The sequence below is a fragment of the Coturnix japonica genome, chromosome 9, assembly GCF_054131305.1.
Source record: "Coturnix japonica strain WE chromosome 9, WE-NBRP24, whole genome shotgun sequence".
NCBI lineage: Eukaryota > Metazoa > Chordata > Aves > Galliformes > Phasianidae > Coturnix > Coturnix japonica.
Window position 1 is genome coordinate 6,169,830 of NC_140671.1, and position 277,425 is coordinate 6,447,254.

Sequence of the window (277,425 nt, forward strand, 5' to 3'; positions counted from 1 at the left end):
CTTGTTATGTGTTAATTACCTGATATTAATTAGCAATCTAGTCACTGGAGACCAAGTCCTCGGTGTGCAAACATGCTCTGCATGCATCCAGAGGAGGGAGAGGCAAATCCAGCGCTGCTCATATGGAGGAGAGGAGGTGATCCTGTAAGTCAATGCCATTAGCTCTTAATTTTGGTTGCTTCCTCCCAAAAGCTGCAGGGGAGCAGCAGCCTGGGAAGCAGCATTCGGGGCTGTAGGGGCAGGATGAGGCTCAGAGCTGCTTTTGGAGCTGCTGTCTGGGTTGGCCCTGAGGTATTTAGGTTTATTTGAGCCTTTATTAGTTCAGCAAACGGCACTGAGATATTCACCTTTATCAGTTCCCTGAGCAGCGTGCTGTTGTCGGCTGCCGTACAGCAGCCAGGGCTGAGCTCTGAGTCACTCTCCTGCCTGGAAAAACAAAGGCCAACTCCCAGGAACTCTGCTTCCCGTCCTTCCTGCACAGACCCCATTCTATGTGCTGCAATGGGATTGGGATGGGGCTGCTCAGCCTCCCCAGGCCCTGCAGAGCTGAAGGTTGTACCACTGCAAAACCTCTGCACGTGCTGCACTGTGGCTCTGATGGATTAAAACCTCAGTGATGGTGTGACCTCTAGCAGCTCTTTTCCTACTTGAAGAGCGTTCTGCACACAAATTAGATGCTCAATTATCTTTGCTTTTCTGTTAAGGATTTCTGGCCATGGCTGCTTACAGCTGCAGGATTGGGCAGGCCTGGCAGCCTTGCCCAAATCCTGCTTTGCTGAGGATGCATGGAACAGGTAACTGGGGCAGGGGAGGGATTATTCCCTTGCTCCCTGCAGCCACATCAGTGGGGCTGGCAGGGACCTGCAGCACGTGGAGGTGACAGGAGCAGGCTGCTGTCATGCAGTGTCACCTCAATCTACCTCTGTTGCCTGACCCCTGCATGTAGGAGCATGGAGGTCTGGCACTCGCTGCACGTGGTGTGTGTAATTAACCCATTTCTCCACTGCAGGGCTCTGACAGGCTGTGTGAGAGGAAGCAGAGTGTTAGAACAGCCCTGATGCTGCTGTATGCTGTGCTTGATGCCATTCGCTGTTCAATGCAGCTCCTCATGCCCTGGGTAATAGCTGTGCTATAAAGAGGAGCAGCTGGGGCATTGCCCACCTGGGAATGAGCCGAGCTGCTGTGAGCCAGCAAATCTGCCTGGCAGAGCTTTCTGCCAGTGCTATGGTAAGGAGTGTTAGTGTTATGGAGGTGACAGCTTCTCCAGGCCTGTTATTTCCCCCCCACTCCTTCACTGTACACTGCTTGCTTATCATTGCACTGACGGTACTGCTGAAAACATAAACCAAAGGTCCAAAGCTCAAACATCTGCGTGCAACGGGTCCAGCAGCGTCTGCTATCGCCATCCACACCGCAGTGTGGAATTACAGCTCTAATTTATGTACATGGGGTGACAGAGTAGGGCCCGATGTTTAACTCTGCCCCTTAGATTGCGGTGAACTCCAAATATTGCTGACAAATGCATAGAGAGAAGAGCACGGAGAGGCTCATGCAATGGCTTAAGTTAGAGGAGACCTTAAAGATGCAAGGCCATGCTGGGGAATACAGCAGCCCTGCAGGTCCTATGGGCGTCTCTCCATGCCAGACCCACACTGCTCCCATAGGGCTGACATTGGGGGCTGTATAAGGGTTGGACACAGCCCCTCCAGCCATGCACCAACAGCTGGGGAGAGATGTGTGCTCCCATTGCAGCTCTGCATCCTGCAGGTGCAGCCCTGCCTGCCGGGACATGAAGTGCGGAGAGCGTTGTGGCTGCTTTGTAGTTCAGCTCCCAGCTCCGTGGGCACGCTGAGCTTCATCCTCACGGTGGGAAAGGAGGCAGCAGCTCCATGGGAAGGTGTCTGATCCACTTGAAGTCGCCCATTTTTATGCAGCCCCGGGGCCCGGCGTGGCCAGCTTGTGTGTGGGAGCCTGTAGAGGGCGATGCCATTTAGGTCTGGCTCCTAAATCGGGCTATCTCATTGTATCCCATTGCTTTCTGAAGCCCCATGTGCTGGAGCAAAGGTTCCTAAAGACCATTATGAAGGGGTGAGGAGCAGAGCCCACCTCTATGAGCTCTTCCATAGGGGGCAGATGGGGTGCAGAGCTCTGCATTCACACAGCTCCTGCAGGGCCGGATTGCTGTTTTATAGGGTGAGAATCACAGTCCTAAGGCTGAGGGGGAGTGCTATAAGACCCCTCCCAGGGCTGCCATCCCGTGTGCAGGTGGAAGGGGGGCGGAGGGAGGAACGAAGCTCCGCCTTCTCCGGCGGGTTCCCCGTGGCAACAGCGGCGCTTCCCGCTGGGCCGGGCCGGACCGAGGTGCTGGAACCGGACGGGACGGGAAAGACGGGACGGGACGGGACGGGAAGGACGGGGTGGCCCAAGGCACCGCAGCCCCGGGACGCGGTGGGGTCCGGACGGGCTCGGCCCTCCCACCGCCCCGAGCATCCCCCCCTCGGGCCGAGCCGCACGGGGGGGCGGCCCCGCTCCGCCCCGTCTCCGCCCCTGGTTGGGTGGGGGCGTCCGGCCGTGCCCGGGTACAGGCCGCGTGTGGGCCGTGTCTCCTTTAGACTTCATTGGCAACTTCCCTGCCGTGCCCGGAGCTGGGTGAGTGCGGGATATGGGGGGTGCGGGGATATGGGGTGGGGGGCTGCAGAGCTATGGGGGCACGTAGCGCATTGCTGCTTTATAACACCACGGGAAACGATGGGTGATTTAACTGGTCGGCGGAAAGAGGTGAAGTGTGTGTTTCCAGGGTAACAGTGGGGTTGTTTGGCCTTAAGGAAGGAAAGCCGGCTGTGTTTTCTTGTTGTTGGAAATACAGAACCACTGCAGCTCTTCGTTGGAGCAGCGGCACAAAAATGCTTGTTATGGTTTGACATTGTAGGGTGTGGTAAGGAAACAGGCAGCGTATGGCAGCAATGCTGATGGAGTTGGCAGGCGGCTTCAGAAGGGAATCATCCCAAAGAGCTTTCAAAGATGGATAAACTTTTTTTCCTCGCTATCTTTAGTAGGATTTTCCTTACTGCGGCTGGTGGTTTTCCGTGTAAAAAACAGCCAAAAAGATGCATTAGCAAGTAGGTCCATTAGGGGATCATTAAGGAGGCCTGCAGCTGTTTAAATTGATGCAGCCCACCTGTGATGGGTGTGTGGTTTATAGGGCATTCACCTGTAAGCCTCAACCTGTTCCCTTTCAGACCGTTCTCCACGCTGGTTCCTGCTGTGAGGTTGGAATTCCTGCTTGGCCAAAGCACCCGGTGATTCCTGCCTGCTATCAGCACACTGGGGAGCTCTGATCATTGAGCGCTTGGTTCCCTTTGTCCCTTGCTGTATTACAAGCCGCGAGCGGCAACAATGTTCCCTTTCCTTTTTCCTTTAACCACCCTGTTCCCAGCCATGTGCAGCAAGGAGCACGGTGTTCCTTAGCAGCCCCAAAGGGATACAGTAGTTATATGTATAGTTATATGCAGGGATGTTGGCACACACAGGCTTGTGCCAGGCTCTGCTTGCTCCCTATTTGCGTCCCTGGCTCTTTTTGCAGCTGACCTTGGCACCTCCCTTCCCTTTTTCACATGGCTTTGGTGACTGCGGGGTAAAAAATGAGCTCGTTCCTTGGTGTGAATGAGCTGCCGTTCTCTGCTTTGTCGGGATCACTCTGTGCTGGAGCTGTGCTCGCAGAGCTCTCTCTCTCTCTCCTGGCAGCTTTTCCTTGTGCTGTCAGAATGAAGCTGGTGCAGCTCCGGGTTGTTTCCTTGCTGCCTATGAGTTGCTCTGGAGCAGTAAGGGAGCGTCCCATATTGGTAGTGCTCTGAAGCTGCGTTGTTTGCTGGCCTGGGGACGTTTCCTTTGGCAATGGCTGCGTGGTTTTATAAAGCCCTGAGTAGCAGAAGGGGTGTGTGTGTGTGTGCATGATTTAATGCAAGATTTAAGTGTTCAGCTTCCATGCAGTGCTGCTGTCCTTTCTGTATTTCCAAGCCATTGCTTTCTATAGGAAGTTTAGCATCAGGAGGATGTGAATAATGCTGCTTGGAAGCCTCTTTCCCTTTTGTAGCTTGGTGTGCTTCCAAGATGATGATGGTAGGGAGATACTCAGGGTCTTCCCACAGTATTTCTCAACACAGTTGCTGCATTCTGGGGCTATTTGATTCCTAGCTCTGTGTCTATTCAGTGCATGGAGGTGATGTTCCCAGAGCAGCTCTCCTTGTGTACAGTGGGGCTGTTTGCAAATCTGGGCTGCAATGAGCTGCTCTGTGCTGCAAGCCCGGGCATGAGGCTTGCAGCGATGCTGTGAGCACAACCCCTATCACTTCTCCACTCAATGCACAAGGGGTGACGAGAAGCTGGGGGGTGTTGCAATCTTTTAGGTGTGTTTTGTTTTAAAGTAGGAATCATCCGAAGGCATCCTATGGAAAAAGCCATCAACTGCTCACATTTACATCTCTTAAAGCGAGGGCTCCCTGTGCTGGAGGAGCACATGGGGACAGCCTGGGTGTTACCCCAGGAGCAAACTTCAGCCTTTGGAACTCTCATTTAATGTGTTTAATGGCTCTGACAGCATCGCTGGGAGCAGCCCTTGCTGAACCCTGGGTGCACCTGTGCCCTGTGCAGCGCCGTGCGTGGGCTTGCCATGTTTCCCTGTGCTCTGCTCTGAGGGATGCTGGAAATAGCAGCTGAATTCCCTTTTTTCTGTCCTTCATCCCTGCTTTAGGAGTGTGCATGCTGCGTCCAAGGGAAATCTGGCCTCCTCAAAGCCAATTACAGAGCTGCTCATTAGAACCTCTTATCAGCATTAACTGCCCCAACTTTCCATTCTGGGCTAGCATAAAGCTGTGGCGTGCCTTGAAGGAGATAAATGTTGGACTTGCAACAGTGTGAACACTGAAAGCTTCTTGCTCTTGTAATGATTATGAGTCAGGATGGTCGTTAGCTTGCTGCAACAAGTAGAAAAGATAACCAAACCTGCAGCAATTGGATTATCTGCCTGGTTTTCACTGGGAAGGGAAGAAAAATGACATGGGTGCGCTCCAGAAGTTTCCCTAAGCAGGGAGCATACTAGCGTGCTTTCCTTAAGTGGAGCATGCAGCGGATGGGCAGCTCCAGCTTTGTGCAGCTCCTAATTGTCTCAGTGCAGAGAATTAGTGCAAGGCTCAGCGTGGGGTGGTGGGAGATGAGTGTGTTCCCAGGCAGAGCAGCCCTGGGCTTGGGGCAGCGCAGCAGCTCTGACCCACTTAGCAGAGCTCCTAAAAGCGGCCATGCGCTGCAGCAGGCGGCTCAGGAGCAGCAAAAGGGGAGGAAAAGAAAGCAGCTCTGTTGGGTTCAGTCTCGCATGCTTTGGTTTGGAGTGTTGTTGAGTTGCGTGAAAGAATAGGAGCGTGTGCTTTTGCTGATGAAAACCAAGTTGTTGCTATGCACGTCAGCCCTGTGTTAGTGTTTTTCTAGTGGCTGTTTTCTGCTCTCAGTGCTGAGCACACGCTTTGCTTTTCCTCCTGCTGTAAGAACAGGGAGGTTTTCCTTCTGTGATGCTGGATTTGAAAGAGGCACAAAGGGATTGAAATCTGTCTGTCTTCTTCTCTAACAGCGAGCTCAGGCTGCAGCTTGGACTCATTCCTGGCTGCCGTGCAGGATCAGTCCCTCTCAGTAGGAGCAAGCTGTGCCAGCACCCAAGAGGGTGTTTGTGTGCTGCTCAGCCATACAAGGCTTTCAATGGACAAAGCTGCCTCATCCGGAGCAATTTCAGCCCAGTAAAGCCATGATACATTTTAAACAGAGTTGGAATTTTTGGCTGCTGTGATTGTGTTTGATTCTCAGGGCAACACTCAGAGCTCTTCACTGAGCAGAACGAGCACAGATGCCTTTCTGAGATGGGCACTGATCCGGAGTTGTGCAGTTCAGCTGCTTTCCTCCCTTTATTTGGCGGCCTGGCAAGAAATGTTGTTTCTGTTGTTTGTTGTCAGACAGTGCTGTGACTGCATCAGCACTTGTAAATACCGGCTGTTAGTGCAATTTGCACTTAGAATATTTAAAGCAGCCTAATGGTTACCTGTGTATCATCCTGTTGTTGCAGTGCGTATATATGAATCAGAATCATGAAGGCTGGAAAAGACCTCTAAGGTCACCCAGTGTGACCATCCAGCTACCACCAGTATTACACCCTTTCCTTAAACACCCCATGGGACGGTGACCCCACCACCCCCTGGCTGCAGAGATTTCCTTTTTTGTGTCATATTCCATCCTGCAATCACAGCAGCATTCAAGCAAATAGATGCCTTGGTTTAAGCAATGAATCCAGAGTGTTTCTAAAACGTGTTTGAGCGGATCTATCCTGTAATTCCTACTGGGCAACTTTCAGTTTACATTCCTCACAAAAGGCAGGGTATTTTTTTTTTGTAGTAAGAGATGACTTCTCACTCAACTGGATGTTTTCTTGTCTTCTCCCGTAGCCGTGCTTGACTCACCCATAAAGACTCGTCCATAGCTACAGGTCAGCATTTAGCGAAGGTCAGGGAGGCCAGTTTCTGCATGGTGAGCATTATGCTAATTCGGCTGTTAAACGTATTGGAATTGTGCTTCCTTTTGCTTCTGCAGTGCTTGCAGATTCCATCGGAGCCTCTGCTCGGCGCTTGGAGTGCCGAGGGTTGGTCTGGGCTGGGAGAGGCATCCTTGTAACCATGCAGCTGCCAGTCCTGCTTCATCCCCATCTAGGCTGGTGTTGGTGTCGTCCTTATATATGAGGGGGAGCTGAGGGAGGCCAAAGCCTGGCATAAAATAGAAGATGCATTTTTCTTCCTGAAAGACACTTTTAATTGAGGTAAAAGGCTGAGGTGGCTGTAATGATTGAATTCACCGAGTGCAGACATCCGGATGTGTGGATGGAAGCAGGTGTGTAACTCAGGTCCAGCTGCTGAGCATCTCTTACAAACAATATAGTTGATTTTGAATCCTTATTGTTTTGTATGGTAGATGCATGGTTGATGGGGATGATTTGTGCACAAGCCTGGCTCTGTAAGGACTAAGTTGCTGTGTTTTCAGCTTCTCTCCATAGTTTTTTGCTCGGCTCCACTCTTTGTGTTGGAAATTTAACAGCTTTAATTCCAGACCGACAGACTTTCAGAATGCTGCCTTTATGGATGCTGAAAATGGATACTCTGAGGCTTAAAAAGGAAAGCCATCTCTTCTGTTCAGCTTGGCCCTAGGAATGGTTGCACTCTTATCTCTGTTACGTCCCTTCTAATAACAAATTGCTCCTGGTGGATTAGAAGCATCGTTGTGCCATGTGATGGCTGTGAGTTCTCAGGATGGGAATTCCTTTACTTTTCTGTCTGCCTCCTGCTTAGAGCCCCTTCATTCTGGATTTTGCTTGCTGCTGTAAAACCTTTATGAAGCTTGACCATCATTTGTTGCTGATGTTGGCTCCTTGAAGTGCTGAGACAACTCTCAGGTGGAACCCCACATCTCAGCATCCTGGTAATTACACTGGTTCCACCAGCACTCAGTGCGATAGGAGCATGGGAAGGTCTTTGAGTATGGGAGGAGCACCTACAGTCAGCGTTTTGACAACGCCTTCACCATGGACACTGGGCAGTTTTGGCCACATAGACCTGTCCTCCCATCCCGTCCAACTGCTTTCTGTTGCCTCTGGTTGTCTATAGGTTTGGCTGGGAAGTCCCTGGCGTCTTCTCCCTCTCCATCACCTCAATGTTCTCAGTGCTGCCATGTCGGCTTGCTGTTGTTGGCTCTGTTGTTATTTTTTCTCCCTCTCCACTCCAAGTTGTTAAGAGTTTATGTGTTTGAGCTGTTGACTTTCAGTTCATGGATTGTTTTTCTCTCTGTGCTTTCTTGAGCATATAAGGAGATGGAGGGGATCGCTGTAGTCATAAAGCTTCTAGATAGCTGGTAATTCATTGCAGACCTCAATTTTCCATGTAATGTATTTCAGAAGAACAGTGCTCGTTAATGATGAGGTATTGTTATTGCTCACTGAGGATGGGTACAGCTGTGTTACTGTTCTGTCATCTTTAAGACAAGAATTCCTACCATGGTCAGAATAGGAGCTGGAAGCCATTCTGTAGTTGTAGGTGCCCAAGGCCATGTATGAAGCCCACAGCAGGGAGTTGGATCTGGGGGATCTTCAAGGACCCCTCCAACCAAAGCTGTTTCTTCAGGTGGTTAAATGTCAGAGTGACCTCTGAGGTGGCACAAGACCACTAGCATTGGGTTTTCTTAACGTTAAACACTGGATAAAGTGACTTTGTGCTTTCTCCCCCATCTTAATACCTTAATCCACTTTTCAGCCATCAGCTGAATGTACAAAAATGGGCAGTGTTTATAAATGAACGCCGGGAGCTCCAAGTTGGTCATCCTTTCTGAAGGTGGTTTCCTGGGCTGGGTCACAAATGCAATCCTGTTAGAAATTGAAGAGGAAGATCAGAGGATTATGGGCTTTGTCCTCCTGTATGGTCTCTTTGACACAAAAGCACCTGCCCTGCGGAGGCCAGCAGGAAATGGCTCTTTGCACCACGCTATTTCTGTGAGATGGTGACCTTTGGAGGCTCTGCTATAAAACAATCCCTTCCCTCTGCTTCCTCCCTGGTTGCTGTGTGGTTCTTTGCACTGGGGGTGGTCTCCGAGCTCCTATTACTGTCATAACTCAGCCTTGAGGGGGTGGCATCCTGTGCTTGGGTAGTGGGAGAACCAGCCCTCTTTCAGTCCAGGGGGCGTACATCAATTAGCCTGGGGTTTATTTCATTGCGATTCAGAGCGTGGTATGAGAACAAAAGAGAGATGTATCCGGGGGATTAATCCTCTTCCATTTGAGTCTGTGCAACGTTTATTTTAAACGTGGCAAAGTGTGAACTTAAGCTTCGTGCACAAAGACATTGTTGTTCCTGCAAATTAATATATAACTTCCTCCTGAATAGTAATGATTCCGAACAGGTTGGGGGAGAAGTGCCAGCTCACCGAGTTAACTCTTCATGCTCTGCGTGCCAGGGGCGTAACCCCTTCTGCATTTGGGACCTGTGCTTAGAATGATGCTCAACCAGAACCAACTGCACCCCTGGCAGTGCTTTGCTTTGTCTTTTTTCTTCTACCTTGAGTTCCACAGTCAAGTTTTCTTGCTTCCAGCAAGACCCGCTCATCAGTATTTCATCTGGTATGCAGCACAAGTGCTTCTGGAACGTCTGGACTGCGTATCATGCTGGGGAGGTCATTTGTAGGCATTGGTTGTGGGCAAAATGCATTTCCGAGGATGAAGCCTACAGGAACATTAGCGAGAGTTGAAGCTGACCACAAAAACAAATGTTTGATGACACGAGCAAACAGAGCAGAGCTTTCTGAGACCCGCTGGGAGTGCTGACCTTCTGTATAAGCACGCTCCTAGCCTGACTTCAGCCCTACTAGTAATTCACGTTGTTCCTGCTGGATGTCATCCAGCATTGGCAGAAATCGAGGTTCTGTTTTTGTTCTCTATTTCAACTGCTGAAAGAATTGAGGTTTCTGAAAGCACCCACCCACTAACGAGGCAGGTGGAGTCCCTCCCGCAGAGCGCTCACTGGGAACGGGGGATGAGTCACTCGGAAGGGTACCAAAAACTCCTGATTCACTGCAATTTCAGAGCATTTTTCCTTGGGGGAAGGATCGTTCTGTCTGGCTCTGGTGAGACTCATCACAAATGAGGACCTCTGTGAAACTCAGAAGCAAAGAGCTTGCGATGAGATGGGTGAGGAGGATGAAAAGAGAGGAGGATGGGGCGTAGTGGGGTGGTGGTAACACAACTGCTCTAAAGTTGTGTTTTTGTGACTGTCCCACCAGCTGCTTGTCCTGCTGCATCAAGGAAGTCCTCTCAGATTTATATTGTCCATTACACAGACATGCCATTGTATTTAGCAGCAAATTTATGAGTTGATTAGACGTGTAATTACGGAAGTTATGAGCGTGTAGCACTGGGTGACTCGTACCTGTTTAACTACCTTTGCCTAACGCGGGTTAAGGCATTGAAATTATTGACATTATGTATATTGAAATACCAGGTGTTGGGTTGCCCCCTCCAGCACTGAGATATCCGCATATAATCAAAAAGACAGAAGATATTTCTGTTCTTTAGTGCATGTCTGGATCTCAGTGAAGCTTTAACTGACGATAGTTACGCAATAGCAATTAGAGATTTACAAGTGCTTGTAAATGCTGCTATTTATAGGCTGACTCTTGATTTAACAAAACACTAACCTTTCTCTGCAATGGGAGAAAATGTCAGGGTGGAGCAGTTCACCCTTGGGATAGGACTGGACTCTGATTTCCCAAAGAACAGTACTTTGACCTTTGATGAACTAAAAGCTTCAATCACGTTTGCACATAGTGAATGGAGGTCTTACAGAAGTGTTTGCATTGAAGACATATGGGACTTTGCAGGTCATATCTGTCTGATGAGATGTGGAGCGTGATTCCTACCAGTAAACTTTCATTACTGGCAGCAGAACAAGCTCCGTGTTCTCTTGAAGCTTTTTCCATGCCTTGTATTTCCTGTCTGTGCTGTAGGAAGCCTTGTGCTCTTAGTGGGATGCACGCACACGGCTAAGCCAATCTTTTTTCATACGTGCATGAGAAGTGAATGGGATTAAATAATTAGCAGGGCAGATCCTATCAGCGGCTCCGAGCATTGCAGGAGGCAGCAGAAGGATGGCTGCTTAAGAAGGGTTGCTGTAGGCTTTGATTCCAATGCATAGCCAGTGGGTGGGGGGAAGGAAAATAACTGTTCTAAGACTGAAACAGTTAATGGGAAAACCTTTCTTAGAAGCAATGGAATAAATCCAGCACTGCACTGTGTCTCAGCAGCGTATGGGGATGGTTGTTGGTAGCTGCTGTGCTTTGATATACCAACAAAGAGCTGCCCAGCGGATAAACACACCGATGGCATTGCAGGGTGCTCAGGAGCTGCTGCTATTCTGCTATATGAATCTGTGTACCATTGAAAGCATGCTTGTCTGTGAGCAAGGAAGTTGGCTATAATCACGTGATTCGTGGTGGAAAAATTATCTGCAGGCTGCTGCTCCTGTTGTCCTAATAGGCTTATGGGACTTAGCGCTGATGTAAGTAACAGCGGTGAGCTGGTGGGCACGGCGGGGCAGGCAGCTGCGTGAAGCCCTTCCATCCCCAACATGGCCAAAATGATGCCTTGCAGTGAGTAATCCACTTTGGTTTCTGCTATGCAACATCGACGTGCTTTGTGAGGTTAGACTGCTTAATTAAAACAAAATGAAATGAAGGCAGTGCCATGGGACGGGAAGGATTGAAGGCAGTTTGAGTGCAGACAGGGCTCGTATATTGGCAGCATCCCATAGTGGGTTGGCAGGTGAGGGAGGTCCCGTGCACCCATGGGTGGGCTGAAGTTGAGGCACCATCAGTATGTTGTGGGCACGTGGTGGCACTGGGACACAGGGAGCAGGTTGTGTGGAGTATGGTGCCAGCAGGGCAAGGTGCTTCTTTCAGCCATATATCCATGCACTGGGTGAGCTTTAAGAGCCCTTTATGACCAAAGCCTGTGATTCTGCTGTTTTGTTGTTCTTTTTCAGTTTGGGGTCATGTTTCTCTTGTAGGATAGTCGGGTTATCTGAGTTTAAAACCTGGTAATGGATTTCATGAGATCACATAGGAAAATGAGTTTCGTCTCGGACGCAGAGTGTAGTGCAGTAAAATGAAGCAGTGAGCGTAAGGCCAACGGGTAAATGGTGCTTTAGGAATGTTGGCTGGGGAAAACACACCGAGTGCTGTGAGCAAGGATTATGTCCTGCATTATATAGCCACCGCCTTGCGTTCCACTGCGGATCAACTGTGATTCTGTTTAAGAAGCTCTGTGCTCCCTTCTTCTTTTCCAGAGGAAAAAAACTCTGATACTTAAGTGCTGGAAGGCATCAGGAAATACCCCATCCCTGCAGACACCCATGGTCAGGGGGATGGGGCTGTGAGCACTGATGGAGCTGTGGGTGTCCCTGTGCACTGCAGGCAGTGGGAACAGCCTTCAGGGGTCCCTTCTATCTCAAACAGCTCTATGGTTCCATGAAACCAGCAAGTTGATTTCTTGCCTCTGCTAGCATCACTCTTGCTTTCAGCACTGTTCCTCTTCTGCTTTTAGGGCATAGCTGCTCTTCACAAAGCCTTTCATCCTTGGAATGTTGAGAGCATTTTAATCGGATTTTGATGGTGTTTCTTAGAGTAAGGAGCAGGAGAGGGAGGAAGATTTCATGAGGATCTGTGAGATCGTGGAAGGAACAGATTGATCCCGATAAGCTGATTGGGTTGGGGGCTATTTTGGAAAGAAGAGGTTGCAGACTGGAAGGGTTTGGGGTGAGTGGTTGGGGCAGCAGCTTGAGTGCATTGGGAGGTGAAGGGGCCTGGCAAGGTGAGCTGGAGGGGAGGCTGCTGCTGCTGGTTTTCCTTCATCTCTGCAGTAAGAATGTGATTAAAGGCAGAGCTAATCTCCTGCCTTTATCGGGGAGGTGTAGGAAAAACTGCTTTGTCACGGTAGAAGCTGTGTTTAGGTTGAAAATGGGCCATTTGAAGGTCAGCCTGCAGGTAGGCCTTCCCAATAATGTTGTCGCAGAAAGGAGATTTACAATAGAAAGTAAATTACAGTAATTGAGATTACGGTAACACAGAGCTCAGTGTTTAGCCAGTGGTTGACAGCACTTGAATTTGCAAACGGTACTCATTGAAATGTGGATTTAACTGTGTTTGCATTTAATAGCTATTGTGTTTTCCAAATTATTTACCCTTCACAGTTGCAGGTGATTCAGGTGGTAATTTCTTGTTGATTCTTTAATAACTGAAAACTACACATTCACTTAATCCATATGGTTAAATCTGGTGCCTTTGTTTCCGAGCAGGAGCCAGCTTTTTTGCCTTGAAATACTCTGTATTTTTGTCTCCAGTGGTATTACCTGTGTAGATCAGATTGCATGCCATGCCACACTCTGAATGTTCTCTGATTTGCAGGGAAGGTCTGATCTGTGCTGCTGAAGTGACCCCTTTCCCTGGTTCTTAGTGTGATCTTGGCAAACTCCACTTTTCACTATGAGAAGTGAGTGGGCTCCGATCCATCAGCTGCAGCAGAACATGCACATCACGGTGAGTAGCAGCAAGGCTTTTGGAAATGCATGGGATATGTGTTTGTTTCTGTTTAGCTGCAGGTCGTAGCTAATAAATAAGTTTCTGTCATGCTGACCTCCATATTTTTGGTAGTGTGAAAGAATATACTTGCCAACTATGTGTATTGTGAAAAGGAGTGGGGTTTGTACGTTGACATGGGGAAGCCTGCTTTAGAAATAAATGATTCTTTTAAAGCAATTTAACCCATGACATTTGCTTGAGTATTGATAACTTGGTGCTGTACAGATGGGTTTGTAGGTTTTGCTATGTTTTTTGTTTGTTGGGCCTAGCTGATGAATCATGGTGTGTTTTGCTGTTTGGTTTTTTTTTCTTCCTAAGAGAAATAAGCTTTTTGTTCTGTGATGCACCTGCACATTTGAAACACACCTAAATTTGAGCTTAGCTACCTCCCGAATTCAAGTTAGAATTAATTTGTTGGATGTTTGTACCGACTCTACAGCAATGCTTGTGTTTTCTTTCCTTGTAGGTTCTCCTTCTCTGTTGGATTTTTTCAGTTCTGTTGAATGTGTAATTACAACTATGGCAACAAGAGTTGAGATTAACTCTACTTTGGCGTCTTTGACGACTGTGCCTGACTTAAATGAGATCAGAACTGAAGATAAATCACAGCGAGTGTATGTAAGTGTGCTCTCAGATGTAAGCAGCAAAGCAAAGGAGCCTTCAGCATCGCTAACGCTTGAAGAGAAGAGCAAATTTGGGAGCACTCTGAGATCTGCAACAATGCCGTCGCTGGGATCAAGGCCAAGACTCTTCCCCAAACCTTTTTCTAAAGATACGCCTTCAGATACTTTTGCAAATGTAAAACCACCTATTACGTCTTTTAGAACAAGCAGTCTTATTAGAAAGCCTTCTGAAGAAACCACGTCTGCCAAGGCATCAGCTGGAAATGTTCCTCCGTTAGTAGATCAAAAAGTCATTGGAAATGAGAGCAAGGCTGGCGGTGAAGTCGTCACAAACATGACTTTCTATAGTGGTCACAATACAAATACTGTCATTCTTTTTGAGACAGCAGGCACGGAGCAGTCTAAGGTAAGCCTGGCCCAAGGAAAAAGGGCTGCTGATGACCACAGGGTGTTGAGTACTATACAGACAAAAGAGTCTCAGAGCAATGTGAAGCAGGAGAAACCATCTCAACCATCACATGAGACATCCAGGAGTCCTGAAGGGTCTCTTCACAGGCAGATATCGCTTTCCTCCAGTGTTCGACCAGTCTCTTGGAACTCCCTCAAAACTGGAGAAAAGAAAGATGCTCCTGAAGATCGTTCAGTGGAGAAAACCAACACTGATGCAAATAACATAAACAATAAAGTGGGTATCTCTCTTGATGTGCAGCAAAGGCCAAAACCTAGACCAGTATCTGCTGTTTTTCTGGAATCTTTGAGAGATCAAACGCATCGTACTGTGGAAGCTTCAGAGGAAAAGTCTCCTACGGAGAAATCGTGGGTTAGGAAACCAAGGCCTTTGTCCATGGACCTGACGGCTAAATTTGAACTTAAAGACCTCTCTACGAGCAAGAAGGCTTGCTCATCCCATGAGAGCAAGGAGACCGTATCGGTAACTTCTTTTACTGACGTGGGCAGCCATGGTCAGTCTGAAACGGGGCCAAAAACTGAAGAAACAGAATTTAATAAAGGCAGCTCTTCAAAAACAAATTTGAAATGCAGTAGTCAGGAGATTAGCATCCTAAATAAAGGAAAACACACGTGGGAAACAAAGCAGAAATCTGAAAGCGAGCAGACTGAGACAAAACCAAGCATAGTGACTAATTTGTATAGTTCTGAGAGAGCCTTTGAAAGCGCCAGTGAAAGCAGAACAAATAGGGAAGGGAAGAGGTTGGATCAAAAGGAAACGTGTGTGTTTCTCAGCTGTGAAAGCCCTGCAGCTTCCTCAGAGAAGGAGAACAGCATCGTAAGAGGCAGTGTTAAGAAACACATCAGTTTGTTCACGTCAGAAAATCCTGGTGCCTCTGTAGATACAGAGACTCTCCCATCGGCTGCTGAGAGGGAAAACAAGTGCGTGAACATCCAGCAGAGAATCAAAGAACTTACAACAGAAAGCACTGATGCTAAGCCAGGAAATCTTCGTAGATCGCTTCAATCTCGACCTCTTTCTGCAGACCTGACAAAGATGTAGGTTTCAGAAATATTCTGCTCAATTCTCTTGACTTCATTGACTTCCATAATTCAAGGTCAGGCAGGACCAGGCTCTGAGCAGCCTGATTTGGATGTCCCTGTGCATTGCAGGAGGTGGGACTGGGTGACCTTTGAGGTTCCCTTCCAGCATTGGAATGAAAATATTATTACTGAAGCATGAGAATGTTAATAACTTTTTAAAAAACTATTTTACATTATCATGAATTACAAAAATCTTATGCTATACCATAAGCTACATTGCTGCCTGAAAAATTGTTAGTCCTTTGGTCTAGATGCAGTAAAACCACTGAATACCATTAGTTGTGACACTTAATAGCAGTGTTTCCTCCCTAGGAAGTATACTTTCTGGGTGATTTCTTTTTGGGACAAGATGATGTATCATCAGTCTGCTTTGGTAGAAAGTGTAAATGTTAACCAACTGGATCTGAAAGAACTGAATGAAGCTTTTTTGCCTTAGGTTTTCAAGTCCAACATCATCGACCAGTGAAGTAAAGCCTGAGAAAGCTGCTGAAGTGAGGAACAACTCTGGGAGCGAAATGCAAGAACATCAAAAAGTAAGAAAATGGCATTGGCTGATGTAGGCTCTAGTTAGGCTTGCCTCTAGAGTGTAAGGAGCCCTATACTCTGCATCCGGTGCATCTTAACCAGTCAGTGACTTTAAAATGGGCATCAGGAGTATTAAGAATGGCATAATCCTAATAGGTTTACTTGTGTAAGTCTATCTTTAGACACTGGATGGGGACGCGCTGCTGAAGTATGGGAGGATGGTGTTGAGCTTTTAAAAAGTTAAATGTGCGTGCTGTTAAAGGCATGCAGTGGTATGAAGTGAAACATATTGTGTGCTACTTTAATGGAACTTTTAGTGTATACAGACAACGGCTGTTGTTGTTCCATGTAGCAATTAGCCTTCATTTTCTGTAAGGATAGCATGAATTTCCACATCTGAGTCACAATTCCTTATGACGTGCTGCGTGTTTCTTATCAGTCTCCTAAATCATGTTTAGTTTAGCAGTTTTGACCATTGAATACTGTATAGATCAGTGCTACAAAGGCTGTTTGACTGTCCTCGCTTCTAAGGAACACTCTGGTATTTCAAAGCAGCTTCTCTGCTGACACTTGATAGCGCTGGAGATTTAATGTTATTTTGAGGATGTTTCTTGTGAGTTCTTATGGTTGTGTGTTGTTTTTTTCCTGTGTAGGTTTAAGACATGAGTGTGCGTGATAGAGAAACTCACAGCTTGATTAAAAAATCTCCATAGATTAATTTCCTTTTAAAGGAGATAAATTTGCTTTAAAAGGAAAATCTTCCATTAACGGAAGCGCTGTTTTCAGAATTAGACAATAAAGCAGGATTAAAACCATTCCCTTGCTCTGCCTAGAGGAGTATAGATCACATTCAAAAGCCAGTCTCAATTTCTTTGGTGTTTGTTTTTTTCTTTCTATTAAAGACCCTTAAGTCAATTTCAAATGTTATAATTTTTGACTTAAAAAATGATGGAACCTTGTAGGGTGAGGTGGTGAACCTTAAGCTATGGGGGTAATTCAGACTGTTGGCACGCACTGCTGCTTAAATTACTGGTGTCTCAATGGATTTTGTGTTTAGAGAAGAGGGATGTGGTTAACTTGCCTAGGCAGCGTAGTGAAAGTGAGTAAATGTTTTACTTAAAGGTGTATAACAGTCATAACTGTTGGTTTTTTGTCTTGTTCCAGAGCAAGGAGATAACCATGCTTGCTCATAGAGAAGATCCCACTGAAGCTCATGCTGCTGGGAACCCTTGGAAATCCCGACAGGTTGTAAAAATAACCAACAGAACAGATCAGACAGAGACAAAGGGAAGCTTCCCTGGAGACAGCCAACGCTTCTCTCAGCAGAGTGAAAATTCCATCTCGTTCACGAGCAGCTTTGAAAAAAGATTAAAACCAACCAACGTGACAGAAAAAACCTGCATTAAAACTGTCCGGGCCACCATGTTTGATCATAACGTTCAGAGGCACAATGTTGCGGATGATCTTCCTGGAACTGTTTCGCCATTGAAAATGAGTGGTGAGCTTGAAGCAAAGCCTGATGTGGTGACTTTGGGGCATACCAGGCGTTCGTGGGTGGGAGAAGCTTTTCCAAGCAAGTCTCCTTCTAGGGATCCTAATGATTTCTTCTCCAGTGAATGCACTTTATCTGAACGAAAAAAAGACTTGGATAAAACTGAAAGTGATTCAGTATTAATAGCTGAGAAAATACCTTACTCTACAAACAGAAATAAAAGCTCTGGAGTAAATGAGAAAACAAGCAAGCTACATGCTGAAATTAAAACAGACAGGAGTGAAGATTCTTCCACTGATGGAACAGGGAGGTCTAATCTGGTGAAATGCTCTTCTGAGAAAAGTAGTTTTAGACAAAGAGGAGTAGACTATGAATTTGGACCTAGCTTTGGTCATGAAGTTGTCTCAACCAGCGTAAAAAAACAGCAGGTCCATTCATCTTCAGTGCTTCTAAGTGGGCAATTATGTAAATCTTCCAGTAGCCTCCATCCTGATGTGAAAGAGGAATCTAGAGCTTTTGCTGTGAGGAGAAGTCTAGACTCAAACTTCAAGGATCAAGACTTGGGTTTACATAGTACAGCTCCTGAAAACAGAGAAAAAATCAGAGCAATAGATCCAGAAGAAAAGGTCAGGAGAACTAAAAGTAGCATTTCAGACTTGAAGACTTCAGAAAGGTGGAGAAGGAAAACCTTGCCTCATGATTCTGTCAAGGCAGAAGAAATCAGCTGGCTCACACCTGACAATACAAAAAGGCTGAGTTGGACAGATTCATTGCAATTGGAAGAAAATTCACTTAAAAAGAGAAATATCAAAGAGCGGATGGAGGGACATGAGGCAAAGCAAACTGCTCCTGGCAGTTCTGACGAACACTTGAAAAATCAGAGTTCTACCCTTGAACCAAAAGCAACTTATTTTGCAGTGACTTATCAAATTCCCAGTATCAAAAAAGAGAAAAGTTTTGTTGGTACTGCTGGCACAAGCGTAAGTAGTAAGATTTCTAGCTCGAGTGAGGGAGGAGCAGTTAATGTAGGTCCTGATTTTCCTGGTAGGTCCAAACCAGATAAAAGCATAGTGAGTACGGATTGTAGAGAAGAGTCACGAGAAGTGTATGTTAAAAAGGATTGGGTGAAAGGAGAGGACAAAGATAATGCTTCTTCCAAAAACATTGCATCCAGTAATATTCATGTATCTGGGAAAGATAAGTGTTATGAGAAGGGTCTGGATCAAGCTAAAGAAAAGATCATAGACGTTGATGCTTTTTTGTTAAAACAGGAACGGGAAAATGTGGCTCAAACTGATGTCAAAAGTAGCAGAGGAAAGGTCTCCACTTACCACGAACCCCGATCCTCCCTGCATTTTGCACAGCTGCACAAAGAGGGTGAAGTAGTCACACAGAAGAGCAGTGAAAGCAGCTGTGGTGTATCTGGAAGGAAGGCTGAGGATGGTTACAGGCTCCAGGTTCTTGATATTGATGCCCTTATGGCAGAATATAAAGAAGAATCGGTGAAGGGCGGTAGTATTCAAGACAAGGTCTCTGAAGAGCACAGTTTATTTGGTAGGAGCAAATCAAAGAACAAGAGGAACGTGTCAGACAGGGTGAGTTCTTCCTATACCTGGAAGGAGTGGAAAGGATCGGATCACTGTGCTGTTAGTAGCAAGCCGGGTGAGCGTGTGGAGGAGTATCACAGGCCAGAGAAATTGGTTCCAACTGAAAAGAGCAAAGAGAAATTGGATTCCCATGGCCCCGAGTCTGATAAACAGAAGTCCAAAGACAAAAAGTTAGGCTCTCCTCCCTGGGAAAATCCCAGCTGCTTGTTTCCAGATAAGTTTGCCAATTCTCCTGTGGAGTTCACTGCAAAGAAAACATTCATCATTGATGATGATCAAGACGTGAACTTAACTTCCAGGAACCAAAGTTCACAAGCTGTGATTGACAAGGTTCAGCCTGTACATGCAGTTGGTGTGGACCAAAAACTGGAAGTTAATTTTGCTTCCAGGTTGTCCATAAAGGCCAATGATGGGCTACTACAGAAGAAGGTGGTCACAAAAGAACAGTTCTCAGAGGTGACTCTGGAAGGTGACTGGAGCAAAAATGTAGTGAGGAGCTCTGTAACAAAGAATAGAGATGATGTGAGTAAGGTGACCTGTGCCAACGACTCTTCCAATGTGAAAAGTAAAACTAAAGATTGGAAGAGCAGCACATCTGGCTTAGGAAGTGCACCCCCAGATCTGAGACGCTCCTATTCTGAAAAGAGCCGCCCAGGAAAAGATGGTCCATCACTCATGCAAGAAGTGAGAGGAAAAAAGGAGCTGTACCGCTCCAGGCAGAGCTTCCCACCAGAGAGCGTGGATAATGGGTGGAAAACCAAGGTCGTATCTCAGTCGGAGTCTTACTTCCATGAGGATAAGAAGGTATTGCCAAATGGTACCTAACTGCTTCCTGAAACTGAAACTGAAAGCAAGGAAAAGATTTGCTTATGTCACAGTAGGGCTTTTGGGTGTTAGGTGTGATATGCGCACACTTCTCTATAGATGTAATTTCCTTTTGGTCTGTTTTCTCATGGGATCTGTGTTGTACCAGACTTTGTGTTTCAAGTGCATAAATATTAATTGGTATCTTTACAGAGAGCTGAGAAAGTCTTTGAAAGGTGTGCAGGTGTTGTTACTGCTTTGAACACTGGGGGGTTAAATTGCTGACTCTGCACCTTTGTTTTTATACGTATCAGGTTATTGAATTTCCCCCATTTATACCCATCAGGTTATTGAATCCCCCTAATTTATCCCTGAAACTTCAGTGCTGGCGCTGATGTTGGTGAAATGCAGGTGGTTCCGCTAACAGTGACAGGTTAATGCATGAGAGCACAGCCAGTTGGGTCTTGATGGGTATAGTTTCAAAGGGCATTTTGTGTATGCATGTACATGTTTTCTTAGTGATGCATATACCTTTAATTTAACAGGCTCCCAGGAAAGAGTGGACCAAGCAGAGTTCAGAAAAAACAGATGGAAGAGAATTTTCCTTTGTTTCTACTCAGAGAAGAAGTCACAGCTTTTTTTATAAGGACAGAAGGACGGAGAGCATAACGGTATGTTATTTTGGAGGAGGTTCTTGGGTTAGGGGAGCAGTAAGGGAGATGCAGCCTGGCTTGATTCATTCAGGGCTGTTTTCCCTGTGTTTCAAATAGTTGTGAAGGGGAGTATGTGCCTTCTAAGCAGGAGTAGCAGATGTTCTTCCTATGGAGTTTAACTAGTAGGGAATGCTTCCACCACGCTGGTCTATGCCAGGTCTCCTAACATAACACATTAACTGCCCAACTTGTTTATGTTTCTTTCTAAACAAAGATTTTTCATCCTGAGCTCTCCAAGTGTGGGACTGGGTCATTATGCTGCTTGTTTTTTCTCGGCTTAGATAATGAGAATTGGTTATTGCAATCTCTTCTGGAAAACCATGTGGACAAATAGAACTGGATCATGGTCTGAATAATTATGGGTTTGATCTTCCTTCTGTAGGCCATAGACAGAACCAGTTACATGAATAATCACAGCTTACTTCTCTCAGAGGTCTGATTTTTCTCTTAATGGGGTTGATTCCCTCTTCAGTTGTTGGGTGATGTTCTCCTGACTTGCAGGAGGACCTCCAATATCAGCCCACACATACGCTTGATTTTAGGAACTGGTTACTATCTCCTGAAACTCAAAGATCTGAATCTTCCAGAAGTTGCAAAAGAAATGAAACATTGGTGTGTTCTGTGGGAAATGGAGGATTTAAATCGCCTATCAACACCATACAACTCTGATTTTGTGGGAGGTGGTGACGCTCCCAATGAAATCCTTCCGTACTGGAAGTACTGGCTCTGATTCATTGCAAGTGCTGTGACTTTCTTTGTGTTTTAACCTTGTGAATAAACCCAGTTTTGGCACAGTAGAACAGTCCTGCAGTGACTTCAGAGCGTGCTCTTTTATAGTTACAAATGCACATATTGGTAGTTTGAGAAAACGTGTGTCCTGCATCTTCTCAAAATCGTTCTATTTTTGTAGAGAGGATGACAGAAAGATGTCACCGCTCTTCCTTGTCCCAAGGTCGAGTCTCATCCCTTCTCTTGGACTACTAGCACACTCACGTGGCAATAGGACGCATTGCTCTCTTTTTGTAATTGCTTACATTGCTGCTGTTGCTGAAGCTGAGGACAGGAAGTGTTGGCAGGCTTATGTTGTGTGCTACTGAAGAAAAAGAAGATTCAACACAATGGCTTTTGATAGTCTGTATTGGCTTTGTAAACAAGTTTCTCAACAGAAGCTTTGGAAACAAACTCATACTGTTAATGATTCCAGCCTTAAAACTTAATGGGAGGAACAGAGGGCTGTTATCCCCCTGTCTTTCCCATTCTTGGCGTGGGATTTGGATTGACTAACCAGACGTGGGAACTCTGGATTGCTTATAGACTTGGTGGTTATCATTGAGTCCCTCAGAGTTACTGTATGTCACCTGTTTGTAGTACAAATATGCAAAGATAGCTGTTGACTGTGTAGAACGTGGGAGAAAACAGCTGTTGGAAGTAGCTTTGGGGTAATAGAACTCGCCATGCCTCCGTGTGGCCCAGAGCTCCATGTGGATGTCACAGGAGGTTGTGGAGCGGGGCTATTGCTGGCACTTAGGTCAGTTGTGCCTTGTGCTTATCTGGAGGAAGACAACTTATGCGGTTAGTACGTTGTAATGCTTCCCTCTGGTGGAGGAATGGAATCCTAGAGTCACTGTGCTGGAAACAGAATCGTGTGGAACCACTGAGCTGACCTCCTGAGTGCTGTTGCTAGGTCATGTCCCTTAGTGCCATATCCATACACCCCTTTGCAAATCTTTTGGCTTTTCTTGTTTCTTGAGGATCAGAACATAATCATTAAGATTGGAAAAGACCTTTAAGATCACCAAGTCTAATCTCGTAGGATCACAGAATCATTAAGGTTGGAAAATACCTCCAAAGTCATCCAATCCAACCATCAACCCACCCCCACCATGCTCACTAACTTGTCTCTCATTGTCACATCTCCGTGTTCCTTGAGCACCTCTAGGGACAGTGACCCCACCATCTCCCTGGGCAGCCTGTGCCAACGCCTGAGTGCCATTAGGGAAAATTTATTCTCCCAAAGAGAAAATTTATTAATAGAGGCTTCAGGTCACAACAGTCATCCTTTTTATCATCCCAAAGCCTTGTGCTACCTGCTTTCCCCCAGCATAGAAAGCAATATTTCTCAACAATTTATTCATTAGAAATAGACATAAGACCTCGGTTTCTGCTATAAAATCAGTGCAGGAAGAAATATGAAAATCCTAGCATTTGAAGCCCCGTGTCGTACTTTATCTCTCTCTATTTTCCCCACTGTGAAATTGGCTAACACGCTCTCTTAGCTAACCTTGATTATAATCTTTGCTGATGCTGGTTTTTTTTCTTAACCTACTGACTGTGTTATAAATATTGAGTTCTAAGCTATAATTACTAAAGGTATTCCAACACAGAATCATAGTATGGTTTGAGTTGGAAGGGACCCAAAAAGCCCATCTGATCCCACTCCCCTGCAATGCATGGGGACACCCCCAGCTCGATCCTGGAGCTGTAGTGTGCTGTGGTGAGCCACGTGAATCATGGCAGATGTGAAAGACACCACTTGAAAACCACTTTGTTCCATCTCAGCTGACACAGGTCTCTAATTCTGACGTTGGATCACAAACCTCAATGCCTGATTTAGTCATCAGAGCTGATATGAGGTAAAAAGTGTGGAATGGGTTCTCCCTGGGCAGGAGGGAGGTACTGTGCTTTGGGGCTGGGGGATCTGGAGCTGGGGGACCTGTGCCATTGTTTGAGCTATAACAAGGAAGGGGCCAAAATCTTAATAAGGGTGAGTGTGACAGGACAGGGGGAGGTGGTTTCAGATGAGAAGAGGGAGATTTAGGTTGAAGATGTTTTTACACTGAGGGCAGTGAGGCACTGCATGGGGTACCCAGAGAGGTGGAGGTGCCCCATCCCTGCAGACACCCACAGTCAGGGGACGGGGCTGTGAGCACTGATGGAGCTGTGGGTGTCCCTGAGCACTGCAGGCAGTGGGAACAGATGCCTTTGAGGGTCCCTTCCACATCAAATTGTTCTATGATGTTGAAGTGATAACCTGCGTTGCCAGCTATGGCTTGCAACCAACATCTGTATGGTTAAAAGCAGAATGCTTGATACTGGAACTGGAGTGAGTGTGGCAGCTTCCAAAGCGTCTGGTTCTTTATCTGATTTATGGGGTTTTTGTCATCTTCATTTTTACTTTGGTGAGGCAGTCTGGTATCCATAGCGCAGTGATACATAAACACAGTTATTTGAGGCTGATGCGTGGGTTGGGAACACTTTACCAAAATCAGGAGCTGACTTTTAAAACTGGACTGCTAGAGAAGGTAAATATTTTATAAACAAGCACAGATGAAGGGTAGTGGGATCCATCCCAGCTCCCAGTGCTTCCCGGACTGCCCGCAGCACCTCCATTGTGCCCAGCAGAAAGCAAGCTCTTGTCTTCTGATGGCATAAAGCCTCTGATCTTACAGCTTTGCTCCTCTCCAGATGGAAGCTAGAAACCAGTTGAGTGCAAATCATTCTGCTAGCCTAAAAAGGGAGTCAGTCTGGAATTAAAACCCAAGGGCATGGCTCAGACAAAGCAGAAGCAACTTGTGTCTGCAGTGGTGCCTTCCACCAGGCCCCAAACACCACAGCTTCCTATTCCAGCAGCCCTGGGGATGACGGGTGCTGGGTGGCAGCCTCACTTCTCCAGGCTTTTTCCTTTTTTGGTCATATTGCTTTCTTGGGAACACTCCAGTCCTGTTTAAAGGAGTGAAAAAAAAAGAAAAGACACTTGTTGTGTCTGTTTCTTCTTGTCCACAGGAGGCATTTTTATATTAAAAGCAGCTTTTCTTTCACGTGTGTCCCTTTTTATGTTGTTGTTCCTTGTACACGAGAGAACAAATAAGGTCAGCTCGCAATCTAGACCATGGATTAACGAGACGGGCGAACTCGGAGTGGCGAGATGCTCAATCACAAGTGGGGAAGTCACATGGGAGCTCAGCGCTGCCCATAAGTAGCCCCAGCATCTGTTAAAGGCGCAGAGCTCAGCTGGCGATGCGGGTGCAGATAGCGTTGCTCGTTAGGCGCGCTGCCTTTAAGTGTGTGGGTGTGCTCCTGGCTGCTGCTGGAGGAGGGGAGCACGGGCAGCCTGGCCCAAAGGAGGATGGTTCGGCATTAGCTTTGAACCGTGGAAGAATGGAGTATTACTACTGCCCGCGTTTGTTGAAGTTCTTGCAGTATTTGTGGGTAAGTGCGTTCTTAGCTGCCGTTGCGTGTGAGGGTTTGGGTGTTTTGGGCTGTTCTCAACAAGCACAAGGTATCTGTAGGCAGTGCTGGTGTTGCTTTGCAGTTTTTGATGCAACAGGTCCTTTTGTCTTTGGTACCAGCTCATAGTGAGGAGACTGCAGACTGCTTAGAGGTGCCCCTGAAAACCCTCTGGCTGGCATTTCTTCTTTGTTTATACCTAAGAGTTGTAGTTCTGCATACTGCATGCTTGCAACATCCTTCCCTACTTGCTCAGGAGCAACCCTTGTGCTCTGCTTCCAAGCTTCCCTTCCCCTGCTGCATCCAGTGCTGCTGCCAGCTGTGAGTGGAACAGCCAGCACTAACAGCATTGGAACTGTGTGTTTGCACCATTTCTAACGTGTTTTAGTAGGTTTCTCCTTCTCAGCGTGCCACTTCCTCTTCAAACAGCTCTGAGGCCCCTCTTCAATGACAAGCTCCTTTAAGTGTGCTGCTTTCCCTGCCAGCTGGGAGGGTCACCACTGCACAGAGGCTTCTATTTGTCACATAGAGCCACATTTGAAGGGATAAGATTAATTTCTGTAAGCCTTCCTGAATGGACACTGGGTCCAATGTCATGCTTTATTTTCTTTAAGTCTTTACAAGCCTTGCTGTGTATGTGCTTTGGTTGGCAGCGAGATGAGATTCTTTGCTGTAAAGTCTTTGGGAAACTGTAGCGTTGTAAAGCCTGGAACTCTTTGGATGTTTCAGAGCAGGTTTGCTGTGTATGTGTGGTCTTTTAGAGACCTGGAGATATTGCATAAGTGTTACTGTGTGACCTCTCACACTGTTACAAGAGACCATTGGCGAATAAGTGTGATATTCATGGAATTATATAAACTTTATATATATAAATATTAGGAAGTGTTAAGGGAAGAGCAAAGCAGTCGCTTTATTTTTGTGTGTGTTGGCGTTACATCTGAAGGCTGTTAAGGAGATAATTATCAGTTCTCTCTGTATCAGGAGTAACCGGAGATGTCAGGGTTAGTTGTCAAGCTTTGTGTTATTTAATCCATCTCGGGCAGCTGACATATTCATTAGGTAGACCTGGAGAAGAATACAACTCTTAATTAAAAAACATTATCATGAAAATGCCCTTTTAAAGCCACTGCTGGGAGTTATTGGTAGGTTACATCCCTTCTGCCGTGTATGCTGCTTTCATGCACTGTGGTGGCGTTGGACATCATTGGACCCTCTCAATGCCAACCACTGGCTAACTACGTGCTGTTGCCTCTCCTAGCCTTAAAATAGGGTACTTATTGTTGTGACGTGTAGGAAAGGTTTCTAAATAACATCTTGATGGTGGGTGGGTTTTTTTTTGAGCACCGGAATGTCTGTGGTCAGCCTGAGCACATGGGAAGCGGTCAGTGGTCACCAAGACGTCAGCGTGGTGCTCAGGGTGAGAGCTCAGTGTTTCTGAGAAGCAGCCTGTGCTGGAGCCTTGTTGGGTAGCGGTGTTTGATCCATTAATTCAATGAGAGCTGTGATAACGAGGAGAAAAGCAAGCTTATCAAACCTGGATCATTTATTCCATTACTGAGGCTTGCTGGAGCACTCTGGGATACTGCAGCTCTTCCCAACAGGGGTTGCTGAGAAGCCAAGATCCTGGGGGGGAGCAAACACTGAGTTTCTTGATGGCAGCAGATGGACTAACAGAAGCTTCTGAGAACTATTCCTTCAGCTGTACCTGCTAGGTGAAAGTAAATAAAGGGGGAGAAAAGCAAAGGGTGTTGATGGAGCCTTGCAGATGGCTATGTAAGGCTTCATGAATCTTTGGAATGGCAGTTGAGGAATGCAGAGGCTCCTTCCTGATGATGTAAGAGTCTGGTTTGGTCAGATGAAGCTATGCCTCTTGGAGCAGAAGAGCTGGGCTTCCTCACCAGCACGCTGCATGGTCTGTACCTCAGGAGATGAAGTGCAGAGGCTGAGTCATAGCTCTCAGTATTCACCACATCGTCATTTCCTTCTGTGTTCTGTCATATACCTTCTTCCTAGCACCGATCTGTTCATCATCTTTAATTGGCTGTTTATTGTAATCATGTATTCATGTGCCAGTCATTTGGTGACCCGAGCTATACTGATGATATTTGAGTGTTTTCCAGGGTACACAGTGTATTCATCCTCCTTTTTACAGCTGGTGAGGAGCTTTGTTGCAGCTTATACAAGATATCTTTGGATCTGACTTGCCCAAGGAACTTCTCAGTGCTCTGATGGCCAGTGCCACTGGTGGAGTGCTCTCAGGTGGTTCTGTTCCTGTCCATAACCACCTCAGTTATAGGCAATTCTTGCTCTGCCCTGTTTTTTTTTTGCAGGATGTTGCAACATTGTGTTGCAATCTCTTTTTAATGTAGCTGTAGGAGCACATTGATAAACAATTAATCAGGTGCATTAGAACCAGGTAATCTAAGCCAGCTTTGCAAACAGGGCAAGCTTCTTCCAGTGGGGGCAGAGCTGGGAAGAGAGGAAAGCTCTGGATCAGCTCCAGAAGAGATGGGTTCCTGTTCTGAGCAGCAGCTCTGCTGGGTGCTCAGTGGGAGCCTGGCTGAGCCCTGCACAGGGCCCTGGGGCTTCCAGCTGTGCTGCTGCTGGGGTGTCTGAGACAGCAGGCAGCCAAAATCTGGGCGCTTGATGGATTGCTGTGTGTACATCGGTCATTCTGGATGGGACAGATAGAGTCAGAATCATGGACAATCATAGAATAGTTTGAATTGGAAAAGACCCCCAAGGACCATCTGTTCCCACTGCCTGCAGTGCTCAGGGACACCCACAGCTCCATCAGTGCTCACAGCCCCGTCCCCTGACTGTGGGTGTCTGCAGGGATGGGGCACCTCCACCTCTCTGGGCACCCTGTGCAGTGCATCACTGCCCTCAGTGTGAACAACTTCCTCCTTATATCCAACCTAAGTCTCCTCTCTGAGTATGAAACCATTCCCCCTTGTCTTGTCACAGCAGACTCTACTCAAGAGTCTGTCCTGTTCTTTCCTACAGCTCCCCTTTGCGTACTGATTCAGACACTCTTCAGTAGATGAAGATGATGTTAGATTAACCTGCAGGATGATTAAATTCAAAAATATCCTAGCCGTGTGGTCAAAATGTGGGTTAGAAGAGCGCTGAGTTTCTTCCTGCTCAGCATACCTTGTTCCTCTATTTCTAACTCAGGACAATTTTTCAGCTCAGTTGTAGAGATGCTAAAACCCTGCTGGGATTATTGCTAGTCATTGAATCGTAATTACAAAATTGCAAGCGATTTGGGTTATTGAAGCTAGAAATCAAGATCCAGAGATTGTTTTGACACAGTCTCAGCTGCTGTGCCCTTGCAGAGCAGCTTGCTGCCTCCCCGGTGCGCTGGAGCTCGCTGCCGCTGTGTGTCACTGCAGCTGCATCCCATCTCACACTGGGGAAGCACACAGCATCCTCAGCCGTCTGCTATGATAGCAAAGGGATTAAGTTCAATTGACCATGAAATGCTTGGAGGAAGTAATGCGCTCTAGGTTCACGTCTGGGAGGACTGAGCCGTGCTGGGCTGGGAGCAGTAGGATGGGCTGCTGATATGGGGCTGTGCCCCAGCTGCATGAACAGCCTTTGGGGGGTAAGCTCACTGCCAACGTGGTGCTGTAAAGTTGGTTTGACTCAATTCCTGCTTTCCCATGTTGTTGTCCACGCCGCTACCGCTGGGCGACGGCCAAGTTCCCACTATTGTTTCTGTTCTTTCAGCAGTTGCAACTTGTTAATATGGCAGTGCGTGTTTACTGTACTGAAAGGAAATGGCATTTTGGAGAGTGCAGCTCGAGCACGGTGAAAGTAGCTCATTGTGGGGGACTTTTCCTTGAGTTGAACAAGGACTGCGTGCTGCAGAGCGAGGGTTCTCTTAAAAATTAACTCCAGGTTAATCTTAAACATGAACCCAGGTTGGACGAACATAGTGTTTGGTTTGGTGATTCATGGCTGGGGCTGCTGAGCACACGCTGCGTGATGGAGGTGGTGTGGGTTATTTGCTCACTGCATACCTGGCAAGTTCTGGTTGCTCAGATGGAGGTTGCAGATGTCAGATGTGAGTGGATGTCTAATGGGATTTGATTTGCAGTGCAGGAGTGCAGCCGATGTGGCTGAGAAGCAAAAGGATTTGCAGAGCCCTGGGCCTAGTGGGGAAACAGTGCCCTTCATCTCCATTGTGTCTGTGGTGGCCCCACCTGGGCAGGGAGCCCAATCCAGTTGGACAAAGCCCTGCAACCCCAAGCATAAGTGTTCTTCCCCTTTAAGTGTTTCCTGAATCCTAGAGTCAGATTTATACATTGAGTAGCTCTAGTAGGTTCACATCTTCCATGAGACACAAAAATTATGCCAAATTTCTCCAGCCAGACAGCAATGAAAGCTTCTGCCAGGCAAAAAAAGGGAGATGCTTTGGGTGTCTCTTGGTTTTGTATTGCCAGTTCTCATTTGCACATAGAAGTGGATAACTGGTAGGATCTAAGTGGTGTGCAATGCTCAGTCCTTGTTGGAGGTTTGGTTATACTTATTAGCAATCATAAAATGGCTGAGTATGGAGGGAAGCTCAAAGATCACCCAGCCCCAACCCCTGCTGAGGGCTGGCTGCTCCCCACCAGTTCAGGCTGCCCAGTGCCCACCCACGGCCTTGAGCACCTTCAGAGATGGGGCAACAAAAGCCTTTCGTAACAGTAGGTTGTTTTTTATTGGTATAAATGGGGGGAGGGAAAAGGAACCCAGCAACCTTTATTTATCCATGTTTAGCTTTGGTTGATCCTTTTGACATGGGTAAATGTAAAGAAAATGTTTTCAGTGCTTTTCAGAAGAGCTGTGCTGTAGGAGTTTCCTGTTTCTCCTTTGTTTTTCAGCCTTTCCTCCTCAGCTGAGATAGAAGGGAAGTGCTGAATGATTGTGGACATGAGCCTTCAAACATCATCGTGTATTTTTAGCGTGTTCCCTGGGCTTTAGCATTGCTAGCTTTGTTTCACGCTGAAACAATTCAAGGTCCAACAGCAGTGCATGGTCAGGATGTTTAGCTACGTTTTGCTTTGTGGGGGACAAAAGGATTGATGTCCTCAGAAACATTTGGTGCTGTTGCCATTGCAGTTGTTACTGAAAATCATATTTAAACCTAGCAGTTGTACAGAGAGAAGGTGTGTTAAGCATATTATTATTGACCTAATGCATCTGTCCCTCTTTTATTTCGTCTGACTGCGATTCATAGAATTCTTCCCTGCACAGATTGCTGTTTAAGTACCTACTTCAATATGGCTTCTTCTTGTATGTGTATGAGGTGAGTGGCTTTAGCGGCAGGTTCTGATGCCATTGTCATTAACAATCATTCTGAACAAGCATAAATTAAAACTGCACATGAATGTAATTGCTCTGTTTCAATCTGAAACAAGTAGAAGAGAGGAAACAAAACATCAAGCTTTGAGCACCTGATGAAGCCGTGGGTGTCCCTGTGCATTGCAGGCAGTGGAACCAGACGGCCTTTGGGGGTCCCTTCCAATTCAAGCCATTCTGTGATTGTATTCAGTGTAAATATTAGCGAAGTAGCTGTTGTTTCAGCTTACACAAGAGTTTTCACTGCTAATACACACTGTCCAAAGTTCTCATGCTAAAATATACCTTTCAATCAATCCTTATTTTTTTTTCTTCTTGACCAGAGAGTGCTGGTGGCTGTTGCAGCAAGGAGAGCAGTGCAGGTGTCTGTGTGAATTGAGTTGGTTGGCAAAAGAGAGAGTTTGGAGGGCAAAAATAAGGAAATTATTCAACTGCTGTTATTTGGTAGTGTCTGATGAACCCAAGGAGTATCACAGAATCATGAAGGTTGGAAAAGACCTCTAAAATCACCCAGTCCAACCATCTACCTACTGCCAGCATCACTTACCAACCATGTCCCAAAGTTCTACATCCACCATATCCTTAAAGAACCTCCAGGGAAAGCGACCTTGGCAGACCCCATCGTTAGCATGGGAACTCATAAAACACAGTGCAGAGGTCAGCCTATGAAGCTTTTGATGGGGCAAAATGAAATAGGAAAGTGGGATAAGTTTTCCAGTCTTTGCTGGGTCTGTTCTGGGTTGTCCTGAGGGAGTTGGGCTCAGCTCCATCTGTTGGCTTCAGCCAGCTTGGGTGCAGAGCTCAGGAGCTGGTGCTGTGGGATGCATGATTTCCATTGCTTAACTGAGTGAGAATAATGTGTTGAGTGTATTTTTTCCTGTTACTTTAAAAATGTAAGAAAAGCCTTGTTGCAGGGTCACCTGATCGGGGAGATCTCCTTCCATTTCTGTGCAAAACCAGCTCGGTAGCTCTTTAGAGGAAAGGCTGTGTAAGGAAGGAACGGGTTTTTCTGTTGGTTGGATTTCCTTGCGGCATGGAGGGTTTCTATTTGACTGCTAATTTGAGAATGTTCAAAACAAATGTAAGGCATTCCAGGGTAAGAAAACAGGGTGTAGTGTGTTCCATGACGAGTTCCAGGCTGATGGAGTTCAGCTCTTTAAAGGGAAGAAACTCCATTTCCTCCAAGCTCATAGGCATGGTTCCAGGCAGTGCTCCTGATACAGTGAAACCCTAAACTGGCACCATTTTGTGCCATATTGCTTAGAAATTATTCATTCTATTAAATCTGTCCATTCTGTTAAATCAGGGTTAGGGGAGAGGGGAGAATGATGCAATGCAGCGAAACAAAAAGAAGCCCTGAGCACAGCAAGCAGCTCTGGCCTGCAGGGTGAGAAAAGCACACAGAGTATTGCCCCCCTGCACCTCTGGGCTGAGCATGACCATTCTCCATGGCCAGTGTGCTGCAGGTCATGCTGTCACCATATCCAGGTGGCACGTGGGGCATGGCTGACTCTGGGTTAATGGTTGACGTGTGCTGATGTGGATCGCAGTGTTGCTTGGTGAATGGTATAAAGAAGGGGCTGAGCATCCCCAGTCCCACCCGCCCCCTTGCAGGAGTTTGGCCTGGCCCTCAGCCCCTCCGTGCCCGCCTGGCTGCAGGCAGAAAGATGCTGTTCTACATCACCATGACAACGCTGCCTGCACAGGGCCCAGCCCAGCTCCTTCCCGTTGCTGCGGCTGTGTCACCCCGCGCATTGTTCCAGGCAGGCCGCCCCGCTCGGGAGCAGCTCGCAGGAGCCGGGCGGGCAGCCAAGAGCTGGCAGCAGCCAGCGGTGCTCCGGAGCGCTCAGAGCTCCGCGCTGCTCAGCACGCTGCTCAGCACGCTGCCCCGCAGCTCTCCTGCACACACGGCCTCACGTCTGCAAGCAGGGCTGGCTGTGGCCATGGCACCATGGGCAGCGGGCGATGGGAGCTGCTGACACCGTACCCCTGGATGGGGAGCAGCCACATGGATCACAGGGAAGGGATACATCGCGGTGTGCTGAACTGCTGACCTGCCGGGAGGATGCTGCCATTCTGATAGTGGCTGCTGTGTGTGCAAAGTTGGCTTCTGAAGGGGGAGATACTTATCCAGCTCCGGAATGAGAAAGTAAGACTGGATTTCCAGGACTGAGACCTTCATTTCTCTTTCTAACATGGCTGAATGAAGTGTTACTTTGAGCAGACGTGATTGTAAGTAGGAAAACCTTGTTTTTTGTGTTTTTTTTTAATTCCTACTTGACAAATGTCCGTCTCCAGCCTCACGTCTCCATTTAAATACAGAAGCACGCCGGCAGTGCTAGCCTAGTGCTATTTACGTGCACAGGAAATATTGTACGAGCGGAATCCTTCTTGCAGAATCCAATCTGTGCTGCCACGGAGGATTACAACCCTGAATATCCACCTGAGGGGGGGGGGTGGGCGAAAAAAGAAAAGAAACAACACGAAAATGGATTACCTGGGAGACAAGCTGAGCGTGGCCCAAACTCACATGACCCAGTGGATGGGCACAGTGCGCCGATCCCTGCAGGAAGCTCTCAACCTGGTGACGGCTGCGGTGGCCCACGAACGATCTGCCGGCCCCAGGGCCCCCCTGAAGCGGACCTCCTCCTTCAGGCACTTCGCTTCCCGCAGCCGGGAATCCTTCCGGCGCTTCTCGGTGCGCAGCCAGCAGCGCTTCTCCTCGCTAAGGAAGAGGCAAAGCAGCGCGGAGCAGCCCGACCTTGTAAGCCGTGCGCTAGGGGAGGCTCTGGGGGTGGATGACCCGCTTTGTGTGTTGTTTTTTGGGTTAGGAGTGAACCCAGGGCGGTGACAGGTAAAGATGTCTGCTCCCAGCTGTGGAAATCTTTGCCAGGGGTTTGGCAGTGGGGGGAGTGTGTTGGTGTAAGGTGTTTGTCACAGGTCGGTGTGAATCTACGTGCTGCTCTGTGTTTGCAGTGCCTGAAGTTGCACTTGGAAGGAGCTGAGTGCCAGCTCAGTGGTGAGCAATGGTTATCCCCAGTTCTTTTGCCTTAGCACCATTGCTATTTTGTCATGGGATAGAAGCTGTGAGACCCAGGTTAGTGGGGAGGGCTCCGGTTTTGTTTACCCCCTGTAAGCTGTACAAGATATGAGCAGCCCCAATGTGAGGGCAGTGAGGCCCTGGCAGTGCTGCCCAGAGCTGTGGGTGCCCCATCCCTGGAGGTGCCCGAGGCCATGGATGGGCCCTGGGCAGCCTGAGCTGGGGGCAGCCAGCACATGGCAGGGGTGGGGGATCTCTGAGCTCCACTCCAACCTCAGCCATTCTGTGGCATGGGCTCAGGGAGGGTTGTTCACAGGTGATCCAAGGCAAGGCCACATTCCTGGGGCAGGTGTGGCATCAGGCGATGGGTCGTTTCCAGAATTGCTTTTATCAGCTCTGCTGCTTTTTTGGCCCAGCTTTCTGCTAATCTCTTTTTTGGCTGCACTGGGATATTGTCAGGTGAGCACAAAAGAACAAGGAGGAAAATATTTGGTAACCATTGTTACGCTGTTAGCATGGTGACATTTGTATTGAAATTGATACCAGTTGGATTTATTAGAACCACCCGAACACAAAACTTGTTTAAACAAGTGAAATGGCTGGGACTGCAGAATGGGAACCGGGAACCTGCAAAGGGCAACTGTGCTTCTTGCTCTGCAGAGCAGGGAGCCCTGGGGCGTGGGGTCACCTTTCCAGCAAACTTGCTGAAGGCAGCAGTGGAGCTGCCTTTCCTTTGGCGCATGCTTAGCTTTGTGCGTGCGTTTAGCTCAGCTTGTGAGCAGCTCCTGTGCTCCAACTTAAGGTCACTCAGCCCTTGTGTAAGTGGGGAATTGGTGCTGTCGTGCTCTCCGATGTGCTGCTGCAGTGAGATTGGAGCTAGGTGGCCTTTGAGGTCCCTTCCCACTCAAACCATTCTGTGATTCTAAGCTTTTAAATGAGGGGAAGCTGGCAAGTAGGCTCCTTATTTAGTGTTATGTCATACCCTATGTTGCTCCTGCAGGCTTTTTTATCTGGGAAAGGGCTTGTGGATAAATCACCGCCAGCCTTCTGGGCTGCACAGGAGGCTCTTGGGCACTGCAGAGGAGTTTCAGCATTGGAAAGGATTTGGTGTAATTGGTTATTTCCTTACTGGAGGTCATAAAAGTTGAAGCTTCTCTTCAGAAGCCTGGGGATTGCATCTTTGATGTGTCATCACATAGAACCTGTGGTTAATACCCTTGGTTCCTCAGCTATGCCCTTATGCTGCTATGAAAGTATGGCAACTTGTTTCTTTTCTTTCTCTGGTTTGGATCCTGGAGAGCATTCATCTGCACCAAACGCTTTGGTTTTACCCCAGGTCCTGTGCCCTGAGCATCCTTCAGCAAAAGAACCAAAAGCATGCTGGTGTTCTTGTTCTGAGCTCTACTGTTTGGCTACAGACATATTTGGCCCCAGTATTCCCTGGAAACCCAACAAATCACTCTCGAAAATACTTTGTGTCCTGTCCATTTATCCTTCAATTTACAGACAGCTATTGTGGCAGCGAGAAGGAAGTTGTAGCGAGTGGGCTTTCAGAAAGGAGTGTTTGTGTAGCTTGGGGCTGGGGGGAGGAGGAGGGGAGCTGTTCTGTTTAATTAACGAAGATACAAGGGCCAGCACAGAGGCAGCTCATGCTTTTTCATTCTTAATAACTTCTCTTTGGTTTAACGGGCCATGAATGTGGCTGGCAGTGCAAATGTGGGCCATGCAACCACAGCGGTGGGTGCTGAGCTGAGTGTCTCCATTGTTCCCGACTTGTTTTGACAGCAATAATCACTTCGACTCAACTCTCTGATGTTCCTCAGGCTTGTTGCAAGGAGGTGATGCAAGCGGCCTCTAGGTTGTATGGAGTTTTTGTTTCCAGATACTCATTTGTTGGCAGGAAATCCCACTGGCTTTGCGTGCATCTTAAATCCTAGACTTCAAACTGGGGAGCCCTCTTTTCCAGGATTGTTTGTTTGAGGTTTAAAGTTGTGTCTTGCTTGGAAAAGCCTGAACTGCACAGCGGAGTTGTGAGATACAGCATTCCAAGTGGGAGGTGTTGATTTCAAGCATGCAGCTTGTCAAAAAACAAAGCAAATAGATTCACTTCCTACCATAACAGCATCAAATCGGTGTGTTCTGGCTCATCCCTTGCAGTGCTGGAGCCTCATGCAGAGACCACGTGGTGGGTATTTGGTTTACCATGAGCTCACCATTGGGTCATAGGAGCTTTATTTTCAGGGTACAGAGCATGGCAAACTCCAAACCACCTTTGGAATCCTCAGTGGAGGGAGTGGATGGATTGGAGCTGTGCAAAAGGTGTGGCTAGAAATCATTGCACTTGGTCACAGGGTTCCTTGCAAAGCTCTAGATGGAGCTATGGAAAGCTGGAACTGCCCTGTGCAGGGATGCAAAGGCTTTGAGATGGATTCATGCCATTACTTTTGTCAATACTTCAGTGGTTCTTTGAGAACTTTGCGTTGCTCAGCAGTGTGTGGGGCTGAGGAGGGCAGCTCTGTGTATCCATGCATGCGGGTGGAGTTGGAGCTCTTTAAACTTCTCAGAGAGAAAGCTGCAGTTCCTGGAACTGCTATCTATGTCCACAGGGCTGGGTGGGGCGGGTGGCAGCGAGTGCTGCCCCCATTGCCCCATAGCACCAAACCTGGTCCCAGCCATGACCTTCTCCCTGTGGGCAGCGTTCATCCACCGGCTAGTAAGTACCCATAGCATCCCTCTGCCTACACTGCTGCTCCGGTGCTTAGGAAGTGATAATATCCAGCTTGTAGAATGGCTCAAGTTGAAAGGGGAGCTTAGAGATCACCCAGTTCCAACCTCCTGCTTTGGGTTGGATGCCAACCACCAGCAGCTCACTCTGCACAGGGCTCCATCCCATCGCCCCCAGTCCCATCCAATGTTGCATAGTTTTTAAGGCCCACCTGGTGCTTTTATTTTGTTTGCTTTTAATGTATAGTATCTTATCAGTGAGTGTGTGTGTGTGTGTGTGTATATATATATGTACACACAAAAAAAGCCTTTCAAGAGGCCGGCAAAAACTTTCCTGTGAGTTCTATGCTAATAGAATGGATGGTCCAAACTCCATTTCTTTATGCAGTTTAACTATTCAAGATTCATTCTTCCAGTAGATTTTAGCTTCTCCTGTTTGCACATCAAGCTGCAGGGTGTCATTTTGGCTGCCTGACGTCTCAGTCTCTTTAGCAAACAAAGATTATTTTTGAAGCTGTCTGTGCAGATTCTACCTCGTGAGATCTCTGTCAACTGCTGCTCCTCGTGTGCCAAGTCTTTATTTCACAGCAGCGCGAAGGAGTTTGTCACATAAATATCTGCATTCGTTCTCAGTTATGGTAGATTTTTTGCACTGGCAGGAGCAATATTGTATGCACATCATTTCCAGGAACTGGGAATTGCAGGAATAATCAATCCTGGATTTTTGCCAGAGCGGCTTAATTCCAAGGGAGTCCTGAAAGAGCTTGAATCGTAACGTCTGCTTTTAGATGAAGCAGAGCGAAACGTGTGTCGGTGTCCAACTCTGCTGTTCCATTCCATGTGAGAATTACATTGTGTTTATTGTGGCTGCTGCTGTTGGAATGAACACACTGATCAAATCATGGGCTGTTACTGCATTTGAGTGCTGGATGGAGAGTGGTGTTTGATCGAGAACACCTTGTGTGTGTGCTTTCTGTGACGGTAAGCAAGGAAATCCTTCACTTGGGCTCATGTTCTGTATGAATAAGAGAGCAGAGCCCTTTTTTATTGCCTTTCCTATTTAAAGTATCTGTTTTGATGGATGATGCTCTGTTTCTTGAGGAACTTCCAGTGTCCAGCTCTGGTTGTGCACGCTTCTTCCTTTTGAGCTTGGTCTGTTCTGAGTGATATACAGAGAAGGAATGGGCCACTTGCACAACTTCATCACGTTATTCATTATCTCACATGAAAAACAAAGCAGCACAGGTTTGTTCTGCTGGGCTGTTTGTTCTGCTGTGGTTGGTGTGAGTGAATGGCATAGGGCACGGCGAGCTGTGCAATGGCTGGGCCCAAAGAACATCACTTGTACATGCAGAACTGCTCTGTTAGGTTCTCTTTGCTGTCATGTTTTAAAGCTTCCAGTGCTCTCTCCATTCGTGTCAGGAGCACTAAGCTGTTCCAAGGGAAATGGTAATGCCAGCAGAAGCAAATGTATCTGTATAGTCTAATTTGGAATCACTCCTGTCTAAAAGCATTTCAGCCGTGAACCACTGTACATGTCGAGCTCTCAGAGAGCTCTGAGCAACACGTTTGTGTCTGAATGTCTTTCCTGCTGCTGCTGGGATGGTGCTGTTATCTGGGTTGTGCATGTTTTCTCCTTACAACCACTATTCTTGTGATAACACAGTGTTTTTTATAAACAATGGGCAATGTGTTCCCTGAGGGCTCATGTCTGTTGGAGGAGTGTTGGTTCTGCCCCAGCACAGGGACTACAAGGGGAGTTTGTGGGAACCCAACCATGAATCCATGCCAAGGGAGAGGAAACGCCGTGTGGTTTCTAAGGGCAACAAGGCAATTTCTTCTGACATTCATCAGACTGCCTGGAGAAGTGCCTTGCTGCAGGCTTGTATGGGGATAGATGGAAACCTTTCCATCTGTGGGCATATGGAGAAATGGAGGTCAAGAATTACACCCAATGAGCAGTGAGGTCCAGGGATGTCTGAAAGATGGGAAGCAAGGAATATGTTTTGTGTAACTCCCCAAATGGGCACCTTGAGTATTGCAGGCTGAGAATTGTACTCGTCTGCCAATGGTGCTTTGTAATATTGGAACAAATAGCGGAGCCTTTTATTGCTTTATTTCACTTGGTGTTAAAATAGACCACTTTGTCAGCAGCAAGGAGTGCGATAGGACTAGAAAATGGCAATTGCTGATGGTACACATGGGGGAATAAGGGGAAAATAAGAAGATATAAGCACTTGCTCTCAGAGCTGCAAGTATTGTAGAACTTCTTGAGTAGCTGCTTTCTGTGTTGCTTAACTGTCCTGAATCATCAGTCCCAGAGCAGCATCCTTCATATTCACAGATGTAAAGGCACAAGCACACAGCTGGGATGGCACTGGGAGCCGTGTTTGTGTCTGTGCAAGGCAGTGGGTATAAAGGTTTGGGTAACACTAACTTTAGTGCTTATCTTTGCACAATTGCAAAGGAAAAGGTAGAGCAGTACTATGTCCTGGTGCAAAGGAGCATTGGGCTGCTGCAAACTGAGGGTGCCAGCAGCAGCAGGTGGCCCACTTCTGTCCCTCAGAAGGGAACGGTCCTTGGATGCACTGATTCCCTTTTTATTTCATGGACCTCCTGCCTTCATCAAATGATTCCTTTAGGTGTGAAAGGTCAGTGTAGAGCACAGCAAAGGAAAAACAACCCACCAGCGCTGCAATCTGCCCTACTTTGTGTGCTGTATTTAAACTTTCCAGTAACACCCATCCATTTGCCAAGGGCTTTCTAGTATCTGGCCCTCTGCTTATTTATTTATTGATGGGTTTTATTTTGAAGGTCTTCCAAAGGAAGTGTTCAAAATTGAGAGCTCTTTTTAAAGCTAGCAAGCTTGAAACATCAGCAGGGCTGACATTTCCCCTGTGTGCTTGGGGGGCTCTGTGCAGAACTCCTGTTGTTGTATGGGTGAGATAAGAGTTGCTAAAACAACAAACTAGTTGGTTTCTGCCTTTAGAATGGGTTGTTTGGGCAGGAAACTGGTGTTCGTGTTGTAGAGAGCTGTGGTTTGGAGCTCATAGCCTTTGTCCACGTTTAAGTTGAATCCTTCGATTCAAAACCACAGTGAGAAATAAAACCGAAGCCATTCAGCCTAGGGATAAAGGAATGATGGTGGGTTTCATTTGCTCTGTTGCAGGACCAGCTGAAGCAATGCTTCACAAGACAGCCCCCCGAAGCCAAGGACACAGACACACTGGTGCAGGAGCCCGACAGCCAGTATGGCACCTGGAGCGAGCAGCGACGCAGTGGAGACAGGTGAGCAGCACCATCCCCTCTGTCCTGTGCACACATTCTGCTTGAGCTACTTCATGAGAAGCAGCCATCCTGCTGCTTTTTGCTGCAGACACTCAAGCATGTGTGTCCTCATGCACATGTATGGATTCCTGAAGTTGCATGCTCCTGTTGCAGTGGGTGTAAGGTTTCTTTAGTCTGTAAGTGAAGGAATATTTCTCAAGTATCCGCCCAATGGATGGATGGAATTTAAGTTCCATCCCCCAGGGAGAAAGCAGCATCACCATTTCTATAGGCAGTGACAAAAACAGCTTTGACTGGAATAGATCTAACAAGTCTGCTGGCACATGGAACACAAGCAGAATGGTATTTTGTAGTGCTAAAATGATAGAAGATATGGGAAAAGTATATTTTCTCGATTAAATGCATAAAGTGGCTTTAACTAAGTTAGGTAGTGGAGTTTGGCATTGCATTTGTTTCTGTAATATCAATTAGAAATGTATATTTGCACGTTTAGGAAGGGATTATCTACTTGTGTGATACATGGGTCTAATGGGTAGAGCTGAGGATGGACAGAGGCTCTGCTCTGACTGCCCACTTTTTCCCCATCAGGTAGGTAAGGATGTGGTCTGACCATAGTAAGGCAGGCTATGCTGGCAGTATGGGGATTTAGTGGGTGCAATCAGCCCATGGCAGGGGCTGGGGGAGCTCAGAGGCCCCTTCCGACACAACCATGCTGTGATTCCATGACTGTGATCTTTAAGGCCCCTTATAATCCAACCATGCTGTGATTCCACGACTGTGTGATCTTTAGGGCCCCTTCCAACCCAACCATTCTGTGATTCTATGATCTGCTCTACTCGAGCCAATGTCTTCTCTGCTCCAAGGTAATATGGAAATGGCTTTTTCCCTGTTTTTTTATTTTAAATGCTGTATCGTTGAACTCTTACAGCAGATATTAATATCAATTCCATTTGGTGTGTTCTACACTTGAGAACTCTGAGTTATAAATACATATATATGTATAAATATTATCGCTTACGAAGTCAAGGGGAGCTTTCAGCTGACAGAGTGACATGCCAACATCCAGCTCTTCTGTAAAACGAACTGTGATTTTAGTACCTTGTAGGTGTTTTTGGAAATCAGTTTCTTAACCAAGGTGCTTCTCTCAGCTCCTGAAGAGGCAGCTATTTCACACTTGAAGGATCAGAAAAGCAGCAGATAAAATGTCTGGTTTATTAAAGTATTGAACTCCCAATCCTCACATCCTGGTATTTTGTTTCCTCTGTAGCAACTGTTTAGTTTTTAATTACTTTAGAGTGTATCGATGCCTACAGCTCTGCTTGAAGCTTCTACCTTCTGGCATTTTCCAATACTAGAGCCACGAAGGGGATTATTTTATCCCCTTTAGGAGCATTTCATTGATGCATCTGCCTATGAACTCATTTGCTCTGAGAGAGGAAGGGAATTTCAAAATAAACCATGACTACATGGCAACAGGATATACATGGTCCTGCTGCTCAATGAGCTGCTTGGAGGGGGAGGAAGGATCATTGTCACCCAGGGCTGAGTCACTGTGGAGCAGGCATTGGGGCTGCTCTGGGCTCACTGCAAAAAGCTTCTTGGAACAGAGGGACGTGGTTGGGTTTGGAGGCAGGAATTGGGTTCCTGATTAGTGTATCTATGAGATAGTGCTATTTTCTCAAGCAATTGAGTGAGCATTTCAAAGCTGATGTCATAAAAAATCCTTGGTTTTAGATTGAAACAGACTTCATAAGGAAAAGCAATTAACTTTTATGGGAAGTGGCTTTTCAGATTGCGTGCGAGAGAGAGATTTTCATAGAGCGAGTATTTGCAAGTGTTGGGAATGTACTCAAAGCAACATATCATATAACATATTCATAAAATGTGAAATCTTAATCAAGCAGTAGATACGTAATACCTCACCATAATGAGAGCTGAGAGCTTATTTTACGTTACAGTATTTGACCGTTGTTCCAAGGGGAATTTTTCCCCTAATTTGCAGCTAATTTCAGCTGGAGGAGCCCACTGTGCAGAACTGATGGTGCTGTTTCTCCTTGCTGTGCTGCAGTGTGATGGGGTTGTGCAAAGGGAACCCATTGGTGAGGTGATGAATTAGAAGCAAACCAGCAGTGCAGGTTCAGGGAGAGGAGCTGTGTTTCTCCTTGCATTCTCCCATAGGTTTTCAGGGTGAGTGCTGCAGTGAGTTGCTGAGCTGCTGAAGGGGGAGAGGTTTTGTGGAGGTGTGAGATCAGGGAGGGTCCTTTAACACAGCCCTCATACATTTCCATTAGAGGTGCTAAGTGACCAGATTGCCATCTATTTTTCTCTATGTTTTTCTGTATTTAAATGGATATTTAGATCCACTAATGCTGCAGATAGCAAATATCATTTGAGGCAAAGAATGTGAGACCAAGCCTTCCCCTGGAGCTCATTAGTACCATTCCTTAATTATCCCAGGGCCCATTGCTGGAGGAGGGAAGCGGAGTTCACCACCCACAAACTGGAACGCTCTGTGCAGCATTTCCTGTGCCAGGCTGGAAATTATCTCACGTCCCAGTGGTTGTTGGTGGTGGTTGTTCAGCAATGGGCTCCTGAGTGCTTCCCTTCCAGGATTTCCATGGCCTTGGTGCATCTCACACACTGAGACCTATTGTTCCAAAAGGGTGTTTAGATTCCGGTGCTTTAGGTTACCTCACTGCTGTTAATGTGTGACCCAGAATATCCTTGCGTGTGTTTGTTCACCCTGAAGGCTCACAGGTTTCATTTTCTTCATCCACAGCTTTGTGCCTGAATCTCCTTCATCAGAAAACGATGTCATTTCTACAAGAAAGCAGCCACCAAACAGCCAGCCATCGTCCCTGTCCTCTCAAACAGAGCCCACCTCCCTGGCTGACCGCTGTGACTTCTCTAAAGACCAAAGGAGCACAAGTCTGGACCGTTCCAGCACCGACATAGACTCTACTGATGGAACCGAGTTACCTCCTCCAGGAGATGCCTATCCTGATGGAAAGACCACTGACTTCTCCTTCATTGATGTAAGTCATCATGAGGAAAAAGACAAGTTCTCCTTCACTGTTAGCTCTACTGTTACCAGCACCAGCCACCACAAAGCATTCCTTTCTGCAGACTTGCCCTCAGTTTTCTTCTGCTTTTTCTTTATCATAATGATTTTTTTCCAGCTAACTTCCGATTTGGAAGAGGTTAAGGGTGAAGGCTATAGCTAAAGATGTTTGTTAACAGCTTTCTTATGCATCTGGGAAGTAATGCTCTTTCTCAATGTCATGCTGCTTCACTTGTGGTCTACTTGCTGCTGGTGAGCTGACATGGAATTTCTATGGATGGCAGTCTGTCATCACAATTAAATTACAGCCCTTAGCTACACCAGGACTTAGTGTAGTTGTCCTTTTTAGATCCCAGTCTCCCCCTTGGCCATCAGCTGTTAGTAGCTTCAGGAACCCAAATCCTGTTTATTAATTAATTTAGTGAAACTAATTCATGCAGATCAGATGTCCAAAGCCAAGAGAGATCAAAGACCCAGTGTTGCACCCAGTTAGCCACAATGCAGCATATCCTCATCATTAATTCTCTTTAATGTAGCTTTATGTAACAAGAATAATAATCAGGCGAATATAAATCATTCAGTTAAACTGCATGGTTTGGTTCAAGTAGGGTGAGGAGCCATTACGCAGGGGGTGACTTTTATTTTCAGGTTGGTTGAAACAAAGGGGTTTGTTTCTTTTTATAGCAAACCACTATTCTGGACTCCAGTGCACTGAAAAACCGCGTACAGCTCAGCAAGAAGAGACGCCATCGGGCTCCTCTTTCCCACTCAGTGAGAAGAAGCAGAGGACTGGAGTATGACAACAGATTTTCATTGACGGAAGAATCGGGTAGTACGTGGATGTTTAAAGATTCCACAGGTATCTCTCAGCTATCTGAAGTAATGAGTAATGTAATTAACTTGGTTGCAAGGGTGGGAGTTTCTGAATATTGGAATGCACCTGGAGTTGCATTGAAGTCTAGCAACAGTCTCTTTCTGCCATCTCTGGGCCTTCCTCTGTATTGAGTCTTTCCTCCTGTTCCTTGGAGCCTGGAGGGGGCTCTGCTGCCTTGAGATACCGAAGACTGAAGTGAAAGAGAGCTTCCATCTCCATTAGTTCTGGCAGCTGGCATAAGACAAGCTTGTTTATGGAGAAAATGGGTTAAAGGGCTGTGGAACCGTTTGAGGTTCTGAGGTCCACCTGTTCCCACTGCCTGCAGTGCTCAGGGACACCCACAGCTCCATCAGTGCTCACAGCCCCGTCCCCTGACCATGGGTGTCTGCAGGGATGGGGCACCTCCACCTCTCTGGGCACCCTGTGCAGTGCCTCACTGACCTCAGTGTGAACAACTTCCTCCTTATATCCAGTCTAAATCTCCCATCTTTTAGTTTGAAACCTTTTCCCCTTGTCTTGTCACAACAGACCCTGCAAAAGAGTCTGTCCCCTTCTTACAGCCCCTTTAGATACTGAAGGGCAACATTCAGGTCCCTACAGTGCAGTATTCATTAACTTAGGAGTACCTTTTTGTCCCTTCTGTCTGCCAGTAAGAAATCTTTCTATTGCTGAGCATTGAGGATGTTTATTGCTTTGATCTCCATTGGAGCACTGAACTCATTACAGTGGTGTATTACCATTATTCTTAATAAGTTTTTGAACAGAAGCAGAGTTCTAGAACAAGTTAGAGGTGAAAAACTTGCTGAATATATATATATTTTTCTTTAAAACGATTGATTAGAAGAGAAGAAACCTATGCAACAAGAGGATTCTGATGAGGAAGAAAAGACACAGCGTTCTGGGAGATTGTCTTCTGTGCAAGCTCAGAGGCTTCCCATATTTCCAGGAATGGACCACTCTGTTCTCAAGGTAAGTAAAAAGCAGAATATCGTTTGTTTTTGTAAATGTGTGATGCGTTTTGCATTGCACAAACAGTCTTAATGCTGCCTTAAAAAGGACTCCTGTTCTTTATTTCCACTTTTTAGGCCCAGCTGCGGAAAAGGCACGAGTCTGAGAGTCCTGGTGAGCCAAGTTCTGCTCAGCCGTTTAAATCCCCTAAACCACAGCTTGGAACTCCTGGTAGCAGAATACTGCCCTCCAGTGTAGAGAAGGAGGAAAGGTGAGAGGCTCCTGAGGGAAACTGTAATTCATTTTTTGGTTTATTTCACTGATGAATTTTCATTATTAAAGAGTATGTTTTTATATCTTAGGTCAGAAGAAAAATCCCCTCAGTGGCTTAAGGAGCTGAAATCAAAGAAGAGACAGAGCCATTATGAGAATCAGGTTTGATAAAGGTATGTTCTTATGCTGAAAGCAGAGCTTTGCTAAATGAAAACATGGAAGGATAGGGAAGCATGGAAAATATTTCCTTAACATGTCAGCATAGCTGCTATGTAAGTGTAAGCATTAAAGCAGACTGTATTCCTGAGGCAGAGCAGCTTTTGTGATTCATTGACACTCATTCTCTGTGGTCAGTTTTGCTTTGACACCACTCAGCCCATTCGTGCTGCCATTCCATAGTGCTTCCATTGAGCAACAGCAACGCAGCCACTGGGCTAGATGACGTTAGAGGTCATTTCCAACCTTTATGATTCCATGATAATGATTCTGTAAAGTGAGGCTTGTACACAATGTGAGTATGCTGGTTTTCAGCAGCATTTTGGGCAGCTCTTGAACTTTTAGTGTGTTGAATGGGACAGGACCAAGATGACCCTGCACCAGTGAGCAGATGTTTGAGGGTCTTTACTACTGCAGACTCTAAAGAGTGCTTCACTGCTCTTGTGGCTGCACTGGATGATCTTAGTGGTCTTTTGCAAGCTATGTTCTATGATGTTTCTTGACCACATCATTCATTTACTTCAACAGTTTGTTTGGTTTTCTTTTCCTTTTCAGATAGTGATTCTAGCTAGAAGGAGATAAAGAAGTTTAACAGAAGCCTTAACTCATCTGAACTTAAAACTCACGTCATGTTGCTGCTGTTTGCTTCCTGCCTCAACTGCTATGTGCATGGTGCCTTCCTGTTTTGTGGAGAAAGCTGCTTAATATTCATAGTCAAATACAAAGCTGTATCTTTTCGGATATGGGAGGACGGTCACTTTAGAAGAAGAACCTGTGGTTCATAGCTCTAACTTTCAGAAAGTCTCAAAAGATTGTGATGTTTGATGTAGGAGTGCTGTGCACTGGAGGAGTCCCCTCACTGTTGAACAAAGACTTCATTCCTACCCGTATGTTCAGCACCTGAAATGTACGACTTGTGGTAGATGTTGTTGGGTGGAAGGCTGGGCTTTGTGTTTGTTTATGAACATAAGAATTTTAATCAAGTTTATCTTTTTTTTTGTTTGTTTGTTTTTGGTTGAAAATAGAAATATGTGTTCAGCTTCTATTGAGAATGACGTCTGTGGGATGTGAGAGTGAAAGAACAAATGATGTTTACTGCCATGTTGCAAAAGGAAACTTGATGATTTTGTTTTATAACAAGGTGTTTTTGATTGGCTTTTAGTTCCGTGTGCTCTGCTGGCCCAGCAGACAAATATCAGTTGTTGGTTTGGGTTTATTTTTTGTTGTTAATGAACAAATTGTTAATTTTCGGTCATTCTTGAAGTGGTGCATTCAGTGTTTTGTCAGCATGTGGGATAATTGCTCCATTGGAATGTCTTTCCTAAAAGAAAAAAAAAGGATCAAGCAATAACGTCAACCAGTTCTCTTTAAAAAGACACACACACACATATATACATATAAATATATAAATATATATATATGAAAGAATGTAAATACTGTTTTTTTATAACAAAAAAAAAAAAAAAAGGAAGAGAAGAGGGAGGATGCTCTACTCATATCAGGGTTGAATGTCACTTTAATAGCAGTTTGGATAGTCCCACTTCATGTTTTTATTCGTTGATCTGTAAATACCAGTTTTAAGCTTTTATTTTTATGCTGATCGTGTGGGAATAGCCTCAACGTGATCTCCGGTCTCTCAGATGATTTTACTTTGTCTCCTTTTGCTAAGGCTGAGGTTCCAGTAGCCCTACAGAACGCCTCAGGCATAATGTGAGTGTTACGGATATCGCTGATATCTCCAATGCATTCGTCTTTTGAATACAGATTCTGGCATATCAGGCAAGATGTCCATTTAGGGCACACTTGATTCTTTCCCCCATTAAGTGCTCTTTACAGCAAACCCGTAGGAAGGCGACCCCAAAAGGAGCTGTCCGTTGTGCCGGCCCCGCTGGCGGGCGTCCTTCGCTCCTGCAGATGCAGCACCAGCACTGAACTCTTTCTCCTTTTCTCCTTTATGATCTGGCTTCTCAGAAGGTTCTGATTCCACAGTGGTGCATCTACCAACGCTGCTGTCTGCCAAACCCATGTGCCAGTGCTCCTCCTGGAGGAGCCCTCCCCGCTCAACAGAAACGACAGCAGCATGTCAGGATGCAGGTCCCATCTGCACGTGTCTCGCCCAGATCTGCTTTCAGTAGCAGCTCCTCGTACTTCATCAGTACAGCTCTCTAATTAAAACGCTTCTTTGCTGCTGTGCCCCATTGCACACAAGAGCTCTTGCACCAGTCCCATTTTTAAGCCTCTTCCAACTCCCAGCTCTTCACCTGACCTTCCAGCCCTGAGCCATTGGACGTCTGCTCAAATGGAGTCAACCAGAAGAGCTGCCCGTAGCCAATTCTAAACAAATTGCACGTGTTTCCTTCCCTTCTCATTAAGACGGTGGTGGAAAAGGCAAATCTGAGGTCAGCTTTGCACACATCCATTGGAATTTTTCAGGCAGCGTTCACCAGCTCTGTCCCACTTTAAAAAAGGATCTAGAAATCAGGTAAACTCCCCCTGCTTACCAGAATACTTAGGCAGGCTTCATTCTAGGACTCAGCAGGCTGATGCAGTTGCCACTCATTGGAGGGCTGGCTGTTCCATGGTCTAATGGATGAAGGCAGAGATTCTTTGCCCGCGGTGTTGGCTCTGTGTTTGGGGAACAAACGTGTATGCATTTCCACGTCTGCTTGGACAATGCACTGAAACTTACTGTATTTAGTAGTTCAACCTACTACTGAGAAATGTTTAATGCTTACATGTCTAATTAAAAAGCATCTTTAGAATGTCGTTGAATGGGAAAGTGTCTTTTCTGCTCTATTTCTTTATATTGTGTAAGAATTGGATATACCCACTTTCTTCTCTGCAGGTTCTCGCTGTAATAAAAGATCTATAAATGCATTACTACGTCATGACTGTTAGGACAGACTGTAATATGCTTTATATACACTTCTATTTTCATTCCAAATAACGCTTGTTGGATTTTCTTTTATACTTCTTTTCCCATGTGCTGTGTCTGCTGGTCAGGTGAGGTGGGAATGTGCCCTTAAAGCATCATCAGCTCCTTTGTCAATTGGAGGAGCATAATTAGTTGAGCTCTGATGTGATCCCAGGGCAGCATCCCATACCCCATCCCGCTCCCATTGGGGGTAACCCAGTGTGCATCCCCAAACAGCTGCAATGCTTTGCACGGTGTTTGCTTGTGCTCTCTGCCTGAGCCCTGCCCTTTGCTGCTGATGGCAGAGCTTTCCAGAGCTCCTGGCAAGAAGCTCTGTTGAACGCGCTGACGCCGATTTCCATGTTAATCTATGGCACATTTTTAAGGGGCGGCCGGGAGAAAATCCCAATGCTGCTCCCATGCAGCGCCGCGCGCCCGCCCTATTGAGATGAAATCTCATGGATGGAATTGGGCAGACGCAGCTGCTGCATCAGCATCCGAACAAAGCGCTGCCCTGGGCAGACACAGCCCATAAATAGCAGAGCTGCAGCCGGGCATCGCTGCGGGACGCAACAGGAGAGGTGTGCGGTGCAGCTGGGCTGGGGTGGGGAGCGCTGCTGCGGGCTGTGATTAACCCTCATTAACCATAATGGCACGTGTGGGGCTTGCTTGGATCCCGCTCCTATTAACCCTATAGCAGTGGGGACAATCAGGTGCTTCACCTGAAGCCGATGCTGCATTAACAGCCGTGATTTGGGTTTTCCAGGCATGATGACTGAGCAGCAGAGTCCCCCCGAGCAGATGGTGACTGGGGAGGGCGCTGGTGAGCGTGGTGGCAATTACAAGGTACGTGGGGATGGTGGTGACACGCTGCTTGTGCACATGATTGTTAATGTGGTGTTACCAACCCCAAGTGCTATGTGGTGTCAGTGTCACCCCTGGGTGCCATCAGAGCACCAGCAATGCGTAGACACCTGCAGCAGCAGCTGAGTCCCTGTGTCACCTCCCTGTGATTTTTCCTCTTGGGCTGCAGTGTGTGCAGCTCCAGGAGATGGAGCACTGCTGCAGCTCTCTGCTCCAATGGTGGCAAAATGCTGTTTGTGGGTTTAGGCTGAGGGCTGTGGATGTCACCTCCATCCTTTGCCACCCTATGCCCCAGACTGGGGGGGGGGTTGCAGCTGGGTCCTACTCAGGGTGTGGGGATCTGCCCCAGTGCTGCTCTGTGCTGCACACCAGTCTGGGTGAGGCTGTGGGGTCCCACACCTGCAGGGGTTGAGATGAAAATACCCAAATATGAGCTTGTTCCTAGGGGTGGAGCGTGCCTGGGATATGGTAGGGCTGGTGGGAGCCAGCAGGCCATGGATCTACCATCAGAGGAGCACGGTCCCTGGCATGGGGATGTGATGCTGACACCCGTGTGGGTCTAGTGGGCTCCGAGACTCAGCTCAGCCCTGTGCTGGCACAGGATGCGCGTCCGCACACAGTAGCTGATGCTGTTTCTATGCCCCCAGATCACCATCTATGAGCTGGAGAACTTCCAGGGCCGCAGGTGCGAGTTGAGCGAGGAGCTCCCCAACGTGGTGGAAAAAGCTCTGGAGAAGGTGGGCTCCATCCAGGTGGAGTCTGGCCCGTAAGTTGGGGGGTGGGACTGGGGTTCACCTACCCTGGGTCACATCACCCTATGGGGAGTGGTGACGTGCTGCCCTGCAGGTGGCTGGGCTTTGAGCGACAGGCCTTTGCTGGGGAGCAGTTTGTGCTGGAGAAGGGCGACTACCCACGCTGGGACTCCTGGTCCAACAGCCACAACAGCGACAGCCTCATGTCCCTCCGCCCCCTCCAGATCGTGAGTAGTGGCACTGGGGGGTACAGAAGGCTGGAGGGGGTTTGGGGTTATCCCTAAGCCATGTTAAAATTAGGACAGCCCCGACCACAAGATCCACCTCTTTGAGAACGCTGGCTACACCGGGCGCAAGATGGAGATTGTGGATGACGACGTGCCCAGCCTGTGGGCTCACGGCTTCCAGGACCGCGTGGCCAGCGTCCGGGCTCTGAACGGAACGTAAGGGTGGCAGTGGGATGGGGCAGCTCTCCTGTCCTGGGGGCAGCATTGTAACCTCACAGCCCCACTGAGCTCTGCTTCCATGCACAGGTGGGTGGGCTATGAGTACCCTGGGTACCGGGGCCGCCAGCACGTCTTTGAGAAGGGCGAGTACCGGCACTGGAACGAATGGGACGCCAACCAGCCCCTGATGCAGTCGGTGCGTCGAGTGAGGGACCAGCAGTGGCACCAGCGTGGCTGCTTCGAGAACAGCTGAGCGCCGCGTTGGCCCTGCCATGGGTGGTGGTGATGCTGCCCGCCACTGCCATCGGTTTGGTGTTCTTTGTGCAAAAAACCTCAATAAAGCTCTGAGCTGAGGCTGCGGCGCTGCGTGGTTGGGGTGGGAATGGGGCACAGGAGGGGCACACGGAGTGGGTGCGGAGTTACATAAAGGCTGAGGCCATCCAAAACCAACAGCCCCGGGGCTGAAGCTCGGGGCGTTTGCCAAGGGTTTGTTCCCTTCTCAAAGCATCTGCCTGGGCCGTGGGAGCGCTGCCCCTGAGCACAGTGGGACCAAAGGGGACGTGGGCAGCTCACACGCAGTGCAGCACCCAGAGTGGGGCTGACCCATAGCTGGGCTGTGCCCCACGTATAAACCCCCCAGAGCCCTACACAGCCCCTCAGCCTCCTGTGCATCCCTCATCCCTGGGGCTGTTCCTGCACTGCACACTGCAGCACTCAGCCACCTCCAGAGCTGTTGCTCCCCAGGCTGATCTCCCCAGTTCTTCCCAACAGCCACTTTGGTTGCAAATGCATTTTGTGCTGCGTGTCCCACTGTGAGCTCAGTGCTGGCATGACCTTGGCTGTGAATATGGCCCCGGTGCCAACCAGGTGCATGGGGCATCTCCTGTGCTCTGCACTGCTGCTCCTGCAGTGCTGGGTTGGGCTGCCCTGGATGGGACAGGCAGGAGGGCTGAGCCTTGAGGCCAACTTCTGGACCCTGTTGTGAGTCCTAAAATTAGAGGAGGACCCATCCTGACACTTGTGTGGGTACCATGAGCAGCTGCATGGGGCATGGAAATGGTAATGGTGTCTGGGACTGGCAGCAGGGATGGCAGATGGGTCACAGCTGCCTGAACACCCCACATGTGTGGTTGTATGGGACACATGGGGACATATTAGTGGGCACAATGGGGGTGGGTTTGAGTTGGACCAGATAAAGACCTTTCTCTACCCACTTTTATGGTTCTCTTCTTGGTGCTGGGGCACATGCCCTCACCCTGGGCTAGGGGTTCCCTTGTGTGGGATGCTGGTGGCAGCTGAGCATGGGGCTACTCATCACACTGTATGGCTCTGCCCCCAGCACTGGGGATGGAGAAGGATCCTGCTCTGGATGTTTCATCAATAGATCATGTACCAGAACTGCCAAAAGCCATCCCTCATGTGAAGCAGCTTCCTGCACTCACAGCTCTATGTGGCCCCATGGTGGGGCTTCCTGAGCCCCACACTGTGCTCAGACTGTGACACTGACTGCTGATGGACATCCCCAGGCAGAGGAGCTCTGGGGTCCTTCCATGATGCTGGGACAGGAGGAGCTGCAGGTGGGGGTACAGACCCTGCAGAACACCCTGGAAGTGCTACTCTGCTCTGTGCTAATGCTGTGTGCCACAAGGGGTGACAGGGGAGGGGTCTGCTGCTGCTAGGGGAACTCAGAGCCATGAGCTCCCCAGGAAAAACAGCTTGGACACAAGTGGGATCCTGCAGGCACCGTGTAGGTGCAGAGCTTGCAGGATCCAACAGCGTCTTTGTCCCCATGTGCTGATGGGACCCACACTGAGTCACTGCTGGGGGCCCCAAAAAGGGGTTGGGGCTACAGGAGGATCCCCCAGAGCTCACCCAGCTTAACACAGTGCTGGGTAACTCAGGTGGTTTGCAGTCGGGTTGGCATTGCAGGAGGGAAGTGCTGAGGGCAGCAGTTGGGGCGCTCGCGGCGGTTTGTCGGAGGGATCAATTCCCTGGCTCCAAAACTCCTGAAGCAGGGCTGGCGGGCCTTTGTTCACACAAGGGTCGCTCTGGGTCTTGGCATGCATTCGGCTGATGCATGCAAACTCCAAATCTCCTTGCCAACAAACCCAACAAAGCGGGTGAGGCGAATGTGAAAGCTAATGAAATAACTCCGACTTGGGGGTTTCGGGAGACAATGGCCCGGCGGGGTCAGCTGACCGAGGTTTTCATTGGGGTTTAATCCAGCATTCTCGCTTTGAATCATGCTGTAGCTATTTGGTAAATAGTCTGGGCATGGTTCTGCTGTGAGGCGGTATAAATTCCACCTCTCGGCCCCAGCCCTCCACTGGCTCAGGCGGTACTGGTCTCACTGGTAAGGATTCTCTCTTTTTGTCCTATCCTTTCTGGGTTCGTTTCTACCCTGTCTTGTAGTTCTCACCTGGACAACTGGGCAACCCATGGGCAGTGCTGCCCAAAGCTGGGCACTAAGTCAGACATAAGACTTTTGACCAGAACCGCCCCACTTTGTGGCTATTTGGTGCACAGGGCCCATCCCAGCTCTGCGCTGGGATCCTCACTCACCCCATGGGGAACAGGGCTTCAACCTACGAGCAGCACAGTGGGGGACGTGGTCAGGCTGGGGGTCAGCATGGTTCAGCACTGGGTATGGGGTGCAGATGGGGGCATGGAGCTAGGGCCACAAGCACAGTCCGGTAGCCACTAACGCTGAGCTTCCCCCCGAAGAAGCAGCGTGCCCAGCTGAGCATGGCTTCCGAACACCAGATGCCGGCCTCCAAGCAGCAGCCCGCCAGCTCCAAGGTCAGTCTGTGGGGCTGGGGTACCCTGAGCCCCTCTGGGCTCCCCAACTGCAGCTCCAATGCTGGGGTGGCCATGAGACTGCTCTGCCCTTTGGGGTCCCGTCTACGACCAAGGCACCCCAGGGACCTGGGATCTGATCCCAGTCCCCTGCCATCCCCACAGATGTGATCTGAGATGAGATCTCCTGCTGCCCCACTGAACCATGAAACCAGTGTTGAGCTGGCGGCTGGTTGTGCCATGAGGGTGGGGGGCCCTATGGTCAGTGCCTGTGTTTTGGGGTCAGTGTGGGCCATGCCCTTCTCTCATGGCCCCGTTCTCCTGCAGATTGCCATCTTCGAGCAGGAGAACTTCCAGGGCCGCTGCCATGAGCTCAGTGGTGCCTGCCCCAACCTGAAGGATGCCGGTGTGGACAAAGTGGGCTCCATTCTGGTGCACTCCGGACCGTACGTTGGTGGAGGTTTGGGCTCCAGGGGGGAGGGATATACCTGGGTTTGCCTTAGATGGAGGCTGCTCCCCCTGCACTGCAGTGCTCGTTGGGTTTTATAGGATGATGAAGAGGGGGCATGGCTGGGGGGCTCATCCCAGCCCTCCCTTGAAGCCCACCCTCTGCTCCCTTCCAGCTGGGTGGGCTACGAGCAGGCAAGCTGCAAGGGTGAGCAGTTTGTGTTTGAGAAGGGGGAGTATCCCCGCTGGGACTCCTGGACCAACAGCCGGAGAAGTGACAGCATCACCTCCCTGAGACCCATCAAAGTGGTGAGAGCACCCCGACAGCCACTACCCACCCGCCAGACCAAGGTCTGCAGCCCGATGGCTTCCCCCGCCTTCCCCCGCCCTCCCCAGCCCCGCGGGCGGAGGGGCAGAACTCAGGGACCCCCAGGGGGTGGTTGGGATGGGGAGTGGTGCCCCGAGAGCTGAGGGTGGCTGCTGGGGGGTGTGGCGGGGGACCCCTTGCTTCAGTTTCCCCATGGCCCCAAGCTTTGCCCCCTGCCCAGCCCTGGGGCTGGCAGTGCTGATCCCCACCTCCACTCTCCCCACTGCAGGACAGCCAGGAGCACAAGATTGTGCTGTATGAGAACCCCAGCTTCACCGGCAAGAAAATTGAGATCATCGATGACGATGTGCCCAGCTTCCATGCGCATGGCTACCAGGAGAAGGTCTCCTCTGTGAGGGTGCAGAGTGGCACGTGAGTATGGGGCGAGGGGAGCCAGTGATGTGCCCACGTGGCACCACGCCGTGACCATCCCATGGCCATTGGGTTGTATTGTGGCCATTGGGTTGTGTTGTGGCCACTGGGCCGTGCCGTGGCCATTGAGTCATGCCTTGTGCTTGCCCGCAGGTGGGTGGGCTATCAGTACCCTGGCTACCGAGGCTACCAGTACCTCTTTGAGAAGGGTGACTACAAAGACAGCTCCGAGTTTGGTGCCCAGCACCCCCAGATCCAGTCGGTGCGGCGCATTCGGGACATGCAGTGGCATCAGCGCGGCGCTTATCACCCCTCCAACTGAAGGCCCTGCACTGCCGGGCACAGGGGGCTGAGCGCTGCCCCCACCTGCCGCTGCCCCCACGGCCTCACTTCCCATCTCCCTCCGTGTGAGTCACACCGCAACCGAATAAAGCTTGGAGTTGCAAAGTTGCTGGTCCGGGTCCTTCCTTGGTGGGCACCCAGTGGTCACCTCCCTGTGTATGGGCTGTGGGGATGGAGATGCTCGCATCACCGTGGGGTCTGCAGGGTGCATGGCTATGGGTGGGTGTCCAGCCTGCACAGCTGTCCTCAGAGCACCCTGGTGGCTGGGTGGATACCTCAATGCTTAATAAAGCAGTTATTAAGCACTACTGATGCTTAATAGTGTTGCTTAATGACTTCTTTAACCCATAATAAGCCTGAAATTTAGCATTAAAAACACTAAATAGCACCTCAATCATTTGCACTCTGAGTTGAGCTGCTGAGTACTGGCTCCAGTGCAGCACTGCATGCAGGGCTGTGGGGACTGCACAGCTGCAGCATTTCTTGGTTCCCCCCTGCAGCATCACCATGGCTGCATGTTGCAGTGCATGCACGCAGAGCTGCACCTGGAGCAAGAGGTGCAGGATACAAGGGTGGGTGGCACAGCTGGGTTGAGTGCATCACTTGTACCCAAGCATGGGCTCCAATGGGGTCTGATGGAGACACAGGCACAGCAGCCATATCCCTGCACATGGGGATGCTCTGCTGTGGGTTTGGCACCGATGCAGCCAAATGGGGACACCAGGGGCTGTCAGCCCTACAAGTGGGGCTTTGCACCCCCATGCCCCGCATCACCATCGGCTCTGGCACAGCCCCACACTGTGCAGCATTAATCATCCACCAAATGCCGCTCGGAAATGTCAGCCCCGCTGTGCATCGTGCTTGGCAGCGCCTCGCTGCGTCGCCTCGGCGGAACCGGCTGCCTGCAGATATCTGTGCCAAGGGAAAAACATCAGAACCATCCCAGCACTGAGCATTTCTGCTGGGAGAAACGGGTTTGATGAGCGTGCTGACACTGCCCATGTGCTGCTGCCATTGCCGGGTCCCAGCAGAGGGGTTTGGGCTGTCAGGAGGAAACTACAGAATCTGGGAGGGGGGAAACAGCACTGTGAGAGTGGGGTGAGGAGACACAGGGGGTCTCAAGGGAAAGCAACGACAGCAGCAGGGGAAAATGTGAGTGTGTTGGAGGAGGCACCTCCCTGACCTGATCTGCTGGGGGATTTCCCTCTCACCACTCTCACATGGGGCCTGGGGTGAATCAGATGTGGCTGAGGTTGGGTTTTCCACTGCCCTCAGCCTTCATGACCCCAGGGTGTAAATAACACTGTTATACACATCCTAGTGCCGCGTGCTGGACCACAGTATGCTGTGAGTGCTGCCCTTCTCTGGCCCTGCCAGGATGGAGTAATGGAAGCCAATGGGTCCAGCAGCACGGGGTCCTGTCTCTCCCAATGGCTGTCCCCAGGGCTCTGTGACCTGAAGAGATACAGCACCATGACACGGGTAGGAGCAGGATTGGCCCTGGCTGGGCGCCTTCCTCCATGGGGGTGGGCTGCACCCTGCCTGCTGCAGGGCCCATGTGGGAGGAGATGTGATTTCCTGGCTGAGTGCAACGCGCTGAGCAAGTGCTTCTGTTATTTTGCACTTGCTCCTGTTCTGACTCACCATTGCTCATTGGTAACCCCGGCCCCATCACCTGCATCTGCCAAGGGAAGGCGCATCCCAGTGCATCTCACTACATCCCATCACATTCCATTGCACGCATCTTATTCCGGTGCATCACATCCTACCCCATCCCATCCCATCCCATCCCATCCCATCCCATCCCATCCCATCCCATCCCATCCCATCCCGTCCAGTCCCGTCCCGTCCCATCCCACCCCATCCCATCCCATCCCGTCCCATCCCATCCCATCCCATCCCATCCCATCCCATCCCATCCCATCCCATCCCAACCCATCCCGTCCCATCCCATCCCATCCCACCCCATCCCATCCCATCCCGTCCCACCCCATCCCATCCCATCCCGTCCCATCCCATCCCATCCCGTCCCATCCCATCCCATCCCATCCCATCCCATCCCATCCCATCCCATCCCATCCCCCCATCAGCTGATGTGAGCAATAAGTGCTGCCTTAGAAGGGTGATGGCAGTTCCTCATTGCAGCACCCACAATCATGTCTGCTGCAGGGTTTGCCACCATGGAAACCCCCCCCATGGAGCCCAGCACTCCTCCAGAGCCGTGTTCAAGCATGTGGCTGTGCAGGATGTACCAGGCAGGACTGTGCCATTGCTGATTGCTTTGATTTTTAATTGACTTGTATTGAGAAACATAAGGTGGCTGCCATCCCACACTGGCCCCCACTGGGGCTGTCCCTTACGGTGTCCCTAAAACCTGCTGCTCAAGTGGCACTGCTGCTGTGCTGGCGGCCGTGCAGCTCTCCCTGCCTGTGGGTGGTTCTGCTGCCGTGCCAATAGACTGCAGCTAAAGCTGTTCTCCAGGCTGTCAAACTCAGCTTGATTTTTCCTCACCAGGTGAACAGTGGGGTGATGGCAGAACCTGCACCCACCATCCACATCTACATGGCCACATCTACATCCTGCTGCTCCGTGCAGTGCCCAGCATGGTTTGCTTTCTTTGTGCCCTTTATTTCCCAACACCAGCACAAACAGGGAGGAGAAGGAAGACAGGGGAGCTTCATGGCTTTCTGGGCTTCCTCCAGCAAATGAACCTCCCTCCCATCCAGCTAAAATGCTAATTAAGAAACATCACATCTTCCAAAGCCAGAAATGGAAACAGCCACATGGAGACATAATGGGATTAACATGTATCAGGGGATTAGAGCAGCGGTGGGGATTTGGCGGCTCCTGCCCCGTGCCCTGCAGCAGTATTTTTCCCAAATCTCCCTTAGGAAACGTTCAGCTCAGAAACAAATGTTGAATAAGAAGAAGGGCTGAAGGCACGCAGAGGTGGGGATGCACAGCTGGGTATGGTTACATGGTGAGCACAGGTGCCTGGAATGGTCCCAGTTGGCACCAGGAGGTGGGAATGATGAGCTCAAGTTCAGAAGGCTGCAATGAGCTGGGGCTGTGCTGGGCTCCTCAATGGGAAAGCACTGCTTGCTTTCCAAACCCAGGAGCAGCCCTGCAGTTCCCTGAGCTGCATCCTGTCTTCACCTCCAATAGCTTCACCCAAAGGCATCTGTAATCAGGCAGCAGCACCACGACTGCTCCTGCAGCGGTCCAGTGCCAGCATCACTGCTCGAGTCCAACAGGCAGCAGCTGGAGGTGGGTAATTGCAGTGGGAGCCACCACTGCCATTATGCAATTTGGGGGCTGTAAAAGCCGCTGTGGGGTCTCGCTTTCAATGTCAACACGAAAGGCAAAGAAACTATTTTCAGTGATGTCAACTCCTGGGCAGCGGAATTGCCAATTAGGGAACATCTGTTCCCCATAGGCCGAGCGGGTTGTGAGCCGCCGCATGGCAACGTAATGGGATTAAAATGTATCACCGGATTATGGCGGTGCTGCAGAGATCAGCTGCTGGGGGAGTTCTTAAGAAATCAGGGGGAAAACGAACAGCGATTTTCTCTGGTTCTCTACATTCCTCCTCAGGTTTGTCCTTTCTTCAGTTGTCATTGAAGCAAGGAGCAAGAGCTGCTCCAAATGAAGATGCACACGTTGGTGCAAGGTTGGGTGATGGCTGTGGGGCCAAGTATGGGGCGCCTGGGTGCACTGGGTGCCATGGGCTCATTGGGTGCCATGGGTGCACTGTGCACACACTTGCAGCAGGACCACAGCAGGAAAGGACTGGACCTACTGCATCCCATGAGGGGGAACATCCACCTTGGCTCCCTCTGAGATTTCCGGATGACAAGCAATTAAGAGAGAAGATTAAGTCCAAAGGCAAAGATCATTATCTGCTGAGGCACGGGGCCGTGCTGCGTGGCAAGCAGGGTGCTCTGTGTCCTGCTGCGTGTGGTTTACAGGCATGTAGCCCTTCCCTGCTCTACTCAAGCAGAAAGGAGCTCATTGCTTTTAGTGGTTAATTGCAATCACTTCCAGGTCTTGTTTGCTCTGAGCTCCGTGCGTGGCAATGCCAGCTCGTTTGGAGGGCAACCCAAAGCACCCTGCAGCAAAGATGCTCTCAGCATTGCTAGAGCTTGGGAGCTGAGAGGTGCTACAGCTGTGCTCTCAGCACCTCTCCCAACCCCGTAGGGATGGTGGCTGCTCTGGAGCTGAGCTTCCTCAGCTGTGAAATGAAGATCACCTACTGGTGTGCTTTACAAGGGCGCCGAGAGGGCAGAGGAATCATTTGGCAGATGGTCCACGTTCCTGCAAAGCCTGTGCTGGGCTCAGTACAGCCATCAGCACTGAGAGCTGGTGGGGTTTTGCTGTGGGGTGGGGAGTTGTTGGGGTTTGCAGCAGCCACACTGGGCCGCTCTCTGGGCATGAAGGCTCTGAGCTGTTCTGCTCTGGTGCTTCCATCTCCTCCCAGACTGGGGAAGGCAGGAATCAGGGCTTGCTGAACACACGTTTCTGCCCAAATTACCTCATTTATTCAGAGCATCAGATGCCGCAGTCTTTCATGGCTCCTCGCAAGGCTGGGATCTGGTGGGATGCGGGGCTATTAATAGGAACCAATCTTTCCCCTTCTCCTCCAGGCTACAGACAGAAGGATCCAGACAAGGGCCCCTTTGATGTGGGGGAAGCACAAACAGTGCTGCTCGTGTCCCTCTGCTGTGCCAATGCTTCCCTGGGGATTGCCCATAGAGCCGCAGCACCTGGATGGGCACCTTGATGCACAGCTCCCAACTTTGGCTGCAATGAAGCAATGCAACCCAGTAGGGAAAGCAGCAGCACGACAGCAGCATGGTGTGCCTCTGTGAGCTCTGGGGATGGAGTAGGCCCTCCTTTGTCCCTCATCTTTGGGGTGTGATGGGGGGGGGCAGGGGGGGGCATTCCCTCCCAGCTGGACAGGGGATGGGGACAGGGGGTGGTTGTGGTGGTGGCAGCGCCATGGACTTGGCTCCTGCTGCTGTTTGCCTTGCTGTTAATGTCAGTGTCGTGGTTGGTTCGGGAACCAGGTGTGGGATATTGGATTCGGGTGAATGATCAGCCAAGGCAGCCAGAGCCAACTTCAGTGCAAACAGACATTGAACACGAAGAGCCCAGAAAGAGAGCTGAGCGGGGAGAGCTTTGCATGGCACTGCCTTTATTTCCAAGGGGTTTTCTGCAAGGGTTTTCCAGCGTGCCAACAGGGAGCAGGTGGGCTCTTAGTGACCTCCAAGATGAACAAACCCAACCCATCCCCATCATCATGTTCACTGAGTGCATCCCTCAGTGCCACATCCCCACCTTCCTCAAAGCCTTCCAAGGATAGTGACCCCATCACCTCCCTGCACATCCCTCTCCCAGCACCTGGGAGAAGAAATATTGCCTGGAGACCAAGCAGTCCAACACAGCAGGGCCCGTATCACAAGGCAGGTACACAATGGGATCCTGTTTGCTCTGTGCTCATGGAGGGGCACAGCCCGGAGCTCAGCCCTATTGCCCACGGAGCACAGAGCTGCCCAGCATCGCGCTCCATTGCTCGCTGCTGTCACGGCGGCTCTGTGCCTTCCCCGGCTCTAATCAGATCATTAGCTTTCAGAAAGCCGTAGGAAGGAGGAGTGGCGGCACTTGAAAAGAGCTCACAACAAGCTGAGTTGGAACCCTTCAGACTTGTCATTGACTTCGCCTTTCATTCAGCCAATTATTTGTGACATATTTGAAGAAATTCAAAAGAGAGAGAGAAAGAGAGAGAGGAGAGAAAATCTGCATATGCGCCGGCTGCCACGCAGACAGCACCGGGCTGCACGTGGGGATGGGGACGGAGCCGTGGGGTTCATACAAGAGCGTGATCATAAATAAGGGTTGGAAGAGAGCACTAAGAACACGAGCTCAGCGCAGCAGCGCGTCAGCTCACCGCCCCCCCCCCCACACTTTATCTTATTGGCCCCCCCCCCCCCATCCCCTCCCGTTCCGCTCGATCCAGGTCCGCGTTTTCGCCGCAGCCCCTCGCACCGCAGCCCCATGGCCGCCACCGGCAGCCCGGGGCCGAGCGCCCGCGGGAGGCGGTGCGGGGCGGGGGGCGCTGCGGGGCGGCCCGGCTGAGGCTGCTGCGCCCGCTGGGGGTGGGGGGGGGTATCCCACCCGCCCGGCTGGGCGGCAGCGGGCTGAGGGTCGGAGGAGAGACCCGGGAGGGGAGATTGGGGTGGGGAGGGGGGGAGATAGAGATAGATAGAGATAGACTGAGACAGGGGGAGGGCGGGGAGCGGCCCCGCCGCGCTGCACGCACGCAGCAGCCGCTCGGCACCGAGGCACGCGGGAGGCGCTCGGCCGAACCCCGCAGCCCGTTCCGCCGTTCCCCGTCTCGGGGGCGGCTGTGCCCGGCCGAGCCTCCATCTGCAGCCCGGCGGCTGGAGCGGGAACATGGCGGACCTGGAGGCGGTGCTGGCCGATGTCAGCTACCTGATGGCGATGGAGAAGAGCAAAAGCACGCCGGCAGCACGGGCCAGCAAGAAGATCACGCTGCCCGAGCCCAGGTACCGCCGGGTTACGGTCCGTCGTGGAGGGGCCCGAACCGCGCCGGGCATCGGCACCTCCGGGTATGGGGGGGTGGGCAGCGACTGCTGACTGCTTTGGGGCAGCCGGGGTATTGGGGGGGGTTGGTGGGAGCGGGGATGCGGGAGCACCGATCCGCCGTGACCCGGAGCTGCCGGGGGAGCGTCGGTCCCTGCGCTGTGCCCGGCTGTGCAGCTCGGGAAGCTGTGCCCGCTGTGCCCGCTATGCACGGCTATGCACGGTGCCAGCCAGCGGGACGAGCCGTCGGGCCGGCAGATACGTGCCGCAGGACGGGCACGAAGCCGTCAGCCCCGCGTTGCCCTTCCAGCCCCTATGGGGCGAGTGCAGCCGGAGCTGGGACCGCTTTCCTGCTGCGCTGTAAGCTCTCGCTGTGCCCGCACTCAGCTCGCAGTACCGGGCAGCAGTTATCTCGCTCTGAGCTCCGTGCTGTGCCCATAGGGCACGACCTGCCCGCAGGCTGCAGCCCCGGCAGGTGCACCCGCTCCGTGCCCATGGTTTGGCATCGTACGGGGCTCCTCCGTGCAGGGATGCGATGCGGCCGAACCGCCGCACACCCGGGGTTGGATGTGAAAGGACCCGTCTGCAAACCGAGCTGATTATCGATGGAGATAAGAGCAGCGGCTCCGGTGCTCGGAGGAAGGTGGGAAGCGGTTTGCAGCCGTTGTTGGCACGGGAAGCAGCGGCTCGACTGGGGCCAGGGGGGGCTGGCAATGGGCGCTGCTTGGCCCAGAGCAGGGATTTCCTCACTCAGGAGGAAGCAGCGACTGTTGCTCTGGTGTCAGATGTCTTCATGCTGGTTTCTGGCCGTTTTTTTTTGTTGGTGTATCTTATTTATCTCCCTCCCCCCAAACCCCCTCTGTTAGAATCAACACGATGCATTGGGCATACTTAAATACCGTGTGCTACTGGCAGAAGGATCCATGTACAATTATATAATACAAATCAACTGCTTGCATGCAGGTTGGTATAGTAACAGCACAAAACCCACCGCCATGCACAGAAAGCCTCCGTTCCTCTCTGGGTCTGCACTTGAGCCCTTTCCCCAGGGAGATTTTGGCTTTCTCTATGTGCACAGCAGGGCCCTGCAGCACCACAGCCATGCTGCATAGCCAGGAGCAGGCAATAGCATGGATGTGCTGCAGCTCCTGCACTGTCTGCTCCAGCAATGCTGCAAAGATCTCCTTATTCCCTGCAGGTCGTGCTCTTGTTGGAGCCCTGTGCACCTGTTGGCACCATTTTGTGTCTGTGGGTTAAGTGATGCAAAGCAAAAGGGGATGGGTTTGCTGCAGTGCTTGTTTGCAAGGCGAGAGCTGTAGGGCAAGAGCAGATTCCAAGGCTGCGGGCCAAGGCTCAGCAGCAACCAAGCTGTGAGGGTGAAGTTTGTTGGCTGTGGGGCTGCTGGTTGCTGGGTTCATGTGGAGCATCCTCAGATTGTTTGTGTGCCTGAGCTGTTAAATGTCACAGCTTGGGAAGAACCAGGGCAGAACGTGCCAATGGGACACGTGTGCTTAAGAGAAGAGGCTGGGCTGGTGATTTTAAACACGGTTGTTTGGGTTTGGTGCTTAAAATCACCAGCCCAGCCTCTCAGTGTTTCCTTCTTTCATTCCCAGGAGCTGGGAAAGCTGCAGCATCTCTTGTTTGCTTGGCCTGTTCTGCAGGTGGGTGGGCAGAAGGGCCTGCAGAGATGGTAGCTGGGGAGGAAAGAGGGGATGCTGCAATGTCAGCCACTACGAAGCCTCAGTGTTTAACTTCATGTTTATGAGTAAAGGAGCCGATGAACTGCACTACAACCTTTAGGGTTTTCATGGGGTTACTGAAGTCTTTCGCTTTTGGCTGTAAATTGTAGGTTCCCCTTCTTGTGCTCAATGGGAAGAGAAGTAAACAGTAGCTCTTTCGATTCGTTGGCCCCTTCTGTTCTGTGAGCTGAAGATTTACATATTGGGAAGTGCAGATGAGTGGGGCAGGAAATAGGGGCAGGAAATAGCAGGTTGGAGCTGAGGTGGGTGCGGGGCTCACTCTGGGTGCATGGGAACAGAGCAGAGCAGGCATCCATTGGGCTTCTCTAATACTGCTGTGGTTGTAGGAGTTTCTCATCTCTTCTAACCTGCTTGTTCACTAGTTAGCTCTGTGTCCTGTTGATTCTATGATTGATTCTCCCAGGTCTCTTTGGTCTCCCACTCCCCTGTTCTCACTGCATGCCCCCATCCCTGCAGACACCCACAGTCAGGGGATGGGGCTGTGAGCACTGATGGAGCTGTGGGTGTCCCTGAGCACTGCAGGCAGTGGGAACAGATGGACTTTGGGGGTCCCTTCCAGCTCAAACAGCATAAGGATACTTGAACTGCAGAGGTGCTGCTGGAGAGCTTTGGCTGAGCAGGGCAGCACTGCTATCTATAGCACACAGAGTTGGGGCTAAGCCTGTTAGGAAATCAGTAACATGTGGGAGGTGCAGTGGGTTTTAATCACGGGCCTTCCCTTGGGTGCTGATACTGTAATTAAGCAAAAGGTAAATGAGGGCAACTGGGGAAGAGGTTCAGCTTTGTGTGCTCCATACCGAGGGATGCTCTGGGGGAAGCTGCCATTGCTGACCATGCAATGTGGGTGCCTGGCACTGCAGGATGGCTATGGGGAGGTGGAGGGCTGATAGACCTCCCTTGTGTTCTGGGTACCACTGCAGAGTGTTGGCACTGCAGTGCCAGGGAAGGGCTGAGCACAGCGCTGGGCAATGTGAGGTCATGCGGAAAGGTCTGTGTTAAGCTTCTTATCTATAGGAACGTTTGGGGGTAATTAATGCAATTAGAAGAAAGCCTATCAGAACCTGTCAGGTGCAGGTGTGTGCATAGTCTAATTGAATTAAATGGGCAGAACAGCAACCTGGAGGGTCCCAGCAAGTAATGGGTTAGCAGGACACAGGCTGAGCCTTCTTTGGTTTGTTTTGCTTTTGGTAAACCTTGTATTGCTGAACCCTTCAAGTGCATTGATATGGAAGAATACATTGTAATGACCATGTGCCATCCTGGTGTTGCATTGAGGTGTATTTGCTGACCATTGTGGGAGGCCTTTGGGTGGTGCAGGGAGGCACTGAGGGCTCTCAAATCACATCCTGTGGTTGTAAATGAGTCAATCACAGCCAGGTGTGGTGCATCCCAGTTGGTGTGGGCTGTGTGTCATTCTTGGTTGCTCAGCCTTTTACTCTTGCACGTTATTTTCCACTGTTCTGATGGGGGTCACCATTGACATTACAGTTCAGTGTAATTATTCTTGCAAAATTCATGTGTTTAGGAGCTTTTATGTTAGTTTCAGGTTTTAGCAATGGTAATGCAGGCTGTCTTCAAGGAGCACAGGGCTGGTGTCTGTGCTGAGCTCACAGCTCCATGCTTTAGGTTGCAGGCTTTCTCCATTAATGTTCATTGCGGATGTGGATCTGCTTGGGCATCAGTTCTCTGCAGCTGAATGGCTTGGAAGTGTGAACTTGGACTGGAACCCTCTTCCAATGGCTTGGAAAAGAGTGTGCTGAGATGGGAAATGGGGTAGAAATGGGTGTAATTGGGATGAAGGATGACAGAGCCTGGTCCTGCTCTGGGGTTTGGTGTGTTGGTCCATAATACGGTGTGCAAATGGGTGTGGGATGTGTGGGGATGTGCCGTGCACAGAGAGGGATCAGAGTGTTCCCTTGCACTGATGGCTGCTCCATTCATCAGCTGATGGGGTGAGGAGCTGAATGAGCATGTGCGCTAATTAATTTAGTACCAATGATTGCTTTGATTTCTCTATTAAAATAATTAAGTCAATTGGATATGGCATTGCTGCCAGGGTTATTCTAGCAGTATTATAGGGTGCTAGGAAGTAAAAAGAATCAAAGGAACATATGTTTTCTGTGTTATTTCATTGTTGTCCAAAAATGCCTTTTCAGTCTCCTAATGATTTGTTTCCTCTTCCAATCGGGCGCATCACAAATAGGAGATAAGCAGATTGGATTAGATGGGCCAATGGTCCTTTATGGGCTTGGAATTCGCTTTGCCGGCTGGATTGCTGGAATAGCAGTGGCAATGTGTCTCATGTGCTTGGTGATACCTGAGAACAGAATCACTTGGAGCCTGTAATGAACTCTGAAGTGGGTACAAGTCTGAGAGGAAGCAAAGTGAAGTGGCTGGAAGGAGTGCGATGTGTCCCTGTGTTCTGCCTGCTTGTCTTCCCTCTGTTTCTCCTTATGGCTGAACTTATTAGTGCTTGCAGGTACATTAAGGTGGCTGTGATCAGTATCTTTCAAGCTCTGGTGGGCATCTCTATACCAGACAGCATCCCACCAACTAACTTGTATTGATTTACAAGACAAAAGAGAATCTGCTTTTAGGATAAATGCTAAAAAGCTCCTTTAAGACACCACGGCAAGAAGGTCAGCAGCAAATAGCTTCTTGATGTTGTTCCAATAGGGAATGTATGTGTGTGCACACATAGAATCGCATCACTCTTCAGCCTTCCATTTCCGAGGTGTGAGATGCTTTCAGAGCAACTCCTGCATTATTCAGTAGGATGAACCCGCAGGGACGGAATGGGTACATCACTGAAATTAATAGCAGAACTTTTAGGAAGTATCAACATGAATGCTGCTGGTTTCCCTCTGTTGCAGCTCCTTCTGCCCACACCTGCTGTGTCTGGCTGCCTTCCTGCATGGTAGGGATGGGACAGTGGGGAACAGCTCTAAACTAAAAGAGGGGAGATTGAGGTTGGATGTGAGGAAGCAGTTCTTTGCTCAGAGGGCAGTGAGGCCCTGGCAGTGCTGCCCAGAGCTGTGGGTGCCCCATCCCTTGAGGTGCCCCAGGCCATGGATGGGCCCTGGGCAGCCTGAGCTGGGGGCAGCCAGCACATGGCAGGGGGATGGAGCAGAGGATCTTTAAGTTCCCTTCCAACCAAAGCTGCTTTATAGCTTAGGGTTTCTATAATTCTAAGTCTAATTCTATAGTTCTAAGTCTACCCATTGATTTCTGCCCTGTGTACTCGCCCTGTCAGCTCAGCACACCCATAGCGTGCGGACAGCAAGCTGAGCATCCCTGAGTTTTTTTGTTGCTCGCTATTTTCTTCCCCTGTGAAGTAAAAATAATATACAGACAAAAGGTTTTTCTCCAGTACGGTCGGATGTGCTTTTGTTTCTGGAGTCTCCCTGGATTTCGTTTTTCAGCCAGCTTTTGTTTCGCTTGTTTTCAGTATTGCCATCGAGGTGGGTCGTGCTGTGAACCGAGCTGACCCGCGGGAAGGCCACGGCTCCCATTAGTGCTGAGAGCACATTTGGACAGGGAGAGCCTTTGAGGAATGGCCACTTGTCTGCAAAGTGTGGCTTTTAGTGGCGGATTGCTCTCCTGCAGGGCAGCTAATGGGTTGGCGTTGGGAGCGGAGGAGCCTTCCTTCCTGCCTGTGGCATGGGCTGGGCTCTGCTGCGGATTGTTCCATCCAGCTGAAGGATGTGTGGACTCTGCTTTGCTTCTTCCCAGCCCTGTAATATCTTCACCTCTGACATATGGGTGAGGGTCGGATGGTTGGGTATGGGAACAGGAGCAGCCCTGATGAAGAGATGTGTTCATTACGGTGTGTTTCCCAAGGGCACTTCGCTCACACGTTGCATTTCTCATTCTCTCCTCCTGTTGTCTAGACTCAGATTTAATGTGCTCTTTTGCTGCTCAATCCCTATGGCAGAGCAGAGCCCTTCTCAGCACCCTTGTTGTGAGAAGGGCTCATTCTGTTAGTGCTGGTCTGCTGCTTGCATGGGAACTGGAGCTGGGACCAGAGCATCATCCTCATGGGGTGCCAAACACCCCAAGCCATCTGGTTTTCCTCCTCCATGAAGCATTAGGGTTTGGCTGTGAGAGCCAGCCTGCTCTGCTGCATTTCAGTGCTAGTTTGTTCCTTTCCTTTCCCTGGCATAGAGTAGTCTGGAGCATCTTGCAGGGATCAGGTGCTCAGCCATGTTTCTATAGAGGTGTGAGTGGTTTTACAGCCTTATTTAGGACAGGGATCTGTTCTGTGGGTTATCTGTGGCTATTCTGATTAAAAACTACCAAGTGTGCATGAAAATATCAGTTTTTAAATGGGAAACAAGAGAAAGGAAATAGGGAATATTGGCTGGATGCTGCTGTGACACGGTGGTATCATGGCACAGCAGCGCCGTGCTGCATTGATTTGATGATTATGGACTTGTGTTGCTGCCCATATGAATTTTTGATAGCATTGTATTAAAAAGGAATATTGACGTTGCTTGACAAATAAAGAGAATCTTTGTTAATGCGGTTTCAATGAGTGGTTGTGACATTATAAATTAGCCCAAAGGAGATGTTAAGTGCACCGCAGCCAAGCCGGGCTCCTGATGGAGCCAACTGGCTGATATTCCAAGTGATGTATGGCAATGGCCGTGTGAATGGCCTGATGCTGGCTCCATTGACTTGTGCTTTCATTTGCATGGTGCTGGCTAAGACTGGAAGGCCCAATACAGAGATATGGCTGAGCTGTGATGTCCAGGTTGGCCTTTATGTGGGTGTTTCATTGCAATGACCCTTTTCTCCAAAGCATGTGAAGAGTCTTGTTAAAAGAAGCAGCTTCATTGCCTCTTTTGTTTTCTCCCTTTCAGCATCCGCAGCGTCATGCAGAAGTACCTCGAGGAAAGGGGTGAATTAACCTTTGATAAGATCTTCCATCAAAAAATAGGTGAGTCCTACTGCAATGAACTGCTGATCTCATGAGTCTCTTAAGGTTGGCTTGTGAGAATCCACATGGTGAATGACCTGGATGGAGCGTGGACGGGACTTGGTGAAACAAAAGCCTTTGGTAGGATGAAATATGGAAGGGTAGAAGGTGAAGCAAGGCCATCTGTCAGCTTAACTTCATGTTCTGGAAAACTACTGGAAAAATAATCGAATTACTTGGAAACATGGAGGAGAAAATTGTATTAGTTGGTATGGGCTTGTCAACAATATAATGTGTCACATCAGTTTAAGTTGGGTGGTTTGTTGTTGTTTTTTTTTTCTTTTTTCCTGCAGGATAATAAGCCTTTGGTCAGGGAGCAGTTGTGCAAAAATACTGTGCTTGTCGTGCTGTCTGTGTGCTGGGTGTTCCCATAGCAGCACATGGAAAGGTGCCTGGGTGACACTGGCAGGTGCTGGGGTGAACTGCTGGGAGAAGTGACTTGAGAAGAGCTCATGCAGGGTGGGGATGGATGGATGCATCCAGCAAGCCGGCACAAATATCAGCGTTTAGTTATTGTAACCACACTAAGAGCTCTGTAAACAGGAGGTACGAGTGCCTGTGCAGGAGAATCACACAGATAGGGGTTGGAAAGCTGCAGATCAGGCAGCATTTTACCAAAGCCGGGTGTTACAGTGAGCCTCGAGCTGTGACGTCTCAGCTCGATCACACAACTAAATATAACTGCAGGATCACAGCCTGCAAGGCACAGCAAGTAATCCTGCTTTGGCAGAGTGCTGCGTCCCATCCTGGCACTGGGCTGCAGGACGTACGTGGACCTGTTGGGAGCAGGCCAGGAAGGAGCAGAGGCAGCAAACAGACCTTACTTAGCTTCTGCTTATTGCAACCTACAAGGAAGTACTGCAGCAAGGCTCGGTGCAGGCTGTGAGAGAGAGAAGTGAGGGTGGGCAGACTTAAGAAAGAGAGAAAAGTTGGTTGCAGAGGTGGTGAGGTCAGTCTGCTTTCCGGAGGCTTAACATGGTTAAAATATATGTGTGTTGGTCTGGGATATTTAATAGGTATAAAGCAGTGCAGTGGATGTCATGGGCACCTTGTGATGTCTTTGTCCAGTGGATTTTAGGAGCGGGTTGCTTGAAGCCTGCAGTGATGGTACAACAGCTTTTGCCTTGCAAAATGGGGACAAAACCAACAGATGGGCTGGGAAGGAGAGGAAGTCAGTGCATCTCTTCCTGCCTGAAGGGAAGGAGAGAGAATGTGATGAGCAAGGTGCTGCTGTGCCTTGTTTCCTATTGATTCTGGTGTCCCACAGCACTGCATCTATGTTGGTACATGCAGGGATATCTCATTTGCTTGTGCTGACATCTTTCAGCATCCACAGTCTCTGCTGAAGCACCGATGTCTTGCTATATAGCCTGGCAGTTGCAAAAGAAGTGGGGTTTTAAGCAACCTCGTAAGGGTTGGCTCATACAGTTTGTTTCTCGTTGTTGGCAACAAAATGAAGAAGTCTTTTTAAAAAAAACTAAAATAACAAATGAATTTGAATGGAACAGCTTGTATGTAATGGATATTTGTATTGATGTAATTGAATACTTTTCATTAACAGTTGATTCCAGAGAACAGAGAAGACTGTTGCAGTTATACTGATAAGTCACAGCAATTACAGTTAGGTAACTGACCCTGGAAGAAATGAAAGATTTTTATCTGCTTATTTTCCCCACTCTGGTAACTGCCAGAAGTGGAACTGTAGAGCCTGGGCTGTCATTAGGGGATTAGCTTTTCCCATTACTGGAGATGCACAGCTCACAGATGTGCGGAGCTCTCCTCCTCTATGTGGTGCAGTCCCAGATGTAAAGGCCAGCTGTGCCCATGGGGCTGGAGCTCGGAGGTGGCTCCCATTGGAAGGAAGGGTTTAGAGGGGAAGGAGCAAAGATGGAATAGGACTGTTTTTAACAGAATACTTTGCATTGCACTTGAAAACGTTGTATTCTTGTACCGTGGTGGCTCATTTAAATTTTATTGCGTTTTCTAGCTTGTTTTTTGCCATTAAATCTCTACTGTTTCCATGCATTAGCATAATAACTTGTGGTAAAGCACCTTCAGTTGCAGGCAGGCGCTATGCTATGCTGTAAGATCAGTAAGTTGTGGTAATGGGAAGCCTGCTCACCTTGCCCTGCCACTGCTGCACTGTGAGGTGTGTGGGTCAGACCCAGCCTGCAGGGCGCATTGCTGCTGGACCTGCTGCTTTCCTTCATGCACTCATTATAAAGCTTCATCCAGCCGACCTCCCTTTGCTTTGGCAGGTGATGTAAGTGAGGACCATTCCAAGACCACAATTCTAACTTACAGCTCCAGTTCCCAGTTTGTTCAGTTTCTCAATATCCTCCTTTCCAATGGAAAAGGAGCAGAGCTTTGCTCACTTATCTGCTGCCACTCTGCACATGGAGTTGCACCAGGTGATGCCTTCCTGCCTCCAAGCCTTGCAGCGGCACTGCCTTTACCAGCTGCATTGCTGATGATCCCTGCTGGCCGTTGGCAGGAGGGCTCCTCCAGAACGGTCATGAACTCTCTAAGAATTACAGAATGAGTCAGAGGCAAAGCACTGCCCTGCAGCCCCACAGCCTCCTGCTCCTGCAGAAGCTGCTTCCTCCACAGCAGAAGCTTCTTGGGGAAGTACAGCATGTCTCGGAGCACAGTACGTAACCACCTTAGCTAATTTTCTTCTTACCACATCCTGTTTGCTACAACGCCAGATTATGAGTTTGCTTTGGGGTGGTGGTGGGGGGAGGTGGTTTTTTGCTGTTCCAATATCTATAATTGACACGTGGAATCCACTCTGCTTCTCGACTGTGTTAAAACTGTGTGTGAAATCCTTGCAGGGTTGAGTCGTGCTGCAGGGCAGGTGGACTGAAAGCACACTGCTTGCAGAGGGCAGTTTGGAGATGAGCTACAATGGGTGTAGCTGCTGGGAGAGCTGGGGTCTAAAGACAGAAGCTGGGTCACAGTATTGCTTTTAGAAAGGGATTACTGTGGTTATTAAGGTGCGTTCCCTTGGACCATTTGTTGTTGTTGTTTGGTGTCTGATTGTGGAGTTTTGTACTGCTTGCATCAACCTGGTAGGTGAGGATCAGAGCTGAACAGAGGCATTGAGCATCATAGGATCACAGGGGTTGAAAAGGACCACAAAGATCAGCTCATTTCAACCCCCCTGTTATGTGCAGGGCTGCCAGCCACCAGACCAGGCTGCCCAGAGCCACATCCAGCCTGGCCTTGAATGCCTGCAGGGATGGGGCATCCATGACCTCCATGGGCAACCTGTTCCAGTGCATCACCACCCTCTGGGTGAAAAACTTCCTCCTAATACCCAACATAAACCTCCCCTGTCTCAGTTTAAAACCATTCCCTCTTGTCCTGCATCCTCAGGTTAGACTCAGCCAGGGGTTCCTGGCCTGGTTTTGCAGGCTGATGTGGGAGTTTGCCTGCAGCCACTTCATTTGTCACCTACACAGAACTGTTGGCTTTGGGTCTTGGTGTGAGAGGTGAGAACCAAATATATTTTAGCAGCTGCTGGAACTGCTTGTACTGCACCATGAGTGAGTGTAAAGCTCTTTCAATTTCTGTTCTGTGCTCTCCTACCAGCTAACTGCAGCTGGGGGTATCCCAGCCTAGGTGAGCACCGCCATCCACACCAGAGCTGCTTCCTGCACATACAGCTCCTGCTTGGTTGTCCTGTGCATTCAGCCCCTCCTTCCCACTGCTGCAGCTCTCCATGTATTCGAGTCTCTTTCCAGCTGAGCATTCAGGCCAGATGAGCGTTAGGTCCATTTCAGAGTTCCTTCTGCAAAGACCAACCTGCAGCAGCAGGGAGGGACTTTCTGCAGTGAGAGGGAAGCGCTCTGCTGACCTTCTGCTCCGCGTTTCCTGCAGCTCTCACTGACAGCTCTGTTGAGAAAGAAGCAACAAAAAATAGGCAGAGAACAGCCAAAGCACTGTTGATTTGTTTCTCATAGTGCAAGGAATCTTGCTTTTTGCCCCTCGTTTCTCTCCAATTAGGGACACATTGTGTTGCATTGCTTTGGTGCTGCTGGTGAGATGGATCCGGAGTTCAAAACGTGTTGAGGATACAAAAAAAACATTCTTGCTCTTCCTCTTTCCGTGGCGCAGTGTGGCAGCTCAGCGCACTGCGCTCCCCGAAGTGCCTAAAAATAACAGGCTTTGGAGAAGCACCTCCCCGAAGCGTTATTGAAGCTATTGTTTAATTTAAGTGTGAGATCTGTGTGTCATTGGCATTTTCAACTAATGAAACAGTCCTCTGAGGAAATAACGAGGAAAGCAATAAAGCTTGGTTGGGAGGAGAGAAAGACGGCGGAGCTTTGGGTTGGTGGATGGGCACGGATGGGAAGGTTAGGGCAGGGTTGGGTGCATGGAGCAGCACCAGCAATGGGTGGGCATGAGAAGGGGACTTGTGATTGGAAATGGCTGTGTGCTTGGCAAGGCTTTCTGCAAGAGCAAGGAGACAGACTGTGTATTCAGATGGGGGTTTTTTGAGGGGGAGGTTCTGTTTCTGACCCGGAGAAGTCAGCCGCCACGCAGAAGTGGGCACCATCAGAATGGGGAAGTAAGCGGCTGGACAAGAGATGGCGTTTGAAATGCTGCTCTAAGAGGGATCTTCTGTTCTTGTGTGACTTCTCGTTCTCAGTTCAAGTGCAGGCTAAAACCTGGATCGTGGATGGTCTGCAGGATTCCCGTATGGGTTTGGTGAGCGCCGTGCTTTCCTTGCACAGTGCCTCCAATGGGTTCAAAACAACGCCAAGAGCAAACCACAAGGAAACGTCAGACACTGTGTGACTGCAAACTGAAACAGAAACTGCAAGGCACTTGGCACCGAGCTGTTCCCTTACAGCACTTCTCCTCTCATGTATGGGGTGTGAGTGATGGAGGAGAGAAAATGCACGCTCAGAGCCTTCCTGCAAGCTTGGCCTGCTTTGCTCTGTGCATTTTATTTCTCAGAGTAAGCCTTGAGTTTGTGGTCTGGTTTTCATCTGATAATTTAAGCGTTGCTGGAGGCTACGTCTCTCTCGGCACAGGTTTTATTTTGTTGTGAAATAAACACGCTACTTGCATGAATTACATTGGAGATCATTGAGAGCGATGCTGATGGAGCTTCGTGCAGGAGATGCGCGTGTTTTGCCTGTAGGCAGTTGTAAAGAGACGTCTGTCTTGTGTGTCAGGGACAGACAGCATCCAAAGTCACTATAAAAAATGTATGCGCTTGTTATTATTGTTATTTTTCTTCTGATCATAAATAATTGAGCGTTTCTTTGTCTGGGATGCAGCCAGAGAAGCTCCCATACCTTTCTTCTTAGAAGTGTAGGAGATGCTCAGTTGTGTGATTTCCCAGAGGAGATACAGATTAAATCTGAGCTTTAAAATAGAAGAAAATTGATATATCATCCTCTGGAACATCACATAATGGATAATGTGTACATGCTGATATATATTAGCATTTATATACAGTACGGTTCTTGGAAAATTTGAGTCTTGGGGAAAAATAGGCTTCATCTCAGCAATGCAATGTAATTATACAGCATTTGGGTTGGGTTACTGAGAGCTGGAGGCCCAACTCCAGAAGTAAGAGAAGTAGGAGAGAAAGTGGACAAGATGGACAGCAAATGTAATGCATGGATAGATAAGGGTGTGACAGATGATCCATTTGTTGGGATGAAATTTCACTTGGATATTTCAAGTTGGTCTTGAAGGTCCCCTCCAACCCAAGCCATTCTACGACTGTGTGTTACAAACCCAACCTTGTGTGTTGCTCAGCCACTTCCCTAACCAAAAATACAGCTTTCTACGTGCAATCTTGTCCATCTGCTGTTGTTCACTTCAGCTTTCTTAGCTTAGTGGATCACCCCACTTGTGCACTGCCACTGCTCTGTGCACAGCCTTGGTTTCCCCCCCTTTGCCGCAGTCATCAGAGGCCTTACACTTTCCATGGAGGTTTTATCCACGAGTCCTCAAACAATTCACAGACTAATTAAGGCCCCAAACCTGCTGTGAAATAGGTAAATATTAGTTTTCCATGTCTCTAACGTGGCATAATAACAACATTAATGGGATTTACCTGTATGGCTCTGTAGCAATAATAAAGCAAGTTGTCTGGCCCTGTCAGTGCTTCTCACTCTTCTCAGTGGGATAACTCATTAGTAACCAGAGAAAAACTCCACTACCAAGGGTACAGTAAGTAGATCAGAAATTGCTGAAGCTGTGAAGTCTTCTGGCTTTCAGCAGTAGTCAAAGAATTACAGCAGACACATCAGAGAGCTCTGGCCATCAGTTTCATTATGAATTCATTGTGGGTCAGGGAATAGGCAGAGTCCCTAAATGCTGTCCTGGCTCCTTACAAACAGTGCTCTGTTAAGGTGGGTGCAGAACAGCCTGTGTTGGGAAGGGAGCTGGAGATGTGCAGAATGGTTTCTGAGAGAGCTGAGATGCTTCTATCAATAATTTCTTCAATTAGAAGGGGAAGCCGGGAGAGAAGGAGAACCATCTGTTACTGAATCTTCAGCTCTCAGCAGCTTTCCTCTCTGAGTACACAGGGAAGGCTTTGAGATTCACGTGGGAGAGTTCTGTGCCCTGCTGCTATTGGGGTGGTTTTGCTCCTCCTTACCTCGCCAAGTGCTGTGGGTATGTACTGAGTGATGGTGCTACCCGCAGCGTAACAACCTTCTGGTGTTACTGTGAGCTGTTTGATTCTTCATAGAGTGGTTGAAGCCCCTCATAGTGCTTGCTAAGGGCATCAGGGACTGGGCAATACCCTCCTGTTGTTGCTTGGAGAGATATCTATTCAGGATCAGGGGGTACAGACCTGCATTGTGAAAAGTCATTCTAAATAATTATATCACCAAACAATATTGATCCATAAGGAAATTGTCACGTCCTTCCCAGGGACTGAGAGTTCTTGTGACGTAGGGAAAGAGCTGATGAAACGAGTTCCAAACAACAACGGTGACATTTAAAGCTGCTAATACTTGTTAGCTCGCTAATAGCTTGCTGGGAGCTGCTAATGCCACTTACTTGTAAATCTAAGGAACTCCCACCACTTCCACAAGTGGAAAAAGAACAGAACTCGAGCACTCTGTGCTTCTTGGTGAGCTTTAGTGGAGGAATCCAGGCACGTTCTTTGCAGCTGATTGAAACAAAGTGCTTCAGTGCTGTACTGAGTCGTCATGTTAGAGATTGGAATATGTTTACATATCTTTGTATGTGCCCCTTTTCTTGGAAGTCCTTGTGTCATTGGCCACCATTAGGTTGGGGATATCCCTGTGCTGTGCTCAGACAGGACTGTGGCTGTTGGGGAGCATAGAAGCACGGAATGATTTGAGTCGGAAGGGACCCTTACAAGTCATCTTGTGCAGCTCCCCTGCAGTGAGATTGCTTGAAGTAGGGATTTTCTTTAAAGACACTTGAGCTGATGTGAGATTTATCTCCATGTAATGATTTATGGAGGTTATTAAACCAGCTACCTGGCAACTCGCAGAGTCATTTGGGCTCAGTTTGCTTCTGTTCTTGGAAGGCTGCTCTTTGCTCGTCACCGATGTATGCGAGCGCTGTCTTGTAAAATCTAATTTGTTCTTTTATCCTGCTTTTTTATGTGCAGAGTTATGTTTTAATTTGTTATGATCTATTGTTTTTAACGAAGGGTGAACGTACATCAGGCTCTGTTAGAAGAAATAGGCTAAAGGCAAATAGCTCACAGTGGGTAGGGAAGGTTGCAGTGCCTTTGGGGCTGCAAGGTGTGCACAGCTCTGTGATGCTGAACCTGGCTCCATGCGTGGCTCAGCACTCCCAGCACTTGAGGTTTCATTGTGCCTCAATGAGGGAATCATTGCTTGTCTCCATTCTGGAGCTTTTAGGGGGGTCTCACTTCTCTGTTCTGTTGGTTGAAAGCAGCCAAATAGCAGAGATGGGGAGAGATGTGAGAGGGACCTGAGGGAGAGACCTTTAAATGCTCACTATGGGTGAAGTGAAGCTCTGGGGGATGCAATGAGAGGATTCAGCCACCCACTTGCACACAGGTGTCCCCATGGGCTCCGGTCGCCTTCTTTTTATATACAGCACGTTTAATAAGGTCTGCTGTAAATAGAGGCAGCCTCCTTTCAGTCTGCGGCACTGCAAATCACTGCTCAGGACCAGAGCTCAGCTGCCTATTTTTAGCCCTGCTGACTTACCTGGTGGCTTCTGTTTGCTTTAATAAGATTTTTATTTACTCCCATTCAAAGGAAATTTGAATCGGATACTAATAAAGTTCCAGCTCGGATTTGATAAGTGGTTTTAGCCGAGGTTGTTTTATTATGGAGTCCCTCATTAGTTTTGTTATGATTATTCTGCTCTCAGTATGAATTGGGGACGGGGACGTGGTGCGATGAACGCAGTGCGACCTTTAGACTGTGACTGTGAGCGCTGTGTTAGTGATGGGGCTTACTGCAAATAATGGCATTTGGCACACTGTGCTGTGCAGGATCACCCATAAGAAAGGAGTGAGGATAAAAGCAGTGCCCAGAGGCTGGGAAGGCACGGCCTGGAATGAGGTGCCCTCTTGTTCTCACACATCTGCATTATTAATCTCATCCATCACTTGGGTTACCAGTATCTTTTTTTCCTTAGATCTGGTTGTTGCAGCAATTACGTAGTCTGGAAGGAGAAATCTTGAAAGCCAAAAGCTGTCAACAGCTTTATTTCATAAATAATTGCTGGTTCCTTTTAGCTGTTACTTAACGCTATCATTTCTTTAATTCCTGCTTTCTGTTCTGGGTCCCACTTGCAGCGCGCAGCTAACGGCGCTTATTGTGCTCTGCATCAGCTCTGCCCAAACTCCTCAGAGCTGCTGTCACCACTCCAGTGCTGCTCCTGTCAATTAGTTGTGCTATTATCTGAAAGCTGTGCTTCCTGGCTAATCATGATATTTTTTTCTTTCAATCTCAGAACGTCAGGAGAAGAAAAGAGATCTCCTTTATGCTGCAGTGGAAGTGCAGCTGGCTGATGTGCGTTGCGTGCTGGTGGTGCCTCGTGCTTCTTGTGCTTTGGTTGTGGCATGACTTCTGAAAAGAGGCATAAATGGAAACCTTTTCTTGTAGGGAGGCTGGTTCTGGGATGCACTGTGTGTTCTGCTGCTGCTGGCCCTGAAAGAACAGCGATGGTGGGATTAGCATGAGGTGAAATGCAGCATCACTTGTTAATGAGAAGCGTGTCTCAGAAACACTTCTTAATGACTGTGTAATATGGTGTGTCTTAGCAGGTAGACACACAAATGCTGTGATCAATGGGTTTTTCAAAGGAAGAGAGAAAGAGATGTATTTTTACATCTACCCGACCAGCATTTCTGAGCTGGGAATGTATAGACTTCTTTTCCCTCAAATAAAATGGTGGAGAGCTGATACATTAACGAGCTGTCCGAGTTCCCAACTTCTTTTGGATGTGTCCTTTTATCCTTTATCATCACAGTGCAATTAAAGACAGAAGCATCTCGGTGTGAAGCCGTTTGCAGTGCAGCAGGCTGTGGTTGCTCCTCACCCCCTGCCCATCACACAGGGCTGCAGTGTTGGCAGTAGGGCTGGCTGAGGAGTTGTGCTGCTGTATTTTCACACCCCTCCCACAGTCGCCTCTGTGGGTTTGTTTTGTTTGTGGGTTTGGTTGGTGAGCAGCCAGCATCTGGGAACACGCCAGGGATTTTTCTTTCACTGCATTCATCAGTGTTTGTGCCGCTCTTTGGTCTCTTAATTACACAACTGTAATCTCCTTTGGGTTCGTTGTCCAAATAGAAAGTCCGGTCTGTTCAATGTTATTTTGTTGTGATGTTTCCATCATGTGTAAAAGAAGAGTTAATGAGCGAGGCTTATTTCCATGAGTGCCGTTGTTGGAGATCCAGAAATGCACCATTTTGGTCCTCAGGTTCATTCCAAATGGAGTTTATGGGATGTTTCCTGTGCAGACATTGGGCTGCGGGATAATCTGTGCTTTGGGATTGCATTTGCCATCCTCGGGTTGTGCTGCTCTGGGTGGTAATTGCAAATGGCTTTCAAGGAAATGGCAAACTTGTTCTGTTTTCATATGAAAGAAAACCAACAGCAAACCCAGTTGGGTATAAAGTATTTTTCAAGGATGATTCTTTTTTGGTGAGGATAATTGGGAAGTTTGGAGATTCTCATAAGGCAATTTCTTAATTAGATTTCTGGCCTTATTTTAGAGAACAAAACCTGGTTTGTGTGATCATCCAAATATCATCCTAATCAGTCAAGTGAGTCAGGCAAAGCACTGCAGCTGTCTGGTCATCATCCCTCCTTTGGTGTCTATTTATGGCTACACCAAGGGGTCCTTGGTGCTCTTGGGCTACCAAGAAGCTTTTGGTTATTCATAAACGTGGCCTTCTGTTGTCTGCTTGGTGTTGGTTTTCATAGGATCATAGAATGGCTTAGGTTGGAAGGGACCTCAAGGGTCATCAAGCTCCAACCCATCTGCCATATGCAGGGCCACCACTGTCCACATCTAATACTAGACCAAGCTGCCCAGGGCCCCCATTCAACCTGGCTTTGAACACACCTCCAAAGACTGGAGTTGTGGTTTTGCTTTTGAGCAATTTGTGCTTTTTTGCCTCATTTTGGTCTCCAACAAAATGAGATGGCAGTAGGGATTGGACTCAGTGTGGTGCTGGTGGCTGTTCTCTGTGGTGGTGGAAGGAACGTGGCATTGCATGGAATGGGTTTTGTTAGTGAAAACGTGGTGTGCTATAGAAAGCACGAGGTTGTGTACAGTGTCTTAGTTGACCACGCAAATCAGTAATATAATTTACCTGTAAGTTTAAATTACAGTGATACTTAATAAACATAAAACAGAACAGAGTTGTATGTAGCTGGGCAAGATGAAAATGGGCACCTTATGCCAGGATGTATATGGAGGTGTGTATGTATTGAGTGATGCTTTTGGAATACCAACATCAGATGGAGGGTTTGGATGGTAGGTGCCCACATTGCCTCTGTGGGGCAGAGCTTAAAGCACTTGTAATGGAAAAGGCTCCTCAGTGGGCTGCGGGAGCCATGCTTTAAATCACTTGCAAAGGAACTATAAAGGCTCTGATGTAATTCATGGCACTGTAAAATCCATTAGTGGTAACATTAACCAGCAATTGTAAAGTCAAAATGTAGAAGGAATTGGGTTTTTTTATCACTAAAGCATGGAATTCTAGTAACCAAGAAGCAAAGTGCTTGAATAATATCTGGTTTTTACTCAGAAAAACACCTCAGAGATGGGACCAGGGAAGAGGGATGGAATACTTCAGTGTGTTGTGTAAACATCTCATAAGCTCCTCAGCAGGTAGGAATTGGGATGTGCTTTACATACCCCTGGGAGATGAATGAGCTTTACAATTGTTTTCTATTCAGAATGCTGTGGAGCTGCTGGAGAATCAGTGTTGCTCAGTTGTGGCAATTAGGGATACTTACACAGGTGTATGCAGCCCATAGGGCTTACCAGGGCTTCTCTGATAGCAGTATTATAGCAAGTTGTAGCAAAGATACGTTTTCTTTCTGATTATTATTATCTTTTTTTTTCAGGATTTTTGCTCTTTAAAGACTATTGCATGAATGAAATCGATGAAGCCGTCCCTCAGCTGAAGTTCTATGAAGAGGTAAGCTGCATCCTACGGGAACTGCCAGCTCAACAGATGGGTTGACGTGATGGGTCAACAGTTGGACAATGGGTTGATGGTTGGAGTAGATGATCACAGTGGGTCTTTTCCAACCCTGATGATTCTGTGATGGTGGAGAAAAGGAGGGTTAGAATCATAGAATGGCCTGGGTTAAAAAGGACCACAATGATCATCCAGTTTGAAACCTCTGCTATGTGCAGGGCTGCCAACCAGCAGACCAGGCTGCCCAGAGCCACATCCAGCCTGGCCATGAATGCCTGCAGGGATGGGGGGGGCATCCACAGCCTTCCTGGGCAACCTGTTCCAGTGCTAACAGAGCCAGGGTGCTAACAGAGCTCAAAGTACCTTTAGTTTTATTGGTATTTTCCATTGTGAGTTGCATGCTTTTACTGTGGGTCACCTGAACTCTTGCTGTAAGCTGGGTTCATCTTGGCTTGTAAAAGATCCCTGATAGCTCAGGGTTAAGCCATATTTTGAGAAATGGAGTAAACTTTTGATTTCTGCTGGTGAAGATGATGCTAAATCTTAGTTCTTCTACAAACAGAGATGAGGCGAAGGTAAATAACGTCTGCCTGCTCCCAAGGGAAGCTCGAAAAGACCTGAAAGCGAAAGCAATACTTGTTACTACAACTGACGTGGGATGTGAATTCATATCCACTGCATGTAGGGAAGGATTTTTCTGCCTCTGCAAGGGACGCCCGCGTGCTCCCGCTGCGTTCAGCCCCTGCCTGTTGCTAAGTATAACAGTTGAGGTGGCAGTTTGGGTGCAAACATGCACGCGTGCCTTTACAGTGCAGCCTGTATTGCTCTGTGCTAATGAGCAGTGCTGCCTGAGATAACCCTGTGTCTGGAGCGCTGTCAGGCTGATGAGTTGCATTTGTTTCTTGCTAGTGGGCTAACAGCACAAATAGGGGAAGTGGGATAAATCACGAGCGACCCAGTGCTCCCCCAATCAGTTGGGCATTGCCTTCAAGGAAGAGGGACCTTTTATCCCCCATCACTTCCATCTGAAGGTATCACTGTCAGAAGGAATCAGGAAGGCGAGTTGCAGCAGGTTGTTTAGCGAGATATTATTAGCCACCTCTTTATCATTGAAACGACGTGAAATTGTATTTTTAGGTTATTAGCAAAGCGTTGCCTCCAAAGATGTCAAATGCTTTGTCATGCACTTTTGGAAAAATCCTATTAAAGGTATTTAAAGAGGTTCATTACGTCTTCTCCTGTGACGTGCCCAATTCTTCAGCTTTTCCTCCTGGTATATTTGATTTACTTGCCGCACTTTATTACATGTGAAATAATTGGAGAGCGTTGCCATGTTAAAAATCACTCGGTGTAGAAGGGCTCCGTACTCCAGGGATCTCACACTGCTGCAGCTTAAGTCACGATCAAGCGTTTAAGTGGCTGAGTGATTCATCTGGATCAGTTTCAAATGAAAAAATACAAGGAAAAAGGGAGGGGAAAAAGAACGTCGAGGTGCTTGAAAGCTTCTTTGTCAGCCCCTGTGTGAAGGGTGAGCTGAGGTTGGCAGGGATGTCCCTGTGGCTTTGGGATGCTGTGCCCATGGGTTCTGCTATCTGTGAGGAGGAGGCTGAGCTAAGGTGATGCACACTGGGGCTCCTCCACTGCTTCTAATTGTTTTGAGGCTTCACGTTAATTAATGTTTTGTATCACTGTCATTATAATATTGTCCCAAGGGGGAAGTGGTCACAGGTGGCCGTGGAACTGCTGCCTTATGGCAGGCAAGAAACACCAGGGCTGGACTGGGGCTTTCCTTGGCTTCATTCTGGGGTTCTCAGTTCCACCTGCACATAGAGCAGCTCCTGAGTGATGCTAAAAGATCAAGAAAGCTTTAGCCAAAGCAAAGCCCCTTTGCTTACTGAAGACATGGATAGTATTAAAGATGTGCTCATCTGTTGGGTGCTCTGGCATTGCAGATCAAGGAGTACGAGAAGCTGGACTCGGAGGAGGAGCGCCTGAGCAGGAGCCGCCAGATCTACGACACGTACATCATGAAGGAGCTGCTCTCCTGCTCCCACGTGCGTAACCCTCCCTGCCAAGAGCAATCCCAGCCCCTGCCAAAGGAAGGGTTGCCACAAGTACCACCAGAGCCAACACGAGGCCACGTCTCCTCCAAACGAAGCTTTTGCTCCCTCACTGGGCTGTGTTGCTCAGTACATGTTTAGATGTTATACCAGGGGATGTGGTTTAGTGGGTAATATTGATGGTAGGTGCATGGTTGGGCTGGATGATCTCAGAGATCAATTTCCAACCTTGGTCATTCTGTGAACCCCTTGACATGCTCTCAACTAAAAAGAGAAGCTGGGAAAATGATCTACTTTGCATTGTGTGTATTTTTTTCCTACGTTTAGAAGAACAGCAGCTCTGAGACCTTAAAGGAAACGTTTCCAACTGTTTGAAGTCTTTCTTTGTCTTCTTTTCCCAAAGCCTTTCTCCAAACAAGCTGTAGATCACGTACAAACACACTTATCCAAGAAGCAAGTGCCAGCCAGCCTTTTCCAGGTGAGATTCAGTCTGTTTCCTTCACTTATTGGACAGTAAGTGATGTTGTGCATGGAGACAAATGTGTTCTTAAAGAGAGAGAATCCAGTGGTACTGGTGAATGTTCTGTGTGATAGCAATGCATCCTCTCACATTATTATTCAATCTTTCTAATATTCTGCATCACAAGGAGAGTATAAGATCTGCCTTTCCTCCATTTGAATACAAAAAGAAGTGCTATTCTGGCTGATTTTCTGAATTATTAATCTCCAGTGGTTTTATTTAGTTTAGAAAACAAAGGACTGAGACATGAAATACTTGTTGTATTGTTGCACTGCTTTACAGATTGGACACAAAGCAAGAAGTTCAGATTTGTGCTCGTTTTCGTGGCTAGGTCCATTAGATCCATTGATCCAGTTTGCTTGTGCAGATAACGAACCTCACCCATCATAGGAGTGTTCATAAGCTTACACTTCTTTGATGTCAATCTTTGCAAAGGTTGCCCCTGCCTGGTTGTTCTCACTGCTCAGTGAACTGTTTTTAATGTAGCAATTAGGTGAAGTGACAAATTGATACCTCCATTGCTTGAGTTACAGCTCCCTGCTAATTGGGCTGGGATTTGAGGTCGCTGCGTGTTGGCACGCATCATGAGGAAGCACTTCTGCTTGGAAGATGTCATTTGGGAGCTGAAGGTGCTTCCATACTCAGGAGGGATGCACAGAGGATGGGCCCAGCTGCTCTGGGCAGTGCAGAGCAGGGAGCCTGCGGGAGAAGATCAATACTGTGGTTGCCTTGTAGTTGTTATCCATTTATAGGGGCTGTATGCAGGGTTCATTCAGCTCTCCCCAAAGGGGAACACAATGTTTTCTAGCTGGTGACAATATTTTGTGTTTCCCTTTAGGGCACCTGTTGAGGTTCCTAAAGCTCAATGAAGCTGAAGTGCTTGCCTCAGCTTTAACCAGGGTATACATAGGAAATGCTGCTGGTGCACAGGGCTGTGTACAGTGTGTGCAGAGTAGCTCTTCGTCTGGCTGGGATTGGGGTTGCTGCATATTGCCAAGTGCCTGAGATTGGTGAGAGCTGCAGGTAGCCAGCTCCAAACCCTGGTATAATGTATGTGTGGGGTGCTGGTGCCTGCCCAGCTCATCCTATGCTTACATTTACGTGTGTGCCTCTTCATCCTTTGTAGCCATATATAGAAGAAATCTGCGATAGCCTCCGAGGGAAAATATTCCAGAAATTTATGGAAAGGTAGGGACACAAGAGCTCTGTTATGTGAACTTTCCACCTGCCGTAGCATGAGGTCAGGTCCCTTAAATAATTGCTATAAAATAAAGCTGAATATGCTTAGTAGCCTTCATTTAATGATTAGGTAGTGCGCTTTACAAATGACTCCATAGAACTGTTATTCCTTCATTTGAAAAGAATTACTGATGTAGAAATGGGAGTTGTGCTTTTTGGCAGCAGCTTGTGCTGTTATTTATGTTTTTCCTACGTTCAGTTAGAAATGAGTTCAAAACGTTCCTTTTGGGGTGGGAGGGGGGGGGAGATGTGGAGGTTCATTAACATAAAGCAAACAGAGGCAGCTCAATTTTAATTACATTTCCCTTTATGCCATTTGATTGTTGGTTAGTTCCAAAGTTAGTTTAGCCATTCTTGAACATGAACAACTGCAGCAATGCTCTGAGCCGATCGCTTTCTCTTATTGTGGGGATGTAAGAGATGAGAGACATGGTTTTTGTGGTGGGGGTGGGATTATGGCTGCCTAAAAGCAGGGCCATGCTGCTGAAAGTCACAGCACGCTGCATTGCACATCTCCTTTTCAGTATCAGAGTCTCATTGCTTTCTATGATACTTTAAACAGGAGTCTCAGATAACTTTTAAACTTCTTTTCTACAGTGACAAGTTTACTAGATTCTGTCAATGGAAAAATGTAGAGCTAAATATTCATGTAAGTACTTACACATATATTTATCTTGTCAAAGGCTGATGCGGGGAAGAAAATGTTCAGTTTTGATTCCTGCTTCTCAAAAGACCTTCTCAAATACAGGGAACGTTACTGATACGCTGCTCTATTCTTAGGCGTGCAGTCCTTATAGCTCCTTCTGGACATCCCTTCTGCCTGCCCTGAGCTGATAGCTTTGGGATTGCTGTGATAGCTGCAAGAAGCTGAGCTGCTCCAATTGTTTCCCCCTCTCAGTCCCCCTGCAGCTGCAGCAGGGTCCCAGCACTGCCCTCAGCCCTTCTTTGGCCTCAACAATTGTCCCCCTGAAGGCTCTTTTGTGGCTGTGTAGGAGCAGCATCCTCTGCTACAGCTCTGTATGAGTGAGGCCATCATCAGCCTTCAGCCAGGGCGAGCTCAGGGCTCCTTCTGTTGTACTTAACACAGTAGTGCCTGCAAGTACACTGAAACACAAACAATAAAGGGCTCCTTTTCCCAAACAGTAAATGCGATATGAATGACAACAGTTAAGCCTCTTACTGAAATAATAAAGTCTTCTCTTTTTTTTTCCCCTCCTGCTTACAGCTGACCATGAATGACTTTAGTGTACATAGAATAATTGGAAGAGGGGGATTTGGTGAAGTGTACGGTTGCAGAAAAGCAGACACTGGAAAAATGTGAGTATATAAACACGCGCTTTAAAGATAGCTGGAAGCTCTGATCTCTGCAAGGAAATCCTTCCGGTTATCTCATACAGAATCACTGCAAAGCAGCATTGCATTGCTGTGCAATTCCTTCTAATTAAATTTGATCCCCCAGAGGTTCTGGTTTCTGGATCATCATTAAGCTTTGTTTGCTATTTGATCCTGCTATGTGCCATGCAGCAGGGCTCCGGTCTAGCAGCACTCTTAAGCATATCCCTCGTTTAAATGGTCCTGTCAAAATCAACGGAGGCTGCACATGTGTTTAAAATGAAGTATGTGCTTAAATGATTTCCTGGCCCAGCGCCTCACAGTGCCAAATGAAAACGTGGTGATGGTGTGAGGTGTTATCTCCCATCTTGTCACCTCATTGGCACTAATGGAGCGCTGGAGAGGATGGCAGAAGAACATGACCACAGCACTGCTCAGTCTGCAGGGTCATCCCTGGGCAGAGGCTGTGTTGCTATCCTACATTTGTGTAGATGCACAAGTTTCTGCCCCGATGGGTGCGTGTTTCCCTGGCAAAAGCAGCACTGCTTGCGTTTGGAAGAACGTAAGTCAGGTTGGATTTCATTTAGCAGAGCTCTCAGTGGGAACTTCAAGATCTTTTTCTATTCTCACCATTCATACAATTCTCCTAATCAATAGATTTCAAACTCTAGGCAGGATTGCCCCGCAGTGCCCTGCTTTGAATATTTGGGCATTGATTTAACTAACTGTTCTCAATACGTTGGGTTTTTTTTCCTTTCCATCATGCTCTTCTCCTAATAATTACAGCCCAGGGACCATCCTTATGTGTTTCTATCCTACCCAAGCATGGTATGTTTGGAGTGCCACGTCTGCAGTTATAGCTGGCTTCACTGGAGTGTGTGTGTGCTTCAATATTAATAATAATAATAAGGTTCAGAGCTATTAACCAGTGGAAGGCATCTTAACGTTACCATCCCACTTGGTGTTTTTGCAGTGACCTCAAGTACTGATACGAATACTACTACTAACAATACAGTCTTTATTCTTGCTTTGGTGCTTCTTTTTGTCCTTGTACAATCCATTAATTTACCCATGTACAAAAATAAATGTTTTATTCAGCTTGAGCCACATTGAATAGGCATCTGCCCTGATAATGGGTTGTTGTCACATTCCCAGCCATGTTCACATCCAAGTTTTGCTATGGCAGGAGGTAGGCAAACCTCAGGACTAGCAGGGGAAGCAAAGGCCAGTTTTCTCAGGTCTAAATAGTGAAGGAAGGCCAAGTGTGGGGAAGCCAAGCTCTCTCAGATTTTGAAGCTAGATGAGGTTCAGCTTCTGGGTAGAGGTTTGGTTTAGTTCTTTCTTAATCCAAACCTGTTTGCCCGTCCCCAATCCAGATCCCGACCACTCTAGATGGCTGCCTCTGCTGCGCTTACTGCCTGCAAGGAGCTTGGGAAGCCAGCCCACAAGGTAAACGCCATCGGTGTTCACTAACCCACAGACACACCTGAGGCTTTTTCACATCACCTCCTTCTAGGGCATGTAGCTAAGGGCCAGATCCAGCTCAGAGAGCAGCCCAAAGGAGAGGGAGAGCAGCGTGTTGGGGTAAAGATGAGACAAGGATTCCAGCTGTCTGCGTGGAGCTCAGTGAAGGGCAGCGTGTGAAGCGTTATTTATAGGCACTGACTGCCTGCTCAGCAGGAGCACGTGCTGTGAATGCATTCCCCGTTTTAGAAGCCCAGATGCCAGCCTGCTTGCTCTCACTCTCCCCACTCATCACACACAACACGTGCATGGTGATCATGGCCTGTGATGCGAGATCTGAGCTTGGCTTACACGTAGTGGCCTCATCCTTAAACCCAGAGATGCCCAGGGCTAGAAGAACACTGCTGTCCTCCTCCACTGTCAGACAGTGGGCCCCAGAGCATTGCAGCCTCCTCTTGTTTGGCAGTTGTGAGGGCGACGTTCTTTTTGCAGCAAAGCAGCGCTCATCTTTATGTAACACAGGTTGCAGAAGGTGATTAAGAAGCTTTCCTGTATCTAACATGTCTTTGGAGCGAAGAACAAATTTTAAACATTTATATAAAAAAACTCTGTGTATAGTCATAATATTACTTTTCTGTCAGGATTAAATGGAACCGTGATAGGGTCTCTGTTACTTAATTCACACTGCATATCCTTGTAGCTATCTATATGGAGACACGATATGTAATTCCTGTTGTTGTTTGGCACAGAATTGTTTGCTGAAGCACATTTGTCTGTTAGGAGGCTTCTGTTGGAAATGTTTTAATTCTGTGAGATTTCGGAGCTGCTTTTGTTTGGCCGCGTAATGATGCTTTTAGTACTGGGTTGGAGTGTTTAAATTAAAGAGCCTGCTTGCAGGATATGTTAAGGAAACATGGCGTAACTGCAAGTGAATCTTACTGAATATAGGAAAAAATCTTCTCTGGTTCCTGTTCTGAATGGTTATTATTTTCAGGTATGCAATGAAATGTTTAGATAAGAAGAGAATCAAGATGAAGCAAGGAGAAACATTAGCCTTAAATGAAAGAATTATGCTGTCTCTTGTCAGTACGGGAGTAAGTACTCGTTATTCCTATTTCTTTTTGCATTTAACATTATATGGTTGCTACGCTTAAAACATATTCCAACAGCTCATCTGTGTGCGGTGTGAGAATTAACCCATCCCCACCCTGAGCCCTCCCCACCAATTCCAGCAGTGTGGTTGAAGTCAGAATGGATTTGCTTGCTTGCTGCTCAGGTACCGAGCCTCGAGGAGGTTCCCTTTGCTCTGCTCATTTAATCCTCTCAAAGTATCGATACTCATCTGTCACGTATTCATACTTGAAATACTCCCAGCCAGTTATTCTGCTTGTAAACAACATTTCCTTTTCTGTTGTGGTTACATAATGGAGAACACCAGATGCTCTTTCAGAGGAGAAACTTCATTTATAGTTCTCTCTCCTTTCCCTGTGATTCCAATGTTATTTGATGTGCCTATTTAATTGTTTTATTTACACGAGCTGAGTAGCTGTCGAGGTGTAAAGGCAAACCTGCCCATCTGAGTCTGTAAAATGAACTGTGCTGAGAACAGGCTTCGGAGTGCCAGAACCTTCCAGCATACTGTCCTCGTTAAGCAGAATCGCAATCAGCTCGTATCACCATGGTTACATGTGATGTTGGTTAAAAAAAAAAGGTTAATTTTCCTCATAACGGTTGCATATGGATTCAGCTTTTGGTTCTCAGCCCGGTGTAAATACAACCCCCTTTTTTTTTGCAGCCTGGTTGAAGGAAGGGATGAGGAGGAACTGCGTGTGGTTGTGTTGTGGACTTGCAGGATGGCAGGTGCCTGCAGTGCAAGGCTGATGCTTCGGCTCGCGAGGCAGCAGAGAGAAAACGCTCCGAGATGAGATCTGTGTTTTGTGGAGATTATATAAATCCTGATTTGGGCTCTGCATTATCCAGAAGGATTAACAAAACGCTGATCCTTTTTCTTTTTGATTTGAAATCTCACTTGCGGTGCACTGAGTGTTGTTTAATGCAAGCCTGCTGTCCTTGCTGTCCTCTGCCACCCCCAGGTGGGTGTCCCCACCCCAGGCAGCCTGAGTTCTTGGGCATGTAGTTGGATAAGTGCTCCAGGACAGAAGTCTGGCAGCCAGAGCCCTTCTGCTGTTAGGTGATGAATCCAGGGATGAATTGCAGCTTGTACAGTGGTGTCAGGAGTCCTAGAGGTGGAATTATGCAGTGGAAGCCAGATAAGGAACCCAGGCAAATTAATAATCGTTGCCTTACTGACCTCAATTTGTGACTCTTTTGGTCTGGTACTGAACGTGGATTTTTTTGTGTCTAAAGATTCAAACATAAAATGGCTCATGAGGCTGCTGGTGCTGGAGCTCGTTGGCTGATGTGATGCCTCGCTAGTCACATAGCAGCAGAAGAGCAAGATGAAGCATTTGTTGTTCTGTTAGGGCTCATCAGCTCGTTAGTGGGACTTCTGCATTCTGCGAGAGCTTGAAAAGAGAGGCTTCAGACAAAATGCCATCCATTCAGGTTAGCTACACCTGCTAACGCAAGAGATGCTGGAGCGGTTTGAATATGCAGAATGAAATAGCTTTGAAAATGGCAGAATGAGGTGATTCATTCTGTGTCTGGCTGCAGGCTGCTGGGTTTGATGGCGCCTGCCTTCCCCGTGGCAGCTCTGTGCTTCATCTTGGCACAATTAGTCATGTAACGGGGAATCCAGATGTCTGCAGAGCACATAATAACAGCTGTGCAGATTACACAGATGTCTGTGTAATCATTTTACTGAGCCCACCTTGGATTTTGGCATTCACAGTTACTTCTTGAATAGAGAGCTCCCCAATTCAATGTATCAGGACAGCTTTGTGCTTTGAAAGGGCACAGGAGCTGCCTGGTGAACCAGGCAGGGCAGGGCTGTTCTTCCATGTGTTTGTGTGTACTGAGGGCTTTAGGAGCCTTGGTTACACTGAAAATGGAGTCTGTTCCAAAGCTCATTGAGACCCCTGTGGGGTTCTGGGGTTTCCACCAAACCATGGGCAGTTCCTTTTGTGTGAGGAATGTATGTAATGGCATTTCTAGCACTTCTTCTCTCTGTTAAACGGTGAGCGGGGAGCAGTTAGACGAGGGATGCTTACACCGCGATGAGTGATGCACCACATTTACTCCTGCAGATTTAATGTACTCAATAAAAATCTGGGCATGTTGTCTGCTAGGATAGAAACACCCTCGGTGTGTGTTATGGCATGTAGATGGTGCCACTAAATCCTCTTGGATGGTTTGATTGCTGCAAGGCTTTAAGACTGCTTGGGAGCGTGTTTGAATGCTCACATTGGTTCAGGAAACTGAGTAACACTTCAGTTCTCCATCCTATAAACGAGCTGCTTGCACAATTGCCCTAATGAAGAGAGAAGGGTTTCAGCTTCCTGCCCTGGTTCTTCAGTGTGTGTGTGTGTATTTGTACAGGTGACTGACAGTAAGGAGCTGTGTGTCCAGTTGTACTGCTTATATGTGTTAAATATCAGTGAGAAATGGGGCTGAAAAGCATCAAGAAGCAGAAATGCCATCCCTCCCTGCACCTGGCTGGACCTGAACCCTGTGAACCTGCCTGCAGGGCTGTGCGTGGTGCTAAGCTTGCTGTTCTTCCTTCCCCTGCATTACGTATGAGACAAGGGTTGTGATTTCCTTCCTGGTGTATTTCTGTTCCTTTTAATTGTCTGCTGCAAACGCTGCTGGGAGCTGAAGGGCTCAGTGGGTGGCAGGGCTCAGTGCTGCACAGGCTGCACTTAGTGCATGGGTGAGGACACAGTTCTCTTCCCTTTGGGTTTCTTACTGCTGAGAGTTCTCCCTTGCCATCATGGGGATGGGAAATGGTGTGCAGCCTTTAACTTCATGGGAGCAGCATTAGCTTTCCCAAAGCTTGTTAGCTTTAATGGGTATTTCATGTTAATCCAGCACAAACATGGGTAAAATGCTTCTAGAATTCCTTCTGTGACTGGAAGTGTTTGGGAGATGGAGATCCTAGCTGCATTTTGTCATTCTTTGGCTCCTCGCAGCTTTTTAACTTCCATATTGAAATGAGAGAGCAAAACCTTAAGATCTCTAAGCAGCGAGCAAAGCATCACAGTCCCCAGCTTAGTAAACAAATTGCTTAGTAAACAAATTGCTTAGTAAACAAATTGCTTAAGAAAAATCATGATGACTGTTGGCAAATATCACAGGAGAGCATCGCATTTACTTTTGGCTTCTGTGAGTAGTAATGTGCTCATCACCTGATGTGAACCCTCTGCTCCTTTCCTTCTAGGACTGCCCTTTCATAGTGTGTATGACCTATGCCTTCCATACCCCCGACAAACTTTGTTTCATTCTGGACCTGATGAATGGTAAGCAAGGCTAAATGAAGCCGGTGATGGTATTAGGGAGGTGTTGGAAGGAGGAGGGGCTGAGATCACAAGGAGAATGAGGGGAAAACACACTGAGCTGCAAAGTATCAGCCTGCAAGCAAGAGGGGTCCGTGGACTGAGACCGTATAGAATGCAGGTTGAGAAGTCTCCTTTATAACATTAACAGGTCTAAACAGATATCAGGGAAACTGGCAGGCTGGAAAGTGAGCAGAGCTCCTGCAAGGAGTATGGACTGGTTGCTCTGGTAATCCCTTGCACTAAGACTCAGTTGCTGGGTTAATCACTGAAAGCAAATGTGAATGCTCTTGAAATGGAGCTTCAGATCAATCCAGTTTATTTACTGACTTCCCCAGGTATTTGGTCACCGTGTGTAGGGCTGGTCCCTTTGTGTTCCTTGGGGTATTAGAACCCACAAAATACCCCCCCTCCCCAATATCACAGTCTGACATTGAGATGAGGTTTTACAGCTCTGAATTCTCCCACTTTTAGGAGGAGATTTGCACTACCACCTCTCCCAGCACGGAGTGTTTTCAGAAAAAGAAATGAGGTTTTATGCTACTGAAATCATCCTGGGCTTAGAACACATGCACAATCGCTTCGTGGTATACAGAGACCTAAAGGTAATGGTTAACACAGGGACTGCACTCACACAGGGGTTGCTACACAGCAGTTCCGTGAAGGATCTTATCTGAAATCTCTTCTTGAGAAGAACATAAATTGTTTATGGCTGGCTAAAGGTTCTGATAGTGCTTCAGCAAGCTGTGCTCTCATCCTGCTTAACAGGCCTGGGAGATGCTTCCTTGGTGCCAAAATGAATCCCGTGCAGTGTTATTCATCTCACGTCTTAATGATGCTATTAATTCAGGGAGTGTACTCAATGTCTGAGAGCCCTGCTAGAGGAGCGTGTGTGACGGGAGCCTTGTCTGTTTGATTCTCTTCTGTTATCCTTCAGTACTTTGTAACATCCCAGTGAAGGTGATGGTAGCGCTCTGTTGGGATATAGGTTTTATCTGGAAGGTGTCAGTTGCATTCACTTTGTAATGCCATCAGCTGAGACATCCCAAGCAGCAACCTTTCCTTTGTGTTTGTGTGTTTCTAGCCTGCAAATATCTTGCTGGATGAACATGGGCACGTAAGGATATCAGATCTGGGGCTGGCCTGTGATTTCTCCAAAAAGAAGCCACACGCGAGTGTGTAAGTATTACATGTGGGAGCTCTGCTGCACAGTCGTTGCTAAATAAACCCTTTGTGTGTCTTCAGTATTTAATGTTGCCTATGCAAGTTAAAAATAACACTTGCGTGGCATGGGCTCCGTACCATAGCTGAGATGGGGACTCTTAACGGGGCTTTCAGGCTCTTCTTGTGCACAGTTGTAGCAGCTGATGTGTAGGCATGGCTGGAAGATGACACATCATTTCAAGATGATTCATTGTTCGGAGAAGATAAGAAGCTGACTTGAGTTAAAGTACCAAATTGTTTTAATTGTCCTGCATGGATAATTAAATATTCTGAAGCTGATTGAAAAAAACAGGCTTTGTTGTGCCTTTCAGCTTCTGGCTTTTTGTTAGTCCTGAATTCAGGCTGTGTTTCTGCTCCTTGGCATCGGGTTGTAACTGGGGCCTGGATTTCTTGTGCTGCCTTGGATTACCTGTCATGTTTTGTTCGTAGATCCTCATTTGTCCCTGTTTAATCTCAGAAATCACGCCAAAATATAAAAGGAAACTTCATCATGTTGTATCTCAAAAGATGGGCTGCTCAGTAGCTTCAACAAACAAATAAATGAACACACATTCCAAATTAGTCCATCCTATTGAAAAACGCAGTCTTTTTGCAGGCTCGGTTGCAGTCAGCATTTTGTTTCCTTGTGCTCCACAGAGGTACCCATGGATACATGGCTCCAGAGGTGCTGCAGAAGGGAACGGCGTATGACAGCAGTGCCGACTGGTTCTCATTGGGCTGCATGCTTTTCAAGCTTCTGAGAGGGTGAGCGAAGTTTCACATGGCTTATGCTCATTGTTTTTTTAGCTTGGCCCTTATTGCCTTTTCTTTTCCACACTAATATATTTTAGCTAAAATAGCTTGTGCTATGCTGAAACTGGGGAACCCACTCTTGACTCAGTGGCAATGGTGTTACTTTTAACCTCTTCCCAAACCAACTCGCCATCCTTGCAAATGAGATCACATCTGCATGTGGGTTTAATACAGACTTTCCTCTTTTTCTTTGCTTCTAAACCAAGCAAAACTCCAGCCCTTCTTTCTCTGGTAGATACAGGTTTTGGGGCAGAAAGGTGGGAGCTCCCATCTGCCTTTTTGACCTCTACTGATAGGCCATTTACTCAGCTGTTGGCTGTAGTATTTTGGATGATAAGTCACTCATTGCTTAAATGTACCAGCAGCCCAGTCAAATGAGGGAGTTCATAGTATGCTTAGGATCGTTTTTTAAGGTGAATATCATTCACTTCTGATGCTCAGTCCTCTCTCCCATAGTTTCTAGATAAGTTGTATTGCAGTTTCCCTTTCAAGCAGTGTGGGTGTAGGGCTCAGGACATCCGCTGGCTCTGGTGTGGTTCCTCTTGCATGTAACTTGAGGTGGTTGATGAGAGAACCAGCACCAGAACCAGCACCCCCTCTCACCACGGGCACTGGGCTGATGGGGTGGGGGTGAGCTCAGTGCTGCTATTGCTCATGGTGGTGGTCAGCCAGAAGTCAGAGCATTATGTGCTGCAATCTATGCCTAATCTGTTCTGAAGCCAATTAAGCAGCTCGCATCCCAAAACAAGGCTTGGGCATGTGATACCGTTTCTTGGGGGTTTAAGAAGTTTAATCTGGCAGAAAATCCTGCCCACAAATCCACAGTGAATCATTCGTTTCCCTGATCTGCTCCGAACCTCATCCAAGCAAACAGGGCTCTCTGTTAGTCACTTTCTCATGCCTCGTTACCTATCACGACTAGAAACAAAACCGAGGTGTGCTGCGTCCATCAGGTCACCTATCAGAAATGAGAGGTAACACTTGAGTAGCTGGTGCCCAGCTGGACCAGTTTGCCACGCTGCGGCACATTGCTTTGTGACAGTGAACTGATGTGTTGATGGGGAAATAACATCTTAGGTTTGACAAACAGCATTTCCACACCATTTTGGAGACAATTAGGGAATCAGGAATATATGTATATCCAAAATCCAAGGCAAAGATTTCAGTCTGAGAATGTTCTGCTTCCTTTCACGTTGCTGTTTAACTCCTGCAAGGTAGATCTGTGATAGTCAGAAGTCTAAAAGGAAAAAGGCAAATTCAAAACCAGAAGGCTAAAGCAGGAAATGGATAAAGCTGGTAATTTACCGCATGCCATCAAATACCTTCCCAGTCACTACTGTTATGGTGATTATCTTCTGTTTTGTCTACTTTTAAGATCTTGCTTCATTTTTTTCCCCAAGTGGTGAGTTCAGTAGGTTCTACAGATCAGTGTGTTTAGATAGAGCTGTGGCAATAGCTTTGCTCTTGTTAGATGGAGCAGCCCTGTGTTTTAGGAGGCACGGATGTGATTGGGAAGGGTTTGAAACAGCATCTTTGCAACGGTTTGTTTTATTGTCCTGCAGGCCAGGATTGATGAGGTGGAAGAATGGGACTAAAAAGGATGCTATGCTCTTTCCTGGGGTTGCCACAGCTGAAATAAGCTGCTATGTTATGGCTTTGCATTCATTAATGCTTTTTCTTCTTTCTACAGTCACAGTCCTTTCAGACAGCACAAAACCAAAGATAAGCATGAGATCGACCGGATGACGCTCACCGTGGTAAGGGTCCTGGTGACAGATGCAGTTACATTCCCCTTGTTTACTAAACACCCATTTCCTCTAGAAGAGGAGCTGTACACCCCCCCTTCTGAGAAAGCTGTGTTTACAACACAGAAGAGCTGTTTACAAACACTGACAAAGCAAACTGCTCTCCTGTGTGGAGCAAGCAGAGCTCAGCACTCCTGTAACCAAATACCTCTTTCCATGTCTATAGAATGTGGAGTTACCAGATTCCTTTTCTCCTGAACTAAAATCCCTTTTGGAAGGGCTCCTGCAGCGGGACGTTAGCAAGAGGCTTGGATGCCAAGGGAGAAGGTAGGTGTGGAGTTCTTAGACCACGGCCATTTCAGTTTCCTTTGGTTTGGTCCATTTGGTTTTGGATAATTTCCATCATTAAAGATCCTTTTTGTTCCCTCCCCCCCCAAGTTCTCTGCAGTCATAGTTGGCCTATTGAGATTAGCTGCTTACTTTGCCATCAACTGAGTGTAACATTCAGTGTTATTTAAGTAACATATGGGATCTGAAGAGAATTTGTTGCTCAGAGTCATGGAATACTATGGAAGACCGAGGATGGTGGTTTACCAGGGCTACAGCACTATTGCCAGTGTTTCCACATCAAAGTCCTGTTGTTTGTATAGTAATACCCTTCTTTCTTTTGGAAAGAGAAAGCATTTTAGTGATTATTTCAAGTGGTAGAAATGCTTGACCTTTGAAGGCTTTGGATTTCTCAAATCCGTTTGATTTGAAAGCCCCTTCATTTTATTGACTGGAGTTATTTTTGTCTTGCAGTGCACAAGAAGTAAAAGAACATCCTTTCTTCAAAGGGATTGATTGGCAGCAAGTATATTTACAAAAGGTAAAGGGCTGAGAAACTGGAACTTATTTGTTAAAGCAGTAACCATGCAATGTGCCTGAACAGGCAATGGGTAGAGCACTCAGTATCCCTGTCCCCAGAACAGGTAGTTGCTTGCATAAGTGCATACATTCAAATAACATCAATTAATTGCTCTGTTATTACACCACTTTTTCTTTCTAGTATCCTCCCCCATTGATTCCTCCCCGAGGAGAAGTAAATGCAGCAGATGCTTTTGATATTGGGTCGTTTGATGAAGAGGACACTAAAGGCATTAAGGTATACAACTTTAAGGGATAGGTAAAGAATGGCACTTTGTTCTCCTACACTTCTTATGTGTGCATGCTTCTGAATGTGCAAGGGACTGTCTTCAAGTTGGTAAATGTAACCCATGCTCTTATCGAGTGGTAGCATGGGCTGGTTGGGTTTTCATTTTAATCTGCCAAGTCCTTGTGTTGTAAGTGCAGCTGGACTGAGATCTGCTTTCCTGCCTGAAGGTTTAATGATGATAAAGCTGGTAGTCCAAGTGAGTTGACAGCTTTTTGGAATCGATCAGTTCTACAAGGGAATGTCATAGTTTTAAGCTTTAGAAAAGCGATAGAAGAGAGAAAAGTAACTTTCAGCTTCTGATACTAAATCTAATGGAAACAACACATAAGGAAAAGCCTGGAGCACAAGCTGCTTGCAGTCCTGACCTGTGTGTTGTGCCCTCTCCTCCCATGGCTCCCTTGGGGCTGTCCCTGATGGGCTTTGCCGTGTGGCCCATAGCAGCCCAAACGTTGTTCTTGCTATTGCAAAAGTGAGTCAAGAGAGAAACAAACCTGATAAGCAAAAAAAAAAAAGCCACATGAGCTGCTTGCTGCCTAAAAACAGATCCTGCCCGTCAGTGTCACCTGCTGCGATTGCAAGAGTTGGCAGAGAAATGGCTTTACATGCTTTAAGAGAAATGCGGAGCTCTGGGATGTTCCCTGCAATACTGGAATGCTGTCATTCCTTCTGTTGGGATTATTTGTGAGTGTGTGGAGAAAGATTTTAATGCAGTGAGTTAACAGCGAATGAAGGATCTGCTGCTTGTATTTACATAAGGATTAAACATAAATATATGCCATGCACATGGAATGTAAATATAACGGGGCAGGTGAGTAGGACTTTTAGTGGTAGCAAACCAAGCAAGCTTGGAGCAGGTGGCCTATTCTCACCATATGAATTAAAATCAAGTTAGTATCCGTGCTTTCCCTTGTTGGAAGCTGTTTGTGCTGGGAGGTCAGGGATCAAAACACCTGAAAGCTGTGAACTGCTGGGGGTAAGAATGGTAGAACTGACCCAAATGTTGGCTTCTTTTGTGTCGTTTTTCTCTTGCAAGTTGCTCGATAGTGACCAGGAGTTATATAAGAACTTCCCACTGGTAATATCGGAGCGTTGGCAGCAAGAAGTAGCAGAAACTGTTTATGATGCAGTAAATGCAGACACGGATAAAATCGAGGCCAGAAAAAGGGCTAAAAATAAGCAGCTTGGCCACGAGGAAGGTAATCTATCAAATACACTTCTCTCCATCATTTACTGCTAGATAGTAATTCATGTGTTTGAGTTCCACACGGCAGACTCCTATATTACTGTCACTCACCAGCCATTGTTAGTATTCATGTAGTCAGTATCGTGTTCTTCAGACATTCCTTCATGTTTTGAAACGCTGTATGATGACATAATGTTTTGGAAAGCCTTTCTTAATATCTTTTAAAAGTGATCATCTGCAGCCTTTCATCACTTGGGTTTGTGGTGCTTGCTCACAAAGGGGTATGTGGGCTTTGGATTCATGATGGAGGAGGGGGGAATAAAGCAGGAGGTCCTCCCAGCGAGGGGGAAGTGCACCACAAGGCTCCGAGCTGTGATGTGTAATTCTTTAAAGTCAGAGGGCTTTTTAAAGACCAGGTTGGGTTCTTGGTTACCCCATTACAATCTCATCAGGTTAGGTAATGAAGTCAGAATTGGCTCTGTGCATGTGGATAGCACACTGAGTCACCCTGCTCAGGCCTTTTGTCAACACAGCATGTGTGTAGGTTGACTTTGTTTTGCCTCCTGACATTTCCTCTTCCAATAGATTACGCCCTTGGGAAGGATTGCATTATGCACGGGTACATGCTGAAGCTGGGGAACCCATTCTTGACTCAGTGGCAGCGGCGTTACTTTTACCTCTTCCCAAACAGACTTGAATGGCGGGGAGAAGGAGAGTCCCGGGTGAGTTGGGGCACACAGGGGGGGCAGCATCTCCCAGGGTGTGAAGGCACGTGGGTGCTGGGGCAGATGGAGAGCTGACATTCACACCTGCAACCCTGGAAGGGGAGTTTTGTCTGGGTGGATTTCTATTCAGGGTAACTTCCATTGAGTTTTGGTTTAGCCAACAGATAGTTACTCTGCATTGAAGAAACATGGAGTTGACTTGAGAGCCCCGTTTGCTTTGTTTTATGATGTTTTTTTTAAGGGATTTGGTAGTTCAATGGTGTTGTTTTTCATTTAGGTCCGCTGGACTATTTATACAAAAAAACATAGACTGGTAAGGCCATAACTGCTATAGCATTTTGTTTCTAATAAAATGCTATAGTAACCTTAGCTTAGTCCAGCTGTGACCATGTGGTAGGCAGACCATCTGTGTGTGTAGTTAAGTAGGGGATTCGAATTTGGAGATGTTCTCATCTTACCGTCTATGGGGAAAGCTTTGCTGCAGACTGCCCTGTGTTTGCTTCTTCCTAAGTCTGTATTGCTTCCGTATCCCCCTTTGGGTTTTTGAGGTAGTCAATAAGGTTGCCTTTTATTCTTTTCTTTTCTTGATATGCAGCTCTCTGGAGAGAAAGCAGGGAATATTTTGTTTGTAGATCCACCTGTTTGTAGATTCTTACTTCATTCTGCCATGACTGGCTCTTTGAGCTTGCATTTTGTTAAGCAAGCAAACCCCTTTGCTGCATCTCTCTCTTACCTTATAACCTATTTTTAATTCATGACTCAGCCTTCAGAAGTAAAGGATGTTTGGTGTGACAGTGCTGTTATATCAGTAAATGACTCTTAATGTTCGTAACCTCATTCATGCATACAGCCCAGAAAACCTTGATTTGATGGGCAGTGGTTTTCATCAGATCATCTCTGCTTTCTTTTCGCACACGCTACAGCAAAACCTGCTGACGATGGAACAAATAGTGTCTGTTGAAGAAACGCAAATTAAAGATAAGAAATGCATCCTGCTGAGAATTAAAGGAGGAAAGCAGTTTGTCCTGCAGTGTGAGGTGAGACTCTTGTTTTTCAATGGCTGTTAATCAGATGGTTTGTTAGAATGACTGAATGTGTTTCCAGGTCCTCCCACTGTCTGTTGCTTAAGTGTAGTTTGTGTAGCAAACCTCATCCTAAACAAACTAGCAAGTTCTAGATTGGGAAGTAGGAAACCTGCAGCTGTACTAGTGTCTATCAGTGGATTTCAGTGGCTTTTGGGCCAGAATGAGCTGAGCTTATAGGTAAAAACATCAGAACCTCTCAACCCATCTGGGCTTTGGAGGAGCAAAGGGCTGCGTGTTTTTGCTATCCAGAGTTACTCATTGCTTCAGGAAATTGGAATAAACTGCTCTAAGTGCTGCCTAAAAGAGAAGACGGTGTTGGCAGGTTTACTACCGAGTGCCAAACGACTTCTGTATCTCTTTCAGAGCGACCCCGAATTTGTTCAGTGGAAGAAAGAGCTGACAGAAGCTTTCACTGAGGCACAGAGGTTGCTGCGCCGGGCGCCCAAGTTTCTCAATAAATCTCGTTCGACGGTCGTAGAGCTCTCAAAACCGCCACTCAGCCACAGGAATAGCAATGGTCTGTAGGAGGGGGAGAGAACAAGTCTCGCTTAGGGAAAGCTACTGCGTGAACGCGTTGAGTTTCACAGAATCCTTATGAATTACTTTGTGCAGCCCTGGAAGTGGGATGTGCTCAGAAGAGGAAGAATTAGATGTTTACAGCATGGGGTAATGTCAGAACTCTGACTCTGGAGGTGGTGAAGTCTGGAACAATGGCAAGTGAATTCATGCTCCTAGCAGAGGTGGAAACTCTCAAACGTAGAGGCTGCATTTTGCTCCCATGCATCCCCGCACCCCGGCGGTGCCCGGAATGGTCCGTTATGCTGGAACTACTGATGGAAGGAAGCTGTTGTCCCTGCAATACCCTTGTTTGGTGCATACCAAGCCTGGAAACTGCAATGGTTACTGCTAGCTAAGGTTACACGTTGTGTGTAACACCGACCAACCCCTCAACTTCGGAAGGAGCTGCAGACTTGCCCTGTTGGATCACCTTTAATCTGTCGTGTTGCCATGTCCTTCCCAGCTGTTACTGCTGACTCTATAATAACCTTTCTCCATACTGCTGATGATCAACAGTGTGACTCTTATGCACTTCAAAGTACTGAATTCTAACTGTCCTGTGGTTTAAATGTTATTGCTACTTCATGGAAACATTGAACTCAGATTATTCACTTGGTTTGTTGTACTCACTAAATAGTAGCTACCACCATTTTGCTTCTTCTACGTATATGCAGTACTATAACTGACACAATAGAGTAATAATTGGTGAAGAGGAATTTATGGTAGCTTCATCTAGTGCTCTGTTGTATAAATTGACTGTTTTAGCACAGTTTTTAAAGAGCAGATTCCTTTTGACAAGTTTACAGCAAACATAAAGACAGTTCTTTTCCATTTCAGGTCAACTGCACTTTTTAAAGATTAAAAACAAAAGAAAGAAAAAGAGAAATTATTCAAATCCAATGCATTTCTAGTGCATGTACTGGGTTAAAAGGTCTGGGGACCTTGGTACGTATTCCGGATTGCTCTTCACTTATGGGATGCGTGGATCCTTCTCTGTTGTGCACCACATATGGCAGGTGTGTGCTTGTAGCATAGCTAGTCCATCTGCTCCCTGCAGCCCAGCTCAGGAGTTCCGTGTGTGCATCACACAGTTTGGATGGCAACAGGACTTTTCTCTCTCTTTTTTTTTTTTACTTCTCTTTCCTAGAGAAATCAAAAACGTCCACGTTGAAAACAGTCTGGGAAGGCTGAGGATGGAACGTAGCAAATGAGCTGAGCAAATGGCAGAGCCACCTGAATACTGCTTGAGACATCGGTCGTGTCACGTGGAAACTCTTTAACTTGACCAAGTGAAGACTCTCTAATTGTTAGGTGACTCAAAGCACGTGGTGTCCACCTTTCTCTGGTTGCTGTGGTGTCAGGGCTGACTTGGAGCTTTTTTTTCCCTCTTTTCCTGCCATAGGAATCGCTTTCTGCCCTGTTATGGAGGCACAACTCGCATGGGCCCTGCAGGTGGTGGGAAGTGCCTCTGTAATAGGTGTTCTTTTTGCCCTTACATGGGAGGGAGCCCCTCACTGCTGCCATGATCCCACGGAGGGTGTGTTGCCCTTGGGAGGGAATCCCTGGGAGCCAGTCTATATCTTGGTGTGTGTTTTTCCCATTTATTTTTTGAGTTACTCTCTAAAAGGAGCTCAGAATTCTCCAGCCTTGCTGGTAAGAGATGCTTAACATCTCAGCATCCTCAGGAAGGAGCCGTGCTTGTATTTACCAAGGGTTGGGATAGAGAATCCCATCGTGCTGGCACTGACTGCACACCACATGACATTCTTCCTCCGGTGTCGTGCATGTTTCGTTTTGGGTTGGAAAGGGAACTCCAATTATGATCAACTCTACTCTCAGCTCTCATTTGTATTGCCTTAGTTCATCACGGGTCCCATTCAGCTCCTTTGGTCACTATCCACAGCTGCGTGCTGCTCCAGATGCAGTGCAGCAAAGCTATGCCAGCAGGGGAGCAATGCCCCAGCACCAGGTTGGCACCTACTGACAACACAGCACTGCCGGGCTGTCAGCAGGAGTGCTTTGCATTGGGGTTTGTGGGTGTTAGCACAGAACATGGCACTGGGCACCGAGGGCGTGAGGCTCAGGGCTGCTTTGTATGCATGGTGACCACATCAGTATGGCTCGTTTTGTTTCCTTTTTCTCAAGTTCAGGGAAGTAAAGATAAAAGAAACGAGAGCTTCGGGCATCAACAGGGCGAGGTGAATGATTAAGCACAGATTTATTTATTTATTTTTTAAAAACAATTAGTCTGAAAGTCCCTTTAAGAAATGATCCGGACTGAGGACTTTGGCACACAGGGAATAGTTGCTTACATTTCAGCACTAAGAGATGCTAGATAAACCACGGCGGGTGCACGCTGACGCACCCACATGCCTCCAGCATTGCAGGGCTTATCTCTGTCCTCCTCCAGGTCTGATTGTGTGAGCTCATAGCATGGAGGCAGTGGGCTGTGAGGTGGCTGCGGGATTTAGATGCTTGCTTGGCTGCAGGTTTGGACTCAGGGGCTTTGATGGCAGAAGTGTTGGCGCATCCCAGCGCTGCTGCTGGCGTTGTGTTGGGCAGGTCTCTTCAGATTGAGTGGTTGTTTTGTGTCTGCATGGGACTGCTGGGGGGACTTCCCTACGTAACCAAGTGTGGATGGAGGAGGGGCTGTTGCACAGTGTACAGGGGGAGGTAAATAGTTGTCACTGTGTCGGTTAATGTAAGGAAAGAGGTTCCCGTTCTGCAAACGGGAGGCCTGAAAAATGTATTTTGAGACAGCATAGCATTCATTTTAATGTTGTAAAGAAAAAAAAACCCAACAAAACCAAGAAGGAATATATCTAAAATACACAGAGAACATATATAGATCCAAACGTCTGAGGAATTTCGAGGTGATCTCCCTTTGTTTCCTGTTGCTTCCTATCCGTGGTGTACATATCGTGTGGATCGGATACTGTTGTTCCATTGTATTTTTGTGTTAAAGGAATCACCGCAGACTTGGCTTTATTTTGTTGATGTAAAAGGTCGCTCTGCTCTGTCGGTATATAAAAAACAAACAAACCAAGAGTTCTATTTTAACAGGAAAAAAAAAAAAAGAAAAAAAGAAAAAAAGAAAGCTTTTTTTTTTTATATATATATTATTTATTAAAGACGCCTTCCTCCAACTTCTGACATTCCACAGCACTGCTCCGTGTGCGCGGCTGGCTGCAGGGCAGCGGGGCCCTTTCAGGCAGGAGCTGTCAGCTTTATTCTGTTTTTCACATCCTAAATCCGGCTGCTTTCAATGCCATCGACCTGCGTGACGTTGTTGTCGGGGCCGTCTCTGAGTGCAATGACTCTCAGATATCCTTTTCCAACCCACCCCTTCGGTCTGACTGGTAGCTGTAATTCCCCCTTGATTGCTCTGTTAGTCTCTGCTGGGTTGAACCGGAACTAATGGGCCCCAGATTGGGGCAGAGAAGAGGCTGTTGGCTGGCTAAAAGGCTTTTTAATTGGAAGGTTTAATGATGGAGCCAGGAGAGACTGTAGGGCACTGGGGAGGAGGAGGTGAGCATCAGCTCGGAGCTGTTTGTGCTGCGTTGGGTTGGTGTTGGTGCAGAGCTATGGGAGCAGATCCCGAGTGCTGCTGGTGACTGGGATGGGCAGCGGGCTGCGTGCTGGGAGCTGTGCTTTGGGACGGGGTTGAGCGCTGCACTTCTGTCTGTAGCAGAGCTGTCCTGCCCCAGCGAGGTACAGAAATAGTATCAGATAGCTCACCAACCAAAAATAACCCAGGTTCCCATCGTGGGCTCCGCAGTTGGAGGAAGATGTTGATGCGTTACAGTACGCGCTTTAGAATTTCCACCCTGTCTTTATGCAGCTGTTTTGGGGTTCAAAGTGCCATCCCGAAGGTGATGTGTTGCTTTGGTGGGCAGGGTCAGGCCTTGTGGACCCATTATCTGCTGTAACGTGGAGCAAGGAGCTGTGCTGGTGCATCAGAGCCCAGCATGGGGAGCTGCGCACGTGCCGGAGCTGGGTGCTATGGGGCTGTGCCATGCTGGCAGTGTGGGGCTGCAGCTGTCTGCTCCCGGCTGCAACAGGCGGCTGTTGGAAGGGGAGGGAGCTGGGAGCACAAGAGAGAGGGGCAACGAGTCTGAAAAACAGAATAAAGTGAGAGTGTCCTCTGAGAGGCGTTTCCGTCAGCACTGTTCCAGTGCCTAAATTCAGTCCTTCCAACAAAGGAGCAGATGCGCACCGAAAGCTACTAAAGAAATCCAATGAAGAGAAACCCGTTTTCAGTGTGTAATTGGAACGGTGAGGAAAGCCAGTATGTGTAAATAACTTTAGATATTGTAACTATGAGGATCACGATTTGTTTTATGTACTTGGCTCTTTCATATTTATTGTGCAGAGGAGGTTTTTCCCCCCTATTCCCCCCCCTCCCTACCCGGCCGTGTGCTCCATAACATGCCGCACTCGGTTCGTCCCACCATTATTTTTATTAAAGGATCATTTGGGGACAGCTAAAACGCTTCTGTGTGTTGGTCAACTGCTCTCATACAACGAGAACCCCAATAAAAAACAAGTCATTGGAGTGCGTCTGCCGCGTGGTCCTTTTCCTGTCCCGCAGCTCGCTGCGCTGTGTTGGGAAACCAATGGGATTTAGATGGGGTCACAAGGTTGATTTTTAGCTCTTGTTGGGTATCTGGGCTCTCTGTGTCGATGGCTTAGCTGAGATGTGGGGATGCACGTGTTGGCTTGGTGCACTGAGGTGGGTTGCAGGCTGTGGGGCTGCAGGCTGGGGAGCAGCAGGTCCCGGCACAGCCCCGCAGGGTATTTTTAGCAGGGCCATGTGTCACCTCAGCTGCCACCGCAGTGGGGGCGGAGGGGGAGGCGCAGGCAGCCCCACACTGCGCCGCCGCTGCCTCCTTGTGCTCTCGGCTCACTGGGGTCCCGGCGTGGGCCCGCTGCCCCCCGGCACCGAACACAGGTATGGGTGATCCGTGGGGGTACTTGGGGGCACGAGGTTGGGGTTGGGGTCCATTGGAACTTTCGGGCTGTGTTGCAGCCCAGGCTGGGCCCCTTGGCTATTTTTAGGTGGGAATGAAGAGCGATAGCGGCAGCACTGCTCCACGGGTGGCTTCCAGCAGCACTCCAGGCTGGAGGCTGTGGGGGAATAGGGAAGGGGCTCCTGACAGGCCCTCCAAGGGAGCAGTGGGACAGGATCCCCACTCCCTTGACAGCCCCAGTATGGGAATCAGACCCATGAAGCTGTGGCCCAAGTGAGGCTGCGTTCTGCTCTGTGCCGTGGATTCCCCATGGGTCCATCTCTGGCTGTGAGTATGGGGTGGTCTTGGGGCTCTCTCTGTGGGGCCACACTGCAGGGCCATGCTCCGGGCTGGCTGTGGGGTCAGCTCTGGTTCCCCATGGTCCCGGGGGCAGACGGCAGCCAGGGCACGTGGAACCCGGGGCCATTGCCCAAGAAGGCAAGTAGCATTCCTCCACTGGGCACCCGTACTCCTGCCCTTTACTGTACAAGGCGATAGGGCCCCAGGGCTGCGGTCTGCATGGTGCGTGAATGATCCCAACAGGTGAGGCTGGGTTCAGCCCCAAGTGGGTCCAGGCACGGTTGAGCCCGGTGCCACCGACACCGCTGTGACGCTGCCACCGGGGGCTGCACGTGGCCGTACCCTCCGATGCTGTAAAATGACACGGCTCCTACGTGGCAGCTCCTGCCCCAGTGCCAGCTGGACTGTGGGGTTCCCATAGGGTTCTGTAGGGCCCCCAGTGGTGGCTGCCCCTCACTAACTCTCTCCTCTCTCTTCCCCTCACCATCTGCTCTCAGTAAAGCTCCATCCCGGTTCCATCATGGCCATCTCCTCGCGCCTCGCGCTTTGGGAGCAGAAGGGAAGTGTTGGTCCTCTTGTCCCCGTGTCCCTATGCTGCACGTCCCCACGCTTGCCTTGTCCCCAAGCCTTCCAACCGGGCATCACTTTGCAGCCTGAGTTTACTGCTCTGAGCAATGTCTGTTGTTCAGGTCTCCCTGCAGGGCTGTGTCGGGGTGCTGCACAGGGCTGGGGCAGCACAGTGCAAGCAGCTCCATGCCCTGCAGTGCTGGATCTGTCATGCCCTCAGCAACACTTGGGGCTGTTCTTGCTGCTTGTCCTGCTGCTCTGCGCAGCCCCTCTCCTGATGCCAACCTGTTGCCCATGACCTCGCTGCACGGCTAAGTGATGCCCAAAAAACAGAGCTTGGCTCAGCTGTTGTGCACACCTGTGCTGCCAACATCCCTGCAGAGCTGCTGCTCTGGGCTGTGCATTCCCATAACCCAACTTCTGCTCCTGCAAACAGATCCGGGAGGAGGACCGGGGCCCGCCACCATCCGCGCCCCCTCTGCTCTTCTCTGTCATTCCTGGTGGGTTCATCAAGCAGCTCGTCCGTGAGACCGAGAAGGAGTCCAAGGAGGCAAGGCTGAAGAAGGCAGCCAAGGCCAGTGGGAAGGAGGAGGTGAGCAGCCATCATACCACGTTGTAGGCAGCCAGGGCTGGCTGGGGCACTGCATGTCCCTCCTTGGCCTTGAGTCAGAGCATTCTCCTTCTCTTGGCAGCCTGTGGTGGAGGATAGCCCAGCCCAGAGCAGGGATACCCCAGCTGCCAAAGTAGCTGCAGGCAGTGTGGGGAAGTCCCTGCAGAACGGACTGCAGGCAAGTGGGCAGGGGGGCAAGGAGCCACCAACACACACAGCGCTGCCCCCTGGGACGGCTGCACATAGCTCTGATACCAGCAAAGCCCCCACAGTGGTGCAGAGCCCTCGGCCAGAGGATCCTCAGGCAGTAAAACCACAGGGCCCTGAGAAGAGAAAAGGAGAGGAGAAGAGCCCCAAGGCTGCGTGCCCTGGGGGAAGCCCCCCATCTGCAGCCCCAGCACCCAGCAAGGACCCCCAGCAGTGTGGCAAAGTGAAGGAGGGAGACGTGCCCAAGAAGAAGGGTCCTGAGGGCACCAAGAAGGAGAAGGGATCAGCCCTGAGTGGCCAACAGCCCCCCAACACAGTGAGCAATAAGAAGGAGCTGGGGCTGGGCAGGAAGGAGCCGGAGAAGATGAAGAAAGATGTCGGAGGTGGGAAGAAGGAGCCAAAGGAAATGAAAGAGCCTGCAAAAAGCACAAACAAGTCTGAGGGGGCCAAGAGGGAAGCGGGAGGCACCCGAGAAAAGCCTGAAGGTGTAGCAAAGGGAGCGGGGAAGGCAAAGGAAGAGCCTCAAAAGAAGGAAGAGGCACCGGCAGAGAGCAAAGCAGCACACGTGGAGAGTAAAGAGGAGACAAGAGAGAGCACAGAGCAGGAACAGGTAATGTTTGCAGCTGTCACCCTTTGCACAGTGCTGTGCTGGTGTCATGCAGCTCTCCTGCCCATGTGGTTGTGGCTGCAGGCAGTCCTTATGGCTGGGATGCTCCAGCTCCCTGCAGTGCTGCTCTCTCCTGCAGGCTCCCAAGGACATGTGGTATGAAGCAGACAAAGTGTGGCTCGTACAGCAGGATGGCTTCATGCTTGGTAAGCCCTCACCTCATGGCACCAGGGGCCAGAGGGGCCTTTGATGTGGCCACGGTTGGTGGCTCATATGATGTCATATTGTAGCCACGCAGCTGAAGCCCGATGTGGGCACACCGGAGCTGCCAGCGGGCAGAGTGCGGGTGCGCCGGGATGCGGATGGCAGCATCACTGAGGTGGATGAGGACAGCGTGCAGCGGGTGAGCCCACACTGGGTTCCAGCCCTTCTGGGGCTGGCTCTGGGCTGTGGGGTGCAAGGAATGGGATGCAGCCCAGGGTGGCTGTGGTGCTGCCAGTGAGAGGGTGATGGCACTGTGCTCTGCCCCATGGCTGCTCCCTGATGGCACCCGCTGCCTCCTACAGACCAACCCTCCCCACCTGGACCTGGCTGAGGACCTGGCCACACTCCTCAACCTCAACGAGTGCAGCGCCCTGAACACACTGCAGCATCGCTACCGCTCCCACCTCCCATACACCTACGCCGGGCCCAGCCTGGTGGCCATCCGGCCCGGCCCCACCTCCGGCACCCATGCGGGGAAGGTGAGGGGAGTGGGATCCTTCGTGGTGCCTTGAGGTGAGGGGGTCCGTGCTGGGAGGTGGACACCGAACCCACATCGGGACAGCACGGAGGCGCTGGGAGATACGGGCCGGCAGGTGGCACCGTGGGACCGCCGCAGTGCGCGGCCGAGGATGCTCTGCGTGATGCTCGGTGCTGGGCGTGATGCTGGGTGATGGGGTCTGGGGCAGGAGCAGGCTGGGAACAGTGCCTGGGGAGCACTGGGATTCTCAGGCCTTTACTGCACCATTCCCCCACTCTGAAACATCTCCAGTCTCTTTCTATGAGAACTCCTTTGAGAACTCTTTGTGAATCCCCCCCTCACCCCGTCCTGCAGGTGACCAAGGGGAAGAGGGACAGCACAGCACCACACATCTGCTCGGTAGCACAGAGGGCCTACAGGACCCTGCTGGCCCAGCGGCGGGACCAGGCCATCGTGCCCATGGGGCGCAGCGGTGCAGGGAAGACCACGAGCTGCCAGTTGGCACTGGAGCATCTGGTGGGCATGGCGGGCAGCGTGGATGGCCGAGTCTCAGGTAGGGGTTGGGGCTCAGGTACGAGTTGGGGCTCATGTAGGCTGCTGAGCAGTCAGTAGCATGAGAGCAGGTCTGGGTTTGGAGCTCTTGCATGGAGAGCGGAGGTGTGGGCAGGGGCGAGACTTCCCAGCGTACTGCTCAGGGGTTGTCTATGTTGGTTTTGCAGTGGAGAAGATCCAGGCAATGTTCACAGTGCTGGGAGCCTTTGGGGCAGTGAGCACTGAGCAGAATAGCAGCTCCACGCGCTTCTCCATGATCCTCTCTTTGGATTTCAGTGCTGCTGGGCGGATCACTGCTGCTCATCTCCAGGTACCCTATGGGCATTGCTACCTGCTGGGCTCAGGGTTCCTGGGACCAACACCAGTCCCTCCCCAACTCCTGGTGGTGTCTCCCCATCTGTGGGTGCTGCTGTTTGCTCCCCATGTACCCACACTGTGTGCTGGGGGTCGGGGGCTGCCACTGATGCCCATCTGCTCTCTGCAGACCATGCTACTGGAGAGGGGCCGTGTCGCCCAGCAGCCCCCTGGGGAGAGCAACTTTAATGTCTTTCCTATGATGCTGGCAGGCCTGGATGTGGCACAGAGGTAAGCAGCCTACTGCCACAAGGACACTGGGGGCTGTACAGAACCTCCCCCCCCCCAGATGCTTTCACCAGCACTGAGCTCTGCACAGGAGTACTGGGAAGCATCATTCCCTGCATGGCACAGAGCAGAACCCAGATCTTGCTTTCCCAAACTCCTTGCAGGACCACGCTGCACTTGCACCAGGTGGCTGAGAACAACACCTTTGGGATCAAGCCCTTCTCAAAGGTAAGAAGCACAAATGGAGCCTTGTAATTCCCCTGCCTGTGTGTGAGCCCTGACTTTGCACCATGGCAGTGACTCTGGGATGCTGAGCGTTTCCTTTGGAGAGTGCAGAATGCTATTTTAGGGGCTAAAAGCACTGTTTTTGATATCTCGCAGTCGCTCCTTATTAGTCTGAACCCTTTGCAAGGGTTAGGCAGGTTGCCAACGAGCCCAAGTGCTGGGATGAATCGCAGCAATTTGCAGTTACATCACCTGTGGGTGAATTCAATATTCAATCTTCATTAAGGAGCTCCAGCGCCAGTCTGGAGCCACACAAGTCAGCTGCTGCAGCAATGAGGGCATGGTGAGGCCTTGAGCTCCGCTGGTGCTGCAGGTTTGGTCTCAGGGAGTCACTGTGATATTCTGTGTCAGAAGCACCAGGGTCTCCACCACATCCACAGGGATGCTCCCATTGCTCCACATCCCTTTCTGTGTCCCTGCATTGTCCCCTCTTGCATGGCCAGCTGTATCTCCCCATCCTTTTGAATGCCCATTCCCATCTCTTCCCACAGCCCGAGGAGAAGCAGAAGGCGAGCGTGGCATTTACAAAGCTGCAAGCAGCCATGGATGTGTTGGGCATCACAGCAGAGGAACAGGTGGCTGTGTGGAGAGTACTGGCTGGCATCCACCACCTGGGAGCTGCAGGGGCCTGCCGAGGTAAGGGGCTATTCCTCCTTCCCCCATACCCACTGGCAATGCAGCGGGCAGGGCTGGGTGCTGCTCTCTGGAGGTGAGCTGCCATGGGACCTCTGGGCACCAATAGTGGTGTCATCACTTGAGTGCCTCATACAGCGCCAGAGTTACATGCTTCTAGATGAGAACTGTAGTTATGAAGGCTTTGTTAATACAAGCATACAGAGATTGCCATATCCCTTATAAATTATGTTAAGCAGTGTGTTAACCCGTCTGGGAGAGAGCCCCATTGATTTACACCCTTCAATTTATGAGGGCTGCGTAAAGGCTGCTATAAACTCAGCACAGACATCCATAAACGTCTCCGCAACATGTCATAACACATCTCAGGGTAATTTATGCCATTAATCATCTATTAATTATTTTAAAAGGATAAATGCTGTCGTCACTTAGAGAGCGTTCTCCTTCCCCTTTTCTCTAGCATTCTGTCTCCCCTTCTCCCCTTCTATAAGGTGGAGTGTTACAAAGAAGCTTTTGATAAAACCAAAGCACTTCTGCTTTAAGAGCTTCCAGGACAGCAGGATTTGGAGATGCATCTCCTTTCTGGTGCCATGCCATTCAGCTGGGGCTGAATACTTGGTTAGCATTTTCAACCCATTCTTATAATTACCTGAGTCGATTTGCTCTGTCTTACATTGGGACTGCCTGTATGTCACTCGAGAGTCAGGTGAGGGCTGCATTCACAAAGCCTTGCAGCAGTTCTCGTGGTGTGAAGAGGAATGTGAAACGTTGGGCTCAGGCTCCGGAGCTGTGTATGGGATTAGCAATCAGAGCATGTCTCAGCAGCACTCGCTCCGCTATCGATTCCCCCATCGTGTGTCAACCAAAGGGGAGAAATGAAAGGAAATACGGATAAAAAATGGATCAAAGCCGGATGGAGCAAAAGTCTCGGCGGGGGCGATGACTCTTTTAATGTGGTTAAACCTGTCTCCTGATCGCCATCTCTTCCATTCCCTCTCATGCCCTTTGAAGATCTACCCACAGCATCCTCTCACCGGGGGCAGCCCCTCCTCCTCACGGCTCATTCCGAGCCCCTTCCCTGCGCTTTGCTCCCTCTGCCGATTGCCATCGTCTCTCGTCACAAAGCTGCTTGTCCAGGAATGAAGCAGGAGGGAACAGCACCATCTCCCTCTGGCTGAGAGCGGAAAATGCATTTGTGACGAGAAAAACACCGAGAAGAAAAGGCTGAATTTCAAAGCTAAGGTGTCAGCAATTCCCCTCTGCTTTTGAAATGCGTCGAAGTGGCTCTTTATGTGAGAAACCAGACGACATCCAGAGGCCAGCAGGGCACCTTAGGTACCCGTTCACCTAGAAGAGCTTTCAGTCCCCTTTGTGCTCTGCAGAACACGATGTATTTTCATTTCTTCATTAGCTCTCTAAATGGGAAGGAGGGCTCGGGCACAGCCGGGGGTCGGCACTCAGCTCCCTCTCCATTGCTGCTTTGGATGGAGCTGCAGTGCTGCAGGGGGAGGCTGGCATTGCCAGGGTTCTGCTCTTCCTTAGGGTTTTGGTTTCCTTCAGAATGCAGATAGTTGTTGCAATAGAAACACGGATGCAAAGTATCCGTGCAATGTGGGGGCTATTTTGTGCAGCAGGATCCGGGGCTGTGCTCTGGATTCCCTGTCCTGGTGGCTGAGGGCAGAGCAGAGACATCAGGTTTTGTTATACCAGCTCTGCTGCTTCACCCCGCAGGGAAGGGAAGTGCTGCTCTGCTGCCTGGTGTCGTTCATCACAACGATCCCTGGAAAAGATTGCATTAGGGCTGGCCTCTGCATCCTGCCCATTTTTCTCTCTGTTAAAGCCTCCTGCTCTTCAGCACTTGTGTTTCCTGCTGCAGAGAGCAGCACCTGGGGAATGTTTGCAGGATCTTCTCCTTTTTTATCCCTTCTCTTTCCCTCTCCGAGCAGGTTGTCTCTGTGCCCCCCGAGTTATGGCACTATCTGTTCAGCACTCTTGACATCTTTATTACAAACAGCTGGGGAAACGCAGCCAGAGTGGCAGATTTCTTTAATCATGCTATTACACAGCTCTCCCCTTTGTTATATATAGGCTTCAACGTGTCATACATCAGCCAGCAGGTCAGTGGAGAATAGACCGGAGGATTTAGAGCAGGACAAATAGATTACCCCATCCAGCTGGGAGGATCCTCCTCTCCCCCTCACTTGGTAATCCCATCAGCACCCCTGCTGGGCTGCTTGCTGCCCGTGTTTGCTGGTTGCAAGGCTTTCAACCCGGCTGCAACCTGCCCTGAGCTGCCCACACCTCCCTAGATGGAGCAGTGGGAAGCTCGCTGTCAAGTGTTGGTCTGAGATGTCTCATTCCCAACCAAAGATTATGCCAAGTGATGACTTAAAGGCCAAATTGATCTGGACGAGGGAGGAAAAGCTTTCCAGGTCTGTCGGAGATGTTGCAGAAACAGGGAGTGAGGGAAGCGCCCGACCACATCCACTATAATTGAAAATTAAAGCAGCAGCCTATAAAGAAGGGCATAAAGCTGAGCATGGCAGCAATGAAAGGAATTGGAAGGCAGCACGTGGCTTCCAGCTTGCAGAGCACGTGGGGCTGCAGCACCTGAGAGCTGTGATGCTGGCTGCAAACCCCCCAGGCACAGCAGTGCTCTTCATGCTCCTACTGCAGAGCAGGTGCTGAGGGCTGTGGTGCTGTGCAAGATGCCTGGGATGGTTGGGCTGGGTGGAATCCCTGCTGCAGGACCACTACCTGCCTCCATCCCATGTGTTGTCTTTGTGTGTGTTTGATGCCGTGCCTCGCCTTGCAGTGGGCCGCAAGCAGTTCATGCACTTTGAGTGGGCGACACACGCTGCTGAGGTGTTGGGCTGTGAGCTGGAGGAGCTCAGCACTGCTGTCTTCAAGCACCACCTGAAGCAGATCCTGGAGCAGGCGGCAGCAAGGAGTGGTGGGCGACCCTCAGAGGAGGAGGGACCCTCAGGTACCCAGCACTCCCTTCTCCCTTTCCTCATGGAGTTCCTATTTTCATATGGGATATTTCTATTCCCATGTGGGAATGTGATAGAGCCCTGATTGCTGCCTGGAAAGGACACATGGGGATGGAGAAACGCGGGTGATGCCTCTGGAAGATCAGTGCTGGGTTTCTCCCTAGAAGTGTGGAGGGAAAGAAGCAAGAAATGCCACGGGGGGCAGCAGGGTGGGCTTCCGCTGTGCCCCATTGCTTAACTTTGGGTACACACACAAAGTGTGGAGCATTGGAGGGGCTGAAAGCATGCAGATGGTTGTGCAAAGGCAGGAGCTGGGAGCAGTGACTTTGCTCTTCTCTCTGCAGGGCAGAAGATGACGGGTGTGGAGTGTGTGGAGGGAATGGCTTCAGGTCTCTATGAAGAGCTCTTTGCTGCACTCGTCTCCATGATCAACAGGTATGGGGTCAGCACTGCATCCTGCAGAGCTTGGTGATGGGTGAGACATCATGGGCAGGAGCTGGGGTTAGCAGTGTGCAGGGAGCCCACAGGGAGCCATGGAGATGCTGCGTGGTTGTAAGTGGGGATCAAAATGTTGGGAAGGAGCAGGTCGTTAGCATGGAGCAGCCACCGAAGGCTGGGGCAAGCTGTGCTCCCAGTATCCCTCCTCTGCTCACCTCCATCCTGAAAGCTGGGGGGGAGGGGCATCCCTTGCACTGAAATGACCCATTCAGTTAAATGGAATGCTTGACACTGGGGTGAGGGTCAGATCCCAAACAATTCACTTTTCTCGGTTCAGATATGCAGCCCAATTTGTATAAGTCAGCATTCACACAAAACCTGGTGCTCAGAAACGCTCTGTGTTGTTCCACTGGGTCTATTTTTACCTGTGGTTGAATATTTCCACTTTAATTCCTAGCAACCGCATTCCAAAGTGAAATCGGCGATGGTACCCTAAGACCTTGCAGAAGATTCTTTCAAATAGCAGCACTAAATCATGCTGTACCCTATTCCCTTTAAAGCTAGCGTTGTTTTGCTTGACTTCATTCCCCATCAAAGCACTGCAGTGGTGGCCAGAGTGAAGTGGCACGCTGCTGTGCAGTCCATGCGCTGGTGGTGATGGCTCTAAACACCCAGGGTGCCAGGATGGGTCACAGGCAGGGGGAGGCTGGAAGCTTGCAGAGGGTCGGTGTCACCCCATGCTGTGTGCCCATCCCCAGGTCCTTCTCATCCCAGCACCTCTCCGTCGCCTCCATTGCGGTGGTGGACACCCCTGGCTTCCATAACCCGCGGCATCATGGTGGGCAGCGGGCGGCCACGTTTGAGGAGCTGTGCCACAACTACGTGCATGAGAGACTGCAAGGGCTCTTCCATGAGAGAACCTTTGTCATGGAGATGGAGAGGTACAAAGAGGTGAGCGTGGGTGCATGGGGCTGCGTTGGGTGCCAATGGTGAAAGGCACAGTGCTCTGGGGCTGTGATGGAGGAGTGCTGCAGGAGCACAGGGTCTGCAGGCCCTTCTTTCCTCTGCCACCAGCACTGTCCTCATGGGTATTTGTGAATCTGTTGGGTGACCATAGTGAGAACATGGAGGGACATTTGAATGACCATGGAGGGGTGATGGGGAGGAGATGGTGTGGTCATAGATTGCTCATATGCTCACATCTTGGCCATGAGATGATCACAGAGGGGCAATGGGTTGACTGTGAGGTGGCCATAGGGGGATGACAGGGTAGAGCATTTGGAAACCATGAGGCAACTGTGAAGGGATCAAAGGGAGAACAGGAGATGACCCTTCTGGTGGTGCAGCTGGGTTTTTCCTGAACTAGCTCAGGTGTTGAATAATAGAGAACAGAAAGGAAAATGATAAATTATTGCAGAAATAAACTGCTGGAAAATCTACTGGCAAAAATGAACTTATTAAGCTTGCAGAAGTAACTTTAATACCTTCAGCTCTGGAAAAATGGTTGAATTCCCACGGCTTAATATTCACACACCGCTTGCCTCCAGTAAGTATAGATGTGCCCTTCAGTAATGATGAATATGCAGCTACCGGCCGAGCATGAAATGAAGGAGCTTGGCTGGCTCGCCATGCCTTGTGCTGGTGCTGCCCTGCCCCAAACACGGGGCTTTCTGCTGCCACCCCTTGAGCCCCAACACCACCACACGGTGCTGAGAACATGAGACCTGCTGGCCCCACCAACCTGAGATAGAAAGGGAACATGAATGTTGGCCGTGCCCGCCAGCTGCACGTTAATAATTGATTGTTTCCTCAGCGCTCTCTTGTTCGGTCCTGTTATTATCATATCCATCATTTATGCAGCTTGTCTGACACTCACCGAGTGCTGCGGAGCCCTTGGAGTGCTGTGCTCTGTGCCTGCAGAGCTTTCCCTGGTGGCAGCTCTGCTCCATCGCCCTCCCTGTGCTCACACACCTGCGCTGGGACTCCTGACTGAAGTGAGCTTTTAAATAATGTTTTCCAGGAAAATGTTGAGGTGTCTTTTGATCTTCCAGAGCACTCTCCACTGGCCACGCTGTCCATTGTCGACCTGAACCCCTCGCAGGTAACTGAGCCTGGTGGGGGAACTGGGACCTCTGCCTATGCCTGGAGCATCCTTTCCTCTGCTCGGAGGGTTGCAGATGCTGTGCAGCCTCATGGTGTGCAGCACATGTGGCATGAGTTACCAGGGGCACACAGCTGGGTAGAGGTTTCCTTTCTCCCCAGCTTAGGGCAGAGTTGTTGGGGAGTGGGGCAAGCTGGCTGCAGCTCCTGGCCACCCCATCCCATTCCTGGTGACCCAAGGGACACCTCTGCTCTTTGGCAGCTGCAGGTGCTGCCCGGCAGCCCAGGGGCCGACCGCAAGGGGCTGCTGTGGATCCTGGATGAGGAGGTGCTGATCCCGGGCTCTGGAGATGGTGCTGCCTTTGACCGCCTCTGCTCTTACTTTGCCCCGAAAGGATCTGACCAGGATGGTGAGTTGGGCAGCTCCCCACACTTCAGCTGCGCTGCATCTGGAATCACCATTTAGCTATGACAATTAAAGAAATCCCTCATAAAATTAAGTATTTCCTTCTTGGACGACCCTTTTCTGCTAAGAAATGCAGAGCTGGGGCCTCTACCACCAGTGAAAACAGTGTGGGTTCCCCATGCACCATAACTGTATTGTGCCCGAGGAGTGTGTTCCAAAATTCTCCACTAGTTATATTCCATCTCCTGGCCCTGCTGGCAGTGGTAGCCCCATGGGAACCTGGTGGTGACACCTTTGGGGTGCAGTTGCCCCCTTCATGGCCCTGTTGCTGTTTGCAGGGGCCGGCTATGTACGCAGATGTGAGCAGGCACTGCACTTCGAGATCCCGCACCAGCTGGGCACCGACCCCGTGCGCTATGACCTGGCGGGCTGGGTGAGCAAGGCCAAGCTCAACCTGTCAGCAGAGAACGCCAGCCAGCTGCTGCAGCAATCCCAGCTGTGAGTATGGGGCATGTGCTTGTGGCTGCTCCATGGGAGAGGGATGGGGTGGGGAAGGAAGCAAGGGAAAGCCAGGGAAAAAGCTGCTTTTGGACCAGCTTTGTGGGAATATTTAGAATTTAGTAGGGTAGGGGAGCAAAGCCAAGTGATTTAATGTAGAGCCACCCAGCCCCAGCTGACAGGCACCCAATGTGCATGGTTTGATTATGGTGGATGCTCAATAGAGGGCTGGTGAATAGTGCCATCCCATCCAACCCAAACCAATAATGCTTCCCATCAAAACTACCTGAAGCAGTAGAGCTATATCTAACCCTAACCCAATGCAAAGAAATTCAATGGAATGCAACACAACAAAGTGCAATGGAACTCACTGCAGTCCAATGAAATGTAATGAAATCAAATGCAGTGCAATGTCATGTCATCCTAAGCCTAACTCTAACCCTACTACAGAGGAGGCAACATGGGGGGAGTGTTGAGTGCTGCTGTCCCACAGCCAGAAGGGCCCTGCAATGTCCTTGGCTCTGCAGCACTGCAGTGCAGAGGCAGTGAGGTACCCACATAGCAGCTCTCCTCTTTCCCCTGCTGCATCCAGAAGCCTTGTAAACTACTGGAGCTGAAACACAAACACGCTGTTACAGATGTCTCCGCACACGCCATGATTTTAACCTTCTGCTTAAGCCCTGCCAGCTCATTTTGTTTTGGGCTTTGGTTCAGGGAAGTTCTATTAGCGACAAGCAGCGGGGTGCTTGATGCAGAGAGAAGCCAGGAGCAGTGGGGCAACACTGCATGAGCACCAGTGCTGGATTTGGCACTGCCTTCAGGCTGAGGGATGCTGGCAGCAAAGTGTCCCCATGCTGCCCCTGCTGCATACCCAGCACCTCACTCTTTTCTCACCCACAGGAATGCACTGCAGGAGCTGGCAATGCCACGCCGTGGGGTGCCACGGGTCTGCCGTGCCGTGGCGGGGCTGGAAGGCTGCTCACAGGCAGCTCTGCAGCGCAATGCCTGCATCAGGAAGGTCTTTGCCAGCAGTTTGGCAGCAGTCAGGAGGAGGTCGGTGTGTGCTCAGCTCAAGCTGCAGGCGGTGAGTGCAGGGACAGGGGCAGGGTTGTGCCTGGCTCCTCTGGGCTGGGGATGCTGCGCCAACTGCAGGTGGCTGCTGCTGCTTGGGGAGAGTATCACAGAGAAACAAGTCACAAAGCAGATTACATGCACACCTTGCTGTGCTGCTGGTTAATCCTCTTAAGCATGCTGGCCCTCTGCGCTGGGTGTGTGTCAGCCTCCTGTAGCTTGCACTGTAGTGGGGTACCTGGGCTCCTGGCAAACCCAGCTTTGTACAAGTTCTGGCTCTCCCCAACCCAGTAGAATCATAGAATCACAGAATTTTTTGAGATAGAAGTGACCTTTAAAGGCCACCTGGCTCCAATCCCCTGCAGTGAACATCTGCAACTTGACAAGGTGCTCAGAGCCCTATTTCCAGGGACAGGGCATTGAGTGATGCATTTGGGAACAGAAAACCAGGGACTTCAGGAGAAAGAGTCATGCTTGGTTACCTCCAGTCCCACTGACCTCTGCTTTCCCCTAGGATGCTCTCACCAGCCTGCTGCGGCGCTCCCAGCTGCACTTTGTGCACTCCTTGGTCCCAGGGACAGCGATGGAGAAGGCAGACCCACAACCTCTGGATGTGCCAGCCCTGCGAGCCCAGCTGGGGGGTACCCAGCTCTTGGATGCCCTCCGCCTACGCCGCAGCGGTACGCACTGCCCTCCTGCAGCCCCTGCTCAGCCCTCCATGCTTTGCTCGTGCCCTGCCTCTCGCTGGGCCTGCTTCACTACATTATCTGTGTCTTTGGGGATTTTTGCAGGATCTCCCTGCTGCTGGTGGCACAGGCTGAGCACAGTGAGTGCAGTGCCCCATGCTCCCTTTGCAGACCCATGCAAGGCTTTGTTCCTGCATCCTGTGGGGTCACAGAGGGCCCAAGCAGGTTGCTGGAGACATTTCCTGCACTGCACAATGTGCCACCTTATCCAGCTACTTCGAGCACATCTTTGGTTCTATTTCTGCTGCTTCTGTTTTGCCATAATTTTGCTCAGCTCCCCCATTCCCCCCCACCGGCATCCCACTTGGCTGCATGCCCCAGCGGCCCCTGTACTGCTCCCTCCCTCCCCAGCTGTACAAACCTCACTCCCAACTCATGCAACCTAGCCAGAGAGGTGTCTGTTGTCCCCAGGGTACCCGGACCACCTGCTCCTGACCCACTTCCGACGACGCTTCCAGGTGCTGGCTCCAGCTGTCATGAAGAAGTGCACATCTGCCTATGAGGTGCCAGATGAGAGCAAGGTATGTCCCGACTGAGAGCACCATCTTGAGCTCTGCCCATGCCCATACTCTGCACAATCAGGGCCCTCTCTGCAATTAGGAGCAATTACCGGAGCTTTTCAAAGGAGATGGGTCATGCCCTGGGGTAGGGGAGCAGCTCCCTCCTGGCTCAGCTATTCAATATATTCAATGCTATTATTGTTTTGCTCCTGCTGGGGCTTTGGGGTCAATGCCTACAGCTCTGCTGAGCCTCTCCTGGCAGTGGTGGGTGATGTGCTTTGCTCTCAGCCCTGAAGACTCTCCCCCTTAAGGCTGTGTTTCTGCAAAGGCTGTAATCACTCCTAGCGTGGGCTGCATTTACCAGCGTTATTGCACCATGGAGAGGACTTGGAGAAACCAGCCTGGAAATGAAGTTTATTACTTCTTCTGTTTAATACTTAAGATCAAACAGCTTTGGAAACCCTGCTGGCTTAGGACTGGGGTTGCCCCAAAATACAGGGAGCTGAGTACAAGGTAGAATCACCCCCCAGGGACCCAATAGAGCTCGACGAGCATGAGGTTCCTGGGGCCAGGCATCATCTGGGCTGCTGCCCGTGGAACCTGAGAGCCAAAGAAATGAAGGCCGGGATCTTCTGGTTGAACAGGTTTTATAATAAATCAGTAGCAAGGCTGTGGAGAGCCTCCTGCATGCCTGGAATGAGATGTGGGTGAGGCAGGGAGCTGAGGAGAGATCAATCAAAAATGGATGTGTGCTCTGTTGTGCAAACTGCCAGAGTGCGTGCACAATCAGTAAAGAACTCGGGATTTAATGAGACAAGTCTGACAGTCAGAAAAGGTCAATATTGTCATTAAAGAAGGCAGAGGGGCCTCACCAGCAGCACATAAGCTGGGATCTGCAATGCACTCCCTCCCTGCAGGCAATCGAGGAGCTCTTCCAGGCACTGGATCTGGAGAAGAAAAGCGTGGCCGTAGGACGCAGCCAGGTACGAAGGCATCACCCTGGGTTGTAAAGTGCCTTGTCCTGAAACCCAATCCAGCCACCTCCCACGACCCATGGAAGCAATGGGGTTCAGGCAGCTCAGTTTCTTTGGGTTGGGGTGAAACCTGCTGGACTGGGCAGCAGTTGTCCCAGCAACAGAGCTTGAACTTAAGTTGATAATCTCAAAGGAAAATAAATTTCATATGCATGCTTGCATTCAGCTCTTGTACTCTATAAAGAAAGAATTCATGAAACGGTTCTGTGGAGTGAAATAACTTTCTTTAATCCCTCGTAGTGCAGTTTGCAATTATCTCTTCTATGAAACCCTTGTAGTTAATCAATAGTGCGATAGCAGCTCCAGTCACATCTTGTTATATGGCAGTTGGTTTTGCCATCGCTTTGTGCATTGATTTTGCACTAGCTTCTAAAACTCGCTGGCTAGTGAAGTTAATACAGACCTTAATGAGACAATCAAATAGGTGGTGGAGCAATCATAACATTATCTCAAGAAAACGAATCTTCCCTGGGATTGTTCTTTGATTCAATTTGGCATCTTCAAAATGCAACTCTTGGGGTGTACCTTTGGGTTCACGAGTCTCATTTGTTTTTACTGGAGCTGTATTATGCAGATGGTGTACAGGGTTTGGAAATGAGTGGGGCAGACCTGAGCTCAGTGCTGGGGTTGTGCTGCTCTCAGGTTGCACATCGCTCTCTCCTTGTATAGGTGTTCCTGAAGGCGGGTGTTCTCTCCAGGCTGGAGAAGCAGCGTGACAAGCTGATAACTCAGAAGCTGATCCTCCTCCAGGCAGCTTGCAAAGGCTTCCTCAGCCGTCAAAAGTTCAAGAGGCTGAAGGTACCCATCCCACAGGTTGGGGATGCCCTGAGTCCACCAAGGTGTATGTTTGGGCTGCTGCATGGGGTCAGGGCTGCTGTGATTCCTGCAGGTACAGCGCCTCGCCGTCCGCTGCATCCAGAAGAACGTGGGGGTCTTCCAGGTGGTCCGGCACTGGCCCTGGTGGCAGCTGCTGGGCCGTGTGAGGCCCTTGCTCAGCGTTAACCTGGCAGAGGAACAGCTGCGAGTAAAAGAGGTAAGTTTCATGGGATGGGATAAGGTAGGATGTGACAGGATGGGATGGGGATGGGGGTGGGATGGGGCACAATGAGACCGGATGCCTTGGGAACTCTTTCCTGAGAGCAGGTTGGTGCTGGGCCTGCTGAGCTGAGCACCTTAGGATGATGGGTGAGGTGAGCATCCAAACTCAGCCTTGTTGTAGGGGATTTTTCTCCGTGCTATTTCCAGAGCTGTGCTTCCATCCAGGCAGGAATTGGTGATGTGAGGCTCCCATGGGTATTTACTGGCCTGGGAATATCACATTTCACCTAACCCATTGGAGCTGGAACTAGATGATCATTAAGGTCCCTTCCAACCTAATCCATTCTATGATTTGTCATGCTGTGAGACCTCTGTTAAATTCTTAGTCCATATTCTCCAACATCCCACTCATGCTTTCGCCTTAGGGATGTCCTATCAAGATGTATCCAGGCTGGCTCAGATAAAACAAACGCTGCCCAGTCTCCATTCTGTCATTCCTTTTAAGGCTGCCTCTGTACGTATGAGGATGTGCTCTGTACATAGACCAAAGCTGACATTCCCTCCAATGGAATTCATGTCAGGAACTGGAGTCCCAGCAATTTGCAGTGAGCAGCCTTCAAAGCTGTCCACTAAATTTTCTTAATAAGGCAGCTGTGTCTCTCCTACTTATTTTTAAAACAAAACAAGACAGTCATAAGTAAACTGAGGATGTCGGAGCTCTCACTGTGTGTTTTCCTCTAATCTTACCTAGAAGGAGCTGGTGGTGCTCAGAAAGAAGCTGGAGAGATCGGAGCAGTCGTGCAGTGAGCTCAGGCAGAACACTGAGAAGCTGGAGAGCAAGGTAGGGCCTGGAAGAGCCTTCTGCTCTCTCATGTCCAAGTTACGCCCTATCAGGATAAGTGTGACCATGGAGGCAAGGTGCCAGATGTTGTGCATTGGTGGCCTTTGGGATTGGTGTCACCACACTGACAGGGTGACTGTGTGGATGCCGTCCCTTCCACTGGTAAAAGGCAATTGTTAGAACAGGAAATGGCATGTGGTTGTTCCATGTTCCCACTCTACCCTCCAAGCAGCCATCTTGGTGACTTCTGCAGGCACCTTGAGCAGCTTTGTTCAATGGGACCAATGCTAATAACAAGGGGAAAGAGCATGGCAGGATCATCCTGCTCACTGTAGTGGCTCAGCCTTGATCCGCTTTGGATTTACTTGTTTCTCTTATCTTAGGTGCAACACTCTGCTTAGCAATGCCAACATCCTCACTGAGCACTTTCTTCTTCAGGGGGAAGTGGTTGCTGATTATTTTGCTGTAGCTCTGCACTTCAGAAATGCAATTGCACTCCTGAGGCTGGGGACTGCCATGGGAGGCTAATGCTTTATGACAGACCTAGAAAACACCAGCTCCCCAGGGGAAGCAAGCCTATTGTGCTTACTTACCCAAATTAAAGTTGTTGGACCTCTGGAGAGCTTTTATAGCATGTCTGCAGATTGAAGTGTCTTAAAATGCTGCTGGATGCAGGAACAGGAGTAGCTGAAGCCTGCATGTTGCCTGCTGGCCTGGCTAATGCTGCCCCTTGTAAGGATAGACCTGCAGAGCTGGATTAGGAAGGCAGGCTATGTCTGCATTTGCAGAAAGTGCAATTAACCTACCAGATTAATAACATCCTTTCATTCATGTGCTTTTTTTTTTTTACTTCAAAGGAAATTTCACCCCCAATTAGCTAGAACAGCGCAGGAATCTGGTGAGCCCTGCAGGCAGTGCCATGCAGGCAGTGCCATGCAGGCAACATTTTGCTGCAGGCAGCCATGTGAGCACAGTGCTGCAGCCACACGCTTTGCTGGTGCTTGCTCTTTCCTTGGCACCACTGTTGGGTTCATTCAGGGCAGTGTGCATGCTCCCCACCAAAGGGCAGGCAGCAGCCAGCCAGGAGACGATGGGTCCATGTGTGCCCACGTGCCTGGAGGTGCCCAGCCTGACACCACAATGCCCCCAGATCATTGACCTGACGATGGAGCTGTCGGATGAGAGGCACAAAGGTGACGTTGCCTGCCAGGTGCTGGATGGGGAGAGGGCAGAGAGGCTGCGGGGCACTCGGGAGCTTCAGGAGCTGCAGGTAGGAGAGCCTAGAGCCGTGCCCTTGGCACAGCCTCACTCTGCATGTGTGCCTCAGCAGTGGGTCCAGCTACTCCCTCCTTCCCTGTCTTCCACAGAGCAAACATGACCAAGTGCAGAAGAAACTGGAGTCAGTGCAGAAGGAGCTGGAGGAGGCCCAGCAACTGGTTCAGCTTTGTGAGATGAAGATAAGTGGCTCTGAAGGAGGTAGGGCAGCCCTTTGAACACGATGCATGTTTTGGGTGTCCAGCCAACAGGTCCCCTGAGCAACCCTGCTCTCTTGGCCCCTGGCCACCCCTCTGCATTCTTAGCATGTTGTCATTCTGCACTGCTCACTCGGTGGTGGCTGGCAGCTCTTTCCCTTGCATGTTCAAGGCCATGTTGGATGGGATCATGGGCAACCTGATCTTGTGCCTGATTTAACAGTTGGCAGCCCTACCCATGGCAGTGGGGCTGGAGCTCCATGATCTTTAATGGTCCTTTCCAAGCTGTTCTATGTTTCTGTGTATCTTGTGTGGGGGTTGGATGGGAAGGCAGTAGACTTTCTACCCCAGGGGTCTTCTGGTGCTCACCCAGTGCTCCCAGCAGCTCAGCAAGTGTTTAAAGCACACTTAGGAGCAATGGGGGAGTTGAGCAGTGATGGGACGTGTGCATGTTTTGCCTGGGGCAGGAGCCATGTACAGCTTTAGGTGTACAAAGCAGAGCTGTGCTCCGTGCCCCGTGGGAGCCACAATACCCAGCTCTGGTTCATTAGCAGAGGATGTGTGGCACGTGCGGTTCGACTGTGCGCAGACGGAGATCGCCTTCCTCCAGAAGAGGCTGGCACAGCTGGAGGAGCGTCTGAGTGCTGAGCTCAGCTCCCGCACAGGGCTGGAGCAAAAGGCAAGCACTGGGGAGGGGGCTCCTGGATCTGGGGCTCTGGGGGCTATTCCCAAGCTCATACTTCCAAACTGGTGATCTCTGCCCAGCAGTGGTGCTGATGGAGCTTTCTGAATCTCCATCAGAAATGCAGATGCTTGCTGCTGGGGAAATTGTCTGATTCTTGCTGGCTTTTTTAGCTCAAAAAGTCCCTTTTTGCAACTGAACGTGGCCAAATTCAGCTTTGACCAGGTGTGAGTGTGAGCACAGGGTGGAAAGCTGAGGGGTATGGACTGGCTCAGCCATGGGTCTGGGAGACTGGGAGGGTCTCATGACCGTGCTAAGAGCTGGCCATGTAAAGATATGACATTTCCCAAGCCTTGGAGAGGAGACATAAAGCTCAAGTGCTTCTTTGAGAGTGCTGGGTACCAGGTCACTTCTCAGAAGCATAAAGAAAAGAGATGGGTGTTATTCATGCTACATTAAAAAGTAATAAGAGAAACAACCCAGACTTAAAAGCTTGAGTAAAGCAAAACATCCCATTTGCTTTCAGGCAGCTCGTTTGGAATTACAGGCTTCATTAGTGCATGATTTTGCTTATTTAAAGTCATTCCTTAATGATTCTGTTCCCCAGAAGGTGAGAGCTCCACGTGCTGCCATGCCCTGTGTGGTGCGAGCCTTTGGGGAAAGCAATCCCCCTGTGCAGGGCAGCATTGCTCTTGGAGGGGTTGCTTTGGGATGGTGGGGGTCCTGCTGGTGGCAGTGCCAGCTCCAGCCTCATGCCACTCTCCACCTTGTTCCACAGCTAGGTGAGGCACAGGCGGCATGCCAGACAGCACGGGCAGCAGCCCAGCAGCTACGGCGGCGGTGCAGAAGGCTGACCTGTGAGCTGGAGGATGCACGGGTCCTCGCTGAGAGCCAGCAGAGCCGCAACCATGAGCTGGAGAAGCGACAGAAGAAGTAAGGCCAGGAGTGGTCTGGGGATACTGGGAGGGGAGATGCAGGGTTGAGGATGCACAGCCTTCCTTGCTGTGCCACATCCTTTGCTTGTGCTTCTGGGGGAGATACCCTTCCTTCTGGGATCAGTCCTGGTTCATGGAAGTCACCACATTGCTTTGGTGCTGGAAGGCTGGGTACTGCCATCTCTTTGGGCTGTTGGACCTCTTCTGGGGTGGTTTGAGCCAGGGGTGGCTGCCATGGCCACTTTTGATGTGAGCATTGCTGCTGCTCAGCACTCAGCACAGGCTGAGGAGCAGCCCTGTGTCCCTCCTGCCTGGCCACACTGGCAGCAGTACCACGCGCTTCCCTCCAGGTTTGACCTGCAGCTGGCCCAGGCGCTGGGAGAGTCGGCCTTCGAGAGGAGCCTCCGTGAGAAGGTGGTCCAGGAGAACTCCTCCCTGAGGTGGGAGATGGGCAAACTGCAGCAAAACCTGGAGGTGAGATGGAAATGTACTGCTCTGCTCCTTTGCATCCTGTGAACAGCTCATGAAGCAAAGCTATTGCCTATGCAACTGCGGAGGCAATCCAATGCAAGGCCGGAGTAGTGATTCTGATTACATTTGGCACTGTTCTTGGGGGTGCCTGATGTATCTCATAACATTACCCTCTGCTAGAGCATGATCACGTTTCTCAAGTTAAGCCCCATGCCTTTGGTTGGCTGATGAGTCACTTGTGCTCTTCTTCGTGCCTCCACCCTCAGTCCCCTCCTGCAAGAAACTACTGGGTTGTGCCCCCAGGGCAGGACCCCAGTGATGTGGGGGCCAGAATCCATGCTGGGAAATAGGAACACAGCTCTATCCAAAATCACGTGTGGTGGGGGGCACTGCACCATGTTTCCCCTGTGCCCATGCTTTCATGGGGTGGAGTACAGTGATGCTGTGATTTGGGCAGGGGTCAGAGTGACAGAAGCATGGTGAGCTGGGGGCTACCATAGCACTCTGAGTGAGGAAACTGAGGTCCAAAGCAACACCTAGAGGGGGAAGGATTGCTCCGAAAGCTGGGCTGGTGTTGGACATGGAGCTGCACAGCTGCCTGGTGCTGCGGTTAGAAGCAGCCCATGCTTCTGGAGCAGTGTGCTGACCCTACTCTGTCCCCTCCTGAGCAGCAGCAGCAGGCAGAGGGGGCCAGCCTGGCACAGCGGGTTTCTCAGCTGTCTGGCCGCGTGCAGGAGCTCAGTGCTCCCGGTGCCCTGGACTCCAGCTCGGTGCCCATGCTCCGGCAGAAGCTCTGGGACCTGGAGGCCAGCACTGCTGAGCAGCGCAAGGAGCTGGAGAGGCAGACAGCCAATGTGGATCACCTGGAGCAGGTAAGGAAGCCCAGTGTGTGTGGGGACCCTGTGGTGTGAGGTGTGAGTGCGGGTGAATTTGCTTTTGGGTCTTTTAGCTGCACCAGAGGCTGGAGCTGGAGATTGAGAGGATGAAGCAGATCCACCAAAAGGAGCTGGAGGACAAAGATGAAGAGCTGGAGGATGCACGGCAGTCCTGCCAGAGGAGGGTAGGTTGGGCTGGGGGATGAGGGGTCCTTCCACCCCACGGGTACAAAGGCAGCAGCCCAGGACACAGCCATTGAATTTTGCTTTTGCTGTTTCAGAGAGGCAGGGGAAGTTGGAAGGTGGATGGGGAGATCTCTGCTCCCATGAGCATGTTGGTGCCGTACTGCTGTGGCCACTCATGCTGACTGCATGTCGTTCACCCTTCTCTCCCTCACACTGCATGTCCTCTGTTCTTATTACAGCTCCGGCAGCTGGAGATGCAGCTGGAGCAGGAGCATGAGGAGAAGCAGACAGCTTTGCGTGAGAAGCAGGACCTGGAGGGGCTCGTGGGCACCCTGTGTGAACAGGTGAGTGTGGGGCTGGGCTGGCTGCACCACTCAACCAACTCCAAACGCTACCCACACAGACAAGGTGATGGAGCTCATGTGAACAGGGTGATGACATGGCCAACACCCCCAGTGCAGTTAATGATTCTTTGTACAGCATCACTGGGAAGGTCCATCCATAGAGGGAGGTATCCGCTTTTCTCCTGGTATTTTCACGAGAGTCAAACAAAACACGGCTAACTCTGCAGCAGCTCTATCTGCCCAGAAAAACAGTTTATCAATTGCAATTTGCAGAGGAATTCTGTCCCAGACACATTTGCTGAACAAATCCTTTTTCACTCTCTAATGTGTCTGTGGCAGTGATGGAAGCACATGGAATGGGGAAAGTGCACCCAGCTGCTCTGTGTTCAATTAGAAGGTGAGGAATGGAGGCAGCTCCATTGAGAAGTATTTATCAGCTTGGTCATCTCTGCAGCTCTCGTGCCTCAGTTCCTGATGTGACAGTGTAGGGACACATGGCACTGGGGGTGGGACAGGGTCAGCTCAATGCCTGGCTTTGTCTTTCTACCTCCTTCCCAATCAAATCCATCTGCTAGGGCAGACGCTGGGCCATGTAGAAAACGGTGCTGAACGGCATCCAAGATAAGGTCCGTAGGGATGGTGGGGATAACAGCAAGTCAGCTCTGCTGTATGAATACTGCCTGACATACAGCGGGCAGCATGTTTCAGAGCAGTTTATTAAAAAAGGGGAAAAAAAGCCAACCCAGAAAACTAATTAAGGCAATGGAGATGCCAATGATTGTGGGTTTCAGCAAATGCCAGCCTGCTCGGAAGCAGGTTACAAGGTCAACCCGCACTATTAATTTTAGCCAGGGAACAGAAAATAGGAGAGCGGGGCTGTGGAAAAGAGATGGAATGGAAAATGCTCCCACTCTTCAATTAGCCTGAAACCATGTCCTGGCTGCGTGGTGCTTTCCTCATTCTTTCATCCGCGTAACCATGGTTGCTCTCTGTTGGAAGGAGGAGTGCAGAGGGTGGGTTTTTTTGGAGGTGCTTCCTCCTTCCCTTTCTTAAATGGCTGCAGACAGCACAGAGGAGAGTCAGGCAGAGTGCAGTGATCTGCTGCTGAAGGTCCTCGCACAAGGAACTGGTGATCCCCCAGTGATGCTGCAGCCTCAGTCCCACAGCTCCAGGTCTGATGAAGGTTCCCAATGCCTTGCATCAGTGAAGTGCTAATAGCTCCCAAGGATGCCCTCCTCAGGAATGCTTCATGGTTTAACTCTTTCCCCTTTGGGCTGACTTCTTCATGCCTTTGTTTCTCTCCTTACCATTTATCCCCAAGTTTTTCTGGCTGTTTCCATCACCCAAAGGCTTTCTTGTTTCCTCTGCTGCAGCTCTCAGCATACTTTGGGGTCTTTCCCCTCCAAATTTGAGGCCTCTGGCACCTCAAATCCGTGGAGGGTGGGAGGAACAACACTGGATCTGCCAGCAAAGCCACAGTCTGGGTCGTGTGATAAGCCCCATTGACAGTACTGGAGGTGCCCTGGGGACAGATGGGATGGGACACTATGGGAACACCTGGAGAACAGGGCAGGCAAATGCCTTGCAGGGAACCAGCATCCCAGTAGGGGAAAAAAATGCATCTTTTTCTGCAGCCTGCTACTTTTGGTGCACGATGTGTGCTCAGTTTGCTGCTCTCTCTCCCAGATTGGCCACCGTGACTTGGACGTGGAGAAGCGGCTGCGGAGGGACCTGCGCCGGACACGTGCACTGTTGGCTGATGCACAGCTGCTGCTGGCTGCCCCTACTGAGCCCGGAGCCACTGGAACTGCTGAGCTGCAGCGGCTGCAGAAGCAGGTGGGCACCAGGGGCTGGGGGGTGGGCAGTGGGTGGGCGAGCATCACTCTGCCCCTGGACACAACTTCACTGTGCTGCTGGTGATACTATCTGTGTGGGGTTGTCATTGCTTCTCCAGGGGTGTCACTCGTGCACCCTGTCCCTGTTGGCACCACAGGAGGGAATCTGCAGGTCTTGGGGCCTTGTAGGCGAGCACTGCTGTGGTGCCATGCTCACCCCATGCAGCGTGTGGTGCTGGAGAGGGTCGTCTTGCAGGAAGCACTGCTCTGTAATTACGCCAACAGCGGTTAAGTGTTTTTTCCTTTTTTAGGCAGCCCTGTTAATTACCTTCTGTTCAGTGTGCTTTCTGCCTTCTAATAACGCAATCCAGAGGCCTTGTTTTCAGGCTTGTTGCCATAGAAATGGCTGCACACGAGGCACAAGCTGCCAGAGCAGGGACCACAGCTCGCATGCTGCAGCCTGAGAGCAATGCCCTGGGTGCCATGCACTGGTGTTGGGGTGAGCATATGGGCACTACTATGCACTAGGGGGGCACAGACAGACAGATAGCCATGGTGCAGCCCAGCCTGGGCTGGTGCAAAGGTCACTGTGCCCTCAGATTGGTGATAGGTGCCACTGCTGTGGCATGTGCAGAGTACCAAGGCTTGGGCAGCTGACGCCAGTCCTCCAAAACCATGCAGTAATTAATCTCCATTGTGCATTTTCCCTGGAAACAAGCTAAATGGGAGGCATGAGCAATTCCAACAACATACAAATATAATTGAGATAATAGTTCTGCATAAATAACAGCTGCGAGCAGCAGCTGTTCCCACCTGCGCAGGGGAGAAGGGGAAGGTGAGCTCTGCAATGGGGCTGCTGGTGTGCTCATGTGCGTGTGTTTATGTCCATACCCATTCCCATGCCCACGCCCATGTGCATGGTTATGTCCATTCCTATGCCCATGTCCATTCCCATGCCCATGTCCATTTCTATGCTGCTGATCTGGGCAGCTGAATCAGGGAAGGACCATGACCAGAGGGCAGCAGGAGCTCCATTTTCTTGAACTCCTGAGTGATCTCAGACATTGTGAGTCATTTTGCTCTCTTTACCACCACGCAACAGTGAAGCCTTCAGTATTTCCTGAGTCCCGCTCCAAGGCTGGAAGCGAGGCACAGCCCTGCTGCCTTGTGCAATGAGAAGGATAGAGGAAATATTGGGAATATTGCCTTTCTATTATGCTGCCAACACTGAGGTTCTGCACGCATTAAAAATGCCTCATGGTTATGTCGTCCCTTAAACTGAAATGATTCCTAATGGCATTCATGATGAGGTTTTTCAGAGTCCGATCCATTCTACCACCAGCCCACAAATCTCTGCAAGAATAAAAACGTCGCTAAAAAGCCACCATTTCCGTTAATCAAAATCCATATGGTCTGAAAGTATAAGCATTGTTTCTTAATAAGTCTGAAGCATCCATTTCATGCAGGTATTTAACAGATGGCGTAGCTCAGCAAACGAATGTTGTTCATCCATTCATACATTATGTATTTTTGGGGGTATTTCAATCTATTCTTCCCAAGTGGGAAAATTCCATTGCACAAATTGAGAGGAAAGTGTTTAATGAGAGGTCCTGGAGATGAGTTTCTCTCTGGTTAAACTATACAGGGTTTTTGTATAATCGTTCAGGGAGGAACTGGAAAGAGGTGGGGAAGTGGCTTGTGCCATTGTAAGATGGGATCTGCGGGTATGGGAATAGATTGCCTGGGCAATTCATCTAAACAAGCTGAAGCTGGACACAGGAATGCAATTTTAAACCACTACTCTGTGGGATCCCTGCTGCTCAAAGCCAGGCCATCACAATTCAGGTGCTACAGGCCCCTTGTCTGTGTATTACAACTGTTCAGAGACCTCAGTGTTGCTGCCAAGATGGGGAGAGTCATTGGTCTTGAGGAACAAATGACTTCAATTTCCTCTGAGTTAAGCACTGGGGGAGCAAATTACCTCCTGAACTTCTCTGAGTACATCTCACTCACCGTAAACTGTTGAGAAAATGGAGTGAGGATTGCTCCAGAGCTTCATAAGGCCACTTTTTATTGAAGGAGGGAGTGAAAAAAGGCAATGAAACATCCTCACTGAAAATGGGCAGAAGTGCCCAAAGGCTGGACATGGGGATAGCCCTGTCCTCATGAGTGTGCGAGCCCTGCATTGCCCCAGCACATAGGGAATGGGCACAGGGAGCATGTAGGAGGTGAGGGGTTTGCTTTACTTTTTGATTAACAAGAGAAACCTGAGCGCTGCAGGAAAGGAACTGCACGATCAGGTACAGCCCACGTATGTTCCTCCATCTCAGCAGTGAGGACTTTGAGGATGGTGCTGCATCTTCCGGGTGTTTGCAGCCCATTTAAGATTATTGTTGTTTTAATGGCTGAGCTATAAAAACCGAGAGCAAATTAGCATTTATAAATGTGATATTTCATGTGTATTTGCAAATGCAATTTATGCGACGTGAAAAGCCCATTTGAAAACTCCAAATCGTGAATTGCTCTAATCAGGAATTACATGTAATTCACATAATTTTGCAAATTAATGATCCCAGCTCTATCTTGCTGAGGCAGTGGGTGCATGATGTGGGGCGCATGCTGCAGCCCCAGTGGGATGGGTGTTGGCAACACAGCCAATGCAAAGGGAAATGTTCTGCAAAGGGTTTTAACTCAGCAGCAGAAAGTCATAGGAGCAGCACAGATTTTAAAAGGCTGAGTTTTGTTGTGTGAACAGGGGAAACGCTCTGGGAGTGCAGTGCAAATAAACCTTGCTGTGCAGAAAGGGAGCAGCATGTGTGTTGTTAGCATCTCCCTCCATCTCTCACAGCTGGAAGAGAGCGAGGCGAGATGCGCAGAGGCCCAGCGGTCCCAGCAGGCGGCAGCCCAGGAGCTGGAGAACCTGCACGTGGAGATGGAGATGCTGAGCAGGAACAAGACCCTGGTGTGCTCCTCGGGCAGTGTGGTGCTTGGTGCAGGGATCAGCCTATTTACTGAGTCACCTGCCCTGGTGGCTCAATGGATAGGAAGACTGAAAGCACACAGCATCCCTTAATCCCCCTCCAGAGTTCCTTTTCCTCTCCCTGGTGTGAGATATAAGCCCAGCAAAGCTGGGTGCAATACTAGATTCTGTCTTGACGCTCACCCTCTGCCCCCAGGCGGATGAGCAGCTCAACCAGATGCAGCACGAGAGAGATGACCTCCTGCGGCGTGTCAGCGAGGACCAGGAGGACCTGAATGAGCTGATGGCCAAGCACAAGGCTTTGATTGCACAGGTAGGATCTGGGCAGTACCGGCTCTGCATCATTCCCTGCCTGGATGGTGCTTGGAAAACCCAAGCTCAAAGCAAATGGCCCAGTGGGGCTGCCTGCACATCAGGTCCATTGGGAAGCACGTGCTGTTTAGAGAGGAAGACACAGCTCAGCTTCCCTATCTTTCCTTATCTATCAGTAGTTTCCTGAGTGTTTTGTCACTCAGATCTTTCAGAGCACTGACAGAGAGCGCTGTGGCTTTCTGAGTGGCACCCAAATTAGGACAGGTTCTCCCAGGAGAGGGAACCCAGTGCTCCTGGTGGAGCAGCTGTCAGCATGGGGCTGGGCTGTATGAGAACTCCCAGCCTGGTCCCCAGTGGTGATGGTACAGAGCTGGGAACTGGCATCTGGAAGCACTTTGGGGAAATGAGCTTGGCCACGAGGTCTGCAAATACTTGTTTTGAATATCAAGGGAAGTCACATTCAGACAGCAGAATGAAGCCTGCTGTGCAGTGTGCAATGCCTCTGTCTGGGAGCATTTGCGTGCTACTCTGGTCCCAGGGACTGCTTCCATTGCTGGCTCTCTGTTCCCCAGTCTGCAACAGATATTGCACAGATCCAGGAGCTACAGACGCAGGTGGAGGAAGTGAAGAAGGAGAAGCAGAGCCTCCAGGAGAAGGTACTTTCTGCCCTGATGCACTGCAGAGCTCAGCAATGAGAGCCTTGTTGTCTCCATTGCAAAGCAATCCCTTCCTCTGTAAAACAGTCAGTTTCCAATTCCCATATATCCCATACATGCTCCTGGGAGCTGGAAGGCATGGAACCTGCTGCCCTCTGGCAGGGATGGGGATGGGGATGGAGATGGAGATGGGATGGGATGGGATGGGATGGGATGGGATGGGATGGGATGGGGATGAGGATGGGATGGGGATGAGAATGGACATGGACATGGTGATGGGGGTGGGATGAGCTGCCTGCCAATGGGAGTTGCAGGCCAGTGATAGCCTGAGGTTGAGCAAGGTTTTCCCCTGTGTGGCTCTTGAGAATGAAGGAGGACCAGGGCTGTGGGCCCGGGGCAGCACAGCCTCATTGCTTTGGCTGCTCTGCTGCCCTGGAGTGCATGCCTTTAAACACATGAGTAATCCCATTAACTTAAGTGCTTTATTGGAGCGTGGCTAAGCTGCCCAAGAATCAGAGATAGTACTCACTCACTCTGAGATGGAGTGAGAGCTGTTGTAGAGATAGGCCAGATAAAAGATGACAAATTCCCCTAGTTCTAGGTCAAATATAAATCTGAACCAAGCTTGTGCCAGGATTGCTAAAAAGGGCAGTTTTACTTTGGAGATCCCGGTGTAACAGCTGAAGAAAAAGCTCAGTGCAGCAGCTGTCCATAGAGGTGAATTGTGAATTTTTATGCCTGCTGTCCTCAAAGAATGTGCTGAGAAGAGAAAAGCAAGAGAAACCCAAATGAGTGCTGTCCTGCTGTAACATTTTCCTTTCAAAAATCTGTTCTACTGTCATGAATTTATCGCATGGTGTGAACAGAACAGAAGGGCATCCTTCAGGGAGCTCTGGGCAATATTTTCCCATTGTGCCTGGCAGCTCACAGCAGGCCCCATGCATTCACTTTGTCTTTAGAAGGGGATTGCGGGGAGATTGCCCACCCTGGGGCCTTACTGTAGCCACAGAGACCATCTCATGTTGGGGAAGGGAGATGATGGGCACACTGCTGGCAGCTGCTGTCATCTCTGTCCCCAGCTGCTGGTGGCACAGGCAAGTGTGGCACGCCTGGAGCAGCGCCCTGCTGAGCGCGCCGTCATCAGCCGACAGGAAGCCCGCATCCGTGACTTGGAGAGCCAGCTGGACTTCCAGGCTGTGCAGATGAAGCGCTTTGAGGTTTGGCTTTGTTTCACCATGCAGGGGTGGGCACAGGGGTCCGAGCAAGATGTCGGTGCGGGGTGCTTGGATATGGGGAGAGTGCTCTCTTGGTGAGCTTCCTGACTCCTTGTCTCATCTTGCTGCCTCCCCAGGTGTTGGTGCTGCGCTTGCGAGACAGTATCATCAAGATGGGTGAGGAGCTGGAGAAGGCAGCTGAGTCAGAAGCACGGGAGAAGGAAAGCACCAAGTACTACCAAAGGAGGATGGAGGAGATGAAGGCTGACATGGATGAGCTGGTGCAACGGGAGCTGGAGTCCAGCCGCCGGCGTGTGGAGCTGGTAAGGGAGAGCCCGAGGGTCAGGGGGTTCTGCTGTTCACAGCTCCATAGTGCTGCCCATGGAATCAAAGCCATTGCTGCTGCACCTGGCATTCATTTCTCTGCAGCTGGGCTGGCAGGCCTTCTACTTTTCCACATGCTGCACAGCAGGGTGTGCACCCAGAACAGGGCAATGCCCATGGGGTGCCAGCCCACTGGGCACAGACATGTAGCTCAGTCTCTACAGTGTGCCCAGCCCTGGCCATGCCTCCTCTATGCAGCAAATCAGTCCCAGTCAATGTCAGTAAACAGTTAACCTGCTCTGTGTGCTCAAAGCCCCGAGCAGATTGGGAGTGCAGCAAAAATAGCTTCACCTTCATCGCACAGTCCTCTCCCGCATCTCTTTTCATGTTGTGTTTTTTCAGTAAACAAAAGGAAAGTCTTGCTTCCAAGCAGTAATTGAAAGATATTGCATTTCTTCTAGCAAGACAGCCACATTAGAAGCAGTTATTTTATCAATAATCTTTTATTTAACAATCAAGGAGAATTCACCATTTCTTTCGCCCCGAGGCTGCCAGCCTTTCTGAAGGGAGCGGTGCTTCAGCGTGAATTATTCCTCAGCCACTGTGCATGCTGCAAACAGGCTTTGTCCTTGCTCCTGCAGCCTGCGTGCTGATTCGTGGCACTGGCTGCTGTGTTTGCACAGAATGTAAGATATCTCCTGGGCACGTGGCACAAAAACCCGTGAACAAACTCGTGGCAGATGTGGGGGCTGGAGCAGACTGGAAATTTGAGGTTACCCATCAGCTGCAGGAGGGTAGAGGGGGGAAGAGGGGGGCGGGGACCCCCAAGGAATTGCTCTGATTGCACTTCCCCAAGCATCATGGGAGAGCTGCGCTCAGGCACACTGAGCAGCGGGCATCAATAGTTAACAGAGAGCCATTACAGCTCTGCTCCTGTTAAATCCCCCATCTATTATAGATACTGCATGAATTATTCACTTAACATTACTTAAGTCATGGTCTGCACCTAACGATTTCTTTATTTAAATAAACAGTTGTGAGGCTGTGTGCTCACCAGGCGCTGCTGGGGTTTAAGAAGCTCACAATGGGATATATTCATTGCTCAGCTGGGATTGGGAATGGGTCTTGTATTCTGGGGTCCTGAGATCTACCGCCTCTACATCAGCTTCTCAAAGCTCTGACAGAGCTTGAGGGTCTTTACATCGTATTTAACCCCTGCTCCAACACCTATGGTGGGTCTCAGGACCCCTGTGTGTCCTTCGTTCCTTCTAGACCCAATCGGGGCTGCTGGGATTTAGGAGCTGTCCGTGGTTCTGGCACTAACCTGCAGCAGGGACAGCAAGTCTCTAGTGGGTGACGCCCAACCCATAGCAGGGGTGTGGAACTAGATGGTCTTTAAGATCCCCTCCAACCTAAGCCATTCTATGATTCTGTGATGGGAGCTGAGGAGCTGCCTGCCAGGCAGATGGCTCTGCCTTATGAATTTTGTAGGAAGAATGAGTTTTGAAAGCATTCCAGGCCTTGCACTATCACAGAGAGGGATGCACGTTTTCTAATGGAGGGGGCAGCTCTTGGCCTTGACTATCTCTGTCTTTCCTTCAGTTTCACGTCCTGAATTTCCCCCAAGGAGCTGCAGCTCTTCTTGCTGCAAAGCAGAACCTGAGCTGTGGCACACAAGATAGAGCAGGTCCTGGAGAGTGTGAAACCAAGCCTGGGTCTCTTTGCTCATTGCTATTCTCATGGGTTTATGCTCATCCCAGCACATGAGCCCTTTCCTTGGCAGGGCAGGGAAGGACACAAGGCTCTGAGCCATGCTGCTGCACCACAACGTCTTCTTAAAGTCATCTGCCTTTAATGAAGCTGTGAAATTCATCAGTGTAATAATTAACTACTTCCACTGAAAATCAAAGTACAGATGATAAAATATTCTCCACGTGGATTTTTGTGGAGTTATTTGAAGGTGAGAGTCACAGTGTAAATAACCATGTTTAAGTTCCTTTGATGGAAGATAGCCTTTGTACTTGCAGCTTGTTATTACCAAGCAGCCTAGCAAGGTGTAGCATACCATTTCCTGAAGTTTATGTATTTTTTTATTCTCAAGCTTTAAGATTGGGTTTATTTGGGCAGTTCTAGTGAAGCTAAGAAGGGAAATAAGGGAAATTTGTGCTAACAGCCACCAGCCCAGCCCTCAGACCACCTCATTGCTGCCCTGCAGCCCCTGCTGATCTTCCTCTGGGCCCTGCAGTGTTATTCTTTCCTTTAAATGAGAATGATTTAGTCTAAGAACAATAACAAGGTCACCCAATGGAGTGGCCCTTTGAGGTGAGTCTGGGTGATGGAAGTGGTGGGTGATGCTCCACTGTACACGCTGATTAGCTGTGCCGTGCAGTGGGCACGTGATTTCTGCTTTGCAATTGGAGCAGCAAATTGCCCAGGAAATCATCAGCACTTAACGGCTGCTAACAACATTGATAGTGCTGCTGGTGTCGGGGCCCCATCCCACTTGAGACTGCAGCCGTGGAAATGTTGTCACTTCAAACTTTGCGAGAACCCGAAAGCTAATTACTTAATTAAAAAAAATAACGATTGATGAATACTGCAGGTGTATGCTAAGTAATTCAGATAGCAGCAATCCAAATTGGGCTAATTAGATTACACTTCACCTTGGGTGGATGAGAGTGCGGCAGTTGTGTTGTGACAGCAGAGCCACAAACATACAGCAGAGACGAGGCTCTTGGCATTCTGCACATTCCAGCAACTGCTTTGCTGCTGCTTTTGCTTATCTCTTCCTAACTTATCTTCTAATAAGTTTGGAGTTTGGGTGCTGTGCTCTGGGTCAGTTCATCTGCTGATATGTGTGTGTGGGGAAACCTAGTATGGGATTGTCTGCAAAAACAGGTAGAAGATGTCTTTTATTTATTAATGACAAAATACAGATTAAGCAGATGTTTCTGAGCCAGGTGGGCTGGTTTCTGCTGTGTCTGAAGGGTTGGTCAGATTGGTGGAGGGCTCAGCTCTGCGAGCTGTTGGAAACTCATGGTGTCATAGAACAAAAGGGGCCAGGAGGGGCCACTGGGGATCATCCATCCCTCTTAACCCAGGTCCAGCAGTGCCTGGCCCAAGCATTTCCGCCTGTGCTGCCTCTGCAGACAGTATCTGATAGTTTGCTGGGACAGTGGTGAGCTGACATTGGGATGTTTATTGTCACCTTGCATCTTGAAGATAACTTTTTGCATTCAAAATCTAATTATATTGTCATAATTATTCCCTTCCATGAGACACTTGTAGGGTACAGTATGTTGTGAATTGCTCTCAGCTCTGCATGGCACTGTGCTTTGTGTTTGATCAACTCAGTACCTATGGCAATGGCCAAAGGGCCACTGCTGGAAGGAGCCCATTGTAGTAGTGCCACTTTGAGCACCACGCTCTCCTTTAGGATCAGGAATTCTCAGCTTTCAGGTCACCCCTGAGCCCAGCAGTCTGGGGGGTTTGCTCCTTGTCAAGAACCCACAGAAGTCAGTGCCTGCTGGGTTAGCAGCAGCAGAGCAGAGGAGAAGGATTAATTGAAGGCAGCAAACTATACTTCATTTGTTGTGGTATCACGGAGCCAAGGAATTAGCTCAATAGAGGCTCTTACCAGCCTTATTATGGCTCAGGAGTGCTGAATTTTGGGAAGCTTCTTGGCAGCTCTCAGGGTGTTACCAGTACTGGCACCTATCCAGAGCAATGGCAATACAGCGCAATCCTAGCTGGGCTATTTCTCTGCATGTTTTTATGAACTAGAATTCTCTTCCCCTCGGGTCCGGCTGCTCCGGTGATCTCGGAGCTCCTGTTATTTGCTCTGACAGCCCACTGGCTCCCACACTGTGGCCTGTCGCAGCCCACGGTACAAATCATCTCTCACCTTGTCACCACCGAGATGGCAATTTTACAGCTGGCAGCCTCAATCATGTTGAATTTGCAGCTTGTTCTCCCTCTCCTTTTCTCTCTATCATGTGATGGTTTAGAAAGCTGCATAAAGAGTTCTTTTTGGGATAGTCCTGAGAAGAGCTGACATCAGATGAGGATGGGTCAGGTATCCCTGGTGCCGTGGGTGCTGCCAGATCTGCAGTGTTTGTTGTGTTGTACTGCTTGCCAGGGCTTTCCTCCCTGCGATTTAAATTATATATTAAACTTCCAGTTTTCTTATAGGCTGGTAGCATCTCTGGAAAGTCCTTTGTTTCTAAGCAGGTGTGCTTAGAATTCACTAAGTGTGAGTGGCTCCAGCAGCCCCCTGTGGTCTCCAGCCCCATGCTGTTCTAGGAGCTCTGGAGCTCAGTGCTCCCAGGCCCAGTCCTTTGGGATGTGGCATGCAGGGAGAGATGCTCATGCATGGTATCACACACAGACATTTGGTATGATGGCTGTCACACTGATTTAGCAGTGAGGCAGCAATGCCCCAAAATCACCATCCCCTGACCTTGGGTATCCCCAGGTATCCCCCCTCTGTGGCGATGTTGCTCCAGCTCTGCTCATTATGTAGGATAGGGCATGCATTATGTGGTGGTGGGTTGGGAACTGATGCAGTGTGGTCCTACAGGAGCAGCAGTTGGCCGAGGCAGCGGCAGCAAGACAAGGGCTGCAGGCAGACCTGGGAACAGCCATCCGGCGCATTGCAGACCTGCAACTGGCCCTGGAGGAGCTGCGTGCCAGTGATGACAGTGATGCTGAGAGGTGAGGGGGGAAGGGTGAGCTAAAATCCACAGGCTCACAAGAAATTCACTCCTTCATAGTAAACGATTTCCAATACAATTGGCACATTACAGCAAGGTGAGAAGTGCTTCCCGGCAGCGATATCCTCAGCTGCCACTCTTGGCAGCAGCACAGTTCATTGCTCCATTCCTTTCCCCAGTGCAGGCCCAGTGGTGCTGCAGTGGTTGTGCCCCGGGCTGGGATAGGAGGGAGCAGGAAGCAGGGTGGGGGGTTGTAGCAATGTGATGCTCTGAGATTGGCCCCAATTGCTGCTGCCTGGGAGGATGTTACCTGCCTCAGTCACAGACTCACTGCTGTTCTGTCAGTGGTGGGCTTTGATACTTCTCACCTGGAAAGGTTTTGCCCTCACCAACTTCACACAGTGAGTTTTGGGAGGCTGTGCTGCTGCTGACTCTGTTGTCTGCTGTTTGCAGTGTGCGGACGGCGCGGGACACACTGTGCTCCAGGAAAGAGACGTGAGTGAGCTCTGTGCAGGGCTAAAGGAAAACCCCAAAGGATCTCATCCAGCCTGAAACTGGAGCAGGGCTGCTGGGGGGTCACCATTCCCAATGAGCTGCAGGATGAAGAAGGTGCTGCCACCAAACTCGCATCCTGACACTAATAGGGCTCTGCTCTCCCCACAGGGATGCCTGCTCAAGTGTTGGCTCCGTGCTGAGCCTGGAACCTGCAGAAAGCCTCTGCTCCTGGCCAGGCTCATCTATAGGTTGGTCATCCCCAACTGGAGGCAGTGTGGCTGGGAGTATCTCAGCGCTGTCCATTGGCAGCCGCAGCACCCAGGGCTTGAGGTAAGGGACTGCACCACTGTTTTTCATTCCAGCTGAGATATCTTCAAGGATTTGAGGAAAACAAATCGGTTTGTGAAATCCACTTGTAGATCAGCCCAAACAGTTTAACAAGAGCTTTAAGTTACCAGTTTGTTAATTCTTTGCAATAAGAAATACATGCCACATCCTGTTTTGCACAGCACATTGTGTTTGGGGTGGTTCAGCCAAGGAAAGATGTTAATTGGCTTTGAGCTTGCAAGGCTCCATGCCTGACATCTGCAAACATTTTGCAAGCTGAGTACTTTGCAAGTGGAGACCCCAGGGCAGACACAGGGGTGACCAGGGCATGGCACAGGCCTGTGGCATCACTTAGCTCTTGAGTAGTGTATATGTGAGCAATGAACACGTGTTGGGGTGGCGTGTCCCACCCAGTGTGGACAAGGGGTGGGAAACTGAGGGAGCTGAGGTTGCATCATTCAACCAGGGGAGGCCAGGATAAGTGCAATGCCAGATGAAAGCCACTACATCAAAACTGTGCTTCAAGCAGTGTAATATCCCTTGATGTATTCTCTGGAGATAATTTAAAGAGGCAATGCAGTCTATTTGAGGATTTGTACGCCATATGCTCGCTTTTTTGCTTCTGAAGGAACAGTATGCATTTATACAGTTTTAATATGAGATATGTTAATTTCTGACAGCAGTGCTGCTGGGCTGTAAGCAAGCTGGAGGGTGGCCCAAGAGCTCGTGTGGCTGAACTGCTCGGCTCTGTGCCATGCAGCACAGGGATGAGCAGTGACATCCACCCTGAGCTATGGCCAGCACTGCACACATCCTTGACAACCCCCTTCTTGGTGTCACATGTGTGTAGTAAAAGAATGGGATGAATTTTGTAGTGGACCAAGGTTGAGTGGCTCCATCTCAGGAAGGAGGTGGTGGGTGCAGAGGGGGCACCCAGCTTGCGTGGTGCTGGGGAGAATGATGAGCAGCTCCTGTGCTGGAGCAGCATGGGCTGAAGCAGCTCCAGAGCATGAGTCCCAAGTAAGGAAGGTGTTTCCCCTATTTTTCATGTGTGGATGTGCCAAATGATAGCTTTATAACAAATGGAAGAAAGGTTTTTTTGTATCGTAGGCTCTTTGGCATTGGTTGCTGCAGGATGTTGCAGCCAGCACTGTGAGCAGATGGAAGAATGAGCAGGGTCACGAAGGGCTGGGGGCTGCTGCCTGCAGCATGGGGCTCAGGTGCCCCTCATGCTGTGGCCCCAAGGATGGTGTACAGGCATAGGCAGCACAGGAATGGGGGCTCTGGGGGCAGGTGCTGGGCTCATCCCCCTCAGCACCACTTGACATCCTTTGCTCAAGCTGATAGAGCTGTGGCCTTAAGTGCATGGCAGTAAATCAGAAGTTATGGCTTATATCGTGTTTGTGAGATGAAGTATGCCAGAATTATAATTAAAAAGGCAGGCATGTAGTCTTGGGGATTAATAAAAATAACTTACTAGGCTGACCATGGCCTTGGGGAAAGGAAATCTGCACCGAGACCTGGATATAATGCGGCAACTGGGGTTTGTGAGAAGGCAAATTGCAAATCCCAGTGTGGTGGCAGTGCTTGGCTTCAACTAATCAGTGGTGGAAACATTAGAGAGGAGTCAATATGAAATGCAACAAGCAGAATAGGAGAGGCAAGGTAATAAAGACGAGATCAGCACAATGAGCTCTTCCGTATCAAGATGCCTTTGTCTTACACAAGCACCCAGCGATGACAAATGAATCTGCCTCGCACTCACTCCTCAGTTGTACACATGAGATGTTTCCTGAACAAACAGCTGTCAAAAGCCAGGAGAAGGAATATAAGGCTATTACTGTCTGGGTAGCGCACAGAAAGGAGAGACTTGATTAACGCTTTCTTTAATTCTCTACTATTTAAATGCTTGTACAAAATGTTGGACAGCAGGGCTAAGCCTCACTAAGCATGACACATAGCAGACTTGTTATAAGCCTTCCATTTTTCATTAGGAAGCAAATTCCAAACTCGACGGGCTGATCCTGCCTCTCGCTGCAGAGCATCCCTGCAGAGCTGCCGACCCTGACGTTCAGGCAGGGACACCCCAGGGCCAGGCACAAGGCTGGGCTCTGCCATGCTGATTATAATTGCGTTGAAAGCAAATCATTGCACTGAAAGCTGGGAGCTTCTGTAGATGATGGCATGGTGAGAAAATCCTTTTCTGACGGAAATGAGGCCAATTTCTTCTCTCTCCCTGGAATGGAGTTATCTTGGCTCTATTTATGAGTTACCAGGAAAAGCATCTGAGACTCACTTTGATGCCTGGTCATGTGTTGCAGTGCATGTGTGGATTTTATTGTATAAATGATTTCAACTACCATAATTGTAATCATGTTAATTGCTGTGTAATCTTCACTAATTATTGTTGTATGTCATTTGCTTTGGTGTGAATGGCATATTACGGTGTCCCGTTTGGCTCGCAGATGCCTTCAGAGTTCTGCATCAGGCCCTATATTTTGCCCATGACTTAGGGAAATCTCTGACACCTGGTGCTTTGCTGGGTGGTTTCAGTATGATTAAAGCATGGACATAGGATTGCTGCAGGACAGGGCTGACTTGCATTCCTGCCTGGCTTTTTTGGAGTGTAATTAATAGAAAATGAGGTGTAGCTTCAGTACCTTTGTGGCACCAGGGTGTGCAGCAGCAGGGGATGAAGTGCTGGTGGGGTGGCTGGCGGCAGCCAGGAGCCTTGGGGATCTCAATGGAGCACAAAGCTGGGAGCTGCTGCAGAAAGGCACGTCAGCCTCATTCATGTTCTCCCCATGAGAAATGCTCAGTGTGATATTTTGATCTCAGATACGGATCTTTGTGGTGGTACCTCCAGGTTTTGGCAACATCGCTTCCTTTTGAGGAGAAGCGCTAACAGCTTTTGTTGGAAGGACTCAAGTGTTGTAGGTGCTGGAAGGAAAGAGAAAAAAGTGTCAAATGCTGAGCAATCCCCGCAGTGATTTCCTATGGCACAGCACACAGCTGCCTGCACAGCACGGCTAAGCTTCAGCCCTTCTGTTGTGGGACAGGGGTTGGTGAGCTTGGGGCAGAAATGGCCCTTTGCCACCCCCTGGTATCAGGTTGGAGCTGGGGGGAAACCACTGTGCTCACTGCTGCCACTTTGCTTCAGGCTGTAAAGATTGTTATAAAAATAGTAACTGTCCATCTTGCTGAGCAGGGCGATAAATAGCAGAGTGTGGACCGGTTGTGTTACAGCCCATTAGGGTTTCTTACCTCTTCAGTTCCCTTTTATTTCAGTCTTAAAAACCAAAGCAACACGCTGAAGCTGACTGTTTAATTTATGGAAGTCGGTCATGCAGCAGTCAGTTTACAATATTATTTAGAAGCACAAGAAATGATTGGAACCATTTCCATACAAATTTGCTCTGAAGGATTACACTAACTATTTAGGTAAGATGCAATTTAGAATCCTAAAACCCAGCATTACCAAAATGTCTGAAGCCATTAATCAGCTGGACTCCGGGTGCAGCGACACGGGTGAGTCCTGAGGTTGCTGTGTACCATGAGATTAAAACTGTGGTTAATTCCCTTTGCATTGGATAATCAAACAGTTCAGACCCAGTGATGAGCTGTGGGCACTGGGGACTGGGGGAACATAGAGTGTCTCTGTTATCCCATTGCTCCTTCAGTTGCTTCCCTTCCCTGGCTGTGGAGTTTGTCTTCAGTCCCATGTAAATTATTTCACGGGTCAGCAGAGACCGTTCAGAGCTCGTCCGGTGTTGTCACCAGGATTATCCACTATCACCCCGTTCCCTTGGCAACCTGAGCTTTCCCTGGGCAGGATGCTTTATTGCTGCCGATGGAAAACCTGATGGCTGCTCCTACACTCCTGCTGGGCTCACCGAGGTTTGTTTGTATTTGGGTTCTGCTGTTTTTCTTTGCCTTTTCCTCTCTCTTTCCCTCTTTTTGGTACCAGACAAGCTTAGACCCAGCCAGCCTTCTCCCTGCAGCCAGTTTTGGAGTCCCCTTGATGCTTTCTGACCTTTTGGTGTGGATGCTGATGGGGGTCCCTGTGCCCAACACCAACCACAGTGCTCGTGTGTGCCCGTGTTCCTGGTCTCACCATCACGTGGCTGGGAGCGTGCAGCCTATAGATAGTAACTGGCTATCATTGTGCTAAAATTACACCACGCATAGCTCTACAGAGACGCTTCTTTGTTTCAGATGTGCCCTGGCAGCTTGGCCCTTCGCCTTTCCCTGCGGTGGCACAGGCAGAAAACACATATTTTTAGCTGAAAGATGAAGGGGTGAGGGTGCAAAGTGTCACACCTGGGGTTTAAGTGACACCGAGGCCACTGTGACTGCAGCCCCTCCCCATCACTGTGAGGACAGGAACAGGCTTGATGCAGAAGGCACTTTTGCAGCGTGCACTAGGAGGTGAGAGGGCATTTGCTGTGGGAACACTCCCCAGCTCCTGTCCTAGAACTACTCAGTGCCACTGGACACTTTGGTGAGGGACCAGTAGTGCCCAGGGGAAGGAGGGAGTTCTCATGTTCCCACCATGCAGCCACTCTATCTCCATCCCTGTTACATGAGGCTGGGAGCAGTGTCACTGTTATAGTGCCAAGGAGCAGGACTGGTGTCAGGGCCATGGTCCTGGCCATGGACCCGCTGAGCTCAGTGCGGAAGGATGAGCCATGCTGTGATGTTGGTGCTTGCTGTTGTTGTTGCCCTTTCTGCTGTTCCACGTCTGCACTGTTTAAAAGCTACAATCCTGGTAGCAAGAGCCATCTGTGCTGAGCTGATGCCATTCCCTGGGTAGCACCATGCAGAAGGCTCCGTGAGCCTACTGGGGTGAGGGCTGAGTGTTTCTGGGTCAGAGTCCTGTTAGCACCAGTGGGTGGTGGGTCTCACCCTCGATGAGCACGTGGTGCCCACACCATGACGTTTGCATCACGGCTGCTTGCAGGGTGAGATCCCTCCCCACACGATCACTCTCACTTCTGCTCACTTCTGACAGCTGCTCTTCAACGAGCAGATTTTTTCCCTAGTTTGCATTCGCTTAAGGGATGAAACCATGTGCTGTGGGCATAGGGCAGTCCTGGTGTTGCCTGGCAGGGAGATATGCTGCTGTCCTGCTGTCCTCAGAGCCCCTCTGTAGGGCAGACCCTGTATGGAAGCAGCTCATCCCTCAGCTCCCTGCCCACAGCCATCCTTTGTGCTGCTCCTGCTCTTCCCTGTGGTCTTTACTATCCGGAGGAGCACCCTGCAGTAACATTAAGAAGCACTTGGTTTGTTCAATGAGTTGCTTTCATAAAATGTGAGCATAAATTTGGCTTAGGCAGAAAGAAAACAAACCCTATATATTGCTATAACATGATGAGAAGAAAAGATGTTTGGAGGTGTGTGTTGCTTTGGCAGAGTTAAAGCGGATGATGCCATACAGTGTATGCCACAGTTAGCTGGATTTGTTTTACATATTGTTATTTAAAGACAAAATCTTTGGGCACTGCCGAACTTTTAGATGCTGCCATGAGAGTTTTCTTTCTGATGCAAATATCAGCTTTTTGCCCCATTGGATGGCATTACGGTGGCTGAAACTAATGGCACTCTGTTGTGCAGGGGGAGCAGAGACACCACCGAGCCTTCAGCCACCCGGCCGGGCTCCTCCTTGAGCACGAGATCCGTCGATGCTGCAGACATGGGGAAGGCTGTGAGCCCTCTGCTCAGCGCGAGGAGACGGGAATACGGAAAACCTCCCTCAGACAGCACGGAGCTGACGAGCCCGATGGATAAACCCAGAGCCAGATCCCCACTGCCCAGCGCCTCTGCTGCTCTCTCTGACTACGTGGGGGAGCTGCGAAGGAGGAGGGTGGCAGAACGGGAGCCGGGCCCCCTACTTGAGGATCCCTCGGCCCTTCCCATCTACCGCACCACTGGAGCCGCAGCCCTGCGGCGCAGCAGGTCTCGTCTGGGGGATGCAGACACCGAGCTGCCCCCCGAGGTGAGCGATGGAACCGACAGCAGCCTGCCTCGCTCCTCCAGCCTGCGCAGCCTGACCCAGCAGCCGGCCGAGCCCACGCTCTCCCCAGTGCTGAAAAGATCCTCCAAATTCGGCTCGTGTGATTCCCTCCTGTTGTCCATCGGTGGCCCTGAGCTACTCGGGATGAAACCATGGAGGAGCCGCCTGGAGCCGTCAGCGGAGGAGGATGCGCCAGGCTCCGGGTTGGGAGAGGGGCCAAGGGGAGACCCCTGTGCATGGAAGATCCCCACACTTGGCTTTGAGAGGAAAGCCAGCCCCGAGCTGGAGGAATTCCTCCCTGCCATCCGCAAATCCCGCTCCACCAGCAGCCTGGCCAAGCCTGGCAGGGACAGGAAGGACGGACACCGGACCCTGACTGTCCGCTTCCAAGATGAGGCTGTGGTGGGAGATTCAGCCTCCTCCAGGAGCAGGAGTGTGGCACAGCCTGGCCTGGCCCCCAGAGGAGACCGCTCCGACTCCTCCTCATCCTCGGGCTCCATCCTCTCCTCCAGGAGCATCGACAGCATCAAGCAGCAGCCGTGGAGATCAGATGGGGAAGGCTGCAGTGGGAAGGGCAGCGCTGAGAGCAGCGGGGAGAGCCACCGGGCAGAGGCGGAAGGGAAGGAGGATGACGTGAGCAGCATCATGAGGAAGTACCTGGGAAAAGAGTGAGGTAACAGCACCGAGCTGCGAGCCCTGAGTGCTCTAAGCTCAGAGCACTGATGGCAGCTTTATCCCCATGCTGCTGCCTGGGCCCACACTGTACCCCTGGAGCTGTGTCCTCTGGATCCTGCCACACAGCTCCATAGATAGCCCTCAGTCCTGTGTCCACTGGGTCTGGAGCTTCCTGCCTGGACACCAAAGGTGACCCCTACCACAGCAAGCAGCTCCAGCTCCCAGTCAGACCGTGTCCTGTAGTTAGCAATTGCCTCTGACAACCACTTCGATCCAATTTTCGGATTACAACTGACACTTGGAGAATTAGGATTTATTACTGCAATCCAGGTTTGAAAGCAAAGTCCCTAATGAATGCGCCACGACTGTAATTAAGTGTTTAAAATAGATTAGGAAAACATTTTGTAAAACCATTGCCTTTAGACGAACTTATTGGGTGTCAAGCTGTGACCAAATTGACTAAGCCAACAGAAGAAGGGAGAGTGTGTTAATAAAACATTTCTTTCCAGGAAGCAAAATTTACATAATGCAATGTCCCACTTTCCACAAGTCTTTATGTCACTATAACGGCAGTAACTGGACTCTGTGCTGTGCACAAGTGAGGAGCTGCCAGCAGGCAGAATCCCATCCCTCTTTTAGAAGGGCACCTGATAGGAAATATAGCATTTAAACCCCCTGCTGAAAGGGGTCCCCAAAAGTCACAAGTGTTACAGCTGATGAGGCTTTTGGCTGTAATCACAGCACAGTTTCTGCACACTCCTGCTCTGTTCTGCTTCACCGTGGGGGTTCTCAGGGTCAGCACTTTCTCCTGCAGCCTCCTGGCTGCCCAAGGTGCCTCGTTCCATTGTAGCATTGCTCAGAATTAAGCAACACAGCTGAAGTATTTTTGGGTCTTGGTGTGAAATGCAGTAATCGGAGTGAAGCACGAAGGCCGGTCAAACTGAGCTGCACCTTGATGAGCACTCAGCAGAAGCTCTCGCTATATACGCTTTTCTTCTATTTTTAGTTTCCAGAAGCTGAGTCTTTATCTGAAGTTTTATAATTCCATTCATAACTGAAGCCGGACACATCAGTGGTTTCATGACCGTTGCCTGCTGGGACATCTTATGGCCACATCCCACTGCTATGAAGGACAGGACGCAGCACCTGTTGCAATGGAAGGCTGTATTTCCATGTCTGCTTGGTTTTTACACAATAAAACTTTTGCTTCTTCACCCCGAGACTCTTCCTCTTGCATTGCATTGGTCCATGTGGTGTCACTACATATGTGGAGGGGTGCGGGGTGCTCCCAGCTCTACTTATCAAAGTACACCCTTGAGAACGTCCCACCATACCCCCTGTTTGCTCCTGACCAGCTCTTCTTATGGTCATAATCCTCTTCCCTAGAAGAGACCCCAGACTTACTCATCTATGGGGTATCTGTGGCAGCACTCTGCTCCCCATCAGTGCTCAGCTGGAAGGTTCTTACTGTGTTGCACAGCCCCCTGTGACCTTTTGGGCTGCCTTTGGAAAGGCATATTGGGCAGCATTCAGCATTCAGTCATGCTTTTTGGATTCCTCCCATTCATTTCTAATTTAAACCAAACCACGGCAGCAAGAAACATTTTCCTTGTCACAGATGAATGCGAAACCTTCATCCCTGGGTTCTCGTCAGCAGTTTGCTCAGGCCCCATGTGCTCTGTAAGCAGTTTCTCACTCCCAGCAGCGCTGCAATGCCAGCAGCACACACTGATACACCGCTGCATCCCAGGCACAAGGTGACAATCCCTATGCACACATCAGCACAGGCATTCCTGGCCACTCACGAGCTCTCTCGGGGTGGCACATATCACTGTGTGTGCCATTCCAATTAGTTCAGATGTTTGCCCAGCCTCGCACTGTGCTTTGGGAAGTGAGGGTCCTGCTTTTGGATTACATTGAAGTACATTCGCAGCAGTCCCTGCAGAGCACCCATGAACCACGTTCTCTGCGAGCGTGTTGAAATCTCTTGGAGCTCAGAGCAATCCTGCTCAGAAACAAATGTACAGTTGTTGTTTTTAATCCTTTTTTTTCCCCCCCTTGAAACTGCAGCACACTGTGTAATCATTACAGCCCCTGCAAGTTCACGGATGAAGCAAAAGACATCTCTTCTCCAGTCCTCTCTGCATAAAGCAGGCAGCACAAAGAGGCAAAAAAAGAAGTAGTTTACAGAAATCCTGCGCTCCCTTCTGTGCTTTCAGATGCAAAAAGAGAAAGCAGAGATGATTGTGCAGTTTGGAAGAGAGATCTCTGCAGCCTGCCCTTCCAGCCTGTAAGGATGTTTCCTTAATACTGCTCTCCAACAAAAACTGCTGGGAAGAATCTGACTAAGCTGCAGTAGCCAAGCTTGGCAGGGATGAGAACTTACTTAGAATCATGAAGGTTGGACAGGACCTCAGAGATCATCAAGTCAGACTTCTCTCTGATGAGCCTATTGGTCAGAGTGCTGCTCTAAGTGCCATCCCAAGTCTGCTCTCTGTCTGACCCACAGACATGGGATGGGTGAGGTGTCAGCTTGCAGCTCATTCTCAAGCTACCATCACAACTCAGTATGCTCAAAGAGCTGCATAAACTGCTCGTTATTGGGTGGAGACAGCAGGGATGAATCCTTTGACACTGAGCTTTGTATCTGGAATTACTACACCATGCTGCTGCGGTGTTTGCTGAACATTAAGTTGTTGCTATTTAAACCTGCAGAAGGAAAGCAGATTTGTGTGTATTAATATACAGGGCTCGCTGTTTTTTTTCTTCTTTCTGCTTTTGCTTTGCAGGACACAAAGGAAATTGCTCTGTCACTTGAAATGGCTCTGCACATCCTTTAGCAGGAAAAAACGGCGCTTAGACTGGAGATTTTCAGCCTGTGTCCGGAGAATTGTTTGCCCTTGAAACCCTCAGTGCAGCAGAGATCTGTTCTCCCTGGCAGTGAGAGCAATCTGTCAGCTCTGGCCAGCAATAAATCCATGGCTGCACATTGCAGGGTGCAAAGTGCCTTCTAGCTGCACCGTCCCTATTGCACGCAGACACGTAACCAATGGGCAGAGCAGCAGGTCTCAGCTTGGGGTAGTTTATAGCCTGCAGTGGGACAACAAGAGTTATTCTCTTTGCCCCTGTATTTCAGCTGCCTTCATCCCAGAACCATTGCTTTGTTTTTTGTACTGCCTGAATGTGGTGCTGCCAACACAGCTCGGGGCTCCTGCAGGCTCCAGGAGCCCCTGGCTTAGGGACATCCCCATGTGTCATCCCTGGAGGTGGGTATGTGCATCACCCCATGGGGTGAACAAGGAGTCCCAGTGTATCCAATGGGGCTGATGCACGGCAAGGAGGTGCCTGCAGATCAGACAAAGGAGCACCAAGCGACAGAGGCTGCCAAGTTTCTAATTAACATAATTAAAACGTGCTCTTTTCTTCCAATGGATGTGCCTTTCTGCAAGCATCCATCAGAGAAATGAGCTCTGTAAAGAGCTCCTTCCTTTGCAAGACACTCATAATTCAGGACTGACAGTGTCCACATCCATCCTGTTGCTGACTGTGGTATTAATGGATGCTGGCCTGGCTGTTCCTGTACTGTCAAATGCTCCTGCCTTGACATGTCTCTTCCCTAATGGATGAAGAACTGTGAGCTGTGAGCTCGTGTGCTACCCTGCATGGGTCACCAGGGCAGGTGTCTTCATTCCCATGGGGGGAACTGGGGCTGGCTCCTGTGCAGAAGAAGCAACAGGCTCTGGTAGCAGGGAGATGCTTTGTGCTCTCCTTCTACGCTCTCAGGGAAGTCAGGGAATCACATTTATAACGCTTCCTAATTATGAGCAGGGCACGTAAGCTTCTTTCCAAACAAATAAGCTGCTTTCCCCCCGTGCCTTCATCCCAATCGTCTCTGGAAATTCTCTGTTTTGATACTTCACTCTTCTTAGTGCTACTGCAGAGGGGAAACTCCTTACTGCAGCCTGGCAGAGGGATGCATGGAGCTGCTGGACTCATCCATTGCTGGTGGCCCCAAGGAGAGAGAGTATGGGGGCGCTTTCCATGCCCGCACTGCTGCCATCTCACCCGCTGCTTCACACCTATTGGATGCAACGAGTTAATACTGAATCGCTGCCTTGCACAGAGCCACTCTGCCAGTTAAACATGTCCCATCCCCGGCAGGTGACCATCAAATGGGTGTGGGGATGTGCTCTGCAGCAATGGGGAGTTCTGGGGCTGTGTGAGGACAAGCTGCCTCGTGGCAGAGCAGAGTGCAACCCAGCACGGCCACGGCTCTCACGGAGCAGCGCTGTTTCTCCCTGACTTGTTGTCAAGCTGCTCGTCTGACTTGAAAGTGATGTATTTCTTTGAATTGCAGCCCTGAAAGAACAGCCAGAGCTTAATTACAGCAAAAAGGGTCTTGTGCTTGTGCGGCACATCACAAAGCAGCTGGTGAGAAAAGTTTCCACAATAGGAACCCTTCCAGAGTGACGTCCTGGCATCAGGGGGCCCTGGAAAAGACACAGAATTTAAAGGGAAGAAGAAAAAGAGCAGAAGAAAATAACCACACCGAGGATCATTTGCATTCCTATTGCAGAGCTTCAGCCTTGCAATACACCGAGGGCATCGCATTGCCATTCCCAGGCGGTGGGGCAGCAGCGCTGAGCTTTGCAGCCCTGCATCCAGCCCTCCCCTGTGCCAGGGCTGAGCTCTGCACCCCTCAAACCCTTCGACTCAGTCATCACTGATCGTGGTTCGGAGCCCCAAACAGCCCGCAAATTAAATTATTTATTCATCTAAAATGTGCTTACAATCGCAAAAGGGATTCACTTAATTGAAAGTGCAGCCAGCATTTTAATAAAACCATAAAAGGGTGAAACGTGCATAAATGGAGGAAAAGTGTTTAATCTCAGAGAGATTGCTTGATGTTAGAGAGCGCATTCCGCTCCCAATATAGCTAAGCAAATAATATTGAGATCCCACGAGCAAAGAGATATTTTTATCTTTTCGCTCAAGCCCTGGGTTTAAATTTGACATTATAATTGTGAATTATGCTAGTTCATTACCATAGCTACAGAAGGCTTTGGCCAGCCCGCAGATCGTGCTGCTGGTGACTGTTGGTGTGCCTTCATCCTGGAGCTGGGGACTCCCTGCTGCAGCTGTGCCATGCGCTGTGGGCACACCGTGCATGCAGGGTCAGGGTGGGAAACTGCCTGTGCTTGGGTTGTCATCACTTGGATCATAGCTGTGGGATGAACCTGGCTAATGAAGGTTACACCTGGCTGATGTGCAGCACCCACCTGCCTTGGCAGTTCCTGGGGCAGTGCTGGGTGAGGGCAAATGTGGCCCCATGCTCAGCCCTACACCAGGTCCCATCCTCCGTGAGGGCTCTGGGAGCTCCCAACAGCCCATTAATCCTTTTTCTTGTTAATACCACAGAGCAGCTTGTCAGGGCTGCCTGCTTTCTGATGAATAATACAGGGCAGCGGGGAGGCTGCGGGGAATTATGTAGCAGCTTTAATTAGTGTGGAAGTGTGGGACATGGAGAAGATGGAATGGGTTGAGGATGTGGGGATGCTGCAAGGTGTCCTGGACACACCATGCTTCTGGAGAATTCACTGCCCTATGCAGCCTCTGACAAAGGTTTGTTCCTATTATGGGATAGTCATGGCCATGGGAATTCTCAGTAGGACAGATCCCTGCTCCTGATGGATCCCACTTGGTGCACAGCGCCCTGGGAGCTGCTGCTGCCGCAACCCAGGTCTAGTATTGTGACCGGTGCTAACACAGCTGAATTACTGTGGGGAGAGTGAAAACAAGTTCTGGCTCTCACTTTTATAGGGATTAACCGAGAAGCACGCACAGAAATCCCCCAACAGCATGGCTTCATGCCCTCAGTGCAGAGTGATATCACTGCTGGGCCTCAGCAGCTCAATGCTCAGTGATTGCTGGAGCATAGGGCAGCAGCAAGGAGGTGTGTCAGGGTGTGCAGTGTGGGGGCTGGGTCTTGTCCCCACCCCATGAGCCTTGCTTAGACTCTGCCCAGTCTGCAAATCCCTGGGGATCTGGCAGCGATTAGGGGCATTAGCGACAGCCAAGCAGGGGTGACCACTTTGACTTTGCAGGTGTGGAGCCTCCTGTTGCTGGAGAGACCCTGGAGGAATTGCTCCAGCATTGCCTGATGCTCCTTTGGCTGCTGGGCTCACCCCAGATCCTTGAGCTGGAGGAGAGGAGCTTGCAAAGGATGATGCACCTTCAACCTCTTTATTAAGCAAAGCACAGTTCAATTCATCACAGGGCTCACTCAGCCGGTGTGCACTGATAAAAAAGAGATGGGCAACTTTGGATCAATCACCGCAGCTCACAGCTGAAATTCCACACTCCTGTGTTAGCAAAACTCACAGCTGAACTGCAACACAACCAGGCTGTCTCTGAGGCAACGTGTGCCATCACAGCCCCAAGGAACTCACCCTGCAGCATCAGAGGGTGGGCAGGAACACAGCAGCAGGAAACTCCTCTCTGAAGTCTGCTCCCGGGGAAGAAAGCCATTATTTAAAGCCATTATTTGTTGCGTGGGCTCTCCTGCAATAAAGCAGAGGTGCGGAGGTGTGAAGGAATTACTTTTGTATTTAATCATGCAGTAATTACAGGAGCGTGATTGACTTTTCTGCCTGGTCTGTGGCAGCAGGGGCAGTCAAACGGAGGAACTCAGGCCTCAGTGCTTCAACCACCTTCACCCTAATGCTGCTGCTAATGTGGGGTGCAGCGGGGTTGGGGCTGACCTCTCAACACAGGTTCCCTTTGCTGCTGCCAGAATGAGCCCAGCAAATCATTCCCATCGCAGGGTGCACGTATGCAGCGTGACTGCTGCTTGTTTTTTACCAGCCCAGGAGCCGAAATGAATTGCAGCTATACAATGAAGAGTCACTTTATTGCTAAGGCATTAGGCAAAGCTAATGTAATCTGAACTGATATTGAATACAAATCCTTGGCTGTGAGTCACCCTGCTCTTACATTGTGTTCTGTCGCGGAGGAGCAGCGTGCCAATAGAATGCCAGGCACTAAAACAACAAGGAGGAAACATGCTTTTCTTTCTACCCGTGAAAGACAGCCATAATGACAGCCAAATCACCCAATCATTGCATTAATTAATAAGTATTTGCAACCTCCTGAGATTGATTGGATCATTATAACACCAAGTGAAGCCTGAAGAAGAATTCCTGGGGGAAGACCATTCTGATTTCACGTTCATTTTGGCTCTCGCTCACGTGCAGGAAAGGCAGCTCCAAGTCAATGCGGTGCAGGAGCCCACAGAAGGTACAGTCCTGCATCTTTCTCATGTCAACTATTCCTACAAGCAGCACGAGACTTTGCAACAACCCTTCCAATCCCAGTCCCAGGCACAGGGTACTCAATACACATGGTAGGTGCTGCCAGGAACATTTCCTTCTCCAGCCCTGATCCTCTGTCCCTCCCTTACAGGGCAGAGAGGGGATGGGATCCTGCTCAGCAGAGCATTTGTTTTGCTGGAGATGATTACAGATGCCACATTTGTGCACAATGCAAAATTAACCACCGTAATAGCATTTCGTACTGATGGAGTATCGTTCGTCTCTGGATAAGAATGCATTCTCATAGACATTGATTAATCTCTCCCCCTAAACATCCCTTCAAGACAGGTGCTATTGATGCACAGTGCTAGGCACGACTTAGAATCAAGCATGGGCTTGTGCTGAGCGTGGAAATTTCTGCTGCTCACTGTACCTGAGGTCAATGCTAATGCAGTCCTCGATCCAGCAGCCAACTGGAGCCACAGAGTCCTCCTTTCAACACGTAGGGATGGAGAGGACAGGAGCAGTGCTGGCATCCATCCCTGCAAACCTGGGACAGACCCTGTGAGAACCAAAGAAAGGCCAAATCAGCTGCAAGGTACAGGTGTTCCTAGGGCAATAATCCTTTGTGCTTTGTGAGCTCACACATTGCCCATCCCCACCACCACCAGGAGAGACCCCACAGCCCCTGGAGCACCAGCACACCCACCAGTGTACCCCAGAGCCACTGTGCACAGGGCTTTCGGCCCCCTCCTTCCAATCCCCTGTGTAATAACATGCTGCCACACTTGACAGCTTCCCTTATCTGCTGCCAGGCTGATCAGTTCTGGCTGTAATTTCATGCTGTTATAGGCAATCACACTTGTAAAGCAAAAACCATGTCTGTGTTTCATAGCCAAGAACGTGAAGTCAGGTTTAAAGCACTGAGGAAGCCAGGCTGGCAGCTCTTTCTGTGTCCCATAGGACTGGAGGGGATGAACTCCACAAGGGTGTACAGCCCTGCATGGGTGCACAGCCCTGGGCCTGCAGTAGTGCAGTATGGCTGCAGAGAGCTCCTGGTGCCTCCTGCTGCACACTCATGAGCCATGCCCAGTCACCAGGTGCCACGTGAAGAATGAAAGAGGGCAGAGAGATGCCTGCTATGGGGATGGAGGGGGAAAGGAGCTCAGATGCTTGCACTCTGCACTGGGCAGACACGGTGCTAGGCAGAGCACATGCTGTGTGATTACAGGAGGAAACAAAGGTCCTGCTGGTGCTCTCCATCTGGGCTGTGAGGTTGACTGGGAAGGGAGGAAAGCCAAGTGCACCCAGAGTTCTCTTGGTGCCAATGAGCCCTATACCACCGCCTGCCACATCCCCATGCCCCTGCTGCTCCAACCTGCAGCTCTCCCAGCCAGGATTGGCTGCAATTCCTGCTCTGGAATCCAAGCTCTGACACCCTGCTGTGAAGGACCCTCCCTGTACCTATTTCACTTTGCTTTTCACACTTTGCATTTTTGAAGAACGTAGAATTTGGCAACGCAAAATCCTCCGTCATGTCACTCAATGCAGGACCACTATGGGAGAAGGATAAAGCAAGAAGCCCTGCAGGCTCAGCAGCCCCCCAGACTGGCTCCAGGGAGCCTGGGGATCCCTGATCCATCTCAGCCCAGCTGCCTCCTGCTTGCAGAGCCGTGCTTTTAATTACTGCCAGGGTGAGGGATGGGGTTGCCACGGTGACAGAGCTAGCAGCTTCCTCGCCTCCTGAGCCCTCCCAGCCCTGGGGAGCATCCTGCAGAGCATCCCTTACCTCCTTGTACCTCCTCACTGCTTGTACCCCCATCTCCTCCATCAGGGCTGCCTGAACACCACTGGGGTGTTAGGAGGTGAACACTGCAGCTCTGGTGATGGCTTTCCCCCAGCACCCAAACAAACCAGCCCAGGAAGCTCTCTATCCACAGCAATAATTGATGAGAGCGTGTGTTTTCGGGCAGGAGAACACCCCACCTCCATTCCTGCACGCTCAGAGGGGAATTGCTGCTTTCAATCTTATTCATATTTATAACTCTTCACTTGGGCCCAGCCGGGCTCCTTGTTAGAAGGAGATTTACAGCTGCTGCTAGTGCTCCTGCCAGGGCTCCTCTGAGCTTCAGGAGTTGATGCTGTGCCCAAAGCTTTCCTGCAAGGATCCCCAGCTCCTCCCAAATCCAAGCATCCCATTGCATGCTCCCCCGCAGGGACTCTGTGCTGGGGTGTGGGGCTGTGGCTGCTGCTGCTGTTTGCTGTCCCCCAGCCCTGCCCCCAGCCCTCTCCACACATCTCAGGGGATAGTTATTGATCTGGTGGCACCCCATGCTGTGCCTACGGCCTGCTGCAAAGCTTAATGAATTGATCAGTGAGTGCTCCGAGATCCCCAGATGGAAGAGCCATGTAATTACCAAGCAGCATCCAGTGGTACTCAGGGTAATTGCAATAACGACTGCAAGGACTCCCCTCCCCAGCAGGCAGAGCGCAGGGGTTAATGGGGAACTTTGCACAGCAAACTAGGCAGAAAGATTTGCATTTCTTGGAGAGAGAGAGCGAGCTTTCCCCGGCTAGTTGGTTTGTGTTTGCAGTACATTAGCTAATCTCATTTCAGCTTGCACAACATCTCCCATCGTGCGAATGCACAAGCGTACGCCGTGATGTTGAAGCCCTGCCAGGGCCCCGCACTCATTGCCTCTGCTCTGCCAGATCCCACACACAGCATGGGGCAGCCAGCACGGGACCTCGCAGCCTGGGCAGATCCCTATTTGCAGGGCACTAAGCAGGCGCTGGCATGCTGAGCACTGTGCTTTAGGAGGAGACATTTATATAGCAGCACTTAGTGAGTTCTGGTGAGTTTAGTGCCAACCCCTCATCACACCGACACGCTGAGCAGTGTCACGTTAGAGCCAGGCATGGTAATAGCTCTGCACAAGTGAAAGGTTATGATTATGCTAAGATCTCTGGTAAGCAATAGACCTGTGCTGGTGTCACGTGTTAGGCATACTGTGTAATCACATGGCAGCAGTGTAGTGAGACCTGCACCCATATGGGACCGACCCACTGCCTGTGTGGGCATGGTGTGTTTGGGGGCTTTTGTACAAAGGCAATGAGGAGCATCCTGCCCTGAGAGCCCGTGGTGGGTAGAGGGATGGCTCCCACCCACAGGAGTTGCTGCCGTGCTATCAGCAAGGAGCGGATCTGCTGCCAAGCTCTTAGGAATCAATCAATTAAACCATCAAAGCTTGGGAGAGCAAAGTGACAGGGTATGGATTGTTCTTTACGTGAGAAGAGCTTTGGAACCAATCCCCTTCCCCCACAGTGAGAACAACCACCCCCAGTGCTGCTGCCCCACTCTCCTTGGAGCTCCTCAGCTCTCCCACCATGTGTCCCCTGCTCCCAGCACACAACCGGGTTGGTTGTAATCATTTACCCCTCGGGTTAACCTGCTCACACAGTGCAGTCTGATCTGACTGCCCTGCTAATCTCCTCCTTGTGAGTGCAATCACCAGATATTTTACATGTACCTGCAGATGATAAGCGAAAATGTGAAGCGGCGACAGAGCTAAGCACTGGTTCTTAAAGGATTCATTAATAATTCCTCCATTTGAAGATGATTCCTCACTGCTGTTTTTGGAGATCTGTGAATGAGCCCCTTCTTAACTCACTTCAGATGCACCGCTCTGATACGGATCACGCTGCTTTTCATGACAATTCTGCTTGATGCCACATCAAATGCATTGCGACAACCTGCAGCAGCTCCACAGACACCTTCCCCCCCCCCCTCCGAATCTATAATCTCTTCAAATACCACAATCAGCTGTTGGACAAGAACCTGGTTTTCATAACACGGCCGTTGCTGTGCTCACTGTCAGCTCTTCTTTCCCTCTTTTCCATTTCCCTTTGACATTCCTCTGCCTTTGCCCACCACCCGACTGCATTGTAGAGACGCATCACCCAGTGGCACTCATCCCCAGCCCACATCCCAGGGACATACAACCCCAATCCACATCCCACAGAGACACGCTGATTGCAGAGCATGGAGAAACTGTTTGGCATTGAGAACAGTGCCCTCTGCTCAGTGCTGAGAGTGAGGCTGAGCCCATTACAACTCGGGAACAAGTGAAAGGTAAGTACAGCAGGTGCAGATAATGCAGAGATAATGCATCTCTCCCCTCTTGCAGACAGATAAGGCTGAGTTGCTGCAGGGCTTTGCCTCACTGCAGAAAACTTCCAACAGAACTTCTTTTTCTTTCTTAAGGAGAAATTGCCAGATAGAACAACATCAATTCTGCGCACTCATGAATTTACAAATTCAGCTTTCTGTGTCAGGAACAGTATCTGGTGCGGAGTAACTTATCTTGCAATTTATATGGGAAGCAATGAGCAAATACCAGCAGCATTCTGGTGTGAATACCAATTTGGAACAAACCTTAGGGAATGGGAGCCCTGGTTAAAAAAGAACCTTCTCAAAGCAGGGCTCTGCTGGGCGCTGTAGGAGGCAGCTTGCAGTGCACGCTCCTGGAGAGGGTCTGTCAGGAAGGAAAACTCTTGCAGTGCTGCCTTCCCACAGCCTGCAGCCCAGCCTGGTGGTGTGGTGAGAGGCTTTGCTGTGCCAGGGGAGAATCTATGTGCAGCCACATCTTGGTTTGGAAATGATGGTGGTAGCAACAGGGCTGGCAGGGTACAGCACTTCATGAGCTACTGTTAACTAAGCTCTGAATGATGCATAGGGGATAAAACAGTGCCAGCGTCCTGTGTTAGGGCTATGGAACAGAGATGCCAGCTGAGTCCTGCAGCCCCACTGCGTGGCCAAAGCCTTTACACTGCTGATGGGATGGCCATGGGGGTGTACTGCTGCCAACTCACACAGCAACCCGGGAGGGCTGTGCACTGCTGTGGGGCTGATGCTGCAGCCACGGAGCCCCCCATTTCCGCTGCCCCATCCCCGTAGAGGCTTTGTTTCCCTTCCAAATCCCAACAGGCAACAGAGAGCCTATTTTTGAGCTGGGCAAAGTCTTCTCCTGTCTCCAAGGAACAAGGGCTTCCCTCCTGAAAGGCCCCCAGCTGTGTCTGTGGGCACGCACTAAAAGGGGCTGGAAGCGCGCCTGGCCTCAGCTCAAACCCCCATTCAGCACCCGTGTTTGTGAGGCAGAGCAGGGCTGCAGAAGCCAAAGACTGGAGTGGCTCTGCTGTTCTAAGGTACAAAGACCTTTTTTTTTTGCCCCAAGACAATATTACCACTCAGCAGACATGTCCCCAATTAATAGAGCCCAGGGATCTTTCCCCAGAACCATGATTCAGTGTTGGTGCAGGAGGCAGCAGCAGTCAGCCCCAACCCTGTGCTGGGTGGCAGGAACCTGGCTGTGAAGCAGGAGCATCCATAGGAGATGCCCAAGCCCAAAGGAGCAAGGACTCTACTTGGTCAGCACTGCTGTTGCCCCGCAAGGTGCAGGGAGGCTGCGATCGATGGGTATGACTGCAGAGCCAATGCAGCATTGCTGGGCTGCTGCATCCCCATCATAAAAAGAAATGAAAGATTGATTTTCCCAGCGGTCTGGAATCCACATTGCTCCCACTGATCTCACCCAGTGGCATCACCAGAACAGTGGGGCTGAGCTCCTCCAGGCCACCACGTGTCTTCCAGCAGCCACCGTGCAGGCAATCCAGCAATCCTTTCCCTGTGTTACTGGGGGAAGAGCAGCAAAACCACTGCCTGGGTAGCTCAGATCTGGGCTTAGGGAGCAACTGAGAGAGATGAGGAACAGAACAATGCCTGCATCTCTGCTTTAGAGCCCACAGCTTGTGTGCTCAGCACAGCCCCACATTGCTGAAGGCCCAGCCCAGAGCCAGGGTACGGCACCCTGCCCTTCTCAGAGCGCCTTATCTTTGAGCTGCTCTTTCTAAGTCACATCTGACTTAATTATGGTAATTAAGATTGACATGAAGACACGATTAAAATGTGAAATTTGAATTAGCTGTGAAACTTATCTCAATTTTTAGTGCGCTCATTGATTTGCTTCCCTATTAATCAAAGGTCCAAGGTAACCACCGATGAACACGGGGTTAATTAAAGCAATGCCCACTAAAATGGCCTCAGGAGATGCTCCTCTTTACAAGCACTGCCCAGGGAGCAATACCCATTTCTCCTTTCCTTGCACAGAGTTCTGGGGCTGCTTCTCCTGCAGGGCAGTGCCCATCACCGTGCACTGCCCACCCCAAAGGCTGCACATAGGCTGGGATCTGGGCTCTGCTCCTCTCTCTCCTCCCCCCCATCACCAACTTTTGCCACTTTGAGGGCATTTTTGTGTTATAAATTCCCCATATCCTCCTTTTGTTTTGTTACTTGCCCCCCCCCCCCTCCCCTTGTTACCATGGCACTGATGTTATTATCTGGCTATCATTGGAGTTTACTACAATGCAAACGAACACAATCAAAATCACTCAAGGAAAACTGCTGAACGAGAGACAACTTTTATCTGTGATAAGTGCAGGTCGGGAGGGAGGGCAGGGATGAAGCAGGGGGAGCAGAGCAAACACGCTGCCACAGATAGCTTTGTTAGCCCAAATTGAACCCCTGGGCATGCAAATCCCACTTTGGATATGTAGCATTTGTAGTGATAGCAGGTTGGGGTTATTGTTGCTGAGGTAACCAAATCAGTGTCTAAAAGGTGGTATGGGCTGATCTGCACCATCAACAAAGGAGGTATTGTGGGGGAATCCTGGCCTTGATCTTGTGATATTTGACTCCTGTGCCACTCTTGGTGACACTGCTCTGGCTATTGGGTATGACAGGCAAAAGGGGCCGGGGGGAACAGGCAGCTCTCACCAGGAGGTGATTTACAGTAAACAACTCAGGGGTGGATTTGCAATTTTGAGAGCACAAAACCTTGGTTTCCATTCTTATCAGAGTCAGTATAACAGCACTGGTAGCTCTGACAGCTCAGCCACAGCCTGCTGCAAGGACCTGGCTCACTGTGCTCGTGGTGGTCCAGTAGGATCAGAGTGGGCTGGGACCCTGAGAGCTGTCTGCCCATGGTCAGTATAAGCAGGGAGATCAATAGCTTTCTGAGGGCTGTTTGTGGGGATGCCAGTGTCCCCCACCAGAATACCAGCCTGGCTCCCCTGGCTCCAGCAGCAGGACAGTGTCCTTGTGTTCCTATGATCCCAACGGGGGCACTGGGCCTTTATCAGCCCCTCCCAGAGCATCATTGCCCTCTCCACGGCCGGCATTTGGGCAGCCCGAGGGAGGAAAGGGGGCAAGGCGAGAATGGAGAGGGGAGCAGGGAAGCCTGAAAAGCCGGGGGGTCTTGGAGACGAGGGGCAACAAACTGCAGCCTACGGGTTGGAGAAGGAGGGAGATTCCTGGGGCAGAGGGAGTCATAGGGGACTGCGGGGAGCCGGGAAGAACCGGGGAGAGCTGGAGGGAAGCCGGGGGGGGCCAGGGAGCCGCGGGCGGGGCTGCAGCGCACGGCGCAGCGCGGGGGCCGGGGCGGCCGCCGTTGCCCTCCCCCGCCGCTCGGCTCCGCTCGGCTTCGTTCCCCTCCTCTCCTCCCTCCGCCGCGTCGCTCCCCCGCGCCGGCTCCGGCTCCGGCGGCAGCCCCAGCCCCAGCCCCAGCCCCAGCCCCAGCCCCCGCCCCCCGGCCCGGCCCCGCTCGCTTCGCCTCCGCTCGCTTCGCAGAAGCACGGAGGCTCCGCCGCACCCGCCGCCGCCGCCGCACGATGCCGGGGCCCCGCGGGCTCTGCCTGCTCGCCCTGCTGCTGCTGGGCAGCCCCGCGGCCCCGCGCCCAGGTAAGCGGGGCGGAGCGGGGCGGAGCGGGACCGCGGCCCCGGGGCCCTGAGCATCCCGGGGGTTGTTGGGTGGGCAGGATGGGGTCGGGGGGGGAGGGAAACAAGGCGGCTCGGGAGGGGCTGATGGAAGCGGACGGGCCCCCTCCCATGTGCACGGGGTCTTCGGGCCGGGTTGAAACTTCGGGCATTGCGGGACAGCGGCGGTTCAGCACCGCGGGGCGGGCAGCTCCCGGCCGGGCTGCGGGGCTGCGGGACGCCGGGCTGGGTCCGATCGGGCGGACAACGGCAGCGCTGTGGGATCGGGCTGTGTCCGAGCGGGCTGTGACAATGGCAGCGCTGTCATAGCGGTGATGTGTCCGCCCGTGGAGCAGGGAGTTACCGGCAGCTGTTTGCTAACGGGGGCTGTGTCCTTTTGGAGGAAGCAAACTGTGCCTTGTCGGGGTCTGTGTACTACCGAGGCCGTGTGCTAATAATGAAGACTGTTTTCTACTGGAAAGCTGTGTCCTAACGGTGGCCGAGAGCTACCGGGGCCGTGTCCCACAGGGGAGCCGTGTGCGGGTGCTGTGCTTTGGCAGGGATATGTGTGCTGCTGGGATGCTGTACAGGGCAGCAATGCCCCACCAGGGAGCCGTGCCCCAGCCGGGGGGCTGTATGTTCATTCCACGTGTTTCACATTTCCACACAAACCTGCTCCCTTCTTCCTTTTCCCAACGTTGTGATGACGGACCTAAGAATAGGATTTGGGACCCATTTGCAGGTGACTTAACAAAGTCATTGCAAACTCGCGTGGTGCTTAGAGATTGCTAAACGGGTGCCTGCTCCTGCTCTCTGGTCGCTGGTCTGGGCAGTCGGCTCTGTGCAGTGCTGGCTCCATCACCGATGCGCATTGGGCAGAGGGAGGACTGGAGAGGCCGGTGCCTGCCTGTGCTGCAGCGTTTGTGCAGGGCCTGAGAGACTGACCCCTAGGGCCGGTGGTTGGTTTTAGCAGAGATTAATAGCTCCTGGTGTCAGGAGTGCCGTGCAATGTTTCCTGTCTTGCTTTTGCTTCTGTTCTTGTGTCCAGACTGCATTAAAAGAGTTTGACTTTGCGCACAATCTATCCTTATTTCTGAGTAACAGAAGAGATCGTGGTGTTTACTCTCTCACCCGTGTCTGTGTTCTGCACATGACCACATAACAAGGAGTCAGACCTGAAGTCTATTTGCAGTTGGTGGCCTCCTGTTTCAGCACTGAAACAAACAGGCTGTTCCTCTGTTGTGCTGCAGACGCTGCCATACAGGCAGTGCTGAGCTACACTGGGAGATGTGCCTGGGGAGATGTGGAGGGGGGGGCTGGGGGCAGAGCACCCACTGCGAGCAGCAGCCTGGCTTCTCCCAATAGGATTTGGCCCTGATGGCAAGCACGATCTGTCATTAATCTCAGGGCGGGAGAACACACTGTACCGAGCTCCTCTCGTGTTGGCAGAGTAGAAGCTGATAAATAGTTGACTCTTTGAGAGGTTTGGTGAATTAGCGCTGCAAAATCCCCAACTGCTGGCATCAGTGCTGGGAAAAGGGGCTGCGTGGCAGCTCTGTCCGTGCCGGGGGGACCTTTGTCCTTTGTGTGCTGGGGGTGACAGCCAGAGCTCAGATCCACAGTCCCTTCTGCTCTCAGCCTGGGAGGGGAGCGGGCTCATACCCTGCAGAAAGATGGCTTGTTGTGCTCCATCTGCCTGATCTTCCAGCTCATTCCTTCAAGGAACAATCCGTGCTGTGTGACGCTCACCAATCACTTGCTCCGCCGGTGGCTTTTTGGCGCTTTGCACTTGTGGAGTCATTTAGATCAACAGAGAGGAGGTGTGAAAGCCTCTCGGCAGGCACCGCTCTGTACCCACCCACCAGCACGGGGAGCAGCAGCAATGCAGGCAGCGAGGCACGGCCCTGCGGGGTGTGAGGGCAGCGAGCACAGAGATGGGGACATGGAGGGCTGTGTTCCAGAGTCATGCTGGGGACATTGCCAATTGTATTCCAGATCCATGCTGGGCACATTGCGAGCTGCGTGTCAGTACCACGCCGGGGACCTTGCCTGCCGTCGTTTGGATCGGGCTCCGTGTTTGATGCTCAGAGCTTTGCTCCCGGTCCTCGTTCCGGCTGCCGGCCGCTAGGGGTGGTGCCGAGACCGACAAATCCTCCGCAGGGTCCGAAGTGGCCGAGCCCCGGGCACGGCCGACAGCAGCACACTCACTTGTGATCTGCCTTGTTTTCTCCTGCTGGCTTCTATTGGCTCGTTGTGACTCGCCTGGCCTCGCGAGGAGCACAGCATCAGAATCCATAAAGAAAATCAAGTGTGTCCTGCAGGAAGAGAGAGCTGGAGCAAGGTCTGCAACAAATGGACAGCATGTCTGCTGCCATCAGCATCACTTTGAATGGTACCATCCCAAGGAATGAGATAACGGCGCCCATTCGGTGCTGGAGATAACAGGAATGGAGTTTGTCTGATCAGGAGCCATCAGCAGCCATAATACATAGCTCTGTTTTCCTCCCTGCTCCTTCAATGGAAGAACAAGTACAGTCTGGATCAGTAGCAATAAAATCAAATGGAAGTCTGAGCCCTCTGCTTCTCCTGTATCTTTGCCATCATGCCCATATAGGGATGCTGTGTCAAATGTGCATTTTGTGGATGTTACAGTGTCACCCACGACCATACCTACACATTGTTCAGGGCCATGAGGTGCTGTTACTGCCACTCAGAAAGGCTATGGATGCCCAACCCCTGGAGGTACCCAAGGCCAGGCTGGATGGCACACCAGGCTGAGCTCTGTGTCATTTCTTCATCCCATTTTGTACAAAACAGATTTCTTCTTCTTCTTCCTTTTCTTAAATTGAAATGTTCTCTGCATGCTCAGACACCACGCGGCTTTTGATCTACAAGCAGCCTTACAGATCAGCGCATTTTACACCCTCTGTCACAGTGACGAGTACTGCCAGTTCCAGTGGGGGCTCTGAAACAGAATAACCTTCCAGGAGCCATCCAGAAGTTATTTACTTGATGGGATTTCATTTTTCCAATATATGAAAGTGATTACCGAACGGTAAAACACGCTCCAAGGAAATCCTGTTACAAAACACGGGCTATATTTTAATTAGCATAATGTACAGTTACATGGCTGCAACCAAAGCCTGCCAATAAACGTATCTTGCTGGAGTTCAGATAGATGCCTATAGAAAATATAGTGTGAGCAGCGCCTTTCCAATTTTCCAGTCCATCAGGATGCATCTACGCTCTTGTCAGGAGTATGAAATGGCTGAATGTGGAGCTAAGCAGCTCTGTGGCTGCAAGCACAGAGAGCAATGGGGCAGGGCATTGGGGACATGGGGGGCACATCCCTGCTGCCACCTGCAGGGATGTGGCAGTGGGAAGCAATGCACAGCCCAGCCTATGTGCAGAGAGCTGCTGGCTGCGTGTCCTAGAGCTCAACACGAGTGGAGCTGGGCACTGGCGGGTCCCTGCAGAGCTTTGTGCTGGTGGCACTGGGTGTTTGGATTGTTTGCTGCACCCAAAGAGCAGAGGCGATGAGAAGGAAGGAGCTGAGGGATGGATGGCCCAAAAAGGCAGGGCAAGGGAGGATTTTGTGTTCTCCTGACCCAGGTTCCCTGCCATAGCCATCTCACATGGCTTGTCACAGCCCTTCCCAAAGGGGCCTCCTCTCCAGGCTTACCATGAGCATGTGCTGATGTGTAGATTGGTGGTCCTCCACCACACATCTGCATCAGCCAGGATGAGAGGAAGGAGAAATGCTTCCCAGTGAGCACTGTTGGGGGGGGAAGGGGAAACAGGGGGCAAGGAAGTGAAATAAGTCAACTCCTCACTCACTCAGTGACCCCTTTGCAAGCCAGCTCTGCTCCCACCCTGCCTTCATCAATAAGGATTCCAGAAATGGGAGGAGTTCTGGGAGCTGGGACCTGCTGTGGAACCATCAGGTGCAGGAAGGGGGGGGCTCCTGCTCCTCCCAGGCAGTGCTATTTCTGCCCGGCGTCTCTCTTAGCTGACATGGACATGGAATAGCAACTCCTTTGATGCACGTTGCTCTGAATTAGCATCATGCTGTTGAAGCCAGCGGAGTTGCACTGATTTGTAAAAGCAAGGAGCTCACCGTGTGGCCCAGATCTGCTCTGCAGCAGGGAGGGTAGGGGGAGGAGCATGGACTTGGCCTCATAGTCACTGCTTTGACAACCCGGTGAGGTGACATAGGGGTGTCCAGACCCCAACAATCCATGAGGTCAGTCTGCATCCCTCCAGAGATGCATTTTCCCCTTTGTTCCTACTTTGCCTTACTGAAGTCCTTTGCTGCCATACCTCTGCTGCTGTGTGCTTGGTGTGTATGGGACAGAGCAGAGCACAGGCACAGCAAATGGCTTTTTCTTTTTTTCCTCCTTCTTTCACTGAAGATGAGCCATAGGAGCAGCTGAGCCATAGGACCTCAGTGTTGCCCGAGCCTGGAGTGGTTGTGATTCAAAGCAAGGACACCCTGCCCAGAGCCAGGGACAAGCACAGGTTTCCACAGATGCTTCTCTAATTCCTTGACCTCAGGCTCCCATCACTGCAGTAGGATGGGTCTGGCTGAAAGGCATCCAGCTGAAAAGCAGGAAGGAGGGATCTCAGCAAGCAGAGGGTCGGGGGCTCAGCTGTGGGTCCTGTCTGACAGAGCAAGAAGAGTAGGAAGGAAAAGGGCAGGATGGAGCCGGGACAGATGGCTGCAGCAGGCAGCTTCCACCGAGCCCATGTTGGCAGCAGGAGGCAGCTCACAGCCTGGCCAGGACAGCCGGCACCGGAGGTGTGATTCCAAATGCAAAGCTTTCGTCTAGAAAGAAAATTCAGTGCCAAATGCAGAAGCATCCAAAAGAAAAAAGAAAAGAATTCAAACTGTGACAGAAGTAATATATATATATATATATGTATATATATATATATATATACATAAATGGTGGGGCTGATCCTGGAGCAGTGCGATCCACTCTAAGCAGGAAGGATGGAGGTGATGGGGCTTCTTGCAGACACTGTGAGGGTCATCCTGCAAGCAGTGCGAGAGCTGCTGAAGACATGAAATTAGCTGGAGCATCCAGGCACCAGCAAATAGCAATAACGTGGTGGGAGTAAAGGAATGTTCAGGAAATTGGGCAATTCAGGGTGATTTTGGAGCCAGGCCGAAGAGCTGAAAATACTTAAAATTCAAGGGAGAATCTTCATCTGACTTTTTAGGGTGGATTAATGGAGCGTGTCTGCATTTGGTGGATGAGGTCCTTCATCTCCAGTAGATTGGTGGCTGGGGGACAATACAGGAGAAAAATCACTCCTGATGTCCCTTCCTCCATTCTCCTGAAGCTCTACAGCCCCATCCCACTGATGGGGCTCCGTGATGATACTCAGGGATTCAGCTTTCATTTTCTGATGATGATTTAAAGGCAATCTCAATATAAACCAGGCTATTCCTGACAGCCGTAAGCTTCCATTTGCCAAGTTGGCCAGTCCCTAAATGGGAAGACTGCCCTCGTGTGATCCCCAAAGGAGAAGCAAGGTCTGCATTGCTGCTGAGACTGGGCACAGTTCCGTATCCCAACCCATCCCAGGATTTTTTCCCCTTGTCCCTCATCACCCACCCACGTTATTCACACAGCACTCCTAAAATTGCTGTCTGATGCTATTTACATAACCACGAGAGCCGACGAGGTCCGAAACCCCGGCGTGCTCTAAATTGGTGCATTAAGTTGTGGAAAGAGGATTTGATCAATTTACCGAGAGCACAAATCAACAGAGCAGAATTTACAAACCCATCAAAAAAAGCGAGGTGACAGTTCAGAATTAATCCTCTGCCCGAGGCACACCATGTACCTCTGCAAACATCTCGCAGCATAAATATAGTTGAGAGATAGTAGAGGAAAATGTAACTCCTGATGCCTTTGTACACCGCCGGCAGAATGGCTGTAACGTCATCGGGAGATGAATGGGGCTAATGCTGCTGGAAAGGTGCTGTCGCATCCCACTTCATTTTTATCCAGGACTCAGCCCAAGTTGTTACAGGGAAATATTTCAATTTCACTTTGTGCTTGAATTCTTTGCTGTCCCCCAAATAATATCTCCCTGCTCATTTGTCTTCTTCATTCCTTCTTTCAAAAAGGAAGGGAACTTGGTTTACATACACGCCTGCCTGGAGTAGGCAGATGGGATGCAAAGAGAACCGGAGCCAGTGCCTCTAGGGCATGAGATGCTCCGTGGGGTCATATGGGGCCAGTGTTGTGCTGCATAGGTTGCTGCAGTCAGGGACCAGGGCTGGTCAGCTGTGCAGTGACTAATGTAGGGTGCATCTATTGAATGCCATAGCATCCCCTGCCCCACTGCCTAGTACTATGCAGCATGCTACAGAGCCATGCTTTGTTACAGGCACGGGGCTGATTGCTGATATGTTCAATGGGCTCTCTCCTAGGAATTCCAGGGGAGCTCTATACCCATTGAAGCATTGCTCCAGCAATGCAGCTACAGGGTAGACCCCTGGTTCTGGGCACCCCCAGTTTGGTGCTCAATAGCTCTGCTCATTGCATGGGGAGAGAAAACACCTTTCAGCCCCCAAAGCAAGCCCAGCACCCTGATGGCACAGAGACTTCTGCTTCTCCTGGGTGCTTTGGAGTGTTCCTCCTGTGAGATGCGGTGCAGGATACGTGCAGCCAGCTCAATGGGAAGCAGCTCTCACTGGAGCCTTATGGCTGATGCTCAGATGAAACCACTGAGGCAATTTCAATTAAAAGCAAATTTTTCAAGCTATCTAATCAAAAAAATATAAAGGCTTCCTTTCAGCTTTTGTTTCCAGCACGAAGAGGAGCCCGTGCCTGCAGCGGTGAAAAGGCTCTTTATTGTGTAGATGGCTGTGAAGGACAGAGCGCTGTGCTTCCCATTCAGGGATGTATTGAAGCTTTCTTGGAATCCATTAGGAAAGGTGGGGAGGGAGGGGTGCAAGAAACCAAGAGCCCCTCCAGCTGCAGCCTGGCTCTCTCCTGGCAGCGATGCAAGAGGATTAGCCCGTTCCCCTGGAGGCACATCTTAGATTTTCCCAGTGCAAAATGTCTTCTATAGCTCCTAGCATTAAAAGCATTCAAATGCCTTTAGCTGATGCTTATTCAATGCTTCTGCAGTCCCAGTTATCAAACAGCTCATAGAATCATAGAATGGCCTGGGTTGAAAAGGACCTCAAAGATCATCTAGTTTCAAACCCTCTACCATGGGTAGCATTGCCAGTCAGCAGACCTGGCTGCCCAGAGCTCACACTTCTGCACCACAGACAGAAACCCCCCTATCTCCTTGCAAGGACCTCTCTGGTATGTCTGGGTGGCTCTGAGGAATGTCACCACCTACTAGCCCTGTGTGTGCTCTGATCTACCCCTAGAAGCACTGGAGCAGAGGCTCTGGGCTCATTGTGCTGCTTCTTGCAACAAGGATACATCCCTGTGGGCACAGTGCAAGGCAGGGGGCTGCAGTTCATCACCGCACACCGGTACATTGTCACCCAGCTGCAGAAATTGAATTGAGTCACAGCAAATAACATCTCCTCAAGTGACTCAAATTATCCAAGCTGACTTCCATGGGTAAGGGCTGTATTTTTCCACGTTGCTTCACCGCATGCATCAAACCGGCCTCGCAAGCAAAGGCTTTCTTAAGTTATACAGCATCGCCTCTTTGATCGAAACAAAGAGCCTGAAAGAACAGCAAAGGCAACAGTCTGCTTGAGTTCAGGATTACGAGCCCAGAGTTGGAGTCAACTCTGAGAAAGGCATTCAGCTCTGAAAAATTCCCTCCTAAGCCTCTCTGGCACTGCTCCCAGCTACAGTCCAGAGTGTTTGGTGATGGAAAACACGAGCTAGAAGTTGTTTTGAACCCGATGCTGCTCCTATCACTGCTCCATGAAGCCAGCTGTTGGGTTTCACACACACCAAGTACATCAGCCCCACCACACAGTGCCTGGCTTAGCCTAGCTGCAGCTCATTACCCACTGCTCTGTGCTACCTGTCCCTAATTGGCACAGAACGGAGCTGCTACTGGGGCATGGAGGTCACGAGCAGCAGCAGCAGCCATTGTGTTTGATGAGAGTGGGACCCAGGGAATATGTGGGGACAGCCCAAATCCATTTCAGCAGGTGTTGGTCATTCCTAGAGCATTTACATCTGCGTGCCAAAGAGAATCATTTCACAGATGCATCTGTCTTAATCACATCATACTGCTATCAAAAGTACACGAAATATGACTGTTACCCCATAGGAACACAAACAATAGCAGTAGGAGGAGGAGAACTGACTGGGTTTGGACCACACACTGCTTTTTAATAATGTGCTGATTCTCTCCTTGCTGAGAAGAACAGAGTCAGGTACTTTCTCATTGTGTTTCCCAATCAGCGGGATGCGTCAGAAATAACGATATAGACAGAAAACATGCACAGGCACCAGCAACACGACACACACGCTGTACAAGAATATATGAGGAGCATCTGACAAAGGCCCCTCTCTGCACGTTGATTCAGATATCAAAGCACTTGTGCATAGGCTTACTCAGTAATGCTTTTTTTTTTCCCAGAGCAGTAAAGCAAATGCTGTGTCAGGTACCTGCCAGATCCTCACTTTGGTGGGAAAAGAAAAGCTACAGGCCAGAAGGCTGTAACTCTGCTGTATGGGAAATCACAGCTTGAACCTCTGATTAATCAGCTGAGGCAAGTGCTGGGTCAGCTGTGGGAGCACAGGTGAGAGTAATTAACTGTGCTCCCGGAAGGGGTGGACATCGACTCCACCTCCTCTAAGACCTCATTTAAGGGCTGACCACCAGTAAGGCAGCATCTCTTGGAGACTGCCTCAGCTTTCTGGTCAAGGCATCGACATTGGTGAGTTTTCCTTTGCTAATAACCTTTGACTATCTACTGTCATCTTTGTTAGCGTCTTTATATTAGCCACCCTTACACCTGCAAAAGGATCCTCCATCCATTTGGTTCAAGAGCCAGGGTTTAGGACAAAACCAATCCTCCAGGACTGGAATACAAGGGCTTTCTCACTTAAATTGATCTAGCTGTGCTTGATGATCCATCTTGTCCACTTGAGCACCCATCTGGGGTAGAAATACGTCAGCACCCAGCAAAGCTGAGCTGGTACATAAGGCAGAGCTCTGCTGTTTGTTTTGCCTGCTTTTTGAGGTACTTCCAGCCCCCTGGCTCTTCATTTAGGGGGGGACATGGGGATTTTCTGTGGGCTCATGTGGGCAGCAACATCATGAGCAGAGGCTCAAGTCCTGGCCCCACGTGGCTTATGGGGTGCATAGAACTGACAGTCTTCAGGAAGCTCATTAGCAGGGAGAGACTCGTTAGCAGAGAGAGGCTCATTGCAGGGCCAGGGTAATGTCTATCTGATGGGCTGCATCACCAGGCTGGTGGCAGGCTCTCTGCCCTCTCAGTGCCATATGGATAGGTGTGTGCATGGCTGCAGGTGAGTACTAGCTGCCACGCAGAGGACCTTGCTTCTTTGCTGGCACCACAGTGGCTTATAGAAATATCTTTGCTATCTTTGTTAATTAAAACAAAGTGCAATGGCTCATCATTAGGCTCTATGGGGAAAAAACACACATGGGTTATCATCATTCTGCAGGACACAGAGCAGAAACAGAATTCGTTCTGTTTAAAACACAACTCACTGATGTCTGATACTGATGATTAATTATATGTAATACAGTGCCATTGAAGTGAAAGGCGTTGCCAGAGTGCAGGGCAGGGCAAAGCTCCCCAGAGCTGCTGCGATGCCTCCAGCAGAATCGGTCCATTTTTAAGGAGGGGGGGGGGGGGGGGGGAAAGCCAGATTAAAAGCTTGAACCTTTTATTTCTCCAGGCAAATCTTTTCTGAAGACGTTCCGGGAGACTGAGATCTGTTGGGCAGCCTTTTTGAGAGGGTGAATGTGTGCTGCAGGGGCACTGGGCTCTTCCCAAGCACTGGCAACCTCTGAAACAGTGACCGTCCCGTAATCAATGCAGCCCAATAACTGCAATAACCACAGCCATCAGTAACCCGGCACTCACCCTGCCTTCCTGATTGTGAGCAGCGGGACTGTTTGCAAGCTGTCAGGAGTCATTAGGCGCTGGAGCAACGTCGTTTTAGAGGAGTATCACAAGGGTCTTTTCAAGGGCAGTGGTAGGCAGCAGGCGGGGAGAAAATGCAAAGGATGGCATTTCTTGGGACAAGTTCCTCAGCAGAAGCAGGAGGTCCCAGCTGAGCCCACAGTTATACATGGGGTGGTGCTGGGCACGTGGCAGTCCTCGAAGGGTTAACAGCTACATGTGCTTCCCGAGATCTGCTACAGTGCATCTTAATAGAGATGGAAGATTAATTATTTTAGTCCCAGATAGATGACTAGAATGGGCTTTTTGTATCTAAATATACTCTCTCTTCAGGAACCCATTTAATTTTATACCCAGATATAGATGACTGAGCTGGATGATTACTTGAGAAAGAAGGCACTTCTCTTCCCCCAGTCCAATTTGTAGCCTGAAATGCTGCCAGAGTGCTCTCTGCGGGCTGGTGCTGGGGTGCAGCATGGCAGCACGGCGTGGTGTGGGCAGCCCTGTGGGGCTGGGGCTGGGATTTCATCCTGCTGGGGCTAGAGAGGAGGGAGAAGGTTCATCTGAGCAAGGTAGCTCTATGGAGAGGTGTGATGTGCACACTGAATGTCAGTGCTGGCATTGCAGGGACGTGGGGACCAAAACTGATGCCTGTGAGTGAAGAGCGCATTGATTCCAGCTCCATGGAGCAGCACTGGGGAGGAAAATCCATTTTCCTCATAGCTCGGAGAAGTGTATAATTTCCAGGCATCTGTCAGGCGGCTGCGGATCGTTAGAGCAGTTACGAGCTTCTCTGGAGCATGGCGAGGATGTTTGCAAGTGTAATTCCTGTATTTGTGGCAGTGAAACAAACCAGGCATGAGCAGCATGGATCCTCCGTTAGGGTGGCTTTCAGAGGCCAAAATGTTCCCCCACCCTGGACCAATCTCCACTGGAGCCCAGGGCCAGTCCTGAGCTGAGCCAAGCGCATTTGGAAAGGGATTTCTTCCAGCCTGCAGGCACAGCAGGAGCCAGCACCTTGGCCAGCCCTGCTACGCCTGTGTGCAGATGGTGACATGTGCCTGGGTTCCCTTTAGGACAACCAGGAGACCTCCAGGGGACCCCATCCTTGGGCTGCAGAGCAGTGCCCAGGCAGCATCCCACCAGGCTCAGGGCTGTGCTTCTCTCAGGTTGCAGACGGACAGAGGGACAGTGTGGGGGAGGCAGTGCCACGTCCCAGTGCCCTCCGTGCCCACTGCACTCCTCCATTTCCAGCATCCTCTGCCGGTAATGAGGCATTTCCATGGCAACCTTATTTGAGCGTTGCTGGTGACACAGATGTAAATTTTCAAATCAAAGATTCCCAACCTCATCCCTTAGAACACAAAGCAGCCCTGGAGCACACGGCAGCCCAGACACCCATCCTGGAGCCATCCCATCTCATTGCCCCACTGCAGATGGGCCGCGATGCAGACCCCAGGGGCAGCTCCTCCTCTGGCTGTGCTTATCTGCGCTCCCACGCGGATGACTCACCGTGATTAGATGGCTCCTATTTTATTTGCTTATGGGTTGGACCGGCAGGATGTGCTTAAGGAAACTTTCTTCTTTTTTTTTTTTTTCCTTGGAAAAAGTTAATTTGCTGAAATAGTAACTGCGGGTAGGAGCGGGAGATGCAAGTTTCCTGTTGGGAGGCATGTGGGGATCCGGGCAGCATCGCTCTGTTTTGACATTTTGGAAATGAAAGACTGTTTTGATTCAGGCTTTTTATTCATTTATTTCTTTTCTGCTCTTCAAGATTTAAGGCAAAAAGAAAATTGTTTTAAGATTTGAAACCAAACCAAACCACTTCCTAGCCATTGCTCTGGTGGGTTTGGATGAACACAACCTGCTTTTTCTTCAGATCCCTGCTTCATACTCAAGCTGTCTTTTCCCCTCTCTGTGGCTGCGAAACCCACGTGGTGTTGCAAGGGATGTGTTCCTGCTCCTTCCCCTGGAGGCTGCAGGGCTACTGAGCACCAGGCACTGCTGCAGGACCACTGCTGCAGTCTCAGCGCCCATCAACCTGCTGGAGCCCAGCACCAGAATGAGCAGCACCGTTAATAGCATCCCCGTAAGCTCATCAAGGCACGGCTATAATCAGCTCACTAAAGCCTTTAGGACAGAGCTATGAGCCCCAGCAATCAATCTGCAGTGCTCTGGTTCCTGGGCAGCGATAGCATCATGTTAGCATTAGGAAGCTGGCAATGCAGCCGCTCACAGCTCGGCTCATTCAGGAGCACAGAAGCAAAATGAGTGCCTGATGATTACTTCAGCATCCTTTTATCAAGCGTTTGCAGCTCCCTAATTCCGCTAAGCCCCTCCAGCTGAGGTGCTGGCGGCAATCAGATCTCCCTGCTCCCCACAGCAGCACATGGGCACGTGCCATTGCTGGCCGAGTGACACAGACCCATCACTGTGGGGACCACTGTGTCCTTGGAGTGCTGAGAAATCCCCCTTCGTTGTTACGGAGAACAGGAGCTGATAGTGAATGGAAATGTGGTGAAGGGGAGAGCTTTGGCTTGCATTTAATTGGTTTCTTTTGTATTGCATGGCCGTGCAGCCTCCTTCACTGCTTTGCTCGGTATGCAACTTTCTGCACTGTTGGTGCATCTGGGTCGTCGTAACAAACCCCAAACCACAATGGGGAGTCTGCACTGCACACGCACAGCTTATGGGCAGCGAGCAGGTCTGTTTCTGAGCAGCAGAAAAACGGAAGCCTTCAAAACTGCAATAAAACCCAACAGCCCCTAAATGGGTGGGTAGATGATACACGGGGGGGGCAGTGCCACCCCAAAGCCTCATTCCTTCTGGAGCTACCCCCGCTGCCTCCCCTTGCAGGGAGCGCTTCCTACTGCAGCTAATATAAAGCACGGGGGAGTGGATGCATCCTCTGAGCAGAGCTCCTTCCTCTGCTCACATAGCGGATCCCAGAATAGCCCGGGGAGGAGCTGCCGCTTTGCATCAGGTCCCTTTTGCTCCACACTTTCCTGGACGTTTCGTGCAGCAGTCTGAGCACCCTGCAGAGCATCCCATTGGCACTCCAACCCCAGGGCTGCAAACACCGTTGCTGCCCCAGCGGATCCTTTGCAGCCTGCAGGCAGCCGCAACGTGTTCAAGATAAAGCGACAGGATAAGCCCCTTGTATGCTGTGATAGCGTTCCTTTCTCCAGAGCTGGTTTAGCAGATTAGATCAAGGTCAAACACGATCATGTCTCTCCCAGCAGCTCAGTATCTCTGGATCAATTGTGCAGAGCAGAAGGGATTTGCAGCCGGGCAGTGTTCTGCTGCTCCTCCCTCTTGGATGGCAGGAGGCTCCTGCAGTATTTTCTTTCCCTCAGATATTTGCCTAAATACATCATCCGAAAGGCCATCTGTAATGCAGAGGTGAAACCACCACGAGGCCTTACAAGGCCAATAGGGATTTGCTGCCAATCAGCCTGTCTGGCCTGAGGCAGAACTCCTTCCTGCACCTGGGGACACAGAGCTGGTTTGGCAGTGGCAACCTGAGTTAACATCACTGGTCACTTCTTCTTGCAGCCCTCACCTCCCTGCCCCAGCCCAAGCAGCCATTCACTTCCTTGAAATTCACATTTGCCCTTTACAAACTGAAGCATGTTAAGTACCTCATTACGGAGCCGTGCTACAGAGTGTTTTATTTCATGCTTTGTTAAGGATAGAACCATTTAAATGCTTCCTGGCAAAGGATCTAATAAGAAATTAGTCAACTTTCCGAAAGCATAAAATACAGCTTAACAGCAACATCCATTATGAATGGGAGCTCACATGGCTGATTTTTGCTGTTTCTGTTAATGCTGTGATTGCAGGGGGGCAGGTCCTTGCAGGAGCACCTTGTGTGTCACTGTTTCCCCCACTTGGTGCAGGGGCCAGCAGGATGGGATGCTCAGGGACAGAGTCCAGTGCCACTGTCTCTTTTTACAGGACCACAGAATCATTAGGGTTGGAAAAGACCTCTGAGATTGCCAAGTCCAGCCCCAACCCACTACCAGTATGTCAACACAACCACATCCCTGAGTGCCACATCCACACATTCCTTGAATGCACCAGGGAACAGTAACCTGCTCTCTCTCTGTTCCTAATATTCAGCCTGAGCTTCCCCTGGCACGACATGAGTCCTGATGTGTGCGCTGGGGGAGGCTGAACCCAGCTGTGGTAGGACCACATGTAGGACCCTGCAGCAGGTCCTACAGGAGCCCAGCACACCCCAGTCACCACCACATGTTGAGCTCCTTCCCTGGCGACTGCTGTTTCCATGGAAAACGTTGACTCTCTGCTTTGTGCAGCACTTCATGGAGCTGCGGTGCTGCTCGGGGCTTATTGTACACTGTGGGCTGCAGCCCAATCAGACCCGGTGGTGGTGAATACATCTGTGCTTCTCGCAATTATGCTCGGTGGTAGCAGGGCTTTGGGGACTCTTTGTCTCCTGCAGGCTGCCCTGCTTGGAGCAGAAGGTCGGGGCTGACTAGGGAGAAGCTTTTCAATCCCAAGTTGTGCGTTGATGCCAGGCAGCGGGGCAGCTGCTCTCCATCAGGCAGCAGCAGGGAAGACAATGGGGGATGGCATGGCCTAATCAGGCTTTTTGAAATGACAGTATTTACTGATGACAATTGCACAAATAAAGGCTTTTCATAGAGGCCAAGCCAGAGAACAAACTCAGCACGAGCAAGCAGACCTCTTTGAGCAGCTGACCTTGGGATAAAGAGACCAAACAGCAGCTCTGAGACTGTGCAATAAGGTTCCAGTAGAAACCCAGCTTACAGGGAATCAGCGTGGGTTCGTTATTGCCTCCCCACTATTAGCAGACAGAGGGATCTCCACCACCTGCAGCTCCCAGAGGGCTGATCCCATGCCATGGCACAGCCCTGATCTCATGCCCAGCAACACTCAGTCCCACTTTCCCTATTCTTTTTTGCAGATGGCCGCCCCGAGGCAGCACTGCTCCCTGCCAGCCCTCGTCCACTGCCTGCAGATGAAGCAAGTATGGGAGGACCCAGGCAGAGTGCAGCCCTCAACCTGCTGCCTGCTGCTGAAGACAGCCCCAAGCCAGCGGTGGAGGGACCATCACTGCATGCACAGAGCCATATCTCAGCAGCACCCACCAGAGACCCCGGGGCTGATACCAAGCAGACTTTCCCTGCTAAGAAAAAACCGCTTGCCCTAAAGCACAGCAACACAACGAGGAAGCAGCTGAAGGCCAAGCCCACACTGCCAGGGCTCTCCAGGGCAGTGAGCACACAGGGCTCTGTGCTCCCCATGTCCTCCCAAGAGCCACCCATTCCAACGGAGACAGTAGATGGGCAACGGCAGAGCCCCCCCGAGCTGCCTGTATGGGGTCCAACCAGCCACCCTGTGCTGCAAATCTCCCCTTCAGCCCCACTGCCATCAACTGCTCAGCCCTTCCCTGATGGCCCTGGTGACATGGACACAGGTCCCACAGCAGCTCCTGATAGTGCCATTAACCAGATGGACAGTGCTGAGAGTGAGATGAATGGCTCTGCCTCGGAGGAGAGCCAAGAAACCACCACCTCCACCATCATCACCACCACCGTCATCACCACAGAGCCCACCCCGGGTAAGGGAACACAGGGACACGGTGCCATCAGCAAGTGGGATATGGGGTGGGGATATGGCAGCTGTGGGGTGCAGCTCTGCCTTCTGGAGCTGCCAATATCCTTAATGATTGTGGTGAGGGGTGCTCGAGGAGGGTGTCACCACCTCAAGGACCTCTGGTGAGTAGGGTAGCTTCCTTAGCCACAGTTTTCCACCCCAAACTGGAAGTGAGGAGTTACAGGCTGTTGAAGGGGAGGTGGGGGGTGGGGGAGGGAGGGTGAGCTGTGCCCTGGGCAGCCACTGATGTGCATCCTCCAGTGCGCTGCAGTGTGAGCTTCTACGACCCCGAGGGCTACATCGACTCCACGGATTACCCCCCGCTGCCCCATCACAGCTTCCTGGAGTGCACCTACAATGTCACCGTTTACACGGGTTACGGCGTGGAGCTGCAGGTGAGAAGTGTGTCAGGGAACTGCTGCAGCTCTGCCCCCAGGCTCATGCTGCAGTACCCTTCCCCATTCCCACAGAGCCCTGGGTTTCATTTTGCTGCTGTTTCTGAGGCTTTTAGAGAAATGAAATCACAAAAGCACCACTGCTCGTGCTGGGTCTGGGCAGGGTTTGGGTCATCCCATGTGCCAGGGCACCTGGTGGCACATGGGAGCATTCACATCTGCCTCATTTCCCCCCCTTGGAGTCTGAGGGAATCCCTCAGTGCCACACCACTCCCTTGCACTTTGGGAGTAATTAGCACAGGGAGGCAGCAGGGCTAATTGTGCCTCTCTGGAGGGCTGGTTTGGGGTTGGGGGGAGCAATGGGTGTGCTGCTTGTCCCTGGCTGAGGGGACGTGCCATCATGGGGAAGAGGCCCCACACCTCCAGAGCCCCCCCTTGCCTCACCAGGTGCTGGTGGGTTCTCCTCCATCACTTCTTAATTATTTCACATGTACCAGCAGTGCGAACCAGCGGCACCGCGGCTAATTACATTGGGCAGGTGCTGAAGTAACACAGTGCAAGTTCCTCAGCTCTCGCGCTGCGATGGGGATAATTGGATAATGTTTAAGTGATTTTGATTTAATTCCCAGCTCCCGTAATGGAGATGAACAGGAACAACTCACTGGGAGGGGAGGGGCTGGGCAGTGAGCTCAGGGCTCCTCTTTCCCCTGGGTTTGCCAGGGTGCAGCATGGGGAGGGCTGAGCAACCCCAAGCATGGAGATCCTCTGCTTCCCAAAGGGCTGATTGTGATTCTTGCTGGTCCTTGCTTGGCTTGATGCAGGATGTCTCACCAGGGCTGGGGGTCCCCAGCCTCCCTCCTCTCTCCCCCCACCCTAGCATCCCTGTTTTGCTCACAGCATCCTGCAGCAGCCCCAGCACACTCTGTCCCTGTGCCTTTTTTGCAGCAGCTCGAGAGCAGAGCAGCCGGCACTAAGAATATTTGACAAAATTGTCATTGTTTTTAAGAACCTTGAATTTTCTTGGCAGGAAATAGAATTTCCCTAAAGAGATTTTCTAGTGGGTGAACAAGCCTGGCAGCCTGAACCAAGGATCCCTCCTGCCTCCCCAGCAGGATCTGCAGGAGCTGACATGGGTTCTGGCTCTGATCACAGCAGAACTTGTGCTCTGCAGGCCCTGGCAGGGCACCATTAACAGTGATTCTGCAAAATAAAGCAAAAGCTGCTCCTGGGTACAAGCCCCCATGCCGCACCCCAGCTGTTTTTGTCTCAGCCCCCTCCTGCAGCACTGAATGTAGCCAGGCAGTGGGATGAGGACGCAGCTGCTCCTGGTGCCATGCAATGAGGGGCTGCTGGAGCAAGGGGGGATGCTATGTGACAGTCTTAGGGCTGTGCCACGCAGCAAGCCCTACTTCTTGCAGTGCACACTGGTTGGCCCTGTAGCTCCCCAGCATCAGGCTCCCATGGGCTCTGCACATCTGTGCTCCACGCAGCAGGGTGGGAAGATGGGCACGCTGAAACAACAGCAACAAACCCTTCCCGTCACAACACCATCGAGAGGGTTTGCAATTACAGGCTGTGGCTGCGCTAAATATAGAGCCCCAGCCCTCGTGCACTTAAGGAAACAAATGATCTGATGAGCATCTTTCTGCTGAAATATGAGCCCATTTATTAAGCTAAATGGACACAAAATGTAAATGTGAGGTTACTTCGCAGCTATTTCCAAATAATAATCAAAGCCTGTTGGGACTGCTCATTAGGAGTGTTTTCTGGGACTCCCCACCCAAGATGAGGATGGGAAGGGATCGTGGTGCACTGGGTATGGAGTGAACCATGAGCCCTATGCGAGTGCCGTGATGGGTGGATGCTCTGTGCACCCGGGGCTGGGGGTGACCCTCATATGGCCCCAGAATGCTGCCCTGCAGCCCCACGACTCTCCTCCCACCCAGGTGAAGAGCGTCAACCTGTCGGACGGGGAGGTGCTTTCCATCCGTGGAGTGGATGACGACACTCTGGTGGTGCTGGCCAACCAGACACTGCTGGTGGAGGGCCAGGTCATCCGCAGCCCCACCAACACCATCTCTGTCTACTTCCGTACCTTCCAGGATGAGGCGGTGGGAACCTTCCAACTGCACTATCAGGGTGGGTGCCCTGGTCCCATGGGTACCCCAAGTGTTGCGTGCAGGGTGGGAACAAATAGGAGCCCCTGTCCTGCTGGGTCTGATAGCCACACATTTGCTCCTAGCCCCATTTCTGTCCCAATTCTGCAGCTCTTCCTGCACAGGCTCTTGCTAAATTATCTATTTCTTTCTTTTTTTTTTTTTTTTTTTCCTTGAGAAGCTATAAAAAATGGATGAGTTCAAGGAAATTCTTTCTAAAATAGAAACTGGGTCTGGTCAAAAAGCAGTGAGAGGTGGAAGGCAGTTTTGGATGCATGCAGACTGCCCCACAGCAGGCTCTGCTTGTGACATGGGACATGTGGCATGGCTGGGAGCAGGCAGCCCTGAGCTCTGCACTCTCTGTGCTCATTGCAGTGTTTATGCTGAGCTGCAGCTTCCCTCGAAGACCTGACTTTGGAGACGTCACCGTGATGGACCTGCACTCGGGTGGCATCGCTCACTTCCACTGCCACCTGGGCTACGAGCTGCAGGGCCCACACACGCTCACCTGCATCAACGCATCCCGGCCGCACTGGAGCAGCCCCGAGCCCATCTGCTCAGGTGTGGGCATGCAAATAGCAATGGCATAGGGGGAAACCGCAAAGCAAAAATAATACGGGTGCTTTGCGCTGCTTGTTGAATGCAGTCCTGACAGCGATGCTGAGCTGTTCTGTGGCAGCACAATGTGTCCCCTGCTGAGGTGGGTGAGAGGAGGTTATGGGGGCTATGCCCTTTTTTGCTCCTTACCTGCCCTGCTCTGCCTGGCAGCCCCCTGTGGAGGCACCGTGCACAACGCCACCATCGGCCGCGTCCTCTCGCCCAGCACCGCGGGCAACCAGTCAGGCAGCATGTACTGCGTGTGGGCCATCACAGCACCGCCGGGCCAGAAGCTGCACCTGCACTTCGAGAAGCTGCTGTTGGCTGAGAGGGACAGGTGAGGGGTTGGTTCCATTGGGCCTTGGCTCTGGGTGGGGTGGGAGCAAGAGGCAGAGTGTGGGATGGCAATTCCTAATGGGGTGTCTGAGTGCTTAGGTTGGTGAATTTTCATTGGCACCATCTCTTCCAATTGCTGGATTTTGGGAGCAAAGAGAGAAGGGCTTGGGGGCTCCTCACATCCCCAGGGCATTGCATTCCCCCCCCCACACACACACATACTCCTCCCTCTGGGGGCTGACCCCTGGCTCCCTGCACAGGATGGTGGTGTACAGTGGGGACAGCAACCGCTCGGCCGTGCTCTACGACTCGCTGCGTGCTGACAGTGTGCCCTTCGAGGGGGTGATCAGCGATGACTCCTCCATCCGCATCGACTTCCTTGCCAAGGAGCCCGCCGCCTCCACTGCCTTCAATATCCGCTTTGAAGGTGATGCTCTGCTGTCAGCTGGGGGGGCTGAGGGGCTGTGGGAAGGGGGCCAGCCCCTAGTAGTTGACATGCTGCTGTCCCCATGGTGCTGTCAGAATGCATGGTGAGCTGAACCTCCCTGTGGCTGCAGAAGCTCCAGGGAATGCATTTCCTGAGCAAGAAAAAAGGAAAAGAGCAGGCTCGATGACAGGCAGTAATCCCAGGGAAGATTGCTCGGTAAATACAGCAGTAGCAACACAGAGAGTGCATTACTTATGCTGCCACACAAAGGAAGAAGTGGGGTTTGGTTAAGCCTGCATGGCTCACGACAGATAAATGGTTGTTAATCCTAATTGCCTGTAATGAACACCACTGGCGTGGAGCACAGCTGAGCATGGCAGGGACAGGGGGACAGGTTCCTGGTGGGGTGGTGGCACTACCCTGATATCCCTGCAGCAAAGCCCAAAGCTGGGGGTGGGGGGAGCACTGGGGATGGGGCTGTGCTGCTTCCCAACCCCATGTGCACACCACTAATGGAGGTTTTCCTGCAGCCTTTGAGCGGGGCCACTGCTATGAACCCTACATCCAGAATGGGAACTTCACCACCTCCGACCCCACCTACAACCTGGGCACCACCGTGGAGTTCACTTGTGACCCTGGGCATTCCTTGGAGCAGGGCCCTGCTGTCATTGAGTGTGTCAACATGCGGGACCCATACTGGAATGACACAGAGCCACTGTGCAGAGGTCAGTGCCCACACCATGGGGCCGTGCCATGCTCTGGTGCAGGAGGGCTGAGCCCTGCCTCTCTGCTGCAGCCACATGTGGTGGGGAGCTGACAGCCATGGCTGGAGTGATCCTGTCTCCCAACTGGCCGGAGCCCTACACCGAGGGAGAGGATTGTATCTGGAGAGTCCACGTGAGTGAGGAGAAGAGGCTGTTTCTGGACATCCAACTGTGAGTTGTTCTCAGACATCGGTGCATGTCCTGCCCCTGCCCCTGGCCCTGGGTCTGCCCAGTCCAGTTCCCTGCAGCACCCCCCTCCAGCTCTGTGTCTGTTCTGCCCCTTCTGCCCTTCTCTAATCCCCTGCAATGTGCTCAGTACCCATTGCATTGCAGCACTCACTGCATTACAGCATCCATCACTTCGCAGCACCCATCCCATTACAGCACTCATTGCGCTGCAGCATCCTTTGCCTTACAGCACCCATTCACTGCATCTGGGGATAACTCAAGGAGGAACCTTGGGCATGGTTAAATGCTGCTAATGCAAAGGGAATCTCCTCAGTGCTATTTTGGGTTTTCAAGAGGAGGGCATGTCTCAAGCAAGGGCTTAGAGTCAAATAGACTTTAAAGCTTCCTGTACAAAACACAATTCAGAGCTCCCCGTGAGGCTCTGCTGGATTTGTGGGCACTCGGGCTGAGCAGAACTGGAGACCAGGCGATTTGAAGTCATCAGACATAAATGTCACCGAGAAAATCATGTTTGACAGAAAGCAGAGATTTACTACAAATGTCAGCTTGCCATGGGGATTAACTGGGCGCCTTCCAAGAACATTCTTAATAAAACGTTCAGGGATCGGCTGAGGCATCTCCAAACAAGGCTGAATCAAATGAGTGGACGTGTGGGGTGGGGGTCCCACTGTGTCTGAGCACACTCAGGGCCCAGGGTGCTGAGCAGCACAGTGGGATGGATCCTGCTCAGCACAGGGATGGATGTTCTGGATCAGCTGGGCACAGAATAGCGCTGGGCTCTGCCCCGAGGGCCTTATAAGGACATCTGCATGGGACACTGCACAGGTCATTGCGTGGGATTTTGCATGGGATGTTGCACGTGGCGTTGCATGGGACATGGCATGGGATATCGGGAACCCAGCCTCGGAGCGGGGGGATGTTGCAGCCTCAGACGTGGCGCAGACTTCTCTTGCGGGCTCCGCTCCATCCACGGGGCAGCACTGCACTCTGCTGGCGGCCGGGACTTGGCGGCTGCCAAAGCGGATCGGTTCCGGCACCGGGAAGAGCTTTGCTGGATCTGCTGCTGCTGCTGCTGCCCAGAACTGCAGCGCTGCAGTCACCGCGGGGGTCACCGCTTGTCTCATGGGGCCGGTGTCAGTCTCCACGGGGATCTTGGATGAAATCTGTAAGCTGTGTTCTGTGGGTGTCCTTGGGAGTCCCATGTAGCTCCAAAGCCTATGGGGACCTGGGGTAGTGGGACAAAGCCTCAGCTCCTTCTCAGTGCCTACAACACGAAGAGTGGTATAGGGCTGATGATGGGGCCAGGGCTGGAGGAGCAGCACTGCTGCTATGTTCAGAACAGACATCCCCAGAGCATCTCCCAAGCCCCTGGGGACAGGACAAGCCCCCAGACAGGACACATGCAGTGTCAGGCAGAAAGCCACCTCATTACCCCTTCATCCCACACCAAGCATCCTGCTGGTTCCCTGCCCAGCTGACCGAGCTCTTCTTTCCAGCCTGAACCTCACCAACAGTGACATCCTCACCATTTATGATGGGGACGAGCTCTCTGCCCGCATCCTGGGGCAGTACGTTGGCAGCAGCGGCCCCCAGAAGCTCTACTCCTCCAGCCCTGACCTCACTATCCGGTTCCACTCAGATCCTGCTGGACTCATCTTTGGGAAGGGTCAAGGATTCATCATGAACTACATAGGTAAGGAGTGGGGTGCTGGACTCATCCCTGGCCCTGACAGCACAGGGGGACAACACGCAGCTGGAGCAGGGTCTGCAGGGGCTGGTTTTGCAATTGGGGATGACTGCTGGGCCACAGCTCCTCTCCAGCCCCAGCAAACCCCTGTAGAACCCACAGCCTGCTACAGGGCTCTGGCTTTGGGGTGACTTCCAAAGGGTCCCCATTATCCCCAGTGCCATCTGAGGAGCCAGATGCACGGGGTGACAGTCACCACTTGTCCCACAGAGGTGTCCCGCAATGACTCCTGCTCCGACCTGCCCGAGATCCAGAACGGCTGGAAGACCACATCACACACCGAGCTGGTGAGAGGGGCCAAGATCACCTACCAGTGTGACCCGGGTTATGACATCGTGGGGAGTGACACGCTCACCTGCCAGTGGGACCTCAGCTGGAGCAGCGACCCCCCTTTCTGTGAAAAGAGTGAGTGCCCCACTGCTCCACTCTGAGCAATGTGCCCCGTGCCCCCAGCACCCACCCTGCATCCCCTCTTCTCCCCAGTTATGTACTGCACAGACCCAGGAGAGGTGGAGCACTCGACTCGCCTCATCTCTGACCCCGTGCTGCTGGTGGGTACCACTATCCAGTACACCTGCAATCCTGGCTTCGTGCTTGAGGGCAGCTCACTGCTGACCTGCTACAGCCGTGAGACTGGGACACCCATCTGGACCTCACGGCTCCCACACTGTGTCTGTGAGTGCTGCAGCCTTCACCTCCAGCTCTATGACAGCTCAGGAGCTGAACTTCCAGCCTCCTTCCATTCTGCCCTTGTCTCACCCTGCAATGTGCTCCCTTCCAGCCGAGGAGTCTCTGGCCTGTGACAACCCAGGGCTACCAGAAAATGGCTACCAAATCCTCTACAAACGCCTCTACCTGCCCGGCGAGTCTCTGACCTTCATGTGCTATGAGGGCTTCGAGCTCATGGGGGAGGTGACCATCAAATGCATACTGGGACAGCCGTCACATTGGAGTGGGCCACTGCCCATCTGCAAAGGTAGTTCATGGGTGAGAAGGCGGCACCCATTGGGGTAGGAAGCACATATTGGGATGGGTAGCACCCATTGGGGTGGGCAGCACCCATTGGGGTGGGCAGTATTCACCACCTCTTGCTGGTGCCACCATTCCAGGCAGAGACCCTACACATTCTCCTGCCCATCCTGCTCACTCCCTGTGTGAGCTCTTAAAGAGAGCAACTGATTATTAAATGCTGAAAGTCTTTAGCACATTCTGTGACCAAATGGGGGTACGGAAAGTCTAGTACAGATTCCCATGTTAGCCTCAGCCTGGATATGTGAATCCCACTGCATGCAAAACTGTAGCACCCAGTGCACACCCAGCCACCTCCCAATAACTCTCCATTTCTCTTCCAGTCAATCAGGATAGCTTTGAGCACGCTCTGGAAGGTGAGTGACACATTTGCTGGATGAGCCCCTTGCACAACTCTGTGGGGCCAAGCCCCACCTCACCACCACCTCCATGCTCTAGCCTGGCACCCTCAGGTGCTCTCCAGCCCAAAGCCCACAGCACTGCAGAGACACTGGGGCTGAGGCATGTGCATGCTGCGGGGAGCCGATAGAAGCTGCCCAGTGCTCCCAGTGCCCCTAGTCCCATGTGAGGGACTGGAGGAGTGGAGGCAGGGGGGCAGCAGAAGGTGCTGGGGGAAAAGCCAGCGTAAGAGATCATGTCCTTTTAGTAGCAGAAGCTGCTGCAGAGACATCGTTGGAGGGGGGAAATATGGCCTTGGCCATCTTCATCCCAGTGCTGATCATCTCCTTGCTGCTGGGAGGAGCCTACATCTACATCACCAGGTAAGTGGGGTGCGGGTGGCAGAGCACCAGAGAGCATCACCATGCCCAAAGCCCAGCACAGGGCACCCCCTGCTGCCCCCAAGCCCAGGCTGATGGGGGGCATGAGGAGGATCTCGCATTGCTGCAGGGCTGTGCAGCTGAGTGACTCTTGGTTCATCCCCAGGTGCAGGTACTACTCCAGCCTCCGCCTGCCTCTCATGTACTCCCATCCCTACAGCCAGATCACAGTAGAAACGGAATTTGACAACCCGATTTATGAGACAGGGGTGAGTGCTGCTGTGCCTTCCCTCCCCAGGTGGCCCCCAGGACATCTCTCACCAGTAGAATCATAGAACCATAGAATAGCCCAAGTTGGAAGGGACCCATAAGGATCATGAAGTCCAACTCCTGGCTCTGCAAAGCCAATGGGGTGATCATCCCCAATCGCAGCTGCTGCCCTAAAATGGCTTTTTCCTTCTTTCCAGGAAACAAGAGAATACGAAGTTTCGATATAAAGGCAAGAGAGTCTCCAGCTGCGAACTTAATGTGCTCTCATAGAACTTCCTCAGTAACTAATCCAGAGACTATGTGGAGTTTGGTTGGACCCCTGGACCTGCTGTTGTCTTTCCTTTTGCCTCCTTATTGAAGATTTTACTGTTTTCTTCACTGTATTTATTCTATTTAAACTGCTCTAGGTGTGCTGCAGAGCCATGGGGTCTGTGCCTGGACCCTGAGGTGGGCAGCGGTGGCACACAGGGACCGAGCACCTTCCCCCCATCCCCCGGCCATGCAGCCTCAGAGGGGTTTTGCAGTTCTTCTCTTGTTAAAAATTAAGTGTCTCCATTGAAAGAGCCTGCCATTGATTGCTCGGAGATTAAATAGGCCAGGGTTTGCTGCACCCATGGCTTTACCCATAGCACGGGTGGCACGGCTGGGATGATGGGACTGCTGCTCTGTGTTCCTCTTCAGTGCCACCACCACCACCAGGACAGCCCAAGCATTGCTGCAGGCTGCTGTGCCCCTTTGCCCCACAGTAGTATCTCAGGGTAAGCACGGACCTGGCCCCATGGGGGCTGCCGCCTGCCTCGGGATGCTGGGCCATGTGTCCCCAAGCTACTGGGGCCCTCAAGGTTTGCACTTTGCTCACAGGCAGAGCCCACCCAGGCTATGGCAAGGGGCAGGGGTGAAGGTGGAGATTTGCTGGGCAGCAGGGCCAGGCTCCAGCATGGATATGGGGGGCAGAGGGGCAGAATCATCCCTTAGCACCGCTCTGATGGAGGCGGACCCCACAGCAGCTTCACTTTGGGCCTCAGCATCTCCTACACTGCTTGACTTTGGGTGCAATCCCCAGAGCTGGGCAATGGGCTGTGGGTGGGCAGTGATGCCCCACTACATCCCTGGGCTGCTGCTGTCTTCTTTTGTCCTTGTAGAATGGCAGTGTAACCACGACCATGTTGGAGAGTCTGTTTTAGTTTAGGGATGGTTAGTGCATCTCTGCAGTGTACAGCTGAGACTTAGATCGGGTTTCTTTGGTTTTGGTTTATGGTTTTCTTTTCCTTTAAAAAGAAAAAAAAAAACCAAACAAAGAATGTGTGTTTGTAATTTGTAAAGGTTAAAAAAAGAAAAAAAAAAAAGAAAAAAAAAGTGCCAAAAAAAATATGTACTAAGCATTTCATTTCCCTTCATACATGTCTGTTTTTATAAGAACAATGTGAAAATTGCTGGGATTAAATATTTTTGAACATGATCAAGTCCTTCCGTGGGAAGCTGTAGTGTTCGGTGTAACCTTAATACAACTTGTGCTGTGTTTTTCAATGCTTGAAGTCAGTCTGCAGAGCTCGGAGCTGTTGAATGGCAGTGGCTTGGCCTCGTTGTGCTGTAGCGATGGGAGTGGGTTGGGGCTGGGCACAGAGCTCACCTTGTTGCGTGGTGACCACGTCCCAAGGGCCACATCTTGCCCTGGTGCAGCCCCACAGCTTGTGTCCAAGGGATGGAGTGGTGATGGCTCTCTGCAGGGATAAATACTGAGCCATAAGGCCATGTGTGGCCGCTCTGTCCCAGCCTAATTGGCAGGCAGCACCCCTGGGACCCCCTGAGATCCCTGCCTTTGGGACTCCTGGAACCCTGTTTGGACTTCTGGGAATCCTGGGACCTTGCTGAGACCCCTCCTGGGATCCCAATAGGACCTCTGGGAAAGTTAGGACCCCCCTGGGACCCCTTCCTTGAGACTCCTGGAACCCTGCAGGGACCTTCCTTGGAATTCTAGGACCACTGAGACCTTGCTGAGACCCCTTCTGGGATCCTGATGAGGTTCTTTTCGCTCTTCAATGGGAACCTACTGGGTCCTCTGGGAATGCTGGGACTCCCCTTGGGATCCCACCGGGTGATGTGGGCAGGGGGAGCAGCTGCCTGGATTCTCTAGCAGGGGAGGGGGTTGGAGACACACAGCCCCAAAGGCAATGCCCTGTGCTGAGGGAGCTGAGCCTTCCAGTGCATCTATGCAGCTCCACACACACAATGCAGTGACATCACCCTTGCTTTTCAAAAAGGTGATGATGTGCCACGAGCTAATAGCTTCATTTAGTGGCTGTCAGGCTAATGCACGGCAGGGTGAAGGAGCCAAAGCTCTGATGTGGAGCGCTCCCCGGGGTGGAAGCTTGGGTTATTTTTGGATGGAGATGGCAAGAGAATGAAAATGAAGGGGGGGGGAACCTCGAAGCTGCTGCTTCTCCTCGATGATGTAAAGCAGGAGCCAAGCCTGGCCTCCCGCTGTGTGCCATGGCTCGAGCTCAGTCTGGGCACAGCTGGCCAGCATCCCTCTGCACAGAGGATGCTTGTAGAGCCGGAAGGGTTCCACGTGGCCATCCCAGAGCTGGATATGTTCTCAGCAGGAGCTCTAACCTGGCCTGAGGAGCGTGGGAGCAGCAGGGTGGGCCTGGCTGAGCACAGAGGGGTGGGGCAGCAGGTCATCCCCTCCTCTCACACCTCTCAGAGCTCTCCCAGCTGGGAGGAAATCTCCCTTGCAAACCAGCTGCAGCACAAAGAGGGGCTGGGGAGGAAAACAGCAAGCAAGCAGGAGGCAGAAAGGCTCAAGACAAACTGGTTCTGCCCCAGCACTTAAGAATCAGTAAGGGACACCTCCGATGTCCTCCTCTACAGCAGACCTGCAGCGTTAGTCTCTTCCATAGGGCTGAAGTGTGGAAGCATTCAAGTTCAGTTTAGAAAAGGAACTTTTGGAGAGGAGCTGCGCCCACCCGCTCCGGTTAATTGGAGCAGCTGGAAGGCGTGCTCTGCTGGGCAGCACCGGCGGTGGTCCCGTTGTCATTTATGGACCGAGGGACCCTCGTAACCGCAGGAGCAGAGCTGGCTGTGAGCCCCGGGCACTGCTCAACCCCTGGGACCCGTGTCCCCAGTGGTACCGCAACCCAGCACCCCCTGCACCCCGGGCTGCCCTCGGGGAGCAGCGGCTCCTGCATCCCCCCTGCTGCCTCCCCAGCGTCCTGTATCTCAGCAGGCAGCATCCCCTCCACCCGATATGCCCACATCCCTGAAGCCTTCACACCGCCGCATCTCCAAGAGCGCGCCCTCCCGCAGCGCCTACACGATCCGTAGGGCCGGGACCCTCATCCATCCCCTATACCCCGACTGCTGCATCCCCCTCCCCTTGGAACACCCCATATCCCCGCCTGCCGCAGCCCCATCGCTCCCGGTGGCGCGGTGCGGGGGTTGCGGTGCGGGAGAGCGGGGGAGCGGCGAGGGGCGGGGGCGGCCGCATCGGAGGGCGGTGCCGGGCGGGCGGTGCGTGGCCCGTGGCCCGCAGGCTGTGCCGCCCGGCGCGGTGCCGGCGGGGGCGGTGCGGGCCCCTCCTGCCCGGGCTGCTGGGAGTTGTGGTCCGACGAAGCGGCGAACGGAGCGGAGCGGCGGCCCCGCACGTCCCCGCACGGCAGCAGCAGGTCGGTGCCTCCGCATCCAGCGCGGGGCGGGCGGGGCCGGGAGCTGCGGGACCGGGATGAGGGGTCGTTCTGTGCGGGGGGATGCTGCTCCGTGCACGGGGCTCTACGGAGGGTGACACCGCGGGGACGGGTGATGCCGATGTGATACGGGCTCGCTGCAGCGGGTGATGCCAGCTCGAGTGATACCGTCGCAGCGTGCGGCACCGCTGGGGGGGCATCGAGCTGCCTGGCCTCGCTCCAGCTCCGTAGTAGCAGCTCACGGCCGGCCTCGCCCCGGCACTCGCGTGCCCGCAGAGCAGAGCGCGATGCTGCCGAGCCGAGGCCGTCCCCACCGCTCAGCCTGGATGATGGGACACGAGGCGTGGGGATCCCGGCCCACAGCCGCCTCCTCCCTCCCGGAGCTGCCGGTGCCCTGCGAAGCTGTCGGTATGCAACTTGGTGCTGCATCGGAGCCTCTCTGCTTCATTACGTAACGCCGCTGCTGCCTGGCACGGAGCTCGCCTCCACGTCCTGCACAAGTTCGGGGCAGTGGGGAATTGATGAGGCGCTATTCGGGACCGACTGCCGTTTGTTATCAGCTGACGATGTGTAAATCTCGAGCTATGGGCGCTCTGTGCTAAAAGCTGCGTGCTGTAGAGCAGGGCATCTCCTGCATCCCGGGTGCCCCTTGGGTTGGGGCTTTGCTCTGCCACACATCAGCACAGCTGTGAGATTGCCTGTGATAGCGTGGGAGTGAGCTGCCGGGTTGCACCCAACCCCAGTTCCCAGCCTTTACCTGGGTGTCAGGTGGTTCTCGTCTCTCATTGCCCTGATGGCTGCCCCATGTGAAATGCTGCCTGCAGTCTTGGGCTGACAGAGTGGCTGTGCCTATGGTGAAGGCTCCGAAGGCTGCCAGACCCCTCCAGGCAGCCTCCACTAAAGGTCCCCATTGCCAGTGTCCCTGCTCTGTTCCAGGGCTGGATTGCTGCTCTGAATGCCACTGGCATCATGGGGTCGTGCCACCCTGGGGAACACCCCCAGCACTGGCCCGTGGTGATGCTCAGCAGGAGGGCTATGCTGGACAAGCTGGAGGGACTCCAGCCAGTGGGGATGGAGGGAAGCTGCCTTGAAATTTCCAGGCGGCTCCAATGTGCCACGTGGACTTGCAGGGCCCAGGCAGCGGGTGTGGGGAGGTGCACATGCCCCTCCCATTTGAGCAGATCTGCCCCTGCCTTTGGGCTGCAGCTGCAGGAAGGCCCCAGCCACGGCTCTACCAGCTGAACTACATCCCCCCTTGCCATCTGTGGGGAAATGCACATAGATTAAGGAGCTGCAGGACCTCAGCAGAAAAAGAAGGGAAAGTCTGGAGAGCTTCCCTGGCTGATAAACTCACCTTGTTCCTTCAGGTCAGTGTTCCTACAAAGAGACAGAGAAGGTCTGTGGATGGAGATTGGAGTGGGCACAGGGCACACGTAGCTGCAGGGAACAGAAGTGTTGCCTCATTCCACTGCTGCCCCAAGAGCTCTACCAGCCTGGAGCCTTGCTGGCATCTCTGCTTTGTGCTGTACCTTGGTGAAGCCTGCAGGGATGGGATGTTATGCTGCAGTGGGTGTGAGTCCATGGGGCTGCCATAGGGAGCCTGTGGAGCGTGCTGGCTTCAGTGCTGGTGGCAACCCCACTGCCTTTGAAATCACGGAGCCCTTTGGAAGGAGAGTCATTTCAGAGCATTTAGATCAAGATGATAAACTGATGAGAGGTGAGATAAGGCTGTTAAGAGATCATGCTGAGCTTGGTCCCTGGCTGCCTTATCAGCTGGATTTTGGGCATGATAAAAGACTGATGGAGAAGGAGAAATTTGGAGGAAGAGCAGAGGAGGAGGTTGGGCAGTGGGAGCAAAGTGGAGCAGCTCTGCTGTTTCCCTTATAGCTGGCATTGAGTTTCTTATTGGTGATGTTGCTGGGAGCGGGTGTGGACTTCTTGTGGAACAACCCCAGGCTGTTGGGCCACTGCCCTCTGCCCACAGCCCCATAACACCTCTGGGTTTGTCTCTCCAGAGCCCTCCAGCACCGCGTATCAGGATGAGGTGGGCCCGGTTCTGCTGATCCCTGACTCCCAGTATCATGCCTAGCTGGGCCCAGCTGCGGCCCTGCACCCCCATGGCAGTGCTGCATGGAGTGGGTGCCCCATCAGAGCACCAGGACTGAGATCCAGATCCCCCCTGCACCCTCCACCACCTCACCATGCCTTTGGTCTGGCTGCTGGACTGGAGCTGCTCCCTGGACGGGCTGCGGGATTTCATCGCTGCTGGCATCCAGTCGTTCCGGGACTGTGACGGCGGAGCTCTGCTGGCTGTGGGCTGCCTGCTGCTGCTCTTTGTCTGGTACTGCTACCACGTGGGCCGCGAGCAGCCCCGTGCATACCCTGCTGTCAATGCATTGATGCAGGGCGCCGAGGCCAACGGCGTGCAGAATGGCTTTGTCTACTGCCATGCGCCTGAGTGTGCGCGGTGCTCGCCCCACGATGGCCTCAACCAGAAGCTCTACCACAACCTGCAGGAGTACGCTAAGCGCTACTCGTGGTCTGGCATGGGCAGGATCCATAAGGGCATCCGTGAGCAGGGCCGCTACCTCAACAGCCGGCCCTCCATCCAGAAGCCGGAGGTGTTTTTCCTGCCAGACCTGCCCACCTCTCCCTACTTCTCACGGGACGCTCAGAAGCACGACGTGGAGGTGTTGGAACGCAACTTCCAGACCATCCTTTGTGAGTTTGAGAGCCTCTACAAAGCATTCTCAAACTGCAGCCTCCCGCAAGGATGGAAAATGAACAGCACGCCCAGCGGGGAGTGGTTCACCTTCTACCTGGTGAACCAGGGCATGTGCGTGCCCAGGAACTGCAGGAGATGCCCACGGACGTACCGCTTGCTCGGCAGCCTTCGCACCTGCATTGGAAACAATGTCTTTGGGAACGCTTGCATCTCTGTGCTGAGCCCGGGCACCGTCATCGCCGAGCACTACGGCCCCACCAACATCCGCATCCGCTGCCACCTGGGTGAGTGCCTGGTGGGTGGGTGTTTTGTGGGCTATCCCTGCTCCAGGGCAGTGTGGGCTGTACCCAAGCTGACCCCCACCCACCTCAGGGTTGGTTTTCACCCTGCTGGATGTTGTTGTGAGCCCAGACTGGGGCCTGGGGTCTCCCTGGTGCCAGCCCCAGGGCAGGGACAAGGCCATGTACCGGTGGCTCTGGGTGTCCCCTCGGTGATCCCAGCCCCACGGGTGCTGGGGAGAGCCCATGCAGCACAGATGGTGGCGTGGGAGGCACCGCACGGGCACTGCTGGCAAACAGTGAGAGTGGCTGCTCTGCCAGCTCCCTCTGGGTGAGCGCCGGCTGCGGCTGCCTTTGGTTAGAAGCAGGAGATGGCCTCAGAGCTGATCAGAAGGCTCTGTGGTGCTTCAGAGCACCTCCATGGAGAGGAACAGCACAGAGCAGGCACAGCTCAGCCAGGTCATAGCTGCAGGTGCAGGCAATGTGGGTCCCTCCTTTGCCCTGTGCTCTCTTACATCTCACTCCACCTGCTTGCTGGCTGCTGCTCTGCAGCTGGGATGCAGCACTCCCACTGACATCCCCACCTGTTCCAGCTCCTGCTGTGCCCACAGTGTGGTTGCATTTGAGCTAAGCCCCTTCCAGGTCATCTGCTCTGCAAAGCAGGACAGCACTCGGCATAGATGAATCTTTCCAGGTATTTCCCCGTGCCTCACTGTTGCTGGTGATGAATGCAGGGGCCATGCATAGCACCAGTCCTCCTCTCCCAGGGCTGCCTGCCTGCATCCAGCTGGAGCTACTGCACAGGGAAATAGGTTTGGGTTTTGCAGTCTTTGAAACATACGTTAGAAACACCCAGCAGCTTTTGTACTCCTGGCTCTCCTGGGCAGCTGCAGTCCTTGCTGTGCTTGTTTGGATTTGGCACAGAACTCCACTCTGCTCATTTGCAGTATTTTTTACCATTTGCAGCTCATGGGAGCGCTGCTCCTTTCTGCACCTCAACTGCATCCTCAGGGCAGGTGACTGCTCCAGCTCCAGCAGCTCTAACCCTGCCATGGGGTGACATTGCTGCCACACAAAAGGTGATGTTTAACAGCCCCCAGGGGCCTCTACCCTGTGCTGAGCTCAGCATCAGCTGCTCCTGCTCCCTGCAGGGAAGCAGCCCCCTTTGCACCCCTCAGTCTCTACTTTGCCCACAGTCAGCAGCATGGAACTCACAGCTCACATTTTGGGATTGCTCCCTGCAGGAACTGACTCACCTCTGTCCTCTGTTTGTGTCCAAAGGTCTGAAGACCCCCAGCAACTGTGAGCTGGTGGTGGGGGGTGAGCCACAGTGCTGGGCTGAGGGTCGCTGCCTGCTCTTTGATGACTCCTTCCTGCACACCGCCTTTCATGAAGGTAAGCACAGGTCTGGGGGCTGCAGTCGCATCCTCTCCCAGTTCTACCCCGGCTTCCTCTCTATTTCCTGAGGCTCCAGCCACAGACCTGCAGGGGCTGCTCCCCCAGCAGGCAATTTGCACATCCCGTGGCAGCACAGCACAGGAGGGTGTAGGGTTAGCTTTGCTGCCTTGCTGTCTGCTGGAGGCTGTTCTGCTTCACCTCGCCTGCCTTAGCCAGTATTAGTTGCTGATGGCATGGAAGAACCAAGCAGAGCTGCTTCATGCAAAGAGGCAGGTGGGAGAACAAAAGCTGTTGCTCCCACATATTCCCTGCTATAGAATTGGGAAACACAGCTTATTTCAGAGCCACAGGGATGGGGAATGGCAAAATTGAGCAGCAGCAGCTCTAAGCCACAGCCACAAGGATGGTATCCAGCACCAGACCTGCTGCCCTGCTGTGTGTGACTGCAAAAAGCAGGACAAGGGCCCTGCAGGGAGCATCCTAGCCTATGTGCAGGAGGCACAGAGCAGTGATGTGGTGGTGCTCACTGGCTTGGTGCAGCTCCAAACTCAAAGCAGCGCACACCATGCTGGGGTGCACACAGCAACCTCGCCAAGCACCTCAGTGCTGCAAGCAGGGCACGGAGCAATTCCTCACCCTGCACCTCATCCCACCCAGGTCCCCCAGAGGAGGGTCCCCGTGTGGTCTTCATGGTGGACCTGTGGCATCCCAACGTGGCAGCTGCTGAGCGCCAGGCACTGGATTTCATCTTCGCCCCAGGACGCTGAGTTCACCACTGCACTGTCAGGGTGAGGGCACCACAGCTCCAGCGCTGCCTGCGGACGCTGCCCCAGGGCAGGGGCTTCCTCACGGTGCCGGGGCCTCCTCCTGTGGGTCTTGTAAATGGAACCTTCGACGTGTATCAGCGGCATCTCTTTCCTTCCATCAAGGCTTCAGGGATTATTCTCCGCCACGGCGGTGCGTTGCGTTGCGTTCCCTCCGTGGTTAGATGCAGTCCCACTCCCATCCGTGTTATGTTGCTCGTGTTTTGCAGTGTTCAGAAGTAGAGTTACAAGGGTGTTTGTTTGAATGTAATCATGTAAAGTTTCTCGTGGTCATCAAAAGGACAACGCTCGTGTGCCCAAGACAGCAAAGCAGGGTGATGCGCTGAGCTCAACCTGCCCCTGCCCAGCTTTGCAGCCCCCCATGCTGACAGAAGGATGGACAGACAGAGGGCAGAGGGCTGCAGTGGCACAACGGGACAGCACCACCATGGGATGGTACCGTGATGCCCGCTGGCTTGGCTGCACACAGCCCAGGCAGCATCCTCCCCCCCCCGACTCTGCTGCAGGGATGGTGCACAGCCAGCTCTGCTCTCTAACCTCACATGAGGTGTTACCAATGCCTAAATATCCTCCCTGCTTTACCCTTGGTTTTCACAAGTCAAAACCAGGACGCCTGCAGGGGGGCAGGTGGCAGTTCAAAAGGACTTTGGTTTCCTGCAGAGAGGGCAGTGAGGAGTTGCAGCCAGCCCTCCTGCTGCTGCTCACTCATCTCCATCCCGCAGCCAGGGCGAGTGCAGGGAGGCAGTGCCCACGCACCTGAGAGCACAGCAAAGATTTCCAGGCTCAGCATTTCCCACCTCCCAGCCCCTCCTGGGGACACAGCCCCACTGGAGAACGATTTCTTTACAGTTTTTTTTTTCAGATTGCAAGATAAGGGAGAGATTTCAAATACATCCGAGATATTTTTTACACTTGTCTTGTTACAGAATATCTGGAAGTGCATGATTTCTACACGCATTGATTGTTTGGAAACAGGCTCTGAGGAAGCAGGCTGGCTTGGTAACTGTCTGACAGTTTGGTAACATTCCTACAGTGGATAAGTAAAGATTATCAATAAACCGTTGTGCTGAAAACAGACCAGGCTCTGCCTGCTTGTGTAACTGTTCCAGGGTAAAGCAAAACACAGAGGAGCTGGATCCTTTCCTGAGCTGGCCCCAGCAGCTCAGCTCGCTGTAAGGAACAAAGCATTGGAAATAACAGGAGCTGCAGGCTGGGAGGAGGTGATGGGCTGAGGCTGAACTGGCGTGCAGCAAGTGAGAGCCTGGCTTCAGCACAGCTCCAGCCCCCTGCCCATGCTATTAGGGAGCACAATGGGCAGCTCCCTGCATTGATCTCACCTCCTTGTGTCCCTGCTGCCCTGCAAAGCTGGACAGCTGACCCCAACCTGCCATCAGCCACCAGCGCTGCCTCTGCCAAAGCAGCACCAGGAACCACCACACTGATCCATTGCTCTTCAGGTTGAGCAGAAGGGCCTTCAGAAAGGAAAATAAATAAATAAATTTCCCCAAACCACATTTTGGAAAACATTTGCAGCTGCCTGCAGTGACACATCAAGGGCAGCTGGCAGCCTCAGCAGGAGGAGCAGCTCTAGGATGCTGTGCTGCCTCTCACACAACATTTGCCATCCTTCTGCACAAAAGACAGTACCCAATACACCCCCCTCCAGCCCCAGGGCAGCTTGGCACTGCTCAGCAACAGCCCTGACCCCATTAGCAAGACATGGCCAGGGCAGCGGCTGCTCCTCATCACTGCATTTTAACATGACCCCTTCTAAACATCCTCTCTCCCATGTAACCATTAAGCCTGGAGCGCTTTACTGTCCTACCCCAAAAGACCATGTTCCTCTTAAGCAAAGCCCTGGAGGCGATCCTGAAGGCCAGATGCAGCTCAAGCAGCAAAACACAACGGAACCAGCCCAGCTGTTCACTGCTAACAGACGGCACAGCAGATTGCAGCAGAAGATTCCTGAAGACAGCAGGCAACGGCATCTATTTTGTGCTTTGCTGCTATGCCAGAACTCCCTCCTGTCCCTCTCAGGCTTTTCCTCCAGCTCTGTGCCTCCTGATGGAGCACACATCACTGCAGGAGCTCAGCCAGGAGGGAGCTGAAAGTACTGTTCAGTTCACCTAACCCCAACACAAGCCACAAACAAGGCAGAATGGACTCTGGCTGCTGACACAGAGATCTTGGATGAGTCTTGGAGACTTTTATTTTCACAGTGATGTGCGTGTATGTAGCAGCGGCAGTCTCAGAACACAGCACAGTCAGATGGCAGGATTCATCACACAGGACTAGCAACCACTGCCTGTCCCACCCCAGCCACTAACAAGGGGATGCAAAAGCAGAAAGACAAGTGCCAAGGAACTATAAAGCCTCTTTGGTCCCATCAGTTTAAGGGGTTGGCACCTGCCTTCTCAGCCAATGGAGTGCAAACAGAGTCATGAGAAGCAGGAGGTGAAGCACTGTACTCCAACAGGAGGGGAGGGACATAGGAAGCTGAAGAGCAGAGGGGTGTAGTGCATTCAGGGCCCACAGGGGAGGCCAGAGGGTTGCAACACCTTTCTGCTTTCTGGTGGGCATCTTGGAGGTAACACTGAGTAGACATGCATGGGCAGAGGGACAAGGATTTGCCAAATACAGCTATGGAATAAAACCTACTGACAGCTACTGGAGGGGAGTAAGGAGTTTTGCTGCACTTGTTCTATTCCAGTTAGTCAGACAGCTTGCAGGCTATTAATCAAGATAAGGCACTACATTGCAGCAGGGAAACATTTCTGTATAAAGAGGTAAAAAAAAAGCCCAAGTCTGACCAGGACAAGCACAGTAACAGAACTCAAGGCAAGTGCAGGGTTTGAAAGCAAGCACTGCCCAGTAATCCATGGTCCTGTGTAGCTCAGAGCAAGGAGAAGTTCTACTTTTGGTCAATTCACTCCAGGAGTCTCTGTTTGTGGTGGCAGAGCACCACAAAGAGTCCTACAAGTCAATGTAAACTGAACACCCCAATACAGCTATTTTCTGTCTTCAGTCTTTGGTACGTGCTAACATCAATGACATCATACACAACGTGCTGTAGGAGCAGGGCAGTAAGAGTGCTCCTTCATCAGGGCAGGCTGGAGGATCACAGTTAGCACAGAGCATTGTGCTTACAGAACAAAAGGCTTTGAGAATCTGGTTACTGGAGATGCACCAGCTTTCATTATTGCTGAGATAAACTACCTCAAGTGCATCAGTTCAAAGTAGGTTCACTCCATGCTTCAGCAGCTTTTGCTTGGCTTTGTTTGGCAAGCTGAAAGCACTGTCCTGAGGGTTGGGAGCACCCGAGTTGCGGAGTGGAGCACCCAGCTGCTGGAAGTAGGTCTCCTGGACAGGGTTCCGGCAGGCATAAACTGCTGTGGAGGCATTCCTGGTGAGACAGGAGAGAAAGCAGAAGTCAGGACTTAAGAGTTTTGTGCTCACAGTGCTCGGCACTAGAATGCTCATAGCACTGGACTCCCAACTAGTTAGAGGGACTTCAAGATCCATCTAAACCCTGCAATGTACTGCCAGAAGGCCACAGGGAATCAGACCCTTCTTCTCAAAGGACCAGATCTTATTAGGAAGAGCCATATCCCTCATGGTGTGTGACCTGCTCGGCAGAATTAACACCTAACTCACTGCTGCTGTCCATAAGCAAATCCCAGCACAGCACCCTGCAGCAGGAACCACACGAGGTTATTTAGTCACATGCAAGATGAAATGAAGACACTGATCAGACACTGTAACGAAACAGGCTCAAGTCATTGAGTAAAAAAAGCCAGCGCTCAGTGTTTACCTGTGAGAGAGCTCGGAGGAGGCAAAGCAAAGGACTCTGCATTCCTCCTTGACAGCGGAAAGCAGCAACTGATATGTTTGCTGACACCCTCCTGTGACAACTCTCCATAAAAGAAAGCAGTTTTAGTCATCTTGTTACTCAGCCTGATTCACACACAGAGTTGCTTTTTTTGGGGCAACACAGAATGCGCCAGCTTACCCAGTATCAGATTTAAGGAGCCAGTCAATCTAATACTAAACAAGGAGACTCCAGCTTTGAAGCATATGATTCACATTCCCTTGGCAAGCATCATAAAAAGTGAAGCAGTAATTCCCAGAAGCATCTTTATTTCATCACGTTCTGAACAAACAAGCGTGGCCAGGCAAGCAGAATCTCTGCTCACACAACATAACCACCCTCCTTGAGGATGCAGGAGCAGAGTGCTGCAGCACAGAAGCAGCCTTAGCTGTGGGTGCGTGGAGAGGCTCTGACTGTGATAAGACCATCTTGCTTGGCGCATCACAATTGAGTTTGCCACGCACATTACTGTGTGTTTCCAACTCAACAAGCAGTGCAAGAAAACAAAATCTAGGTTGCCAATTCTGTGCGCCTTTGGCTCGCAGCCGAGACACAAATTTATTAGGAACAGCTATATTTAAAACTGTCTCTTAGAACCTTATGGTGCCAGGATCTGATAATATTCTAGTATTATATCTTAATCCAAACCCATGGCACAACTCAGCTGTGCCTTCAGCTCACTCACATCAGTGCTATTTTAGCTTATTAGCACACGGATCACACTACAGACAGAATATTAAGCATCTGAAGAGCAATGTGCTTAATAAGGAATCAGGGAATAAGGTGACATGACTGACCCCTGGCTAGAGACTCCACCGTGATGGCAGCACTTTCCAGACCTCAGCAAGCAGTCAGAGAACACTGATACAGCACACACCTACTTCATGTGCTACACAGCAGCCCTGTGCCTGGATGAGGAAGGAGCAATGAACACACCTTACCTAACAATCACTTCTGAAACAGTTGGAAGCTGATTGAAGTCAGAGTGGATCAGCGTGGCAGCCCTCAGGAAGTGCCGATCCAGAGGGCCAGGTGGATGGGGCACGTTGGCTGCAGGATATAAGTAGGGGGCTGTTAGAAGCCTGTGCTGTGAAGAAGAGTGCCCCTATTTCCTGAGCAGAAAAATGCTGTGGATTTCTCCCATGCTCCCTGTGTATCAGCAGAACAGACTGGATGACACCCTAAATCCCAGTGTGATCTGAACAGTCAGCATCTGCATATTGCTTATCCACACACAGACAGAACCTGGGGTGCCTCATTGCCTCTGCCCACGTATACCCAAACTGCATGGGTGCAAGGAAGACCTGAGGTATGGTCACCTGCAATCACTGGGGTTTCTCTCATTCCCTAAGGTGATTCTTCTAAGATGCAGAGAGCCAGGCTGCTGTCTGGGAGGCTGCCAGGGAAAGGGAAACATGAGAATGAACAGGAGCAGTTTGTGCATAGGGCTTCCTGCGTGCATGTGGTCTGCCATCAGCCCAGGGCAGCACTCTTCCAACTGCTGGCTATCATCAGCTCCCAGATCTTGCTTCTCCCAGCTAGAAACCACTTAACACTGATGTACCATCACTCGGGGCCATTTCTTAAGTATCAGCTGTACCAAATTAGCAAACTGTGTGACCAAGAAGCTGTCTGAAACACAAGGAAAGGTTACCACCAAACAGTCCAAGTGCAGGCTTACCTGTGAGCACATTCTGGATGCAGTCATAGTGAGTGAAGCTGTAGGTTGTTTTGGCTGAGGACAAAAAGTCTTTGGGCAAAGTCTCCCTCAGATGAACCTCAAGGCCATTCAGAGAAGCCAGACTGCTGTGGTACTGTATACAGGGTGAAAGGCATGTGTTAATTTACCATCAAACATTACCCATCCAGGGCTTATTTTTATATCCTGCCCATGACTTTCTTCAGCAAAAATATTGCTCTGCTGTTCAGCTTTAAACCAGAGAGATACAACATGAGGTGCAGATGTACATGTCTGGGATGGATTTAGGTGCCTGCAGGGTTTCCTGCAGCACTCTCTCTGTACCCCAGATGCAAACTCCTAATGCCTGCTGCCTGAGCATGGAGGCTACAGGCAGGCACTGGGTTATCAGTAGGAGGGAAAAAGCAAATAAATGCATAGTTTACCTGAAGGCAGTGACAGCCCAGCAGGGATCTGCAGACCTGAGTGACACACTCACACATCAATGCAATGGCACACAAGGCAGGGGACAGGAGCAGGGTTAGCTCCATGAGGGCCTGGTGCCCTCCACAAGGCTCTGCACCAGCAGTAGGACTGCAGCCTCAGGGCAGTGGGCAGATTAACTCCATTATCTCCCTAATCCTCCAAGCTCCCTCCCTCCCCATGGAGGATCAGGACTCCATCCAACACAACACAGGGTCTGCCCTTGACCCCAGGTTGCAGGACAGATGTGCTTTTCTGTGCAATGAAGAAAAGGGATAACACCTTCCTACAACCATGCACCAGGACCAGGCTCCCTCCTGCTATGCAGCAAAGGTCCACACTAGGAGCCGCTCCGTGCTGCCTGCTGCTTGCAGCTGCACAAGTAGCATATTTTACCTTCTTTGGTGTCATTCAGGGACCTCAAAGCACTCGACAAATTAACTACAAATAAGCTTTGACAACCCTGAGAGCTGAGGGTCATTTTTAATCCACAGATAAACAAAAGAACAGAGAGGCCGAGGTTGTGCCTCATGCCCAAGCACGATGCCAACAGCAGCCTGCAAGGTCCCAGCTCTGTGATCTGGAGCAACGTGCTGTTCCTCCTTGGACAGCAGGACTGGCAGCACTTCTCCTCCAGGAAACAACACCTGAGTGACAAACTGAGCCAGGGTGGGCCCACCGTGCTCAATGCCGGTCATGCTCAGGTTTTGATGGGGAAAAATATATGCAATACATGCCTGTCACCAACAGCACTAGCCCAGTCTGCACCAGGAAGGATGTCCAGCTCTCAAGCCAGCAATCCCTACCTGCACACACCCTGCAGCCTCCTCCCTTCACCAGCGCAGGCACAGCACAGCAGGAACTGTGCAGCCCTGATCCAAACAAGCAGAATGGAGACAGGGCAACCTGACACAGCTGCTTCAGGAGGTGAAAGCTTGCTAGCCCCTGCAGCAATCCTTCCCCTAGCAAGGCTTGTGTTCTGTGTATCCCTCTGCGTACAGTGGTCAAAGATACAGCCCCCCCAAGTCTCAGATCTCAGTAACAGAGAATAACCTTGAGGCTCTGCCAATGCTGGGAGGCAGCATTAGTCTGAGCTTTCCACCTTCCAGTCTGACAGCTAAAGAAATGAGGTTGTTCCTATGGCAACTGGCATATCAAACAGGCCTCTGCAGCTTTGACTCAGCTCCCTGGCTGAGGCAGAGGCAGGGCATCGCTCTGCAGACGAATACTTCACAGGGAAATGCCGGGAGCAGGCACATCCTTCCCCCGCACCCGTGAGCAGCTCATTAACTGCACTGCACTGCTCAACAGGGAGCTGCACACAGCAGTGGAGTCATCATGGATAGCTCTGGTGCCTCACCTGCATCGAGTGTTCTAGTGCCACCCATCACTCCTGTTGCAGGTCCCTGGGCAGAGGGGAGGGGAAGTGAGGAGAGGTGAGGAATAGTTAGGCAGGTGGGGTGGGGTCCAAGCGGGCTGGGGGGGGTCTAGGCAAGCAGACTCATTTAGAGAGGAAGCATTGCTGGGAGCTGCTGCCAGATACATCTTTTGCTGGTGCCTCCAGACAGAAGCTGCGACGCACAATGTGGAGGTTAAACAGAGAACATACCTTGCTTTCCAAAAAGCACTACAGAACTGACGGGGTTTCCAGCAAATCCCAAAAGCAGCATGGCCCCGTGGCAGCCAGCAGGACTGTCTTACACTTGCACTGACACGTTCTGCTCAGGAGCGCTGCACGGGTGCTAACACACAATAACAGCTTTGGGTGCCACCCGTGACAGCGCTCCCACCTCTCAGGCTGGCTCCTTACGCTTACTAACAGATCTGAGTTCCCTCTGGTTGTGGTGGCTGCTCAGCAAAGCAACTCTGCCTTTCATGATACAAAGTGGGGAAGAGACGGGGACACAGATTCAACACTCACTCTCCAATACCAATCCCCATTCCACCAGCCCAGCAGCTGTGAGAGACCTGCAGGTGTGATGGATATTTCCTACTTACCACATCCTCAATTGAGCTCTGGTCATCTCGGAGGCAATCTTCAGCTAACAGAGAGAGCACGAGCCCCTTGATGCTGTGGACATACAAGCTCATCTGAATGAGCTTGCAGTGCTTGTCAGACTCTCTGCCCTGGGTTGCCAGCCTGCCTGCCTGAGGCCAGTCCTGTTCCCCACTCTGTGTACAGCCTGTGTTCTCTGCTGGGGCACTGGGCAGCCCCTCCTGAACATCTGCAGCCATCAGCTGATTCTTGCTTCCGAGCTCTGACTGTGCAACAGGGCTTGGGCAATCCAAGCTCCAATGGCCACTGGCTGTATCACTTTTTGCAGAAACACTATTTTGGCTCAGAGTCTCTTGTTCGTCTTGTTCACTTGACTTCCTTCTGCTCAGCTCTTGGGCAGCAGAGCAGGTAGTTGGACTGGCATTGCCTGCAAGACAGCTCTGAAAACTGTGTTGTTCAACATGAGAGTCCACAAGAGATTCCTGAGTGCTCTGACTCTCCTGTTCCTTGGCATATGGGTTTGGAAAGGAAAAGCCTTCCAGATATGAATCTGTAGTTTGAGCATACTGAGCAGTACGGAGCTCGGAAGGGCTTGGCAGCTCTTTTACGTGTCCATCTGATGAGAAGGATGCTTTTCTACTGAGCTCTGACCTTTCGTTGCCTGGGCTACTCAGTTCTGCTGTTGGAGAACTCTTTTTCCTGTCTTCCATTCTGGGGAAGCCCTTCAAAGGAACTGAATTTGCAAAACTGCCTGATTGCACATCATGTGGTGTGGCTGCTCTTGAAGCTTCCTCAGTGAGCACAGAGATATCATTCAGGTCTTGGTTTATGTGAATTCCTGTCAATTCTGAAATTGCTGGGGAGCTGAGGGTGTTCTTCTCTTCTCTAGGGCTTGCTGGGGCTGTGGTTGATCTGGCAGGAGATGACAAATTGATTAAACTACTGCACTGCTCTGTTTGGATTTATTACATACCTAATAATTTTTATCACTTCCAGCTACAAAAGAACATCTACCTTGGTAAAGGACAAGGTATGTTCTAACACAGGTGAAGAGCATGGGTCTCTTACATTGCAAACTCCCAGGAATGTTACTCCCTTATTCACAACGCACAAAGTCTTAAAGAACAGCACTGTGAATCAATTAACAACAGAACGGTTGGTCTTGGAAGTTTTGCTTTAGGCAACTTCATAGCAGAGATATGGATACCTGAAATTCTGCCCAGCCTCAAAGACCTCAGGCAAGTGCAAAACACAGATGCTAGAGCCTGAATTAATGCTTGAGAAAACAACAGCAATGGCTGTGAGGACACAGTGTTGCACGTTGTAGTCCCTTGTCCTAAAAGCCTCTTCCTGCATCACACTGCTTTCCTACCTATTCATCCATTCCACTCGGAGCACTGAGACTTCATCTTCTGTTAGGAACACCGGGATGATACGGACACCCTGCGGCAACAGGGAATCTGTAAAGGCAATGGAGGTTTGAGAATCAAATTAGCATGCTCCAGCCTAAGGAACAGAAGCTAAAACTCCACCCTGTATCCTGGGGCATCACAAGATGACTGTGTCTGACCAGGTGACAATTTCCCATTCTCTTCATCTACTTAATATCTAAAATGGCACATTTTTCCCTTTTTCTTTTTCCCCCCCCACTTCTAACTGTCCTGGCAGAATATCTATTCACCGATGCTCAAAAACAACTAAAGGCTTGGAATGAAAGCATCAGCCATCTGTTTCCAGGGTTCCATCAGTGGCCAAGTAGACACATGGGTAACTGGAATAAGAGCAGGCATGTTGGGCATCTGCAGAAGTCGCAATTAAACTCAAAAGAGCAAACCTCCTTTGTTTAGCTGAAGGATCTAGTTCTGATTACACAACGCCCACTGGCACATGCTGACTAGCAGCAGCAGTACTCCCAGGGATATGCTCATGCATTCAGCAAGAGCTTTGACACAAATCCCAGCAAACTGCCTCATACTCTCACTGCAGAGAACACAGCCCCGTATGCTGCTGCTGGGCGCTTGACTATCAGCACTCTGCAGCTGGATGCTCACCAGGCTCCTGCTGCTCCTCACCTCCAGGCTCACTCTGAAAGAAAAGTCAAGAATCAGTTCAGTGCTCCCAGGACACCCCTTTAAGTCTCCTCACAGAACAACGGGGGTCCTGTTTGCGACTACAACAGACCCTAGATCACCCCCTTCAGCAAATGCAGTCCTCAGTTTACCGGGTTTGACAATGATTTGTTCCTTATGTAGTTCTCAAAGTCAAAGGGACTTCCCAAGAAACAAAATAGAGCTGGGGAAAAAAAATATTATCTCCTATTACTGCCTGCTGAGCACAGAAAAACTTGGTTCTCTCAACCTGAGGGAGTAGAGAGGTCTTCCTCATGCTCAGTCTCATATTTTTGAAGATCTTGAACCCTATAAATAATCACCTCTGATAAAGGCAACAAGAAGTGATCTGAACCTTACTCAATTAATAAAAGCTCTAAACATCAGCATCAATATTTGTTCTCAATAACTGCAACGAGCTCCCAGATTATCTACACAAGCATAGATCTGCATGCAGAGAATGCTCAGCAACATACCTGGCCTGAAGACTCACTGCCTTGGAGGAGAACTTTGGCAGTGAGGGGAGGAGGCAACTGGGTGCTCACAATCCTAGAAGAGGAAAGCAAAGTCATACATGAGCAGAGCACCACTTGCACCTTTGCTGAGATCTGCATTCTGCGGATCCTCCAAAAGGTTCCACAGGAGGGGAGATTTCACTGAAGCCTCTGCAGCACTGCAGTAAGGCTCAGAGAACACTGACAGTGTTTGGTTAAGAGAAATTAAAGCTCATGCAGACAGAACAGCAATACAACATGAGGCATTCTGGGAATGCAGTGCTGTGAAAGCATAGATCTAACGTGCAGGTTAACTCTCTGGGTCACGCCTGGTTACTTACAAGCCTTTGTAGGTAACGCAGCCTGCAAAGATGTGGGGAGACCGCTGGCAAGTCTGCAAGATGAGAGCTGCTTTCAGTAAAAGCAGTGGGTCCACCTAGATACAGAGAACCAGAAGTTATGCCAGAGAGCTCTTGGAAATACTCCAAATAGCAAAGAAAAATAGAAACATTGGCACTAAGGCAATGACAGAGCTGTACACTGCAGAGGACAGATTTTACCTTGGTTTTATCCAGATTCCAGAGAGAATTGAAAATCTTGTGGAGGTCATTGGTGCTTTTTTGGATGTATTCAATGTATCTGTCCCACAGCCTGTTTAGCTCCTGCTGAGAAAACTCCTATGGACAACAAAAATCCGTAAGTGAGTCCTCAATGTACTCACAGTGGCCGCATGCAAACAGTCTGGGACAGTGTCTACAAATGGCAAAGCTTATGAGCATCAAGAGGAAGACAATACGAGGAGAAAACTACTTTATGAACATCTAGGAAACATCAGGCAAACATCTACATAGCCTTGGTGGAACAGGAGGATGGGCCTGTACGTATCCAAGGATTACAATGTGGAAAGTATGAGTTTAGCCTGATCCTTACAGAGTGATCCTTCCTCATAGGAAGACAGTATAAGGGAATAGAACAGCATGTCTGTACCAGGACAGAGCCTGGCCAATATTGGAAAGGGTCAGAGATCTGTTTCTAACCACAAACATTACAGCTGCTGATCCCTAGTTACCATGTAAGCCTGGTGCACAGGTCCATTGTAGAATGTGAAGAGGCTGATCAACTGCTCCAGAAACCGTCTACAGCTGACATCAGGGAGATCGACAGCACAGCCCAGCACCTTTAATGCAGAAAGTCACAAATGATGAGCATTCACTGCTCTCAAGCAAGTACCAAATGTACACAAGCAGTTTTGTAGCAGGCAAACAATCCCCAGATTCACAAGTTGAATGAAAAGGAAATCCAAAGATACCCCAGAAGAGCCCTGGCACAGATAGGATGAGTAAAAGAAGCTGGCAGTCCAGTGTTTTATACACCCTCCCTTTCCATCACATCAGATGACCTATCTCAGTGCTAAGCAAGCTAAATAGCACTGCCAATTATACAGGTTCAACTGGCCTTAGTTCAGTTTCCCACAGATGGTTTAGGGCGCTTTTGTCATGACTTTACTGCACGCAGCTCTTTATATGCTAAATATCTGTTAACACTGACAAAGCTTTGCATCAGGAATGCTGAGGGTTAGAAAGTCAAACAGTAACACATCTACATAGGGAGACCAAGTTCTTATTATAACCTCTGGCACACAAGCCTTTGTTCAGTCGTTGCTAGTAGCCAATAGATATACATAACTACAAGAGCCTTAACTTTTGATAGGCATTGCCAGGCATGTATTAAGAACATGTGTTGGTTGTGAACACACAAATGAAGTAGGTAAAGCCTTTTATAAGCAGTTGAAGTGACAGCCCTTACACACTGTGGTAAGCAAAACCTAAGTTACCTTGCAATGAAAAGCTGTGCATTGCAAGTTCACACCCTAGCTCTCCCCAGGTCTATCTGTGAGCTGGCCCATACCCTGAAAAGGAAAAAAAACCCTCTTAGTTTGATACAGCACTTCAGACCTTCCCCCTGTGTTAGCTCCGTGTTGCCTCCAGACCCCAGAACTCACCCACAGGTAATCTCCATCCACTATAACTGCAAACTTGAGCTTTCTCAGGCGAATAAGGCTCGGAGGAACTCCTGAAATCTCAGTCATGCAGTGAACCACGCCAGCAATCTGTCCACACAGCAGCTCCTGCTGGTCAGGGAGAGTCTGCCAGGAAGGAAGAAAACAACAATTTACTTTTTAAAAGGGATTGAGAAGGGGAAATAATCATAATGACGTCCATAGATTCAATGTTAGATGAAGTAGAAGAAGAAAATCTCAGCACCTGCAGCCAAGGGAGCAGAGTGTGAGCACTCAGGGCAGCTCTGAGCTCTAGGCTCATCACCCAGCTCCAACACTGGCAGCTTTCTAAGAGCTTTTAAAATCAATGGATGAGAACTAAGGCAAAATTTCACCTGGTACAGCCTGAATCAGAGTTATCAGTGTGTTCTCACAGACACAGCCCTTACCTGAGGGGGATAAAAATAACAAATCCCAGCGCTGGTAGGATCCCCCTCCTCCTTAACCTTGGAGCCATCGTAAAGGAAGAAGTAATTCCACCTAGAAAAGCATTGACAGAGGTGAATAAAACTCTTATAAAGGACAACGTTTCTTCCCCTTTTACCTCAGGTACAGCAACACGGGCTGCTATACGAGGCGTTCTAACACGCAGAAGGTGCCAAGATATTAAAAGGAAGCCCACAGGGCCGGGATGAAGAGGGTTCGGACCCGTGTGGGGACGGTGGGTGCTCACCACAGGGCCGGGTTGTGCTGGGGCCGAGCCATGAAGCGCTGCGGCCTGGAACACTGCGGCCTACTCGGCCTGAAGCGCTGCGGCCTACAACGCCGACCGACCTGAGACCAGCCGCTCCCGCTCACCACCATGAATCACATGACCGCCTCACATGATCTCACCCCTACGGCGGCCCTAGAGGGGTAGAGTGATCACATGAACACAGCTCCTACGGTGGCCGGGAGGAGCCGCATGGCGGCGTTACGCGGGTGGTGCGCGGCCGGAGGGAGGAGGAGGAGGAGGAGAGTGGAGGAGGATGGTGCGGCGGGGATGAGGAGGCTGCAGGATGCGCGGTGAGTGTGCGGGGATTGCGGCTAATCACAGAATGACCCGGGTTGGAAGGGACCTCAAGGATCATGTAGTTCCAACCCCCTGCCTGGCAGGGCCACCAAACATACACCTGTACTAGATCAGGTTGCCCAGGGCCCCGTCCAACCTGGCCTTGAACACCTCCAAGGACGGGGCATCCACAACCTCCCTGGGCAGCCTGTTCCAGGGCCTAACCACTCTCCTAGTGAAGAACTTCCCCCTAACATCCAACCTAAATCTTCCCTCTTTTAACTTAAAACCATTTCCCCGTGTCCTGCTATTATCAGCCCTTTCCAAGAGTTTACTCCCCTCCTGGCAGTAAGTTCCCTTCAGGTATTGAAAGGCTGCAATGAGGTCACCCCGCAACCTTCTCTTCTCCAGGCTGAACAAACCCAACTCCCTCAGCCTGTCCTCATAGGGGAGGTGCTCCAGCCCCTGATCATCTTCCTGTCCCTCCTCTGGACCCTTCACAAAATCTCCATGTCTTTTTTGTACTGAGGGCTCCACACCTGGACACGATACAACAGATGGGGCCTCACAAGAGCAGAGTAGAGAGGGACGATCACCTCCCTATCCCTGCTGACCACCCCTCTCCTGATGGAGCCCAGGATCCCATTTGTTTTCCATGCTGCCAGAGCGCACTGCTGGCTCATGTTGAGTCTCTCGTCCATCAGGACCCCCAGGTCCTTCTGTGCCGAGCTGCTCTCAAGGACCACTCCTCCCAGCCTGTACAGGTGCCTGGGGTTCTTCCGGCCCAAGTGCAAAACCTCTTCATTCTATCAAACCCCGCTGACCATCATGTTTCACCCTGCAGGGACGAGCTGCTGAGCTCCGGCTTCTGGGAGGCGAGCGCTGGTGCGTGCGGGGAGGAGAAGGGAGGAGGAGGAGGGTGGTAGGAGGAGGAAGGCGGAGGCTGATGGCTGTTCCACTGCCCGCAGGAGCCGTTCGGGAGCCGCTGGGCTCGGGGCGGCCATGGAGCTGTGTGTGCTATGGGTTGGGGCGGTTTGCTGCCTGCCCCACTGCCCGGCTGCAGCTGGCCTTCCTGCTGCTGCTGCTTGAGGCACTGGAGGTGAGTGGTCGTTGTGTCTGTATCATGTTTGTACCGCATCCCACGTCCATCTGTGTCCATCTGTGTCTCTGTGCTACACGTCTGTGCCCTACAGGTGCCTCCCAGCCGCTGCTTCCTCTTCGACCCGGCCTTCTCACAGCTGGAGCTGGCAGCACTGCAAGAATTGGGGCTGAGTCTGCTCACAGAGAATGAGGTAAGAGGACCCCATCTCTAACCCCATGTTACCAAGCTGTGTCCACACCGTGACCATACTATCCAACCCCCAGGAGGGAAAGCACAGTATAAATGGGTCTCCCACGCTGTTCTATATGGTGCACTGCGGCAAAGCATTGTACAACAACCTGCTGTGGAAGAACTGGTCTGTAGGTGCCCTGTCCAACATGGTCATCATTGGCAACAGCTTTAAGGGCATCGAGGAGAGGTAGGTACAGCCCTACAGCCCATCTCCAACGTTGCTTTCCACTCCTTGCTTTCTTACTGTCGCAGCTGCAGCCTCTTCTTCCCTTTTCCATTGAGAAAAGTTGTTTTCATGGCAATTTCATGGTCCTAATTTACCTCTTCTTTTTTATAGGCTGCCATCAAGAGTATTGGAGAGAGATTACACTTACATTGCAAAGGTAGGAAGCACCTTTTAAACACAACACCACTATTTGAATTTACCCAGCACCTTATAATGAGAAGCAACATTAATCACAACTTTAAAGCTGAAGGTGGTTGTTTTTAAAGCCTTGGGACCATTTTATTATCTTCAGAACACGTTGCAAAGAACTGTGTTTTTCCAAATGCTCTTAGGTTTTAAAAGGGATGGAGGAAGTTGCCCTCCCTGCTCACCCGCGGTACTCTGATACCTTTAACGACACCTCCATCCACTGGTTCCCTGCGCATAAACTGGAGAGACTCTCTGCTGAAGTTTGGGAGTTCCTGGAGGAGCCGACTTATGAGGAGTGTGATGACTTGGAGATCATCAGGAAGGGGGAGGAAGGGAGCCAGCACAGCCCTGCTCCAGTGCAGGCCTAAGTTCTGCCTCTTCCCTCGGTCCTCCTGCACAGCTGAGGTGACACTCAAGCACTGACAGCACTGCTGCCAAAAGCAGCACCTGAACACTGAGCTAGATGGGACATTTTTGTATCATAGTGATTTTTTAATAAAAGTAAAAGCTCCACTTTGACTTACACTCACTGTATGGGAAACTGGTCATCACAGCCTGAACCTCTGATTAAGCAGCTGAGGCAAGTGTCGGGTTAGCTGTGGGAGTACACCATTGAGACAGTAATTACCACTGCCAGGGCACTGCCGCTGTCAAGTAGAGCTGCAAAATCTGTTGGTGGAGCGTTTGAGGCTGATCTACTGTTGGCCCTGCCCTCACTTGTTTAGTGGTTTGAGACAATTATTGCTGAATCTGTATCACAAGTGGCCATTACACAAGCATTGGAACTGCTTGCTCCTCCCCCTTCCTCCCTTTGCATTAGCTTCTACGTATCATTTCACCTCTTGACACTGTTGCAACAGCCAAGAAAACAATCCTGGCATCCAGCTGCAGTTCCACTGTTTGCAAATCTGTAACGTCTTTATTCTAAGACGGTTACATGGAAAAACATTACTAAGATCACCTTCACAGTTTCAAGCAGGAGCCTCACTTGGCCATGTCAATGAGACTCTGGAGAGAGGTTGGCACCCAGGTCTTTTCTCCTTGTACAAATACAACACCTCTGTCAATGTAAATCACAATCCGTCCAAACGTATATAACTGTTTCCCTTCGTGTCGCTTTCCGATCACGGGCATGAAAACAATGTTGTGTTCCTCTGCTTTCGTCTGAATTAGGTCCTTAAAATTCATTGGCACAGAGCTGGCTGCCATGCCTATGCCTCGTTGAGCCATGTTCTCGGCCTCTCGCCGTTCCTGCATGGCTTCATACTGAAAGTCTTTCCTCCTTTCTGTGTGAGTAAGGTATGCAATGTTCTCCCGGGCACCTGGCTGCATGTAGCCACCTGTAGGGGAGAAAAAAGTGTGAAAATCACATATAAGGTTTATGTGGGGAAGCTCCAGTCCAAGATGCATACAGTGCTAGATGCAGTGAGGCTGAGCCGTAGTGTTCAGAATCATCCTCCATACATTTACATTGCTTGCATTCACAGTGTTACTGTTAATACAAAGACTACATAGATGAATCAGAGAGCTGTAGCTAAAGTTACAGGACCTGATGTAGTCCCAAACTAAATCTGAGCATGCACAGGAAAAAATGCTACACTGACAAAGGTCCAGAGTGAATACATCACAATAAGCCACCTACCAACACTGGAAGAGACAGCCCGGTTCATGATATCAAGAGCTTCATTGAATTTGTCTTTGATGGATGGATGTGCCAACACTTGGTCTGAGAACATGGACTTCCAGCCCAAGTACCACTTTGTGATCTCTTCGTAATTGGGGCTATTACTAAGCCAAGAGCACAGCACCTGCAAAACAACATGAACAAATTCAACAGGATAGGTACATTCAGGGAAGTAAATTAGCTTGTTTATGACTCAGCGGAGCAACAATTATTAGGTCAGAGTTACTGAAACACTTCACTTGGAATCACAACTGTCAGAAACAATTCAGCCCTGTTCCTCACCTGCAGCCATTTTGGGAAGAAGTGTTTCTCCAGCAACCCAACAAGACTGGAGACAGAAATCATTCCTTCCCAGTCAATCACCCAGTAGAAGGCATCCATGTGCTGCTGATGAGGGTTTATGATGAGTTCATTCAAACACATCCCTGGAAAGAGGAGAAGAACAGTTAAAGGAGTACCTGACTTACCAGTGCCCCAACCCATCTCACAATGAGGTATATGTGATTATTGCACCGTATTACTTCCAGAATCTTTAAAATGTTTGGCTGATCCCTGCCACCAAAACAGTGCAATTCCATTTCCCTCAATTACAATTTACAGCCAAAACTGAGAAACTTAAGACATTCAGCTTTTTTCCTTCTTTTCTGGATCAGAGCCTTACAGCCAGATTGCACGGCTAAATGAAGATTGCACGGCAAATCTCATAGTGAAAGCATTCACATTAGCAAAAGAATTAAAAATGCCTCTCCGTTGTCTCACCAAGTTTAGGCACAATGTTTTTGACCATGAAAGCCTCCCATGACCCGGGTGTGAACACATCCTTCCACGGCTGAAGGATAAGTTTGGCTGAGGAGTCACTGGGATGCCATTTCTGCAGCGCGTTTGCCAGCTTGTTTCTGATGGGAGAATAAAGTGGTTCCAATCGTGCCTGCATCAGGGGAAGCCAGGGATGGATCCAGGAATGGATTGGGACTGTGTCTGTCAAAGGATTCCAGTTTTCAACCTTAAGGCAAAACACAGAAGAGGCTTAATTTTTTATTGGCACAAAGTCTTCCCAGATGCAGATAACCCCCTAAATCCAAAATACTCTGACAAAGGCAACAAGCTGGTATTGTGGAAGCTGCAGTTGACTACAATTCAAACAGTGGTTCAAAAGAAGGTTTCATTCTAGTACAGCTCTCTTAACTGACCTCTTTCTGTAGTTTGGGGAAAATAAGCTGATCCAGAATGTTGTCCAGTATCCACACAGGAATGATGTGTACCCAGCTATCCAGGAAGTCCACCATTGATCCACAGTTCCTTGGCTGCCACTGCGCCACTATGTTTCTGACATATGGCATCCAGATTTCCCACATCAGTCTGGAAAAGATAAAGAAATCAAAGCTAAGCTTAAAGCTCAAGCCTCAGGCCTAGGAAAACTAAATGGATAACTGTTATTTTAAAAGCTGCTTCCTTGTATATAGCTGACAGCTGGATTCTAAGAGGCATCTCAAGAGAATTATCTGGAAAGTATGCTTCTATCTATTCTTCACCATCATGGGGGAAAGTGGCATTTAAAGATACTAAACAAAGTACAATTGGATTTGTTATTTACCTGTGAAAAGCATCCGTTGACAGGTCCTGCCCACCGTGTGATAACAGCTGGTCATTTTCCAAAAGGCTCTTCCACTTGGCTATAATCTCTGTACCATATGTACAGTCCTGGAAATGATATGGTTAAATGGTATATGGTCTTAATGGCTTTCCATTCATTTCAGTTAATATCTACAAAGAGCAGGCTGGTTGCATGCTCAACTACAGGCAGCTTTCTCACATGTTTATCTCACTGCCACGAACACAGGGTTTTATTTGGAGCCTTCTTTTCTGCTCTCAAGTGTGAGGAAAGGTGGCTTTTTACATTTCCTCTCCCAGCTCATCAGGAATTTTTGGGCAAGGAGAGGAGAAAGCAAGACAGTAAAACTACTTAAACCATCAAAAGGGATCTGCAGATAAATCACACTAATATTCACCTTGAGGGGATCCCAGTTCTTGAAGTAATCTTTCATGAGAGGATAGACTATTGCTACTGCCAAGTCTACCCTATCAGACATTCTGTACTCTTCATAGTACTTGTCTTGAAGTGTCTCAAAAATCTTTGCACACTCATCCAAGGTCAAAGGATTTTCACAGCCTGGCTGCATCCGTCTCTCACACTCTTCCACCATATCCAGGACTTTGCTGAGATTGCTAATTGCTGTCTCCTCATGTGAGAGAATTTCGGACATCTTCTGTATCTCATGAGTCAGGTTGACTACCATGTCTCTCTCATATTGCAGCTGACGGTCACTCTGGATGATCTCCTGCTCAGTGATGTCAATGAGAAGCTGTAAGTTGTGCTCCAGCTCAGGCAGGGCAAATCCCTGGGGCTTAGAGTCTTTGCCCAGTGGCTGCTGGGGATTGTCATCAGGGATATTATGCTTGTGGCTAATTTGACTGTAGCTGTAATAAACCTTTTGCTCCCGGCCCGTCATATCTATAACCTTCCAACAAACAAGAAAAAAAAACTTGTCTTAATAAAATGCAATTCACGTTTAAAGAGACAAAACACCTTATTCCAAATTGAAAATTGGAGACTGATTCAGCAGCCTGGTAATAAAATCTGGTTTTGAATGGGGCATCCTGAGAGTACCTCTGAAAAGACCTGATTCTGATGTGAAGATTTGGAGTAAATGAAGAACAACTTGAGGTTAGAGCTCGAAGATTCTACATCTGATCTCAGCTTTACCATTTTACTGAGTTAATCTAAGAACAACAATTACACACAGCTGCAAAGAAGCCTTGGGTAATTTTATACTTTTTTACAGATGTGCTGATTTACGTGAATAACTTCATTAAGTGCATTAAAGATGAGTTCCTTACAGTCTGAAAGCTCTTCTACCTAAAAAGTACTGTGTGTTTAGTTGCACGGTTACAATAAGGACAAACATGTTTACAAAATCGAGTGAGCTGTGACAAATGTGAAACAATTAACTTACAAAAGCAAACAAACAAGAAAACTAATCTTTTCTCAAGATCAAGATGCTCTTCGAGGACAAGTCCAACATTGCAGGCTACGTTGTGGTCTATTAAATGATTCAGTAATGAATCTGAACCCTTGATTTGCATGAGGCTGTAGACAATAGTTGTTAGAACGAACTTCTATTAAGCTTACCGATTGCCTAAAAGTATTCAACACTAATGCAAACAAATTGAGTTGCTTCCCAAAGATGCCATCACTTGGTTCATCAGCCTTACCTTGACTTGAGAGAGCTCCTTCTGAGGGGTTGAAAGCTGTTTGTTAATCCTACCCTTGGCTTTCAGTTCTTCTACTGTTTTATAGCTGTATTTGGGCTTTTTCTTGCCTCCATTAGGATCCTTCCGCCACTGACTGAGTTCTTTCTGAAATTCCTAAACAAAAAGGAGAAATTACAATTGCTGTTCTCAATGCTTCAAATTTGCCTGTTTTCTATGGAAAAACAATCAGTGGAGAACGCTATACAGCAGAACAAAAGGGAAAGTGACACAGCAGAGCAAAAACTGGCTCAAATGCCATGGTCCAATAAAAAAGCCTTTTCTCAACACTACCACAACCAGAATGTTTCTGATCTTTCTTCTTTTTACACAAAAGACAAATTACTTATCTGGGGGAAACTGAGGATGGGATTCTAGCAATGCTACAGGAATAATATGAGGCAGAACCAACATAAAGGATGTTACATTGACAAGAAAATATGTTTAAATGAAATTCATGTTCTGTGTTTTTAGTTTCTTACTTAAAATGAGATTTATTTCCTCTCATACAAAAGCTGATTAGATCTGAATCTTGTTTGCACAATACAATAGGGTAAACGGGTGTACCAGGGATCACACAAATACCTCTTCAGCTTCTTCTTCCGAGTCAACAACAGGGAAGTCTTGCAAAGACTGGCTGGTTCTTTCAGAGCCATATGCTCCCACAGCTCCTTTGCCTTTTCTTTGCTTGGCCTCAATTGGGTTAATAATACCTAACAAGAGATCAGTTAGATCAGAAGGAAGAAATTCAAACGAGAAAGAGCACTTGGCAAGAGAAGCAAGAATTTACATAGAAGCCACTTCAAGATGCCAGTTCTTCAATGCAGTTTCTTCTTCAAATTATTAGTTATTAATAAACAACCAAATACAGGATCACGGTACCTTGAGAATTCTTTCCAAGACCTCTTCCAGGGACATAACCCATCTTCTGGAGAAGTTTCTGCCCAATTCCCTTTGTATGTCTCTCCCAGCTGCCAAAATCCATGAAAGATTTTGTGCCCCCTACAAAACCTTTCTGACTGGGCTTGAAATTTCCACCCTGTAAGAGCAAAAAACACAAACAAGTTTTAAGGTGCTGTAATAACAAAGCTCTGTGGAACTTCACTCTGTCACAAGGTACTTCTGCAAAGCAATTCAGCTGTCAACACACTGCATCCTGTTTCTCCAGCTCCCTATGTCAGAAAGCCACTTTTGTGCCCATGGGAGCTCCCTGCTGTTTAAGAACTTTCCAAATTAGATGCCAGTTTTTAGGCTCTGTCAGGGACTTCACTGAAGCTGCTTCCTAATTGTTTTTGTGCTTGACAACTGGAAACAGACCCACAATGGAGTGATGTTCCCAGGGGTACACAGCAATACATCAGGATATCCATGAAAATAAAAACACAACCCTCAAATTCATGCCATAACCCACGTGCTACATCAGTGTTAATTGGTTCTCCCTTTAGAATCATAGAATTACCCAGGTTGGAAAAGACCTTGAAGATCATCAAGTCCAACCGCAGCCTAACCAGTGCCCTAACTCTAAAAACCCTACACTAAATCATATCCCTGAGCACCACATCCAAACGGCTCTTAAACACAACCAGCGATGGCGATTCAGGCACCTCCTTGGGGAGCCTATTCCAGCACCTAACTACCCTTTCTGTAAAGAAGTTCTTCCTAATATCCAACCTAAACTTGCCCTGGCGCAAATTGAGGCCATTTCTTCAGTGCTCTGTTATTCCCAGAACTCAGACTTATCCTCTGAGCTCCACAAATACATTACAAAGAGAATCACAGAATGACCCGGGTTGGAAGGGACCTCAAGGATCACCCCCCTGCCTGGCAGGGCCACCAAACATACACACTTACTAGATCAGGTTGCCCAGGGCCCCGTCCAACCTGGCCTTGAACACCTCCAAGGACGGGGCATCCACAACCTCCCTGGGCAGCCTGTTCCAGGGCCTAACCACTCTCCTAGTAAAGAACTTCCCCCTAACATCCAACCTAAATCTTCCCTCTTTTAACTTAAAACCATTTCCCCGTGTCCTGCTATTGTCAGCCCTTTCCAAGAGTTTACTCCCTTTCTGGCAGTAAGTTCCCTTCAGGTATTGAAAGGCTGCAATGAGGTCACCCCGCAACCTTCTCTTCTCCAGGCTGAACAAGCCCAACTCCCTCAGAACATCCTGGATCACTCACTGTTTTCAACTTCTTCGGCACGAATTCTTTAGGGATTTCCTCCTGCTTAATGGGCTTCTCATCTTCATCAGAATCCTCATCCGACACATCCTCACCCGCTGACTTTTTCAACCCCGCGCTGATGAAGTTCACGGGGGCCGAGTAATCCCTAGAGCTGAACCAAAACAAGACCTGTCAGTCTTCCAAACCTCATTGCTCCTTCAACATATACATCGGTTCCTCCTCCTGGTGAAGAGTGAGCAGGATAACATAGGTTGGGAAAAAGGATTGTGGGACACACTCACTAGCTGGTAACCAAATTTAGGATGGGTAAAGCAGCTCTTTCTGATCGGAATCATTATAGCCATGTTGGTGTTGTTAATAAGTTTTACCTGTGTAGTAGTAAAGTGCTCTATGTGCCTGTACCAAGGTACCAGAAGGGAATACGAGGTTTTGAGACAAAAGGTAGAGAACGGAGCCTATTTTGAGACCCATTAAGAATCTAGCAGGTAAAAGCCTGCTAGATTAAAGAAAAGGGGGGAATTGAAGAGTGAGCAAAGCCACAAAATGGTGGTAAGGTAACACTTTGCTATAGAAAGGGAAAGGGGAACTTCACAGAAACCAAGACAAAGGGTAACTGTAGATAGTTTACATTTAAAAGGGCAGGGAAAAGGGGAATTACAGACACTTAGTCAAAAGAAAACCAGAGAAGAGGGCAATAAAGATAAGAAGAGACCTCTGACAAGAAGAAGGATTAGATACCCCCGGGCAAGATGATGCTGACATGGGAGAACGATACCAGCAGATAACACCAAGAAGAAAACAGAAGAATTTCACCCCAAAACAACGGCAAGGGTCACAGAATCACAGAATGACCCGGGTTGGAAGGGACCTCAAGGATCATGGAGTTCCAACCCCCTGCCTGGCAGGGCCACCAAACATACACCTTTACTAGATCAGGTTGCCCAGGGCCCCGTCCAACCTGGTCTTGAACACCTCCAAGGACGGGGCATCCACAACCTCCCTGGGCAGCCTGTTCCAGGGCCTAACCACTCTCCTAGTGAAGAACTTCCCCCTAACATCCAACCTAAATCTTCCCTCTTTCAACTTAAAACCATTTCCCCGTGTCCTGCTATTAAGGGGGTCAGTGGAATGGGGTCAGGGGGAATGAAGGAATGGGGTTGCGGGGAACGGGGTCATAGGGAACGTAATGAATATGTAATCAAACTGAAGAGGAGACTATTGATTATGTATTAGCTTAACCTATATCTATAACACACTTTATTATTACCCCACTATACCCACAACCCACCCCCTGCTGCCCTGACGCCCTTTGGGCCTATGTGACCATCCCCCATAGCCCGGCCCGGTCCATCCCGCACCGCTTGCCGCCGAAGCTGGGCCTCTCATCGTCCGAATCCCGCTCGGCCCACACGCCATAGGTGGCCTCCTCCTTGGTCTGCCGGTGGCGATGCCGGTGTGGGTTGAATTCGTTCTGAAGGTCCCAATCCGACACTTCGAAGTTCTCCATTTCCACTCCATCCTCCCCGTCCGTGCCGTATAAGTGTGACATCGACATGATGGATCCGAGCGACGACCCGGCCCCGCTCCAACCTACCGCTCTTATGGCGGCGGGACGGAACCGAACCTCATCACTTCCGGCGACGGAAAAATACGTCACTTTAACCATGCCCTAACCATAGAGATGCTGGCTAGAAGGAACGGCCCCTCTAGCGCCCCCTGTCGGTGAGCAGCTCCTCGGGAGGTATCCCGAGAGGCAGCTCTGTGACATTAAATCACTTCTCTAGTCATGAGAAACGAATCACAGAATGACCCGGGTTGGAAGGGACCTCAAGGATCATGTAGTTCCAACCCCCCTGCCTGGCAGGGCCACCAAAAATACACCTTTACTAGATCAGGTTGCCCAGGAGACCCCATAGACCCCATAGATCCCCATAGAGACCCCATAGATCCCCATAGAGACCCCATAGATCCCCATAGATCAGGTTGCCCAGGGCCCCGTCCAACCTGGCCTTGAACACCTCCAAGGACGGGGCATCCACAACCTCCCTGGGCAGCCTGTTCCAGGGTCTAACCACTCTCCTAGTGAAGAACTTCCCCCTAACATCCAACCTAAATCTTCCCTCTTTTAACTTAAAACCATTTCCCCGTGTCCTGCTATTGTCAGCCCTTTCCAAGAGTTTACTCGAATGAGTGCAGCCAGGAGTGAAACGATTGACCTCATATATTAATTCTTAAATAGAATCTGTCAATGACAAGTGAACGGAAGAGACAGTCCACCGCATTGTCACCTGTACAACGAATGCTCTATACACGGTTATGACACCTATTCTGATCTGCACGTATAAGGAACAGCATTACGAGACACTGAAAATAACAGGAAATCTCTTTTCCAATGCACTTTGGAGGGTCGGTCGTGCTTCATTTCCACAGATCTTTCACCACGGAGCATCCAGCGAAGGGAGACGAGTGGTATCGAAGTGTACAACGTTTGGCCTTTGCAAATAAATGCAAATACATTCCTGGCACGGCAGTCATTTTGGCAATATCAGCAAGCAATATGCTTGGATAACAGATCTCCACCGGTGCGACTGCAAACTCTTCTTTACGGAGCCACCCGGGGCCGTTTGCAGCAGCCTGCAAGGGAAGAAACAGTCTGAGCAGTCAGGAAGTCCCAACAGCCAACTTGAAAACCACTGTGAGACAGCAATTGTTGGATGCTGAGCTCCAACCCCTGCGTGATGGGCAACAGCACCTGTTTGTACTCAGAGCCTTTGACACACAAACAGCTGCTGCAGAAATCAAGGAGAGCTGTTCTGTTCTCCCAAGCTGGCAGCAAACACCACCACCCCCTTGTGAAATGCACAGGGCACATCCCCCCTTCTGCTGGGGCTCAACACACATACACGACCCCCCTTCTGCCCTCTCCACACCCGGTAATAACACCCCCAAGTGGCTGGTTGTGATTTTGCTGGATTAATCCTGTTTCCAGAGCTCAGAAAAGGAAGAGATTTGACAAACTGTCTCCCATTGCTCTGAAAACCTAAAGCAACTGTGAAGGAGATCATTGACATAATGAATGTGCCTAGAGCAGCCCAGGCAATCCACAAGCATAGGAAATGATAGAAGCATAATGCTAATCTTGTAGCAATTCCAGGCAGGTTTGTGTGACTCCCGAATTAAAGTACAAGGTCTTACCTGGAAATCATTAATTAGTGAGAAGATGATGTGTTCTGAGTCACCTAGAATAACCAAGATATAGAAGGATCAGTTTGAAGTCGCTACCTGCAATTCAAAGCATTCCCAGGGTGTTCCCAGGAGCAAGAAAAAGGGAAATGAGCAGGACAAAAAGTGGTACAACAACAGAGAACAGGCAGCCAAGAGACCTCGCCACGAGTCTCTCACTTCCTTACTGCATGTGCAGCCACTCAGCAACTGCTGACACCTCCTGCAGGGAGCACACGTGTGTCTTTGATGCACTAGCAGCCTCGTTTCCTCATTCTGGGATTTGACTATGCATGTTTTCACATGCTGGCAATGCAGATCAATCTGTTAGGAGTCCTTATGTTGAACAGGTAAAACCAGACACCTTTGATGAAAACACTGGTGATAACCAACACTCATCTACTGCATTTCTTATTCAGGCAGGTGGCTCTATCTGAAGAGCCAATAAAATAATGTTTAAGTCCGTATAGATGATGGCTGTTTGACTGCTCTGTGTTGTAAAAGATGGTAATCCCTTGCTTTCCAACACTGCTCTTTAGGAAAGGACACACTAACTGTATTTTTGACACCTGAGCGTGATCACAAGCACTAGAAACAGAAGATCTATCTGTAACTTGAAGTCAGGTAAGCCACCCTCCCCTAAACAGCCTGCAAGTGTCAGTAAAAGGGAGCAGGGGGCCAGGCACCCAGATGTGGTAGATATCACATCTGAGTGATATATATGTTAGAACACCCAAGGTCAGGGGACAGGACCCTGAGCACTGATGGAGCTGTGCTGTCCATGTTCATTGTAGGGCAGTGGGAGCAGATGGCCTTTAAAGGTTCCTTCCCACTCAGATGATTCAATGAATAACCACACAGGGCGAAGCACTCAGACATGGCATCAAACTCTTACCTGCAGATGGCCTTTCAAGTTGGCTGGCGTTTTATAATCCCCCTTTAAAACCTATGGAAAAAAAGAAGAATAGTGACCCCTTCTTGGACAATGACTGTACAAACATCAGCAAGTGTACACTGTTAACTGCAGCATATGTTCCAGGACTGGTGAGCCAGCAGGGACCTGAGGAGCAGCTGTTCTAGTTCAAGCTGGGATTCTGGACAACAGCAGGAGGTCTCTCCCTTAGTGACTGTTCACCCAAATCATTTGTGTCCTGAAATGGCTCAGCAAGCACAGAGAGAAAGGAAGAACTGCAAGAGCCCAGAACATACAGACTGTGACTGGCTCCAGGGGAGCTCCTCTGACCTGCCAGGTTTGTGCTACAGCTCTCCACTCTGCAGAGACAACAGGGAACAGCATTCTCTGCTTCCAGAAGTGAAGCAAAGGACGCTGTGTCCAAGGGCACTGTCACGGGGAGTGCACACAAGGAATCTGATCTCAGTTTGGGGAGAACTGGTCCAACCCAAAGCATGACAAATCCCCTCTGTCCGGTAAATGCTGCCTGTGGCTCTGCAGCCTCAGAGACATGAGTCAATATTCTAAAAAAAAAGAAAAAAAAGATTCTTCTGGTTTAGCCCAAATGCATTACAAGCATCCACTCACATTCCTCATGGGACAGCGGGAGTGGCTGGTGAGCTGCACAGACTCAGCACTGCTTAAGATTCTCCTGAGGTCAGACTGGAGTTTCTAGTGCCAATAACAGCCAGATAACATCACAACCAGTAACTCCCATGTCTGGGTTAAAGAGTGGGGCTGGTCAGGGAGGGAGGGACAGGTCAGGATCTGCCACAACAGAAGAAATGAACACTGCCACAAAATCACAGGGAGCAGAATCAATCTGAGCCACAAGAGGCTCAAACTACTGCATGTCACTCTGTTTGGAAATCATCTCGGTGGAACTGAACACCCATCATTCACAGCTTCCCAGAAGGAAACAAGCTTTTGTTTCTCTGCTGCTCCTTTCTGACTCTGGCCAGAGCTCCTCCTGCTCTGGGGACGGCTGTGACACCCACCCTGTGCGTGTTGTTGACAACAAGTGGGTCTGGGTGGCCATAGTTGGGTGGATTGGCATATGGGTCGTAGCCAAGCCTGGCGAGCATGGGCGCTATGTGGGCCATGTCCTGCAGTACATCCCCTGGAATGTGTCCAATCCATTTAGACAACGCCTCCATGTTCACTGGCTTGATAACTTGGTCCGTTGATCTTTCTATCCTGGAGAAAAAATATCAAGGAAAAAGCAAACCAAATTGCTGTCATTTGGATTTCACAGATAACACCGGGCTCAGACAGAAGTGTCTCCAGTTAGCCTAGCTGCCAGCTGAGCTGCTTTCAGTGCCCCAGACAAGCATGCAGCACACACACAGCTCCGTACCCTCCATGCACACAGGCTGAGCTGCTAAGGCACAGCGGTGCTGCTGCTGTATGAGCTTCCTGCAGCCCTGAGCTCAGGTCTCAGTGTGACTGCAGGGACACAGCACTAGGATCCATCCTGCATTGGGTGGCTGCTACCAGCTGCAATCAATTACATTTTGCTAAGTGGGTCCTAAGCCTCTCTTAGAAAAGGAACTGTGGAAAGACCAGGAGAAGGTGGGAGAAGCCAAGCAGGTCTTGGAGCACTAAAACAGGCAACCAGGAGGGAGTGCTCGGGTGTGTCTCCATGGGAGAAGGCACTCCTTCTATTCTGCACCAACTTTGGCAGGAGTTACTGCCCACCCCTGAAAGTGATTCATCAGCAGCAAAACTGCAGAAGGGAGATCTGAGGATGGGTGGAGAAAAGAAGCATTCAAGAGCTCACGTTTCTGAGCAAGCAGTTCTTTTCAAATTCAAGATCCAAGCTACTTCTGCACTGTCAAGGGAGATGAAATACGACAATCACTCGCTTCCTGCCTGTCAGGCTGCTCTATTGCATACATCAATTGCTAATATTCAAGCCCTCATTTACTAAGAAACACAGAACCAACTGCAATAAAGCAGAGTGTGCTGCCACTTCTACCTCTGAAAAGCACCCACTGACACAAGCAAGGAACTCCTGCCCCCACCCCAGCACACACTCACTTGGAAAGAGACACTCCGCCAGGCTTCCCTATGAGCTCCTCATGGTGCAGCACGGTGTCACTCCAGGAGATACCCAGGAACTTCATGATGGCGTGCATGGACTGCTCGGGGTGCAGCACCAGCTGCTCATAGTAAACGGGCAGGCAGCGAGAGCGCCCGATCTCCAGGCACTGGGAGTACATCACCTCAATGGCTTTGTTCCACTTGGTCAGGCAGTCCCGGTAGCTGTTCAGGTCAAAGCCTGCTATTGTCACCTTCCGTGTGATCATGGAGTGGACCGAAGCACGGCCATCTCGAACCATCAGGAGGAACTTGGAGTTGGGAAACAGCCTGGATAGGTAGACAGAGGACTTCAAGGTGAACGGGTCCTTGTTGCACAGATACCTGGCCGGCTCGCCGTGCTTGGCGATCACCTCCAGGATAAAGGCCTGCATGGCAGCATCCAACACCTGGTCTGTCACCCCAGCTTCATCCAGGCGCATCTTCTCTCTCCCTGACTTGGACCAGGCCTGCCGCATGGCCAGCACGCGGGGGATGATGCGGGTCTCCTCCCCACAGCGCACCTCTGGGTGGGCATCCAGCATGGCCCTCATCAGCGTGGTGCCGCTGCGGGGGACTCCACCGATGAAGATGAGAGGCATTTCCTTGCTGTAACGGTACTCCACGTGGTTGGAGTCCACCATGACCAGTTCCTCATTCTCGGGTCTCATCAGCCTGTGCCTCCTCTTGCTCAGCACCTGCTGGCACTCCAGGACCTGCTGGCCGAGGTGTAGCGTCACCATTAAGGCCACCACCGAACCCACCACCAGCAGCACCCGCCGCATGGTGACCCGCATCCTGTCCTGCTGTGCAAGGACTGCACACCACGTCACCACGCTTCAGTTTGCAGCCGGAGAGCGTTCAACCCAGCGGGCATCTGCAAGAGAGAGAGCAGCTCTGTGAGCAGGGCCGCCCGCAGCCTGGCCCCAGCAGCTCCTGCAGACGCCCACACCGTGCCGAGCTGTCGTCATCCCTTCTACCTATCAGCAGATTTCAAGCTAGGTGCCTTCTGCCCAGAACGTAATTAAAGCCCGCCTCGGAGCACACCCAAACAGATTAGTTCTTGGCTGGTTTTGTCCCCAGAATCTCAGGTTTGTGGCCGGAGCAAAGCTCAGGGGAGTTTAGGAGAGGAGGGATCCTGCTCACCCAATCCATGCAGTTTCGCCTTCTTCCATCTATTCCTTTTGATCGAGTGTGAATTAGGTCAGGAGGAAAAAAACCAAACAGCTTTCTTTTCACCCAGTAAGGAGTCTTCGGGGTTTGCTCCATCCTGCACGAACCCCAAACCTCCCAGGGCAGCTCCCGTGCTCGGCACGCTGCCCTCCTTCCCTCCTTGCCAACCACCTGCCTCCCTCCCTCCTACGTTTTCTTTAGTTTTACATACGCCGCCACAGGGGAGGGAGGAAACTGAAAATAAACAGAAAAACAAAAGCAGCAGCTCACGCACCTCTCAAGGCCTAAATCAGAAAGAAGCAATTACCCATTAGGGTGAAACAAGCTAAGAAATTAAAATAACGCCAAGGGTAACACGTCAATAATGGCAACCTGTGGTGTGTTTAACACCTTTCTCCCCCAGCCTGACTTACACGAAGTCCCCCCCAGCACTGAGGCAGTGTCTGCTTGCAGGCCATGGCTGCAGGAGTGCTGTTGCGCAGTGCTGTGCTGCTGCCTGCATGGCTCCCAGGAGAGCTGGCACTGCTCCCACCCCCTCCTCCTCTTCCCCCCCGGGTTTGTGAGTGCAGGTTTGGCAATCCTACCCCGGGGTCACAGCGGGATTTCAAGTTCTTTGTGATTACAGGGCTTTGGTGAGTGGAAGGAACGAGATGTCCGTGCACTTTATTTTACTGACAATCAAAGAACTGCTTCAGAAAAGCTCCTTTTCCTCTCCACTCTTTTCATCAAAGAGCTCATTTAACCAAGCGCCTTCAAGTGGGGAGCAGCCAGCAGGGCCTGCCCGGTGCCAGCCCCATAGCAAACAACCCTCCTCATTAGCAGCCTATGCCAGGGTCTGTCCCACCCCAAGGTGACACAGCTACCAGTGCTCTGCATCACACAGCCCCATGGCTAACTCCCCATCCATCCACTCTGTCATCTCACCAGACGCCAACGGTTTCAAATGCACGTCCACACGCTGTGTAAAAGCCAAGAAGTCAAATGCTGATCCATTTGTTTAAACCAGACGTCACACGGAACAACAAACAGCACCCTGGCTTTTGTCCAGCCCCAAGTCAGGCCCATTAAAAAGATGAGTGCTGTCCGCTCAGCCCTTCTATCTCCATCTGTCTCACTCATGTAAATGTATTCAAATGTTCGCCCTAAAAATCATTGCTAACGGCCACAAAGACCCATTGCAGCACAGAGCAGTGGGAGTGCTCAGGACATCAGGGCAATTGGAACCACTGCAGCCATGCAGGAAGGAGAGAGGTTGGTGGGGAAGTGACAAATGAGGACACCAAAGTTCCTGCAGGCAGAGTGCCTTCCGTATTTATACACTGACAGGACCTCCACAATGACAGGGCTGCAAGCCGGGGAAGTGAAATATTAACAGAGCAAAGTGTGGACGGATGGATGAAACATCCATCAATGGACTCCAGGTACCATGGGGGAACTGGGTGCTCCGGTGCGGGCTCCAGGCATGCCTTACCTGCCCCTTGCAGTTCATGGTGCTGCCAGCCAAGCTTCGTGCTGAGATGCAGATGGCTGTGAGAACACCTAGCAGGGAAGAAAAATCACAGGGTTGATTTGTTTGCTGATCACAGGCAGCCCCCACCCAGCTGGTGGGGCAAAGCTCAGCCCCATGGTGATGTCAAAGCACGTGGCTCAGATCCCCCAGGTGCTGGTTCAGGGGCAAAATCCAGCACTGCAAGCATCCACTGTCACAGCAGTTACTATCTCCCTGCAGCTCTACACTGCACTAAGCAATCCTGCATGCATGGAGCAACCCAGGTACCATGCTAACTGCAGGGCTCCTGACAGCATCTCGGTGAGGGCACAGCTGTGTCCCTGTGCACACAGCACTGTCCCTGCATGCATGGCACTGTCCCAGCCCCGGAGGATGTTTTTGAGAACATTTCAAGTACAGACACTAATTGTTATTCCAGCCACCCCAGATCCTCCTCCTCCTCTCCTGCCCAGCTGGACGTCACACAGCCTCTCTGCTTCAGCACTAATGGGAAACCAGAGGGAAACTCCACCCAGCACCAATGGTGCAACGGAGCAGAGCTCATCTGCAGCACATGCATCACCCTCCATCCCCACAACACTTCCTGCTCCTCTCCTTCAGCCACGGGATCTACCCTGGATGAGGCTGCAGGGCATCTAGCAGCACCCACACACAACTCAGAGCTCCCTGGTGCAGTGGTTTAACAGCTGCCCTGCTCCGGAAACTCCTCCAGCTCTCACCCTCACAAACACAATGTGCACACACACGCACACACACACATATAGACTTGCAGACTTCCTTCCTGCTGCAGCACAGGGCTGTGCTGTGCCATCGTGTGGTCACAGCAGTGTCCAGGCACAGGCAGCACCCAGTCTGCAACACAGCACTGCCTCCAGCCCATTCTTCATAGCAGAGAAGCGTTGCAAACTATTGCAAACAAGTGACAGAACCAGCGAGAAGCGTGATGTGATCCTAAATTACTTTACACCAGTCCCAGAAACCAGATGCGAGTGACTTCCTGAAATGATAGAGGTGTGGCATGGAAAGTTTTAGCTCAGATCTGTGGGCTTAATGAGGGATGAGGAAATGTGAACATCTCCATGGAGGAGGTCAGCAAGAAACACGCCAATGGACCTCATGGGCATCCTTCCATACTGGCAATGCTTACCCTGCAGCATGCAGGGCTGCAGTAGCTGGCAGCACCAAGCAGCACCCAGGGGTGCAGCCCCAGGTCAGCACTGCAAGGAGCAATGTTGGCAGGGTGCAAGGAGCCAGGTGTAGGGCAGGGCCCACATGCATGAAACTCTGCTGCTCAAGGGCACCAATGGCATCCACAGGAAAACACAAACAGTTGCTTTCAGGGCCCCCACGTGACAAGAACAGCACCATGCAGAGCAGAGCGTTTTTTGCTGATTCAAACTAAAGATGAACCGTGGGCCACAGAGTCAGACACAGCAACAGGAACCAGAAGCCAACCCTGGTACAAACAGATGGATTTTAGACCACTTTTGGGTCACGAGTGTCTTTGAAAATCCCCAAATAGACCAAGCAGGGCTGCGGTTCACACATGCAGCAGCAGCAGCAGCACTCCAAGTGACAGAGCCACTGAAAGGCAGCACCAACCCCAGCAACATGCAGCCAGCTTGTCCAGGGAGGAGGAAAGACCCCAATATATCATGTGCTGCCTTGTCCCCATGTCCTGGTGGCAGCACTCTGCATTCCTGTGCACCAACAGGGCAAAACAAAAGGCTCCCCATGAGCGTGGGTGGTCAGAGCGTGCCATGCAACAGGGAGGAAAAAACATCAAAGGAACTGCTAGAAAAAACACTCCCCATCTTCAAAACAGTATTTCCAAATCCACATGCCAAAGCATAAGTGTTAACAAACTGCATTCCCGCATACACGGAGATCACGGCTTGCAAAGTAAAGGTTGTTTCTGCAAGAGAAACCCCAAAACCTCAAATTTGCTTAAGAAACATAATCAAAATATTTTATTTCCCTGTGATGCAACGCTAGAGATATTCCTGCCCCAAAGGCACTGCTGAGCACAGAGCATGGCAGTGGTACCATAAAGCAGCAGGGAATGGGAGCTCACTTATACAGACAGTGCTCCAACAACCCTTGTGCTGCAGCCTACTGTCTGCAATGCACAGGGATGGGAGGGTGCAAGCAGGGTACCCTAAGGGTGCCCAAAGGGGAGAGCAGGGGCACAGGGCAAGGAGCAGGAAGCAAAAACCTATATGGAGCACCCTGCACTGAAAACCATGCGCTGTTCTTGTGCACACTGCATCACTGCGTGCACTGAGCACCCCGCACTGGGTGCTATGCATTGAGCACTCTGCACCACCACCTTGTGCACACACTGCTCACCGAGCATCCTGCGCTGAGTGTCATATACTGAACATCCTGTGCTGAGTGCCACATCCGAGTGCCCTGCACTGGATGCTATGCGCCGAGCACCATGTACTGAGTGCCCTGCACCACCACCTTATGCATGCTGCTCACTGAGTGCCATACACTGAGCACCATGCAGGATGCCTTGCATTGATCACCGTGCGCCTGGCACCACCCTGTGCACCCTGCACCGAGTGCCCCCGCATCACCCACCCCATGCACACTGCCCACCGTGCATCCTGCACCGGGTTCCATACGCTGAGCACCCCGCAACGCACCACCCCGTGCACAGCGCTAACTGCGCGCACCGTGCGCTGCGCGCCCCGCACCGCCCGTCCCCGCTCCCACCTGCCGCTGTGGCTGCGGTTCACGGTTCCGCTGCTCGGATCGGGTCGGGCCGCACTCCCCTCGTTCGCTGCCGCCTCCGCCAGCGCGGAACGGAGCGGCGTTAACACACGGCAACGTCACGCGCAGAGGGGCCGGGATATCCCCGCGCAGCGCACCGCCCCACCGCGCATGCGATCCCTGGCGTGCACGCGTGTGGCTGCTATGCGCGTGCACGGTGCGAGTGTGCGTGCTCGTGGGTGTGCAAATGGCACGAGCGCAGCGCTGCGCTGCTTTGCGTGTGCTGTGTGCGCGGTGTTGCTTTGAGGTTTTTGGGTAGTTTTACATGCGTGGTTCCATGCACGGTGCACAACGGGCTGGGGCTGCCCCTTTGTGGGGGGGGGGGTCACACTATGAGGTTTGCAGGGAGAGAATGGAAGACGAGACCGAGAGCAATGGGAGCAAAGGGAAGGAGGGTGACGGAGCGAGCCCTGGGATGCACGCAGCAGGCAGCTCCATCGTCTGATCTGTTTAATTTGCCTCGAGTACACGCGGCGGCGGCAGTGGAGCGGTCGGTAGACACGGATAGTGCCGGGGGAGCGAGGGGAGGGCTCGGGGCCGAGCTCAGTTGGAGGGAGCCTCGGGGGTGACAAAGGTGCCCTTCTGGTCCCACTGCATGTCCCGGATGCGGCGGATGGACTGGATCTGGGGCTGGAAGGCGCACCATTCGTTCCAGTGCCTGAAGTCCCCGGTCTCAAAGAGGTACTGGTAGCCACGGTACCCGGGGTACTGATACCCAACCCAGCTGCGGGGAGAGCAGACAGAGTGCTAAGTGTCATACCCAAACCCCCCTGGCATCTCCTGGTGCAGCCCCTGCTTACGTTCCACTGGGCACCTTCACGCTGCCCACGCGGTCACAGAAGCCATAAGCCCAGAGGCTGGGCACGTCGTCCTCCTGGATGTCCATCTTGTTGCCCTTGAAGTCAGCAGACTCGTACAGGGAGATCTTGTGATCCTCGGCCTCCTGGGGGGGGACAGCAACGTTGGGACAGGCAGATGGTGCCCGCGGTGCCCGGCGTGCTGAGCACTCACCATTCGGATGGGACGCATGGACATGAAGCAGTCACTGCGGTAGCTGCTGGACCAGGTGTCCCAGCGCGGGTACTCGCCCTTCTCCAGGATGAACATCTCCCCACGCATGTTGGCTTGTTCATAGGCCACCCAGCTGGGGATGGGCAAAGTATGGCACATCAGGAGCCCTGTGGCCCTTCAGCACTACAGGCAATGCCCAAGAAGCAGCTCCGCTGCAGGGCCCTGGGGTGGCACACTGTGTGACATGCTCATCCCTGTCCTCCTTGGGTGCCCAAGCTTCTACCCTTACTCCTGTTTCCCAGGCCTCATCCCACCTCCCCAATGCTGCTTTGACCCCATCCCTTGCCCAGCTCCAGCCCCAGGTCCCCACTGGGTCCCCACTGTGTCACTCACGGTCCGGAGCTGACGATGACACTGCGCACTCTGTCGAAGCCGCAGTCTGCCAGGTTCAGACACTCGCTGGTGAATTCCATCTGCCTGCCCTGGAAATTCTCTTGCTCATAGATGACAATCTGGGAGAGAGCAAAGGGATTGGACCCTGAAATGCTGCTGTCCCTCTCCCTGACACTTTGTCCTTCCATTTGGGGACACATACGCTTACCCTGAAAGCTTCCGTGGAGGGCTCTTCCCCTTTGCTGTTGGTGACAGGAGTGGGGTCGGAGGATGGAGCTGGCACCGGGGCTGCCTTCTCCTTGTCCTCTGCAGCCTGGCCGGGAGCAGCGGTTTTTGTGGTCTCAGACATCGCGGTGGTCAGCTCGGGTCTGGGGACAGAGGTGCTGGGGGGGTCAGTGGGGACACAGTCCCAGTGGTGGTAGTATTGGGGTAGGGGTGAGGAGCTCCCCGAGACACACAGGACACGGGTCCTGCCTTGGCCACAGGAGGTGCCAGCTGTCCACAATCCCCAGGAGAGCCCTGAGTGTGGCCCCATTGCTGGGGGTACCTGGAGCTCCCTGGGGCCGTCCCACACAGGCGTGCATGGGAGCACAGCAGGCAGCAGGACAACCCTGGGGCCACCGATGGGTGGTGGGGTGGGAGGAGACAGCCCTGCTTTGGCGTGACCTGCAGCGGGCACCCCATTGGTTGTGCCACGATGGGGGATCCCAAGGAGGGTGGGACCCTCCTTGCACCCCCCAGTACTGTGCTGGTTCAGGATGCTCCAGGAATGGTGGGCACAGTGTGGGCACAGCCGAAAACCCGCATTTTCCTTTCAATTTCCCCCCCTTGGGACTGGCTGGAGCAAGTGCCACCACCCAGGGACTTTCTCCTCTTACCTGGGCAGCTGCTGCTTCTTGTTGGAGGGAGCAGGCTTGTGTTTCGGGGTTCAGCGGGGCCCCCACTTTATAGCCTGGCAAGGGCAGAGCGCGGGCGGGCACACAATGGAAGTGCCAGCTCATCAGTGTCTGTGCGGCCGCCCAGTCATCACATCCTGCAAAGCGCTGGGAGAGCTGGAAGCCTCTCCCCGGCCCTGTGCCCAGCCGCTGAACCCAGCACTTTCCTTTATCCAGCGGCACAACAGAAGACCTGACCGCGCCACTTTGCTGCACGCCGACACCGCGGCCCTTCACAGGGCATATATACCCCTGGAGCCCACCAGCACCTGGCTCCAGCACTGCTGCTGCTGCTGGGCATGGTTACACCAGCCCTGTGGCTGCCCCCAGGTTGCCCAGGGCTCCATTCATAGCCTTGGGCATCTCTAGAGATGGGGTACCCCCAGCTAAGTTGTGAGAGTGCAAGACAGGGAAAAAGGACGCAAGATTGTGAAATGCTTTGAGCATTGTGATGTGTGATCAAGTGATGTGTGATCAAATCAGCCATTTTCTGGAATGTCTTAGTCCAGAAAAACAGTGTTCTCCTCTAAGGATGCTACAGCTGACAGCCCCTGCTTTCCCCGCTCCCTGTGCCCACTGCGTCCATCCCCACTCGACAGCCAGTTTTCAGCACAGTGAACACTTGCTATGCACATTTGTACCATTCCTTGTTCTCCTCTCAATGTGCTGCATGGGAGCAAATCCCACCTCGGTGCAGCAGTGCTGTGTCAGCTGCTGGGAGGCAGGCAGAGGGGGCAGGGGGGGGGCACCTGGGGGCACCCTGCCAGCAGCTGCTTTCCCTGTGCCTGCTGGGAGCCTGCAGTCCCATCAAACCCTCAGCAGCATCAGTATGAGCTTTCCAGCATGGACAAAGTAAATCACCCATAGCTGCGCATTCAGCGAGCCCACAGCCCTCATTCAGAAGCTGCTGCTTTCGTTCCCCTTGAGGGCAAAAGTGTTAATTCATAGTGGTGCAATTTCAGCTGCATCACCTGGGACGTTTCCCAAAATACCAAACAAAAAGCATTCATCGATCTCTTTATCTCTTCCCATCTCTTTATCGACCATGCCGTCCCCCGTGGCACCGCTGTGTGTGTTGCACTGCTGCTGCTCCGAGTGCTCCCCGGGGTCTGCTTCCTCACCGTCATGGTGGACAGTTTTCATGACTCTTGGCTTTCAATTTGCATTCATTTTCATGGTTGTTAGACACGTTTCTATTTTAAGCTGCATTTCTTCCTCTTAGAGCCAGGTGTTTTCTTAACCACGCTGCTGTGCTGGTGGCTCCTGAGTGCTGATATCCAGCCTCCACCACCCTGCAAATCTACCTCCTCTCTTCCTGCTCCTGGTTTCCTTCCCGGCTTGCAGCCATAGGGGTGCTCCTGCTGCTATAGGGGTGTTCTGTCCTCACCGCTGCCTTGGGATGATGCAGTAGGGGGATTACTACAAGCAAAAGCAGAAGGTATTTAGGTACAGTGTGGATTCTATGGGCTCTTCCCAGGTCTCTGAGTACAGAGATAGGATCCATAGATCCATAAATCTTCATCTGCACCACTAGGCCACTCTAATGCTTTTGCAAATTGGTCCCTGGCTTTGCCATGCTATTGTTCCCTGCTCTGTGCTCTGTGCATGGGGCAGGAGGAGGGCATGGCTGCCCTAGGGACGTGCACAGACCCTGGGTTATGTCACAGCCCCTGTCTGGTGTGCATGGAGCAGAGCTGTGGTGTCCCCGAGCTCATGGCTCTCCCGCAGTGTTGCCTTTGTTCTGCCAGTCCCTCCTCCTGCCGTGTGCTGAGTTAGGGCTTTCTGTAATGCTCTCCTGCCCCGTCTCTATCTAGAGGCTATAAAAGCTCTGCCAGACAGCTGCTGTTCACGCCACCTCCAGGCTCAGCACTCATCCCCAGTAAGCACAGAGGGAGAACAGTGAGGACCCCAAGCCTCCCCCTGGCCACCAGGGCACAGCTCCTGTCCTCCTGTCCTCCTACGCAGAGCCACGATGATCCAGCGCCGCAGGTCGTCCTCTGGCCTCTGGAAGGTGCAGGAAGCAAAGGAAGGCTGGGAGCTCAGCCCGGGCCCCACACAGAGCCCTGATCCATCCCTGCTCCCCAGATCGTGGTGTGGGATGAGCCCTTCTTCCAGGGCAAGCGGCACGAGTTCACCAGTGAGTGCTACAGCACGCCGGAGCGTGGCTTCAACACCGTGCGCTCCTTCAGGATCGAGAGTGGGGCGTGAGTGTGGGGCCAGGGGGTCCTGTGGGGTGGGGGGGTCCCCAAGATGCTCACCCCTGGATGCTCACCTCCCGCAGCTGGGTGGGCTTCGAGCACTGCGGCTTCCAGGGGCAGCAGTTCGTGTTGGAGCGTGGTGAGTATCCGTGCTGGGAAGCGTGGAGTGGCAGCAACGCCTACCACGTGGACAGGATGAGCTCCTTCCGCCCCATCACCTGTGCTGTGAGTAGCACCCAGTGCAGTGACATGCCTGGACCCCGTGCTGTCCTCATCCATTCTGATGCATAGCTGTGCTTACATGGTACATCTCGGTGCAGGAGCACGGGCACAGCCAGCTGCTGCTGTTTGAGCAGGAGAACTTCCAGGGCAGGAGGGGGGAGCTGAGCGACGACTGCCCCTCACTGCCTGCACTGGGCTGGGGCAGCAGTGCAGTGGGCTCCTTCCTTGTCTGCTCTGGCGCGTGAGTAGTGAGGCAGGGCTGGTGGCACTGTGCAGGGACCACTAGCAGTGCCATCACCCTCAGACGCTGCTCCTCCTGCTCCATTCATGGCCAGGTGGGTCTGCTCACAGTACCCTGGGTATCGTGGCTTCCAGTACCTCCTGGAGAGTGACAGCCATGCCGGCGAGTACAAGCACGTTCGGGAGTGGGGCTCCCATGCACAGACTGGCCAGGTGCAGTCTATCCGCAGGGTCCAGCAGTGACTGCCAGCTCCACATTTGCAGGCACCCCCCAGACTGTGCTGTGATGGTGGCAAAGCTCAATAAAAGCTCCATTGTCCAACGTGGTGTGTTAACACTTGGAGGGTATGTGGGCTGGGAGCAGCAATGGGGTGCCACAGGGGTGCCCGTGTCCCCACCACTGCAAGGGGACCTGAGCCATCACTGTAGTTCCAACCAGACAGGAGAGGATACCGTGCTGCCTGAGCCCTGCTCAGGAGGAATCAGGAGCTGCAAGGTCTGGCAGGCCACAGCTGCATGCTGTGCACCCATCTCCATGCCCATATACAGCTCTGTACCTATGCACACATTTCTCCATACCTTTGCAAGCTTGCAAACATCCATGCACACACCTGAGCACACACCTGTGCACTCACGTATGCACCCCCACACCTGTGTTGCACCCCCATACCCATGGCAAAACCCTGCACACCTGTGCACTCATGCATGTGCCCATATACACCCCTCTGCATTCATGCATCACCCATCCAGCCATGCACACAGCAGCAGGGTGCAGCCTTGCAGACGGCAGTGCCCAAGTCAGGGCTTCTCTTCCTGTCCCTGCTCAGTGCTGCAGGAGATGGGGAAGCAGGTTGCTGGTGGGGGCTGCTGAGACACCAGCCTGTGGGGGAAAAGCAATAAGCTGAAGCTGGCAATGTGATGGGGATGGCTGGGCACTGCCCATGGGCGCCTGCACATGATGCACTGTGACACAGTGAAGCCCCAGCACCGCAGCACCCACAGCTGTTACGCTCTCCCCAAGCAGCAGCCATTGCCCTTAGCCCCCTCCTGCCCCAACCCCTCACCCATCACTTGGGGCCACGGAGATGGGGGGAGGGAGAGATGTTGCCTTGGCTGCATCTCCAGCATTAACATTTCATAGGCGCTGCAGCATCCTCCTGCACGTAGGTAGGGCTGTGGGGCCGGCAGGGGCTGCGGGGGAGGAGTTTGCATGGCAATATCTTGCACAGGGAATCTCTCTGGAAAGCTGCAGCACAAAGGAGCTGTACAGCAGCCAAGAGAGCATGCAGCCTACCGTCCCCAAGCCAGCCACCACCTGGAAGTCAGGTAATGCTGCCTTTCCCTTTCCCTCTGCTGTTTTCCAATGGGAATGTGGCCCTTCTCCAGGCTCAGGGTTGGGGGGCATTGGGTACATCCCTGGGAGCCCCCCGGTTCGATGCCCACAGCCCCGCATTGAGTACCAGCACCGATATTGATGGATGCACTGCTTGTTCGTGTTGTTTTTCAGAATCCTCATCAAGAATAGGGCTCGAGACAGGTAAATGGATTCTTGCCTCATTTTCAGTGCTCCTGGAAGGGAAGCAGGCAAAATACTGGTTTGCTTCTTTGTCTTGAAACCACCATTTTCCTCCAGGCCTGGTGCTGTTAGGTGTGGGGGGGTGTTAGAGGAGAGAGGTTGAGGATATCCCTGCTCTGACACAGCTCTTTCCTCTGCAAAGAGTTCATGTGACAGCTGCTGCCGGGCTCCTTTTGGGGAGCCATTTTCTCTCCCTCATTGTTCCACCACTTTTGTGTGCATGTCCATCTCATCCCAAGAGCCAGGAGGAATGAGATCCCCCAACCCCACAGGGACCCTTCCCCCCCTTTCCCCATTACAGCTCTGCTTCACAGAGCAGCGGCCGAGCGGTACGGGAACAAAGGGCGGCAGTGGGGTGAGGGGCAGCAGTGGGTTGGGAGGGGTGGAAGGGTGCTGGGTGGGGGCCAGAATAGATCCACTGATGGGGGAGGAGGGAGGAGGGATCATCCCACCAAGCAGAGCAGCAACAATGAACCTCAGGCAGCAAACAGCAGCTGCTCGGCAGCTGAAGTGCTCAGTCATCACAGAGCAGCCCCTCTGGGGCTTGGGGCCATTGTTGCTTTTCCCACATTGGCCTTGTGCTGTTTGTGCCCAGCAGGACATGGCCAGGCGGGATGTCTGCCTCCGTTACAGCCCATGAGCAGAGACTGTGGGCACAGCGGTGGGTCTGAGGGCACTGCAGGGTATGGGGTGCCCTCACTGCATGGCAGTGCCATGCTCCCCCAAGGCAGTGCTGAAACAGGGATTTCAGTGCTGATCCGAAGGCATGGCACTGCTCCTTGCTCTCTTGCTGCGTTGCTTGCTTTCTTTTGCAGCTGCTAATGACTGACCTGAGGTCTGTTCACACACAGTCCCCTGCGCAGCCCTCGCAGAGCAACAGCCGGATGGGATGGGGGACGCTGCACTGTGCCCATGTAGCCAGATTGCACAGGTAGGACCCCTGTGGGTCAGGTGGGAACCCCTTGGTATTACCCAGCCCTGTGCTCGCCCCATAACCTGAGAGCTGTCACAAGTCTGTGCAGCTGGGTTGTGCTGCCTGCACTCGGGGCTGCTCCTTCTGCACCTGGAGCAAAGCTGCCCTCCCTGGGATAAATGGGATCACAGCATGGGCTGTGTGCCCAGGGGTTGCTCCAACGGGTGCATGGCAGTGAGGTGGGGTCTGCTTCCTGGGTGCTCACAGCATCTCTGCTTCCCAGCACCACCAGCCCCGTGGCTCTGCCACAGCTCTCACCCGAGTGCAACAAGGCACAGGGATGTGACAGCCGCCTGCACATGGACACTGGAGCTGCCGGCCCCAGCGGAGCCACCTGATGCCAGCCCAGCTGCTGTGGGAACACAGCTGAAGAGATGGTGGTGGCAGTGCCTGAGGACATGGGACTGCCTGTGCATGGTTCTGCCAGGTGCTGGGGCCCTCTTCTTCCTGCAGACACTCTGGCACTCCTGGAGTTGTCCCCTCCTTGGAGCCCATCTCTCATCCTCATGGTGCCAGAGCTACACATCACATTGTATACTCAGGTGTTGAGTGCCCCACCAGCACGGTGACAGCAGCAGGTCCCTTCCAAGCATTTCATCAGGAGGGCTGCATTGCGCTCTCCCATCCACTGACACCTTCCCATATCCCATAATAATCCAGTGGCAGAGCCCAAAAACGCCTCCTGCTCTCCAAAGCCATAACCAGGGAGGTGCTGCCTCGTGTGGGGACTAACCATGCCCAGCTGTGCATGCGTGTGCTCTGCTCCTCTCCAGCACTAACCAGGCCCCCCCCCGGGCACCGAGTGCCCTATGTGATCACTAACCCACTAACACACCTGCGCATGCCCTACTAACAGCCCCGCTCTCACTAACAGCTCGCAGGCCTTAAAGGGGAACAGAAAAGCTGGGTAAGTACGGGATTATGTGGGGCACTGTGGGGCTGGGGAACCCAGACAGCATGTGGGGCAGGCAGGGCAGGCTGGGCAGCCCCTCTGCATGCCCCCTGCATGGGGCTGCTCTCTACAGCAGTGGGGCTGCAATGCCCAGAGTGTTGCATATGGTTCTGCTGCTGATTGGAAGCCCAAAAATGGTTTTATCAGCAGAAGCTTTTCAGTTCCTTTTTAAGCCAGTAGATCTCTGTGTTACTAACACATTCCTGAACTGAATTAAACAAACTAATCATTGCTGCTTTTCTCTTCATTTCTCTTCTAGTCGTATACGTTCTCTAAGTGCGACTGACGATGCCATGCTTCTCTTTACTAACAGCCTGCACTAACCTCTCCTTACTTCTTTCTCTCTTGCCTCTAACAATTGTTCTTTGCTCTTTAACTTCCCAGCGCTGTTGGCCATGACAGATGAGCAGTGGTCCCCACCCACCCAGGGACCCATGGCTGCTGACCCCACACTGCCATTGAGTGCAGCGCAAAGGGAGAGGCTCAGGCCAGGGCTGCTTTCAAAATTTCCCTATTGGTCTGTTGTTTGCTGACAAATTTCACACGGTTCAATGAGGAAAAAGAAACTGAGTGGAAAGGGGACAGTGCCAAAATCATGAGCAACGACTGGCAGTTGCCACAATAATCCAGCAAAGCTGCCCAGAAAGTAGCACGATGGCCATGAGCCCCCCAGCCCCAGTTCACCTGTCATGGAAACAGCCTCTTTGCATTAGTGCCCTGCAGACTCTGCTGGCTCTCTTTACTCCCTTTTTCTCTCTGCAGTGATCTTGTAACCCTGATGCATGCAGAAAGGTGGTGCCCGCAGTGTGCTCCTAACTAACCATGAGTCTTTGAAAGCTGGAGCTGCCCATGGGTTGGTACCCATGTCCTGCCAGCCCACTGATGGTGACAGTGACAGAGATGGTGATGAGCTGGCCAGAGGCACTCTGCCTTGCAGAATCAGTGCACTGCTAATGCTGGGGCTGGGCTGCGGCCCTTGCTTTGCTTTCTATAGGTCTGAAATTAGGTAAAACTCCCCTGCATCCGCATGGGGTTGATCATGATCCAGCCATCTGTCCAGGTTTGGCATGCAGTGTATAAGGGGTTGCCAGTATGCACAGGGCACAGCTCGCCCTGCATCCAGCAGATGATGGTTGTCCCTGTGCTGCCTTCAACCCCTGGGACAGAGGCCTGGCTCCTGGACCTGCAGCTGGGGAGCACTGAGCTGGCTGCCCCCTGCACCTCAGCCATGAGTGGGGAATCAGCATCTGCAGCACCCAAGGGCAAGCAGCTCCCCACCTCCTCCACATTAACCACTAACAATCCAATTCCTGCCCTCAGCCAGGCCGTGATCAGGAGGAGTTTTTGGGCTGATGCTCTAATGTTTGATTGAGGAGGATGCCTGCTTCTTCCTGATGGGGGAGCAGACACACCAGCTCTGCATGGAGCGTAGGATCCAAATGGGGAAAGGAGCAGGAAGATGAGGAGGACAGCAGGATGGGCCAGGTCCAGGGCAGGGCAGGGATCCCCTTGGGCAATAAGTTCAGGGCCTGGGGAGAAACCTGCAGCAATGAGCACTGCTCCATCCCTACACCATAAGCACAGGGCTATGTGCTCCAAGTCTTGCCTGCCTGGAGCTGCGGAGATGCATCCTCTTTTGTATTACCCCTGCTACCTCAGCACTCCTTATCCCAGCCCGGTGTTTTCCTTGGCTGGGAAACAGTCTCTCTGTCTATTCCCATTTCAGACCTGCCTGGAGATAGGTGGTGGTAAAGAGGGGTGTGGGACCCCCAGTAGTGTTGTGGGCAGAGATCCAGACAGCACTGGGGTACCCCATCCTGCCCAGGACACACCTTGTACCAGGGCACGAGAACTTCACTGTGTGTCACCTCCTCCTGCCCTAACTGTGCCTTGAAGGCCTGTGACTGGATAGACATCAGAGCCAGACACAGGGGTGCTGAGTCAGGCATGTCCCCAATAGCCTGTTCAATGCCCGGTGTTCCTGCAGTGCTGCTGGGTGCAGGGCTCAGTGCTGGCATGGGGTAAGAATGCTCTGGAGAAGGGGACATGGGGCTGAGGAAGTCCTTACTGCCTGTAATGTCTGCTGTGAACATGGCAAGTGTGCAAACACCTGTGTGCAGTGTCTTTGTGGGGCATGGGGGGCCAGGGATGCTGGGAGAGGGTGGGCTGACTTAGTGGGACCCCTGTTGGTCCAGATCCTGAGGAGTGGGTGCAGATATTGACCCCTCTGTTGCTGTCAGCGTCATTCTGCTGGTTGCTGAGGCCCCCATGCAGGAGCAGAGCCTGGGACTGCTGAGTCTCCAAGTCCTGGCATTGCAGCCAGTGGCTGCTCCATAGGGAGCAAAGAGAGCTGATGGAATTACACTATAGGCAGTGCTTGGTGAGGGGCAGCTCCCTTGCATGCCAGGACACTAAGTACATGGGACCAGGATGGATGATTCTCTCCACAGCCACCCCATCAACAGGACAGAGGGGCTGGGGAATTAAAGGATGTGTGCAGGGTGGAGGGGGGTGCTGCATCCCAATGCAGCTGGGGCAGGGCCAGACACTGGAGCAGAAACCTGTGGTGCATCCAGCATGCCTGGGAAGCACTGCAAGGGGGGCATTACTGGAGCTGGCAGCGCAGAACCCCCAATTCCAGCTGATATCAGGGTGCTCGCAGCAGGTGCACACCCATTGTATGGGTCTGGGGACGAAGAGCTGTGTGCAGCCCAGGAGGTTCAGGCACGGAGCTGCGGTACCGGCCGGGCCTGATGGCAGCAGGTGGAGCTCGTGCTCCGCCAACCGACAGCAACCCTCTGTATGCAGCCTCGCACTGTCGAGCCGTTGCGGTGACGAACCCGCAAAGAATTGTGCGTGTCCCCGCAGGGCTCAGCCCGGACCCCCGAGCAGCAGCGGAGACACTGCGCAGGGACATCGCCAGCAGAGCGGATGCTTTGGGGAGCACCCATAGGTGACGCTCCCATTCGGCTCCCCAAAGCTCCCCACGGCTGGTGGGCAGGACAGCCCCAGCTAGACAGATCCAGGAGCCAGTGGGGCCCTGAGTGCTACCCATGTCCCTAAGCACCCCAGTGCCTACCATGGGGCTGCCACTGTGCAGGGGCAGGCAGACAGAGCACTGACCCTGGGCTGCTCACCAGTCCCAGGGCCCCTCTCCCTCCTGCCCAACCCCATGGGCACTGGCAGGGATCTCTGGAGATGCCCACATGTCCCTTTGGGTGCCCTGGTGCCTCACAGGGATGCTATGGGCAGTCTCTGTTTGGCCTGAGGGTTGCAGTGCAGATTGAAGTGCAGTGGCACAGGTGGGCCCCTTGACCTGACTTCATTAGGAAGGTGGAAGTAATGCTAATTAAAATTATGAAGTCCCAAACTGCACTTCTCTCTTGGTATAATTTATTTCTGGCCACTTCTAATTCTCACAACTAATGCTCCACTGGGTTAATACCCTGAAAACGTTAAGAAGATGGACTGTGCATAATGGAACATTATCAGTGCTTGGACTTTATAACAGCACTTACACCCAGGGCTGTGGTGGTGCCAGACCAGGAAAAACACCTCCATCAGCTCATGCTCTTCTTCCTGCAATGCAACACTTCATTTCTGGGCAAAGCCTGCAGCAAGCAGTGCAGCACCAGGATGCAGGCAGCACTGAGAGCAGCGTGGCATCTACATTCCAACAAATCAGGTGGTGGGAGGGGAAATGGAAAGGCTAATGCACCTTATTTGGGGAACCCATTGCTGACCCCAAGCATCACTGCCACCACGGCACATGCAGTGCCGGCAGCCAGGGTTAGGCTGCTGGTGTGCAGTAAGGGCTGCACCCATTTGGGCAAAAACCCCACTCCTATCCACTCAGTGCATATTGGTGGCCCTGGAAGCTGCTGGTACATCAGGAAGGGCTCCAGGGGATCCCCTGGCCCCCTCAGCCCACATGTTCTCATTAATACGTGGGACTGGAAGGCTATCCATAATGAGATGCTAACTGAGTTTTCTCTAAGTTGGGTGAGGGAAGGTCAGGAAGGTAGAACTGGAGTCAGCTTATTGTTATTATCAATCAATAACCTATTTATTTTCCAACATTCCTATTAACCTCTGCGAGCCACTCACCATTTCCATCTGGAAGGGCTGTGCAGCTTGCTTTGCTGAGTGGACAACTCTGATTGAAAATGTAACAGTGACCCGACCCCAAAGGCAGAATCCAATTAAAATCATTTTCATTTGTAGATTAATATTTTTTAGCATGTTCTACATTCCTTGCTTCAGCATTTCACACCGGAACAGCCGCCTCGTTACACGAGCAGCCCATATCATAGTGTCATATGAAAATAATTACAATTAATTAGTCTCGGAGACAATGGGATCATCCTTTTATGGGGAGCGAGGGCTGCATTACTCATGACACGCTGCCAAGACTTGGGCGCTCAGTTCCCCATCTCACTCACAAGCGGCCAATGGGTTCCACAAGGGATGGCAATGGATGAGGGCACCCATGGGGCACCAAGAGCCCAATGGATGTTCTGGGCACCCCAAATGGCCCCATCCAGGGGTCTCCATGTGCTGTTGGTGATGGGCACAACATATGGAGGTTGGCCCTGTCCCTGGTGCTGAGCGGGCACCGCCCTAATGGGCTGATGAAACCAGGTCTTCATGTAAAGTCTATTATTAATAACGTGACTTTGATAATAAAAAGATTAAAATTAAGTTTATGGTTTGCTGACTGCCCTTTCCACACTGTAATCATCTCTCATTCATATTCATGAAGCACTCATTAGTAACCGCTGCTTACAAGCGGGCTCAGCAGCCAAACCGTTTGGCAGCCACCAGCTCCTTAACTGCTTAACTTGCTCACTGATTACCAACATCAAATTAACTCTGCAGAACGGATCTAATAAGCTTCCCGGTGGCTTCAAACCTCCTTGAAAATTGCTCTGATGTCTCCATGGGGCCCTATTAAAAAAAATCCTTCCCCTGTGAATATTGCACTTCCATGGGCGGTACATTGGGGCTGCAGCTCCGCAGCACATGGAGCAGCCGTGGGTCCTGTGCCCCTTGCTGAGTGCTGAGCACAGCTCCTGCTGTGATCCAGACCCCACATCCACTCCCAGCCTTCATTAAACACTTCGGAGCCTTAATTTGACTATCTAGTCGCTTGGGGCTTGCGTCATGAAAGAATAAATAAGGACGACCTTTCTGTATAATTACTTTTTTCAGATGAGGAAGGTATCTCAGCAGTGTGGCAGAGCACTGCAGGGAGGTTTTGGTGGCAGTCGGGAATAGCATGAGGACCTGCCCCCCACCTGGGGACACTGGGAGATACCAGGGCTGCTGTGATGGCTGCCAGGCTCAGCACAGAGTGTGGGAGCGATTTGCTTGCAATTAGTTCAGATTAATATTAATATTCCATCATTGGTCTGACCACAGCCATGCCCATGTGAAGGAATGGATGCTCAGCGCAGAGCATGGTGGGAGCAAAGCCAAACCTTTCAGTCTCATTGCCATAGCAACTGGAGGGAGCAGGCTGCCCTGGGGCTGTGGGTACTGGGGATGCCACCACTCCCTGGGAACAGATCTGGAGCTGTCTGAATCACCATGGACGGATGGGCTGTCCCTAGCAGGATGCTGCTGCCACACACTCCCTGCAGCCCCACTGTGTGCACCCAGGTAGAATACAGAGAGCTCACCCCCTGCAGAGGGGCTCAACCTCATGGGAGTGTGCAAAGACACTTCCCCCTCCCCACAATATCCACTGCTATCTTGTGCCCGTGGAGTGAGAAGAGTGGCTGCAGAACCCCACAGCTGGCAGAGGTGCTCTGCATGCTGGTGAGCACACCTTGCAGCAGGTTGGAGACAGGTAAGATTTAGTAGGCAGGATGCAAAGAATTTGTGCATCGAATTCCTGCCTTATGGCAGAGTCTGAGAGCTAGAGGAAGGCAGCAGCCTGCATGGCACTACCCCCCAAAAAGTCCTCAGGCAGAGCACCTGCTGCCTGGTCCTGAACCATGCACCCCACAGTTCCAGGGTTCACACTGTGCTGTGCCCAGGGGTAACTGCATCCCCGAGTGCACAGAGTGGTCACCAACCACCTCCTTCCTGCCCCAGGGTGGGAAATGAGCCCTGCCCCATGAACCCATCACAACCCCACTTACCCAAGGGAAAGACCCAGGCGATGTGGTCCCTGGAAACTGCAGCATTCCTGCACTGCAGAGCAGGAGGGATGTAGCCAGGCAGGCACAGCACAGAGGGACATTTCCACTGGGTTTTGAGCAGAAAAGAAAGCACATAGATGCACAGCATTTTACACAGCCCCAAGAAACCTTTCTTGGTCCAACCCCACCACTGCTCAGGTATGAGTGACACTGGGCAGGCAGAAGCTGGTCTGCTCCTTGAGCCCTTACCTTTGCCCTCCCTAAACCCTTGTTCTCATTCCTTGCATATTCTTCCCATATTCCACTTGGAGCTGATACTAACGATAGCTTATTTCAAGTTTTCAGCCCACTTTCTCCCCAAAAATATTTATACTGAGCTCTGCTTTCCATTTCTTTTCAATTACCACCGTGCCTGATCACCACCCCACAACTCTCCTCTTTAGCCATAAACACAAATCCTATTACCTTTTCTCTTTCTGTGTATTTGCACTTTGATTTAAGCCACATTTTCTCCCGTTTTCATCAGTTCTGGCCCTCTACTGCTGTATATCTCCTGCTTTATCTACTTTCCAAAGGCCCCCTCCTATTTCTCAGGCCCTGATCAATACGACTGCGGAGCCACTGGCAGCTCCTCTCCTCACCGCCTGCAGTTTTTCTTGGGGGACTTGTCCACTATTTCTTGTTAAGCTTCTGTCTCAGCTTGTTCCATTTCTCATTAGGTTTTAGCACTGGCATTGTAGTATTTCTTGTATTTCCACACTGCCCAGTGGATCTCTTGTAATTCTTAACAGCGAGGCTTAAAGTCTCTCTCTCTAGTGGCCTCCGGAGCCCGTTCTGCTCGGATTTGAAGTGGCAAGTGGTGTGACACTTTTATTTCCAGGTGGAGAAAAGCGTGTCTCTGCTTCCAATCCAGGCCATGATTTTTTCTAGCAGAAGGGGCAGCGGGGATTACTTGTGCTTTACAGCCTCGTTGGAGGGGATGTATTTACCTGGTGGCAGGGGAGCACAGGCAGGGACACCACGATGCCGGGCTGGCCGGCACCCAGCCATCCTGGAGGCTTTTTCCTTCTCCTCCCTCTCCAAATGGTCCTTTGGAGAGATGCTGGGTTTAAAATACACCCCGGCTTCCCAGCTGTCAGGAGCCAGCAAACGTATTGCTCTCCATGGCTGCATTTCTGAGCATTACACATGACGCACAGCAGCCGCTGCACAATATTTCCTCAGATGCCACTGCACTGCAGGAGCCAAACAGTGTCCTTTAAAATAAAACCAATTTTTCCTGTCTCCTCCACAGAATAGTCTTATTTATATGCGCTCAAACAGCTGTTACTGCAGGTTAACCAAAGGTTGTAAAAACATTTTTCAAATGCCCTTAACTTTGCTTGGTTTGTTATTGAAATTGTTAATCTCAGGGTTAGCTCCTTCCTTGCTACACTGGTGCAAAAAGGAGCCCTCTCCCCAGGCTGTGCAGGGCTTTTAGCAGCTCCTGCAGCACCCTAACAGTGCCCCCATGGTGTGTGCATGTAGTGTGTGCATGCACACATCTCTACTGCAGCTGTGCCAGGCCCTGTGGCAGCTGAGGACACTTTGTTTTTTGCTGTTGAGGCTTTTCTGACCTTGCAAAACTCTCCTGATTACGTCAACGTCTTCTGCTGTCTTGATTCTCCTCCAGACCGGTGCAAACAGGATTTGCAGCAATTAAATCTACTTTTAGCATAGCTCCAATTAATACTGTTTTAATACCTGAGACGCACTTACAGCTTAATTGATCTCATCTGATCACCTCATCTGCAGGAAACAAACTAAGTGGGTGCAACAGCATGCAAACATCACTACTTCACTGGTGGGCAGGGTGCAGCTCAAAGCTGCTTTTCTGGGCTCCCCTGCAGTGCTGTGCAAACAGATCCAGTGCTGTGCAATGCTGTGCAATCTGATCCAGAGCTGTGCAGTGCTGCTCAATCTGATCCAGTCCTGTGCAGTGCAAGCTGATTCAGAGCTGTGCTCAGCTGTCCTGTGCAATTTGATCTAGTATTGTGCAGCGCTGTGTAATTTGACCCAGCGCTGTGCAATCTGATGCTGCGCTGGGCAATCCAGTGCTGTGCAAATGCCACCCAACGGCATGGAGTGCAACGCAGTGCTGGGCAATGTGATCCCATGCAATGTAATCTAATCCAACCCAATCTACTCTTCCCCACCTTGTGGCCTCTTTGCCTTCCCCAGTCCTAGAGCTCAGGCTGCTGCCGTGCACCCCCTACCCATACATCAGCCCCCACTCCTACCAGAGCTGCCCACACTCCCCATTCCCATCCCATTGCTGGGCTCCACGTCCCCCAGCCACCCCCTCCTCACCTTGGTCCGCACAGCAGTTGGGTATCACGGCGAATCCGGCCCAATCCAACAGCTGACAGAGATGTATTTTTAGGCGCTGCAGCACGATTAAGTCTTCTTGTTAGTCTCAGGAGGAGAAAAAGGTTGTTGGTTTACTTGCAAATGCTTGAGGTAATTCTCTAATGGCTCCCCCACCATTACGCAGACACTGTTTTCAATCTCTTATCATATGTAATCCCTAATGATTTCTCTGTTATGTCCTGTTTTATTAAAGCGCCATTGAACTATAGCCTATTGATTTAGATTTCACAGACAATTGAAATTTAAATTGACTCCAAATTGAATGTCTCCATGCAATCTGTGTTCTGCACTAAAGATAGATAAAATGCTTCTATTTTTGATAACAACTTCCAGCGCAGGCACATTTTAATTTCAAAAAGTGTGGAAGGGAGCCCTGATTGCCATAGCAATGTCAGCAGCACCCCCTGACCCACGTGGGCATCACCACTGGACCAGGGAGTGGAGAAGGTGGGTTGCAGCCATGGAGCAAACATCCCACTGGGTCCCAAAAGCAGGCTGGGTTTTGTATGGGCCACTGGGTGAGCACGGCCACCTCACCTCCATCCCCTGGAGCACAGCTGCATTGGTATAAATAATAAAGAGTTACAGGCTGCTATCTGCCATGGTCTGCACTTCTATGCCTCCTGCCAGTAATAATGTCCGCCTTACAGCTGACCTTAATGCCAGAAAAGATAATTCTTCCAGCATAATGAACTGTTTATTAGCTGATAGATGCAGCACGGCCATGCAAGGATATCCACACCGACATGCAGCAGGGCCACCATAGCCAGAGCGTGCTATGCCAAAGAGGGATGACATTGCCCATGGAAGTAGGGCCAGGGAGCTCCGAGAGCCACTATGGGGAGATGTGGAACCCCACCTCACTGTGTCACATCCCTGTGCTCTCATTCCCAAAGAGCAGCAAGGCCAGGTGCTGCCTTAGGCTTCAAATGGCCCCTGTGTGTACATGTGGCAGATGATGTGTGCTGAGTTCCAGGCTTTTAGAGACATTTACTTTTCATCTCCAATTTAACATTCCTAATGGGAATACTTCGTAGCCAAATAATGTTTTCCCCAAGTCTTGAGCCTTGTTTCTGATGTTTCACCTGCCATATTAGGTGCTTTTTAGGGGAGCAAAATGGCAGCTTGTCTCCTTAGAAGCAATGGACACCCTGCAAACAGGATGGGCTCCAGGAGCAGTCCTGTGCTACTTTAGAATTGAAACTCACCTCAAATGATGGCTTCAGCAAATGAAGTGCCTTCCTGGTCTTCCCAGCTGCAGCAATAGGCAGGATCCACAAGGGGCCAGTGTCACCAGAGCTGTGAGGGCAACGACAGTCATAGAACAATAGAATGGCCTGGATACAAAAGGACCACAATGATCATTCAGTTCCAGCCCACCTACTATATGCAGGGTCCCTAACCACCAGACCAGGCTGCCCAGAACCACATCCAGCCTGGCCTTGAATGTCTCCAGGGATGGGGCGTCCACAGCCTCATTGGGCAACCTGTTCCAATGAAGAGTGAGGATGAAGATAAGGATGAGGATGATGTTGAGGATGAAGATGAAGAGAAGGACTGGGATGAGAATGAAGATGTGACTGAGGATGGGTTCTACCAGTGAATGGCACCACGCATCCCTGGGCAGTACCAGGACATGGCCATGCAGCTCACCTCACCCTACTTGGTGCTGGGGAGGATTGCCCATATCAACACCTCTGGTTAAAAAACCTCATTTCTTTAAAGCCCACCTAAACTCCTACAGCCAGAGCTGTCACCTAATTTATCAGGTTACTGCGCTTTTCTAAGAATGATAGACAGTAATTAAAACTAAGCTAATAACCTCCTCACTCTTGACATTTCTACAGGGGTTTTGTTCACCATTATCTACATATAGATTAAAAATTGTAATTGGACCAGAGATGGGGTTAGAAAAATCAACCACCTTCCAACTGATAGTTTGCTGCTGAGTGACACTTGGAAATTTTATTTAATCTGAGAAAATTGAGTTGGACTCGAGTAAAGTTGAGTTATCGTGAAGTACCTGTGCTGGTTAGGAAATGCACTTCATTGCCCAACCAAAGCACCCAGAGCTGCTCCCAGCTCTCCTGCAACCAAATGCAAAGCTGTCCCTGTGTTATTTACAGAGATTTTTATCCCAATCCGTGGCAATTCATGATCACTATAGACACTTAATTATTGCTGCAATAATTATTATAACGTGGTATTAGTAATGGAGTAATGACAGCATTTATTTTAAACCGTGACATATTAACTAAGCGGGGCAGTATTAATTGCGATGGCGAATTATCCTCATAGACACTATTTCAATTATTGTTTTGTCACTATTACGTTTATGACAGTAATAATTACATATCTAATATACTCATTATTGTTAGATATACAGAATAAGTCTGAATAAATGCAGCAATTAAGGGATAATGTTCCTGGTGGGGAGTTGTGGAGCAATAAATGACTTCCGTGGCTTCTTTTAGAGCTGGAGCAAAGCAGGGACCCTCTTGGCTGCAGAGGACACAGTGATTACTGCTGGGTACCCCCAGGACTGTGGCCCCTGCAGCCCCATAGCCATGTTGGGTCCATGATGCTCCTCAGATCCAGGCCTCATTTAGCCCTATTGCTGCTTCCCTCTCCACTCCTTGACTCCAAGGAAGTGAGATCAGCTCCAGCAGCATCCCCAGCTGGTTTCAGCGAGCACCCCAGGAGCAGGAATCACCAGCACTGGTGTTCCTGTTCTTTAAAGCTTGGCTCTTGCCCAAGGGAAAGGAAATAAGCGGTTTGTTAATGGAAACCTTTGCTTAATACTCAATATTTAAGATGCTATAACTGCTTTTCTGTGCCTCTAACAAAAGCCTAATGAGATTTTTAATGTTGATCATTGCCAGAGGACTGAGCCAGCACAAGCCCTGGTGTCTGAACCCTTTTTGCCAAGCACTCACACATTGGTGGCTGCAGCCCAGGACACCCCCTCCCCTCCATGAGCCTTTCATGCAGCTGCTGCCTCAGGACCCCCCACCATGCCCACCCTGCTTGCATGCAGAGCACACAGTGCATGAGGAGCAGCACGCAGCACTGCGGAACATGCACACACAACAAAGCGTGCATTGCCGCATCCATGCAAAGTAACGCAACTTAAGGTGTTGCAGCACACACAGTCACAGCATGCAGCGTTGCAGCACGAGGTGTTACAGCGTGCAGAGCTGCAGCCTGGAGCAGAGCAGTGTCCCCACATGGTGTCCCTCTTCCCCCGTTGCACGTCGCCTCCTGCCCTGCCAGTACCACCATCCATCACCACCGCCCGCTGCTCCTCTCGCAGACAATGAGGGAAAATCGGCCCTTTTCAGGAGAGCCACTTTGTTGTTTATACAAAGGAGTTTGGCTGTTAACACATGTAAGGTAATGGGATCTCCCACCGGCTGCTTCTAGGGCCTTGCGCAGGGTCTGCCTGATGGATTACCCACACCATTCATCTAAATTATGTCACAGGCAATAAGCAACTTGCTTAATCTGTCTAAATGAAGGGCCCGGTTGGCTGCCACCGCCACGTGCTTGGTGCTCCCTTCCTTGTGCCTCCAACAGCGTGGCTGTGCCCAGCCCCATGGCACTGCACTGCTGCAGCCCCCCGTGCTGCTCCTAACACCAAAGCAAGGCACAGTAAGGGGTAGAAGGGGCTACCAGGAGGCAGTGACACAGCCACTGACCAGGATCTATTTCTATTCACTCTAAACCTTCATGTTTGATACTACTTGAAACGCAAGTTTATAACGAACAAGGTCCATAGAATGTTTTCAAAGTTATAGAACGCAATAAATGTTTAACGGCAGTGCTTACAGCCAAATTATTCAGCCCAGTAATTGTAATCAGCTCCCAAATGCTGATCACAGAATGGCACAGGTTGGAGAGGACATTAAAAATCATCAGCTCAGGCTGCCCAGGGCTCATCCATGGCCTTGGGCACTTCCAAGGATGGGGCACCCACAGCTCTCTGGGCAGCCTGTTCCACTGCCTCAATACCCTCTTGAGTTAAGATGTCATGGGGAACACTATTCTGTTTCACTAGTTTACATTGCCTCCTTGCCTTGCTGCTAAAATACACCTCTGCTCCAGATAATGAGATGCTGAGGTACAGAAAGGAGCCAGGCACCAGTGGCCCATTGCCCCTGAGTCCTGTCCAGAGCCCCCAGTAGTCACCACAAGATTGGGGGGTAGTAGAGACATTGGGGAGATAGAGAAAGGAAGAAAACAAAGGAGAGGAGCAGCTTTTCCCCTTATGTGGTGCCAAGGTGACAGTTAAGGGACAGACAGATTGACAGCCAAGTAGACCCCATGATAATTGGCTATTAGAAAGAAATTCTTCTTTAAAGGCATGGTCAGGAAGTGGCACAAGCTGCCTGGGGAGTGGTGGTAGGGCTGCCCCTGGGGGTGTTTAAGAAAGGGGTAGGTGTGCTACTTAAAAGCACGGTTAGTGAGCAGTATGGGGGGGTGGGTGGATGATTGGACTGGGTGATATTAGAGGTCTTTCCAACCTTCATGATTCCTTGATTCCATGGTGGTTAACTTTCTGGTCAGTGACAATGAACTCTCTTTCAGTCATCTACACTTAAGCAGCTCTGGGTCATCACCCAATCAGGCATTCAAACTAATGCAAAGTAAACTACCTAATAAAGCAAGGAACTTGCTAAGTGATTTGTCTTTTAGTTACTGTAATGGTACAACACGACAGAAAGCACAGCAACAACAGCATAGCAGCACAGTCCCAGGCTACAGCAAGATGAGAACTTGCTTAAATGAAACAACCACAGGAAATGAAACAAAGGAATCTGCTTACCTTCATAGGGATCTCCAACAAAACACCCTCACCTCCACTGCCAACCCTTAAATGAGGTCTGGGAAGGGCTGGATCCTGGTTCCACCCCTTCTAGTCACTCAGATACATTGCATACACCTGAGCTCCCTGGGGTTGGCCCTGCCTTACCACCAGGTGCTCCATCACTGTATCAGGCCATAACTTAGCATTTCTGCTACAAATAGATTTATTTTTTTTTTTAACATTGTTTTATGTTGGAATGCAGAAATTATTACAAGTAATTAGAGCCATTTCGATTCAAATCTCTGCTTGGGCTTGACATATTTTGCATACTTTTAGTGCGCATAGCAAGTCGGCTCATCAAAATGCAGCAGCTCACGAGCTCAGGCGGGAGTGGAGGTTGTCTAAAGCAGCGTAAAACTGCTTTGCTTTAGCTTTAGCATGAGGAAGGGGGGGGGGGATCTGACACCACATGCATTGATTTTGTCTCATTAGGGAGAGGAGGGGCTCTGTGTTGCATAGGGCCTGGCTGTCCAGCTTGGCAGCAATGGTGAAGGAGTTTTTTGCATTGCAGCCTCAACCTTTGGCCATCCTGTGAGTGTGCACAGGCACTGGTGGCCTCAAGGCACATGATTTCCAATCTCATCTCCAGTGCAGGTGTGTTTCAGCACAAAGTGCCCAGTGATGCTGGCTGCCAGCTCCTGGGGTCACCCTCCCTGTACACAGCCCTGTATGGTGGATGCACTGAGCACGAGCTGGGCAAACCCATCCCATCATCACAGGGATGGTTGGGCTGCATCACAGTGGCATGGCAGCAGCAGGGCTGGAAGCTGCAGAATGGAGCAGTGCCGCAGATCTACTGCTGACAATCACCTGGGATCTTGTACCGCTGCTTCGGGCACTGCACCCTGTATGCAGCATCTCAATACCAGATCTTATTCTTTCTATTTGTCTTGTTTGAAAGCCCCTGTGTAAGAGAGACAATTTTTTAACTGTAAGATGGATTGCCTGGAGCTGTGCGACAGCAGGGCAGGGAGACAGGGGATGATGGATAACGTACAAATGATCGGAGGACAGGCCGCACAAATTCCATCGGAGGAAAAAATGCTCCCAGCAGTGCAGTAACGCACTTCTGTGATCAGTGCTGCTTGAGAAGCCCCTGCTGGGCTCCAGGAGGTGGTGGGGATGGACGTGGACCTGTGCCCCTGTGGTGCCACCAGGTCTGGACAGGGTTGAGAGCAGCAGGGAATCACCATATAGAGGTGGGGATCCCCTTGGGCTGCTCCATCCCCTGTGCCAACCTCCCTGTGCCCACACTGAGGATGCGGGTCTGGCACTCACCCGAATCACAACGACTGCAATCCCAGCACTGTGAGCTGCCAGCAGACTTGCACTGGGCTCTGGGCTTCCTCTGCCGTCTCATTAATCCTGATTTACAGAAAAAGGCAGAGGGCTGGGGATGCTTAGCAGGCTGGCCAGGCTGCTGATCTGCCTTCACTGAAGCCAATGGTGCCCTCGAGAGGAGGCCACACTGAATTATTCAAACCAGCATCAAGGAAGGGGAGCAGCAGCGGCCATGGTGCCGTTGCTTCTGGCTGCACCATGGCCTGTGTTCAACCTAGGGACGGGCACTTCCCATCCATCTGCACACCGAATACAGATGTTAGCACCTTATTACACCTCTGTTCAGCTATTTTTCAACTTAAAGGGCTAATAATGCCTTAGTAAAACTGTTTAATTACAGGAAATGTCTTTTATTAAACATAATTACCATATGGCTGCGAAGTACTTATGGCCACATTCATTATACGGGGAAGGAAAGCTTCTCTAGTGACACTGGTGGTGTCACTTGTGTGGCTGCAATGCATTAGTTCTTGAAAAGAAAATGAATGTGATGGCCATGGGGCACCCTGGCTGCTATCCCGTGTAGCAGTGGCACAGTGCTGTCTCTGTGGTGGCACAGCTGTCCCTGCTCACTCCCTGGTGCCAGCAGGCAGTGGGACAGGAGTAGGTGATGTGTGTAATGCCAGGTCCCTGTGCATGGGGGAACAGCCATGGCAGAGCCCCCTCCCAGGATCCTGTTGCATGCTGGTCAGCAGCGGCCAATTAATCTATTACCTAGAGATACATTTTCCATTAGCTGCCGAATCACCAACTTCAAAGCAATTAGCACAAGTAATGAACTTCAGCACTGCAGCAGTGAAAGGAGCTGTTAACTCCTTCCCTTCCAAATGAGGCAACAAGAGGTGGGGGCTGATGGAGACACCTGGGCCTGGGTCCTTGACACCCCCCCCCCAGGAGGCAACAGTGTGGGCATCACCCTGTGGTACCCAAGCAAAGCTGCCCACTGGACTCAGCAGTGCTGGGGCTGCTTTGCCCCTCACATCCTCAGTGAGGCTGGCTGAAAACCTGGAAGAGAACAAGCTGTGCTCATTTTTCAACCATCGCAATTTAACCTGTAATTAAGTTTATTAATTGTGTATGTCAGTGATGAAATGGAGACACACGACCGCCAAAGGCCACCCCAGCCAGCATCCATCTCCCATCCCTCCTGACCCATGCAGGGGGCAGCCCCCTCCTGCCAGGAGGAGCAGCTCCCGTACTCCACCATGTCATCGTGTCACAGGCCCCACTGCCATCCCTCTGTGCTGTGCAACACACTGGGCCCAGGTTTCTCCCAACAGTTACCAAATCATGGACAGAACTCCTTTGTCTGAAGCCCTCAGCAGCAACAGGACAGATGGGAACAGGGACCGCCTGACCCACAGCTCTGTGTCTGCCACATCCTGCACGGCTGGGGAGCTTCACTGCTCTGCTTTGGTGATCTCAGGTTCTCTTTCCATTTGGAGCTGCACTTATTGCTCCTGTTTGTGCTTTACCCCCCGGCAGCTGTTACTGATACTATTCATCAGAGGCAACATCATAATCCATTTGTGCTAACGAACTGCTCTGCAAGGCTCTGCTCTGATCCAGGAGCAATGAACCCGGATGGTCTGAGGAGGAGAGGGGCGGTGCGAGCACGGGTGGGTGGGAGACAGCTTGTAGCACCCATAGAAAAGCCAAACATGATTATTATTCATCATAAATAGACAAAGCCTGTTAATTGCAGCATTAACCTTGCAGCACTGAAAAGTCCCCTGGCCCAGGTTGCATCTCGGCTAATTAACAGCCCGGCCCTGCTCCCCACCACTGTCATTGTGGGGCTCTGGTTGGGGATCCGGGGTTGTGGGCACACCGCGGCACCGCTGACAGTTTCTCCTCCTGCTGCTCGCAGAGGTTCAGCCCTATTAGCGGTTTGCTGATCTTCATGGCCCTGGGTGAAGCCAGAGGCTGAAAACTCCTCATTTAACCGGCGCCAGGATCCCTGCACACGGTGATTAGCCCTCCGTGCACAGTGCTGCCTGTTGGTTAGATGCTGCCTTGGCCTTTTGTTCTGATTGGGTTTAGGTTTTTGCCACTAACAAAAAAAAAAAACAACCAGACAAGAGACAAGAGTGTAAAAGCAAAGATGCTCAGGGGCTTGCTGCATAATTTGCACTAACTGGCTCCTGGCCCCCCCGGCACAGGGGCTGCTGCCACAGCTTTCCAATGGCCTCCGGCTCTGCGGGCACGCAGCCGTGTGCAGGAGGATGCCTACATGTGCTGTTTTGCTCACTTCAGTCAGGGCTGCTGTGGCAATGATGATCTGCAGGAAGCCCTCCAGACCCCAGCGGGTGTCTGCATTGCACCCTTCACCCCACTGCTATTCCTGCAGTGCCTGCCGAGCTCTGGGCATTGATTCTGTTGGCAATGGCAGCTTTGCAGGGAGCATCACCATTGGTTTCAGTGAGCACCCCAGCAGTGCTTGCAGAGCCACACCTCAGGGATGCGGGGCATATCCCAGCCCAGGGAGCTCACTCATTCTTTCCATGACGTGCAATTTGTGAACATCTGGTTAACATTTTCTAAATGAAAAGAGTTCTTCTTTGTTAAAAAATGTCTTTTTCTTTTTTAACTTTTCTTTTTCTTTATTTTCCCCCAAAATTGCTGGGATAAGGGAAAAATAGTGTGGCTTTTTTCTTTTTCTTTTTTTCTTCCCCAAATTGCTCTGTGCTTAACCTGGTTTCCTCAAGGAACCTGCTTTATCAACCAGAAACCACTTATCAGAGTTCCCCCAAGAAATCCTTTTCCATGCAGCACTCGCTCTTGATGACATGGCCCCGATAGAGGCTGGGATGGAGGAGTAACAGTCACCCCTTAACCTTGGGTGTTGGGTTGGGTGGGGTGCAGGACATAGATTATGGGTTGGGTGGGTCAAGAGGTGGGCAATGGGTTGGATGCAGGATGTAGGTTTTGGGTCGTGTGAGTACAAAAGGTAGGTGATGTGTGAGTAGAGCACATGGGTGATGGGTTGAGCAGATGCAGGAGTTGAGCAATGAGTTGGGTAGGTCTAAGGGTGCCCCCAGCAAAGCCGTGCCCATGGAGTCCCTGCCACATGGCCAGGGCCAATATGGCTCCACAGGTCCTGTGGCACACAGGGAAAGAGGATGGCCACCTTCACTGCTGGAATGGCACTGCTTGCCCAGAGCCCTCCTTACCATGGAGGGAGAAGGGCTGGCTGCTGGCTGCCCACAATAATGGGATTCAGGAGGTGTCTATAGGGGGGAGAGTTTGCATTTTTTCCCCTCAAATTTCCATACCTTGGATTTGATCGGGCCCTCTGGGGACCGCGATGCCGTTTGATCTCATTTTGTGTTCCATTTCTGATGTTACACCTTGTCATGGCGTATTAAGTGCCATCAAGCTCCGTAATGCAGTGACACGAGAACCTGATGCTACATGATCGACAAAAATATGCTGGTCCCCAGAGAGATGCTGACAGTGTCATATCTGCTGCCTCCTCCCGCCATGTGCAGGAGGCACAGACCCACTTTCATGGCAGCTCCGCGCTTCTGCCTGTAACATCTGAGTAGGGAAAGTTGAATTTCGTTAAATCTGATGTCCTGGAGCCTGACACCTGCATAAAATGAGGCCCCCAATTAGAGGCAGGAGCAGCACTCACAGGTGCTTATCCAGCCCCGGTGGTGAGGAGCAGAGCTCCGGGCCATGGGTGCTCCCAACACTGCCACCAGGACAGCACCACAGTGCTGCAAACTCTGCAAAAAAAAAACAAAACCAACCCAAATGAGGCAAATGCATGGCACAGAAAGCAGAAGGGAATCCTCCCCAGGACATCCCCACTTCTGCACAGCCAGAAGTGATGCGGGTGGCACGGAGAGCTGGATGCAATGCCTGACCCTGCTGGGCTAGCGTCCGCCATCATCACCCCTATTTCACTTTGCAGGGATTTCTTGACAATTGCAAATGTGCACGCTGCTGATTTTCATGGTGATATGCTAAACAAGTGCTTCTCTCCACAGCGATTCCTGGCTCATCCGGAGCTCCCGTATCAGACGCGGTGCACAATGCTCCAACGCGGTGAATACGGCGTGCCAAAGTAATTCCGAGTGAGATCCCCAGGGATTTATGTCAAGGACAAAATAGTGTATCCCATGGGTAAATATAGTTAGCACAGCTGCAAAACAGAATTTATTTCTTGTTTGCGATATCATTTTTAAAGTATGGCGTAGGGAAAGCTTTAAAAATGAAATTATAGCACGCAATAAAAAAAGCTCATAGGCACTGTATTCAAATTATGCAACAGTAATATGTCGAGTTCATAAATAAACATCTCTTATTAACCCTTCTCGTAGCAAAAACGGTATTTTTCCCTCGGAACAAACAGTCAGAATGGTTTGCCAAGGAAAACATCAGCCAAGGAACCATTGGGTTCCTGGCACAACCCTGCTTGGTGCCCACCCCAGGACCTGGGCACCTGGGTATCACTGTACCCAGCAGCCCCCAGCCCCACAGGAGTTCACATGGTTCTGGCTGCCACCCCGTAGCAGCCCCATACCTTCCCACAGCTTTCCCCAAGCTATTAGGCTAAGCTCAGCTAATCAATTTTGTTTGCATATGCGAGCAAAGGCGCTGTCATTTCATTAGCTCAAGTAAAGGACTCAGCACACTTTGTGCGGCTTCAATAATTCTCTTTAAAGTTATTGAGAAATGTATGCTTAATTATATTTGCATATGAAAAATAGGGTCTAATTAGTTTGATTGATTATTATTTTAACCTTAATGACATTTTGAGTATCTGTCCCAACTAATAGCAAATGTATCTCTAATAAATCACAAATTTTTATAGCGTGGTCTTTCGAGCTTCCTTTTGAAATATATTTTATTAATACACCAGAATGTATTGAAACTGAAACAAGTCAAACAACTGCTCATTTATTAAACTGTTTAAATGTCAGTTTTATACAAGAGTAATATTACAGGAAATACGTTCCTCTGAAAGACATCTGTAGGCCAGGGATACTCAAAATATTAGTTATTTCAGTGAAATATATTAAGGAAATAAAAATTCAATTATGTCATTTATTGCACTAAATAAATTTATATCGACTAGCATAAATGTTTTGAATTAGCAGATGTGCTTTCCTGCAAACCCTCAGATTTCCCGCAGCCAGTCTGCAGCGGTGGAGGAGCAGATGTGGGTTCAATTGGAGCCAGGAGCTGCCCGGGGTGCTGCATGCACTCAGGTCTCAGCCCCGTGCCTCTAAGTTGTAGGGTGTGCCCCCCAAGCTGTAAGGTGTGCCCCCAAGCTGTAAGGTGTGCCCCCAGCACTGAGATGTCGCCTAGCCCCACAGTGGGGTCTGCTGGGCTGCAATCCGTATGCTGCGGTGGTGGCCCTGCCATCAGCGCCTTAATTAGAAATTAGGATAGTCACATTGGCATAAATTAAATCAGACTGAAGATGATTAACAAAGTAATGCAAGAAATCATTAAATTAAACCACGGTGCCAAGTCCACTGCTGATCTATCACAAATTTGGGCTGCTAATGAGGTCTTAATTAGTAAGTTAGGTCGAAATAATTCATGTCATTCAATTTGGAGAAGACACATTATTTTCCAAGGCTCGATGCGAACGCATCAGCTAATGGGCTCATAAATAAATAAATAAACAAGCAGCATCCCTGTGTTATCCAAACTTGGGTGCAACAAATTGGTAACTATTCGTGTGCAGCAGAGCTGCTCAGAGCTGCTGATGTGCCAGGCAGGGAAGTGAGCAGAACACGAGCATGGCTTGAAGTAAAAAGCTGAGGTGATCTGTATGGTAAGAAACAACAGTGGCCTCAATGGGTTTGGGAAGTGCAGAAAAAAATGAGGGTGTAGCTAGAAAGGTAACATGCTGCACCTCCTTGCAGCTGGGCAGCACCTACAATTGCAGTCAGAGTCTGAGCCCCTCTGTACTGAGCTGGCAGAGAAGAGCCCTGGTCCCTTTGTTGTGTCCCTGATCCCACTGCCTTGCCCTAATCCTATTACCTTTCCTTCCAGTCCCATTGCCTTTCCCCCTGCCCTGCTGTCCTGCCCTTGTCCCATTGCTTTGACTCAATCCTTCTGCCTTGCCCTTGTCCCATTGCAGCGCTCCCGGTCCCATTGCTATGCCCCAGCCCCACTGCTTCACCTTCTGTCCTGCCATCAACTCGGGGTCTTCCACTGCCATTCCCTTCATGGTCATCTCCCTATTGCATCCCCATCCCTAGTGACTGCAGGAGACAGGGACATCACCGAACTCTGACATTCTGATACAACTGAAGTACCCTGCAGTCCGGGAGCAGCAGTGACAAGGAATGATCAGAAAGAGCCAAGGCGGGTGACCTGAAAACCTTGTCTGTGTGCATTCAGCTCTGCTGTCTTGCCTACAGTGTGAGGATGTGTTTGGGGAATTAAGCAAAGCACATCACTTTTTTTGCATAATTGAATTCTCTGCATATTTTTTTCTTTCTGTGCATAATCTTCCTTTCATGTTGTTCATGTACTTCCTAGATAATTCAGAGGTTACTTTCCTTGAAAAGAAAATACTGAAAGAACCTATGGCACTATATCCTTAAGTATTCCACTTGTTGTGAACTCCCCGAGGAATCTTACAGACACTAAACATCAGTGAGAAAATATTCCATACATTTTCAGAACAGCTCTTTGTACTTGAAACACTCTGGTTTATATTAAAATATTCTCATCTCCCGATAATTTATAAGAACTCACAGAAGTAAGAGGGCCTCTCTTTCTCTTCAACCTTATCCTGAAGTGCCCATTCTGGAGATGCATGGGGGGCAAGACTGGTTAGGGGTAGGTGTAGAGTTCATGTTATGGTTATGGCTGTGGTTATGGTTATGATTTGGGTTAGGACCCACAGCCACCCCACATGCTGCTGGATGTGTGAGGCCCCATGCAGGGCACAGCTCAGGAGCTGCAATCTGGGGCTCTGGAAGTGAAGGGCCAGCGGAGCCCATTCCATTTTGTGTGTGAAAAGGGAATTTTCCATTCCTTATATGGGCCCGAGCGGAGGCTGCAGAAGGAAAAAAGCAGCCAGAACGATGTGATCACTTCACCCTGATGGGATGGGATTCATCTCTCCCAAAACAAACATGCTCCCCCCAAGGATGGAGCACACACACTGCCCTTCCCGGGGAGCACAGAAGGAGCTCCCCGAATTCCTAGCACCTCAGTGGTTAAAATGTTATCACTTTTATTCGTGTAATAGAGATGAAGTTCCTGGGCCTTCCAGGAGCATCAATCTAGAGATTTATTAACCAATTTAAAATACTATTGTCTTTCACTTCAATGTGAGATTGAGGTGTGTTGTCGGAGGAATATAAAGCTACAATCAGTGAGCCGCAGTGCTGGGAGATGCCGCTACCTGGAACTCAATAGATATTCATGAACATTCTCGTATTTAGTGAAGGAAATAACTTAATACCGACAGTGTCGATGGAATAATAGCCATTTCCTGGCTGACTTGCAGCCCTCAGAAAATGAGATTGCGCCTGCCTTCATTTTTCTTGTCTTTCCTGGGTTTCTTGCAGGGGAATGCACCACTCAGGGATGCTGTGCGCATTCCAAATCAGCTGCAGGAAGAGGCCCCCCCAAAGCCCTCCTGCCACCACCCTACCCATGTGGGGCTGCATGTACCCCAAACATGGCTCCAAATGGCAGCCATGCTGGCATCCTGGCCCTGCTCCACGCTTCCCTCTCAGCACAGGTGCAGCCTCATCCGCTTTATAAATATTCACAGCAAAATCAATTTGCACCTAAAGATCCCTTCTGCAGTTGCATGCTCGGTGCATGTGGTTTGGCCCAGGAGAGCAGGTGGGACGTCACTGGAAATGCTACATTCTGCCTAAATATATAGAAAGGGCTAAATCTCCTGTAAGTAATTGTTCTATGATTTCTCCTATTCCTCCATCATAAATGGCACTAAATTGGTTTTTATCATGTAAAGGCTGCTGGCAGACGCTGCTGTGTGTGCTCCAGAAAAACTCGGCTGCTGCTCATGGCTGGATTCCAGCTGCATCCCAGTAAGCCCCACTCGTGATGCTGGTCCTGCACCTCAATATGGGGCAGAGCAATGTCACCCATGCTCACCTCCAGGGACAGGTGGCTGAATGCAAAGATACCACATGAAGCAGAAGATACTGCATGAAGCAGTAGATCATATTGCAACGCTATCGTTTATTTTTCTGGCCTAACACCTAAGCAGAGTATGCTGTACGTGTGGGCTGCAGGGTCCAGGTGGGATTCCTGCTGCTCACTGTGCCCACCTGAGCTGCTCCTTGGAGATGTGGCGCTGAGGAACACGGTTAGTGGGTGCAGTGGTGATGGGCTGGGGTTGCTCTGGATGACCTTCAAGGTCCATTCCAACCTTGATGATTCCATGATCCTTTCTCCCAGCTCTGACTTGCTGCTGCCAGGCAGATCCCTGGCTCTGAATGATTAAATGATGGGCAAAAAAGCTGCGCCCGGATCCTTTTGTCTGCCATGCACTGGGGCATGGGCACTGGGAGCATGGGGTGCAGGAGGGCTCTGCTTCCCCCTCATTGAGGACAACGCTGTGCCGCGAGAGCACCGATCTGTTCACAGGGAAAAAAGCTACAGCACCTACCAATCATTTTTATACCCGCTAAACAAAACCTGACAATGAGAATTTATAGCTTATAATATTAAGTGAAGTTTAATTTAGACCATCTATAAAAGTCCCATTCCAGAGTGTTTCCCAAAGATCCTCGACGCTTTAAAATAAAGAGGACAAATACTGAAGTGCTCTCTGAATGTTATGGGACAATTTCCTTTTATGTTGCCATTCAGCGATGTTTTCTCCCTGGCTGGAACCCAACATTTCAATGAATTTTTCAGACTGTATCATGCTCTCTCCCTCCCAGGCTGCCAGATGATGCTCATCCGAACAAGCTCACACTGGCAGAACAATAACCAACACTCAGCTTCCCCTGGAAGCCCTGTGTTAATTTTAATCTTATACAGCTGGGCACTTGTTCCAGGCTGTGAATGCAGCAACATGTGTGAGGAGTGCTCACCCTACAGTCCTGCCGGGTCTGTGTGCCTATAGGATGGGGACAGGGGGATGTTGGGACAGCTGTGTGCAGACCACCCACTCTGACACCCCCCCTCAAGCACAGACTGGGTGCCATCATGCCTCTGTGCTGCGTCCCTATATGACCCCTCCCCATGGGAAACAAAGGGAGGGCAGGGCAGCGCAGATCTCTTGCAGATCTTAATCAATTTAGGGCTGTCATTGTTCGACGGTGGGCACAGAGCAGCACCCAGTTCTGTTCTTTTGTTCTGGGTGTTCCTCCTTGCAATGCTGCCCATCCCTGTCCCCATCCCCAGGGTGCAGTGCTGGTGTCCGGCTCTGGGGCTGTTCGGGTAAATGGAATGGGATGTGGTGTGCACACAGGGCTGGGAATGGCAGAGCAGTGATGGATTGCATTGCTATGGTAACTTCATCAGTTAAAGTCCTCTTGCTCAATCCACTCTTGTTACCAGCAAGGTTGGGAGGAGAGGTGGGACAAAATAGAGAGGGGAGAGCAAGATGAACTCACAGTGCTACGGATTGATTGGATTAATAGCTGTAGATGACTGCAGCTCTATTTAGAAAGCACTGTTTTAAAAATATGCATAATTTTAATTATGCATTGACACACGCTTTATTCCTAATGAAGAAGAACTTGACAGCGAGGGCAGGTGCTGTTAATTGCAGCTTCTCCCTGAGCCAACACTCACCCTTCCGTGCCAGCACCGCCCCGGCACAGGTCCCTGAGCTCTAAGTGTTTAGTACCAGGTGGGGACAGAGCAGAAATAGTTTGGACCTGGTGGTAAGGAGCTTTCTGTGCTTGTCGTGGCTGTGCTTTGCATCACAGCCCCATAACCTCTGCTCCTGAAGGGCTGCCCCACTTCTTAGTCCCATAGAGGGCAAGGCTGAGCTGTGCCACATGTGGGGCTGAGAGTCCAGCTGAGGACCCCCCTGTGCTCCTCCTGTCTCAGTGTTGGATGCTTTGCTCATGGCTGGGTGTATTGAGCTGCTGCTCTACCACACCAGAAATGGCAGTAAATGTGTTTTAAAATTTTGTGACAGTGCATGCACAAATCACCAATTAAGGACTCCCTAAGTGCCCATTAACTTGATAAGTCATAACAGCTCCGAAACAGACATTATTGTTTATCACGGCAGCGACCCGTGGATTAAGGACTCCCCAAGTACACATTGATGCTATGCTGTATGTGGGGCAGTGCCATGGGGATGGAGCCCCGGAGAACAGCAGCACCCCCTCCATCCTCAGATCCACAACAGTGGAGGGTGCAGAGGTAGCAAAGTCCCACAGCTTTCCTCTTCCCACTTACATCCATCCCCTCTGCAAATCTGCAACAACCGGTGCAGAAATTTGGTTTACATTGGAACCACTTGGAACTGATGAAGTGGGAGGCTTCTGGCAGAGGTTTCTCACTCTTTCAATTGCAAACAACATAGTTTTTTTTCCCTTTAAAACCTTGACTTTGAACTGAAAAGCGCAATTCTCCCAAGCTAAAAAATTCCAGCCAAGAATGGCAGTATTTTGAAGGGTACACAATGCCACAGAGCCTTGTGGGAGCTGTAGTTCCCACAGCCCAAGGCCTCTATTGCCAGTTGGGTTCCTCCTTCACTGTTCCCACCCTACACAAGGAGGACCCCCATCCCCAAAGGGCTGTGCACACCCTAACCCACCCCAAATGCTCCCTTTGTGCCAGGACTCCCAGCTCTGCTCCCAGCCCCATGCAGGTGACAGCACACGTCCAACTGGCACTGCCTCTGCCATAGCGGGAGGGTTGGCAATTCACTGCTCAAAGCGTAATGATGTCTCTTAATTTCCAGCCACGCTCATTAAAAGCCAGGCCAGCTTATTATACACAATATACAATTTGTGCAGGGAGCGCCAATTCCCAGGCCTATAAACATCCCATTTCCAATTCCAGATGCACTGACAGAGTTGTACGGTTCAATTTCTACTTAAAACCTCATACGCTGTCTGGTCCCATGAAGGGCTTTCAGCTTTATTCTGCTCATCCCAATTATTGTCTGAGGACCTTAAGTCGGGCAGGATTCAACCCGAATTCCCTAAATCTCTCCATTAAACAGATCTCTTCTTGTTAGAGCCTATTTATTCAAGATGCAAATGACAAGCTCACCACCCAATTGAAATCATTTTCATCCAGAGCCAAATAACACACTTTAGTCTTCTTGGCATGAAGCAGCGAGCTATTAAAAATGGGAAGGAAATACAGCCAGGCCACTTCATTCCTAGCTTCAGGCCTTCTTCATCAATATTTTACTTATAGAGGCACAGCTCCATTTTAATGGGGAGGCTGTAAGCAGCCAGACGGTGCTCTGCGTGAGCCAGCCCAGCAGCACCTGTGAGGTTGGGCCAGATGCAGTGGTGCAGGGCACAGCCCCAGCAGCTCTAGTATCTAAAGGGGCTGTAAAAAGGAAGGGGGCAGATCCTTTAGCAGGGTCTGTGTGATAGGAAAAGAGGAAATGGTTTCAAACCAAAAGAAGGGAGATTTAGATTGGACATAAGAAAGAAGTTTTTTATGATGAAGGAAGTGAGGCACTGCACAGGGTGCCCAGAGAGGTGGAGGTGCCCCATCCCTGCAGACACCCATGGTCAGGGGACGGGGCTGTGAGCACTGATGGAGCTGTGGGTGTCCCTGAGCACTGCAGGCAGTGGGACATCATGAAAGCTGCTCCCTTCACAGTTCAGTAGCGTCCGAAGTGGCACATACTTGGGTTGATGGGCGAAAACCAGCTGTGGGAGGGTGTGAGCCTAGCACCGTGCACACACAGAAGGCAGGAGCCAGCCCCAGGCACTGCTACATCCCTCTGCAACCCACACTGCTCCCACTGTGCCCACACACTCCTCATCAAGGCACTGGGAGCAGGAGAGGGAAGAGCAGTGGTGAGATAGCAGGCTCTATTACAATAGAAGGGGAGCGTGTTATTCGATCCAAGAGCTGCAGGAGCAGAGATGAATAATGAGTCTACAGCACTTCCACTTGTTTTCCTCAATAGTCAGACTTGGCTTCTTTCCCTTAGATCCAATACTAACAAAACTGTATTTGAAATTCACCCAAGTGTACAGTAACCATGCCAATGTGTTAGCAACTTACTTCTGGCACACTGCTGGTAACATATAATTACACCTGACACCATGCTATTTAGTGTATTTCATTCAAATTAAACAGTGTGCTTTGGAGTATTTAAAGGCAATGTCTGTGTTATGCTATGGAGCAGAGCACAGTGGGTGCTTGGTACCAAGCACGGAGGTCTGAGTGCAGTTGGGTGCAGTTGGCTTAGGGTTCAAGTTAGGATTAGGGCACATCCCCCTGCTCTGAGCAATGAGAGCATCCCAAGTTCTGCCCCAGAGCAGCTCTGCTGCCCTGTGTGCTGGGAAATGCAGAGCTCAGGAAGGTGACAAAAGGCTGCAGGCTCTGGAGCAAGAGGAGAAGGCTGTGAAGTGCTCAGGAGTGTCCCAGAGCTGCAGCTACTGGATGTGAGGTTTCTCAGCACTATAAAGTTAACAAGGATCTGCAGGGCAATTCTCAGGTAACGGGAGCTTTAAAAGGTTTATTTTATTGAAACATTTTAGCATTAAATCTCCCGCTACACCAGCAATTTCTGTTTCAGTCCTTTATGCTGTGCTTATCGCTTTGAGCAGAGCTGGGCTTGTTGGTGTTGGGCAGAAAGGCACAGTTCCCATAGTTAATGCTCTATTTGCCCCCAAATCTCTGCCCCCATCCCTGCCATGCACAGAGGGCTCTCCACGCACAGACACAGGGCTGAAATAGGGGTGTCCGTGCACAGTGCCCAGCTCCCATTGCCATTTGTACCCAGCTCTGTAGCTCCAGTGGGCTCCTGCTACTTTCCCTTGCTCTGCGTGCTCGATGCATCTCTTGTTTCTGGCAGGTATATTGAATTGCTCTCCTGAACGCATATGAGGTGTATGAAATGTTATAGAACAATAAATACATTTAAAAGATGGGGCTGCAGCATGTCAGCCAAGTAATTCCCCTCAGTAAAGGGAGCGGGGAAGGGAGCACTGAAGTTGCTGCGATCCTATTTCAGACTTCATACAGCATCTGCAATAACATCAGTGCAATCCAAAAGGAAACAATACATAGTTTATGAGCACCTTAAGTGTCCTCTGTACCTGCGTTTACTCCATTACGCTGTGTCACATTGCATTTGAACTGCAGGCTCCACATCTCTGTCTGTGAGCACAAGGCAGGGGTAAGGGATCCCACACGATGGGCAGGGCATGGCCACAGCTAACTGCTCCATGCACTTAGCAAAGCACAGCAAGCAGGCGTGCATGTTCTGTAGGGAGTGGGCTGCACAGCCTCTGGTTCAACCTATGGTACAGCCAGGCATGATTTGTGGGATAAGGCAGTGGTCTGCGCATGATGGATAATAGCAGTTCATTGCAAGTCTGAAGTAAAAATTAATTGCAGCCCATTGGAAAAGGTCACAACTCTCTCTCTAAACTTTATAGGATGAGCCAAAATACTACAGAACAAAAAGGGGATGAAAGTGAGTATGGTGAAAAGAGTGGATGGATAGATAGAGGCAGAGAGATGGATGGAGGGATGATGGAAAGATGGATAGAGAGATGGATGGATAGATAAGCTGATAATAGATGGTTGTATATATAGATGGATAAATAGATGGATAGATACATAGGTAGATAATAGATAGGTGGATAAATAGGTAGATAAATGGAAAGATTGATAAATAGCTGGATAGACAGATAGATGGGGAGGTAGAAAGATGGACAGAGAGATGGATAGATTGACAGATGGATGAATGGATAGATACATTGATAGATGGACAAATAGATAATAGATGGATATTTATATAGATAGATAAACAGATGGATAGATAAATAGGTAGATAGATGGATAAATGGCTAGATATATGAATGGATAGGTAGAAAGAGAGATGGACAGAGGGATGGATGGATGATCAATTAATTGCATGGCAGGGTGACTATGGGGAGCTGCTCATAGGGGCGGGGGACAGCAGAGGAGCCCCCACCCCATGGCAAGACCCTCTTGGCTCCCAAAAAAAGCATGCAGGAAAAATTGCCAGTTGCACCAAATATTCACCAAAAATACAATATTCAATTGGAAATCCAGGAATGTGCATTTGCAGATAGCATTTCACCACTGAAGCTGCATTCAGGACTTACATGACTCATCTGTTCAGAGCATCGGTACAAACCCCTGTGATCAGCACAGCACAGCACATCCAGCCCAACCCCAACCTCTTCCTGCAGCAGTGAGCTCACCCCCATGCAGTGCTCTGCACACTCAGAGCAGTGGGGAGAGGAAACACTGTGCGATTCAGGAGCACAGTCAGTGGCAAATGTCAGAGCTGCCTTGTAAACAGCTAACGAAAGGATAACATTTGCTGAATAAATTATCTGCTGTGATTATTTTTTTTCCTCCTTTCCTCAGCTTCGGTGCGTTATGGTGGTGCAAGACAATAAAACTTTTATTTATGCCTGTCTGTAAGCTGGTGGCTGACAGTGGGGAGAGATGAATGATATCCTGAACGCTGCATTGCATACTCTCCCCATGAACTCTGCTGGTATTAGTTTGTCCAAACTGTAAGGCCCTGAAAATAAGAGCTGATAAATGGAAACTAAAGCAGACACTTGACCCTCCTGACGTTCGAGCTCCTTCAGAACAGCCCAGCCTTCCCAACACCTGCTCTGTTTGCTGAATGTTGATAACAGCCGAGCTCTGCTGCTTGTGGGGCTCAACTGCACCCCTAGCATAGCCACTGCCTGCAGGGAGGGGTAGCACAGATAAGAGGATGCAGGGATACAAGGATGCAGGAGAACAGAGATGCAGGGATGCAAGGACACAGGGATGCAAAAGCAGACTGCACCCCCCAGAACAAGCAGCTCCACTCTGCCCTGCACAGTTCCAGCTGCATGCAGGAAGGGACATAGGACTGAGGGCATGGCTGAGGAGCAGATCACGCTTCCTAAATTGTAACAGTGGGCAGAGGAGAATAAAGAAAAGCAGACACCCAATTAGCAAAACCGCATGGCACGTTTCAGTACAAACTTTGGGGTGATTCCATCTTTCTTTTGCTTCAGTGATTTCAGAAGAACACAGAGAGTCCAATTATCCAATCATTTTTACACTGTCTGAGAAGCAGCTAAAAAAGGGGAAAGGTCAGCACATTCCAAGGCTAAAATGCCTTCATTTTCTCTAATATCTGTCTGTTTAATTACTGGAACCATTGTTTGAACATTTTAATATATTAATTTAGCAGGAGGGTAACTGCATGATTACGTATTCACTGTGGCCACGACAAATGGAAAAGCTGGAGCTTTTGCTAAAGCAAAAACCAGAAATCGTATGAAAGGAAAATAAAGCCAGGCAATGCACATTGGGCTTCCCTCATCACCACACTCAGAATGAGTCATTTCCAATGCAAGGTGCACCTTCTATGCAGACCAGAGATGTGCTGGGGCTGCTCTGAGCACAGAGAGGGGTCAAAACCCCAAACTGCAATGTGGGATGAAGGGGTTCTGCCCCACAGGAAAGAGGAGAGATGCAACAAAACAAAGAGATTCAAGTCTGCCTTGCCTGAATTATTCCCAGAGTTTCCATCCCCATACTCCTGGGCAAGGGTTAGCTTTGTGTTATTCATTTCCCCCCTGTCCCAGAAAACAAGTCCTGAAAACACTGCTACATTGACACTTCTGTATCGGAGCACTTCTGTTTTGACATTCAGCAAAACCTTTCAGACTTTGAAACAGTCTCTCCTGGTCTTTAGTTCATTGAACAGCACAAGTTACGTCAGCAGAGGTCAGTCCTGGGAGGTGTATGGGAATAGCAGAACACAGACATCCCCATGAGCTTTGGGCCCTACACCCCATATCCCAGCCCCAGCCCAGGGCAGTGGGGCTGAACACATCCCTTCATGCCAGGGATTCCCCTCCTCCCCCCACCCCAGCATGCTGCAGCCAGCAGTGAGAAGGAAAATTGCTCTTTAGCAGCTATTCATAGAAATGTCACCGAGTGTAAACACCGGGTAACCTCTGCTTCTCTGCTCACTCCTCGGGGAGCCAGCAACAAATTCAATAACACAGCCAGTGGTTTCTAAACGATATCTCCTCCTGCTTTAAGTAAATTAGGAGCAAACCCATCTGGCCCTCAGCCCCACACCCCATTCCTCCTGGTGATGGCATTCCCAGCCACACAGAGTCCCCAGCTCTGCTCTTTTGTCCGGTATCTCCCAGAGTATCACCTCCCAGACAACAATTCTATAATCCACCCTGTGACAGGGCGATCCGTCACGCTCTAAATTAAGCATCTCAAATAAGGATTTATTAGAATTAATCAGAAAATTAATGTATGGCTATTAAACGGAGTTTATTAAAATACATTTAAGTGGGTTAGCTATTGAATGGGAAAGATATTGGCTGTGGGGCTGGTAGGAGGCATTCCGGTCACGCTCTCCTATCGAGATGCAAGCAGACAGACTGAGCACTGAGCCCTTCAGGAGGCACAGTAGATGCCAAACCCCAAGGACATAGCACTGCTACCACCACTTAACACATCCACATTGAGGAAACAGCCTCAAGTTGCACCAGCAAAGGTTCAAGTTGGATATTAGGAAGAATTTCTACTCCAAAAGAGCAGTCAGGCACTGGCACAGACTGCCCAGGGGGTGGTGGGGCCACCATGCTCCCAGCCCCACATTTCCAGCCCCATATCCAAAGTCTCTGCAGCCACCTCCAGCCCATCATTTCAGCTCTGGATTCCCCCAGCCCACCGCCATGCAACCTCTTATGCTCCCTCTTGCCCACCTCTCCTCCTCTTCTCTCTCATTATCTCTAGCACTGCTGCAGCTCGCGGGATCATCCCATTTACACTCTGCATAAGTACAGCACTTTACATTTTCAAAGCAGACCTTAACTAATTAATCAGATGTTAATGATTCCTCAAAGGTGCAGCAGACCAGGCAGCTATCAATCCTCTCCTCGTGCATCTCCCCCGCCTCCACAATTAGATTCCTGCAGATTTTCCTCCTCCTTCACTCTGTTATCCCTGTGGCCTCTGTTTGGAGGAGGGCTCAGTGAGTATCCATCAGCTCTGTGTTTGTTACAGACTTGCTCTTAGAAAAAAAAATGGAAGCATCCCACAGCATCCACCCTCACCTCAGCCTCTCTAATAGTGGGGAATGGCATTTCCCCATGTGTCTGTGCTGTGGTGGAGGCTCACAGTGCCATAGGATGGACAGGAGCAGTGCCAGTGCCCCCCTATGGACTGTGCTCATTGGGGCAGCTCTGCTCAGGGCACTGCGAGAAGAATTCAACCTGTGGGGCTTTGTGCTTCCATTGCTGAATGAAGAAAAATGGGGAGGGGGGAGATGGGGAAAAGGGCAAAGCAGAAATGCAGCTCTTTATGATATGCAAAAATATTCCAAGGCGATGCAAATGAAGCAATTTCACCTCTCAGGCATTCCTCTGTGCACCATTATACGAGTTTCCAGCCTGGAATCACAGTTTCTGATCACACACGAGGGCCAAGGAGTGGGACTGAGCTTGTGGACACAGAGCTGAGCAGGCAAGGGCACTATTGGAAACAATTTGTGCATTATTTAGCTTTCTTAACATGGCATAACCCCTCCTGTGGCTCTGCCCCTGTACCAGGGCAGGGGGAGTGCTGGGTGCCCTATCACCAGGATGCACAGGGATGGCTGGGGAGCTGTCAGCAGCTTCAAGGGGTTCTGATGGAACACACAAAATACAACATTATAATTGCAATAACAGCAACTCCACAAGCAACACACAAGTGATGAATTCACTGCAGCAGTGGTAACACAACAGGGCAGGGCTAATCAGAGGGATTGTTATACCCAATCAGCCAGGGATGTCCAACACTTTGGCTTGCCTGGGCTGCACTGATTGAAGAGAAATTGCCTACGGTTGCATCCACAAAGGCTGCTCCAAAAGTAATGCCTCCTAATTACCTCTATGGAAATGCCAATGGTGACAAAGAGCACAATGTCACCATTTAATAGAGCAAATTCTCAGCTACAAAACCTTATTTTTTCAACACAGTTACCTTCATTAGTTATGCTTTTCCACCAGCAATGAACTAAAGCCTGCACTCTGTGCTTATAAAAATCTACACCAGTGGAGGTGACCACCCAAAGCCTCACTGTGCCAACATCCACTGTTGGGTGTCCACCAAAAAAAGAAGAAAAAAAAAAGGGCAACAAAACCATTAAACCAGTCAGATACACAACCTTGTTTTAGTGACAGTAACACATTGGGCAACATGTTTTTCACGTCCAGTGTCTGATTTGTGGCTGATGCCATTCCTAAGACATTTCATTGTCATCTCTACTGTCTACAGTTTCTTCCTGCACTTGAAGCCACAGAGTCCTGAAATTCCTGCCTTCTGAGGCTGTTTGCCTGTGAGCATTACCATCATTTGTTTAAGGAACTGGTTTCTCTCCTTAACGTATTTCTCCCTGTTTGGTTTCCAAGGATACCACACCTGTTAGTTCTCCAAATTTACTCTTCCTTAGAAGCCCACCATTCTCACTTCGCTTTTCTTCCTTCTTCCCTTTATAGAAGCTATGAACCTTAGAGCTCCATGGCCATTCCCTCTTAGCTGTTGCAGTCTGACCTGCTCCTCTGGGGGGCAGGACTACTTCCAGAGGAGCTCCCTCCCAATTTGTGTTTGCACCCTTTTTCTTTACAAACTATTTCATGCAGAGGAATTTAACAGTGTGATGAAGAACAACCCAAAGAGTGATGAGAGTGGGAGGGGTAAAAGGAATTGGAAACTGCTCCTGGCTACTTAGATCCTTTGAAACCACTGTCACTGACTAACGACGTCAGCCTAATTAATAAGCTATGGAAGTATAAACAATTGTGTCAAAGGAAATTTAATTATTGGCAATATAATATGATTGTGATTAATACAATTAGGTTCTCTAATCGCATTAGCAATACCCAAACCTAGCTCCTGGTCACTAATTGGACTGCAATACTGGCTAAACCAGACAGATAAGAACTTTGCCTACCAGATTCCATGCACAAGAACATGCAGTGATGTGGGGCAGCAAGCAGCCCAGATGCATGGCTTGAGAGTACAGCAGTGCTCCCCCTGCAGCTTTAGCTCTGTGCCTCCCCATCTATCCCTGCTACACGGCTGTGCAAACAGAGGCAGCTTTGGGATGTGCATTACCCACCTGCTAAAGCACGATGGCTCTTTGAGAGCTGTAACACTGTGCCATACAAAAGCCATTTTTAGGATCTATTTTAACATTCATATTTTCTACCACATAGAACATAACGGCTCTTTGGGAGGCAATTTGATGATTATCAAACAGATATGTTTTTAGAATTATTTTTTCCCCCCTAAGGCACATATTTATTTAGGGACCATTTTACAACGTGCGTGTGCTGTGTGCTTTCCCCACACTTTGCTGCACAGCAGTCCCATGGCACAGCCCTGCTGTTCCAGCCCTGTTGTGCCCCAGCACCACTGTGGACACAGCCCCTCTATGCATGACTTTGATTAACACTTGCTGCAGTACTTGCAAATAATAATCCCAGGCTGCTGCTATAATCACCATTCTCCTTCCCTTCTGGCCCGGGGAGACATTTGAAGCCATGCTGCATTTCCCCCCCGCCCCAAATTCACATTAGAGTTTATTAAATTCTCATTCCGATCTGAGCATATTAGTTTCCTAATCCCATTACAGCCAATTAGTTCGCCCTCCATGCACTGGCAGTGTGGGTGGGCTAGTGGGGAACCGGGCAGAGCATCCCTAGTGGGAGAGCCGTGGCTCCACATGGATCAAGCTCCCTGCACACACACAGAGAAAAGACTGAAAGAAGGATCCTGTGCTTTAGGGGCTGTGCTGCTGCCTGCAAACCAACCTCGGCCCCCATCACGGTGAGCCATGGAGGGACCAGGCATGACTCAAGGACCAGGCTGGAAAGAAAGGCAGAAAACCACTTTGGGGAGCAAAATTTCCCTTTGTTTATCACAAAAGGCAGATTGATGAGTTAATAAACATCTACAACCGGCCTCTGAAAAAAAAAATAAATATGCAGGTAGATGGGAATTATTCATTCAAATTAACTATAAATTAAAAATCAGCCTAATTTACGTCCATTAAAATGGAAAAGCATATCATCCCCCATTCAAAGGAATTTGTATTTGATGCAAATAGAACAAATTCAGAAACTTTAGAAATGTTCTCTGATTGTTCATTTGCATCGTTAACCAGTGTAGAATGGGACTGTGATTTAAAAATGGGAGAACAGAAGGAACAATAATTAGTTATGTAAATAATGTGGCATTCTTGTTTATAATTAGTTCAAGAATAAAATAAAATTCACGCATGTCACAGGACTAATTTTCGTATGCAAATTAACAATCAAAATTATAAACGGTAATAATGCAGTTTGGGAGAATGTGGCATTTCTAATTTATTAGCCACAGCATAAGCCAGAGCTGATACCGGTTGACGTTGGGAGATTTCAAAGGTACCTCTAGGATGAGAAAAGTACGCAAAGGAAGAGAAAAATGAGAGAAAATGTGGGAAAAAACAACATGGTATGCACCTGTGTGAGGTTCTTTGTGAAGGAAAGACAATGCAGCACTTCCTGGGCTCTCAGAGAATGCAGTAGGGTGGAATGGAACCACTGGTGGGATGGAGTCGGTAATGGGATGGAGTCATTGGTAGGATAGTGTTAGTGTTGGGATGCTGGTAGGATTAAGCCATCAGAGGGATAGAGTTAGTGCTGGGATGGAATCAGAGGCTCAGCCCTTGCTCCCTGCAGTCACCCATCTGATCTTCACCCTAAGAACACCCAATTGGAACCAAAAACATTGAAGGATAGGGGAAAGTTTAACACTTCTGTGAACTCCCCATAGCCAGCGGCCACCTATATGATCCCTTTTCCCAGGGCAGTACAGTATAGGAGAACACAAAGCTTGGAAACCATTCCAGCTGCTCCTGATTTTCACAGCAACAAGGTGTATCAAGGCTGAGCTTTTCAAAGTGGGTCCCCCCCCATAACAAACAGAATCATCAGTACAGTGGAATGGTGATACAGGAGATGTAACAACAAAGGGACTAGCATAATGGAAAAGTATCGCAAAGAAAAAGTGCTTACCTATCTCTGAAGACCTAGACACACAGGGAAAACTCCACAAAAGAAGGATCTCCAACCGGAGCTCCTTCCCCAGGGCCAGTCAGCCCTTAAATGAGGTCTAAAAGAGGTGCAGCCAGGCTCCAGCCCCTTCTGATTGCACAGCTGAATTGCCTTCACCTGTGCTCCCAGGGCTGACTGGGTCCTTTCCCCAGGTGCTCAATCAGTGGTTCAAGCCAGGTCTCAACAGTTATCACAAATCCCCCAACATCCCATTGGAAACATCAGTCTCACATGAAAAAAGCCCATTTCCTCGCATTCCTGCTACTCTGCACTGCACAACTTTCCATCCTTGAGGACCAGCACCACCAGTTTTCTGTATCTATATGTTGTGCCATTACTGGGGCTGGGGCCAGGAACACAGATATGACCCCAACCTTTTCTATGCTGCTCCCGTCCAGGTGACTTCACTTTGGGGCTGGTAGGGAGCTAAGAAACCTTTGCCCCCAGCTGTGTCCAGTGCCCACTCCTGCAAGCCTGCAAGCCAAAGAATTCTTCAGGACAAACAGATCTATAGGAGTGTAAAGGATTATTTGGTATTAATTATGAAGTATGGCTTATCTAGCTTTCAAATATGGAACAGGAGTCAGATTCTGCATCAGGGACAGAAGGACATCTACAGCAACAGTAATTCTTGGGCTTCTCTCTTAAAATATGCTCTCCATCTCAGCTCAACACTGGAGCTGGGATCTCTCAGTGGAGTAGTGGGGCATGTGTTATAATGAAAGTACAGTCATTTTAATTAAGGCTCCTTATCTTTGTGATGGCGAAGGACCAGCAGTTCTCCTAGACCGGCCCCACTTGTATAATAAGGTTGGCACAAGTTTGGGGGAGGGGGTGAAGCAAGCAGCCTCATAAGTTCACTGAGCTCTGCCCTAACCCCAGTCCTGATCCCCACCCCAGTCCCATTGCCTCAAGCCAGGTCTGCAATGGGGCAGAGCACTGAAAGCCCATTTCTGATTCCTGCTAACCAAGCTCTGGGAACTGCGCATCCACATCTGTTTACGTGCGTCACTTAAGCCCTCGGTTGCCAAACCACTGACTGAACCTTTCTGTCAATCCGACACTTTTAGGGTAATTTAACTTAATAATACCTTTGTCTGCACAAGCATTTGTATCTGAAGGGTTATTACCATAGGAGTTATTTTAGGTTGGTTAATGGTATGTAGTAGACTAAATTGTCAGAGCAGTTACGCAGGCTGCTGCTCAGAGTGTTTACCATTTGAATCCTTCCATCACTTCACAAAACTTCCTGCCCTTACCTGAAAGTGCCATTGCAAATTATCAGCAGCTCTTTCTCAGGTTCTCGTTAATTCTTTGTTTAAAAGAATAAATAAATCAATACATACATCAGACTGTCCTGGTCCTAATTGCTATTGCTCTGAGAAGATCTGAAATGGGCACTGGTCAGAATTGCAGATTCCCACAGTTGCTTTTAGCATGGGAGGAGCTCACAAAGAAAGGGGCAGGGGAAACAGCCTTTGGGAAGGGAGAAAGGATGGTCTCTGTAGAAAAATATCAAGAATTTGGTAAGACCAGAGGAGGCGTCTCCCTTTCTGCTCCACATCAGCGAGCCACGGGAAAACCTACATCTATAGGCAGCAGAAGTGCCACAGCCATCAGCAGGTTCATGCTGCAGGGCAGAGGGGAAGCAGCATTTGTGGGGCTGTCCCTGCATCCTCCCTCAAACACTGTGTTTTCTGGCACCCACGTGGCAGAGGTGAAGTGAGAATCCTCAGGCTGCACATTGGAAGTGCTATGTATGTCCCCAAGGCATTGTGGCTCTGGGCACACGGTGGCCATGGGGCAGTGCAAACTGTCCCCGTGTCCCCGAGCTGCCACCCCACGATCGGTGACCTTGAGGTGGCTTTGCTCTTTGGCTCAGATGCAGCCGCAAGATTAAATTCTGCTCCTGTCCTGGGAATCTGATGATAAAAAGTCCTTTCTAGACAGAATCTAGATAATGAACAGCTCCCTGGCTTCGCAGGGGGAGAGGGAGTGTGGAGTTATTACTGCATTAAAAAATCTCCAAAGTCAACTAAATTCACCACAGAAGCCGAGAACCAGAATTCTTCTTCATTACAGCAAGGTAGTGCATTAAGCATTATAAATAACACTATGCTAATTGCCAGATGGGCAGAGTGGGAGTGGAGCTCTGGGCAGGGCTGTGCTGAGCTTGCAGCCACCGCACACTGCCCGATGCACCTCTGCCACAGCTACAGAGTGGTGGGAAGTGTTGGAGCAGCACAGAGCATGGGAGGCCAAGCATAGCTCATGCTCTGGGCTTCTCCACAGTGTTGTGATCATCATTTGGTGCTTTGATTTATTTTTCTATGACCTGCAGGAAGCTCATAGGGATGTGTCAGCCATCAGCACTGCAGGGTGTGTGGTCTTGACAGAGGGAATGTAGTGGTGCCGGAGGGAGCCTCATGTCCATGGTTTCCAGATGTTCAGAGGCTTTCAGTGGTCAGTGGAGATGTGGAACTGAATTCAGCAAAACGCCTGGTCCCCTCCATACAGCCATACTGAGGGGCCCTTGGGTCAAAGCCAATAGGGTGTTAGTGATGTTTTAGTGGGCATGGTAGGGATGGGTGGATGGTTGGGCTAGATGATCTTAGTGGCCTTTTTCAGCCTTAATGATTCCATGATCCTATGGTATAAGTGAGGTATAGAGTGACGAGAACCGGGAGCTCCTCAAGGTCTGCACAGACTGAGTGGCCCAAGACCAAAGCCAGGGACATAGTCACTGGGATGTCACCATGCAGGGTCTGGTTGCAAAGTGGCAGCACAGGAGGTGTCAGTGGCAGAGCTGTGCCCATGGTGCATTTAGGTTCAAACACTGTGCCTTAATTACGCAGAACAAAAGGAAAGGATGAGCCAAGCCACAGAGCAGCTGCAGTAAACAACACTGTGACAAGCCCCCGGTATTAGTCACAGGCACACAGAGAAGCGGAACATATATCTGGGAGGGCATCCAGCTCCCCACTAATTAGAAAAGCCTCTGACTGCTGAGACAGTGCTAATTCACAGAAGTGCAGTCCCCCCGGACTTTGCTTTGGGCAAGGAAGGATTTACACCTTGTAAAAAGTTATTCTTTATACGAAGGCTGTGCCTAATAGGAATATTTCGGGAGAGTTTGTTGAACAAGAAAGGAACTGAGCACCAGATGGAAAGTCCTTTGCCTACCTCCTCCTTCCTGCATGGAGTTAAAGGCACAGCACTGCTCCTTCAGCCCCAGCTCATACTAAGTTCCATTTGTCCCCTTGTCATGTCACAGCCAACACCCTCTGTCATCACAGTGCCGCCAGCATGTCCAAGTTCTGAGCTGCAGCATCCAGGTCAATGTTCTGGGCTCCCCTCTTTGGTTGAAGGGGGCTGAGCAAAGCCACCCCTTGCAGTGCTCACCTGCTCTCCCCATGGACTATTTTCTAGGCGACGGGAACACGGCAGGGAGATGCCGAGTGGTCTCATTGCTTTCCTTTGCCTTGACAAGAAGCAGAAGGGCCATTTAGGGATGGCAGAAGCCTTCAGCACAAAGACTCTTTCTGACCTTCAAAAACATCAGCGCCAAATTGCCGGCAAACAATGCAGCGAGCTAGCAGCGCTGCGCCGGTCCAAACCCGGGGGTTCACCCATCACCACGCGCCGACGGCTCTGACAGCACTGAACAACAGCAGAAATAGCAATTTCTCACCGAGCATCGCGCCTGACATCTCCCCGACCTGCGAGCAGCAGGGACCCTGCACACAGGTAGAGCCTGTTTGTTTGCTGCTGCCGCAGTTGACACTGCTGATTAGAGGAGACAGGCAGACGGGCGGACATGGCGCGAGGGGTCAGCGATGGGCTGCTCTGCCTGACCCCCGCCGAGCGCCGCTGCTCCGCATCTGCAGCTAAATAAACCGAGTAAATCATCCTGGCAGACAGATAATTAAATAATTATCAGCCACTTAATAACAAGGAGTGGGTGTTCGGCATTAGCATATTAGACAGTGTCTTTAAGGGCTAATTGTTGCATTACATCAGAGTTACTCATTCATTATTCTTGTCATTTCGGGTGATAATTTGCACTTTAGGAGACAGAGACAATTTTAGCAGGCAATTAGAGACATGTCAGGCTTGGCCTAGTGAGTTACTGTCACAATTATTGCATTTTTTCCGGTGTCCTCATTTAGAGGCGTGGATGTGAGGGCAGACTGTTCGGCACAACACTATTTGGCACAGCAGGCAGCTAAACCCATGGCTGGGATGGGCACCAGTACTTGGGGCTGACCCATAAAAGGTATGACAGGAACACATTCTGATGAACTTGGTGCCAAGTGCCCAGTTTCCACTTGCCAGTAAATCTCTATGGAATAATCCCAGCCCAAATCACTCTGAAGCAGCTGACAAAGGGCTGATGTATCACAGTGGTTATCAGGTGGCCAAATCCCAGAGCAATGAGGATGGGCCAGGCTGCCTCGGTACAGCGCTCCCTGCAGACCTTCACCCATGTGGGCCAATCCCCGCTGCACACTGGCAGATGTAACTCATATAGCGCTGGTGAGGCCAAACAAAATGAAGCTCACACAACTTTGCCAAGCAACTGAGTCCAAGAGTTATGGCCAGGTTTAAATATTTCTTAAACTATAGTTGAAGGGAGAAGCAAGATATGCAGCAGATGCACCTTGGGATACATGCATTATAAGGGTATATACAGTCAAATAGAGTTAATTAAGCTAAAACCACAGTAAATCTGTCAGAGCCATATTAACACTATAGTCAAAATTGTGGAAAATATAGTATTTTCCATAATAAATCCTGTTCCGTTACAGATTTATGTTGGCATCTGCATAGTTACCATAGTTTTACAATAATCATTGATCAATCAAAGTTTTATGACAAAACTATAATTTTACTGTGTTTCTTTCTTACTTAGTTTCCTAGTTTGCTTAATTCCCAGAATGCAATATAGTAAATCTTTTGGTCCGAGATATTAAGTAGATAATAAGAATGCCATGTAAGATTTGCTTATATTTTAAACTGTCTTTACAAATGATTTATAATTAGGACAAAATCTAAGACAAAACATTATTAAAGTCCAAACCCTCCATAAATTACCAGACTTTGCTTACGCCTGTAGTAATTTATTAGGGCTTTACAACAGTATTTTCTCTGGTGATATCCAAAGCTTTATATGTCATAAATGGAAAATATGAGTTTATAAACTATACAGAAAACAAGAATGATCCCCAGTGACCCGAGGTGACAAACTCTTGCTCCGATGTAACATTAAAATAATTTTTCAGTAGAAATATAATGATGCAGATAATGCGATTGCTCCAGACTTAAAATGCATCTTCCTTCCTTTAAAATCAAACCGAGATGTTTCAGAGACTCACCCCGACTTAGCTTTTTCATTCTCCTACCATCAAAACATTGCATTCCGTTTCATCAGCATTATCACTTCTCTTTTACACTATTGTCTGTGTTTCGCGGTATTGTGATGTTCCTAAGTAGGATGAG

The 277,425-nt window shown here is 50.4% G+C and overlaps 14 protein-coding genes and 1 long non-coding RNA gene across 38 annotated transcripts; 9 read left to right on the plus strand and 6 right to left on the minus strand.

Moving 5' to 3' along the window:
* The first annotated feature begins 2,347 nt into the window (after positions 1–2,347).
* KIAA1671 (KIAA1671 ortholog) lies at positions 2,348–47,395 on the plus strand. Its single transcript, XM_015878195.3, has 13 exons — positions 2,348–2,649; positions 13,030–13,161; positions 13,670–15,332; positions 15,814–15,910; positions 17,067–19,805; positions 20,351–20,476; positions 39,028–39,146; positions 41,926–42,181; positions 42,892–43,066; positions 43,923–44,050; positions 44,167–44,300; positions 44,392–44,475; positions 45,074–47,395. Exons 3-12 carry the CDS (start codon positions 13,723–13,725, stop codon positions 44,468–44,470), a joined length of 5,463 nt encoding a protein of 1,820 aa, XP_015733681.2. The 5' UTR covers positions 2,348–2,649; positions 13,030–13,161; positions 13,670–13,722; the 3' UTR covers positions 44,471–44,475; positions 45,074–47,395.
* On the plus strand, positions 44,390–49,848 carry CRYBB3 (crystallin beta B3). Of its 2 annotated transcripts, none has more exons than XM_085509491.1 (6): positions 44,390–44,475; positions 48,199–48,278; positions 48,944–49,062; positions 49,143–49,275; positions 49,349–49,491; positions 49,582–49,848. In XM_085509491.1, the coding sequence occupies exons 1-6, from the start codon at positions 44,454–44,456 to the stop codon at positions 49,745–49,747; spliced, it is 663 nt and encodes a 220-aa protein (XP_085365617.1). In that variant the 5' UTR covers positions 44,390–44,453; the 3' UTR covers positions 49,748–49,848. The 2 variants fall into 2 exon arrangements, with proteins under 2 accessions (XP_085365617.1, XP_085365618.1); XM_085509492.1 differs by lacking the exon at positions 44,390–44,475 and adding an exon at positions 47,878–48,013.
* A 1,971-nt stretch (positions 49,849–51,819) lies between these two features.
* Positions 51,820–53,923, plus strand: CRYBB2 (crystallin beta B2). Of its 3 annotated transcripts, none has more exons than XM_015878201.3 (6): positions 51,820–51,847; positions 52,219–52,293; positions 52,618–52,736; positions 52,914–53,088; positions 53,334–53,476; positions 53,630–53,923. In XM_015878201.3, the coding sequence occupies exons 2-6, from the start codon at positions 52,240–52,242 to the stop codon at positions 53,796–53,798; spliced, it is 660 nt and encodes a 219-aa protein (XP_015733687.1). In that variant the 5' UTR covers positions 51,820–51,847; positions 52,219–52,239; the 3' UTR covers positions 53,799–53,923. The 3 variants fall into 3 exon arrangements, with proteins under 3 accessions (XP_015733687.1, XP_015733690.1, XP_015733688.1); XM_015878204.3 differs by having other exon boundaries at positions 52,914–53,046; XM_015878202.3 differs by having other exon boundaries at positions 52,222–52,293.
* Positions 53,924–59,861: 5,938 nt separating this feature from the next.
* GRK3 (G protein-coupled receptor kinase 3) lies at positions 59,862–102,928 on the plus strand. The gene is made up of 21 exons (XM_015878344.3): positions 59,862–60,384; positions 67,044–67,120; positions 78,724–78,797; positions 80,753–80,854; positions 81,264–81,338; positions 82,507–82,568; positions 83,217–83,268; positions 83,845–83,936; positions 86,410–86,509; positions 89,752–89,830; positions 90,341–90,471; positions 90,951–91,045; positions 91,727–91,834; positions 93,573–93,639; positions 93,854–93,954; positions 94,429–94,495; positions 94,676–94,771; positions 95,856–96,018; positions 96,591–96,727; positions 97,654–97,767; positions 98,179–102,928. The coding sequence occupies exons 1-21, from the start codon at positions 60,272–60,274 to the stop codon at positions 98,338–98,340; spliced, it is 2,067 nt and encodes a 688-aa protein (XP_015733830.1). The 5' UTR covers positions 59,862–60,271; the 3' UTR covers positions 98,341–102,928.
* A 288-nt stretch (positions 102,929–103,216) lies between these two features.
* On the plus strand, positions 103,217–145,854 carry MYO18B (myosin XVIIIB). 4 transcript variants are annotated; one of them, XM_085509494.1, is made up of 44 exons: positions 103,217–103,324; positions 104,180–104,239; positions 104,684–104,841; positions 104,942–105,676; positions 105,813–105,879; positions 105,964–106,076; positions 106,240–106,416; positions 106,770–106,968; positions 107,135–107,277; positions 107,452–107,552; positions 107,714–107,777; positions 108,326–108,470; positions 111,283–111,453; positions 111,805–111,895; positions 112,657–112,849; positions 113,919–113,999; positions 114,261–114,408; positions 114,743–114,902; positions 115,803–115,986; positions 116,488–116,653; positions 117,131–117,240; positions 118,137–118,202; positions 118,923–119,051; positions 119,143–119,286; positions 120,043–120,132; positions 121,283–121,402; positions 121,500–121,608; positions 122,159–122,283; positions 123,065–123,219; positions 123,572–123,695; positions 124,364–124,564; positions 124,642–124,752; positions 124,993–125,097; positions 126,784–126,933; positions 129,781–129,894; positions 130,109–130,225; positions 130,797–130,880; positions 131,960–132,097; positions 132,232–132,417; positions 136,998–137,131; positions 137,584–137,625; positions 137,794–137,955; positions 143,566–144,638; positions 145,647–145,854. In XM_085509494.1, exons 2-43 carry the CDS (start codon positions 104,203–104,205, stop codon positions 144,635–144,637), a joined length of 6,921 nt encoding a protein of 2,306 aa, XP_085365620.1. In that variant the 5' UTR covers positions 103,217–103,324; positions 104,180–104,202; the 3' UTR covers position 144,638; positions 145,647–145,854. The 4 variants fall into 4 exon arrangements, with proteins under 4 accessions (XP_085365620.1, XP_085365623.1, XP_085365622.1 ...); XM_085509496.1 differs by having other exon boundaries at positions 103,302–103,324; positions 104,185–104,239; XM_085509495.1 differs by lacking the exon at positions 103,217–103,324 and adding an exon at positions 103,544–103,670.
* Positions 145,855–149,050: 3,196 nt separating this feature from the next.
* On the minus strand, positions 149,051–152,549 carry LOC116654126 (uncharacterized). The gene is made up of 3 exons (XR_004309060.2): positions 152,384–152,549; positions 151,090–151,201; positions 149,051–149,130 (listed from the first exon to the last, which is right to left on the minus strand). It is a non-coding gene; the product is annotated as an uncharacterized LOC116654126 (long non-coding RNA).
* Positions 152,550–159,462: 6,913 nt separating this feature from the next.
* SEZ6L (seizure related 6 homolog like) lies at positions 159,463–185,629 on the plus strand. Its single transcript, XM_015878464.3, has 17 exons — positions 159,463–159,745; positions 174,811–175,467; positions 175,764–175,897; positions 177,844–178,036; positions 178,429–178,614; positions 178,822–178,987; positions 179,247–179,413; positions 179,944–180,138; positions 180,210–180,348; positions 181,863–182,059; positions 182,324–182,518; positions 182,597–182,788; positions 182,895–183,089; positions 183,466–183,498; positions 183,789–183,903; positions 184,067–184,169; positions 184,368–185,629. Exons 1-17 carry the CDS (start codon positions 159,676–159,678, stop codon positions 184,395–184,397), a joined length of 2,967 nt encoding a protein of 988 aa, XP_015733950.2. The 5' UTR covers positions 159,463–159,675; the 3' UTR covers positions 184,398–185,629.
* A 2,067-nt stretch (positions 185,630–187,696) lies between these two features.
* Positions 187,697–194,153, plus strand: ASPHD2 (aspartate beta-hydroxylase domain containing 2). 2 transcript variants are annotated; one of them, XM_015878324.3, is made up of 4 exons: positions 187,697–187,835; positions 189,869–190,862; positions 192,138–192,251; positions 192,912–194,153. In XM_015878324.3, the coding sequence occupies exons 2-4, from the start codon at positions 190,055–190,057 to the stop codon at positions 193,019–193,021; spliced, it is 1,032 nt and encodes a 343-aa protein (XP_015733810.2). In that variant the 5' UTR covers positions 187,697–187,835; positions 189,869–190,054; the 3' UTR covers positions 193,022–194,153. The 2 variants fall into 2 exon arrangements, with proteins under 2 accessions (XP_015733810.2, XP_032303713.2); XM_032447822.2 differs by lacking the exon at positions 187,697–187,835 and adding an exon at positions 189,064–189,220.
* Positions 194,154–195,262: 1,109 nt separating this feature from the next.
* HPS4 (HPS4 biogenesis of lysosomal organelles complex 3 subunit 2) lies at positions 195,263–206,596 on the minus strand. 8 transcript variants are annotated; one of them, XR_014949134.1, is made up of 14 exons: positions 206,438–206,596; positions 206,154–206,244; positions 205,708–205,851; positions 204,775–204,882; positions 204,266–204,382; positions 204,047–204,141; positions 203,688–203,760; positions 203,155–203,188; positions 202,476–202,563; positions 201,106–202,015; positions 200,717–200,977; positions 198,628–198,760; positions 197,888–197,996; positions 195,263–196,481 (listed from the first exon to the last, which is right to left on the minus strand). XR_014949134.1 is itself a non-coding variant. In XM_085555978.1 (14 exons), the coding sequence occupies exons 5-14, from the start codon at positions 204,775–204,777 to the stop codon at positions 196,310–196,312; spliced, it is 1,734 nt and encodes a 577-aa protein (XP_085412104.1). In that variant the 5' UTR covers positions 204,778–204,882; positions 205,540–205,614; positions 205,708–205,851; positions 206,154–206,244; positions 206,438–206,596; the 3' UTR covers positions 195,263–196,309. The 8 variants fall into 8 exon arrangements, 7 of the variants coding, with proteins under 7 accessions (XP_085412104.1, XP_085412105.1, XP_015733805.2 ...); XM_085555978.1 differs by lacking the exon at positions 200,717–200,977 and adding an exon at positions 205,540–205,614; XM_085555979.1 differs by lacking the exon at positions 200,717–200,977 and adding an exon at positions 205,540–205,614 and having other exon boundaries at positions 206,413–206,596.
* A 56-nt stretch (positions 206,597–206,652) lies between these two features.
* Positions 206,653–209,016, plus strand: SRRD (SRR1 domain containing). 3 transcript variants are annotated; one of them, XM_085555989.1, is made up of 8 exons: positions 206,653–206,769; positions 207,285–207,519; positions 207,600–207,640; positions 207,724–207,854; positions 207,949–208,047; positions 208,121–208,275; positions 208,426–208,471; positions 208,647–209,016. In XM_085555989.1, the coding sequence occupies exons 2-8, from the start codon at positions 207,383–207,385 to the stop codon at positions 208,869–208,871; spliced, it is 834 nt and encodes a 277-aa protein (XP_085412115.1). In that variant the 5' UTR covers positions 206,653–206,769; positions 207,285–207,382; the 3' UTR covers positions 208,872–209,016. The 3 variants fall into 3 exon arrangements, with proteins under 3 accessions (XP_085412115.1, XP_015733812.2, XP_015733813.2); XM_015878326.3 differs by lacking the exon at positions 207,285–207,519; XM_015878327.3 differs by lacking the exons at positions 207,285–207,519; positions 207,600–207,640.
* Positions 209,017–209,402: 386 nt separating this feature from the next.
* On the minus strand, positions 209,403–217,307 carry TFIP11 (tuftelin interacting protein 11). The gene is made up of 12 exons (XM_085555976.1): positions 217,036–217,307; positions 215,675–215,828; positions 214,379–214,535; positions 214,082–214,209; positions 213,461–213,613; positions 212,197–212,706; positions 211,782–211,888; positions 211,378–211,546; positions 210,947–211,190; positions 210,470–210,612; positions 210,146–210,311; positions 209,403–209,843 (listed from the first exon to the last, which is right to left on the minus strand). The coding sequence occupies exons 1-12, from the start codon at positions 217,230–217,232 to the stop codon at positions 209,488–209,490; spliced, it is 2,484 nt and encodes an 827-aa protein (XP_085412102.1). The 5' UTR covers positions 217,233–217,307; the 3' UTR covers positions 209,403–209,487.
* Positions 217,308–217,880: 573 nt separating this feature from the next.
* Positions 217,881–227,458, minus strand: TPST2 (tyrosylprotein sulfotransferase 2). Of its 5 annotated transcripts, XM_085555982.1 has the most exons (8): positions 227,335–227,458; positions 224,575–224,642; positions 223,077–223,337; positions 221,892–222,807; positions 220,850–221,048; positions 219,795–219,845; positions 218,873–218,916; positions 217,881–218,311 (listed from the first exon to the last, which is right to left on the minus strand). In XM_085555982.1, the coding sequence occupies exons 4-7, from the start codon at positions 222,725–222,727 to the stop codon at positions 218,887–218,889; spliced, it is 1,116 nt and encodes a 371-aa protein (XP_085412108.1). In that variant the 5' UTR covers positions 222,728–222,807; positions 223,077–223,337; positions 224,575–224,642; positions 227,335–227,458; the 3' UTR covers positions 217,881–218,311; positions 218,873–218,886. The 5 variants fall into 5 exon arrangements, with proteins under 5 accessions (XP_085412108.1, XP_015733779.2, XP_032303708.2 ...); XM_015878293.3 differs by lacking the exon at positions 223,077–223,337; XM_032447817.2 differs by lacking the exons at positions 223,077–223,337; positions 227,335–227,458 and adding an exon at positions 224,881–224,999.
* Positions 227,459–227,824: 366 nt separating this feature from the next.
* Positions 227,825–230,372, minus strand: CRYBB1 (crystallin beta B1). 4 transcript variants are annotated; one of them, XM_085555987.1, is made up of 6 exons: positions 229,674–230,372; positions 229,004–229,163; positions 228,796–228,914; positions 228,403–228,535; positions 228,192–228,334; positions 227,825–228,115 (listed from the first exon to the last, which is right to left on the minus strand). In XM_085555987.1, the coding sequence occupies exons 2-6, from the start codon at positions 229,142–229,144 to the stop codon at positions 227,935–227,937; spliced, it is 717 nt and encodes a 238-aa protein (XP_085412113.1). In that variant the 5' UTR covers positions 229,145–229,163; positions 229,674–230,372; the 3' UTR covers positions 227,825–227,934. The 4 variants fall into 4 exon arrangements, with proteins under 4 accessions (XP_085412113.1, XP_085412114.1, XP_085412112.1 ...); XM_085555988.1 differs by having other exon boundaries at positions 228,192–228,331; positions 229,674–229,811; XM_085555986.1 differs by lacking the exon at positions 229,674–230,372 and having other exon boundaries at positions 228,192–228,331; positions 229,004–229,438.
* A 1,206-nt stretch (positions 230,373–231,578) lies between these two features.
* CRYBA4 (crystallin beta A4) lies at positions 231,579–232,708 on the plus strand. The gene is made up of 6 exons (XM_032447819.2): positions 231,579–231,609; positions 231,696–231,741; positions 231,816–231,934; positions 232,012–232,153; positions 232,249–232,391; positions 232,486–232,708. Exons 2-6 carry the CDS (start codon positions 231,703–231,705, stop codon positions 232,631–232,633), a joined length of 591 nt encoding a protein of 196 aa, XP_032303710.2. The 5' UTR covers positions 231,579–231,609; positions 231,696–231,702; the 3' UTR covers positions 232,634–232,708.
* A 668-nt stretch (positions 232,709–233,376) lies between these two features.
* Positions 233,377–244,490, minus strand: LOC146759656 (uncharacterized). The gene is made up of 4 exons (XM_085555990.1): positions 244,387–244,490; positions 243,027–243,126; positions 242,038–242,143; positions 233,377–233,959 (listed from the first exon to the last, which is right to left on the minus strand). Exon 4 carries the CDS (start codon positions 233,946–233,948, stop codon positions 233,526–233,528), a length of 423 nt encoding a protein of 140 aa, XP_085412116.1. The 5' UTR covers positions 233,949–233,959; positions 242,038–242,143; positions 243,027–243,126; positions 244,387–244,490; the 3' UTR covers positions 233,377–233,525.
* Between the last annotated feature and the right edge of the window lie 32,935 nt (positions 244,491–277,425).

Coding starts and splice junctions, on each gene's coding strand:
- ASPHD2 (XM_015878324.3), top strand. CDS start 190,055: ATGCCTTTGGTCTGGCTGCTGGACTGGAGCTGCTCCCTGGACGGGCTG. Junction 190,863..192,137: donor CCGCATCCGCTGCCACCTGG/GTGAGTGCCTGG, acceptor TTGTGTCCAAAG/GTCTGAAGACCCCCAGCAAC. Junction 192,252..192,911: donor GCACACCGCCTTTCATGAAG/GTAAGCACAGGT, acceptor CATCCCACCCAG/GTCCCCCAGAGGAGGGTCCC.
- TPST2 (XM_085555983.1), bottom strand. CDS start 222,727: ATGCGGGTCACCATGCGGCGGGTGCTGCTGGTGGTGGGTTCGGTGGTG. Junction 219,846..220,849: donor TTGTCAACAACACGCACAGG/GTGGGTGTCACA, acceptor TTTTTTCCATAG/GTTTTAAAGGGGGATTATAA. Junction 218,917..219,794: donor ACTTGAAAGGCCATCTGCAG/GTAAGAGTTTGA, acceptor TGGTTATTCTAG/GTGACTCAGAACACATCATC.
- CRYBB2 (XM_015878201.3), top strand. CDS start 52,240: ATGGCTTCCGAACACCAGATGCCGGCCTCCAAGCAGCAGCCCGCCAGC. Junction 52,294..52,617: donor AGCAGCCCGCCAGCTCCAAG/GTCAGTCTGTGG, acceptor GTTCTCCTGCAG/ATTGCCATCTTCGAGCAGGA. Junction 53,089..53,333: donor TACCCACCCGCCAGACCAAG/GTCTGCAGCCCG, acceptor TCCCCACTGCAG/GACAGCCAGGAGCACAAGAT.
- CRYBA4 (XM_032447819.2), top strand. CDS start 231,703: ATGATCCAGCGCCGCAGGTCGTCCTCTGGCCTCTGGAAG. Junction 231,935..232,011: donor TTCAGGATCGAGAGTGGGGC/GTGAGTGTGGGG, acceptor CACCTCCCGCAG/CTGGGTGGGCTTCGAGCACT. Junction 232,154..232,248: donor TCCGCCCCATCACCTGTGCT/GTGAGTAGCACC, acceptor ATCTCGGTGCAG/GAGCACGGGCACAGCCAGCT.
- CRYBB3 (XM_085509491.1), top strand. CDS start 44,454: ATGAGAATCAGGTTTGATAAAG. Junction 48,279..48,943: donor AGCGTGGTGGCAATTACAAG/GTACGTGGGGAT, acceptor CTATGCCCCCAG/ATCACCATCTATGAGCTGGA. Junction 49,492..49,581: donor GTCCGGGCTCTGAACGGAAC/GTAAGGGTGGCA, acceptor TTCCATGCACAG/GTGGGTGGGCTATGAGTACC.
- GRK3 (XM_015878344.3), top strand. CDS start 60,272: ATGGCGGACCTGGAGGCGGTGCTGGCCGATGTCAGCTACCTGATGGCG. Junction 90,472..90,950: donor TGGTATACAGAGACCTAAAG/GTAATGGTTAAC, acceptor GTGTGTTTCTAG/CCTGCAAATATCTTGCTGGA. Junction 94,496..94,675: donor AGCAAGTATATTTACAAAAG/GTAAAGGGCTGA, acceptor TTTTCTTTCTAG/TATCCTCCCCCATTGATTCC.
- MYO18B (XM_085509494.1), top strand. CDS start 104,203: ATGGCCATCTCCTCGCGCCTCGCGCTTTGGGAGCAGA. Junction 107,778..108,325: donor GGATCAAGCCCTTCTCAAAG/GTAAGAAGCACA, acceptor CTCTTCCCACAG/CCCGAGGAGAAGCAGAAGGC. Junction 129,895..130,108: donor TGAGCAGGAACAAGACCCTG/GTGTGCTCCTCG, acceptor CTCTGCCCCCAG/GCGGATGAGCAGCTCAACCA.
- CRYBB1 (XM_085555985.1), bottom strand. CDS start 229,330: ATGGGGCCACACTCAGGGCTCTCCTGGGGATTGTGGACAGCTGGCACC. Junction 228,915..229,003: donor CCTCCACGGAAGCTTTCAGG/GTAAGCGTATGT, acceptor GCTCTCTCCCAG/ATTGTCATCTATGAGCAAGA. Junction 228,536..228,795: donor GTCATCGTCAGCTCCGGACC/GTGAGTGACACA, acceptor GCCCATCCCCAG/CTGGGTGGCCTATGAACAAG.
- KIAA1671 (XM_015878195.3), top strand. CDS start 13,723: ATGGCAACAAGAGTTGAGATTAACTCTACTTTGGCGTCTTTGACGACT. Junction 19,806..20,350: donor ACTTCCATGAGGATAAGAAG/GTATTGCCAAAT, acceptor TTAATTTAACAG/GCTCCCAGGAAAGAGTGGAC. Junction 44,301..44,391: donor AGTGTAGAGAAGGAGGAAAG/GTGAGAGGCTCC, acceptor TTTATATCTTAG/GTCAGAAGAAAAATCCCCTC.
- LOC146759656 (XM_085555990.1), bottom strand. CDS start 233,948: ATGAGGCAAGAATCCATTTACCTGTCTCGAGCCCTATTCTTGATGAGG.
- SRRD (XM_085555989.1), top strand. CDS start 207,383: ATGGAGCCCAGGATCCCATTTGTTTTCCATGCTGCCAGAGCGCACTGC. Junction 207,855..207,948: donor TGCTGCTTGAGGCACTGGAG/GTGAGTGGTCGT, acceptor TGTGCCCTACAG/GTGCCTCCCAGCCGCTGCTT. Junction 208,048..208,120: donor GTCTGCTCACAGAGAATGAG/GTAAGAGGACCC, acceptor TCCAACCCCCAG/GAGGGAAAGCACAGTATAAA.
- SEZ6L (XM_015878464.3), top strand. CDS start 159,676: ATGCCGGGGCCCCGCGGGCTCTGCCTGCTCGCCCTGCTGCTGCTGGGC. Junction 180,139..180,209: donor CACAGAGCCACTGTGCAGAG/GTCAGTGCCCAC, acceptor TCTCTGCTGCAG/CCACATGTGGTGGGGAGCTG. Junction 184,170..184,367: donor ACCCGATTTATGAGACAGGG/GTGAGTGCTGCT, acceptor CCTTCTTTCCAG/GAAACAAGAGAATACGAAGT.
- HPS4 (XM_015878319.3), bottom strand. CDS start 206,568: ATGGTGGTGAGCGGGAGCGGCTGGTCTCAGGTCGGTCGGCGTTGTAGG. Junction 205,852..206,153: donor GTTATTTTTATCCCCCTCAG/GTAAGGGCTGTG, acceptor CCTTCCTGGCAG/ACTCTCCCTGACCAGCAGGA. Junction 204,383..204,774: donor CTGTGCACCAGGCTTACATG/GTAACTAGGGAT, acceptor TGTTGTCCATAG/GAGTTTTCTCAGCAGGAGCT.
- TFIP11 (XM_085555976.1), bottom strand. CDS start 217,232: ATGTCGATGTCACACTTATACGGCACGGACGGGGAGGATGGAGTGGAA. Junction 211,191..211,377: donor TCCCCAAACTACAGAAAGAG/GTCAGTTAAGAG, acceptor TTTTGCCTTAAG/GTTGAAAACTGGAATCCTTT. Junction 210,613..210,946: donor AAACATTGTGCCTAAACTTG/GTGAGACAACGG, acceptor TCCTCTTTCCAG/GGATGTGTTTGAATGAACTC.